This window comes from Pituophis catenifer, unplaced genomic scaffold (genome assembly GCF_029215685.1).
Source record: "Pituophis catenifer annectens isolate HBS135680 unplaced genomic scaffold, rPitCat1.0.hap2 SCAF_1, whole genome shotgun sequence".
Lineage (NCBI taxonomy): Eukaryota > Metazoa > Chordata > Lepidosauria > Squamata > Colubridae > Pituophis > Pituophis catenifer.
The window spans coordinates 15,814,526-16,092,991 of NW_027256881.1; the positions used below are offsets into that span (position 1 = coordinate 15,814,526).

At 41.3% G+C, this 278,466-nt stretch overlaps 1 protein-coding gene and 1 long non-coding RNA gene across 3 annotated transcripts; one reads left to right on the top strand and one right to left on the bottom strand.

Annotated features, from left to right (window-relative positions):
- Positions 1–22,724: 22,724 nt before the first annotated feature.
- ATP2A3 (ATPase sarcoplasmic/endoplasmic reticulum Ca2+ transporting 3) lies at positions 22,725–172,462 on the bottom strand. Its single transcript, XM_070932095.1, has 21 exons — positions 171,757–172,462; positions 90,804–90,821; positions 88,727–88,809; positions 83,776–83,880; positions 79,733–79,871; positions 77,551–77,631; positions 76,520–76,605; positions 74,236–74,700; positions 52,107–52,195; positions 42,536–42,638; positions 41,117–41,248; positions 39,952–40,077; positions 37,597–37,815; positions 35,816–36,151; positions 34,420–34,640; positions 32,326–32,528; positions 31,102–31,187; positions 29,869–30,002; positions 26,614–26,731; positions 25,629–25,746; positions 22,725–22,906 (listed from the first exon to the last, which is right to left on the bottom strand). The coding sequence occupies exons 1-21, from the start codon at positions 171,872–171,874 to the stop codon at positions 22,887–22,889; spliced, it is 3,000 nt and encodes a 999-aa protein (XP_070788196.1). The 5' UTR covers positions 171,875–172,462; the 3' UTR covers positions 22,725–22,886.
- Positions 172,463–192,137: 19,675 nt separating this feature from the next.
- LOC139318456 (uncharacterized) lies at positions 192,138–209,807 on the top strand. 2 transcript variants are annotated; one of them, XR_011600512.1, is made up of 3 exons: positions 192,138–192,258; positions 202,316–202,409; positions 209,732–209,807. It is a non-coding gene; the product is annotated as an uncharacterized lncRNA (long non-coding RNA). The 2 variants fall into 2 exon arrangements; XR_011600511.1 differs by lacking the exon at positions 209,732–209,807 and adding an exon at positions 206,341–206,426.
- Positions 209,808–278,466: the final 68,659 nt, after the last annotated feature.

The window sequence follows — 278,466 nt, forward strand, 5'->3', positions numbered from 1 at the left end:
GGTGGGACAGGGTGTGTTTACTGAGTGGAGGCAGTCGCAAACAACCACCCAAGAACAGCTGAACAGGAAAGATTCATTTTTGCATCCTGCTCTGGACAATTATAGAATAGAGTGATGATTTCAAAGGTTAGAATGTTTTTTTTAATAATTGACAACCTCCGCATGTTTCACAAATTAAACTAGGAAAAGCTTCTGTTATCCCAAGTCTATTAAACCTGAGGGGGTAGCACTTTAGTTTGCAGGATTAAAAGCTCAGAAGGAGTTTGGGTTTTGGGGTTAAAATCAGGGGTGGGCTGCTGGGGGTTTGGGAAGGCTGGACTCCAGAGGGCCTTCGGAGCCTGGGGAGGCCATTTTTGCCCTCCTGGAGGCTCGAAGAAAGCCTCCAGAGCCCAGGGAGAGCAAAAAGCACCACCCCATGGTGCAGGAGGCCGACTAGGCTACGCCCACCATGGCCTCGCCCACCCAGCAACTGGGCAAAGAACCCCTTGCTAAAATTTTTGAAGCCCACTCTTAGTTAAAATGCAATTCAAATCTAGGCTTGCCAGAAAAACATGGTCTAAAATCCACAAAGCTTTAGATAATCATTGGATGGCAAGCAAAGACTACCTTACAAGGTTGCTGTGATGATTAAATGCAAAGAGGAGAGATATCAGGAATGTTACCTCAAGGTCTTTTCAGGAAAGGCCAAATAAAAATGAAAAAAAGTAAACATAAAATATTATAAAATATTTGTTTTATTATGGGAAATCTACTTGGAACAAGATCTGGACTCTGTGTTCATAGGACAAACTGCAGTTTAACAGTAAAATACTGTCTATTTGTTTTATATTTCTTTGCCATATATATGCCATACGCTAAACTGTCTATGTGGAATTTAATTCCATGTAGAATTTAATTTTCTCCATCAGATTTAATTCCCAGCAAGTACAGATAGAATTTAATGACAATCAAGGCAGATAAAATGGACCAGAGGAAGTAGATAACTTCCTGCATTTCTTATTTAAAGCAACCATTTATTCAAAAACATAAGGACTAGAGTCTTGCTTTCAAGGGAATTTGTCCACCTGTCTCAAAATTTCCAAGGTTGAGAAACAATGCCTTAGAGTAGCAGCAGGTCTGGCATTGGTGGAGATTTGAATTTTCATTCATAGTAGTACCAAAAATCCACACAGACACACAAAACAGAAATAAATTGAAAAGGAAGCAATCTGTGACAATGTTAACTGTGGACAAGAAAGTGAACTGTTTTCATTTGTATATTTGGTCAGGGGGCACATTTTCTGGTGGAAGAGGGGAGAGAGAGAGAGAGAGGGAGGAAGGAAGAGATATTTTGTGTGTGTGTGTGTGTGAGAGAGAGAGAGAGAGAGAGAGAGAGAGGGATACCAGGATAATGTGAGAGCAGGATCCAAAACCCCACTTTTTTTGTCCATCTCTTCTCTTCTCTCTGAGTCTTGATGGGTTGTGTAATACAGGGGTGGATTCTACTTATCTTTACTACTGGTTAGCAATGGGGCCGCACGAGCATGCTCAGAAGCTTCTGCGCATGCGCATAAGCGTTCTGATGACGTTGGGGTTGGTGGGCGGAGCCTCTCGCTGGTTTTACTACCAGTTCTATAGAACTGGTGCAAACTGGGGGCAACCCACCACTGGTGTAATACCCTTTTCTTGGGCAAGATATTTAAAGGGAAAGTTGAAGGCAGGCAAGTCCCATCATTCTTAAATGAGTGTCAGGATTTGGCCCCACTGGATGTGTTTTCAGGCCTGAATTCATTTCATTTCATTTCATTTCACTATTTTATTTTATTTTATTTTATTTTATTTTATTTTATTTTATTTTATTTTATTTTATTTTATTTTATTTTATTTTATTTTATTTTATTTTATTTTATTTTATTATTTCACTTCATTTTATTTTATTTATTATTTCATTTTTGTTTTGTTTATTATCTTTGCAAACCTATGCTTGTTCAATATGTTTCTAGAGCAGGGGTGTCAAACTCAAGGCCCGTGGGCCAGATCCGGCCCATGGGGTGCTTAGATCTGGCCCTTGGGGCTGATCTGCGCCCCCCCCCCCCGCCACACACAATCACTTTTGGCCTCCGGAGTGGTCCAGGAGGCCTTCCAGGCCCAAAACGGGGCCTCCGGAGTGCTCCAGGAGGTCGTCCTTGATTCAGAAGGTTATAAAAGGGAGGAAAAGTAAAATATTTTACCTTTCAGGTTTGCAGGATTCTGCTACTAGCCTATGTCAATAATTTATAGTTCTAGTCTTCCTATGGAGTCAGTTTCTTGATCTGGTCTCTCTCTCATAAGGTGATCAAGTAGATCAAGTAAATATTAAAAAAACAAAATCACAGAAAAGTATTCCTCCCTATTTTTATAAGTTTATAAAACCATGTCTGCGGAGGTGCGGTCCTGTGTCACACCCACCATGGCCACGCCCACCCACCCCACCAGGTGCTGGCCTAGGGGATTATTAAAGAGTGGGATTTGAGCATACAGTTGCTTTCTTTCCCTTGACTTGTTTAGGACCCCTCCCTCCTACAGGTATCCTCCTAAGGCGATTCCATGTTTGGGCTTAATAATGCCATTCCTTTGACCTGACAGATAGCAGTCATGTTCTAAAATTGGTGTAGTTTTGGAACTGCCCTCAAGAGCTATCCCATGTGCAGGCCAATGTGGTAGTCTAAGTGAAAATTAGCAAAACATGGATAATTGTGACTAGGCCACTCTTGGATAGATTTCATCATCAATGACAACAAATCTTGTTGAACAACTCCTTAGCAGATGCTGCTGGGGCAGGTATGAATGTTTGAGTTAGCCTAATCCAACTCATATATTTGTTTCGTTTGTTTCCCAATAAGAATAAGTTGGTTAAGGTCATGGATTGAGTTACGTAAGAGCCTGCATTTTTACCAGTTAAATTTAGATGCCCTGTTTTTCTGATTGTCACCACTTTGGCATGGTGGTCTACTCAACCTTCCTTAGAAGGCTGCATTTTGTACAATTCATGTTTTCACTTGGCTAGAGTTTTCTTTAGAAAGCCTGCCTCGATCCCTAGATTATAATGATGCTTATCAGGTTCTCCAGAGTCTATATTTGGTAGGCGATCTGATGGTTATCAGATATTCTTTCAAGTTTAGGGGCCTGGCCAGTGTCACGAGAGACTGATTGATCTCTTGATCTTTCCTTCTGCATCACTTTTCCTTCAGGCCCCCATCAATCAAACCCAATCATTTGGAAATACATTTTCAATATCTATTCTTTCTCATACTATCCTGCGTCTTCTGAATGTATTCCATGGGGTAGGAGGCCTGGGAGGGTGGGAGGGCGGTGATGGAATCTAAGCTTTAAATTGGATTTGTTCAGCTCATTTACGGATTTAGATGGATATGCTTAAATGTAGAACTGTTGCTATGCAAAGAGCTAAATAAGCAACAAAGCTCTGGTACTTTAATTGTCCCTTAATCAATGTGCTCTGCTTGGGCTTAAAGGTATTAATAAAGACATTGTGTTTACTAATCCTATCTTTAGTTTACAGCTTTCCTAGGCAGATGCTTTCAATTAACATAAGGGAATTTGAGGTAAAAGGATCCTTTTCCCTCCCTCTGGGGTTTCAACGCTGTTTTGTTCATCATGACTGCTCATCGTAGTATATTCTTTGACATACAGTGTTTATAAAGAAGACAAATCAATTAGGTGTCTTACTGGTTATATAGCAGTATCAGAAAGCTGGGTAATCAAATATTTGGGGTTTAAGATAATTTTTTTAACGATGTGAGAGCAAAGTCCTGACATGGACTGAGAGAACTTAACAGTTATGAGGAGAAACGCATTTCCTAGGATAAAATGTTTTAACAAACCATCTCCTATAACTCAACCCTTCTTTTGTATAAATTTACATAGAATTAGAATTTGGAGGATTTCCCCCCTTGTTTAATGAATTATTATTAATTATTAGTAATACTTATTACTAATTATTGAATTATTATATAATATTATGTTATTCTCTCTATGATCATGTGTATGCATCCCATTAAGCCCAAAGAAAGTCTGGAATGGTACAAGATCTCCTGCCATGGGTAGGGGGATGGACTAGAAGACCTCCAAAGTCCCTTCCAGCCCTATTATTCAATCTATATTCTATCAATCCTATTATGATAAGTCCATTGGATGAATCCATGGGAGTTCACTGGAGTTGAGTGGTCAATAAATTTAAATAAATAATACTCATATTTTAAAAAAAATGATTGTAGGAGCAGAGCCACGTTAAGTCTATGCTGGCAAAAAAAATGAAGACACCAGGTGAACATTTGTCACAAAAGTTTATGCTGTTTAATAAAACGTGTTAGGAGCCTGAGTGGCAGCATTTAACATCCAGCTGCCTGCAATTACTGCGAGTTCAATTCTCACCAGGCTCAAGGTCGACTCAGCCTTCCATCCTTTCTAAGGTGGGTAAAATGAGGACCCGGTTTGTGGGGGCAATAAGCTGACTTTGTATAAAATATACAAAAGTATGAAGGCTATTGCTTAACGCATTGTAAGCCGCCCTGAGTCTCCGGAGAAGGACGGCATATAAAAATAAAGAAAAAATAAATAAATAAATAAATAAATAAATAAATAAATAAATAAATAAATAGTAGGAAAAGGTGTGATCAGACTTTTGAATTTTTACCAACATATTTGTGATTCGTGTTGCATATATTACTAACTGTTAGATGTCATCTTTTGAGTTTGTTGTTTGAATTTTCAAGTATTTGCTATAAATGCTCAGATTTTGCTGAAGCAATCTCATTGGCCTTCAGTAATTTTCTTCAGTGATTTTTTCAAAGAGCCTTTAATTTAGCCATCGTTGCCAGTTTATTCCTGTGCTGTGGGTATCCTAGCAACTTTCCAATACTGGGCATATAAAAAATCCTGCTACTGTATACCATGTTATTTTTCCAGAGTTTTATCCATAAACTCTAACCAAAAAAACAAAAACAAGAACCCTGGTCTGAACTATACATTGAGTTTCAAGATTTTTTTGAATTGCATTACTAATTGCAATCCAATATTGCTTGATTCTTTTGCAGGTCCATCAAAAGTGGTAAAAGTTTCCTATAGTTTCCACTTCCAGGAATTATTTGGAGATCCTTTCTACATTTTAGCCAATTTATCTGGGGATGAGTACCATCTATACGTGATTTTGTAAACATTCTCTTTGAGGTTATAAAATTTCAGTCCCTGTAGCCACACGTTTTCCCATTGTTCAGTTGGTATGTTATACTGAAATGTTTTTGCAAACTTATCATACAATTTTTAACTAATTCATCTTCTGTTTCCAATTTTAACAAACTTTATGCATTTTAGTGGCATGGTATTTATTGTTCGAACACGTTTCCATTGTCCCTAAACTTTGCTGAAGATGTTACCAAGCTCGGAGAACAAACCCTCACCTTCATCCTATACCTGAGCTACAAATATTTGTGATGATTGCAAAGTTCAAAAATCATACAGTTTCTTATCAGCTCCATGAGTTGCAAATACGCAAACCATTGCATATACAAATCTGCATATCTTAAACATTTTTGTTCCCAGTCATTTCCTTTCTATAATATGGTTGGTGGCAAAAGGCATAAAGGCATTTTTGGGCATAATTTCATTTTATATTAGTTCCAAATTCTCAGAATGACCTGCCTAATAAAATGGTTGCTAAAGTCTTTATTGTACAATAGCTATGCATGCCATCCAAACCTCAAATTATGGCCTTGGTCTTTCTAATCAGCTTTGTCAGCTTCAAGTTTCTTATCAGCTTTAAATCTCTCTGTGAGTTGGGAATATACAAACCATTGCCTATGTAAATCTGCATTTCTTAAACATTTTTGTCCCACGCTCATTTCCTTCCTATAATATGGTTAGTGGCTGAAGACATAAAGGCATTTTTGGGTGTGTTGGAAAAAATACCCTTCTGGGTTCAGTTCCAAGTGGGGAAAAAGACACTGGATTCATGGAAGTTGCTTGGAAAGAAGGTTTATTGATGAACAGAATCACATGGATTGAGTTCCTGAGCAGAAAAAAGGGCCGAGATGCTGAGAGTGCCTTGGTTTTATACCCTCTGTTGGGCTTTGAATTCGAGCTTGTATTCTGATTGGTTGTCAGACTCCCATGGGGCCATGCAGGGGCAACTCTGTAGACTGTCCTGAGTCCCAAGCTTGGCTGAGCCTTGCTGGATGATGTAATCTTCCCAGGTGCCATGTGGTGCGTTCTGTTGCTAGTTGGGTAGAGGGCTAATCCTACCTTTGTTGGGTCTTGGGTGAGGGCTTTTGCCTATGAATAGATCTAGCTATCTCTTTATCTCTTAAGTGTGGACATTTGCTATGGACTATTGAGGATGGTGGGGCTATTAAGAGTGAGTCTGCTTCCTGCCTAAAAACATGTTTCTCCATTTCTCATCCAGGGAAATATAATATTCCGCCTTTTTAATATTTCCTAGAATATTTCATTTTCCTAGGAGAGGGTGGGTGCTAACTTCTTTCAGGTGTAAGCTCAATTTATATTTTTCCAAATTCTCAGAATGGCCTGCCTAATACTGAAGTGGTTTCTCAAGTCTTTATTGCACAATAGGTATACATGCCATCCAAATCTCATATTATGGACTTGATCTTGTATCTCTTAACTTCACCCTTCTTTTAACCCAAGAAGGTAAGAGACTGCAAAGTACAATTTCAAATATGGCAGGCCTAAACCTCCCCTTTCTTTAGCATCACACAAAATTTTATGCTTAACTCTTGGTTTCTTTTCTTGCCAGCTAAATCTAGATATCTCTTTGTGCTTTTGTTTAAACTTTAAAGAGTATGTCCAAAGTCAAAATCGGTATGGTTTGAAATAGAAATAACATTCCTCATAATACATCAATTTTTTTAAACAGATATTCTCCCCATCAAAGACAGCTGTAGATTATCCCATCCTGGAATGTCTTTATTAATTTCATTCTACATTTTGAGATAATTGTTTGGTAAAACATACAGTTCATGTTCATCAGGGTAACCTCTAAATATTTTACTTTTTTCTCAAACTTAAATCCTATTTTATTTATCAGTTGTAACTGGGCATTGAAATACCTCCTGCATAGTTCATAAATTATATGTGAACTTTAAATGTGCATTTATAGATAAAATACTAGCTTTTTTGCATAGTCTCTATTTTTTTAGTTTTTAGACTGAAAATAGGAAAAGGTAAATGCCAGTAAAAATCCTATTACCTCTTTCTGAGTTTGTTGAGTGACATTTTTCCTTGATCCTGTTTTATTTATGTAATTGTAAACCATTTTAGTCAAAGCTACTTCATACTTCATATAAGAGAGCAAGAACTACAGCCAGGGCAATAATATCAATGGCATATATAATAGCAATAGCACTTAGACCTATATACTGCTTCACAGTGCTTTATAGCCCTCTCTAAGCGGTTTACAGAGTCAGCATATTGCCCGCAACAATCTGGGTCCTCATTTTACCCACCTCGGAAGGATGGAAGGCTGAGTCAATCTTGAGCTGGTGAGAATTGAACTGCCAAAATGCTGGCAGCCGGCAGTCAGCAAAAGTAGTCTGCAGTACTGCATTCTAATCACTGAGCCTCTACGGCTTTAATAAAAAAAATGTAACATTAAAATATCTTTATATAATTAATGTAATATTCCTGGCATAGGGGATTATTAAATGTTAGTAATAGACATATATAAAAACAATATTCAAAATTTTAATATATGATTAGAATTGTAAAATTTATAGAACGTTATAATTGTAAAATTTTAAACTGTATGAGTAGGGAGAGATTAGGACAAATGTTTCCTTGCTTAACACCTTTTACTATTTAATATATCAATGATTTAATATTATGGTGACCAGGCTCAATAGCAGTAACTGTGAAAGGGAACTTGGAGTCCTAGTGGACATTCACTTAAATATGAGCCAGCAGTGTACTGCAGCTGCCAAAAAAACCAATGCAGTCTTAGGCTGTATTAACAGAAGACTAGAATCAAGATCATGTCAAGTGTTAGTACTGCTTTATAATACCTTGATAAGCTCACACTTGGAATATTGATTGAATATTGCAGTTTTTGTCGCCAACATTTTTAAAAAAAATGTTGAGACTCTGGAAAGAGTGCAGAGAAAAGCAACAAAGAGTATTAGGTGGCTGGAGGCTAAAATATATGAGAAACAGTTGCAGGAATTGGGTATGTATAGTCTAGTGACAAGAAGAACCAGGGAACACATGATAACAATATTCCAATATTTGAGAGGTTGCCTCAATCTATTTTCCAAAGTACCAGAAGACAGGACAAGAGGCAATGGATGGAAACTGATCAAGGAGAGAAGCAATCTAGAACTTAAGGAGACATTCCCTGACAGTGAGAACAAATAAGCAGTGGAACGGGTTGCCTTCAGAAGTTGTGGCTGCTCCATTAATGGGGGTTTTAAAGAAGAGGTTGGACAGCCATTTATCCAGAATGATATAGAGTCTCTTGCTTGGGAAGGAGGTTGGACACTTCCAGGGTACCTTCCAACTCTGATTCTTATTCTGTTATTCTGATTCCCAGCTAATTAAGGAGCCTATTGTAAATTGAATGGTGAAGCAGATGTTTATCTACATTATGACATTGCTCATGACAGGATGACATTACTAATGACAACAGATGCCAGTGAGAACATGATCAATATCCCTTCAGTAGTTACTAGGCTGGTGGTTTCCAAAACAAGGAAGTCACAGAGAAGGCACTAGCATTACAGTACTAGACTATTTTTTTTAAAATTTGATTTATATGCCGCCCTTCTCCGGAGACTCAGGGCGGCTTACAATGCGTTAAGCATTGTGTATCTAGACACATGGAATTGACTGGAAGTGAGATCATGTCAGAACAGTATGAACCAACAGGGCAAAAGCTTCACAAAAAATGCCAAAACATTGTCAAGGAAAGAGATATTGTTCAATGCAGCCAAATTTCAATTTTGGAAAAGGGAAATAAAAATACTTAAGAATGTGACTCTATCCTAATAAAAATAGCAGAACCAACTATGCAGAGTCTACAGTGCTGGGTTTTAAATATTACCTATTCTGAAAGCAAATACGATGTCTTTGAAACGAATGCTCCAAATATGGGCAATTCTGGTTTGCTTTGGGCACGTCTTTTCAGCCTCACATTTATCTTACATATATTACAACCATAACTTGCTTTTTGTTTCAAACTTATTATTTTTAATATTTCAGAGAAAATAAGTGTAATTTGCCCAAGGGGTGTAGCAGAAACCTTTGTTTATCTTAGGGGGGAAGAAATATGTTTTTCCTACACCTGTCAAAATCTGGATGTTAATGATAAATAAGTTATATCATTGCAGTTAAGGCTTTTATTATTCTGATGATAAAATCCCACAAAGTTAGAACAAATAAAGAAAAATATAATGAGATGCTGAAGAGTAGCTAACTTTCAAGAGTTGGTAATCAAAACGAACTTTTGAAACAATTCACCACCAATGAGAAAACATTACTATTTTTTAAACAAGTACTTCGATCAACTTGTGAAACACTTGAATGATCACAGGCAATGATTTCTGCTTGTCTCATAGTGCCATCCTGGAGAATCTGAAAATTTCATACTCTTCACCATAATTCTACATATTGTCCCATTTTCCTCCAATCCTCTGATCAAAATTGACAACATTAAGATGTATGTGTTTTGGGATGGGCAAGTTAAGAACTGGGGTTGGAAACCTCATGAAGATCAAAGGCCAATATTTGGGAAGGTAGAGCCATCATTTAGATGAGGGCTAATCATAGCTTTAAAAATATATGAACTGACTATTTCAGTGAATGAAGTTGAACATATAAAATGTATATTTGCAATCTTGACACAGGCAGGTTATGATTAATGGGAGTCGAAATAATGTGATATTTCATTTCGTGCAAATTTTAAATTGATATCAAGTTGTATTTCATGTGTCCCATAACTCAGTTAATGTGAGGCTAGCCCATGTGATGTGAAGGCTGGCACATGTGCAGTTGTGGTTTTAGACCCTGCTCATCTTCATGTATGCAAAATGGAGAAAAGGAAGATTCCATCAGAGGGAAAAAAGGTAAAGGAGTCCCTGTGGATTTTATTCCACTAGTTGTTGAGGTAGTCCTTGATTTACAACACTTCATTTAGGGACTATTCAAAGTTTTAACAGCACAGCAGCCCCATGTCATAAAATGGGGCAAAACTCACCTAACAAATTTATCACTTAACAATAGAAATTTTGGGCTCAGTTTTGGTTGTAAGTCAAGGACTACCTGTATAAGGGGCGGTGCTCATCTCCGTTTCAAGGTCATTGAGTCAGCACTGTCCAAAGACATTTACATGGGGATTTGGCCAGCATGACATCACAGAGTGCTGTTACCTTCCTACTGAAGTGGTACTTATTTTTCTACTTGGATTTGTGTGCTTTCAAGCTGCTAGGTTGGCAGGAGCTGGGGCTAGGATGGGAGCTCACCCTGTCACATGGAGCTTGGGTCTCAAACCTTTCCAGATGACAAGCTGAGCATCTTAATCACTGAGCTACCATGCCACTTCAACCATCAGAGGAAGCAGCCCAAGTTTTAAAAAAGAGACTCATTATTACATTAGAGCAACAAGTTGATTTAATTGAGTGACATGAATGACCACTGTACTTGGTAGTACAGTGGTCTAAGGCACCCTGTTATTAAGCTGGTTATTAAGACCAGCTGCCTGCAATTACTGCAGGTTCGAATCTCGCCAAGGCTCAAGGTTGACTCAGCCTTCCATCCTTTCTAAGGTAGGTAAATTGAGGACCCAGTTGTGGGGGCAATAAGCTGACTTTGTATAAATATACAAAAGGATGAAGGCTATTGCTGAGCACATTGTAAGCCGCCCTGAGTCTCCGGAGAAGGGCGGCATATAAATCAAATAAAAAAAATAAAAAAAAATAAAAATGACATAATAGCAACACTAAAATAGGACAAAATATTTGAATGCCTGAACTAGAATTTTTTTTTGCTTTTCTTTTGCTTTCCACACTACTCTGTGACTATGTTAACCATAAATTTAAATGCATTTTTAATCTTAATATTTTATTAATATGCATATAAAAGTTATGTTTAAAAATTTTCATTGACCTGGAACCAATTACCCTATTTTCCATAGAAATATCACTTTTGAGTAGTGCAAATTCGAATATTGTAACCATTTTGTGGTATTCATGAATGGTACTAATTGAGATCTACCTGTATGTTTGTATATGTATCTATATTCTGTTGTCTGTATAAACCCTACAGTGCTCTCTGACCTTCTGTTTCTAGCTAAAAGGAAGGAAGAACAAGATAAGAGAGCTGATGAACACAGATTAAACCATCAACAGGCAAAATTTAGAGCTGATAAGCAGAAACAAAGTAAAGAAAATATTTATCCATCAGGACTGCATGCTGGTGCTGATAAATATGACATTTCTTTGAGAAAGGAACTGAAATATCAAATGAGAAGAAAATACGAAAGACCTGAACAAAGTATTGACATGTATGGTGAGAACAAACCAGAGGTGATATTTAGCCAGTTTAGACCGCCAGTTCGGGGGAACTGGTAGCGGAAATTGCAGGTGGGGCCCACCTGTCCCGGCTCTATGCTGTCCTATTTAGGAACATTTTTGAGGCTGGGCACATGTGCAAAAGGTATGCGTGTGAGCAAAGCACCTGCACGGAAGGTTGGGTGCATGCACGGAAGGCAGGTGCGCATGCAAATCGGTAGTAACAAAATATGAAACCCACCGCTGGAACCAACACAGATATCACGACCCATAGACATTCAGAGATGGAAACTGGAAAGCTGAGATTTATCTACTAAGAGCTCGTTTAAAATCTCCCAAATGTGGAGTTCTTGGTACTTTTTGAACTTGGTTGTTTTCTTGCAAGCATTTCATTACCTAAATAGATAACATGTTCAGTGCTAGAAGGGAGTGGGGTTTGCTTTCTGTTTATATACATTGGCTTGCTCTGTCAGTGTTGGTGGGAGAGTTGCTTTCTTCTTGGTACTTCTTGGTTAAGAGCCAAGGTGGCGCAGTGGTTAGAGTGCGGTACTGCAGGCTACTTCAGCTGACTGCTAGCTGCAGTTCGGCAGTACAAATCTCACCAGGCTCAAGGTTGACTCAGCCTTCCATCCTTCCGAGGTGGATAAAATGGGGACCCAGATTGTTGGGGGCAATAGACTGACTCTGTAAACTGCTTAGAGAGGGCTGTAAAAGCACTGTGAAGCTGTATATAAGCCTAAATGCTATTGCTATTGCTACTTCCTTGATTAAGCTGTTGTTTACTGTTTGATTGTTGGTCTGATATTAATCCTGGTGTTAATCCCTGCTTATCCTGGTGTTGATTGCAGCCAGTTGATTGGGACAGAGAGCAAACCCCAGTCCCTTGAAGCACTGAAGATGTTATCTAATTGGGTAAGGAAATATCTGCAAGAAAACAACCAAGCTCAGAGAGCACCAAGAACTTCATGTACAGAGTATATAGCTGGAGAGTATGTTCTAATAAAATAGTTGAAACTAGCATATCCTATTTGTGCTAGTGTGTCTTCAATACATCCTTGCTCTAATAGTACATATAAGATGATACGTATCTTGTAATTGATAATGGGGATAAAAAAGGAGTCTGCCATTGCTACTGTTCTTTTTGACAAGCTGCAAGTTGGAAGAAGTAATTGGGAAAATAAATGGGGTAAGCACAGAACTGAGAAAAGGAAGATGGCATTAACTAGACTAGCAATTCTAAATTTGGTCCATTTAGCCAAAAATGAATGGCAGCTTCAGGATTTTAGGCAAGAGGTTTTTTTCCAGCCATATCTGGAGAAATCGCAGATTGGATCGGCTTGCATGAAAAGTATGCAGTCTTAAAAACAGAATGTCTATTTGAGGAACAATGAAAACAAATGGTATTTATTATAAAGGCTGGATGGAATGAATGCCTTCAGGTTTGAAGGACTAATCTAACTAACCCCATTTGCACCCGTCTAGAACAGCCTCTTCAATCAGTTCCCTTCCAGTTTTCAGCTGACCAAATTTCCTCCTGCACAGAAAATGGTATTCTCCCCTCTCTTGCTTCAGTTTATCTTAACATAATGCACTTCCCTTTCCCTTCAAAATAGTGACAGACAGGAACTATCACACTATTTATGTCTTTATGGTTATTTTAATGTTTTTGCTGCTCGGAGACGCTGAGAAACAGCATACTGTAGAGATCTGTGGCCACTGGCCATCATCATCATCATCATCATCCATCAATTATGAACTGTATTCTTCCTTGTATCCTTCCTTCCTGCCAACAAAAGTGCGTATAGTCAAGGCTATGGTTTTCCCAGTTGCAATGTATGGCTGTTGGACCATAAGAAAGGCTGAGCGCCAAAGAATTGAGGCCTTTGAACTATGGTGCTGGAGAAGACTCCGGCGAGTCCCTTGGACTGCAAGGCGATCAAACCGGTCAGTCCTAGAGGAGATCAACCCTGACAGCTCTTTAGAAGGCCAGATCCTGATGATGAAACTCAAATACTTTGGCCACCTAATGAGAAGGAAGGACTCACTGGAGAAGAGCCTAATGCTGGGAAAGATTGAGGGCAAAAGAAGAAGAGGATGACAGAGAACAAGGTGGCTGGATGGAGTCACTGAAGCAGTAGGCATGAGCTTAAATGGACTCCAGAGGATTTTAGAGGACAGGAAGGCCTGGAGGAACATTGTCCATGGGGTCGCGATGGATCGGACACGACTTCGCAACTAACAACAATTCTTTCTTGTAAACATTTCTGCCTATCCTGTCAGGATTGTTCATACAGATTTTTTTCACCTTTTCTTGACCACCCAATTTGTCTTCTTTGAATGACGTCTGTGCTTGAGCCAATGGTGTGAACATTGGAATAAGAGGCCGTGATAAATGAACTGAAGGTTTTTGGTCTGCAAGTAGAGGAATGATATATATAATAGCAAAAAATAGCAAATTTTTGGTAAGCAGAAGTCACAGAACACCAGTGCTCACTATAACTTCAATCCTGTTAGCTTTTTGTAAAGCTCTGAAGACCTGGCTGTTCTCCTAGGCATTTGGGTCAGGCAGTTAGATAAGCTCTATTAATATGATTTTTATTTTTGGAGGTTATTGTTTAACCAGAATATTGTGAGTTTATATTGTGATGGTGGTTTTAATCTTGGTTTGCTTCCCAGAGTCACTGTTGTAAGATAGGTCACTTTACAAATGGTTTTTAAAAGATAAATATAATTTTAATAAGGAGACTAGCTCCTTTTTTAAAAATATAAAGCGCTGTTTAAGAGGCTAAGAAAATTGAAAGAAAGGGGGGAAAAGGAAGAGCAATTAAGAGCAGAGAGAGGAAACTGATAAAAGGACAGATCAAAAGAGGCGAAAGAAAGGGAAAGGAGCTAACCAGTTTTATCTAAAAAATAAATTAACACTGGTAGCTCTTGTAACTTACTACCCTGGAATAGAATATTCAGGAGCAGTTTTACTGAGGAAGTGTCTAGAATTAGAATGTATAGAATTACTTCATTTTATGTATATTTGCATTGTATTAATTGTATTACAAAGTTTTACTTATTGAACACTGTAATTGAGGAGTCCTTGGTGCTCTTTGAGCTTGGTTATTTTCTTGCAAATGTTTCATTACCCAAACTATGTAACAGACTGATGACACTACCTAGTTTGGGTAATGAAATGATTGCAAAACAACCAAGGTCAGAGTCCGCCAAGGACCCATCATTCCAACCCTGAGCTACAAATATTCTCCTTTATTGTATTTAATCATTCATCATCAACTAGCCCTCTGTGTAAATAAGAATCAAAATGTAATCCTTCCCAGTTATACTGTTTGGAAAAGACCAGTGTTATTTTTCTACTGATGTTGTAGGGAGGTTTTAAATTGTATTTTACTGTCCCAAAACATTTGACTACTGTACTGTAACTAATTTCCAATTAATTAATTAAATTCCAAGCTCCTTTTCACACATGCTGTTGGCAAGTCAGATATTCCCCATCCTATATGTCTGCACTTTGGATATATTTTTCCTAAATGAAAAGCTTGATGTTTTGTCTCTAGTGAATTTCATCATCATTTTCAGTCCTCTGTATGATGTGTCTTTTACAGTAACGGCTATTCTATCAAGTTTCTTATACAGGAATCAGTAAGCGTTTTCTCTATTTTCAAGTCTTTCATGAATCTGTTGGTATGCTATTTGGTAACTCATTCTACCTTGATGAGGAATCGAGTCCCAACACTTACTACTAATATTATTATAATAATTAATAATAGCTGTTACTGTATAATTTTTGAGTCTGTTGGAGATCTGCTAAATAGATACATTATGTACATTTTGCTCAGGTTTTAACACTTAACCACTGTTACTATTTTAATATTCATACACGAGTTTGGAGAGATTCCTTCACAGTCCTTTTGTGTGTTAATTTTCCTAAATAATTTGTGTCATCAGGTAATGTTTTCACACCCAGATTTCTCTTCCTAAAGAATTACTCTGTAATGTATAACTCTGGCGAGCTTACTCAAGCTCTACTGGTAAGCATTAATGTTTATGCAACCTATATTTCAGGGGTGAAATCCAGCAGGTTCTTAGAGATTCTGGAAAACCGGTAGTGGAAATTTTGAGTAGTTCAGAGAACCAGCAAATACCACCTCTGGCTGACCCCAGAGTAGGTTGGGAATGGAGATTTTGCAATATCCTTCCCCTGGAATGGAGTGGGAATGGAGATTTTGCAGTATCTTTCCCCTGCCATGCCCACCAAGCCACATCACACCCACCAAGCCACGCCCACAGAACCGGTAGTAAAAAAATTTGGATTTCACTACTGCTATATTTGTATATGTATTCAACATTAATTGCATTTTCCCCGTGTTCAATGTCCACCTTGTTAGCATCCTCAAAATGCTGATTAACACTTCAACAAATCCTTGTTGTGGGATTTACTTGAACAGTTTTATTATTATGGTTTGAAAAAATTGATTATCAATGGATTCAGAACCTTAGTCCCATTCCAAACTGTGTTAATTGATTTTAACAGAAGTACCATTGACTTCAGCAGCTGTTTAAGTGGAAACAGTACTAGAAAAGGCTATTTAGGCCATCATATCCAGCCTCTTTCTCAGTGTCAAAATCCAAGTTAAAACATCCCATTTAGTGGGTTGAACAAACTCAATTAAGGCAAGCTACTACCTCTCTGGCAACTGGATTCACTGTGAAGTTGCTCTTATGAAGTTGGGGTTTCCCCCCTTAAAATTCAAATGAACTCTGCCTTTGTTTAGCATGGTACATCTTCCGTTCTGAAAACACAGGACAGGGCTGAACTCTCTCTATGGTCACCTTTTGGCTCTTTGAAGATTGTTATTATATCCTCCATATAAACACCAGTGGTGGGTTTCAAAATTTTTTACTACCAGTTCTGTGGGCGTGACTTGCTTGGTGGGCGTAGCTTGGTGGTCATGTGACTGGATGGGCACGGCCAACTTGACATCACTCACAGCCATGGCCACTCAGTCGCATGACCACTCCACCTAGCCACGCCCACAGAAAAAGGTAGCAAATTTTTTTTGAATTTCTACCTATCTACTTATTTCCTGCCGAGGCCTGGCCTAATCTATCAAAGGCCTCCTTCTGCATGCTGCCCTGCCCTCCCTTCACTAGTTGCTGAACAGCGCGATCGTCAGAGGCTTTTTTTTTAACTTTTAAAATCAATGCTCCAGTAGTTTTCGGCAGCTTGGGAGGCTTTTTCTTTTTCAATGTGACTGTGAAAAGCCTCCCAGCCACCACCTCTTTGCCAGCCGCTTCCCGGCAGTCGTGCGGACGGGGCAAGTGAGCGGCAACCAAGCTACCTGTTTGGGGACATGGCCAGCCAGCGGTCGCTACCAGTTCGGCGACCGAGGCCAAAGTACCATTACCGGTTCACCCGAACTGGTGCAAACTGGTAGAAACCCACCACTGATAAACACCCATCTTCTCTTTCCAGGGCTAAACATATCCAGCTCCTTTAATGTCTCTTTTTAAAACTTAGTTACTGAACCCCCAATAACTCTCGCTGAGTTTTTTTGAACTTCTTTTCTGAATCCTTCTGGAAACATAGCACTTGAGGTGGGAATATTGCACCACAAAATGGACTGGAATTATAAATTTCTGTATCATTTATTAATTGGATAAAGCTTTTATTATAAAGAGGGGAAAAAATTCTTCTAGCAGTTTTTTACACTGTTGATAGTTTAGTAAACCTTTTATTAGAGAGGAGCTGAATTTCTGAAAGCGAACATCATGGGTTTGTGCGAATGGGGGGAAGGGACTGAAAAGTAGGATAGAAAATGTTTTATTAAACTAGATTAATTACTCTGAAAAAATTACTGAAAAGCCAAAGATTTCGCCAACAGAACAAAAGAAACATGACACATTTAGAAAGTGAAGAATATGTTTTCTTTCTGTTTCTTAAAACTTTCTTGTAACCACATGTATCTATAAAGGTGATCTTTTCTCCAAAGCTTCATATTAAAACTTCTTGATTACAAGTATATATTAAATACATTAACAACATTTCATGCAAGATTTTTTTTCTGTACAGCTCAACCAGCTCAGTAGTATATTCAAATCTATACATTCCCAAAGACTTAGCAAAGTTCCCTACCTTGGAAATATTTTCTTTTATACAATGCTGGTGATTAGGAAGAAAGGTGGTGTGTGATTTCTAAAGGATTATTATCTTAAATAATATCTGTGAATTAGCTGAAAATGTGGGTTCTCTTTCTTTTCAATGGATAGCAATTTCAGGATTTTGTCAAACTTTTAGCTAAAATGTTTTTGGGGAAAAAAACTTTGAATTGTGAAAACAGGGGTCATTTAATCTTGCAAAGATCACATGGACAGTGGCATTCCAGAAGAATGAAAGAAAAATCTGTTCAATTTACAACATAATACGTATATACTTTCCCCACCCATAAAACCATAATGTCAAAAATGTCAATATTTGCACATTCCCCAAAGTTTTGATGCAGTCCAGCAATTTAAGAAAATATGTGCAAAAACATGCATATTGGGAAAAAGTGTACAAAAATGTTCTTATGGAATTTTAATTAAAAATATTCATCAGGATGAAATGGGAGGAAATAACATGATACTACAGCAAGAAAAAGAAACCAAATGAAATCAGAAGCGACAAGTTTATCCTTCCCTATTCAGCCTATGTACAAAGAGACATTATTTCCCAGAATATAGGCGTATAGTAATATAACAAATATATCATATTTTGTCCACATTGGATACAGGTTTAAGTATCATAGTTTGGGATTTCATCAGGGACTGTAGATTTTCTTGTTTTTAGAGAAGATGCTGAGAACTTGAGATACAAAGAGAATTGCAGGAAAGATTCTCCAGTTTTGATTTTGAACAGAAATGGGCCCTTTGGGAACAGAAGTCATCCCTGCTCCAGACAAGGTGGTTTAAAACAGCTGGAGAATATAAACAAGATTACCAAAAGAAAGATATCAGGAACAGAAATAGAAGCTTATTCAACAGGTGGCATCGCCTTTTGAAGCAGAGCTTCTGTGTCTTGAACAAAACATGCCTGTGCTTTTAATTTCCTGTTGCATGACCGATGTAAATCTCATGAAATACAATTCTTATTAACAAAGAGGTAGAGGGATTAGGAAACTTCATCTACCAAAATATTTTATTACTAAATGCCCTCACACTTATGCATAATTCACAGTTCTTCTGCCTTTTGCTCCAGGGGCCTCTGAAAAAGAGCAGAGAGTCAAAAAAGAAAAGAAAAGAAAAGTAAGATGGCGGTTAAACAATCATGTTCAATCCTCCCTATATCTGTAGACACACATAAAACAGAGGTAGGCAATCATAACCACCAACTTAATTTTTCTTTTTAATCACTCTGCACCCCAATAGACACACCTGTCTTGGTTAAAATAACTTCCTGGAGCTTTACTGCTGTTAGTAAGAAGACTGATTGGATAAGCAATTTAAGACTTTTCTAGGAAAAGTTTGAAATGTGTCTCCGTGGTTCGAGAGACCATTAAGAAGGGGGAAAAAAAGCAGCACCAGGAGATAGAAACTTCATACACCATGTATACGCCATCTTCTTTTCCCCTTCCGAAGGAATGATGTAAAATTAATTATGAAGGACCTTTATGATAGAACTCCAAATACTTCAAGCCAAACCTTTGCCCACATACGAAACATGGAAGTGCCAGAGAAAGATCCCTGAGTTGGCGCGGCAAATGTCTAGATTCATATGATGCCTTTGCTGGCTTCACGGTTAACTGCCCCCTCCCCAATCAGTAACACAGACAGCACATATAAAGTGGAACAAAACTCATGTAAACTCAATGTCACTCCTTCAGAGAAATAAACAAGCAAGCAAACCAATCACACAAAGACAAATAATGCAGGGAACAGAAGCTCTGCTGCATGCAGATAATTTCTTCCTCTGCTGCTCTGTCATATTTTCCAGGTGTTTTTAGATCCAAAGTGAGAATAGATTGAAGTCGGCTTAAGTGCACAGTGCAAACATACCTTTAAAGCTCAATATATTAAGTAGCCTTAGGAAGCATCTATTTCAATACGCTGAAACATATGACAGCCAATAGCCGTAAGTACTTGGAAGCAGAAAAACAAATAAGGAAAGAAGTTTGGGGCTTACACAAATATGTCCTGTCCCTTTGATGTTGCCAGCATTTTATTCCCAGCACCCATGATACATTCTTAAGCCATCCTTAGATAGAGCGGTGCTAAAGTTGCATTTTTTTCCCTACTTGGGGATATAAAATCCGTCAAGCTTTATCAACTCTCATTTTCCAGGAAAGCAGATGATTGCCAGTGATGGAAAAAAGAGGCAAGACAGTCAGTCAGTATTCTGTTTGTTTTCTGCTGACTCGGATATGGTTGGAAAGCATTTCAACAGCAGTGGGAAAAAGCCTTCAGAATCCTTTAAAGTTACCTGCCTTTAGAATTATGCTCATTTCAAAAAACAATTCTTGTGTGCAAAAAAAGAGGTGAACTCAACATACACTGGATAAAATATTTATGGAGATTCTCAGTCACCCAGGTCATAGTTGTCCAAAGGTGCTTTTTCAAGAGGCAACTGGACTTCCTTTGTTTTTCCTTGAGGATGTTTAGCTTCTCATTCAAGAAGCTGAAGAAGCTTCTTGGATGAGAAGCGAAACATCTTCAAGGAAAAACAAAGAAAGTCCAGTTGCCTCTTGAAAAAGCACCTTTGGGACATGGACGATTAGTGTATGAAGCTGGAGTAGTTCCCCTCAATCATGGAAGCTTAACTTTGGGACAATCATTATCTCTCAGCTCAGCCCAGCCCTTCAAAGGACTATTGTTGACAGAGTAAAATTGAGAAGCTCATCTAAGCTGTTTTGTAATGCTGGAGAAAAGGTGAGAGAGAAATCTAATAATTATCCTTCTCCTCTATAATCATTATCTGCTCTTAGGTACTGTTCTTTAAAATAAAAAAAAAACTGTTGTCAGGTAGGACACCCACACTTCACGTTAATATTATTATGGGACTACCTTTTTTTTCCTAGGGGAAAAAAACCCTTGGCCATATTGCAAAAACAGCCTTCAAGAGGACCTTTCTGAAATCTCTTCTTCTTTCCAAAGGCTGGGATTCATCATTTATGATTCTTATATTTGCTGCTGTTGTGAGAATAACCTTCTAAAAGTGTGGAAGCTTTCCATGGAAATCCATGGTTAGAAATTAAAATTGGGCACCCATACCATCAAAGCTCCCGTTACATCTGTAAGAGTTATGGATTACACAGATCCGAATTCTAGGTACCTGGTCTGAAAAACAGCCAGGTTTGATACAGTAAGTAATGAGAATGTAAACTCTTGCCCCAAATAAAGACATTTGCACCCTTTAAATCTTCAGGGACCATGAACTAAATTGTATAAATGTCCCATGTCTTTTAGGATATGGAGAAACAGAATTGCTCTGGTCTTTTACCATATCATTCATGAATTTTATCTGGACCCTTTTCAGTGCAAGACTCTTGGTTTTCTTCTTGAGAGATCTATTAAGAATAAATGTCTATGGGGATTCTCCAGTCATCCAGGTCATGGTTGTCCCAAAGGTGCTTTTTTCAAGAGGCAACTAGTTTTTCTTTAAAGACGTTTCACTTCTCATCCAGAGCTGAAGAAGTTTCTTGGATGAGGAGCAAAACATCTTAAAAAAAAACTCAGAAAGTCCAGTCACCTCTTGAAAAAAGCACCTTTGGGATATTAAGAATAAACTATACAGAGGAAAGGTTGACGCTTAAATCATAGGGTCCCTTTGTTAGGAAGTAACTATTATGATTATTCTGATCTTATGGCATCCCCAATTATATCTTTGAAGGCCACTCTGGACAGTTCACACAGAAACTAATACTAGCCAAGATGTATCAATAGTTTACCCAAAGGTAGCTTCTCAGTTCAGTGGCAAAATAGTTCAGTTTTTTTGTAGGAGTGCACAGATTCAGCCTCCTATATCTCCAGTTACAAAGATTTCGGACAGCAAGTGAGAAAAACAATAGCTCACAAAATTGTGCTCCCAGTCAGATAGGCTAAATTATGGGTGTCCAACCTTTTGGCTTGCCTGAGCCACGACTGAATGAAGAGGAATTGTCTCGGGCTGCATACAAAACATGTAATATAGTTACTGTATACAAAATATTGCTAAAAATCACATAATAATGTTAAAGGTTTACAATCTTATCGGGCTGTATTACTACCTGTCCAGGGTTGCGTGCGGCCTATGGGCCGCGGATTGGACACACCTGCGCTACATGGATCAATGCGTTGACTTCTAATGAGACATCTTTCTATATATTTATGGTCGACAGTCACACAAACGTGGATAGATATGTCTCCAGACAATACCTTATATACAAAGGGGGGGGGGGGTGTTCTATGAATAAAGAATTGATATAAATGAGAAATGGCAAAACTAAAATCAAAATACCAGCTTTCCACACTAATTCCACACTGAATTCAGCTTTCTGGTTTAGAAGAAGCTGGAGGTCCTCCTCCATACAACAAAACAGTGAAAAAATGGTGGGAGAAAGAGTTTCCCACAAACACAAAACAAGGCAGAAGTAGATGGTTAAGGGTATATTGAACTTTTCTACTCTCTTTCTCATAAGCCTGCAAGCACAAGCGTTGCAGCCATCTTCTAATTCTAGAATTTAGGCATCTACGCAAAGCCAAGCATGGTTTCAGCAGCCAGTCTCCAGTAAGATATGATGAATATACAGTAGCCAATCAGGTGGTCAAACATATTTCTCAAAAAAATCCGAATGGCTACCTCAAGTCATGTGGTATTTTCTGTCTCTTATAAAACCTGACAGGACTGTGTCAAAGAGGGCCTTGTTGGTGAAGGATAGGGGGCTACTTCTGACAAGAACCATAGAATATCTCACAAACAATTGCTTGTTTCAAGAGAAAAATGCAGTTCTTAGGGTGCCGAAAAAAAGAGAATTAAAAAAAAAAGAGGAATTAAATCTTCAGAAGCAGATCTCTAAAGGTTTGCCTCCATTAAAGAGCAAACTTTACCCTCCCTCCCCAGCCATAATTTAACTGTCCAGTATTTGCACAACTATATACAGGAAAAAAAAAAACCAGCTACATAACAAAAGTAAAAATAAAAACAAAACAAAAATATCAGTTTTTCATTTCTTTTGACAATTCACCCGCATTAAGTCCGAGACTTCAAAAACATGCACATTCCTTGATGTCTTTTGGAAATGTTCAAGCATGCAATTTCTTCAGTCCCAGGTAAGAGTTTACGATTCATTTTGCGGAGAAACTGAGTTTCTTTTGTGGTCATTCCTTGGTCTCTTTGCCTGGGGATAGGGACACAGGAAACAACAATTAAAAAAAAATAAATTACATTTGTGCTGACCTTTCTTTAACTGGACACAATTTAATAAAAAAAAGAAAAGGTTTTCTTTGCAGAAAACATTTTTATCATCTGAAATAGATTCAAACATTGCATTCTACCATAACGTTTCATTTTGGATTAATGTATGCTGTGAACCTAGCTACTTTTGTTTACTCGGTCAATTATGGTTGAGCAAATCATGGCTTAATCGACAGATGAAATAGTCACTACCTCAAGATAACTAACTTGATAAGGATGGAAAACATTAAAGGGCCAGAAACTTCTCTGGAGAACCCTCTGCTGCTGGAAAGTGCTCTAAATTCTTTTTTAATTTGATTCTACAAATGGGGTAAAAGTACAGGTAATCCTTGACTTACAACATTTTGTTTAGTGACCGTTCAAAGTTACAACGGCATTGAAAATAGTGACTTATGACCATTTTTCACACTTATTACAATTGCTCACGCTTATCACCGTTGCAGCATCCCCATGGTCACGTGATTTACATTCAGATGCTTGACAACTGACTCATATTTATGATGGGTGCAGCATCCGAAAGTCATGTGATCCCGTCTTGCGACCTTCTGACAAGCAAAGTCAACGGAGAAACAATTTAACAATTGCAATGATTCACTTAATAACTGTGGCAAGAAAAGTTGTCAAATGCGGTAAAGCCCACTTAACAAATTTCTCACTTAACAACATAAATTTTGAGCTCCGTTGTGGTCGTAAAGTGAGGACTACCTGTAATGCATTACCCTGTTTCCCTCAAAATAAGACATCCCCTGATAATAAGCCCAATCGGGCTTTTGAGTACATGGAAATAAGGCCAAGCGCTTATTTCAGGGTTCAAAAAAAATATAAGACAGGGTCTTATTTTCAGGTACTAAAATGCAATGACTAGGATTTTTGATGGCTGGATTGTTCTCTGTCTGGGGATCTTCTGTAAATCTGGGAGATTTACATAATTCTTCCACATGTACCACACACAGACACATTTCATACAGGTAGTCCTTGACTTAAAACAGTTCATTTAGTGACATTCGAAATTACAATGGCACTGAAAAAAGTGAGTTTTATGACCCTTGCAACATCCCCATGGTCATGTGATCAAAATTCAGATGCTTGGCAACTGGTTCATATTTATGATGCTTGCAGTATCCTGGGGTCATATGATCCTCTCTTGCAACCTTCTGTTTATATTTATATACCGCCCTTCTCCAGAAGGACTCCAGGCGGTGAACAGCCAACAGATAAAACACAAGAAATACAAAATTTAAAAACAGTATTAAAATCCAATTAAATTAATTTGGCCCACAATTAAAAGCACCCCTGTATTAAGACCAATAATTAAACAATTTAAAAATTAAAACAATTTAAAAGAGTTAGGCCAGCCCGGCTTGCTGGAATAAAAACGTCTTTAGGGAACGGTGAAAGATACGAAGATCCGGGATCTGCCGTATCTCCGGGGGCAGTTCATTCCAGAGGGTAGGTGCCCCCACAGAGAAGGCTCTCCTCCTGGGGGCTGCCAGTTGGCATTGTTTGACCGACGGCACCCCGAGGAGCCCTGGGAGGGTACTGGTCGGTGGGAGGCTATCGGTGGCAGAAGGCGGTCTCGTAAATACCCGGGTCCTAAGCCATGGAGTGCTCTAAAGGTGGTAACCAGTACCTTGAAGCGCACCGGGAAGACCTTGAAGCGCACCCAGTTAAGCATAACATCGCATGACTGTGACTCATAACCTCCCACAAGCTTTTCCATTGACTTTTGCTGGTTGGAAGTCAGCCGTGAAGTTCGCAAATGGCGATCATATGACGGAAGGATGCTGCGATCGTTGTAATTGTGGGCCAATTGCCTGAGTTGTGATCACACGGGACACTGCAGTGGCCACAACTTTTAAGGACTGGTTCTAAGTCATCTCATTCAGTGCCATTGTAACTTTGAACAATTGTTGAATTAGCGATTATTTAGAAAGGTCTACCACTCTTTAGTTGCTCTGTTGTAAGAATTACTGTTGGCTGGTATTTACTGATCCTTCCCCACGTGGCTTGCAGGGTCCAAGAGAAGGGCCTTCTCTGCCGTGGCTCCTGCTCTCTGGAACATTTTATCTCCTGAGGTGAGATTGGCTCCACCCTCCTGATGTTTCATAAGGGCATTAAGATATGGCTCTCCCAGGTCTTAAGGAGGAGGAGGAGCTTCATACTGGAGGTAGTTGACTAACTAAAACTTAATCCCACCTCCCCACCCCCATGTGCCCGGCTCCTTCCTTGCTCATCTGGTGTTAATGGTTGGTATTTGTTAATGATTTTTATCTGCTGTGTTTCTATGATTGATGATTTTAATGTTTTTAAATGCTTTAATTCTTTTATGTTTTAAGCCATTCACAGTCGTTGGATATGAGGTGAGGGGCAAATAACATTCATTCATTCATTCATTCATTCATTCATTCATTCATTCATTCATTCATTCATAAATAAATAAATTTCATTGCTTGTTCACAACAGCTCTGGAAAACGATGCTGGCAGGCCATAATTTAAAATATTATCTTAATTAAATCAGGAAGGTTTGGGCTTTGGCATTTATTTTATACTGTGTCTTCTACTTTTGCAATTCAAGCTGTGCCTTACACCAACACAATTAACAAGCCACAAAGCTGACGGGCAATCCCGCTGCAAGGGTACTCACCATCTAAATGATTACGGGAGAGATACTTCAAGCCTTCATCCAGCAGGATAACTGGCAAAGAGATTTGCAGCACTGTCTCCCATTGAGACCAGCTAAGTGGGATCACCTGAAAGATCAGCTGCAAGATAAGAAAATGATGTGGATTATGCCCTTTACCTTACATCGAGTCATGGTGGCACAGTGGTTAGAATGCAGTATTGCAGGCTAATTCTGCTGATTGCCAATAGTTTGATGCTCATCGGTTGACTCAGCCTTCTACCCTTCCGAGGCCGGTAAAATGAGGACCCAGATTGTTGGGGGTGATATGCTGACTCTGTAAACCACTTAGAGAGGGCTGTAAAGCACTGTGAAGCAGTATATAAGTCTAAGTGCTATTGCTAAGTGCTACCTTCAAAACTCAGTCTGGGAATGTTGTTGCTTCTATAATGTTCCAAAGAGAAAAACCTGAAGGATACTCAGACTTGCTGAAGTACCAAGAAATTTCAGGATGGGCATCATTTTGGAGTCAGGAACCATATGTAACTTTTTGGGGAAGAGGTATACACCCCCCCAAAAAGTCAGGTGCAGCTACTGTTCATTTGCATTTTTACATTCTTTTGTTGTTTCAGACCAATGTTTCTCAACCTTACCAACTTTAAGACTGATGGACTTTACTCCCAGAATTCCCCAAGGCAGCCATTCTGACTGGGGAATTCTGGGAGTTGACGTCTACAGTCTTAAACTTGCCAAGGTTGAAAAAGACTGCTTTAGATTCTCGTTTCTGTGTGTTTGCTGCTTCAAAAAGGGAGGAAACCCTGCTGCTGAGTTTTGGGAATGTTAGTATCTGAATCCTCCCCCAACTGTGATCTGAAATCCTGGGATTCTGGGATCCTGAAACAAACATTGCCCACCATTGCCACCAAGAATCCAAAGAGAGCAGTGGAGACAGGATGTGGCTGAGTGAGATCTTTCTAAATCCAATTTGGGTGCAAGAGACGCTACTTACGGGCATTGGCTTCACGTACAGAATCAGGAAATGCAGAGCCATAGACATGACAATGGCTCCCAGGAGCCAGATGTTCAGCCAGGGAGGCATCCTGAGTAGCGACTGGTTTTCAGACACACTGTAGAGGAGACAGAAGCTAATCATGCATCCACAATTCCTTAGTTTTCTGAAGGCATCTACATTCTACATTCGGTACCAGTTCGCAGCCTGCTGGGAACCGGGCTGTGCAAGCATGGGACCTAGGTGGCATGTGTGAAACCATCTCCTCCCTTCCCCCTGTCACTGCTGCTGATCCGTGGAGCCAAAAAGTTGGGGACTGCTGCTCCATGTCATTTCAGACCAGAGGTGGGTTTCAGCAGGTTCTGACCAGTCTTGGAGAACCGGTTGTGGAAATTTTGAGTGGTTCAGAGAATCAGTAAATGCTACCTCTGACTGGCTCCGCCTCTATCTAATCTCTGCCTCCCGAGTCCCAGCTGATCGGGAAGAAATGGCGATTTTGCAGTAACCTTCCCCTGGAGTGGGGAGGGAATGGAGATTTTACAGTATCCTTCCCACCAAGCCAAGCCACATCCACCAAGCCATGCCCACAGAACCAGTAGTAAAAAAATTTGAAACCCACCACTGTTTCAGACAGTTCTACGAAATGACAATAACAGTAGTCCTTGACTTACAACTTACAACCATTTGTTTACTGAAAAAAGTGACTTATGACCAGTGGTGGAATTCAATTTTTTTTACTACCAGTTCTGTGGGCGTGGCTTGGTGGGCGTGGCAGAGGAAGGATATTGCAAAATCTCCATTCCCACCCCACTCCTGGGGCCAGCCAGAGGTGGTATTTGCCAGTTCTCCGAACTACTCAAAATTTCTGCTACTGGTTCTCCAGAACCTGTCAGAACCTGCTGAATAGCACCCCTGCTTATGACCAGTCCTCACACTCAGGGGTGAAATGCTCCTGGTTCGGACCGGATCGCCTGATCTGGTAGCGATGGAGGCGGGTGGTTCGGAGAACCGGTAGCAAAAATCCCTGCCCCCTCCCCATGCCCAGCTGAGCCGCACAATCATCAGAGGCTTTTTTTTTACTTTTAAAAGCATTTTTTCTACAATCTCTTCCGACAAAAAAATGCTTTTAAAAGTAAAAAAAAAAGCCTCTGATGATCGCACGGCTCAGCTGGGATCCTCAAAGGCTTTTAAAAGAAAAAAAATCTTTTTTTCTTCTAAAAGCCTCTGACGATCCAAGCTGAGTTGCTTGATCATCAGAGGCATTTAAAAGAAAAAAAGGGTTTTTTTCTTTTAAATGCCTCTGATGATCCAAGCTGAGTTGCCTGATTGTCAGAGGCATTTTAAAAAAAGGTTTTTTTTTTCTTTTAAATGCCTCTGACGATCCAAGCTGAGTTGCCTGATCGGCAGAGACTTTTTTTCTTTTAAATGCCTCTAACAATCAGGCAACTCAGCTGGGATCGTCAGAGCTTTTTGAAAGCATTTTTTTACAACCTCTTTGCCGAAGAGATTGTAGAAAAAATGGTTTTAAAAGTAAAAAAAAAAATTGGCCATGCCCACCCAGTCACATTACCCCTCCCAAGCCACGCCCCCAGAACCGGTAATAACAAATTTTAGATTTCACCACTGCTCACACTTATGTCTACTACAGCATCCCCATGGTCATGTGATCAAAATTCAAGTGTTTGGCAACTGAAACATATTTACAATGGTTGCCGTGTCCAACTCAGGTTATGTGAATAATACCATTTGTAGAGTCCTTCAAGTTTTTAGGGTTCTATAATCTCCAGGGATTTGAAATGGGCAACTAATATTAGAACCATCGTTAAAAACTCATCAACTCAGAAAGTGCACATGGCCCCAGGAGCTGTTGATACAATTCTAATGAGGAATTATTGAATCTGTCATCTGTACTTCAATAACTGTCTGGTGTAACCAAACAGGACAGTTTCAGACTTTAACGGATAGTTATAGGACTGCAGCAAAAACCTTTGCAACCAGCCTGCCTTTAATTGAAGACTTGTATATTGCCCAGGTCAGAAGGAAGGCTGAGAAAATATCTACTGACCCCTCATATCCTGGACATAAACTGTTTCAACTCCTTCCCTTGGGATGCTGCTATAGGGCACAGCATGTCAAAACAACTAGACATAGAGACAGTTTTTCCCCTTGTCCCATCACTTCATTGAACACCTAATTCCCACAGTACTCTTATGCCTAAGTATATTTATCCATGTAGTAAGGCTATATTATTATTATCATTCTCATCTTCTCTATTACTTCCTCTTATTGGTATCATTATTATGATTATTATTATTACTCTGTTGTTTTGTATGTACACTGCGAGCCTCTGCACCAGAGACAAATTACTTGTGTGTATAATCACACTTGGCCAAATAAAGAATTCTAATTCTAATTCTAATTCTAATTCTAATTCTAATTCTAATTCTAATTCTAATTCTAATTCTAATTCTAATTCTAATTCTATCCTTATCCTTATCCCTGTCCTGTCCTGTCCTATTCTATTCACCTTCTCAGCCAGCTTGTTATAAAGAAAAACAATAGAGCAAGCTGGATTTGCTTATTGATCACATGATTCATTTAACAACTGTAGTGATTAACTTAATAACCATGGCAAAACAAATTGGACACCTCTCACTTAAGAACCATCTTGCTCAAGAAAAGAAATTGTGGTCATAAGCTAAGGACTATATGTATGCTATCCATAGTTGATAGCTCTACAACTACACAAAGCACGCCAATGCTGCATAATTATTAAGAAAAGGTCACCATGTCAGTAGCCATCCAACCTGTGTTACAGCCTGAAAAGGGACAACAAATTCCATTGACCCTACAAGACACGTTCAAGTTAACTGGGCAGAAGCATCTCACTCCATCCCTGGCAGTAAAATACCCAAGAGATAAACCAAGAGACAAGCACAAATGAAATAAATGTTTGTTGTCTTTCGAACTCCACTGCACTCCCTAACATGCTGCTGGCATGACTTTCTCCAGGGATTTAGACAGGCAGTGATTTCAAGAATTTATGCCATGGAAGAAAATTATCTAGGCAAGCTTGTTTTGATTAACAACAGACATCCGCATGCTGCAGATGCATCCACAAAACACGTGTCAGTTTCAAGATTTCTTGGAAGAACGGCACTCTAAATCCTGCACTCAATATTATCGATCCCTTTTAAAAAAATGAAAGTAGTCTCTCTGTGTTGCTTTTTTTCTTCAAGACACACCCAACAGTACCTGTTGAGTGCGTTGCACATCTCAATTGTCACCAGCACTGAGAGTGCCATGGTGGTTGGGTAACGGGATTCGAAGATTTCACAATCGATGCCTTCGAAGATGGGGTTGTCTTCCGTGCATCTCATGAAGTTCCTCTGTAGGCAGAAAATACAACCTAAGGTTCAGTGGCTGCGAGGTGTGGCTCGTAGATTAAGGTCTTCCAAAGCTTGCAGTGGTCTAAAGACTTCTAATGTCACTGGGGATAGTCATTACAGGAGGAATTTTACTATCATTTTAATGAAAACTTGGGCTATTTTATATTGTGATCTTGATCATTTTTATTACAAGCCAGTTGAAATCCATAAAGCATAATAAATAAAAATACATAAGCCCCGGCATGCAGCAAATATTATAAGCAATAGGAAAATACTATAATCCTTTCAAAAGGTAAGGAGTTCAGCCATCTACATTGCATTCAGCTCCTATAGGAAAGTCAGGTTGTAAATCTAAAGATTTAACAAAGCTCAAATAACTCTGAAAACATGTGGAACAGAAAGACAAAGTTTAATAGCCTCTCTAAATCTGAATAAAGAAAAATTATGCAATTCTCTTGGGAGTTTTCCACAATTCACCACCGAGAACCCCTGTTCTATGTTAACACAGAAAAAAAAAGTCAGTGTTTGATTTTTAGATGCTACATGTCTTCCTGCAGGGATGTTTTCTTGCTCTGTGTGAGATTTGTCACACTGGCTAAACAATCTAAGGCATCATATTCTGGACATTAGCAAAAGTAAGAATTAGCAGTTTTCCTTTTTTATGCAACTAGTAATTTTTTTCTCCCATGATTTCCATAAAGATTCCCTACATTACAGAAACTCCTGCTGTTTCCACAATCCAGTGGCAATAATAGATATAAAGAAGAATGAATCCCTTGAAATGAAAAGGAATTCCTATGGAAAAACTTAATAAAATATTTTTTTTAAAAAAATTTGAAGTATAATGCTGTAATATCAGCTGTCTAAATAAATTAACAATAGTATCTTCACCTTCTTGAAGCAATAAGATAAAAGACAGTATGTATATGTATGTAAGGATGCGTGGCTCGTCCTTAAGGAGCTACATCTGTTCCCAGCCTCACCCTGATAACATTTATTCTGAAGCCACGTTTTTGGCTCTGGATGTAACATGCATCGCATCTCTGCAAGATATAAAGATGCAAACTGTTTTTTTCCCCAATTTAGATCTCTAACTTACCAGCTGGTGAAAGGTAACTTGAGGTCCTTCAGCATCGTACAAGAACCACCAAGTAGCTGCACCTACAGTTGCAAACCCAACATAAACTGCAAAGGGAAAAATAAAATTAAATAAAGGAATGGAACTAAGTTAAATAGCTTTTTGGTCTTCATTATATATCAGGAGCCATCCCCACCCCTTTTTGTCTAACTACATTCCAACCACCATCACTACCTGGTACATTTCAAATAAAAGCCCAAAATCATTGGACATTATTAATTCGGTCTATACCCTGCTTCAGCTTAAAGAATCTAAGCAGCTTAAACGTTACCTGTTTCATTCCTTAAGCTATATACTACTAAAACTCTTTGTTAGGGAATTAGTATTACCTACTTTGTTGGGTTGGCAATATATAAACCATCAATATAGCTTTAAGACTGCTGTATTGCATCATATTGTTAGCTCTGTAGCCAATCTCCTTAAGAGGAAGCTAGAAACATGGCTTGTTTCTTTTTGCTGTTCTTGCTCTCTGATATCTCTGTATGCTACTGTTTGCAAATCCAGAAGAACTGTTTATTGTGAATGACTACGACGACTGGTAAGAAGACTTTGTTATTGGATTATCCCTGGACTGTCATTTTGCTATCTCCTGCTTTATATGTGTATGACCTGGACTGTTTAGTGGACTGTGCCTTACTATTTCCTGAAAGTAAACACAACTCAGTGTATCTGTGTGTTGACTGTGTTTATTCGTATCTACTCTCAATCGCTTTTGTGTGTACACTCTTGCTATTCAAGGGTTACTCTGCGAATTCCTTAACACTCTTGCTATCATGATCTTTAACTGGGTGAAAGGATGCATTGTACAGCGACAATTTTTGAACCAAGGTACCTCAATTAGGCTAACTTAAAGAATGTGTCCAAATCTGGGACCCATAACTCCTGAGTGAATGAAATTCGGGAAACATGTGGCTCCTTTAACGGTACTGGTAGCTGCCAGGCTCTTGCTGCCATTTTGTAATGTTTATTTTCAATGTTCCATAGCAGTTTCTCAGTCAGTCACGCAATCCCTCATTCCCTCCCCCATCCAGCAACAGCCACTCACTTGCTTTTTGGGAAGGGAAAGGAAGGGAAGGGAAGGGAAAGGAAGGAAGGACGATTTCTGATGCTCCCACTGGAGCATTCTAGGATTTCAAATCCACTCATCTGGAAGGCACCCAAAATAGGCATAAAAAATGTTCTCACCTCCAATTGCAAGGTAGCGGAAGAACAACCATCCACTAATGAGAGGTTCTCTAGGGTTCCGGGGCAATTTATCCATGATGTCAAGGTCAGGAGGATTAAAGCCGAGGGCCGTAGCTGGCAGACCATCAGTCACCAAATTCACCCAAAGCAACTGGACTGGGATCAAAGCTTCAGGAAGGCCCAGGATGGCCGTCAAAAAGATGCTGAAAATGGAATACAAATATATATTTTTGTGGCCTTCAGCAGCAAAAATGATAAGGAGTCTGGAGGCTAAACTTATGGTGAATGGTTGCAGGAACTAGGTATGTGTAGTTTAACTAAGTTAAGGACTGGGGTGATATGACAGCATGGTTCCAGTATTTCAGGGGTTACTATAAAGAAGAGTATAAGTCAACTTATTTTCCAAAGGCAGGACAAGAAGCAATGGATGGAAACTAATCAAGGAGAGAACCGACCTAGAACTAAGGAGAAATTTCCTGACAGTTAGAACAATTAATCAGTGGAACGATTTGCTTTCAGAAGTTGTGAGTGCTCCAACACTGGATGTTTTTAAGAAGAGATTGAACAATCATTTGTCTATAACAGGGGTGTCAAACTCAAAGCCTGCGGGCCAGATCTGGCCCACGGGATGCTTAGATCTCGCCCGCTGGCCTGTCCTGGAAGTAGCAAAGAACTGGCCTGCAGTGCCGCTGCCAGGGAAATCAGAGTTCAGGAGGGCCACGTGTGGCCCTCCTGAGCTCTGTTTTCGCTGGCAGAGGGTTGCAGGAGGTTGTCCCAGCCGAAACTGAAGCTCAGGAGCCCATTTTCGCTGGCAGAGCACTCAGGCCACAGGTGCCCCCGACACGAGTGACATCAAGCTGGCCACACCCTCCCTGGCCATGCCCACCCCAGCCCCATGAGGTCAAACACAATCCTGGTGTGGCCCTCAATGAAATCGAGTTTGACACCCCTGTTCTATAATGGTAAATGATCTTCTACATGAGCAGGGTGTTAGTCTAGAAGATCTCTAAGATCCCTTCCAACCCTGTTATTCCATGTTATTCTGTTATTTTATTAGGGCAGGACTAACTATTTCAGACTAAACCAGAATATTTAAATCATTGGCAAATCTTTATAATGTGACACAGAGCTAGACAGCACCCAACAGAAGCCCTTAAAGAGTTGACAATGGTACACCCTGAAAAACTGCTTTCCGCAACTATATCCTATTGTACCTTTGCACAATGTTTGCATAATATACAGTAGGAACACACTGTACTTTCAAGCCAGCAGATTCAAATTATATAATGCAATCCAACAATAGAAGCATCAGATCAGACACTCAGCCAACATTAACTAGCTCAGATGTAATTTGGGGGGTCACTCAGTCATTTTCTTCGAACAGTATTTTCAGTTGGAGCTGCAAAGGCCCATTTTTACGTTCTAGGTTGCAGATGCTACCTCTACCTTGTACTTAGGTTTTGGGCAAGTTGTGGAGCTCTCCACCTCAACCAGTTTGATTCCTCTGAAATGGGGACTTTGTGATCAATCATGCTGGTCACAACAGCGAAATTGTACACGGGCATGTAGATTTTGAAAGTCATTTTGTGAGAGAAATTCTTCATGATTATAAAGTGCACACCTGGCCTCCCACATCTGGGGACTGTTTTCCTCACTGAACTTTGCACCAGCTCAAATGGAACATTTTTGGTTTTAAAACTGAATGAAAGCAGAGGTTCCCAGATCTGAAACTGAATGCCCCCCCCCTCAAGAACAATTTTGACATAGTTTGCTATTAATTCTGTTGAATTTTCCAGCATATGTGCTGGAGAATTGCCTCTTAAGTTGAAGCTGAATATATGTGAGGGGACATATAGCCTCCCAGGGTTCCAGGACCCCACTCCTGCCATCTCCAACCAAAATGTCCATCACCAATAGAATATATGTACCCAGAGTTGAATGGTGGTGTTTTTGATGACTTCACCAAACTCAGAAAGCACCAAGATCTCCACAGAATGTCCAATGTTTGTGATGGATGAAATCTGCAATCCCATAACTATTTTCTCTACACTTCATTATTTTCGGTTCTGACCAGGGCTGCCCTAATGCTCTTACCAGACGACTTCTCCAACATTAGAAGAAATGAGGTAGCGGATGAACTGCTTCATGTTGTTGTAAATAGCTCTGCCTTCCTCCACAGCAGCCACAATGGTAGAAAAATTATCATCTGACAAAACCATCTCTGCAGCTGACTTGGCCACCGCTGTTCCAGAGCCCATTGCGATACCAATTTCAGCTTTCTTCAAAGCAGGGGCATCGTTTACTCCGTCACCAGTCTACAGAAAATAAAGTTAATTTTGCCCAAAGATTTGCATAATTCAGTTTTGTTTGGGAACTATTTCCAACACTGGCCAACCTGATGCCTCTAGAAAATCAGAAGATATATGAACTCAAAAGCTAGTTTAGACTGTCAAAATAGCAATGGTGGACAATTCTCTACTAGTCTACCTATCTTTTTAATGTGTTATTAAACTAGGTATCTTTTTCCTTACCTAGTCCACTCCAGATGTGGTGGATTAGGAATTTCCCAAATTCCCAGCCAACATGCCGAAGAATTCTGGGAATTGAAGTCCAACTATCTGGATACAGGGGTGAAATGCTACCAGTTCAGGCCGGATCGCCTGAACCAGTAGTAAAAAGTGCTACTGATTTGCTGAACTGGTAGTAAAAAAAAAAATGTAAAAAAAAGTTCCGACAATCAGCTGAGCGACACATGATCGTCAGAACTTTTTTTTTCATTTTTAAAGCAATTTTTTACTACCGGTCCAGGTGAATAGTTAGTAAAAAAATGCTTTAAAAAAGTAAAAAAAAAAAAAAAAAAGGCTCGGACAATTGTGCGGCACAGCTGTGATTGTCCAAGCCTTTTTTTTACTTTTTTAAAGCATTTTTTTACTACCTATTCGCCCGAACCAGCAGTAAAAAAAAAATGCTTTAAAAAAATAAAAAAAAAAGGTTCTGACGATCATGTGCCACAGCTGATTTTCCCCCCCACTGTTCTACTTACCTTCTCAAGCCTCCTTTTGGCGCGTACTGCGCATGTCCATGCAGCGTGCGTTTGGTGCGAATTGTGCATGCATGCGCGCAGCACATGCTTGCCGCACAGCATGTGTACGCAGCCAGCAAACCGGTAGCAAACCGGTTCAGATTTCACCACTGGATAGCACCAGATGTAAAGACTAAACATTGGCAGTTTGATGTTGGATGGACTTCAACTCCCAGAATTCCCCAGCTAGTATGCTGAAATTGAAATTTTCAAGTTGCCATAGTTGAACTGAACTATAGATACATTCTCATCCAAGGAAGGAGAAAGAAACCTGAAGAATACACGCAACCCTATTTACTTAGTTATTTGATTTATATCTTGCTTTTCATCTACCCCTCCATGATATCTTCCAATACCTCTAAGTAAATCTGGAGGATCCAAAGACAAAGAGGGATCATCTGAACTCACCATCGCTGTGATTTCATTGAATGACTGTAAGTATTCAACTATCTTGGACTTATGCGCAGGCTCTACCCGGGCAAAGCATCGAGCTGAACGGCAGGCATTGCTTTGGGCATCTGGTGAGAGATCGTCAAATTCTCTGCCCGTGTAGGCTTTGTCGGTCACCTCCTCGCTCTCTGAGAAGATCCCAATCCTCCGGCAGATAGCCACGGCTGTTCCTTTGTTGTCTCCGGTGATCATGATGACACGGATGCCCGCTTTCTTACACATTTCGATAGATGACACCACTTCCTTCCGAGGAGGGTCCAGCATTCCCACGCAGCCAACAAAGGTCAACTTAGTCTGCAGGCAAAAGGGAGTGAGGGAAGACATCTTTCTAAAGTTTGATTTTCTACTTTCTAAACTTTGGATCTAGGGAAAATGTTGTGTGGAGGTAACTGCTGTTGAACCAACAAAAACCAGACTTAGATGGTGTCACTTCTCCTCAGAGCAAACTAGCCAATGTAGCAACTCTGTTGAGATGTGGATTAGAATCTGACACCTAGAAGAGGAGAACCTTAAAGCCATGTGCCTTCCTGCAATAAGCTCAGAACCCCCTGCACAATTCCTCTTGAAATATATTGCTGTGATCTATTTTTAAGTACAAACTTATTTTACTGTATCAAAGTCTTTAAAAGACTTAACTTTTCAGTATAATTTGTGGCTGGTTTAGATTTATAGGGGTGGATAGTTTCTATAAGGAAAGGATATTTGGTTTTACATTTGGGATGCAGCTTTTCCTTCCTTTTTGTGAGCGTGATTTTAACAGCCTTTGCCTAAAAGGTTACCCAGCCTTCTTCCAAATGTATAAGGAAAGACACACCTTTTGGGAGATTCCTTATCATCCAACATCATGAACTCCCCTTGTGGAATCATAGAGCTTGAAGAGACCATAGAGGTTTTCTAATCCAATGTAAGACCCAACAGAGCATCTCTGGTGGTTGGTCATCCAGTCTCTGTTAAAACCTCAGCAAAGACAAACTACCAGGTCACATCCACTGGCTGATGGCATGTACAGTTTTAACATTTTGGTCTTGCCCTCTGGGCAAAAGGAGAAAAAGTCAACTCCCTTCTCCCACCTCCAGATATTGGAGACTGCTATCAACTCTCATCTCCAAATTAACTTTTCTGTAAATTAATCCTACCTAGAGGTTTTAACTATAAGTCCCAAATGTGCTTTTTCAGAAGGCAACTGGACTTTCTTGTTTTTTCTTTGAAGACGTTTCGCTTCTCATCCAAAAAGCTTCTTCAGCTCTGACAGGATAGTTGGGAATAGAACGATTCATATATGAATGTACTCCAAAATTGTATTTGCTTTTTTAGCAGCTGAGTCACCGTACTGGCTTACACAGGTAGTTTTCGCTCCCAGGACACTGCAGGAAGGCCTACTAGGCCCAAAACCGGCCATGAGGGGCAGTGGGGCGGCCTCCCTGTGGCCTGTTTTTGCTCCCAGGAGGTCTACTAGGCCCAAAACAGGATGCGGGGGGGGGCATGGCACGTCCCCCCCTGCGGCCCATTTTTGCTCCCAGTGGAGTGCAGGAGACCGAGTGCTGCCTGTCACACCCCCTGGCCACGCCCACCCAGCTGGTCATTAGGACAGAGAACCGGTTGTTAAATTATTTGAATCCCACCACTGGTCATAAGCAACTTTTTTCAGTGTTGTTGTAACTTCGAACGGTCACTAAATGAAGGGTTGTAAGTTGAGGACTACCTGTATAGGGCCTATAAAGACCCTCTCGTCCACTTACTTCATAGTTAACAAACTGGCTGGAGTCATCGAGATGCATGTCCTCTTTCCGAGGAGGATGGTCTCGTGTGGCCAAGGCGAGACAGCGTAGAGTGTCGATGCCAGTACCCCAGTCCCGGATCTTGGAGAGGATCTTCTCTTTGGCAGAAGAAGTCAAAGGGACGTGGTTTCTGCCGACTCGAACGTAACTGCAGCGCTCAATGACACTTTCCGGAGCACCCTTGAGAAAGAAAAGAAATGAAATGTCTGAACTGACCCAGACAATCAAACACTTGAGTAGTAAAGAAATGAAGGGCATTCAACATACTTGGAAATTTATTTTATTTTAAATGTATGTCTGTGATCTGATTAGCTTACATTTGAGAATGCGATGTCGGGCACGCTACTCAAAGGCCAAAGGCAATTTGCTAGGCTATGTGAAAAATAAATGTTTTTTTCATGCAAAGAGTAGTTAATTTATTAGGTCGGAATGCCTATTTTCTCTCTCCAAATAAGTTCTGCATCGAAAACTAATCAAAGAGCACCCCCTAGTGGAAACACAAGACTTTAAGGAATCTCTAGGACAGTGATGGCTAACCTTTTTGTCGTCGAGTGCCAAAACCAGGGGTGTGCCCATACCCATAATTCAATGTACCCCGCCCCCTGCGCATGCACGCGCAACCCCCACGCACTCCCCCCAACTTTGGCAAGCGATGGCATGGTGGGCCTGGTAGGCTCGTTTTTCGCCCTCCCCAGGCTCCAGAGGCTTTCTTGGAGCCTGGGGAGGGTGAAAACGAGTCCCCCCCCCCCCAGAGGCCAGAAACGGCCTGCTTGCTGACTTCTGGTGAGCCCGGAAGGCCTGAAAATCAGATGTACATGCCGGAGCTGAGCTAGGGCAACGCTCGCGTGTCCACCGATATGGCTCCGCGTGCCACCTGTGGCACGTGCCATAGATTCGCCATCACAGCTCTAGGACGTTAAGTCAATATTTATTTTGAAACATAGACACTCATTCTTTTTCAAAATGTGTAAAAGATATCAGAGAAAGGGAAGAAAGAGTGGAAAAAAAACCTGAGAGGCACAGATCATTTCCTTACTTAAAGCAAAACCATTTTGCTTCTAAAGAGACAGAGTTCAATCCTCTACAGCAGTGCTTTCCAACCTTTTTTTGGCCATGACCCACCTAAGCATCTCTAAAATCCTGATTTCCCCCCCTTCCCTTGACATATAATTCTTACTATTCAAAAAGTGACTCCTACTCATGCGGAGGAAGCCTAAAAGGCCATTAACTTGGTTTAAACAAGATTCCAATTGCCCCCATTAAAAAAATCAAATTGCCCCCCTGTGGGGCGTGGGCCCCACATTGGGAACCACTGCTCTACAGCAAAGATGGGCAGCTATGGCTCCTTTACGACCTGTGAACTTCAACTCCCAGAATTCCTGTGCTAGCATGACTGGCTGGTTGAGGAATTCTGGGACTTGAAGCCCACAGGTCATAAAGGGGCTGTAGTTGCCCACCCCAATGTGCTCTAGAGCAGTGTTTTTCAAACCTGGCAACTTTAAGATACCTGGTCTTCAATTCCCAGAATTCCTATTCTGGCTGAAGAATTCTGAGAGTTGGTCCATGCATCTTAAAGTTGCCAAGTTGAAAAACGGTGCTCTAGTCCTTAAAGGAATTCCTCCCCTTGACACATCACAGCAAACTCATCAATGCATTAGGGGGCAGTGCTGAGGAATTTGAGGGAATCGAAATTTTAAAAATATTAAGTATTTAAGGAATAAAGAAAACTATCCTAAGAATGGGTGTGGGGAAATGAAGAGACAAATTAGAATATGTAATGAGGACTGAGGACTGAGCAATTACTATGGAGGAGAAGAAGAAGAAATAGAAAACACAAAGATGGAATGGAGCAATGGAGCATCCTGAAAAAAAAAATCCTTGGTAAGCCAGTGTGTGTCCCATTGAAAAGTGAAGCACCACTATAACCACACCGCCATTTGACTTGTCAAGTCCAGTGCATAGAGAAAGCCATAGCAGCGGTGCCTCTAACTCAGGGGTGAAATCCAGCAGGTTCTAACAGGTTCTGGAGAACTGGTAGAGGAAATTTTGAGTAGTTCAGAGAACTGGCAAATACCACCTCTGGCTGGCCCGAGTGGGGTGGGAATGGAAATTTTACAGTATCCTTCCCCCAGGAGGGGAGGGAATGCAGATTTTGCAGTATCTTCCCCTGGAGTGGAATGGGGATGGAGATTTTGCAATATCCTTCCCCTGCCACTCCCACCAAGCCATGCCCACAGAACCGATAGGGAAATATTTTGGATTTCACCCCTGCTCTAACTGTGCCTTCACCATAGCAGGACCTGGTGCCAACTTTACCTTGACGAAGAGCTTGCCGCTCGAGGAATTGTGACTGGAAGCCACAGGTGTGCAATACACAGACATGGACTTGCGGTCGCGGGAAAATTCAAGGGTGCATTCCTTCTTCATCAGCTTTTTGATTACCTGTGTGTGTGTGGGGAATGACAACAGGGAACCATCAGTCTCAACCATAGAAATTGTCCTTGAATATATATTAACATTTCTGTGAAGCAATTTTTAAATGTACAGATACAGATAAGCGTTCTAGAGTCACAGATCACAAATGCAGAGTAGCGTCTGGAATGCAAAATATACCGTCTATGCCATGCATGTTCTTTTCAGAGTGTTATATTTGTTCTCAGCCCTAAAGGATCAGAAGGAAAAACAAATTAAAGGGCCACATTGTTTTTCTCTGTCTGGGCAAAAGGATATCCTACAGAAAATGTTGGTTGTTGCCAAAAACAGTGTTGTATTTGTTTGCTCTTTTTGAATGTGCACAGGAGGGTTTTTTTTTTTTAAAGCTAAATTAAGCCTTTTAAAAATTTAATACCGCTCTTCTGCTTTTTATTTCATGAAAATATCATGATCCGAAGGTTGATACTTTGTCACCAAAGTTTATAGACAGGTTCTGGAAAGCCTCCAGGGCAGATAAACTGCATTTGGTCCATTGGTTGCAAATTCCAGCTCCAGGCCAAAGTATTATGGCATTGAAATAGAGACTTGGTTACATAGCCTAGGAATATTTTGCACCCAGCATAGAGGTCTATCTATTTATTATCTAACAGACAATAAAGAATTTGCAAGTTAAAAACAATTCCGGATATATTTACAAGGTTATTGTATGCATAACTACACGGATGGGTCACCCACAAATGTCAAGAAAGCACCAAATTTAATATTTAGTTATTTGTGGAGTTATTGGATTTACATCCAGCTTTTCCATTATGCAAATCCTCAAGGCCACTTCCAATAATTAACACAGCAACTGGCAATGCCTTGGTGCTCTGGAATTGTCCCATTTTTCTCCCCTGCAGAGAACTGCAGCAATGGTTTATGGCTAGGAATAGGCTTTTATTGGGCAAACCACGGTTAAACATGGTCTGCAAGTCCCCATTTAAAGATCACAAATGCTGTGCTAAAATTTCTTCTCTTTCTACCCTGGAGAAATTAACCTCTTACTCACGGTATTGCAGGCACTGGCTCTTTCTACTTTAGAAAAACCGCCAGTGTCTGTATTGAAAACATTCATCTTCTCCACAAGGCAGGTCAAGGCTGTTTCTGTCGCTTCGCCCACCTTTTCATAAACTTTCTTGGACTAGAAACCGAAAGGGAAGGTGCACAGTTAAACCAAAAGCAAAATACATTTCCTGCAGTGGTAGGCACTGCAACCTAGTTTGTTAAAAACAATTATGTTAGTTTGGTGAGGAAAGGATGTTCAAATCTCAACGTTAAAAACAAAAAAACAGTAAAATAAAGAGTCTGGTGTAATATGTCTGTTTAACATGTAGGTAGGGGAAAAAAAAATCTAATTACTCTGTTTCCCTGAAAATAAGACATCCCCCGATAATAAGCCCAATTGGGCTTTTGAGCATATGCGCTAAAATAAGCCCCCCTGAAAATAAGCCCTCCCCAAAAATAAGCCCTCCCCAAAAATATTTAAATTTATGTGCAGCTGGTCCCCGCCATTTCCTCTGGTTAGGGTTAGGGAGACAGAGCTGGAAATCAGGTAAGACGGCAAGAGGAGCCCCATCTTGCTCCAGGTGCCCCAAAATAATAAGACCTCCTGGAAAATAAGGCCAAGTACTTATTTTGGGGTTCAAAAAAATATAAGACATGGTCGGGGAAACACGGTAATATATCTAAAGGGACATATTACTATGCTGGAAATGGTAAAACCCTTTTTTTTTCTTTTTGCACTTTTTCTTTTATCTTAATTTGTAGGATTTTTATCTTTCTATTTTTAAACTTCAAGAAAATTATTCAAGTAGGATATACTTTTTGCATGCTATTTTTTCCCTAAAAATTAAGATTGACATGTATAACATACTCATTTTTGTACATCAAAAGAAATGAGGGAAATGTTACATTAAATGAAATGAAAAGATGTACTTAGACGATACAATGAATGATTGATCATATATTGTATATTTGTTTGTTCATAAAATAAAAAACTTTTTTCTTAAAAAGAAAAAAAGAAATGACAAATTCGTTTTAAAAGTGAAGCCTCCTTCAGTCTGAATCACAATTTCCTTCAGCTCCAGGCAGACTTCACAGTTCAAACCGGCGAAAGCTCTTCTGGGAACTGTAGGCTGAGCTACTTATGATTTTCTTCCTGATTTGATATATAATATATGAGCACTGGTGGCGCAGTGGTTAGAATGCAGTATTGCAGGATAACTCTGCCCGCAGTCTGGGGTTTGATCCTAATGGGGCTCAAGATTGACTCAGCCTTCCATCCTTCCAAAGTTGGTAAAATGAGGAGCCAGATTGTTGGGGACAATGTGCTGGCATTAAAAACCACTCAAGAGAGTGCTGTAAAGTACTATGGAGTGGTATATAAGATTGTTAATGCTATGGTTAATACTAATAACAAAAAACTCACCTCATTATAATCCAGCGAGGAATCATTGCAGAGGGCACAAATGGTTGCAAGTTCTACTAGGCCATCAAATTCTCCACACTTAACAGGGTTATCATTCTTTAAGCTGCCATTTTAAAAGGAAAATAGGGGAAACAAAGTAAAATTATGTCTGACTGGCAATGAAGAAGCTTATATCCTTTGCAACCCGAATGCAGTAATCAATATAACAGGGCAGTACATTGTTTTTTTTTAATTACAGTATTTAGTAATAGTACTATATCTTACCATAGCTTTCCTAGAAGAAAATTGTTAAAGAGACTTAGGACAAATTCCATAACTGACAGGTAATCTGTTCCGGCAGTCATTCAGTAACATATTTCTACAAAATATAGTTTTAAACTTTTGTCTGTCTCAGCCAGCTTCAGGTCCTTAGCCCTGACTGTGAAACTGAGTTCAAGAGAAAAACATTTTAACAGAATGGTGGGGCTTATGAAGATTCTGGAAGCAGCAGAAGCAATGGAGATCCAGAACAATTATTTCAGCAGAGCTATGAAATCTTCCCAGTGCCATTGGCTGGGTGCTGCTTCTCCAGGCTCAGCATAGATCCTGGAATCTGACTGAAAAGGACTTTTGTTATGCTTATAGGTGGCCTACTGGTTAAGATGCTGGGATTGTCAACCTGAAGGATGACCGTTTGAAACCCAAGCACTGTGTGATAGGGTGAGTTCTTGTTCCTGCCCCAGCTCCTACCAATCTAGCAGTTCGAAAGCATGCAAATGCAAGTAGATAAATAGGTACCACTTTGGTGGGAAATTAACAGTGTTCCATGTGCCTCGGTGTATAGTCATGCTGGCCACATGATCACGGAAGCGTAATTGGACAATGTTGCCTACCTTGGCTAAGAAATGGAGATGTGCACGGTGCCCCTCCTTGAGTCAGACACGACTAAACAGAGGAAACCTTTACCTTTTCTATCTATAGATAAGACAGAGAATGTGTGTAACCTTCTGTTTCAAAAGAAGTATCTCAAAATAACTGGACCACCTAGAGTTAGAAAAAATTCTTTTGAAATTGCTTTATTTCCAAATACACCTACTTTTCTGTGTATCTATTTATTGCCTTTTTTTTGTTAACAGGGGAAAGAAGGAACCATTCCAATTTGCAGGTCTCTCTTCTGAATTCTAAAATGCCACCAACTGGCTAACGCTACAACATTTGATTCTCTAGGACACTGTGAAACCATAAGTGAGGGGGAGGTAAGACATAGGGATCCAAAGGGAATGTGAGGTAGCAAGAGCGAGAAGAATATTTTTGATGATTTGAAGAGCTGCTGCCAAAGTCAGCAGACAGAACTGACCTAGATGGAGTCCAATTCAAGATAAAGGAATTTTATAGAAAAGCAACAATTGCATAATGATGGAGCACAAGCAATGCAAGGAGACGATGCCAGCAGCATCTTCAGATGGGAGAATAGAATAGAATTTTTATTGGCCAAGTGTGATTGGACACACAAGGAATTTGTCTTGGTGCATATGCTCTCAGTGTACATAAAATAAAAGATACATTCATCAAGAATCATAAGGTACAACACTTAATGATAATCATAGGGTACAAATAAAGAGAAAGATCCGATCCGATCTGAAAGCCACTGGCAACAAGTACCATCTTCCTGTCCTCCAAATATGTAAGAACTAAAACTCCCACAATTCTCGGCTAATATGATCATAGCTGATGATAATGTTGGACATTCTGGGATCTGAGGTATAAGTAAAGAACAGCAGGTTAGAGAAGGCTGGTTTACAGACATCCCTTCACCTGAAACTTCAGGTATTTAGTGACAATCGAACCAGATGGATCAGCAATTTGGTATCTCCTTCATAAACCTCACTAGTATCTAATTATTCTGAAACCTTCCTCCTACCAATGCCCTTTACTCAGGTCTTCTCACAGGCACATTTGCTGATTGTCAACAGCTCTCTAAGGTTTTGGGTGGCCTTCTCATGTTTTCCATCTGGAGGTTCTTCTTCAAAGGCCATGCTCCACCTTGGAGATGTGGCTGCTGCATAAAAGAAGAGGAGCTTTGCCCTTATTATAGGCCCATGATGGCGAACCTGTGGCACGCATGCCACAGGTGGCATATGTTGCCATATTGGGGGGCATGCGAGCTCAGTTCCGTCGGGCCTTCTGGGCCCATCAGAAGTAGAGAAACAGGCTGTTTTCTGCCTCCGGAGGGCCTCGGGGTATGGTGGGGAAGGCCTTTCTCACTAGGCTCCAGAGCCTTTCTAGGAGTCTAAGGAGAGAGAAAAAGGCCTTCCCCAGCCCTCTGGATGCTCTCCGGAGGCCGGAAACAGCCTGTTTGCCAACTTCTGGTGGGACCGGAAGGCCTGTTTTTTGCTGTCCACAGGCTCCAGAGCCTCTCTAGGAGTCTGGTTGGCAAATGGGCCGTTTTTGGCCTCCGAAGGGGTGGAGAAGGCCGTTTTCGCCCTTCCCAGACTCCTACAGAGGCTCTGGAGCCTGGGCACAGCAAAAGACAGATCTTCCAGTCCCACCGGAAGTTGGCAAATGGGCCGTTTCCGGCCTCCAGAGAGCCTCCGTGAGGGGGTAGGAAAGGCCGGTTTTGCCCTCCCCAGACTCCTAGAAAGGCTCTGGAGCACGGTGAGAGAGAAAAACAAGCCTACCGGGCCATCGCGTGCCAGGAGCAGAGGGAGTGGGGGTGGGTGGGTCATGCGCGCATGCATAAGGGCGCATAGAATTATGGGTATGGGCACGCGCGACCCCCCCCCCCGCTCCTGGCACGTGATGGTAAAAAGATTATCCATCACTGTTATAGGCTAAGGCCCACCTCTTGAGAACTTCTTATGGGAAGGCCAGCTTCCAATTAGCACATGTGCATGCACACACACAGATTTGTGAAAGGGCCTTTTTAAAGGAATGTCGGAAGAAGGCCGTCTGTCAGTGAGTGGCTCCTATGAGACTGACAAATTGTACCCTTTCCCTCGATGTCTTGGACAAAGTACAGCTGTGATGGAAAAGCAACTTGCTAATTAAAGGCACATAAGAATCTTCACAGGAAAGAAGAGTTTACATTTCCAAAAGAAGAGGCAAATTAACACCTTTCGATGCTGAAATGATCCTAGAGAAGCAGAAGTAAGGGTGGTAAGTGGGGAGGGGGAATCACAGTCCTGGTTTTTTCCTTATTTTTAAGCCCTTTTGATTATCTCAAAAAAAGTATCTCACAAAAATCTAAGAAGATTTGGAGCCGGTAAATACGGAATGAGACAACTCGCTACAGCCAACTCTCCAAGGCCAATTCGCCACAGCCAACTTGCCTCAGGACAACTCCCTGTGAGGCAATTCCACAATTCAATTTAATTATTTAAAATAATTAAAAATTTATTTTAATTTTTGTCATTCACATTTCATTTTGTTCCTTCTTTAGCACCTTTTATTTAATGATTCTATCCCACTATTTCTTGAATATTAATGTATGTAACTCCTGTCCCGTGGTGAGTTGCCATGGTGAGTTGTCCCACAGCAAGTTGGCTATGGTGAATTGGCTGTGGCAAGTTGCCATGACGAGTTGTCATAGACCCAGCCCATACCCAGATAGGAGACCACAAGAAAATCACTGGACTGGAGTTGCATAAAAAAATTGAAAAAACTATGACAGACTTGAACATTGGGCGCTATCTAACAAAATGAAATTCAACAGTGAAAAAAGTAAGGTTCTACATTTAGGGAAGAAAAACAAAATGCACAGGTACCATATATGTGGTACCTTGCTCAATAGTAGTAACTGTGAGAGGGATCTTGGAGTCCTAGTGGACACCGTTTAGATATGAGCTAGCAGTGTGCAGCAGCTGCCAACAAGCCAACACAGTTCTGGGCTGCATAAACAGAGGGATAGAATCAAGATCATGCGAAGTGTTAATACCACTTTATAAAGCCTTGATAAGGCCACACTTGGAATATTGCATTCAGTTTTGGTCGCCACGATGTAAAAAAGATGTTGAGACTCTAGAAAGAGTGCAGAGAAGAGCAACAAAGATAATTAGGGGACTGGAGGCTAAAAGATGAAGAACGGTTGCAGGTACTGGATATGTCTAGTTTGATGAAAAGAAGGACTAGGGGTGACATGATAGCAGTGTTCCAATATCTCAGGGGCTGCCACAAAGAAGAGGGAGTCAAACTATTCTTCAAAGCACCTGAGGGTAGAACAAGAAGCAATGGGTGGAAACTAATCAAGGAGAGACGCAACTTAGAACTAAGGAGAAATTTCCTGACAGAACAATTAATAAGTGGAACAACTTGCCTGCAGAAGTTGTGAATGCTCCAACACTGGAAATTTTTAAGAAGATGTTGGATAACCATTTGTCTGAAGTGGTGTAGGGTTTCCTGCCTGGGCAGGGGGTTGGACTAGAAGACCTCCAATGCAGTGGTGGGGTTCAATTTTTTTTTACTACTGATTCTGTGGGCGTGGCTTGGTGGGCGTGGCTTGGTGGGCGTGGCATGGCTTGGTGGGTATGGCTTGGTGGGCATGGCAGGGGAAGGATACTGTAAAATCTCCATTCCCTCCCCAATCCAGGGTAAGGTTACTGCAAAATCCTCATTTTCTCCTGATCAGCTGGGACTTGAGAGGCAGAGAATAGATGGGGGTGGGGCCAGTCAGAATTTTTACTACCGGTTCTCCAAACTACTCAAAATTTCCGTTACTGGTTCTCCAGAACTGGTCAGAACCTGCTGAAACCCACTTCTGCTCCTAAGTCCCTTCCAACTCCGTTATTCTATTCTATGTGCAAAGAAGGTAATGGGATATTATTATCATACTAAGGCCCGGAAAATGACATGGACCACTCTATGAAATCATCAAGAATGAACCTGGGTGAAAATAAGTTTTTGCTTTGCCTTATTTGCTAGCATTTCAAAAGAAAGTTGGGTAAAGCATATTGCAACTAAATTTTATGTAAGGCTCCAGTAAGCTTATTTAAATCTTTTGTGGATAGCTGCATCAGCAGCAAAATGTCAACATGAGCATCATACAACATGAGCATCATGCAAATGCCATGAGTAAGCATCTGCACCCTGATATCTGACACAAGGATGTCAATTGAAGCATTTGAGTCACTTCATCACATCGATATTTGCTCACTGCAGACATCAAAAGCAGAGTTATAGAAACAATTTTGAACCCTGGGGAGTTTGGGGTGGGGTGGGGTGGGGGATTGTGGGGATTAAAATAACACAGTAACACTTCATACCCAATTAGATTGTTCTGGTAGGAACTCAGAGGACTACCATAGTTTTATTGGAGATTTATCTGAGAATTTTATCTGAGAATTTAATCTGTTCTCATTAAATACTCCCCTATCAGACATTACTTTGGAAAGGTAATGGATATCATCCTGGGATGTACCAGAGTAGAGGATCTTAGGATCCACTGGGATCCAATTGATTCCAATGAACTTCTGGTAAAAAGGATGACATGGAACAGGGGTGTCAAACGGAAGGCCCGGGCCCTGTGGGGTGCTTAGGCCTGGCTGTGGGGCTGCCCTGGAAACAGTGAAGACCGGCCCGCAGTGTCTCTGCCAGTGAAAACGGAGCTCGGGAGGGCCACGGGCAGCCTTCCTAAGCTGTTTTCACTGGCAGAGGGTTGCAGGAGGCCATCACAGCCGAAAACGGAGCTTGGAAGCCCGTTTTCGCTGGCAGAGCACTCAGGCCACCACAGGTGCCCCCAACACAAGTGATGTTGAACTGGCCATGCCCACCCCAGCCATGCCCACCCCGCCCCCAAGGTCAAACACAACCCTGAAGTGGCCCTCAATGAAATTGAGTTTGACATCCCTGACATAGACTATTGTATAAGTATCTTGGGGGTGGCCCACATGAATGTGTTTTCCTGGACATCACTAAAGGTGTGTGAAGGTCATTTCATCCCAACTCTTCCAACTAGCAGGTCAGGAATGAAGGTTATTTTGTGCATTGTACAGCAAACATGGCATGGGAAAATTAGGAATGCTGTACACATTTGCACTATGCTCCAAGCTGTAGCAGTTAATAGTCCATTATCTTCTGCTTTTATGGTCAAGATTAACTTGGGGGAAAATGGGAATACACATCATAAAACATGTGGTAACCCCTGAGTAAACCCAAGAGATATCAATTTCTAAGATATTTCTAAAATATGTCTTCTTTTTTGCCATTTTATGCCCATATAGGTTGATAAAATGCATATTGTATATTTGAAGAAGCAGAATCTGTATTCTACTGGTATGAGGTGTTTCCAGCACACAGAAGCACCTGATGCACTAGTAAAAAGAAATAGCTTTGAAATATGATTTTTTATCCAGGTACAAACTGGAGATCAAAAATGGGACAAATTCAGGGGTGAAATGCTCCCGGTTTGGACCAGATCGCCCGATCCAGTAGCGATGGAGGCGGGTGGTTCGGAGAACCGGTAGCAAAAATCCCTGCCCCCCCCGCCCGCCCAGCTGAGCCACACAATCATCACAGGCTTTTTCTTTTAATTTTTAAAAGCATTTTTTCTACCTCTTCAGCCGAAAAAATGCTTTTAAAAGTAAAAAAAAAGGCCTCTGATGATCGCGTGGCTCAGCTGGGATCGTCAAAGGATCGTCAGCTGATGATCCCAGCTGAGTTGCCTGATTGGCAGAGGGTTTTTTTCTTTTAAAAGCCTCTGACGATCCAAGCTGAGTTGCCTAATCGGCAGAGGCTTTTAAAAGAAAAAAAGAGGTTGTAGAAAAAATGGTTTTAAAAGAAAAAAAAAATTGGCCATGTCCACCCAGTCACATTACCCTCCACACCAAGCCACGCCCATAGAACTGGTAGTAACAAATTTTAGATTTCACCACTGGACAAATTGAACCTAAAACTGAAAGGAAGGAAGGAAGGAAGGAAGGAAGGAAGGAAGGAAGGAAGGAAGGAGGGAAGGACTGAGAAAAATGTACATATTTGCCCATCCTCACAGTCAAGAGAAAGAAAAAGCAGGATAGAAGGAACCTAAATAATTTTCTGTGATGAGGCACAATGTAAGTAGGTCATCTATTGCATACTGAAGTTTTCTAGAGCTGTTTGTTTCTTGTTTCTTAGATTCAAATTTCTCTGAAGCCTGCTCCAAAGAATTATTTCTCAACTATAATGAGCCATTGCTGACCAAGTAAATCCAACTTTCTATTACAATTATTTGTATTATTACATTCCTTTGGGGAAGGAGTTGTGGATTCTCACAGATCCAGAGAATGGAGACAGAAAGAAACATAGTCAGTTCAATTCTTCAATAATACATGAGGGGTGTGTCTAAATTGTCACACTTTCTCTGGTGAAAATTTATTCTGCTTATAGTTTCTCGTGGACTTTAAATAACAGCAAAATAATACTTCAGAACTGTGCAAGATGTTTTTGACCCTGGCAACCACTGCCGAGATTTCACCATGGAACTCAAAACATTGTCTCTCCAAATTATGTCATTGGAGTATTTTGTGTCAAAAATAAAATAGAGATGAAAAATGAATCTTTTAAATTAACATGTTACATCCAAAACTATTTTATACAGAAGCAAAAGTGATGGGTGGAAATTTATGGTAGGTACAATGGAACACATGTTTTAATTCTGCGCCCCTGTGCCATTATTTAGTTGAATTAATTCCTTGGGGATGACCCTACTTTGTTTTGTTTTCTTTTGAACATGATTCACATACTTTGTGGGGTATATTGTGTTACAATTATGTTAAATATGCAATTATTTCTGCTTGGTGCTGAGACTAATTCGTTTTTGGGGTTCAGTAAAGGACTACCTGTTTGCTTAAAGCTTTGGGCTGAGCTGATGATCCTGGGATTGCTAACTCTTCCCATTTTACGGTTTTCACCTTATAATTATATATAGTTTTCCTGGTTTCTTTTATTGCATCCTGTTTTGGGGTTGTCTTTAATAAAAAGTAGGCGAAACATGGCCATAAATAAATAGTGCAGCTGGCTATATCATATTAGTTTGCTATATTAGTAGATTTACTTGTGTGTGCATGCAAGGGTTTTTTGGGGGAGCGGGACTGATAAAATTCTATAAAGATGTTGTCCTGTGATTGACCTGCATATTTCAATTAACACCTGGAAGAGAAGTTGCTTAGACAAGCTAGATCTTCCTATTTAGTCTTATGAGCTGTGAAATAACAAACTTCCAACTCTAATCCCAGTCAAATAATTATCTCTCTCTTTTGTTGTTAGCAAGTGCCCAATGACTGCGAGACCCTTAATGTAATAATGAAGACTCTTCATTAATGTATAACCTTTGCTGATGCCTAAGCTGAATAATTTAGGGATGGAGGGGAAAAAGAGATGTTGCAGGCCTATAAAGCTTGTTCAACTAAACTAAAGCAATCCTCTTGTGAGTCGAATTCTGGAGACCTCCAGAAGGACAGGCAGAGCCTGTAGGTGGAGTCAAGAGAGGAATCAGCCTGGAGTCATTAAGTTCCCACAAATGGTCTAAGTCCAACATCTCTTGAATTCCATTAACTCTTATCTAGTGCAAATGTAGTGTTGACCATTAGCTGACTAGATTCCTGTGTATAGATGTGAGCAATAAATCAGCTTAACTGGACTTAATATGTGGGTCTTGATTCTTCTTGCCTGACAAGACTGTCCCCACCACTTGGGGTTCACCACTGCAGCTAGCAAGAGGCCCTTGGTGCATTTACAGTAAGTAAATGAAAAAGCTTCTTGGATGAGAAGCAAAACGTCTTCAAAGAAAAGAAAAACGAAAAACCAGAAAGTCCAATTGCCTTTTGAAAAAGTACTTTGGAACAACCATGACCTGGATGACTGAGACTCTCCATAGACATTAAGTAATGGGTACAATCACTGCCTTGAGTTATTTGTAAAATAAACAAATAAACAAACAAGCAATAAATAAATAAATAATAAAATTTAAACAAACATGATGCTTTTTGTTTTAGTCCTGGAATCTCTTTTAATATTGTAAGCCACCTAGAGTTACCTGTGGTAAGATGGGTGGCCAATAAATTGGAATGAATGAACGAACAAACAAACAAACAAACAAACAAAACAAACAAACAAACAAAAAATCCTCCTGCTTTGGCATCTATTCTAAATTAGCTGGCAATTTAAAACTTTCAGAAAACAGATAGAAAAACAGCATAGCAAATTGAAAACAATGATATCACCTGACAGACACAATAGGATTGTTTTCCTTTTTAAAATGAGTTTTGTATTAATTTTTAAATATAATTTCAAAGGGAACCAGTTTGGTGTAGGAGTTAAAGACACTAGGCTAGAAGCCAGTGTGAGTTTCAGACATGCCTTAGGTACAAAGCCAGCTGCGTGACTTTGGCCAGTCATTCCCCCTCAGCTCCAGGAAGGAAGAAATGCCAAATCACTTCTGAAAATGTTGCTAAGAAAACTGCCAGGACTTGTCCAGGCAGTTTCCAGGAGTTAATACTGACTCAGAAGCACAATCAATCAATCAATCAGTCAATTTTCAAACATTGGGAAGATTTTACATCTATGCTTCACAAGTTCCAACAACAGGGCATAGTGCCTCCTAGTGGTCAGTAGAACCACTCACATTTGTCCTTCAGGGGTGTAGGTGGACCCAGTGATGGTGAACTCATGCAAGCTGCAGTGACTGTCCTCAACCTTCTCCACAATGAACATCTGCAATAAAGGGAGAAAGAAAGAGAGGAGCAATTAAAAGACTGCATTGTTGGAGGGCTAGTTACAAGTCACAAGTAGTTTTAAAGCATTAGTACATTGCTTTGTTATTTTATACACTGCTTTGTTATTGAAAAAGGAGACAATTTTGACAAAGACCTCTCATTTGAGACTGCAATCAGATACAATCACTACATGAATGATGTTCAAATTTGCAGCCTTCACTCCACCTTCTCTGGCATAATACAAGCAGTCCTCGATTAACAACTGTTCATTTAACAATGGTTCAAAGTTACAACGGTCTTGGAAGAAGTGACCTGTACTCACACTTATGACTGTTATATCACCCCTGCAGTCACAACTAGGGCGCCTGGCAACCCGTTACAGTGTCTTGTAGTCACGTAATCATGATGCCAATTTTCAGCAAGAAATGACCATCGGGGAACCTGGATTCGCATGATTGTGTGATTCATTTAACAACCACAATAAAAATAGTTGTAAAATCAGATCTGACTGGACTTATGACTGCAATGACTTTTATGATGAAAATTTCAGTCTCAACTGTGATTGTAAATTGAGGACCACCTGTAACAAAGATTGTGTTAATTCTTACAATAAAGTAGAATTAGTAATCTGATCGTATTTCCTGTCTGATACACTTGGTAAGGCTGAATGAATCTTGCAAGTTGGAAAGTGCAAATCCCCCTCTAATATTTTTTTCTTCTTTTTGTGACATTGTAATCCCTTAATCTGGGATACAGTTAGGATGATAGGATAGAACTGAGCATTTACTGGCCAGATTCCCTTCCTGATGCCAACATGGAGTTTGCAGCAGATATTCTAATTTTCTTTATATTCTAATTTCCACTCTAATTTATTTTATATTCCAAGAAATTAGGGTGGGTCTCTTCTGAGCCTCTTGTCCTGCCCACTATCCAGCTGCAGACTATGCCATTTTTTAATTTACTGTTCTCTAGGCATATCTTTGGGCCCAGTCTTCCCACATACAATTACAGACTTATATGGTGTATTTCGGAAGTCTTTTTCATTTTGGCACCCCTTAAAATTGGTACCTAGGCGACTGTCTAGATTGCCTATGCTTAGAATTGGCCCCTCTATGCCAGTGGTGAAATCCATTTTTTTTTACTACTGGTTCTGTGGGTGTGGCTTGGTAGGTGCGGCAGGGGAAGGATACTGCAAAATCTCAATTCCCACCCCACTCCTGAGGGAAGGATACTGCAAAATCCCCATTCCCATCCCACTCTGGGGCCAGCCAGAGGTGGTATTTGCTGGTTCTCTGAACTACTCAAAATTTCTGCTATCGGTTCTCCAGAACCTGTCAGAACCTGCTGGATTTCACCCCTGCTCTCTGCCCTTTAAAACACAGTTTGCTGTATTGAGAGATGAGACCCCAGGGCAGGTTATCAGGGGACAATCAGTGGGTGGGTGGAAATAAAGCCTCAGCCTGCTCCCACATTGCACCAAGGGAGCAGAAAGGGATGATGTCATTGCAACTAAATGCAATCTGATTCCTGTTCATGTCAAAATTTATTCTGCTTTTATCAGAGTCTTAAGCGATTCCCAGCACATGGGAATGTTCACTATTGAGTTCCCACATTTGTCAAATTCTTGAGTAACTAGGAAAGAACTGTTGTTTTATTTATTTTTTTTCCGGCCTCCTCTGATTTAGGGCTTTTACTACTGTACCCATGATAACAATTTCTGCTGCTGTTTATAGGTTTACAACATAAAATCATCATCTAAAATGTTTGCAATCTCTCAATACAATATCTTAAAGTTAATGTGCAGTCCACTGGACAGTGTCCAGTGTTGAGATGCAGCGTTTGGGGGAAATGCAAAATCTGGTGATTATATAGATAGTCCTCAATTTACAACCCCAATTGGGATTAGAATTTCCATTGCAGTTGTTGAGTTGTGTCTGATTTTACAACCTTTACTGCCACGGTTGAGCAAGTTGCTGCAGTTATTAAATGAATCACGACGTCATTAAGTGACTTTAAAAACTTTGCTCCAGAAGCTGACTGAGAAGGTCACAATCTGAGATCACATGTCCCCAGGACATTGCAACTATTATAAACACATACTGGTTGCCAAGTGCCAGAAGTAACTATGAGAATGCTGCAATGGTCATAAGTGTGAGGATGAGTAGTAAATCACTTTCTTCCTCAGAAAACAGAAACAGAACTGAGATGTGCAAAAGGAAATGAAACAGCTTTTGATTAAATGTTTAGCTACCAGGTCGTTCTAGGACCTGAAGATCCTTCAACCACAAGTTTGGACTTCTGTTGATCAGGCCCAGAAGAGAATGAATTGACTTAATCAGTTAATCAGCTAAAAGCAAACTTTTAACAACTCTATATTTTTGTATAGTACCTCCTGCCTGTCCTATCCACAGATTTTTGGGATCTCCCATGGAGATTTTGTTTACTGAAAATGGATTGTTGCTGTTGCTGAAACCTGGTTAACTTTCCAAACAATGAGAAAGCAGTGAAGGGAATATGATGAATGGGGGAAAAGTGCCATGGTGCTTAGTTGCTAAAAACAAAAACCCCATCACTACAATTTTTAAAAACATGCAAAAGAAAAAAAAGAAACACAAAGCAATCCATAAGGGCCCAAACTCTTGCTCTAAAATCTCCTACATCCCACCTGATTATAGCTTAATTAATGGTCCCAGCCTATTTCACCTATGGCCTACGACTGGGGTTGCTGGAAATTGTGGTTTAGTTGCCTGATCTCCCTTATTTGTTCTTCTCAATATCCTGGCTTTTAATAGCGGATTCATATGATTGTATACCAGCCACTTGCAAGCGAGGTGGAGGGTCCCTCTCTCAAAATAGTTGCTTCTAACCAAATGAGATTATATTTTAGCTTGCCAAAGTATATCTGTTCATGAATTAAAATAAAATCATATTAAACAGGTAGTCCTTGACTTACAATCTAATTGACTCCGAAGTTATGGTTGTAAATCATGATGGTTACTCAGTGGCTCACCACAGCACTACACCTAATTTTACAACCTTTTGTTGCAGTGGTGAATGAACAATTGTAAAGTGAATGCTGTGGTCATTAAGCAAATCCATTGTTTTCTACGGAGTGCTTTTTTGCTGGAAACTGGGAGTAAAACCAGTTTCTGGCAGTTACATTTGCAAAGAGTCATAAATGTGGGCCAGATGCCAAGTGCCCCAAATGTGGGGAGACACCAGTCAGAATTTGGAATCCAGGTTGTAAGTACTTTTTTCCAGGCCTGTCGCCTGTCATAACTTCAAATGGTCCCTAAGCAGGTCATAAGCCGAGAACTACCTGTATATATTGGATCCCTCTTGGAAGCAATGGGAATTGAATCTACAAGGGGCATGAGATAGAAGACATTTCAAGCTCTGGTTCCTGAATGAATTGATGCTATGACCATGTTCTGGTCTCTTTAGCTTTTCAGCAATAGGGTCCCTTCTGCTTAAACACTCATCTGCTGTCCAGCCAAAGACAGTTGGTTCTCTTAGGTATTTTAAAAGGTTTCTGTTTTGAATGTTGCATGTTCATCCCTGTTGATTTGTTTCTGAACTCACTGTGTCAGTGCGTGTGGCTTTTAACAGAGTTAACACAAATGCTCAAATGCCGTGTTTTTTGGAGCAAATGGCAAGGCTGAGGACTTACATGATCTCAGGCAGGTGAGGCTGGCTGGCTATGGCTGAGCATATCAGTTATAAATAAACAGGAATGTCACAAAAGCATGTCCATAATTTAAAATAAACACAGAGCACTTGGTGAATTTACTTTTTTTTTTTTTTTTTGGTATATTTACTCTGCTCACACAATAGCATTATTTATAGGCATGTGCTTCTTTCTTAATGTATCTTATTCCAACCTACGCTACACAATTTTGGAATAATTGTTTTTTTTCCAACAGATGGGATTTCCCACTTCTGTAAACCTATCTCCTTTCCTGACCCTGTAGCCTTCTCTGTATTTTCCTGGCTGTGGTTATTCCTGCACCAGTCTGGGCGTGTTAAAGTCAACCACAGTTCAGGCTTCGGCCTACCACGTATGGAAAGGAGTTCGGTATCCTATAGCAACCAAGCTTGGCACGCTATTTCTTCTATCAACAAAGCGCAAATGCAAGCGAGGATGACGCTGAGGGCTCACCATGGAGAGAGATCTGATCAGGTTCTCCTGCCTGCAACCCTTTTGCGTGTGGTTTCATTCCCAAACCAGCAGCAGGTAAACAGAGTGGCGGAAATAGCAGATGGCTAATCCCCAAACCGGATAGGAAAGTATTTGATTCCAAGAGTCCTTTTAAAAGAGATTTGGAGCCTAGCCATCCACATGCAGCTCTTGTATACACACAAGGGCCCTTTTACCTGAAAAGGTGTGTGGGTACGTGCTGCACCTGCCCCAAAGCTCTACTGGCCAAGGACCAAACCGCCCACTCACCCAGAGATGATCGTTCTCGCAATTTTAAAACACCCAGAAACTGCATGTTTACCTAAAGTTGCTTTCATTATATCATCAAAGGTTCTCTGAATAAGGGTGGCCTGAACAGGCTTGCTTAACACAGGCAGAAACTCTGTTTTATTTAACCATCTTCATAGAGAGGACTGCCCCCGTGCACCCCACCTGCACCTTAAGAAGAGGTATGTTCAAGGGTGGGCTTCAAAAATTTCAGCAACAGGTTCTCTGCCCGGTTGCTGGGTGGGCGTGGCCATGGTGGGCATGACCTAGTTGGCCTCCTGCACCATGGCGGGGTGGTGGTGGGGCATTTTCAACTTCCCCAGGCTCCGGAAGCTTTCCTCGAGCCTCTGGGAGGGCAAAAACTGACTCCCCTGGGCTCCGGAGGCCCTCCGGAGCTTCCGGGAGGTCCATTTTTCCCCCTCTCCGAGCCTCCATGTGGGCCCTGCACTTACTTCGCATCCAAAACGGGCTGCATGGAGACTCCTGGGAGGGGAGGGGTGGGGCAGGGTGGGCGGGGCCAGCCATGGGTGGGATTTGGAGGTTCTCCGAACTGGCCATAACATTAGCTACGGGTTCTCCTGAACCTGGGTGAACCCGTAGCAGCCCACTCCTGGGTATGTTGCAGACCCCGTCAGTCAAGGAATTTCTCCTGGCAAGGTCCAGGAGAAGACACTTTTCTGCCATGGCACCTGCCCTCTGGAAAATCATGCCCCCCTCCTCCCAGTAAGGTCTGCATCCACAATTTTGGCATTCTTAAAGGGCTTGAAGGGCTCTGTCAACTGATGTATTTTTCTCTGTGCATGAAAGAGTATAATTAGTACGAACAGATAAGGATGCATTAATTTTGTCAGTGGGTAGCTTATTTTACAAGCAATTGATTTTAATTGAGAGTCATTAATTCAATTAGTATACATTCTTTCTACTTTAGGGTTTATTTTTAGTGTAACGTCTTGGAAAAATATATGTGTGTCTCTGTGTATGAGTGTCTCTGTGTGTGAGTGTGTATCCACACACTTGTGTAAGTGTGCCAAATGTACTCATTTATTATGGGGAGAGGAATTTAATTGGCATTGGCAACAGGTTAATGAAGTAGGGAAGTATAAAGTAAGTAAGTAGGAAAGATTCTTGTCCATGTCTATACTTCTTTTTCTGATTTTTATTTCTTTTGGGGTTGAACTGACTTCAATTCAGCATCATCACCTTTTCAGAGAAATACGGTGAACATAGCTGAGGATTCAAATAGAAAGATAAAAACAATTTGCTTAATCGAAAAGGCCCGCCAGGAGGCACCTAGACACAAAAGCTCCCTTATTCCCCCTTTTTTTCCAGGACAGATTAAAAGATAATGAGGGGGAGGATTAAGTCAGTCACACAGTCAGAAACACAAATAATGCCTAGAAATATTGGCTAAGAATGTGGCACCCAACTCAGGGTGAGGGATATGGCAATAAAATACATAGCTTTTCCAATTCTCCTGAGCAAAAACGGAAAGCATGCTGGCTGGGGAATTCTAGGTCCATCAAGTTCAAGTCCATCTTCAAGTTGCCAAGGTTGAAAAACAGTGTCCAAAATCAACAATCAGTTCTAATTCCAACAACAAGAATTTAGACCAGTCTTCCTCCAAACATTGCCATATAACAATAGCAATAACAACACCACTTAAGACTTATTTTCTGCTTTATAGTGCTTTATAGTGCTTTACAGCACTCTCTAAGCAGTTTACAGAGTCAGCATATTGCCCCCCAAAATCTGAGTCCCTTCCTCATTTTACTGACCTCAGAGGCATAGAAGGCTGAGCAGATATATATTGGATTCAACCAGGGATTGTGGGAGCTTCTATCTCACCCAACAGAGGGGAGAAAGCTGATGTAATCAATGGCAATAGATTCCTTTTGATCTCATAAGATTGCTGCATTTGGAAATCGAGAATGATTTCTTTACACTCACATAACATAACTGCTATGAGATGAAATCTTGTCAGTTCATCAAATGGCTATCATGACAGGGCCACCATGGCTGGGCTGCAAGTATCCAGATGACCATTAGATGGCAGGAAAGAGAGTTCCTAAACTGCCTTCTGTTGGTTATTCAGATTTTGGCAGTTCAGAGTTAATATTTATGTATAGGTAGTTCTTGTTTAATGATCGGTTGCTTAGCGACCATTTAAAGTTATGACGGACCTCCCTAGAACTAGTTACAACCCATTTTTGAAGTTCCAATATCTGCAACCCTTTTCCCTTGTAGTCACATGATTACATTTCAGGTCTTTGACAACTGCCTTGCATTTATGATTGTTTGTAGGGTCTGAGGTCATGTGACTGATTTTTGTGTTTAGTTCTTTGTTGTTGTTAGTCGTGAAGTCGTGTCCAGCCCATCGCGACCCCATGGACAACGTTCCTCCAGGCCTTCCTGTCCTCTACCATCCCCCGGAGTCCATTTAATCTCACACCGACAGCTTCAGTGACTCCATCCAGCCACCTCATTCTCTGCCGTCGCCTTCTTCTTTTGCCCTCAATCTTTCCCAGCATTAGGCTCTTCTCCAGTGAGTCCTTCCTTCTCATTAGGTGGCCAAATTAGGTTTAGTTTGAGTTTCCTGCAAAAAATCTCATCCTTGGGGAAAAATGGGTTTGCTTAATGACTGCTGTAAAAACAGAAGAAAAATCTGGTATAGTCATGTGGCCATCCGCTTAACAACTGCCATGATTTACAACTGTAATTCTAGGCTCAAGTCAAGAACTTGTCTGTATAATGAAGAATGTATCTAGTTATAAAACCTCACTTTATCATAAGTCTAGCATTTTCCCCCAAGGATGTGCCCTACTGACCTATTTTTCCCCAGACATGTGTGAACTTTTCCAAAAAAGCCCCGGAATACAGCTGTCGATTATTTTGACATCCTAAAATAGTTTTGGGGACTATTTAGGCCCAGAAGATTCTTGAAAATACAGATGATGCGGGAAGCTGATGTTTTTCTTTGCAGCATGCTAGCTTTTATTGCTCCACAATTTTAGTGCTACGTTTCTAATGACTGCGTGTAAGTAAAGAGCCTTCGTTTTATTTGATGATTTTAGCTTGTTATGAGCTGCCTTGGAAAACCTGCTTTTCAGGGCAGAATGCCAATTTTATAAATATAATATTTAAACATTTAAGGTAAGTTTCCATTTTTTTAAAAAAATGAAAACAACTTTCTTAAACAAATAAAAGTTTAGGTGGAGCAGGAAGCAGGAACTTGGCATTCAGAAGAGACTCAGAAGTATGAGCTGGTCAACAGAAGAACAGGTTGTTATGCAGGAATATGATGGGTGAGGATTTTTAAAGCAAGCATTTACTTTTAGATTGGGACTGGTGGCTATTGATGCCTTTTCAAAATCATAAAATCAAATATCAGGCCCTGTTTAAATTCTAATATATATAAGGAAAAATGGCTTAAATTATCATAGATTCTAACTATAACTTTATTCTAATTTTAAGATCCATTTTAAAGGCCTAGTTCTCAAGCAAGCTCACCATTTAGTATGTACTGTACTATTCAGTGAAACAGGATTATTATTTTTTTGACATCTTAGAAATTCTTTCAACAAGGCAATGTTCACCGATTTCAAAAGGATGTGGACGGACTTCTTAAACATGTCTGACTCCCATAGGTAGATACAGATTTCTTGAAGTTTTTTTTTTTTAGCTTTTATTTCTGCTCATTAATTAGGAAGTGTGCCTGGTAAATTATTCATCTGACTTTTACAGGCATCTCTGTGAAATTCCTAAGGAGGGCTGTGCTGTGAAAAGCGGGTTTGGGAAAGTTTAATTTTTTTTTAAGGGAAAGGAACGAAGTATGTTATAATAGAACAGGGGTGAAGACCTTTTCTGCTGTTGTTTTCGCTCACATTCCTTTAAATATATTTCGTCAGTGGGAGTGGGTGGACTCAGAATCGTTGACAGGTTGTTTGGGGGGGGTACATGCGTGTGTTTACTGCTCTAAAATATTAAATGTCAGATGGGTCAAGGAATCAGGCTGACAGGGAAGAGCAGCACAGCAGATGAGCTGGTATTCTCAACCAATTGAGGTACCAAAGCAGGGGTGAATGCTACCAGTTCGCTCCGGTTCGGGCAAACCGGTAGTGATAAAAAACTACTGATTCAGGTGAACAGGCAATAAAAAAAAACTACTGGTTGGTCCGAACTGGTATTTCCGACAATCAGCTGTGCTGCGTGATTTATATTCGCTAGAAAGCAGGAAATTCTACTTTCTAGTGAATCTAAATAGTGTGGCACAGCTGTTCCCCCCTCACTGTTCTAATCTTCAAATGATTCCTTTTTCCGCACAGAGCGCGTTTGGTGTGCACTGCGCATGCGCAGGCAGCATATGTCTGGCATGCACTGCGCACGCATAGGCAGCGAACCGGTGGGAACTGGCGGCGGATTTTACCACTGTACCAAAGGGCTTTTAACTTAGGGACTCAGGATTTTCATCCCTGTTTGAGGGACTTGGAAGATAGAGCAGAAGATTGATAGATGACCATCTCCAACATCTTGCAACAGACAGAATGTAAACAAAGCATTTTGCATTTGCCAGAGACGGGAGACAAGGAGTTTCCAATAGGTAGTAACTGAAAAAAATGAAGCTCTTCCCTTGACTCTTAAAGTTGGTATGTCTAGGAATGTGGTACCATGTGGTTTCTCTCAACATACCTTTAGATTGTCTCCTTGACAAAACAACACTAAATAAAAATAGTCCTGCCTATAAAATCAGAGAAGCAGGAGGGGGATGAATCACATCGCTGACCACAACTTACACATTCCTGCAGAAATTTAAGCTGGGAAGAAGAAGAATTAAACTGATAGATCAAACTTAGATAAAACGCAGAGCACACCCTGGAAGGCGACCTACAAGTTTGGCCATTAAATAGTCTTTTAATTATCTACATCCAAGGGCGTAGATTCTTATATTAAAAAAAGAAGGTGTAGTTTCACATGAAGAAAAACCCTGTAAGGTCAACCTATATAAGATACTTAGGACTTTGCAGCCAAAAAACATTGAAGACATCTCCCCGTGGATGTCTGGAGAGTCCGGTAAAAAGAAAGATGGAGAAGGTGGAGACGAAGCTGCAACTATTTTCATGTGCACCATCATGGCCATCTCCTTGACATTTTTGATCATACCCCATGGACACTCCTGTATCCCCCAAAATCTTCAATATTGGGGAGATGTGAAGAAAAACACTACGCATAATGCTGTCTTGATCAAGCATTACTCTTGTTGTCTAATGCCCAGGATCAATAAATACAAAAGACATTCAAATAAGTGGCTTATTAAGTCCTTGACTTCATGGGTTGTCCAATCTAATCACTATTAGCTTGCTAATAACTAACCATTATTGTTGGGGGCAATATGTTGACTCTGTAAACTGCTTAGAGAGTTCTGTAAAGCAGCGGTCTACAACCTTTCAGTGGTGGTGATGGGATGGTTTCGTCTGTGTGTGCCACTTTCACAAATGCAGCTTTGTATGCATGTGTGCTCACCCACCACTTCCATGGCCTGGTTCTGAATGGACTATGGCATTGGGCCACGGATTGGGAGATGTAAAGCACTATGAAATAGTATATAAATCTAAATGTTACTGTTATTGCTTGTCAAGATTCAACTGCTTTGCTTCTTTCAAACCGTAATGCTTTTCAATTTGCCAATGAATTGGGGGTGGGGAGGGAAGGGGGAAATAGAATGCTGAGAATGTGTGCATGGACCGTGAGAGCCTGGCAACCATCAAGGTCACCACTGCAGGTGCTTGAGAAAGAGACGGACAGTTCCCATAACAAAAGGGTGTCTCATAATTGGACAATGTGATCACCCAGAGGTGGGGAGAAAGGAAAGCTAATATTTAACTAGGCAAGCCTTTGTGTGGGAAAACCAGAGCTGGTTTTGATTCTTTAGTACCAATATGGTGTATCCAATAAAATTTTATTTTTGGGAATTCAAAGCTCCCGAGAGTGTTTCCTTATTTTGGGTTCACTAGTTAGACAGTTGACATTGCTATTGCTATTCATACAATTAAATACATTTTTATACAGAGATGGGCAGCCTGTAGTGCACGTTTTTTGTTCATTCTGGTCCACAGACCCACCATTCCCCATATTTGGAAAATTGTGCCATCAGTTTACAACAATTACACCTAAAATTAAGGGGGAAACAAAGAGAATTACTTGCTTGAATAATGGAGCCATATCCACACAAAACACATTACTTTGGCCCTCCCCTCTCTTACTGAAAGCATTAACAAGTTGTCCATTTTGGACTATGCTTCTTGTAGCTCTCCCAATGTTTTGGACTTTAATTCCTGTCAACCAGTGGGAAAAGGGGATGGTGGAAGCTGTAATTTGAAATTGCTGGAGGAATCACATTTAAACTATAAGGGAGATGGATTTATATTTTATCTTCTTGGTAATAATTCTCTGCCCCTTTGAGTCAATATTTCTGACAAAGAGAATTCATAAATACAGGGACAAATTCAGGTCAAAATTGATCAATCTATTGATCTACCTCAATCCTATTAATGACTTGAGACAATATTAAGATTGCAATGTTCAGCTTGATAAATCAGAAACTATATAATTAAAGGCAAATCTCAAGAAGCCAAAAGCACATAGGATTTCCTGAAAAATAAAATAGAGCTTTGCTAAAATGTTTTCAGTATGTCTTTGCTTTTACTCAAGTGATTTCGTTGAAATGAAATTATTCAATACTATATCTACAAGTTTCACCACCTGGCCAAAAAAAAAATAAAAAAAAATAAAAAAAAAATCCAGTCATGTACAACAGTTATTGAATGTTGTATAATTTAAATCTTAAAATCATCAAAACCACAAACCACAACAGCAACACACTATTATTCTGATCTTTATTATGCTTCTGGGTTTCTCTTAGAAAAGATGTGAGTTGCAGATACAAATGTGAAGAAGCACTGAAACTCAGGATGCTCTCCCTCCATTCTGGACGAATTACTGAAACTCAGGGGGACTTGCTTCTCATAAAATATATAGAGGTCTTTAAGTATATAGTTTCAAAGCAATAGAGTGAAAATGCAGATGTCAAGATAAATAAATACATTCTAGTTTTACATCCCTTATTTTAGTGACAGATTCATTTCTAGCATCCACGTAAAGTGCTTCCTTACAGGAAGACTGGCTGATGTGTTAACTTTTGAGGCATAGGCTGCTTACGTGTCGTATCTACAGTATTTTTGAACTGCCCAGAGTCAGGCAGCCTACAAATTTAACTAATAATAATATATTTTGCATCATACAGTATGCAGGGCAGGGACCACAAGTTCCAAACTTGCTCTAAATGCACATGCTAGAACAAATTATATCATTGCACTGCCTGCAAATTTGCCTTCTTGGCTAGGCTGAATTTTGAATCACTGACAATAGATAGTTAGACAGTTATGTGTTTGTTCATTTATTTTTAATATCAAGAACCTCATAGATATTTTAAAAGAGTGTACAGACAAAGCAGATATATCAGGGCAGAGTTATTATTGCTTAGCAGGATGGAGAAAACTAAAAACAGAAAAACTGAAGCGTAAAAAACTTAATGGCTGGATCAGCTTCGCTGAGACCCATGACAGTTCCATCTTCTTCTACTTCTATTGTCATTTGGCACCCACTGCAACCACTACCTCTGTTTGTCATTGCGTCTGAGATCTACTACTAATTCCTCTGAGATACCCTTGTTTTTAAAGCCTATTGCGGGCAATAATAGTTCTAGCAATATTTGTTGCCATCATGAGTGCTTCTTTAGAGTCAATTAACATGTCACATTTACTCTGAGAAAGAGGGTAGCATTTCAGGACAAAAGGCTCCTTAGGGTTTCCTGAACCATTTCTGCCTCCAGTCTCTTGAAATATCATTGGGAATGATGACTATGGAAACATTGCTATGACTTGTCTTGTTGTGGCCAAGGAGACCCACAGATTGTGGGGAACACGAGTGATTCTAAGATTTCTAGGCTGTTCTTGTCAACATTGCTTTACAACAGCGATGGGAAATTGGTGGCCTTCATATGTTGCTGAACTGAATGCCTTAGCATGGGCTAGATCGGTGTTTCTTAACCTTCTTTCTTTCAAGATCTCTTTGGAGGACACTTGTCTGTATGGCTTAGATTTGTCTATATTTGCCCTATTAAAGGGGGTATGGTGGCTCAGTGGTTAAGACAATGAGCTTGTAAACTGGAAAGCTGACAGCATGGGTTCGAGACCCGAGTGCTACACGACACAGTGATCTCCCATTACTTGCTCCAGCTCCTGCCATCCTGGCAGTTCGAAAGGATACAAATGCAAATATATAAAATAGATACCACTTCGGTGGGAAGGTAATAATGTTCTGTGTGCCTCAGCATATAGTTGTGTTAGCCACATGATCAAAGAAGTGTCTTCGGAGAATGTTGGTTCCCTCAGCAAAGAAATTTATTTATTTATTTATTTAGTTCAATTTATATGCCGCCTTTCTCCGGAGACTCAGGGTGGAGATGAATACCGCTCCTAGAGTCAGACACGACTGGACAGGGGAAATCTTTACCTTTACCATATTAAAAATTAAAAGAGATATGTTCACTGCCACTTCTCACAATTGTTTGAAGGTGCATTGCTCCCGTTGGAGCCTGAATCTGCAGGGGAAGACGAGTTGAAATCTGAGCCGACAAAGATTGAGGGGGCGGCTTCATTGTCTTTGGAAGAAAATGGGGAAGTCCAGGGACTTTCAGGATTAGGACAGATTGTAGGCAGGGAGAAACAGAGGCAGGATGAACATAAGAGACAGAGCTCAGGCAAGGAGCAAGGACCACCCCCTCCTGATCCAAGACCTCAGAGACTGGAGAGAAGGCGTGAACAGCGCAGACTGAGCAAGCTACTCGGGAGAAGAATGCCCCACCCATCTTCACAAGGCATACCTGGGGAATGAGATTTAAGGAGACGGTGTGGGGAGGGGCATCTGTCGGGAACAAATGCTGAGTTCCTGAAGTGTTGCGTGCCGATGTTTGAACTTTCTAAGAGTCCTTGCATTCCTTCTGGCGTTCTGGACTAATTAAACTGGATCTTTTGCTTCCTGAACTCCTTGATTTATTTATTGCTGTGCAGCCTTGGATTTATTGCTGTGCAGCCTTGGTGCAGATAGTGCTGGGCTGGACTAATTGCAGCCAGAGGCTGCTTGAGGTTTGGCTGAGGGTTTGTTATCACTTTGCTCTGGGACTTGCCAGAAATATGGGAGTGTTTGGGGAAATTTGGAGCAATAAAAGGGTGGTTTGAACTGCCAACTGTTTGTGTTATCTCTGTGCCATGCCCTAGGTCATCACAAAAGGTTTAACACTGTATTACTTTTCAACAGAGGCTGATGAATATTTTTGATTTTATGGACCTCTGAAAAGGTCTCGGAGGGCCCCCAAGGTTCTTAGATCACATTTTGAGAAAAACTGGGATAGACATAGAAAAAAATGAAAGAAATGGGGACAGTAGTTGTCTATCCCTGCCTTACCTTGTCTAGAACAAGACTAAACTAAATGTGTTTTCAAGATTGCCTCAAGTTATACAGTGCTGAGGGCAGGGCAGAAGCTAACACGTTTAGCAATAAATATAATCTCTCATGGAGAAGGGACTGTTCCATGGCACCCAAGCAAATATTTAACCTTATGTCTGCAAATTTATGGACAACAGCTATATTCCTCCCCATTAAATATTTGCCTCTGTTTAATAAGGGAACTCCTGAAGGTTAAACATTAATTTTTTTCTTCCTCCTAGGATTGTGCCTGGAGTAATAAATATTTAGCTAACAGAGCCATTATTTGACTCACTAAAATCCAACCATCAACTATTTTTTATTTTATCCAGTCAGTTATTCTTAGTTTTGGCCTAGACTCTGAACACTGTATTCCCCCCCCCCCAAAAAAAAATGTCAGGGTCTTTAGTTCATTAGCACCCAATTAAAGAAGTACTGGTTTGCCTATTAATCAAAATGCATGTGATTAATTAACTGACTTTACAACATCTGCTCTAAATAAAGAAGTCACACTTTATGAATACAATCAAATAAAATGGTACATTTTCCAAAGATACAATGGAAAACTGAAGAATGTAGAACTGCAGCCTTATACTGTATAAACCTTCATTTTTATGAAATAATTCAGTCACATTTTTGAGAGCCATGTTTTCTATGCTAAGATAACTCCTTAATGCTTTACTTAGACTGGAGACTTGACTACTTAGCATTGAAATTGGCAATTACATCTTACTGGCTCAAAATCAATCTTCTCTGGGGCTACTGTTCTTTTTCTTGCAAATATCTTGCAGTCTGAATGGTCCAGAACTGTAGCCAGCAAATTTCTCCATTTGGGAATGTCTCTGATTGGATAATGTGGTTATCAAGCAAAGCCTGGAAGATAGGAAGCTCCAGAATAAACTTGTAGCTGCCCCAAGGCTATGTCGACTTCATAATAACAGAAGGAAACTACAACCCACACAATACTTACACAAATTACTATGACCCAAATACAGCCAGGTTTTCCTCTTCCCTCTGCAATCATAGATGGTAAAAAGGAACCCCTCTCTGCCTTTGTTGAAATGAAATAATAAAATATGCCTTCCTGATGTACAGATCATATCACTGTATACTCCCAGCTAATTCAACCCTTATTAAATAGGCTGCTGGCTGTTCAGATCAATGGTATTTAAAATGTTTCTTAATATTTAAAGAAATAAATAATACTCATTACAATTTATACAGTACCAAAAACATATTGCTGGTGAAATCCAATCTCCGATGAGGTCAGTATTACTTCTAGGAGGAGGCTTTTCCAGAAAACAGGGACAATGGCAGAAAGGCAGAGCTTTTCCAAAATTGAGCCATTATTCACAGCTTCTTCAGAAGGATCAACTCAGGTTGACTCAGGTTGGAGCAGGCTATCTTGCAAATACCCAGATGCCAAGCAATATAAGGACTTTGTAATCAAAACTAGGAACAATAGTTCCTAATAGCTAATGCAATTCGACTTGTGGTTTATGCAGGGCACACAAAGTAGATTAATAAGACCACGGTGGCAGCAATATCCGGACTTCTGAATTGGTTGCACTTTCTGGATGATCTACAAAGGCAGCCTCATGTTGAGCACACAGAAGTTCAACTGAGGCTAAGAAGATTGGTACGACAATTTCAAACCAGCCCAGAAACTAGATCAAGGAATCCAGTGAGGGGTCCAGATGAACAACAGGTCAGTCAGTACATTGGAATATTACCCAATTTGCCTTTGCCTCTACTGTCTGACTTAATGCGCATGCACTTAACACCCTGCCAAATGATGAGCAGAGCTCCTGATTAAATGAAGAGCAGAGCTCCTAAGAGGTCCCATAAGATCAATGCCACCCTATTGCTTCAAGCTCATGGTTACTGCAGGATTTGAAGACCAGAAGGACAGATCCCCAAGAGGGTAATATCTTGTCTTTACCCACCAGGAATTTTCAGGAATACACACCATGTACAGTAGTGGCCAAAATTGTGGAAACCTTTTGGGGAAAGTGTATTTTCTAAAACGAGCTAATAACACCACTTTATTTTGGAGTAGTCCCATAAAATTATATATTGATGGAAAGATAATTTAATCAAGAATGTAATGCAATAACTTTCATGAAGGATTTGCTATTACAATAGCAGTTATAGTATAAAGAAGAAAAGTGAAACACGTAGAAAAAATGAGATATACAAAAATTATCACCATAGAAAAAAATTATACAAAAATTATCACGTCAGTTAATACTTAGTTGGGTAACCTTTAGTATGAATTACGGCCTTACAACATGTTTCCATGGAATGAACCATGGGAAGTCTTTTAGTTCTGCATCTGTTATAATGTGAAACCAAGATTGAATGATTGCTTCTATTAACTGGGTTTTATTGCTGGGTCGCTTCTGACTAACAAGTTTCTTTAGTCGGCTCCATAGATTTTCAATTGGGTTAAGGTCTGGGCTATTCCCAGGCCATTCCAGCAGTGGGGTATGCTTATCTTGAAACTCCCAAAAAAGAGTGATGTTATTAGCCATCAAACCTCAAAAATACATTTTCCCCCAAAGGATTTCCACAATTTTGGCCACAACTGTATGCCTATTCATTGACAATCAAGTCATGATGGATCTGGTGTTTATCAATAGCAACAAGAGCTGATGTTCACCAGCAATTCAACCACAAGGACCCAGGATTGAGTCAGCAAGCTAGAAACAGAGATAACATTAAACTGTTGATCTCCTCCTCTCATAACACCTCCCTAGCACCCACATGTCTCCCTCAGTCTGTCACAACCAGAGCCATACTATCTTGACCTCTCCTGATAACAGTTAGCTACTTTATAGATAATGTTATAATAATCAACCAACCCACACAGAGAGACTCCCACCAGAATGCACCATATGCAATTACTCAACTAGAATAAAAATTTCACACTCAGAGACTTGTTCTTCTCCAGGAAGAGCAACTATCTACATCAACAAATCAAATAAATACTGTAGCTCTTTCTTCATGAAAACTCAGGATAGTTAGTAGGAGGATTTTATTTATTTCATTCCCCCCAAAGTACCCCTTTGAAATGGTCTGGACTGAAAGATTTTGACTGGCCCAGCATCTTTCAGTGAGCTCCATGGACCAGTGGGGCTTTCAATCTATTAATTTTAAATGAATTCAAAATGCTTAAAGTGTAATGTTCTCAGAATCCTGAACTTATCTATATACTACTGAAACCCTTATTGTCTGTTACCTTCAACTGGTTGAAACAATGCCTCATAGGGCAACAATTTTTGAACCAAAGTACCTCAAATGGGCTAACTTTACCAGATGTGTCCAAAATCTGGGACCCATAATTTCTGTGGGATTGAAAATTGACAAATTTATAGTTGCTTCAATGCTTCTATGCTGCCATGCCACCACTCAGAAGTTCAGAAAAACTTGCCCTAGCCCTCGGGACATTAGGTAGACGACCCGCTCTTTCTAATACTGGAGATCAAGTGGATTGGTCCTGCCCTAGCCCTCCAGAGATTTGGTAGACCTGTCCCACCATTAGTTGCAGAGCAGTCAGCTGTGGTCAGGCCAGCAGGAAGTTGGAAATCGCTTCTGCTCCCACTGTTTTTTTGCCCTTGATTACTCTGTTTAGGTAGGAAATATTTTTGAAACGATGATCCAATGGGTCATGGATTGCTAGTTTGATTGTGAATATATTTTCAGGCTGCCTTTTTCCCAGGCAGGGGTCTGTAGTTAGGAAGGGGGAAGAATTATGTTTGGCAACCATCAGAGTCCTGAAAACGGAACTGTTACAACTACTGTATTACTACTGCAATATACTTAATAGTGATTAATGTACTGGTACTGCATTATGACCACCTTAGAAGGAATGAACACTTGTGGGATTTCCAATTTCAGTGCCAAAGTAACATGGCTGCTTAAACTAAAAATGGAACATTTCTAAAAACTCATACGTGCCCTTATTTTCTTCTCTGTCAGCCACATTTGTCATCTTGATCCTATAATCTAAAATAATCCAATTATGCTTTTATTCTTTTACATGGCTCTGTTTTATTTATTATTCACGGGACTTGCATCCTATAAATGTAGTAAACAAAAAACAAGCAAATAAACAGGGCGTAAATGTGTTTGATTTTGGTTTTTTTAAAAAACATGTAGCATCCGACACTCATTCCTATGATTTTTGGGGAGACAAGGCGCTGATTTGCTACTTGCCAGTCATACTAGACCCAAGAAAATGCCACCCCGGCAGGCCAGGGCTAAAAACAGGTTCCTCGAGAGATGAGCTGTTCCTCCCACCATCTCATTAGTAAGTGATGCTTCCACTGCTGGGTATGACCCCCATCATCTTATCATCCAACGGCTTGCTGCCTCCCCCACGCTGGATGCACACAATTACTGCAGGCCATTCACGAGGCTGCATTGCTAAGGAAACAGTGAACAGCCGCCTCCCCCCTTCCAAGTCCAAGCATTAATTTGCCTCCTGATCCCAGAAAAAAGCTTTATGCAAATACTTCATTTGCCAGTTGGAACAAAAACAAAACTAGAAAGAATGATAACCAAGGTGTGCTTTAAAAGGGAACACTCCAACCTGCTGTTTTGTTTGTGGGCAAACTTTTTGCAACTGCATCGGGCAATTTATGACTTTCTGGAGGATTAGGGCAAAATGGTGCTAGCCTTCTTAGAACATGCACAACTATTGTCTGGTTGGCTGGTTCACCTTTCCTCCTGGATTCACAAAAGCAGGAGCCTCTGAGGGTTTCGCAATTCCTTCTCGAGAATTGTCACTAGTTAAAGTGAACAGTGATGGATAAATGGGCTGGGCTGCACCTTGTTCTACACCATATTATAGTTTGTATCAGCTTTGGAAGCCATATTAGGCCGGAAGCTTCCATGCTGCCACCTTCTCATGTGTGAGAAAGTAGGAGGGGGGATTTAGTAGAGGGGTTGTCTTTAGACATAATAGCCTTCTTCCTGTCGGTCAAGGTCAGGGCGATCCTGCATCTGGAGAAGGAGTGGTCAGAGTGCTGTCTTGAGATGGGACAGATGGTGATCGGAGCATGTGATCGACTGAGGAGTGAGGGGATGGTTTTGGGGGTTTTGATTTACTGAGGGAAAACCCGCATCTCTCAGATTCGGGTTTTCCCAGATGTGCCAGTTTATCTATTCTAGTAAATAGAACTTTGAAAAATGCTTGCTTCAGAGATTTTACTTGGAGTTGGGGGGTTTTCTGGAACACTGACAGTTTGTTCTGTTTGGAGATTTAGAGATTTGCAAACCAGATGAGAATCCATGATTCATAAAACCATGGTTACATAAACCCTAATTTAGAAAGCAGTGCAAAATATATACATTTAGTATCCGGTAATGTGCGAGGTAGTTTTATAGGATAATAGATGGATAACAAGTACATATCAAGAGTGTCTGTGATTGTGCATACAATTTGCCTTTCATTGAAGTTAGCTAGACCCTGAGACCTTTAAGTGAAAAGAATTTTGAGGGCTGTTTGTCAGAATATGTAACATAGATTAACAGAGTTGGAAGGGACCTCGTAGGTCATCCAATCCAATCCCCCCACCCAAGCAGGAGACCCTATACCATCCCCGACAAATGCCAGTCCAATCTCCCCTTGAAATCCTCCAGTGATGAAGCTCCCACAACTTCTGAAGGCAACTTCTGTTCCATTGGTTGATTGTTCTCACTGTCAGAAAATTTCTCCTTATTTCCAGGTTGAATCTCTCCTTGTTCAGTTTCCATCCATTATTCCTTGTCCGGCCTTTGGGTGCCTTGGAAAATAGCTTGACCCCTTCCTCTCTGTGGCAGCCCCTCAAATATTAGAACACTGTTACCATGTCTCCCCTGGTCCTTCTCTTCACTAGACTAGCCATGCCCAGTTCCTGTAACCGTTCTTCATATGTTTTAGTCTCCAGTCCCCTAATCATCCTGCTCTTCTCTGCACTTTTTCTAGAGTCTCAACATCTTTTTTATATGTAATACATAGGCATTTCCTTTTTCACACATTAGCTACCAGGGACACACAGGTGATGTAAGCAGCTCGAAGATCTGCACTTTCATTCTCCTCTTGCCAAACACATGTCAAGGTTCTTTGTTGGCTAGAATTCAGAGTTACACTATGTGCACCCAGCCTAGAAACTTTTAAGGTGGGGAATATGGAACTTAACAGCAAACACCCAATTAACGTGTTCTCCTTTACGCTCTATAAAAACAATGCACTTGATCACAGTTGTACACAGTTCAAGACACAACATTAAATCTTAGACTTAGATATAAATTCAGCATTTCAATTTAAAATTCCTGGCCAGCTTGGAAGGAAAGAGAGAAAAGTATAAACACATACGTTTCATGAATCCAAGTAGATTATCCATTACATGGCAAAGATGATAATTTTAATCAGCAAAAAGCTGCTTCCAGATCCGACTTATGGATCCAAAACTATCTCCTAAATCTTAAAGCTCTTTCTGACTTTTCCTCCTCTTTTCATCTTAGTTGGTTCTTATAAGAATTCTGAAGTTTTAAAATCTGGTGGCTGAGAGGCCTTCTCTTTTTTTTTTCCCCATTCTTTTTCCTTGTGTGTATACAGCCAGGAACAAGGACGATATTGTTTGATATTGAAATATAAGCTGTTCCTGGCGAATTGGGGGATCAATGGTGGAACAAAAGTTTCCAAATAAATCCATTTAATAAGTCCTGCTTTCTCCTGGATGGAAAAGATTTAAATTCCTGCCCTCAGTGGGAGTTTGGACTCAAGACCCAAGTGCCCCTTTCCAATTCTGTAATACTGTTGTGATACCAGAGAGCTAGTTTTGTGTAGTGGTTAAAGCAGTGATGGCTAACCTTTTTGCCATTGTGTGCCAGGAGGGGGAGCGGAGGGGATGCGCGCACGCGTGCCCACACCCATAATTCTATGTGCCCTGCCCCCGTGCATGCATGTGCGACCCCTGCCCCCCCCACTCCTGGCATGTGATGGTCCGGTAGGCCCGTTTTTCTTTCTCACCTGGCTCCAGGGCTTCTCTAGGAGTCTGAGGAGGGCAAAAACGGCTTTCCCCACCCCCACCCCTGGGAGGTCCTCCGGAGGCCGAAAACGGCCCGTTTGACAACTTCCAACCTAGAGAAGCCTTGGAGCCAGGTGAGAAAGAAAAATGGGCCTTCCCCACCCTCCCCCAGGCCCTCCGGAGGCAGGAAAGAGCCTGTTTCCCTACTTCTGGTGGGCCCAGATGTGAAAATCAGCTGGCCAGCACGCACATGCGCGCCGGACCTGAGCTCACATGCCTACTGATATGGCTACGTGTGCCACCTGTGGCACGTGTGCCATAGGTTCGCCATCACGGGGTTAAAGTGTTGGTCTAGAAACCAGGAGATTATAAATTTTAGTCCTGCTTTAGGCATGAAAAAACCAGCTGAATGACTTCGGCCAGTCACTCTCTCTTCAGCCCAACTCACTTCACAGGGTTATTGTGGGGAAAATAGGAGAAGAAGGAGAATTATGTACGTTCACCCCCTTGAGTTATAAAGTTGGAATAAAAATCTAATAAATAAATAAATGCTATGGACATAGGGCTTGTCTTCCTCTACCCCAATAATTCAAACATTGTCGTAGTGCAGAGGTCTTCAAACTTGGCAGCTTTAAGACTTGTGAACTTCAACTCCCAGAATTCTCAGAAGCTATGCTGGCTGGAGAATTCTGGGAGTTGAAGTCCACAAGTCTTAAAGCTGCCAAGTTTGAAGACCTCTGTCATAGTGGTACAGCTCTTCTATTGGGGCTATGCTACCTCTGTTTTTACATCTGTTTTCTAAATGTGGATGTTCAGAAATGTTGCTGTAGAAAACCGAGTTGGCTACTCCAACTCCTTGGTTTTGCTGACAAAGCACGCCAACAAATACAGAGCAAATAAAAGTAACCTCTTCAAATAATCAAGCTCCTTAACCAAACTAGAAGCATTGCAACAAACTGAGAATGCAGAAATTAATTTGGCACTGATGTCTACTATACCACATAACTCAGGACTCACCCTGCAGACGGACATCTGGTTGGTCGTCAGGGTGCCTGTCTTGTCAGAGCAAATGACAGAAGTGCATCCTAGGGTTTCCACAGAGGGGAGGCTCCTGACAATGGCATTCTTTTTGGCCATCCGGCGGGTGCCCAATGCCAGGCAAGTGGTGATAACTGCAGGAAGTCCTTCAGGGATGGCAGCCACTGCCAAAGCCACGGCGATCTTGAAATAGTAAATGGCACCGCGAAACCAGGAGCCACCATGCACGGGGTCGCTGAAGTGGCTGATGTTGATGACCCAGACTGCAATGCAGACAAGGGAGATGACCTTGGAAAGCTGCTGGCTGAACTCATCCAGCTTCTGTTGCAGAGGGGTCTTCTCGGGCTCCGTGGCCACCATCTGATTCCTGATTTTCCCAATCTCTGTGTACACTCCAGTGGCGATGACAACACCAACAGCTTTGCCCGCAGCAATGTTGGTTCCCTTAGGAAGAGAAAAGATATATATTTTTTATTTTTTTATTAGTATTAGAAAATGTATATTGCCGCCTATTCACACATGGGGACTCAAGGAGGCTTACAGGGGTATTAAAACATCATATATATATACAAAAAAGAAAAAGACACACACACACACACACACACACACACACACACACACACACACACACACACATATATATGTGTGTGTGTGTGTGTGTGTGTGTGTGTGTGTGTCTTTTTCTTTTTTGTAGGCTTTTATGTGCATATTCTTTCTAGCCAGGTTTTACCTACGTAAACTAAGTTGTTTTGTAGCTCTGGTTGTGTGAAATCTCATTCACAAGCTTCAGGGCTTTTTTTTTTGTTGACAAACTGCAACTCTGTGTTGCTCTCTGGGAGACTCAGATAGCTATTTCTGCCTTATAAGGCTTCGTCGGTGAGCCACACCCACTTCTCAGATATTCCCCCTGTAAAGGTACAATGTGTCTTTTTCTTTTTCGTAGGCTTTTATGTGCATATTCTTTCTAGCCAGGTTTTACCTACGTAAACTAAGTTGTTTTGTAGCTCTGGTTGTGTGAAATCTCATTCACAAGCTTCAGGGCTTTTTTTTTTGTTGACAAACTGCAACTCTGTGTTGCTCTCTGGGAGACTCAGATAGCAACTTTTCAGAAGTTACAGGTGGCTCTCTGGTCCAGTTTGCTCCCCTGATATAATCTGACAATGTCCAAAAGATATGTAACCAGAAAGATTGGACTACCAGAATGATGATTAGATTAACTTCATAATATGAATATAATATATCTATTAAACAGTTCAGACCTTCTATACAGCTGGCTGCACAAGAAAAAGGTAACAGAAGGAGAAAATAAAGGACAGCAGCACAGAGAAAAGGGGTTACTTACCTCCCAACCAGATTTGTTTGTCTATGGGTTACATATCTAAATTTCATCTCAGTTCTTTTTTGGTTTGTGTCATCACCCATTGCTGCCTTCAATTTTGCCCACTCTCCTGTTGATCACCTCCAGGTCAATGCAATTCTCAGCTTTAAAAAAGGTTGTCTGGCCTTCATATACAGGTAGTCCTCGACTTACAACTATAATGGAGTCAGCCCATTACGGTTTTAAACAGTGACAGTCATAAAGTGGGTTACCCACATGACCGATCTGATTTGGTGACCTTATTGATGGCACTTGTTAAGCAAATCAATATGGCTGCTAAGTAAATCCACGATCATTAAGCAAATGCTGCAGTCATTAACCGAACCCATTGTGATGTTCGGGTTTTCAACAAAAATGTCATAAATTGCAGTCATGTGATCACAGGATGCTGCAAGCAGTCATAAATGCAGACAGTTACCGGTGAACGTAATGCAGTCAGTTGCCTGCATTTGGGTTGGGGGGGGGGGGTAGGGAGTTGGAAATTTGGAACTGGATCATAAATACTTTTTGGGAGGTCTACTGTAACTTCAAGTAAGTCGAAAACTACCTGTACTAACTGAATGTGAAGGGACAGTCTGAATAATTTGCTACACTAGAAGGCAGTTGCAGAGAAGAGGAAGGGAGGTATTATTTCTCCAAAAACAAACATCCAACAAAAATATGTAGAACATCAGATACAAATTATTCTTGGCTGTGCTGCTTTTTTATTGGGTTGCATTCAAAAAACAGTGACTCCTATTTACCTATTTATAGCCTAACATAATATAATCCACTTAGGTTTCTACCATTTGTCAATCATATGCGGTGATTTCCCAGAGACACGTGGGCAGAGAAGCTTCATGCCAGAAGCAAGGCAGGCTTATAAGGTGAGCTGAGGACACTTACAGAAAAAAGCATGTTCTTTTTATCTTGGTTAACAGCCCTTGGGTCTGGAATTGGATCAGTATGTTTAATGATGGAGACAGATTCGCCTGCAGAAAAAAAAGAGAATATTGAAATTCATTTTTCCTTCAAAAGTTAAGAGTGACTTGTCTAACAAGATGTTTCAAGTTTGGAATGAACTTGAATCACAAATCATATATTCAACCAAGTATGCAACCCAATGCTGAGATAAGAGGCAGGGAAAGACTAGGAAACACAAGGACGACAGATTTTTTCCTCATTTCTACTGCTTACTAGGATAAGGTATCTAGTGTTCACCAGATGCTTTGGACCATAAATCCCACCTGCATCAACAAGCATGCCACCTGGAGGCCACAAATAGGCCTATCTAACTTTAGAATCCAAGCTGAGTCGTCATTGAGTCCAGAGCTTTCGGACTCATGCTAGAACCCATCTTCAGGGAACTTTTCTCTCACCAGAATGTGAGACATATTCTGGTGAGAGAGAAGTTCTCTGAGGAGGGGCTCCAGCACGAGTCCAAAATCACTGACCCAGACTGGATCCTACAACATTATCCTGGAACATGTATATTTGCCTTCATTCATATCTTACTTTAACCTGTGGAAAAACATCCCATGCAAATGATGATGACATTCTTAGGATTTTACTGCTTTCATTTTAACCTTCATTTAAGGCAGGAGTGTCAAACTCAAGCAAGTGCTTAGATCTGGCCCGTGGGGCTGCCCTGGAAACAGCAAGCACCATTTTTGCTGGCAGAGGGTTAGAGGAGGCTGTTGTGGCCGAAAACGGAGCTCGGGAGCCCATTTTTGCTGGCAAAGTGCTCGGGCAGCCACAGGCGCCCCTGACACGAGTGACGTCGAGCTGGCCATGCCCACCCTGGCCACGCCCATCCAGCCCCCTGAGGTCAAACACAATCTTGATGCGGCCCTCAATGAAATCAGGTTTGACACCCCTGATTTAGGGCTTTCCAAATTTCACTTCTACCTATGTTCATTGTGGAATAGAATGCCTACCTGTAAGAATGGATTGATCTACCCTCAGTGTTGTGGACTTGATCTCAATGATTCGGATGTCAGCAGGCACTTTGTCGCCAACTAAAAGATGGAAAAATAATGAGACAGTTTGCTATTAAAAAGGATGTGTGCCTGAAATCCAGCTTTGGTCATTTACAAAATAATGAGAGATTTACAAAGCAATGTTTAATAGGTATTTGCAAAGCTTTGAATTTGATTCCAAACAGATGCTTCAGAGAATGTGGAGATCTGACACCTGTTTACAACTCTTCTGTAAGTTATCTTTTGCTCCTTTTCCCAGGAGTTAGCAACCACTGTAATCCCAAGAAATGATGCAGCTGCTTTAAAGAGCTGCAGATAGGTGCTATATCACACTCCCATGCAGTCTGAATTTGAAGCAGTCCTACATTTACTGCAAAATGGGGCATTTATCTTCCATCAGGTTTATTTTCCTTAAAGATAAATACGTGGACAGTGGAAATTTGGATTAGGAACAGACCTGATAAGGGACAAAAGCTTTATTTTTTTAAAAAAATATCATTGCATACCATGTAGAATGGCATTTCTTTTCCAGATCAATACTTCTGCAGTCATTTTTAAATATTTTTGTCAAAAATACCACTACAAACTATTACCGTGTCCATTCAAAATTGTCCAATTTTTCTAAGAGAGAGGAAATACTTTTCATTACTTTGTGATGGGGTAGTATTGCCCATATATTAGTTCTTTTTTCTAAGGTCTTTGACTTCTTTTTTTTTTTACCATTGCTGCAAATGATTGCAACAGCAACTGTGTTAACAGCCTTGCAAGATTCTAGATTCTTCCTTCTTGGCACTGGAAGTAGAAAATGGTGATTTCACAAACTCTGATAGAACTATTCTCAGAAAATTCTAATCTGAGGTGAGAAAGAAAAGATCACAGGGAAAACGGTATTCTGAAAAAGTTAACTCACTTCTAATTCAAATAATGTTTTGCTTTTATTTTATTTTAACTGAGATATCCATACACCTCATCTCCTGTGATGGAATATTGTCCAGATTTCCAGGGAGGGAGAGAATGAATTCCAGAGGGGTAAGAGACAACACTGTTTCTGTGACAGAAAGAGGGTGAAGATGGCTCCTCCCTAATAATCTCCAGAATATATGTTTTATGGGGCATGGTTTTTGTTTGGTAAGATTCTGTCTATAGAAGAGGAATAATAAAGAAAACTGTTTAGAAGAATTACAAAGTGTTCTTGGATTTTGGAGCCTGATATCTCCCTCCAATAAAAATAAAGACCATTGATATCTTATACAGATCTCTAATGAGAATACTGAAATCTCCTGAGATCAGACAAGATAATGTCAAAACCTCCTTCATTCTCACTGAAATCAGCTGTTTATTTGGGTGCCCAGAATATTATATAAAATGAGTCTCTCTTTCTCTCCCCCCTCTCCTCTCATTATTTATTTTCCAGACTTGGGCCTGAAAAAGTTACTAGCTTCGGTTTAAGTGTTATTTATTACTATACATATTCAACCTTTGTCTGGATAATACTATATTTTAGGTATGATACGTAGACCTAAACAATGTATGCATTATAAGAATGACATATTTTTTGCCTCCACCCTTTTTTTCTTTTTTCTTTAGATTCTAAATTCTTTAAAACAAATATCTGCATATCCTTTCTAAAACACACAAACAATACAATATGAATAAATCATCCTCGTCATTAACTTCTCCAACACTGGTAAATATTCCTGATGTATATTTTTATAAGTTTCAGTATTGGGAGTGGCTCTTTTGATTATTCTTTTAGTTTGCCAACTACTTTGAAAGATCCTTTTTCAATAAGAAAGTGATGCCCATATAGGAAACAACCCAAAAGCGAGAACAAAAAAAATAAAACCATGGCATCTTTTAAAAAGATTACAAATTTATTTGTTATAACATGGATGCAAGGTGCCATCTGTGCCATCCAAGATGCTATAAGATGATTTGTTATGTTTGCTGCCACAGACTAGCATGGGTAAACTTCTCAAAAGTTCCCAATAACTAATAAACCTTTATTATAGCATAAGTAAAGTACAGCTGCTGACATTTGAAGGCAAATAAGCAGAAGGTCTATTTCATGTGGATCTTATGATGTAAGAACATAGGTCAACATTAGACCCACAAGGCAAGCCAATGGCTGAGATTGTACCTGCTACCTCCACAATATCGCCTGGGACAATGTCTCGAGCTCGGATCCGCTGGACTCCGTTCCTGTCTGCTCTGATCACCTTCCCCATTTCTGGTTCATATTCTTTTAGGGCCTCAATTGCACTCTCAGCATTCCTCTCCTGCAAAAAACAACAGCAGCTTTTTATAACTGGAACTTTTCCAATTTAGAAGTCAGATTAAAAGATTAATAGAGTTGGAAGGGACTTTATAGGTCATCTAGTCCAACACCCCCGCTCAAGCAGGAGACCCTACACCATTTCTGACAGATGGCAGTCCAATCTTTTCTTGAAAGTTTCAAGTGATGAAACTCCCACAACTTCCGAAGGCAACTTCTGTTCCATTGGTTGATTGTTCTCACTGTCAGAAAGTTCTTCCTCATTTCTAGGTTGAATCTCTCCTTGGTCAGTTTCCATCCATTATTCCTGGTGCTGGCCTTCAGGTGCTTTGGAAAACAGCTTGACCCCCTCCTCTCTGTGGCAGCCCCTCAAGTATTGGAATACTGCTATCATGTCTCCCCTGGTCCTTCTCTTCACTAGACTAGCCACGCCCAGTTCCTGCAACCATTCTTCATATGTTTTAGTCTCCAGTCCCCTAATCTTCCTGCTTGCTCTCCTCTGCACTTTTTCTAGAGTCTCAGCATCTTTTTTATAGTGTGGTGACCAAAAAAGTCCTCTGAACAATCTATATGTCTCAGAAGAGAACGTTTTTCCAGTTGAGATTAAAATAAAAGAACTACCCCATCCAGATACAGATGGTATGTACCACAAGCAGGGCCTTTTCGGTGACTGCCCAGAATGCTGCTGCATATCTTGTTTTGCATACCCTATGGACTAGTATTGTGATGCTATTCTGCAGATAGAAAATATCCACTTGGTTTGTTGGATTGTTGAACCAGGTTCCTTCTGTTCTGGTTGCATTGTTTCATATTGGATTATTTTGGTAATTCTTTTATTTCTTTTAAATGACTATTTTGGAAACATTAGCATATGTGCTTTTGGAACAAATTTGTCATCAATTGCCTTCTTTAAAAAAAGTTGCCCCAGCTATTTTTGTAATCTCATTTACTTTCGAAAATATATTTCCAGCCAATGTCAATTTGGCATGTGTTCAATAAAAATTGCATTCTCTTCTATGTTTGTATGAATTTGTGAGGAGAGACAATGGTATGCAAGGCTAGAGCTGAAAGTGATCTTTATTTTTAAATTAACTCCTCTAAGTTAAACTACTTGGATTAATATCTAGACCAACATTTATTTTTCAGGCTGCAACATCCAAAACAGAACAGGGCATCTCTTAGCTTCAATATTATACACAAACTATGCAAAGGAAATTGGCATAGAGATAAATACAAATCTGTGTGCTTGTCTTTTAAAAATGCAGAATTGTGCAGGAACTGAATGGAAAAGATGAATGATTTATTTGAAGGGCTGTCATAGAGAGGATTGGGTCAAACTATTCTCCGAAGCACCTGAGGGCAGGACAAGAAGTAACAAATGGAAACCTATTAAGGAAAAATCCAACTTAGAACTGAGGAGAAATTTCTTGTCAGTGAGAACAATTAATCAGTGGAACGGCTTCTTGTCTCCAGAAGTTGTGGGTGCTTCATTACTGGAGGTTTTTAAGAAGGGATTGGACAACCATTTGTCCGGAATGATATAAGGCAGTGATGGCGAACCTTTTCGGCACCGAGTGCTCAAACCAGAACATGCGCACGCCGGAGTGCCAGAAACCGAAAGACCAGCTGGCCAGTGTGCATGCACGCGCCGGAAACCATAAGAGCAGCTGATGACAGCACGCGTGCCCACAGAGAGGGCTCTGCGTGCCACCTTTGGCATGCGTGCCATAGATTCGCCATCACGGGTATAGGGTCTCCTGCCTGAGCAAGGGGTTGGACTTAGAAGACCTCCAAGGTCCCTTCCAACTTCGTTATTCTGAATTCCATTCTGTATTCTGTTATAGGTATGAAACTACCATATTTTTCGGACTATAAGACACACCGGAGTATAAGACGCACCTTGGTTTTTGGGGAGGAAAATAAGAAAAAAACTGATTGGGGGTGGATCGGCCTCCTGGAATAACCCCAATCAGCTGTTTCCAGAGGTGAACTTTAGCAACAGGTTCGTTGGTTGTGAGCTCTGTGCCTTGCTTTTTTTTCAGCCTCTGAAATCTCTGTTTCAGAGGCTGGGCGGGGCTACATTCGGACTATAAGACGCACCCAGATTTTCACCCTCTTTTGGGTGCAAAAAGGTGTGTCTTATACTCCAAAAAATACGGTACAAAAGACAGGAGGCAAACAGATTGACCCCCATCAACTGATAAATGAAAGGCTCCAATAAATATTGCGTTTTATAAAAGGAAGTTAACTTTATATTTAATACAACCCTCCCCAATAGGAGGAATAATTAGGAAAAATTATTTGGACTAAAGTTCTATGAAACACTCCACCTTTTTCCTTTTGTCAACATATGGTCCTCACCTCCAGCTGAAACCTGGAGATTTCTCCCCTCAAAGAAACAGGCCCAAGCAATAGACCTTAATCAGTGGAAACTACAGGGACCAGGGAGAAAATGCATTGCACCATTGTGATGCAAATCCCACCCTTTTTCTTCATGAAAGTAATATCCCATAGTGTGGAGATTGTATCATGACAGCATGATGCTACTCCCATCATTCTAATAAAAGCATAAAGCTTCCTGATTAAAATTAATTGCCTGTAAAATAATGAACTTCCTTGATGAAATTAAGTGATTCCCATCTATATGTATGGATCATATACTTGCATAAATAGAAACCACTCACATGTGCATACACACCAGCAAAAATAGAAAGGAGGAGGAGGAGGGGGAATTATGGAGATGGTGTAGGTCAAAGGAGTAGAGGGGAGGGGAGGGGAGGGGAGGAGAGGAGTGTCATTCCCCCCCATCTTCCCTGAGTCTTTGCACCACCCAGTATCGGGTTGACGCTTGGGGCTCAGGACCCCAGACAGCACCCCGTAGTTTGGGGGACCTGCTTTAGATTGAAGTGGGATTCGGGTCAATGTCAGGGTTCCAAGTAACACCTGTAACAAAATCAAACTCCAAGGCTTGAAGTTCCTCAAAGCTAACTTTTATTAGAAATGTCATATTGGCACATCTGGGAAAACCCAAATCTGAGAGCTTCCGGGTTTTCCACACCCAAAAGAAAGTTCAAGACCTTGCCCCTCTCCCACATGTACACCACACATCCAATCAGGTACCATCTGGAACAGAAGATACCTCCTCATTTCTCTCAGCCCAGCTGCAGGGCAAAATGGTCTTGACTTTCTATAAAGAATTTTATTGTGACTACATATCTTCTTCCCTCTATGCAATCACCCCTCCCAATTTCCCACAGTAGGATTTGTGGCAGGCCTGAAGCCTGAAGGCCCAAAGGTAGAAAGATGGCTTCCAGGTCTGACAGGAAGAGGAGGGGAGGGGAGGAGAGGAGAGGAGAGGAGAGGAGAGAAGAAAGAGAAGGGAAGGGAAGGGAAGGGAAGGGAAGGGAAGGGAAGGGAAGAGAAGAGAAGAGAAGAGAAGAGAAGAGAAGAGAAGAGAAGAGAAGAGAAGAGAAGAGAAGAGAAGAGAAGAGAAGAGAAGAGAATCATCTGGATGGAGATTAAGAGGGGAAAAAAAAAGAAAATCAAACAATCTTGTTTAATCATTATAAAAAATCTCTAAGAGGGAAGCTGGCCAATTTTCAAAGGAATCCGTGCTTTCCATCAGATGTCTTTAGTCGTTCCCACCAATTGACTATTAATTTCTTTTGAAAAGCAACTTCTGTGATAAATATCTCCAATTCACAGAAAATGGGAGGTGAGGGAGATTTTTTTTCTCCTCCGTTTGGCAGATACTACTGGAAAAAATATGTGAAAGTGACACAGACTGGATTCAGACTTGCAATTATATCAAAACACACCAGAAGCTGATGTGAATTGGCTACAACTTGCTTCCTCCCTCCCACCTGAAAATGCATCAAAGCGGGTCGGTGACCAGCCCGTTAACATACCTGCCAGACTCCTACCACTGCATTAGCTATGAGGATCATAATGATCACAACAGGCTCCACAAAGGCTGTGGTGGTTTCTTCTCCTTTCTCAAACCAGGCCAGAATCTGCAGAGGGGAGGAGAAGGAGGGAGCAGGGAGGAGACGTGGAGGGGAAATTTAGACAACCATCTCAAAAAAGAAACAAGATGAAAGGCAGCCATGGTTGAGGGCTTCGTTTCACCCAAAGGGAGAACTGACCAAAACAATTTTCAGATGTTTTTTTTTAAAGAGAAATTGTTGTTAGTCATTAGCAAGTTTGTTTGAGAAGACAGAACATCTCCTCCTACGATGCGGAGAGGATGCTTGAAGATATACATCCATACATATGGAGCAGTGCAGTATGAAAACAAACTTATGTTGCCTGTGGAAGAGGTGCAACTTTTAGAGTTCTTACCTGCTGTTCTGCTTAAAAAAAGGTGTGATTTTGCCTGGAGTTATTTTTGAAACAGAGAGAGATGAGCTTATACTTTAAATCTATCATCTTGAATTTTCATATGAATCAGACTGAAGAAGTTCATAGAAGGAAAGTTTCCAATCCCCTTTCCTCCCCCAATCTCAAAGACACCTTCAATCCATAAATGCCACTCTAGATGTTGAAAGAAGGGGAATAACACCAAGAAGGGACCTGCCACTCATCAGGATTCTAACTTAAATTAATTGAAACTGGAACAAGTTTTCACCCTTTTCCTTCCTGAGCAGCTCTACTGCACCTTGTTTTGATTTTTCAGGACAACTTTTTTCATAGTACCAAAACAGAAGCTGGATCTGAAAAGACCACTGGATTTGCTTAATAATTGCAACAAAAAAGATTGTAAAATCTCAACTGTGGTTGTACGTAAAGGACTACTAGTATCAACATTACCACATTCACCATCTTGCCTCTCCCCCCGTGCAGATGCCACTACTTTGTAGAGGTCTAGACTCTAATGACAATCTATTGCAGGCAAGAGAAGAAGTACAGGAATCAGCAATGGCAACAGCAAGTTTTCTTGTTTTCTCTTAAGCTAATGCTTCAACTAGGCCAGGGGTCGGCAACCTTAAACACTCAAAGAGCCACAAAGGTCCTAACCGGAAGCCCCTGTTCAATTCTGGAGCTGACGAAGTCCGGTTCCCCCACCATAGAGTCTCCTCCTAGCGCGGCTTCCTTTTTCCTCTACTTGTCCTAACTGAAAGCCCTCTCAATTGTGGAGCCGACCAGCGACAGGGAGCCGCAGCAGAGGAATGAAAGAGCCACATGCGGCTCCAGAGCCACGGGTTGCTGACCCTTGAATTAGGCCAGTGTTTATCAACTTTGGCAACTTTAAGATGGGTGGACTTCCAATTCCCAGTTGTTTTAATTGTTGTGAGGCTCCTACACATGTGAAATGTGTACTATCCACATTGAAAAAAAATCAAAATAAAATAACATTCTTCCATTCAGTCACCATCCCATGATCTATATCAGGAGATGATTCTTGTTGTGGCTTCCTGCAGTCTCAACTACCGATAGTAGAGTGCATAGTGAGGCATGCTGGGAGATGTAGTGCTCACAAGACCATTGCCTGTCCAGATGTAGTCTACCAGGTGTTGCAACTTCCATGGACTGTTGTTGAGACAGAAAAAGCTTGGAAAATGTAATCTGAATGAGTGTTTTTTTAAAAAGTGATGGATAGCAAAAATAAGCTAACTTCTTCCAGCAAATAATTTTCTCAAGTGGAGGGAAGTCACTGGAATGTCCTGTAGCTACACATCTGACATCAAAAGATATACTTCAAAGCAGTAGTTACTAAATAGAAACTTCCTCAATGTTCTAACATTAATTTGTGGATATTTTTTTTTACCCTTTTGCTTTTGGCCAAACATTCCTGGACAATATTTCTCAGTTACTTAGCTGCAAAGTTTAATTTTCCTTCTGATGGAAAGCCAGCACAAAAGACAAAGAAGCTGGACCTATTGAGTTAATGCTACATTTGAAAACACAACAGACTGAATTAAACAGGCTGTTGAATCCCCACTGATCTGGATCCACATTGTGGTTTTTCACTTTCTATTGGATTAAGCCTTTGATGTTCATAAGAAAATAAAGTTGAGGTGAGAGAACAGAAACCCAACAGGATACACACTTATTCAATTTATTATAATCCTGCAGAACAAGAGGGAGGAAAATAGAAAGAAAAATATTATTTCAGACTCCGTATCCCGTTATTTGAAAAGGCAGTCCATCTCTGGAAAGACATACTTGATTATGGCATGGCTATCCACTTCTTGGTATATCCTTGCTGAATTAGAGATGGTGGGACCACCAAAAGGATACTACTAAATTGTTTTTGTAAGGTAGGATGGCTACAATGATACACAGTGCCACAGGCTGACATAATGATATTATATTGGCAATTTAATCTTTAATCCTTTCTTCTTTAGCTGTCCATAATTAGTAGCTTTATTGATCCACTGCTTCTCTTCAGAGACTTTTAAATCACTCACTCTAATACAAAACTAAGCATGAGGATTGATTAGACCTAATATGGCCTTTATGAAATACAGACAGTCCTCAACTTACGACCACAACTGGGGCCAGAACTTCCATTGCTAAGTAAGATGGCTGTTAAGTGAGTTGTGCCAGATTTTTTTTTTTTTAAATTTGATTTATATGCCGCCCTTCTCCGGAGACTCAGGGCGGCTTACAATGCGTTAAGCAATAGCCTTCATACTTTTGTATATTTATACAAAGTCAGCTTATTGCCCCCACAAACTGGGTCCTCATTTAAGGCTCTTTATGCCCTTTTTCTGCCACGGTTGTTAAGCTGCAGTTGTTAAGTGAATCATGCAGTTGTTAGGCAAATCCAGCTTTCCCCGTTGACTTTGCTTGTTAGAAGCCAACTGGGAGAGTCATAAATGGCAATCACATGATCCCAGGATGCTACAACCGTAATAAATATATGTCAGTTGCCAAACACCTGAATAACAATAGCAATAGCACTTGGACTTATATACCGCTTTACAGTGCTTCTGTATCCTGAATTCTGATCACATGACAGTGGAGATGCTGCAAGGACCTTTTGTAAGTTACTTTTTTCAGTGCCACTGTCACTTCAAACGGTCATTAAACGAATGGTCGTAAATCAAGGATTATCTGTAGATGTAAGTACCGTAGTAGTATTGTTGAAAGAATTCCCCAAACAAAACAAAAACACAAAAAAAAATTTTTTTATCTTTAAAGGAGATGCAAAATTTTCCTCAAACAGGGAGGGGATGGGACAGCCTTCCTTATGCAATATTACTTTAAGGCAGGATTACACATTTTTGATGCACGATTGGAGCTCACTAAGCTTGTGTGGCTTTGTTTTAATTTGATAGCATATTGTCTAGTTTTTTGAGAGAGAGGAAGTAATTAAGGATAATAGGTTTGTTGGCCGTTCCACAGCCTTTAAAAATCTACACAAGTAGCACTCACCCTAAAAAACTAGGGAAAAAAAAGTCTTGAAAGTTGTTTTTGTCCAGGGAGGTACTACAAGGCACAGGTAGCCCCTTTGCCACTGCTCAGAAATAAAATAAAAGTCTTTATTTCTTTTTTCCATTCCTGCTTTTAGCATGTGGATTACATTTAAGGGATTTCTTTTCATAAAATACCTTGCAAATTGCATTACAGATATGCAAATTATTTAGGCTAATAAGAAACAGGCAATTGTAAAATTAAAAATAGGCATGAAATGTCCTTTGGCTCATTCTTCTTAGGGCTCCTTGACAAGCAAATAATGATAACAAAAAAATATCACCTAAGATTTCCAATACAATTAATACATTTTTGAACAAGAAGCTAAATTTCAGCTACAAGTGAAAAGAAAACTGTAAAAAAAATTCTTCCAAATTCAAAGACACCCCTCCCTCCCCTGTAATAAGGTATTTCTGAAAGGGATGAAAGGATAAAGCTGAGAGCCAGGTTGGTCTAGAAGTTAAGGCACCAGGCTAGAAAGTGGGAGACTGTGAGTTCAAGTCCCACCTTAATCATAACAGTCAGCTGGGTTACTTTGAGCCATTCTCTCTCAGCCCAACCCTTCTCACAAAGTTGTTGCTGTGGGGAAAATAGGAGAAGGAAGGTGTGTTGGATACATTTGCCGCCTTGAGTTATTTGTAAAAATAATAAAGGTGGGATACAAATAAATAAATAAATAAATAAAATAAAAGTTTCCACTCAGCCCAGCCCTAGAAATCTGTACAAACGGGGCTGAGCTAGAAGACCATGATCTGACTGGATATCTGGCAATTTTCTGTGCTGCTATGATATTTCACTCCTAAATCAACTAGAAAAACCAAGCTTTTTCTGTGAGATTAGCAACTTGTCTCCTGGTTTGGGCTGAACCAGGTCAGCATTTGTATTTGTACTTATGTTCTATGAGTGACAAACTCAAGGCTCACAGGTCAAATCTGGCCTGTGGGGTGCTTAGATCTGGCCCATGGGGCCGCCCTGGAAACAGAAGGACTGGCCAACAGTGCCTCTGCTAGCAAAAACGGAGTTCGGGAGGGCCGCCTCCGTTTTTGCTGGCAGAGGGTTGCAGGAAGCTGTCGCAGCCAAAAACAGAGCTCGGGAGCCCATTTCCGCTGACAGAGCACTTGGGCCACTACAGGCACCCCGGACATGAGTGACATTGAGCTGGCCATGCCCCCTGGCCACCCCCCTCACCCCCCAAGGTCAAACACAACTCTGATGCAGCCCTCAATGAAATCGAGTTTGACACTCCTGTTCTGTGGGTTGAACATTTAGTAACTAGGAAATCATCTGAAGAGCTTTTTTAAACTTAGTTTTTGACTATAGTTTTTATATCATTTTACCGTTTGATCTGTCAGCTGCCTAGAGGCATGCAAGTGAGATGGGCGATCTAGAAGTTTGATAAATAAAGAAAACAATTTTCAAATATGAGGTAAACATACTTACAAAGGAAACGAAAGCAGCCAAGAGAAGGATGCGTACTAGGAGATCTTCAAACTGCTCCAATATTAGCTCCAGAAGTGATTTTCCTAGAAAGTTAATTGAAATTAGAATAATAAAAAAAATCAGCAGAAAATAAGTAAAAATCAAGAACATGGGGGCATAACCTCAGACTGAGAGGTGGGAAGTTCAAAAGTGTTGTTATAAAGTATTACTTCACAAAGAGAACAGTAGAAACTTGGAACCAACTTCAGCTGCTGGTTCAATCATCAGTAACTGAGTTTAAACATGCTTGGGACAAACACATGCCCATCATCTGACAAAAATAAAAAATAAAACAAAGATTAATAAAATTTTAAATAATAATTAAAAATTAATTAAAAAGACATTATAAAGACAAATACAGTCAAAGGGCAGACTCAATGGAACATTAGGCTTTATTCTGCCATCAGTTTTCTATGTTTCTATCCCAGAAATACCCCTTACATATGTATTTAAAAAGTAGAATGCATAAAAAAACTATAGATAAAACTAATTCTGTCAGAAAGGTGGGGGAAATGCAAACTTAGGTATGCTTCTACCTCCCTCTTACAATAGGAGACTTATGTTTGATCTTCAAAAGCAAGGAATTGTTCTTGGATAGTATTTTTAAAAGTATATAAACCAACCTGAACATCAATAAAAATCCTGGCACAGCAAAAATGTAACACGTCAGGGAGAAAACTAGAATGTAATCACTAATACTAGTCTCATTTTTTTATGCAGAGGAGTAACACCAATGGAGTAATAGAAAGAATGGGACATTTAGACAAATGGTGTCCAGACTACAGTAGGCCCTTTTGTCACAACTTGGGACATTAGTGCAAGAACCACTCATTTTATGGTAAACATGCCACCATATAAAGATATAATTCATGATAAACAGAATATCGATAAAGGAGAATATTTGTAGCTCGGGGATGAAATGATGAGTCCTTGGTGCTCTCTGAGCTTGGTTGTTTTCTTGCAGATGTTTCATTACCCAAACTAGGTAACATCTTCAGTACACTGATGATGTTACAACCAAGCTCAGAAAGCACCAAGGACCCATCATGGTAAACATGATCATCCTCTCAGACTGATTATTTATTTTATTTATTTATTTATTAAATTTTTATACCGCCCCCTCTCCCGAAGGACTCGGGGCGGTGAACAGCCAAAATTAAAAACACACAATACAAATATTAAAATACATTAAAACAGAATTAAATTATCTTAGGCTTCTCCAATTTAAAACCCCGTTACCCATAAAATTCACCAATTAAAATTTTTTAACCCAGCCCGGCTTGCTGATTACATAAAGCATTTCCCATCCAGATCACACTGGTGGGTATCTTAGAATAGAATAACAGAGTTGGAAGGGATCTTGGAGGTCTTCTAGTCCAACCCCCTGCTTAGGCAGGAAATCCTACACCACTTTAGACAAATGGTTATCCAACATCTTCTTAAAAACTTCCAGTGTTGGAGCATTCACAACTTCTGGAGGCAAGTTGTTCCACTGATTAGTTGTTCTCGCTGTCAGGAAATTTCTTCTTAATTCTAAGTTGCTTCTCTCCTTGATTAGTTTCCACCCATTGCTTCTTGTTTTACCCTCAGGTGCTTTGGAGAATACTTTGAGTCCCTCTTCTTTGTGGCAATTCCTGAGATATTGGAACACTGCTATCATGTCTCCACTATTATCACTTTATTCATCCCATGAGGGGCAAAAAAGCAATACACCTATAATGTACCTGCAAAATATTGTAGATTATTTAAAAGACAGCAGTGATCTCAAGATCAGTCCAAAGAAGCTCATGGATGACCTATGATTTGAACTCAACTTTCTCTTCTTTGTCTCCCACATGGTCTATGAGTCCTCCCCTCCTTATTAAAATATTATATGATTGTAAACTGCCTAGAGTCACCTTGGCAAGATGGGGGACATAGAAGTTAAATAAATAAATAAATAAATAAATAAATAAATAAATAAATAAAGAAAGAAAGAAAGAAAGAAAGAAAGAAAGAAAGAGATAATCAAATGATTGCAAACAGGAATCAAGCTTACCTTCTTCAGCTGGAAGTTCTACAGGTTTCCAGTGGGGGATCCACAAAGCGCAGCCAATGGGAAGGAGGGAAAAAGAATAAAAGATGGTTGATTTACAGAGATATGGATTTTATCCAGTCTTTCAGAAGCTCCATGTTTTATTCTCCCAATAATCAATTATTTTAGAAGTGCTAAAATTGAGAAAAAACAACCCATTTCCCCCCCACATCCCCCAGAGTTGCCTTGCAGTGAGATGAGTGGCAAACAAATTTAATAAATAAATAAATCCACTGAACTCACTCTAGTGTCACCAGATACTGGTACTAACAAATGGATCTGACAATCATATGCATTCAAAATGCATACAGGTAGTCCTTGAATTACCATCCCAATTGAGCCCAATGTTGGGCTCAACTATTAAGTGAGACATTTGTTAAGTGGCTGTTGCCCCATTTTACGACCTTTCTTGCCACAATTGTTAAGTGAATCACTGCAGTTGATAAGTTAGTAACCAGGTTGTTAAGTGAATCTGGCTTCCCCATTGACTTTGCCTGTCAGAAGGTCGCAAAAGTTGGCCACCTGAATTTGGGACACAACAACGGTCATAAATATGAACCAGTTGCCAAGCATCTGAATTTTGATCACTTGATCATGGGGCTGCTGCAAAGGTCATAACGGTGAAAAACACTCATGTCACATTTTTTGGTGCCATTGCAACTTTGGACGGTCACTAAACAAACTGTTGTAAGTCGAGGACTACCTGTAATGATATGCCAGCCAATGCCCATAAACCCATGCAGTATCATCATTATGCCACATGAATAAAAGAGAAATTATAGCATGAAATTGGCCTCCACATAGCCTTTTCAGCATAATTTTTCAGCATAGGATAGAAAAACTCAGAGAAGTAATGCAAGATCAGAAGATGTGGCCCATAGAATTGCCAAGAGTCGGACACAACTGAATGGATAATAATCATCATGATCACAGTCTTTTCAAAATGCTATCTTTGATGTCCAAGACCCCTGGATATATGATGGGAAGCTGGTTGGAGGCCAGAAAGAACTTTTCTATTTCCCATCAAGTGAATACAAACAGGTTTGGATCAATAAATCATCCCACATGATTTGTTAATATACCATAATCTCTAAACCCTTCATCTTCTTTTTCTTCTTTTTGGTATCTACTAAAAATGTTACATAATATTATCAAAATTTTATAATTCTAATCTAACCCATCTAATCCACAACAACTGCAGCCAGAGTTGAAATAATTATGACACGGATAACTTTTCACCTGGATTTTCCCCAAGCATATTTTCCCCTCCTTAAAAACCATAAGAGAATTCACAAATAAACTAATGAAAGCCTTCATTCTATAATTTTGTGTTTATTGGCAAAAGCAAAGATAACATCTGGCTGACTTGTAATATAGTAGGATTGTTTTTAAAGCATTGTGTTTACTTATTTCAAATTTCAATGTGCTTCTATCCTTTTGTAGGAATTTTTCATATCATTTTGGACAGGTAAGGGTGAATGTTAAACTTCAGGGATCTACTTACCCCAACCAAGCTGGGTTTTTGTAAGAGTCAGTCCTTTGCTATTGCTTTTAAATGCTTTTAATTGTTTTTATTGTTTTGGAATTGTAAGCTGTCCAGAGTCATTGATTGTGTGAGATGTAAATGCCTTATTCCCTAATGTGTAAATAATGTATATATGGGACATCGGGGGTTAACTTATTCTTTGGTTCCTAATGTATTCATAATTCACCACTCCCATTCTTGGCTCCACCCCTTGTATATATAAGGAGCCACCTTCACCATTTTCCTTGCTTCTATCTGTGAATATTCAGTGAATATAGAATGCCTGTTATAATTAAAGAGAAATATATTTAAACCTCTAACTCTTATTATCATTATTGAGTCTGATCCTGAAAATATTGCAACAAGCTGGTAGCAGAGGATGGTTAATTGACTCAATAAATACTTAAAGATGTCTAAGAAAGATAGGCCCAACACCAGGGCCTACAGCAAAGAAATAGAAACTGAACAAGAAATAATCAACGAATCCACAAACGCGATTTCGAGAGAATCCGAAGAATACACCACTGAAGAAGAAGAACTAATAAATGAAAATAATGACCAGGAGGAAATCGAAATAGAAAATAACGAACTCAGGTCAGAGATATTAAAACTATTAAAAAGCCAGAAGAATGATGAAAGCCTCATCACGAATCTCCAAGAAATGCTGAAAAACAGCGGAGCAGCGAGAGAGAAAAACATTGCTAAAGAGAAACCCAAAGACCAAAAAACTGTGAGTGATATGACTACAGAGAAAGTCGTTATGAAAAAGAAAAGATGTGATCCAGCGCGAAATTTTGAATGGCAGCCATCTTGGTTCCAACAAGCCTCCAAAGTGAGCGAAGCAGAGCCAATCAAAATGCTCAGTTCAAAATTTCTGGCGCGAAAAACGTTATCAGACAACGAAAGCGAAAAGGAAGATTCAAACTCTTCAAAAGAACCAGAATCAGAAAGCGAAGACGACTTAACGAAATCCCAAGTAAAGTCAGCAATGAAGACGCTTTTTGCTGCATTTGGGCCAAAATTAAAAATTTCCAAAGCGACAACGAAGAAGCTAGAGAACAAGCCGATACCTCAAGACCTGCACGCTCCCATCCTGACTTCGAGAGCGATGACGCCCGAGCCCAGAGAGCCATGTCGATTCCGCCCTACACCGCAGACCGGATCAAGTACCAACGCACACAAAAGAAAGAAAAGAGCAGTCGCCGCCATCAAAACTCCTAAAACCGAGCCAGAAACCGACTCGTCTGAAGAGGAGCGGAGCGAGCGAGCTGCAATGGAGAGAACCTTCCACGACGACGCCAAAGAAGAAATGAGCAACGCGCATGTGCGAAACTACGTAGACGGTCCGGAAAGACTTGAACTGGCCAGAGAACCGCGCAGACTCGTTGCGAGCATCCCCATGCCGTTTTGCAATTTCCTGCACTTGCGAGACCACGGACTACCTCAGGTTGTAAGTAATGGACAAAATAATGTGGGAAACTTACCCAGTGACTTCCCAAAACTTAGAGTTGATGGCATTAATTTGCAAGAATGGTATCAACAGCTCCAGGTTGTCTTTATGAAAGAAAATTTACTATTCTTTATCACTAGTCCTCCAAGAAGACCTTGGACTTTAAAAATAGATTGTTTACATCATAGAGCATTTTTCTTAATAATATCTAGCGTGTCTCCTGCAATGTATCATAGCATCAAACCAAACCTAACTGTTTCAGAAATAATTCAATGCATGTTTAATCTGTTTCACAGCGATAGTGTAGCTACCACTACAAGAATGTCTAAGGATTTCTTTTCTTCCAGAGTAAAACCAGGGGTTTCCATAAGTGAGCATTTGATATCTCTAAACAAAATAAGAGCTGAGCTGCATTTGAGGGGGGAAGTGATTTCAGATCAAACAATGAAAAGTGTTATTATCAATTCACTTGATTCATCATGGGATAGTTTTATGTCACACTTAGACACCATCAATCTAGGATATTTATCCATAGAAAGTCTATCTAACAAATTGATAGCAGAAGACAATTCAAGAAAAAATCGTTCCAGCAATCACACAGAACACAAATCTTTTAGGAAGGTAGCTTTCCAGGAAAAATACAATGAAGCTTTTAAATGCCATAATTGTGGGTCCAGGGAACACAATAGAAGAGACTGTCCCAAAATCTCAAAGGAGAGACATAGGTCAGAGTATAGGAGCAAATACAATTATAGACAGTCTTCCACAGATAGACATAAATATAGAAGCCCACCAAATTACAGAGATAGTAGAGGGGGTAGAGAAAATTCAAAAGAGAGAAAATCTGGTTCACTGAATGGACTAAATAAACAAGACAGCACTAAAACACAACAAAATGAGAACAATAATTGGCTTATTGATTCTGGGGCAACCAACCACACCACTAATAACAAAAATATATTGTCTTCATTTACAGAAGATAAATTTGTAATAAAGGTAGCTAATCAAGAAAAGGTTCAAGTATTAGGCAGAGGAAATGTGACCTTGCCTGGCCTAGGAAAAATAGAGGGGGTATTGTTAATTCCAGAAATACCTCATAACATACTAAGTGCCATAAAACTAAGCAGAGATTCTGACATCAATATAGTTTTCTCAAAGGGGAAAGCAACTTTAGAGAAGGACAAAACAAATGTAGGCACTGTGATGATTAAAGGAGGCCTACCCTATCTAATAACAAAAGAAAGATGGTTACATAACATTGATTCAAATATGGAAGATTGTATTGAGGCAGATGATGAAAATGTTAGTAACAGTGACAATGATGAATGTAAAATATCTCATGATCACGCAAATACACACAATGAGAAGAAACCAAGAATAGGTAAACCAATTCATGATGAGTGTGCTCACATCTTGCATAGGAAGTTAGGACATGCAAGTTTTCCTGTAGTACAAAAAATGACTGAACACGCAGAAGGTGTCAAAATAAAAAATTGTGAAAATTATTTGGAATGCTCAGTATGTAAATCCACTAAACTAAAAACTAGTCCCAGACCAAAAAAATCCAACAGATCAACTAACAAAATTTTTGACTTAGTACATATGGACCTAGTTGGTCCATTAACTCCATCAATCACTTATAGAAAACGTTACTTCCTAACAATAGTAGACGATTACAGTCGCTATGGTTTTGTTTACACATTAAAACACAAGGATGAAACCTTTCAGAAATTTAAGGAATTCTACAAACGCATAGAAACACAACATAATATCAGAATAAAACAAATTATGACAGATAGGGGATGTGAATTCATGTCTAAAGAATTCTCCCAATGGTTAAAGGATAGAGGAATGCTACATTTCACGTCTAGTCCATTTTCTGCGTTCCAAAACGGGATTGCAGAGAGAAAGAATTCCACACTACAAACCATGATTAGGTGCACATTAGAGGATGCTGGTTTAGGCAAACAATTTTGGTCAGAGGCCTTACATTATTCAAATTACACTCAAAATAGAACCTGGTCCAGTATTGTGAATAAAACACCATATGAGGTGATGTATAATAGGAAACCCAAATTAGCGCACATGCACATATTTGGAGTCACTGCAGACGTACACATACCTAAGCAGTTGAGAAGAAAGGGAGAAAACGTATCCAGAAGATTAAGATTTATGGGATATGAAACTGGCACCAAAGGGTACAGATTCATTGATAATAATAACAAATTTATAGTCTCCAGAACAGCTGTGTTCCATGAACAGGCCAATTGGTCTAAATTACATCTTAATGAAATATTTCCAAATAAATGCAAAGATACAAAATCTTGTGAGGAAGGGACAATAGAAAATCAAAATATCAACAAAAATAAAAACAAAACCAAAACTTGGACAAATAGTCAGCACAAAATAAAGACAGACACATTAACAAAAAAGGAAGCAAGATATTTGCATGATAACCATAGCAAACCCGAAAGAGCTATTAGAAACAATAGAAATCAAGTACCAAATAAATACAGAGATTACATAATGCATATGGATGGTGAACAAATGACACCTAATACATATGAGGAAGTATTAAAACTCCCTCGTGAAGAAAAGGAAAAATGGGAACTAGCTATGAAAAAAGAGATGGAAAGTTTGCAAGGATTAAATGTGTTTACACCTGCGATTGCACCTAAAGATAAAACGATTATAGGTACCAGGTGGATTTATAAAATTAAGAATCTAGAAGGAGGCAATACTCTATACAAAGCTAGATTGGTTGCACAAGGTTATGCACAAAAATATCCGGAGGACTACACTGACACATACTCCCCCACAGTGAGAACAGAGAGTGTTAAAACAGCTCTAGTAGTGGCATCTGCACTCAATCTTGATGTATTTCAATATGACATACAGACTGCGTATTTACACGCAAAACTAGATAAGGAAATATATGTAAGAGCACCACACAGTCAATACACTAATAAGAATGAAATTTGGCTATTGAACAAGAGTCTATACGGATTAAAGCAATCTGGCAAAAGATGGTACGATTGTTTGGTAAAAGTACTTAAGACCATGGATTTCAACGCTACCACTGCTGATAACTGTTTCTTTGTAAAAAAGAGTGATGATCATATTGAATTTGTATTAATTTATGTAGATGATATTTTATATATAGGAAAACACAAGGAGAGAAGAGAAACCTTTGTAAATAAGCTAAACGAACATTTCTCGTTGAAATCTCTAGGTAAAGTAAACAAATACCTTGGTGTACAAATTAACAAAACTAGAAGGGGATTCAAACTTACTCAGAAAGATAAAATCATTGAACTTCTGAACAAATGCAATTTAAACAATGCCAAACCCTGTGACACTCCTATGCAAACTGATTTCCTTAGAAACACTGATGAATCTTCCCCTGAATTCAAGGATAATACATTTTATAGATCAGTCATAGGTTCACTTCTTTATATATCTAATTGGACCAGGCCAGATATTGCATTACCACTCAACTTATTGTCAAGATATGTTAGCAAACCAACAATGTATCATTGGGAAGCAGTCAAAAGAATTCTAAGATATCTGAAAAGTACATTAGACTTTTGCTTAGTATTAGAACCTAGTAATGATAAAGAACCAAAACTTACATGTTACGCAGATGCGGATTGGGCTGGAGATATATCATGCAGAAAGAGCACTTCTGGTTATATTTTTCTATTAAATGACTGTCCAGTTTACTGGTACACTGGTAAACAAGAACTGGTAGCCACTTCGACCACAGAAGCGGAATATGTTTGTTTGTCCAAAGCTGCAAATAACCTTGTATGGTTTAATGATTTGATTTCAGATGTTTGGAAAAAACCTGCTTTGCCTTTTGTTATGCATGAAGATAATAAAGCAGCCATTGAAATATCCAGATCCGATGCCATTGGACAAAGGTCCAGGCATATAGATATAAAATTTAAGCATGTGAGACAATTGTCTCAAGATGGATTTATCAAAGCAGTGCATTGTGATACCTCTGAACAATTAGCTGACATATTGACGAAGCCTTTACCTTCTAAACAGCACAAATATTTAACATCAAAATTATATGTCTTATATTGTCCTGAATCTGAATGTAATTGGTGTTGTATAGAGAACCGGCATTTAGAGGGGGATTTGTGAGATGTAAATGCCTTATTCCCTAATGTGTAAATAATGTATATATGGGACATCGGGGGTTAACTTATTCTTTGGTTCCTAATGTATTCATAATTCACCACTCCCATTCTTGGCTCCACCCCTTGTATATATAAGGAGCCACCTTCACCATTTTCCTTGCTTCTATCTGTGAATATTCAGTGAATATAGAATGCCTGTTATAATTAAAGAGAAATATATTTAAACCTCTAACTCTTATTATCATTATTGAGTCTGATCCTGAAAATATTGCAACAGATTGAGTTGGATGGTTATAGAAATTGAATGAATGAATGAATGAATGAATGAATGAAATGAATGAACGAATGAACGAACAGACAGAACAATAAGGGCCTACAAAATATCTCTTCTCCCATTTTTTTTTAATCCTCATAGTAGCCTTATGCATTAGTGACCTAACCTAATTTTTTTTTTAAAAAAAATATTATTTGTTAAGTCATAAATTTGAGGTTTTCATAGAATCCAATCACATTGGATTACATGCTTATTATTATTTAGCGTACGATGAGAACGTGACAGAAGAGAAGTAAACATATATACACAGTTCACATGTTACATGCTGTGACAGTTGGATAGACATATCATACCGAGATAAAATTAAACATACGTCATGTTTTAGCACAACGGATGAATCCACACACATCTAAATTTAGCTTGATGGCTGAGGTGCAGTTTGAACCTAGAACCCTCTTCTCTGTCCTGGTATCATACTGTTAACTACAAAACCATGCCAACAACACAAGTCTTAGTGATTTAAATGCATCATAATTATGCATGAGTTTTATTTGAGATAAAACTCTTAAATATGACATTTTGGGGGAAGGGGAGAGAGGAATTGACATTTTAAATACAGTGTTTTGAGCTTTTTTTCCCAAGAAAACCTTTAGATTGCTACAGAAACACAAACGAATAGATAAGAATGCTCAAAAGTATTATGGGATGATACTCATCAGATTCACCCACTCGCATGTTCTTCTTAAGTGACAGTAAATATTTCATGCAGAGCGTTGGAAAAATATAATTCAACAGGAGGGGAGGAATTAAAAACTTCGGGTTCCACAAAGCTGCTCATTTGCACTTTTAAAACATTCACATACACATGGACGACCCCACCACCAGCACACACACTTTGATTAACATTCAGTAAATGAATTCACTATTCATAGCAGGCCCACAAGTGACTCACAACTGCAGAGAAACTACAGAATAAAGCATTTCACTGCGGTTAGGGAGCAATTTGATTTTCTGCAGAGGAAGTGAGAGCATCAAGGTTGATAACCTTGGCAGATACTAACTCTGTAGCTCTCAGTAAGAACACTTGCAGGCAAGCTGAGAACTAGAGTCCTTTATCACAGGGGTCTCCAACCTTGGCAGCTTTAAGCCTGGAGGACTTCAACCCCCAGAATTCCCCAGCCAGCTTTGCAGTCCTCCAGGCTTAAAGTTGCCAAGGTTGGAGACCCCTGCTTTACCCAGTCTCTGCTTTTCATATGCATTGAAATAGACTCCCATCTTCTCTAGCCACATAGATGTGAGGAGCCTATGGAGATTCGTCCAAGTCATAGTTGTCCCAAAGGTGCTTTTCCAAAAGGCAGCTGGACTTTCTTGAAAGCTAATGACCGACCCACAGAATACTAGCGACCCAAATGACTGCAAAGAATATAAATCCTTGCATTCCCCACATTCAGTTAGAACTGAAGAAGCCTCTTGGATGAGAAGCGAAACGTTCTCAAGGAAAAAAAAAACAAGAAAGTCCAGTTGCCTTTTGGAAAAGCAACTTTGGGATAGGTGTGAGGAGATGATGGAGAGGGTGTCCATCTTGCCCCCACAGTGTTAGGACAGGCGGGCTTCAATCTCACTGGGGAGGCCTGGTTTGTGCAAGGGAGAAACAAACAGCTTCTCATGTCTATTGAAATTTTAATTTTCTCTTGCAGGCAAAAAAAACCCCAGCAGAGGTTAGAAGGAATCAAAACTTTCAACCGCAGGGGAAATATCTATCTTACTCATTCAGAGCCAGAAAGCTCAACTCTGCCTGCCTTGACTGGTATTCCCTCTGTATACCGTGTTTCCCCAAAAATAAGCCCTCCCCAAAAATATTTAATCGCATGCACAGCCAGTCCCCGCCATATCCTCTGGTTAAGGTTAGGGAGACAGAGCTGGAAATCAGGTAAGACGGCAAGAGGAGATCCATCTTGCTCCACACGCCCCAAAATAATAAGCCTTCCCCAAAATAAGCCCTCCCCTGAAAATAAGCCCTCCCCAAAAATATTTAACTGCATGCGCAACTGGTCCCCGCCATTTCCTCTGGTTAGGGTAAGGGAGACAGAGCTGGAAATAAAGTAAGACGGTAAAAGGAGCCCCGTCTTACTCCACATGCCCCAAAACAATAGGACCTCCCCGAAAACAGGGCCAAGCGCTTATTTCAGGGTTCAAAAAACTTTTCGGGGAAACACGGTAGATTCTGACAGCTGGAGTTCAAAACTAAATACAGGCAACAATATGCGATAGAAAGTCGAGGTATCGCCCACAAGGGGAAGCAAAAGAGAAAGGAAATCTGTTAGGCTTTGATTAGGAAAGCATCAGCCAAGACGACTTGCAGAACATTTTAAAGGGAAGCATTTTAAAGGGAGAGCACTGTTAGTATAGGGTGGATCTTCTCTTCTCAACTTTAGCAACTTTTAAAATGTTTGGGCTTCAACTCCCAGTAATCACCAGCCAACGAAGTGGATGGACTGAGTTACAGTGACACTAAGTGCACCATTGTAGGAGCTGAAAGACTAGGTGAAGGACAGATTGTCATGGAGAAACTCTATCTATGTGGTTGCTAGGAGTCAAAAATGACTTGGTGGCACATAATCAACTGAACTGTGATGTTATTGTTGGCAGCTGTCCTAAGTGCTGTTAGGGTGAGGTTGAAATGCGAGCAAAATAAATAGAACGTACAAGACTGTGCATAAGTGGTAGGGTTCAGGGTGGGAAATCCCTAACAGAAAAAACACACAGTTTATATCTGTGGGATCACATGTCTTTAACTGTATATGTCATATCAGCAAAGGCCTTTTCCGCCCGTTCTCAAGCAGGAGGAAGAAGGTCTCAGTCACAATTTAAATACTCTTATTAAGAAAATCAATTTCAAACAGTTTCGTTTGCAATGCTGTGGTCTCTTGGAAACTGATGGGCTGGGGGGGGGGGAAATCAATCAATCAGAATAGAGCTGGAAGAGACTTTGGAGGCTTTCTAGTCCAGCCCCCTACTCAAGCAGGAGACCCTATACCAGGGGTGTCAAACTCGGATCATCACAATGTCGTCATGTGACATATTGAGACTTTTCCCCCTTTCGTTAAAACGGGGGTGGGCGTGGCCAGCAAGTGACGCATCCGGCTTGCGGGCTGCGAATTTGACATCCCTGCCCTGTACCATTTCAGTCAGATAGCTGTCCGGTCCCTTCCCAGTGATGAAGCACCCATAACTTCTGAAGGCAAGCTGTTCCACTGCTTAATTGTCCTCACTGTTAGGAAGTTTCTCCTAAATTCCAGATTGCTTCTCTCTTTGACTAGTTTCCATCCATTGTTTGTTGTCCTGCCCTCTGGTGCTTTAGAGAATAATTTTTTTTAAATTATTTAAATTTTTTATTGAAAATTATTAAAAAATACAGAAAAAAATATAATAATATGGATAGAATTGCAGAGAGTAATATTTGACCCCTGCTCTTTGTGGCAGCTTCTCAAATACTGGAATACTGCTATTGTGTCTACCCTAGTCCTTATTTTCTCTAAACTAGCCAAACCCAAATCCTGCAACCGTTCTTCATATGTTTTAGTCTCCAGGCTTTTAATCATCTTAGTTGCTCTTCTTTGCACTTTTTCCAAAGTCTCAACATCCTTTTTGTAATGTGGTGACCAAAACTGGATGGAGTATTCCAGGTGTGGCCTTACTAAAGCTTTATAAAGTGGTACTAATACTTCACGTGATTTTGATTCTATGCCTCTGTTTATACAATGAAGGATTGTATTAGCTTTTTTGGCTGCTGCCGCACACTGCTGACTCATGTGTAAAGTGATCATCCACTAGGACTCCAAGGTTCCTCTCACTATTACTGTTTTTGAGCCAAAAATAAGATTACTTCATAGTTTCTTTGGTTACCAGAAAAGCCATGTTTAGCTAGAATCACGATCACTTGAAGTCTTGGTCACTACAATATAAAACAGATGTCGAGACTTTAGAAAGTGTGCAGAGAAGAACAATAAGTAACTGGAGGTTAAAACATATGAAGAACAGTTGCAGGAATTGGGTATGTCTAGTTTAATGAGAAGAAGGCCTAGGAGTGACATGATGGCAGTGTTCCATTATTTGAAGGGCTGCCACAAAGAGGGGATCAACCTATTTTCCAAAGCACCAGAAGGCAAGACAAGAAGCAATGGATGGAAACTAATCAAGGAGAGAAGCAACTTGTCCTCAATTTACAACTGTTCATTTAGCAACCAATTCACTTAATGACAATATTATTTATTATTATTTTATTTATTTATTTATTATTTATTAATATGATTCACTTATTGTGAACTATGGCAAAAAAAGGTCATAAAGTCAGGTGTGACTCCCTTAACAACTACCTAGTTTAGCAATGAAAATCCTGGACCCAATTGCGGTCGTACCTCAAGGATTACCTGTAGTGACCTGGTTCCTGGGCCTTTGTGGCATATAAGGGGAGGCAAAGCATGCTTTGTTGTGTTGCAGTGCAAATTCTGCCTCTTCTGTACTTGCATTGTGATGTTGCATGGAAATCTGCAAGGGGCTCGTGTGTTAGATCACTTTGTCGGATTATGGATTTAGCTATAAAATAGAGATGCTCATTTTTTTCTGGACTAACCCACTTGGTTTACAAATGGTATACCAACAGGAGGCTCCAAAAATTAGGGAACGAGGCAATCATTTTCCAGTTATATATTTATTACATTTCCTCTTTTGTTATATTGTTAGTTACAATTTAGTTACACACGCACACAAACACACAACAATGATCTGCAGGCTGCATGCAGTTTTGGCAAGCTCTAATTTGTGTTCAACTACCATAAACAAACCACAATGAACTCACTTTGTTAGTCAATGCTTTCCAAATTAAACCAACATTGCTTAATCATTTGGAAATATGCATTTTTTTTCATTAAAAATTGCTTTGCTTATTTAATCATCATTTTAGATCAGCATTCAAGAAATGTTATTTTAACTTTGAATGACTATGGTAGAATCCGCCAGAGCCATGCATAGGTCAAGTCTGTCTGAGACTAATCTGGAAAAAAAAGATCACCAGGGAAACTTGACGTCCAAGTACATCTGCTATTTGACTAGCACTGACATTTCGGCTATTGCCAATTCAAACATCCTTTTGCGAAGGGAAACCTCACACTGGCATCCCTTGCAAACAACATACAGCAGGCAGGTGACAGAGAAGTTGATAAATATGGGCGGGGATGTTTATCCTTCAAAACTGCTCTTAGTAAATCAAACAGCACAATTACCTACAGTACAAATAGTGAATATTAAAAACATTTGTTTATAGAACTAATCTATAAGTACTATATGTATGTTCCTATTTTGCCACAACAAAAAAAAGAACAGGAACTGCAGCCTGACCACAAGACATTCTGTTGAATCAACAGCACCAGTACACAAATATCTCCAGACTAATCTTTGCAATCATAGGGACTAGAACCTTTAACTATCAGTGAAAATTGCTTTCTGAAATGGAAACTATCATGCTCAACTCAGAACTTTCTTAGGTTGTGATCTGATGCAGTATTTCAAAGACAAACTTTTCAGGGAAAACAATAACACTTGTATTCACATCATACAGCTAATCGGGAGGGTCATAAATCTAGTAGCTTTACTTCTGAAACATCTAAATATTGGTTAGTTTATTCTGGCTTATTCTGTTCGGTAAATTCAACCTATTGTTTGAGTTTATAATAGTACTATATGAATCAAGGGGGAAAAATGTGTTAATTCAGTAGTCTGAGTAGAAATTGAATGTCTAATCCTTTTCTTTTTTTAATATGCAGGCTCATAATTGGTTTTGCTCCACAGATTTTGCATTGAAGGGCAAAGATCTCTGGTGCTGAAAATTAGCAGGAGGGGCAAATCCTTTTCCCAGCAGCTGCCAAGAACCCATTAATATTTCCTTGAATCAGGGAAAAAAGAGCTTCATAGGCAACTCAGTGTAGCTTGAATATGTAATGATGTCTTCAAACCTGTATTATCAATCAAATAGAACTTTGGGTTGGTCTCCTCTTCCAATGCTGTATGATTAAAGAGACACAAAGAACAGAAATAAGTACCATAATGTTCTTAATACTCTCTGAGTTCAGTTGTTTGCTTGCAGATATTTCATTAATCAACCAGGTGCATTCCATTTAAAAGAGACAAACAAACAAACAAACAAAAACTTAGGAAAGGAAGAGGAAGACTAGAACACAGTTCCTCCAACATCTAACAATCAGAGAAGCAGGGATCAATACAAGACAATCGATCAGACAGAAAACAATAATCAAGAAACCATCAAGGAAAAACTACTCCCACCAACTCTGGCAGAGTAAGCATATAAACAGGCAGGAAACCCCACACTCTCTTGCACTAAGGTTATCTAGTTGGGTAGTAAAACATCTGCAAACAAACAACTACGTTCAGAGAGTACCAAGAACTCCACAGATCAACCCGGAGCTACAGACATTCTCTTTTATTAGAAATACAGAAAATGGTTTTGAGTACTGAGCTACAGTTGAAATCTACAAATATCTCAGTTCCTTGAGCATACACCAAGCAAGATTTCCTCAGTGTAGACATGTAAGAAACTTGGTTACAACAGAAAAATAAGACAATAAGATTTATATTCCCAGAGAAATTCAGGAAATGGAAGAGGAAGTAAATAAGAATAAGAAAACTATAATAAGGTTGCTTTTTTTCCAACTCCAGCTGCAAGTTAAAAAAAAAAAAGACCAAGAGCACTTTTTGGAGACAAAAACTGAAGACAGATTCAAAACCAACTGAATCTTGCAGCTTAATTCATTTTGGAAGTGTTTCACAACATATCCAAGCAGCCACAAAAGAAAGCTACAGCCCAGGAAAACAGTTGGGATATTAGCACTCATCTCTGCCGATTTACTGAAAGAATGTGGCAAGATCCTGGTTCAGGAGTCAGATAAAGCAGGCTGCAGATGGCTGGTGGGAAAAACTGAAGAAAGAGATGGCATTGTAGCAATGACAGTTGCTGTTACTGGCTGGGGACGAGGGAACTAGGAGTCCAATGCCCCAGGTTGGGGTGGGGGGAAGCAGCCCTAAAACAACGAACACTGTGTGGATTGTACCAGTTGCTCAACTCTTATAATGTTTTATTTATTTACTTACTTACTTACTTACTTACTTACTTACTTACTTACTTACTTATTTATTTATTTATTTATTTATTTATTTATTTATTGGTTCGATTTATATGCCGCCCTTCTCCGGAGACTCAGGGCAACTTACAATGCGGTAAGCAATAGCTTTCATACTTTTGTATATACCTGCTTAGTAGGGCTTTGCCCCCCCCCAAAGCGATGTTCTTTTTTATACAAAGTCAGCTTATTGCCCCCACAATCCAGGTCCTCATTTTACCTACCTCGGAAGGATGGAAGGCTGAGTCAACCTTGAGCCTGGTGAGTTTTGAACTTGCAGTAATTGCAGGCAGCTGGTGCTATTTAACAGCACTTTAGTCTGCTGTACCACCAAGGCTCAGTTTTCCCAATGGTCATGTAACCTGCCTACTTCCTTTAAGTTCACAATATTTCTTTCTGTGTGAAGATCACTGTTTTCATGCAGTGTTTAACACTCAACTCATAAAATTTGTTTTAGAGAAGAATTCTAGTTTTGCACTTTCGACACTAGCCTTCTTAGCAGGTTTGTTTAACTTACATACTGCCCACCCCGCTATCAAGAGTGACTTGATATATGTTGGAAGTGTGGAAGAACTTCCTTTTGTGACTATTGGGCACTCTGCCCCTGGGGGGGGTGGGCGGTGACAGTGTTGTGGGTGTTCTCACAAAATGCCTACCCTGAGGGGTCTGCCCAGTGGAACTATTTTCCAGGTCCTCCCATACAAGCTAGGATGTTTCTACCACTTCTATTTATCTTTGCCTTTTTACTATGGAGCAGACTAAAGAAACTTGTTAGTCAGAAGCGACCTAGCAATAAAACCCAATTAATAGAAGCAATCATTCAATCTTGGTTTCACATTATAACAGCTGCAGAACTAAAAGACTTGGTTCATTCCATGGGAAGACATTGTAAGGTCGTAATTCATGCTAAAGGTTACCCAACTAAGTATTAACTGACGTGATAATGTTTGTATATCTCGTTTTTTTCTATGGTGATAATTTTTGTATATCTCGTTTTTTCTACGTGTTTCACTTTTCTTCTTTATACTGTAAACTGCTATTCTAATAGCAAATCCTTCATAAAAGTTATTGCATTACATTCTTGATTAAATTATCTTTCCATTGATATATAATTTTATGATACTACTCCAAAAAAAAGTGGTGTTATTAGCTAGTTTTAGAAAATACACTTTTCCCAAAAGGTTTCCACAATTTTGGCCACTACTGTAGACTATTTCCCTTTGAATTGTGAGGCAGTGAGTGATGAGCATGGGGAGAGATTCCACCAGGATATCGCAGGCATGGAGAAAAGATACCAAGGGAAATGGAGTCCATCCACGCTTGCCGATTACTGCTGGAATCTCCCCAGGGATGATCCTACTGCAGTTCACAAGAGAAAAGCCAAAAAGCGCAGTTTAGATACTGAATAAAGATGGAACCTTCTCGTTTAATCTGATGTTAGAGCTCATCAGTTTTTCATGCAAAAAGCATGAAAATGTTACATGAAAAACCAATAAATGAATGGAAAGTTATGTTATTGGTATCAGTAAAACTAAATAAATTTATAATGATTGGTGTGGTACCATTCTCATTGCTCTATCACAGAATCTATTGCAGAAAAAAATATGGAGCATAATTGCACATCCCCCTCGTAATTTTGAATTATTTTGCTGCAATTTTGACCTGAAGCTGTATCTTGAAAACTGGAGCCAATAAATACGTAGGACTTAATTTTCCTTTATTAGTGACCCAATGCTGGTAATATTAAGCTACTTTCATTTCTGAGGCTTTCTCTTTGTAGACCAGTGTTATCTTTTCCTGTTTGCCAGAATGCAAGACCTTTGTTGCATGCACCTGTTGAGTGCAGAGTGTGTACTAGCCACATCACTGGCACATACCAATTATCCAAGGGACCAGAGAGTTCAGCTGTAGCCTTCAAAACTGCCATAAAGCAATGTCCAATTTAGTTCACTGAGCAAGTTGCTGCTCCATTAAGAGAGAGATATGGCCCTTTATGAACACTGTACAGGTAAATCTCAACTTTTGACCACAATTCATAAACACAGAATTTATGTTGCTAAGTGAGAAATTTGTTAAGTGACTTTTGTCCCATTTTAGGGCTTTTCTTGCCACATTTGTTAAGTGAATCACTGCAATTGTTAAATTAGTAACACAGTTGTTAAGTGAATCTGGCTTCTCTAGTGACTTTGCTTGTCAGATGGTCGCAAAAGATGGTCACATGATCCCGGGACACTGCAACCGTCATAAGTACATGCCAGTTGCCAAGCATCTGAATTTTGATTGTGTGATCATGGGAATGCTGCAACAGTCGTTAGGTGTGAAAAAATGGTCATATGTTGGTTTTTTTTTCCAGTTTTCAACTTTGAACAGTCATTAAATGAATTGTTGTAAATTGAGGACTACCTGTACATTCTTCCAAGATGAGTAGAAAGCAAATTGCCATCCCAAATGAAGTGAGAAGGAAGGGAAACAGAGGTAGGGCAAAAGGGGATGTTAAAAAGAAAAGAAAAAGAAAAGAAAAGTAAACGTATCAGGAGGGACGTTCTATTTTTCTACCAGGCGGATACCACTCCCTCCCTCTCTCTCTCTCTCCCCCCTCCCTCCCTCCCTCCTTCCCTCTCTGAAATGAAATTTATAATGGAACAGGAAGAACCACAGTTGTCAGATGTAAGCAAGACAAAGAACAGTAACTCCCTGACAATATCGTTTTGGGGACACTGCTTCTCGCCAAGACATTTTTAAAAAATAAACTGTTATTTTAACCAGCTACATTTCAGCCCACACATTGATGAGAGAAACCACATCTTATACATGCTAAAAGTATGTGTGTGTGTGTTGCATGTATCTCTCTGTGTGTGAGAGAAAAGGAGGGAGGGGGGAGGGGATACCTGTCATTTCTCAACCACAGTTGACAGCTTAATGCAAAATTTCATACTGCCAACTTTTCCTTCAGTTCCTCGTTCCCAATTTCCATCAGGATGAGCTTGATGGCACTCTTCCTTTCTCCCCATTTTTTTTTCACAGCCGTGTATTTTTTTTAAAGGGGAAAAGATGAGCTGCTCCAGCAATGTAAAAGAAAGGTGAACAATCCTTGAGGTTTTTACATAAAGACGACAAATGGAATTCAATGCTGGAAAGTCCTGGAGAAGAGATGAAGTGCTGGATGATTAGACTCAAGCAACTCTAGTCCCACCCTCAAAAAGGAGGTACAGAAGAGTCTTGGGAAAGTAGATAGCACTTAGTTTAAACAACTAACTGATGTTAGTTGTTATACGGGTATATTGGGTAAGGGGCTAAACCATTTCAGACACAATCTTTCTGCAGATACTTAGGAAAAAAATGCTATCATGAGGAGCTTTGGTGGTGCAGTGTTTAGAATGCAGGCTGACTTTTCCCACTTCCAGGAGTTCGATCCTGACCAGCTCAAGATTGACTCAGCTTGCCATCCTTCTGAGGTTGGTAAAATGAGGACCCAGATTGTTGGGGGCAATATGCAAATAAGGCTTCTACGCTCACTCTGTAAAACCGAAAGGTCGGCAGTTCGGCAATTTGAATCCCTAGTACAGGTCTCCTGTGTGAGCAGGGGGTTGGACTAGATGACCTCCAAGGTCCCTTCCAACTCTGTTACTGTTACTATAAGCTTAGAGAGGGCTGTAAAGCACCAAGGAGCGGTACATAAGTCTAAGTATTATTGCTATCATTACCAAGAGCCATGAAGGTTTTTCACGCCTTCAAATGAGACTAACCTAATCTCTCATGAATGAAGAAAAATACGTGCATCCCAGGATAATATTTCAAAATCTAATCTGGGTCAGTCACCAAGACCAGAGATTACTCTTCCTCTGAACAGTAAACCTCTGTTCCCAGTGACTGACCCACATTGGATCTAGCCTGATTTTTTTTTTATGATAGAATGATCAGATTGGCCTAAAAAGGGAATGCCTCGCTCTCTGAAAGGCACATAACAAAGTTTCTCATAATATCCTGGTGATAAATGTAGATTAGATGGTACTATAATATATATCAGGGGTGTCAAACTCAATTTCATTGAGGGCCACATCAGGGCTGTGGTTGACCTCAGGGGGCTGGGCAGGCGTGGCCGATTGGGTGTGGCCAGTTTGACGCCACTCCCCAAACTGCTGGCCTGATGTTTCCTCTTTGTATTGGGTAGACCGGGCTGAAGCCACGCTTTTAAAAAGAAGTCTACGTTGCTTATACCTTTTGCCTTTATTCCCATCAAAGCGAGTCTAACTAGATGGCTCAGTGGCTAAGACACTGAGCTTGTCGATCAGAAAGGTTGGCAGTTTGGCGGTTCAAATCCCTAGTACAGGTCTCCTGCATGAGCAGGGGGTTGGACTAGATGACCTCCAAGGTCCCTTCCAATTCTGTCACTGTTAGCTCTTATTTAGGGCTGGCTGGAAGGTAATTCAGAAAAGGAAACCTCAATCTGTAAAAAAATCTGAGTTAGAGATCAAGGAACCAGACTGCAAATTCAGGACCGGTAGAGCTAGATGTTTAAAGTTTTTAATTTACTGTAGTTTAGGAAGTATAATTTGAACTAGGACTTAGTTCTAAGTGTGGGGTGTTGCAGACGATCTCGGTTGAGAGAACAAGTAGTTGAGATCAGTATCTCAAGAAGCAACAGCACTTCCCTCCTTCTGCGATTTTCAACTTCCTTCTAATTCTCGGAGCTTGATCAACACAATAAAGACTTCAATTCTTAATGAATAAGGGACATTCATTCCCTTATCATACATCCACCAAATTGGATTTTTACAGAAGTTTCTAGGAGTTTCTAGGGTTGTGGGTGGAGAATTTAGAAACCACCTTCATGGGATTCAGCAAGGCCCACTGTACCACATCCTATATGTGCAGGTGTACCCCACTGCTCTCGTTTTCAAAGGTTTAAAGAATCCAAACCTGAACTTTTAGAGATTTAAACTAGGCAAACTGTTTAAACCTGTGATGGCGAACCTATGGCACGCATGCCGGAGGTGGCATGCAGAGCCCTCTCTGTGGGCACACGCCGTTGCCAGCTGGTTTTCACGGGCACTGGAGCACCGGAAAACAGCCTGAAAACATCCTGAAAAACATCCTGAAAACAGCCCAAAAAACGTCCTGAAAACGTGCCAAAAAACGTCCTGAAAAACGTCCTGAAAACAGCCAAAAAACGTCCTGAAAACAGCCAAAAAACGTCCTGAAAACAGCCAAAAAAACCCGTCCTGAAAACAGCCAAAAAACGTCCTGAAAACAGTCCGAAAAACAGCCTGAAAAAGACCCGAAAAATGGCCAAAAACCAGGCTTGCACACCAGCCAGCTGGTCTTCAGGTTTCTGGCGCTCTGGCGCATGTACATGCATGTGCGTTCCGGTTTGGGCACTCAGTGCTGAAAAGGTTCGCCATCACTGGTTTAAACCATTCCGGAGGGCATATTTTACAAGTTCCTGCCTCCCGGCGTTGTCGGTGCTCCATCGCTGGAAGTCACCAAGAAAAGATTGGACAAAGATTTGTCCGGGATGCAATAATATCTCCTGTCTTGTGCAGAAGGGTTGGACAGGAAGACCTCCAAGGTTCCTTCTAGCCCTGTGATTGTATGAATCTATGTGTCCAGCATCAACAGCTAGCTCTGCTTTAATTGTGGTAGGGCCTATTGGAGTTGAGGCTGCACTTTCCTTCCTTCAGCAGGGGAGCAGAAGGGGAGTTGAAGCCCCTTTTTTTAACCAAGATTTTTTTTTAGTTGAAAGTCTCAAGAGGAGATACACCCACATATACAGATAAACGGGGGCAGAACCCATACCTTTCCTGAAAGACGAAGCTACTTAAATAGCCCCATCGTTCCAAGCAGACTGTTCTAAAGTTAACCAGGAAGTCTTTTTTTTTCTACTGTTATCTGAAATCTGCTTTCCCTGAAATTTCCACCCACTGATTCTATTGTGAGGGTGAGCTATTATTTTAAATCTTAACAAATGCATCTTAAAACCATCATGTTTTTCACCCAACAAGGATGTGAACAAGAGAGCTGAAGTACGAACTAATTATTATCAGAAACACAGCTCCACAGTTGTTTACACTTCCTTGTAATTTGGGGGCAGGATTTCTGCAGACACCTGTCCATTTAAAAACACCTATGAAGTCTTGCTCTGAGTACTTATTTTTCAAGGAAGGGAGTGATTTTCGTTGTTAAAGTCCCCAGCTTGTAAAACAGCAAAAATATCTGTGTTCTTTCATTGATATTCTTCCAACACCAAGTTGAAAAAATATTTTTTTTAATCTAGATTTTGACAGTAGGTTTGCAATTTGTCTCCAAGCCATTGTTTTGGTTTTGTTCTTTCTTTTTTTTTCCCCATTCTGCTTAACTCTTTATAGGTTTTGCATTCTTAAGTAAATCGTGCTTTTCCATCCACGCATCAGTCAGCCTCACCTAAACATGAATGTAGAGAAACATCAGAAAAATAGTAATGTTACACTACAACCACCTCTCTCAATCTCGTACCATGTTGAGAATCCTAGGATTGTAGCTCTTAGAATTCTCACCCAGTATGGTAAGAAGAGGAAGATGATGACTGATAGTCTTTAGAGATTCTCAGTCATCCAGGTCATGGCTGTCCCAAAGGTGCTTTTTCAGGAGGCAACTGGACTTTCTTGTTATCTCTTTTGAAGACATTTCGCTTCTCATCTAAGAAGCTTCTTCTGCTTCCTCAGTCATCTAATGATAACTATTAGTTTTGGTCTCCCCAAAATCACAATTTTCAAACCAGATTTTGAGGGTTCTTTGAAAAGGTGAGAATAGTTCCCACCTTTTTGGCCTTCAAAAAGGATAACTTGATTATGCCAGTTGGCTTAGGGCCCTGAGGGGGTGTTCACTGCTGGACCTGGTTGATGGAATGGAACAATTTGCTGCAGCCAACTCATCATGGTCAACTTACCACTGGAAAATTTAGCATGGGATATCTCAAGAGAGAAACAAGTAGAATTGCCGCTCACCCCAACTTCGAGAACTTCTAACTTGAGAAGCAAGTTAGACCGAAAGCAAAGACAAGGCCCGCTGCAATTGACTTGTCCTTCTTTTGAGTTATCCATATTGAATTGTCCCAAGGTGAGTTGGCCAGGGCAAGTTGTTCTGGACCCGTTGGTTGATGGGGTAAAAAGACCACATCCCTATGCCATCTGTCTCTTAGTTCTAAGCCACCCGTAAGCCACACAGCGTTATCTTACAGGGCAGAATGGGCAGGATAAAAATTAAATGAATAAAGACATAATAAATTTTGAACATAGGAAGAAAATAAGGGAAAATAAAAATTACATTTTAAAAAAATAATTATGTGGAGTATGGATAGTCCTCGGCTTATGACCATAATTGAGACCAGAATTTCTGTTGTTAAGCAAGGGGATTGCTAAGTAAAGCGTGCCCAATTTTATGACCTTTTTTGCCATGATTGTTAAGCAAATCACTGCAATTGTTAAGTGAAGCATGCGGCCGTTAAGTGAATCTTCTCCCATTGCTTGTTGGAAGCCAGCTTGTGAAATCGCAAATTGCAATTACATAATTGCAAGACACATTGTAGATGCACAGCAGTTGCCAAGAGCCAAATTTTGATCACGTGAATGTGGGGAGGCTGCCACGATTATAAGGAGTACTTTTTCCAGTGCTGTTGTAACTTTGAATGATCATTAAACAAATGCTTGTAAGTCGAGGACTACCTATTCTGTTGAGTAGAGGGGTTAAAATCAAAATGGAACCCAGTGGACATTCCTGTAAGAAGGAATGTCACTGCTTGATACTGAAAAAAATTAATATAGGTGCCAAGTGTCGCTCTTTTGACGGAGTAGGGACGCTGTCTGTTGTAGCTACCATCTGACTTTTGGGGGGTAGGGACACCATGAGAGGTGCTTCTAGAGACATCCAGACAGTGGTGGGTTCCTTCTGGTTCGGCTGAGCTGGTAGCAGTGATGATATGATGTCACCGAACCAGTTCTCTTTGTTCGGGAGCTGCCCCCCCGCGTTATTCTTACCTTTTATTTGGCCCCACCCCCAATCTATTGCTGCCTCCTGAGTCCCAGCTGATCAGCTAGAAGGAAAAAAACTGTTTAAACTCTTGCCGCAGGGCTTCAAAGGGCCGCCCTACAGCTGATCAGTGTTAAAAGGCAGTGTGGTGGTAGCCCGGTGCCTCCAAAAACGAATGAGTAGACCGGTATCTCCAAAAAATGAATGAGTAGACTGGGGCCTCTAAAAACGAATGAGTAGACCGGTGCCTCCAAAAACAAATGGGTAGACCAGGACGCTCCAAAAACAAATGGATAGACCGGTACAGCTCTGCAAGCACTTAAAAGCCTGGTAGACCAGTACCTCTGCTAAATCCTAAAGAACTGTCACATGACCATCAAGCCACGCCCACAAAATAAGCCATGCCCACAGAACCAGTAGTAAAAAATTTTAGAACCCACCCCTGCATCCAGAGTGTACCTGGGCCTGTATATATAAAAGATCTAGGATTGGATACTAACAGCTATGATTGAAACTCTGTGCTCCTGCTGTCATTGAAATACCAGAAATTTTAGACTTGGATGCATTGATTTTTTTTAAAAAAATGTTTGAAACCATCAAATATTTCTCCTTTTTCTTCAGTCACGACAAGCCAACAAATTATACTGTTGCCATGGTTATGGTACAGGCCACCATCAACAACTAATTAACTCATCATGGCCAAGATTTCTGTATGCATTTAACATCAAGAAGACTAAAATGCATCTTTCCATGGGAAATTGCTAAAGCCCAACTCATTAAAAAAAACAAACCTTTACTTTGAATTTTTAATTTTAAAAGTGGGCACTTGGAGTTGGAAGAATTTGGTTGAAGAAAAAGATTTGTTAAAAAATCTGTATCAGTTTCTAAAGTGTTGATTGTTAAAACCCCTTTGTTCCCTTTCTGTATTAATGTAGATTTTGCTTTATATTTTCTGCATGAAGATCTATACTCATTTATACATAACTGAAGAAGAAATGTACATTCCATTCTAATATCGTCATTTTCTAAGCATTTGGGAATGCTTTTAAAGTTAAAACAAGGAGTTGCAAGCTTTGAGTAAGCACCTGTACAAAAGAAATGTACTCCAATTTGGACATTAATTCTCCCATATCAAATGGATATTTGATCCTGGAGTTCATAGTCTAACAATCTGATAACACTACATTGATTCCTCAGAAAAGTTTGCAAACTTCAGTAATTCCAATAAACAAATTTTTATTTTAGACATGTTATACATGGATATTATCAGTGGTGCTATTCAGCCAGTTTTATCCGGTTCGGGCAAACTGGTAGCTGCGGCTGTGGTAGGCTCCGCCCATCCACCTGGACATCATCACCAAGGGTGGTATTCAGCAGGTTCTGACCAGTTCCGGAGAACTGGTAGCGGAAATTTTGAGTAGTTCGGAGAACCAGTAAATACAACCTCTGACAGGCCCCGCCCTCATCTATTCTATGCCTCCCGAGTCCCAGCTGATTGGGAGGAAATGGGGATTTTGTAGTAACCTTCCCCTGGAGTGGGGAGGGAATGGAGAGTTTACAGTATCCTTTCCCTGCCACGCCCACCAAGCCATGTCACGCCCACCAAACCACGCCCATAGAACCAGTAGTAAAAAAATTTAAAACCCACCACTGGTCATCACGTCCCATTTTTGATGTTCTGCGCATGCGCAGAAGGTCCTGCGCATGCATGGTGGTGGCATGTGCGCCCCCATTTGCGAACCGGTAGCGAAGGTAAGTGAATACCACCCCTGGATATTATGATTTCTACCACAAATCAGTCTTCTCAAGCTTTGCATCTTTCCAAATCTTAAAGATTCTGATTTTTAGACATCAGCAGAACTCCAAGGAACAATTCAAGAAAAAAACTCAAGGAAGTAATACAGAAATAAAGGCCCTTCGTTTCTTCTCTGCCTTCTCAGCTGTTCAAACAACCATTTGCTTCTTACCCCAAATTTCTCTTTAAATTTAACAAAATAAATGGTCTAATTGGAATGTACATACAGGTAGCCCTACTAACAGCTCATTCAGTGACCTTTGAAGTTACAACACCACTGAAAAAAGGGACTTACCATTGTTTTTCACACCTAAACTGTTGCAGCATCCCATGGTCGCACGATCCAAATTCAGATGCTTGGCAACTGACTCATATTTATGACTGCTGCAGTGTCCCAGGGTCATATAATCACGTTTTATGAAATTTTGACAAGCAAAGTCAATGGAGAAGCCAGATTCGTGTTACTAACTTAACAACTGCAGTGATTCACACAACAACTGTGACACAAAAAGTCGTAAAATCAGGCAAAATTCACTTAAAAAATGTTTAGCTTAGCAACAGAAATGTTGGGCTCCATGGTGGTTGTACGTTGAAGACATACCTATATTAATACAGAATGCATATTTATTTGTAATGCACCACTTTTAACTGTCTTATGATATCTGCTTTTTCTTGACCTTAATGCTGCCTGCTAGCCTGACCAGCCTAAACCTCATTCGTTAATTAATCCATTTTCTGGATTTGTACGCTATAGTGCATCATAAACTAACCCAATGCACTAGATTTGTACAAATGCCAACACAAAAAAAAAATGTATCCAATGTTAGTGTTAATATTAACCAAGTTTGGCTAAGTTTTGCAAATAGAACTAGGAGATTTTGAGCTAAGCTGATTAAATGTCCTCTGTGCTGTGCAACGGTTTTTATGTGAACAATGTGGGAAAGGCCTTGGGAGACTGGGCAAACAGATGCTGTCAAGAGATAAGAGACAACACAGCCCACAGCTGGTCTTTGGGAGGGACAAATAGATCAGAAGAGACCCTCACTAGTTTGTCAGGGGGCAGAGTAAAAGAGACAGGAGGGCAAATTGTACTTTCAGATGTCCAAGATTGATGTTGGCCTGGAGAGGTAAACCAGATAGAAATCACAACCAGGTGAGTTAATTCTACTTTATTACACGTAATCCTCGACTTACAACAGTTCATTTTGTGACCATGAATAGAAATAGAATAGAATAGAATAGAATAGAATAGAATAGAATAGAATAGAATAGAATAGAATAATAACTTTATGTACACTAATCGGCATACATTAAAATGAAATTTTACATTAAAATGAAGTTACATCACTGAAAAAAGTGACTTATGACCATTTTTCACATTTATGGCCATTGCAGCATCCCCGTGGTCACGTGACCAAGATTTGGATGCTTGGCAACTGGTTCGTATTTCTGAAGGTTGCAGCATCCCCATATCACGCGATCCTCTTTTGCGACCTTCTAACAAACAAAATCAATGGGGAAGCCATATTCGCTTAACAGCTGGGTGATTAATTTAGCAACTGCAATGATTCACTTAACAACTGTGGCAAGAAAAGTCGTAAAACGGGGCAAAGCTCACTTAACAAATGTCTCACTTAGCAACAAAAAATGGGGGCTCAATTACGGTCGTAAGTCGAGTAAGTACTCCCTGCATAATAATGCAACATTGACAGAATCTTGCAAGTCTCAAAGTAGTTTGTTTTCTCTCTCCAAGGCCTTTCCCACATTCCATTACAGCATGTAGAGTAGAGAACAAAAGCTTGTGGCACCAGGATTTACAGCCTTTCTAAATGATGATGGGAGATGCAAGAGTGGAAGAAAAGATCAGAAGAGTTGCCCGGATCTCTGTAAAAGATAGGCAAGTAGGTGGACATGTGTGAAATTCAGAAGAGACAAAAATAATTTCCTTTGGTACAGATGGGTAAGTAAGCAACCAAACCATATAGCAATTTTGTTGTGCTTTCCTCCCAACCTGAAACCAGGAAGAAACCTTGCCAGCATAAATTGCAGTGACCTCCCAGCGTGCCCTTAATAAGCACCTAGAATACATGTGTGACACTATAAAGGGCAACAACCAAAGTTTTTTTCTTCTGGCTGAAATCTGAAAAAAAAAAAGCTACCACCCATTGTCGTACAGAACATCTGTGCTAAGATAGCTCCTGAAAGGTTGGAGCACTCCATCCACCCATTTCTACATTTTTCCAAAGGACACCTACCAACCATTAGAGGGCATCAAAGAGTTTATCTCTTAAGCACCAGATAGTAGAAGTTTGAATTTGTACAGCTAATTCAGTCACCGCATAAATATTCATGAAGTTAGGGGTCAAGAAAGGGGTTTCAGTGTGTGTAAAAAGCATATTCAGCTGTGGGATATTCTCAAGCCCAGTTATATTATTTTTTCCAGTTATTATTTGATTAACAACCAATCAGCCACTAGGTGGCAGTAAAGAGTGTTTCATTTTCATGGCTGCCAACTAGTGGTCAATTGGACTTCTGCATCCAAAATCTAACTATTTGATGTGTTGAAGAGATGGAGTTTGAGAAATCACTCATTGATTCTCATGTGAAATCACAGCATAAATAAAACTCGGGTAAATAAAATAGAGGGAAAATGTACCTATTTGTCAAAGCCATCTTTACCAGGTTACATTCAATAACGAAGTGAACATTTTAAAAGAACGTTCCTCTTTTAAAGGGACGGGAATTTGAAGGATTCCTTTGGAAGGGCTGAACTGAAGCCTACAAAAGCGCAAAACCCAATTCTTGTTAATTACAGTTTTAATTACATCTGTTAAGCTGCAGATGAGCTACAGAGACAGTTTTGTCTAGTGATTAAAGCACCAAGCTAGAAACCAGGAGATTGAGTTCTAGTCCTGTTTTAGGCATGAAAGACAGATGAGTGACTTTGGGCCAGGTGCTCTCTCAGCATAATTTCAGGATTTTCCAATTCTCTACAGCAGGGGTGTCAAACTTGTGTCGTCATGGCGGCATCACGTGATGTATCGTGACTTTTTTTTCTCCTTCGCTAAACCAGGCCTGGGCTTGGCCAGCGCGTGCCGCAAGTTTGACAGCCCTGCTCTAGAGCAGTTCAGACATCTTAAAGTTGCTGAGGTTGGAAACTGTTCCAGATTGACTAGTGGACCAGCCCATTTGAAAAACGATAGGGGTGAAATGTGTGGGGCTGTGGAAACCAGAGTTTTAGTCCTCTTGCAGCCAAAATAGCACTGCAGAATAGATCTTGAGTCCAGGGACTTAGATAGGAGGAGGTGTTGGGCCAGTTGTAACTGTGCAGATGTCTGCCCCATGTTACTTCAAACAGTGCACTACGGACTGTCCCTATGTGAGGTCTTCTTCTGTTCTACTTATATGCCAAAAGACTTTGTACTGGCTTTGGCCTACTTTAGTACAGGTGATCTTAGACTTACAACTATTCGTTTAATGACTGTTCAAAGTTACGACATTGAAAAAAAGGTCTTAGGACCAATTTTCACATGTATGACCATTGAAGCACCCTCAGTCACCTGATTAAACTTTGAATCCTTGGTAAATCCTTACAACCACAATTGAGCCCAAAATTTCTGTTGCTAAGTGGAACATTTGTTAACTGAGTTTTGTCCCATTTTACGACTTTTCTTCGCACAATTGTTAAGTGAATCACTGCAATAGGTAAATTAGTAACACGGTTGTTAAGCAAATCTGCTTTCCCCATTGACTTTGCTTGTCAGAAGGTTGCAAAAGAGGATCACAGGACTACCTGTATTTGGAATCCTTATGGGTCAGGACAGTATAGGTAGTCCTTGATTTACAACAGATCATTTAGTGACCGTTCAAAGTTACAACAGCACTGAAAAACTGACTTAGGACCATTTTTCACCCTTATGACCTTTGTAGCATCCCCAGGGTCATATGATCAAAATTCAGATGTTTGGCAACTGGTTCATACTTATGACCGTTACTATGTCCCAAGGTCATGTGATCCCCTTTTGCAACCTTTTGACGAGCAAAGTCAATGGGGAAGCCAGATTCAGTTAACAACTGGGTTACTAATTTATCAACTGCAGTGATTCACTTAACAACTGTGGCAAGAAAGGTCGTAAAATGGGGCAGTACTCACTTCATAACTTAACATCAGAAATGTTGGGCTCAATTGTGATTGTAAATCAAGGACTACATATATATATACATATATATAATTTGATTTATATGCCGCCCTTCTCCGGAGACTCAGGGTGGCTTACAATGCGTTAAGCAATAGCTTTCATTCTTTTGTATATTTAATACAAAGTCAGCTTATTGCCCCCACAAACTGGGTCCTCATTTCACCTACCTTAGAAAGGATGGAAGGCTGAGTCAACCTTGAGCCTTGGAGAGATTCGAACCAGCAGAAATTGCAGGCAGCTGTGTTAATAACAGGGTACACTAAACCACTGTACTATCAAGGCTCTAAAGAACATCTATATTGAGATGTTCTTTTGATTGAGATGAACTTTGCATTGCATTGTTTTATATAGAACCGTGGTGGCGCAGTGGTTAGAGTGCAGTACTGCAGGCTACTTCTGCTGAACACCGGCTGCCAGCAGTTTGGCAGATCGAATCTCACCAGGCTCAAGGTTGACTCAGCCTTCCATCCTTCCGAGGTCGGTAAAATGAGGACCCAGACTGTTGGGGGTCATATGCTGACTCTGTAAACTGCTTAGAGAGAGCTGGAAAGCACTGTGAAGCAGTATATAAGTGCTATTGCTATTTATTCCATTTCACTGTTTCCCAACCTCGGAAATTTTAAGACGCCTGGACGTAAATTTCCAGAATTCCCTAGCCAGCCAAGCTGACTGCGGGATTCTGGGAGTTGATGTCCACACATTTTAAAGTTCACGAGATTGAAAAACGGTGTTCTACTATAAGGAAAACTCTAATTCCTTTTGGCTGAGATGCTAGCTGGTAAAATACAACTTCTCACATCATTTTCACATCTTTCCTAAGGAAGAAACTATTTCTTCTTTTAGAGTTTCACAGTCACAGCAGTGAAATTTACCATCATCCATATTACTGCAGTTTTTGAGTGTACTTCAACCCTACTTTAACCTAAAGCTATTAATAACTGAAGGTGTGCATGGAAATAAGTAACTGTCTTAGGAAAAGTGGGGGCTTTCTCTCTATCTTGATGGAAGCTAAGCTCTTTGACATAGGATTGCTGGGTGTTAAGATACAAATGTTGAGAACTACTGGCCTAAGAAAATGGCTGTTGACCAGATGTAAATGTTCCCCTTGCACATATGTGCTAGTCGTTCCTGACTCTAGGGGGCGGTGCTCATTTCCGTTTCAAAGCTGAAGAGCCAGTGCTGTCCAAAGACTCTCCGTGGTCATGTGGCCAGCATGACTAAATGGCAAAGGTACACGGAACGCTGTTAACTTCCCACCAAAGGTGGTCCCTATTTTTCTACTTGCGTGTTTTACGTGCTTTCGAACTGCTAGATTGGTAGAAGTTGGGACAAGTAACGAGAGCTCACCCTGTTAGCGGCACTAGGGATTCGAACCGCTGAACTGCCGACCTTTTTTTTTTTTTTTTTAATTTGATTTATATGCCGACCTTCTCCGGAGACTCAGGGCGGCTTACAGTGCGTTAAGCAATAGCCTTCATACTTCTGTATATTTTATACAAAGTCAAGCTTATTGCCCCCACAAACTGGGTCCTCAATTTACCTACTTTAGAAAGGATGGAAGGCTGAGTCAACCTTGAGCCTGGCAAGATTTGAACTTACTTTAATTGCAGACAGCTGGTGTTAAATTACAGTGCCTTGTCTGCAGAGTTATCCAGGCTCTTTTGATCAACAAACTCAGTGTCTTAGCCACTGAGCCATCGCATCCCTCTAGATGTTAGTTGGGAAGAGCCAAAAGGTAAATTTTCCTCCAACAAAAGCAATGGTTGTTTCCCTGTGCTTGGTAGAATGACAGAAGTAACCAGTGAATTTTCTTATATATTTCTAAAATGGGACTGCAAATTAGCTCTGATCGTTTATGCCTTGTCTGCCTCCTTTTCTCAATGTTGAATGGGCTCAGAAGCTAAACACATTCATGCCAAGTCATGTTGGTACTTAGATGGGAAAACCCCAGCAAATCCCACAATTTTAGTGTAGACTGAGATGTTGAAAAACAACAATACTTAAGGTGACAATGGTCATCCATATCCATAGTGCTGCCAAGTAAAATAAAAGGACCTACCTATGTAATTACCAAGAGTCAGGATCACCATGAAAGAAAATATTTTATTTTTAAGAACTTGGCCATGCAGACTTCAACGTAAACTCTTTCTCCTCTTCATAGTCCCCCTGTTGTTTTTCTATCAATTTGCTGCCTGATTTCAAAAGTTGGCCCACAATTTGTGCCTTTTGAATTGATCCCAATGTAAAGAATTTGTGTTTCTTCTACAGCAGATTTTATGAGTAACTATTAGAAATTATGCCACAATAAAAGAAAACAGGAGTGATGTGGGAAGTGCAAGATAAGGTATATGGCTCATAACGCATGCCTACATCTATAAGAAAGTGGAGGTGGTGGTAGTGTCCGTGTATCCGTGTGTGCGTATGCTCAGGCATATTTGTGTGGTTTGATGCTCATCATGAAGAGGTGGGGACACTTGCAACTTAACTTTAAAACTTTTCTTGGAAACCACATACGCTCAAAATGATGCTATAGAGCACTGCACACCAAAACAACTAGACACAAGAACAGTTTTTTCCTGAACGCCATCACTCTGCTAAACAAATAATTCCCTCAACACTGTCAAACTATTCACTAAGTCTGCATTACTATTACTATTAATCTTCTCAACGTTTCTATCACCCATCTCCTCCCACTTATGACTGCATGACTGTAACTTTGTTGCTTGTATCCTTATGATTATATTGTTTCCTAGTATGGTTTGATTGCTTATTTATACCCTACGATTATCATTAAGTGTTGTACTTTACGATGAATGTATGTATCTGAATGTCTGATGAATGTCTAATGAATGTATCTTTTCTTTTATGTACACTGAGAGCATATGCACCAAGGACAAATTACTTGTGTGTCCAATCACACTTGGCCAATAAAGAATTCTATTCTGTTCTGTTCTGTTCTGTTCTGTTCTGTTCTGTTCTGTTCTGTTCTATTCAAAACTTTTAAGCAGACAAAGTGGAAAAGAGCTCCTTCATAAGTTCTTCTCTTCTTTTTTAAAAATTGGTGATGCCAAGGAGAAGACTTCCTATTCTGTCATTTTGCTGTAACCAATATATGACTGTCTTTCAAGGTATTACAGTTGTTCCTCTGGATTTTTAGTTCTTATCCAGCATCAAGCAAGTAATGCGTTTAAGAGAATATAGCAGCACTTCAGTTTTATCTGTCCCCAGGTTTGGAACAAGATCTACGAAGTAACCAAACAAGGCAAGGCTCCCCGCTCCTTATTTCAGACAGGCCACTTGGAGCAAGAACAAAATTTATTCCTTTAATTTTATTAGCCTTCATAAACTCATCAACTTCAGTTCCACGTAACATCCTAATCAAACAACCACATCACATTGTTGCTTGACATGTCAACCCTATCTGCAGTATTTCTTTGGCCAACCTAGAAGAACCTCAACTCTAAAACCCAAGAATACCCTTCAGGCTGTAGTCCCAGTCTGCCTGAGCATTTCGTCCACTGATCCCTCGCAGTGCTCTTCCTCCTTTGGGTCAAGTTAGCCGTGATGTGAAGACAATCACATCTTCACGGAAGCTCTGAGACAATCACATTTGGAAGCTCTGAGCTTCCAAATTTAGTCGCTGGCCTATTAATAGAAAGGTTATTTTTTATTTATTTATTTGTCAAGCATTTATAAGATAATAGATATAAGTATAAACATGATTATGAATACAGAAAATGGATACGAATAAATGGGGACAGTAGGATAGGGACGGTAGGCATGCTAGTGCACTTATGCACGTCCCTTACAGACCTTTTAGGAATGGGGTGAGGTCAACAGTAGCCAGTCTTAGGTTAAAGTTATGGGGGTTTGGGGAAGAAATCACAGAGTCAGGTGGTGCATTCCAGGCATTGATCACTCTGTTACTGAAGTCATATTTTCTGCAATCGAGTTTGGAGCTATTTACCTTAAGTTTGTATCTATCATGTGCTCGTGTATTGTTGTGGTTGAAGCTGAAGTAGTCATTGACAGGTAGGACGTTGTAGCAGATAAGTTTGTGTCAGGTAAGACCGAAGGCAGCGTAGTTCTAAGTTGCCTAAGCCCCAAATTTCAAGCCTGGTGGCATAAGGTATTCTGTTGCGAGCAGAGGAGGACTCCACGTGAAATTATCTCTGGATTCGCTCGATTGTATTAATGTCTGATATGCAATGTGGGTTCCAGACAGATGAGCTGTATTCAAGAATTGGTCTAGCAAAAGTTTTGTATGCTCTAGTTAGTAGTACAATATTACCAGAGAAGAAGCTTATTATTCTTCATTAATAGAATTTCAAATTAATGTACTGACACTAAGATGAAGTAATCAAACTATTCAGACTAAGGGCTAACAGCAGAGATTAAAAAAAATACTGCAGATAGTTGCAAAAATAATATATCTTATTCAAAGCAATAAATTCTCAGCAATAAGCCATAGCAATGAATGAGGTCTAGCTGTACTAGATCTCCTGTGTTTGCTTGCTTTTTTTTCTTCTAACTACCTCTCTGCCCTGTTTTTTCCTGTTGCATTTGCAAGTTGGCATGCCAACCAGGGTGTGAACCTTCTCTGCTTCCCCACAGAAAAGCGATACGCCTAAAAAGGTCGGGATTTCCCTGCATGTAAGTTATAGCCAAGGAACTCCTTAAATAGCCAGACCGCTCTGAAACCAGGCAAAGTTGCAGCAGGAGTGGAAGTGGATGAGACCTATGGAGGAGGAGACAGTATTTCCTCAGCTCCTCACTTGACATGAGAGATAAGAAAACCAAAACCGACAGCATTGTGGCAGCGGGACCAGAACGGAAAAGAGATTGCACAGTCAACAGCGTATGCCTTCCCTTGAACTTTGTCTTGTCCATGCAAATGCAGGATTTGACTGCACTTTTTCAGCTTCAGGCAATTCCCCTCCTTCCAGAATCGTACGAAGTCAAAGATGCAAATTCTGAAATCATGATGATAGCAACTCAGCAACAGACTTATTGAGAAATATTTTAAAAGAGGGAAAAACATTATAGAATACCAGAGTTGGAAGGGACCTTGGAGGTCATCTAATCCAATCCCTACTCGAGCAGGAGAGCCTATACCATTTCAGACAAATGGCTGTCTGGTCTCTTCTTGAAAGCCTCCAGTGATGGGGCACCCAGAGCATCTGAAGGCAAGCCATTCCACTGATTGATCGTTCTCACTGTTAGGAAATTTCTAGTTCTGGTTCTTAGTTCTAGGTTGCTTCTCTCCTTGATTAGTTTCCATCCATTGTTTCTTGTCTTGCCTTCTGGTGCTTTGGAAAATAATTTGACCCCTATCTCTCTGTGGCAGCCCCTCAAATGTTGGAACACTGCTATCATGTCTCCCCTGGTCCTTCTTTTCACACTAGACTAGACATACCCAATTCCTGAGACCATTTTTTATATATTTTAGCCTCCAGCCCCCCCAGTCATCCTAGTGGCTCTTCTCTGCATTCTTTCCAGAGTCTCAACATCTTTTTTATATTGTGGTGATCAAAACTGAATGCCACGTTTTGTCTAGCTCCATGTCACAGCAGCAAAAACACAACAAAAGGAACTCCCAAATCAATCCCTGGGATTAAATAAAATGATTTTGCAATTAAGGAGAAAGGTGGAGACAGAGAATATGAGAATATTACAGCAGGTTTTGGGGAAAAGCAAAGACAAAAATAAATTGAAACTGAAGTTGAACATATTATTATGATCCCCACCCCTGTCTACCACTAAAGGGTGAGATTTTTCTGGGGTTGCAATGTTTGCTCATTCATTCCACCTGCAAGGTCACAGGTTTTGTTGTTGTTTTTTTTTGACATTTTATATTTAATTTATTTACCCCATGTAGCTTAAGGGAGGTGGAGGTACTGCTTTAAAACTGACAGTTTCAAACCCCACTGCTTCTAAAGAAAATCTGGGTCCCTCTGGGGTTGGGTGAAGTGGATTGTATGACTCAATTGAACATTCTGCCTCCACCCTCTGGCCCAAGATAGATAAGTAGATTAAATAAATAGATAACTACTAACAATGTTTCAGAAAATCTACTATGTCTCAAATGAAGGAAAATATTAACTTTAATTTTAAGGACAGAAAGCAGAAAAGCAGCCAGAATTTATATATTTGCCTTCAAGTTATATTCCTTTAACTTTGGCAACCAAACCACCTGCCCCTTATTTTTTTCCCCTCCTTCTTCAACCCTTTTCCAGTTTAAATTAATTAAAGGGGGTTTAGGTCAATTCATGGCGGACATGCTAATCAGTGGTCACCAGCTGGTATGGACAAAGCATTATAAATCTGAATTGCTTCCAATAGGATGTTTGGATCATTTTGGAAGTGTTTCAAGTTTGAAAGGGAGCACTTCAAACTCAAAATAGCTATTTCAAACAAAATGTGTTTTCAAAATGGTAAAGGCAATCCATTTTGATCTTGAGATTGTGGTTTGTTTCAACCACAATACAACAATAGTTACTAGACTTAATTATGGCCTGCCCAAGCACATCTCTGAAACCATCTAGTTTCAAATTCCTATTCTGCTTCTGAATTTTTCATATATAACACAGAAGGTGCTAATCCATGATTTTGTTACTCTATGATTTGGGCAAAATGATTCTAATCCATAAAACTGTTTTTATACAGGTAATTCTCATTTACCAACTGACTTATTTAGTAACCATTTGCAGTTACAGTGGTAATAAGTAATAACTTTGCAAGCAGTTCTCGCATTTATGATCTTTTCAGGTCTGTAAAGCAAAGGAAAGCTGAAGTCAGATTGCAAGTCCAGTTGCAGTTTCACTTAACAACCAACTCATTTGTGGCCATTCACAGTTACAGTGGTGATTAAAAAAAACCTCTGCAAACAATCCTTGCAGTTATGACCTTCACAGGTCTATAAAGCAAAGGGAAACTGAAGCCAGGTTTCACTTAGCAAGCACTTTGCTTAACAACCGAATTGCTGGTCCTAACTGTGGTTACCAAACAAGGATTACCTGTAATCTATATGGTAGGCTTTGCACATTACACTAAGGCCATGATGGCTTGGCTGGTGTAGAGAGGGCATTGCTTAAAAACCAATGATGTGGTTCTAAATAATGTAGGGTTGATCAAGAAGCATTCTGTTCATTGAGATCAAAGCCTCCATTTCCTGTCCATCAGGCACTCTAAAGTCCCAGTTGCTGATTCTCATGCCAACAAGAAAACTACCTGTTTGCTGTACTCATTTAATAAGAGCAAGATAAATGTTAGCAAAAGCTGCAGCTGCAGCTGAAAACCAATAAGCAAAGCTACAACTGGAACATGGCACCAAATGTTTCAACTTACTTACAGGAAACCACAGCACTTCCCCTGCTATTGGGCTGGTGAACTTAAAGGGAGGTCTCCCTTAAGAGGTATTTTCCATCCCTGCCCTTGTTTATACATACACCCTGGCCTTTTGTTTTGAACTCCTTTCACCTTTGTTTGCCACCAGAGTAGAAGTTGAGAAATTATGAGCTGCTTCCTTCTCTGGCCTCTTCCTCTGCCATTTATCTTGAATGTCAGCCTGGTACAATCTTGGTTGGCCCTCTCTGCTGCCAGCCAGCCCTTCGTTTGGCAAAGGGATCCCCAGAAAATGGAACTGGACCCAAAAAGGGAACTTCTTCATCTAACTCAGCTTCAAGGCTGCCTGGAACTCTTTGATAGCAATCCAAAGATTAAAAGTGGAAATTAAAAAAAAAAAACCTCAAAGCTTGAAAAGCTCAGAAATAGAACAAAACTGTTGACATGAGGTTCCTCTTCATATAAACCTCCATCATGGAAAAAAGAGAATAATTAAACACATTTCTCTCTCTCTGTCTCTCTCTTTACTGGAATTCTCCTAACTCTCTCAACTCCAAGTTCTTTGTTGCATCACAACTACATAGAAAAATAACTTACTCCAAATCAAATGCCAAATCACACAGAGGAATTAATCAGCTTACCAAAGAGGAAAACATAAACCAGCTTCTTGCCCCATCATGCTGTGGAAAACATAAAGACAATAGAAGTGGACCAGATGCTAGACTAGAAACACTTTCCCCAGAGAAATAAAACCAATCAGAGATACAGATTAAGGGCTTCAGCCTTTTGGTCCAGTGGGCATGATTTGAATTTTGAGACCAAGACATGATTCCTTTCACAAAATGGCTACCTAAGTGCTATGGTCTGTCACAACTTACCCACCTACCTTTTCCCAACCAAAGAGGAGCATCTTTTCAAGTGAAGCAAGTAGCTATGTTACCCATTAATCTTATTTTTTGATAAATGATAATTATGTATTAGGTAATGATGATGATGACAATAACAATGACTACCAAGACCTGAAAATAGAAGTAGAATGACTGTGGCAATAGTACCAATAGTAATAGGCACCAGGGGTACAATCCCAAAAGATCTGGAGCATCGCTTGAATAGCATCGGCATTGACAAAATCCCCATCAGTCAATTGCAAAAGGCAGCCATACTTGAAATAGCTTACATCCTTTGGCGATACCTTTAACACCATTGAATAAACACATCTGCCTATGCCAGACTCATGGGAAGGACTCAAGAGCTGGATAAAAATTTCAAATCAAACTAAACATTTAGCTTGCTGTGCAGCAACCAACTATGTAATAATCATAATTTAAATGTATATATCACTTGAATCCTGATGACTCTGGGCAGCTTACTATCATTAAAATATTTAAAAACAAAGAACAATAGAAAAAAACAAATCAACACAAGACAAAGTAAACTCAGCAGGAGCAGGGAAGGAAGGTAGGTAGGAAGGAGGGAGGGAGGGAGGGAAGGAGATGGGACATGCTGCACATACTGACTAAAGCATGTTGGAAGATGAGATCGGATCCAAAGGGAAGAACAACGATTATTTATTAAAATATCATGTGGTTAATCAGATGTAGGTAGTAAATTATATCCATTTACAAAGACAAATTGGGTCCAGTTCTAATTGGACATGGGAAGGAATGGAGAGAGCGCCAGTGTGGTGTCAAGTACATGCATTAAATATTCGATATTTTATAGAAGAGTCAGTTTCGCATAATGACTAAGGCAAGAAACTGGGAGACTATGAATTCTAGTCCTGCCTTAGGCATGTAGCCAGTTGGGTGACTTTAGGTCAGTCACTTCTACTCAGCCCTAGGAAGGAGGCAATGGAAAACCACTTCCAAAAATGTAGCCAGGAAAACTGCAGGGACTTGTCATGTAGTTACCAGGAGTCAAGACTGACTCAAAAGCAAAACAACTAAAAATAAGGACCAGGTCACAACATTTGGTACTCCAAGTGTGGCTGGCTTTGCTCCTACCATCCCATACTATCAGTCATGAAAGGTGCTGTGAAACCCAGGAAGTCTAGGAAGATAAGAAGGAGAACAGTTCTGACAATTTGGTGCCTCGTGATGTAAGAACTGGAGGAAAGTGGAGACATGCACTGAAACAGAGATGTATTGTTGTATGAATAAAAATATGGATAAAATTTGGATATCCAGCAATGCTCGTGATGTACACAACGCACGGAGATATTTAGGATTAGCTGATGATTTGAAATTCAATTTAAATTGAATTTGCAATGGAAAATAATCAATGGTTTTTCAAAAGGAAGCTTCACATTTTTGGGGATAGAGTTCATTTTATTACACTTCCCATTGGTAACCAAAGAGAACATGAATCACATTACGTTGCAAAGGAAAACTTTTCTGAACCAGCCACTTTCAAACTAGGATGGTTAGGGAAGAAATTCTTGGCTCTGGCAGCTGCCAAGAATGGGAACTAACAGACAAATGGTGTGGCTTCGGAATCAATGTACTTAGCACTTTAGCCTAACTTATTTTTGGTTCTGTGTGCTTGTGCAGTTTATTTATCAATTGCTATTGTATTATTATTCCTAGGAGTTCAAGGTAACTTTCACTGGGTCCAAAACCTGTTACCCATTCATGCCCCCTTTTTCATCCTTGTCTGTCACTATTTCTGTTCTGTGCCTGGATTATTCTGAGTTTTTGGTGGTGATGGACGTGATGGTTGCAGCAATAGGGACATTCTCTCAAAACATATGTTTTCCCTACAGAATATCTGGAGAAGAAGAAAAGATGCATTTTAGTTCTGCCCAATTGAGGGATGTACAATTTTTATCCACCAAATCCTCTCCAGTGTAGCCTCTCCAAATTTTAATACTGAATTGAAATATTTAATATGAGCAGAGAAGCTTGTTAGTTGCAGTAGAATGAATAACGACTGCATTTAATCGGTTTTATTCAATTGCCATTAAATCATTGTGTCCCGCCTCCAGCCATATTTTGGGAAATGGATGTATGCATGTTTTCTTCAGATATAAAAGAGGCCCAGATTGTAAGAGAAAATATCTATTTCAATAATGTAAAAATACATACCTTGGAGATCAATTTGGGAATGAAATGGAATAATGAGGAAAAATATGCAGAACTGACACTAAAATCTTTCCAAGAGTGTTAGCTCACAGGACAGTGATGAGGATTAAAGTGTTGGGTTAAAAAGGATGACTGGATTGGAGGTGTTATAAATAAATAAAACAAAATGCAGAGGTACAGTATATGTGGTACCTCACTCAATATTAGTAACTGTGAGAGGGATCTTGGAGTCCTAGTTTATATATGAGCCAGCAGTGTGCAGCAGCTGCCAAAAAAGCCAACACAGTTCTGGGCTGCATAAACAGAGGGATAGAATCAAGATCACATGAAGTGTTAATACCACTTTATAATGCCTTGGTAAGGCCACACTTGGAATACTGTATTCAGTTTTGGTCGCCACGATGTAAAAAAGATGTTGAGACTCTAGAAAGAGTGCAGAGAAGAGCAACAAAGATGATTAGGGGACTGGAGGCCAAAACATATGAAGAATGTTTGCAAGAACTGGGTATGCCTAGTTTAATGAAAAGAAGGACCAGGGGTGACATGATAGCAGTGTTCCAATCTCAGGGGCTGCCACAAAGAAGAGGGAGTCAATCTATTCTCCAAAGCACCTGAGGGCAGGACAAGAAGCAACGGGTGGAAACTAATCAAGGAGAGAAGCAACCTATAACTAAGGAGAAATTTCCTGACAGTTAGAACAATTAATCAGTGGAACGACTTGCCTCCAGAAGTTGTGGGTGCTTCAACACTGGAAGTTTTTAAGAGATTGGACAACCATTTGCCTGAAATGGTATAGGGTTTCCTGCTTGAGTGGAGGGTTGGACTAGAAGACCTCCAAGGTCTCTTCCAACTCAGTTATTCTGTTATCATCTACCATACTCATTTTAGACTTTTAGCACCAGGAATGTACAATATCATCTGTTTAAGTTCACTGTCAAATGTTCTCACTTTTAGAGGTTTTCTGACTGCTTGCCTAAATTTGTTTCCTTGCAGTTTCCATTAATTAATTCCAGCTTTGTCCTTGGGACCAATAAGGAACATATCTGCTTCATCTTTTACATGACACCCCTTTTGACAGGAACTAAATCAAGTAAAATTGATTTAGCAGTAAAAGTCTCCAAGATAAACATATTAAGCACAGGTTTTGTACTTGGTCTTCTCCCTTTACAGATCTTTCTCAGCTAGTTTTCAAGTGTCAACAGTTCCGCTGAATTCATGGACACACATTAAAATTGGGCCTGTTATAGATAAACATAGGAAGACAAATTGTTTTTGGATTCTACCACTTTCTACTTTACCGGTAGATAGTAGATACTACTGTAGGCAGATTGTGGACTGAATTTTCCCAAGCAAGGATTCTATAGACATACAAAAACAGATATCAAAAGTGTCTACGGAGATTCTCAGTCATCCCATTCATGGTTCTCTCAGAGGTGCTTTTTCAAAAGGCAACTGGATATTCTTTCTTTATTTTTATTTGAAGATGTTTCACTTCTCATTCAAGAAGCTTCATCAGTTTTGGCAAGATAGTGGGGAGAAATGGAAGGCTTAGAAATAAAGAAATGTGATCCTTCCATTTCCCCACCCACCCACCCACCCACCCATCCTGTCAGAACTAAGCCTTCCATCTCCCTCACTATCCTGTCAGAACTGATGAAGCTTCTTGAATGGCAAGTGAAACGTCTTCAAATAAAAACAAAGAAAGAAAGCCCAGTTGCCCTGTGAAAAAGCACCTTTGAGATATCAAGTAGAAGAAAAATCTTGCCAAAGCTTCTGTCGCTGGTTTTCTATATCTTTTGACATTGGGGTGGGGGGGAAGAACAATCCATCATATTATTCCCCCACATAACCAGAGTCAGTATTTTCCTCTTCTCAAATGATAATGTTAAGTAGGCCTTGACAGGGATTGAATCAGAAAATGCGAGGTGTTGTGGGGGGAAGGGGAGAATTAATCAGCTGTGATTCAAACACATTTCAAAACAAAACAAAATCTATTTCAAGGTTTCCACTTTTTATGAAGATGCTGCAAGATTGAGGCAGCACTCCTTTAAAAAAGAGAAGTATTATTGATGCAAAATGAAAATCCTGCTTTGTTCATCCCGAGTAACAAAATCTCCCTCAAATCTGCTTTACAGAGAAGGAGTGACCTTATGCAACAGATTATCAGTTTCTACTGGAGAAAGCTGTTAAAAGTTTTCAGCTAAGGCATTTTCCCATTTTTGTACTTGGAATTATGTAAGATATTGATCCAGATAAGGTGCTGCCTTTTTATACAAGTAGTCCTCAACTTAAACTGGTCCCTTAAGAACAGTTCGAAGTTAGGAGAGACTCCACAAAAGCCACTTATGACTGAGATTCAAAATTCCAACGGCTGCCCTCCCCATGGTCACATGACCACATTTTGGTTGCTGGGCAACAGTACTGCATTTACAGGGTTTTTTTGCAGCATCCCACCTTCACGTAACTATGTTTTATGCTTTTTGCCACAAATTGGCATTCACTTCTGGTTTCTGACAAAAAACATTCGTTGCGGACAATGGATTTGCTTAACAACCACGGCAGTGGTGAAATTCAAATTCTTTTACTACCGGTTCTGTGGGCGTGGCTTGATGGGCATGGTGTGGCTTGGTGGGCACAGCTTGATGGGCGTGGCAGGGGAAGGATACTGCAAAATCTCCATTCCCACACCATTCTGGGGCCAGCCAGAGGTGGTATTTGCCAGTTCTCTGAACCACTCAATATTTCCGCTACCGGTTCTCCAGAACCTGTCAGAACCTGCTGGATTTCACCCCTGAACCACGGATTTGCTTAACAACCACGGATTTGCTTAATAACCATGGATTTGTTTAACAATTACCAGAAGAAAAAAAATGTTGTAAAATTGGGTTGATCACATGATAACCCACTTAACAACTGGCCTGATTTACAACTGTAATACTGAGCTCAATTTCAGTCATAACTGGAGAACGCTGTATACAGTAGCAGGGCAAGGGCATGGCATCAAAGCCCACCTTCCTTCGCATTGATAATATTACTTGGCTGAGTAATGAAATATTTGCAAGTAAGCAAACAGCGAAACTCAAAGAGCATGAAGGACTTCACAATGGGGATTACAACCAAATTTATTCAGAAACCATGGAATGGAGAAAGTCAGAACAAGCTACTCTTGGTTAACATACACACAGTTCCTTAAAGAGCAGACTTTTTTTCCCCCTCTCAGGTGTGCAGTACAGGTAGTCCTCAATTTACAACAATAACTGAGCCCAAAATTTCTGTTGCTAAGTGAGAAATTTGTTAAGTCAGTTTTGCCCCATTTTACGATTCACTTGCCACATTTGTTAAGTGAATCACTGAGGCTGTTAAATTAGTAACACGGATGTTAAGTGAATCTAGCATTTTTTTTCCCCTGGGAAGATAAGGGAGGATTTTTTTTTAAAGGCAGAAGCCCAGGGAAACCTAACTGGGTAAGCAAGGCACTTGGTGACTGACCAGCAAGCAATTAATTCTTGGTGCTCAGCTGTTGGCCAGAAAGGAAAGATACAGATTGGCTGATGATGTCAGACAGACTTCATACAGACTCTCCAAGTGCTGAACTATGCAAATAGGATTTGCTTGCAGCAGAAGTTCCAAGGCATGATATGGCTAAAATCATTAATGCTTTATTGCAGACAAGGAAGAAGTTATATTCACACAGAAGAATCACCTTCTGCAAGACACAGAAATTAAAATATGCCTACATCTCTCTCTCTCTCTCTCTCTCTCTCTCTCTCTCTCTCTCTCTCTCTCTCTCTCTCTCTGTGTGTGTGTGTGTGTGTGTGTGTCTGTGTGTCTGTGTATGTATGTGCGTGTGCGCATGTGTGTTTGTATATTCCAAGGTTTAAATTCTAGGCTTTTTCTTCCTGCCCTTTCAAATCAATGGAAATTTAGCTACTGTCCTTCCAGATTTGAGATTAGGAGACACTGGATCAATGTTTATGGAATGTGTCTACCTTGTAAGCTTCATTCTTTACATACAGCTTTCCATTAGATGTGCAGAGACCCTCTTGTATTAATGCAACTGTAGATTAAGAAAAAAAAGGAACATGGTGGCTCAGTGGCTAAGACGCTGAGCTTGTTGATCGAAAGGTCAGCAGTTTAGCGGTTCGAATCCCTAGTCCCACATAACAGGGTGAGCTCCTGTTACTTGTCCCAGCTTCTGCCAACCTAGCAGTTTGAAAGCACATAAAAAATGCCAGTAGAAAAATAGGGACCACCTTTGGTGGGAAGGTAACAGTTCCATGTGCCTTTGGCGTTTAGTCATGCCGCCCCCTAGAGTCGGGAACCTAGTCGCACATATGTGTGAGGGGAACCTTTACCTTTTTAGATTAAGAAAGGAGGTTCCAAAGGAAGATTTTGTTGGTATTTCATAAAAATTCATGCCATCCTGTCAAAAGATCCCCCCAACAGATCATTTAACCTATAATTATTATTCTAATATATCCACATCTGCCCCCTTCTATTATTTATTTGTTTAAATCCCGCCTTTATCCAATAAACTCTAAACTCTTTATTACAAGTATTTTTATAAATAATTCAAGGGTGCAAACACACACAATGCTACCTCCTCCTATTTAATTTTAATTTTTTATTTTTAAAGTCTTCCACAGGTGTTTTGTCACACGGCTGGATTAGAGGTTCTACCACAACCAAAGAGGTGGCGAAGAAAGTCCTCATGCAGCTATGGCAACGAAAGAAGGCCACAACAAGATCTTCTAAAGCAGGGGAGGCTCTTTTATGACTTATGGACTTCAACTCCCAGAATTCCTGAGCCAGCCACGTTGGAGACCCCTGTGTTAGTTCACTTGATTTCTTTGCATAGGCATGAGCAATAAATCAGTTTATCTGGAACTTTACTTGTAGCCCTGGTAGCAGTTGAGCCTATGTTGAACTAGGTGCATCTAAGCAGAGATTGGATAGCCATCTCTTATGAAAGCTGTAGTTCAGGGATTGGCAATTAATGGCTTCTCAAATATTGTTGAGAATTCCTGCTGGCTCAGGAATTCCTGCTGGCTCAGGAATTCTGGGAGTTGAAGTCCACAAGTCATAAAAGGGCCATGGTTCCCCACGCCTGTTCTAAAGCAAAGGCACTCTGGCTTGCAGCTTGTCTCAATGCTGGCATAATACCAAGCTAACACCTGCAAAATTTTATCTCCTACACAACTTTTCACAGATGGCAGAAGCCCAGTCCTTCTCCTCTTCATTCCTGTGCCTATTCCTCAGGCAATGTGGCATTTTGCTCCTTTACAAAAAGCAGTTCTTTAAAAAAAAACAAACCCAACAGATTGTTCAGTGGAGGCAATTATCTGATATAGGCAAGTGTCAAGCAGATTCACAGTCTGGCCAGACACCCACATCCTATATTGACATCTTCCCAGTCATAGCCTAGCGGCCACATTTCTGCATCAGCCTTTTCTAAGGAATGAGCATGCTGCATTTATCCTTTAAAATTATAGTTGTAAATCAGGAGATCCAGGTAATTGCCTCTCGTTATCAAGCTTAAAAATTACAGTAGGAGGATAGTTTATAATGAAGTAGACTATTTGTCATGTTGTTCTGAGGTAAAGAACACGTGGCCTTCCAGATGTTGCTGAATTACAATGCCCAGCATCCCTCAACTTTGTCAGGGCTGTCAAAGTTGTGGCCTGTGGGCCAGATGCGTCACGCAGTGGCCACACCCATACCCGGTTTAGCGAAGGGGGGGAAAGTCACAATAAGTCACATGATGCCGCTGTGACAATGCGAGTTTGACATCCCTGCTCATGTTAAACAGAGCTGCTGCAAACTCTATCTGGAGGACCAAAGGTCTCCTGTCTCTGCTGTCTTATTGAATCATAATGCTATGATGTACAACCCTAGTCTAACCAAATGCTCAGGGCAAGACTCAACTGCAATGGCACATTCCATCTGTGACACTCCAGATCATATTGAATTACAACATCCAGCATCCCTGGAAAGTATAGTAAAAGGCAAGGCAGTCTAGTTTAACAATATTTAAAAAGTCATAAATTGCCAATCCTGAACTACAGCTTTCATGACAGATGGCTATCCAATTTCTGCTTAGATACATCTAGCTCAATATAGGCTCAACTGCAATCAGGTGCAAAAGACCAGGCCCCCAAGTAAAGTTCCAATTAAACCGATTTACTGACTTATTGCTCATGCCTATGCACAGAAATTTAGTAAACTAACACAGGGGTCTCCAACCTTGGCAACTTTAAGACTTGGGGACTTCAACTCCCAGAATTCCCCAACCAGCATGAATGGCTGGAGAATTCTGGGCGTTGAAGTCCATAAGTCTTAAAAGTTGCCAAGGTTGGAGTCTCCTGAACTAACAGTTAGCACTATTTTGACACTAGATAAGCGTTAACTGAATTCAAGAGAGGTTGGACTTTTGTGGCAACTAAAGACTCTAGGCTGGTTCCTCTTTTGACTCCGTCCCCAGGCTCTGCCACTCCTACAACTGCCTTGCATTTCACTGGAGACAGCAGACATGGATATGTGAAACCCTTCAATATGAATTGTACTATGCCCCAATTTACCTAACAAACCATAATTAACTGAATTCACATATTAGTTCTCAACTTATAGGTATTTGTTTAGTGACTTTGAAGTTATGATGTTGCTGAAAATAGTGACTTACAGCTGGTCATTGCCCTTTCCACTACTGCAGCATCTCCATGAACAAGTCATCAAAATTTAGGCAGTTGGCAACCGACACATATTTACAATGGTTGCAACATCTTGTGGCCATATGATCTCCATTTACAACCTTCACAAGCAAAGTCAATGGAGAAAGCTTAATGACTATGTGATTCACTTAACAATCGTGATGATTTGCTTAACAACCACAGCCAAAAAGGTCATAAAATCATGCACAACTCACTTAATGACCACCTTGCTTAGCGATGGAAGTTCTGGTTCCAATTATCATCATAAGTTGAGGATTAGCTATACCCTAAACCAGAGGTCTTCAAACTTGGTAGCTTTAAGACTTGTGGACTTCAACTCCCAGAATTATCCAGCCAGCCAGAATTCTCCACCCAGAATAGCATAGCTGGCTGGCTGGAGAATTATGGGAGTTGAAGTTCCCAAAGCCTTAAAGTTGCCAAGTTTGAAGACCTCTGCCTTAAGCGATAAGTGGCCATGTTGAGTTAGGCCATATAGAAGCCATATGTGAAAAGTCCAGTCATACACATTTTCTAAATAAACAAGAATGTCTTACAATGGTCTGATTCATGAGCCACAAGCGAAGGAATTACACAATGTGCGGACTTGACCTTTTCTGCCAGATATATCTTTTGGAGGTTGTGTGACGATGGTGTTTTAACGAGACACAAAAGGGGCCAGATCTGCTCTTTTCTCCCCCTCTCTCTGGTTTCCCATTGAATTCTATTGCATCCCTTTTTTTCATGCCAAATCTACTGCCACATGGATGCTCGTTTGAGATCTGAACAGATGACTCCCAAAGAAGTGAAAACTTAATCTAAGGACCACATCAATTTAGGCTGATGACCATTGCTTTCCCACTGGCACCCAAGATGCCTATTAGCTTTCCTTAGTGTGGCAGTGAATTCTGAAAGTTGCAATGCCAACATGGGGCCCCAGCTGAGAAAAGCTTCCCTATTGCTTTTCCCGTAGAATTATCGTAAATGCAATGCTAGCTTGTAGACTGCAGATTATTAGCATTAAATCTTAGTGCAGTGTGGAACCCCAACCACCAAACTGCCAAGAGGACTTTATCCTTTTGCACATTAGTACAAACCGAAAAGCCACATATCAAAAGTTCCTTCCTCCCACTCCAATATACTCCTTTTTACTTATTTTCATCCCATCTTGCCCTCTTTCGATGGGGTTAAAAATAAACACATAAAAATATGCATATAAAAAACTCTGAATGGCCAGGAAACAGCAGGCTCAGAACTATAAGCCAGCTAGAATCAGCAACAGGAACCAGGGGAGTTAAACTGAAAAGTAAGAGAGCTCAAGAGGGCAACAAAAAGGGATTTCCTGTCTGAAAGTCACTGACAGAACAATTAAAACATCAGAACTCACAACCAGGTAGTCTGGACCAGGACAATACAAGGAACAATTTTACGGAAGCAGGATTTTTTACCATTCATTAAGGTGAAAGAAGATAATCTACTAATAATTTTCCATGTTCTTCCTTCAAAATCCATCTAGCATGGGCTGATATGTTGGGTTACCTCAAAAACATTTGCAAATTGCTATTCTTGTCCTTTAGAAAAAGATAGTTTTGTTTTTTTTTAAATCAATGTGCAGGATGATTTAATAGCTTGTTGGACAACCTGCTAAAAGGTCCATGGAGTTTCTTTCTGGTTTTGGCATAACAATCAAGTGTGGTTTAGTCAATAAAACAGCTAAATAAACTGCAGCTTAGCAGCCTGTACAAATACAGCCATAAGGTAAGGAGAAATCAACTCCACCAGTGTTGCTCAATCTAGTGAGTAATTCACAATCTAGTGAATTCTGGGAGTTGAAGTCCACACATCTTTAAAGACGCCAAGGTTGAAAAACACTGGTCTCCATCTCAGAGAAATTAAAAATCTAGAAACTCCTGGAGTGGAGAAAAGAATATGCTTCACTTCCATTTCTTTTTCAGTAGAGCATCTGAGGCATCTTCTTATACTGCTTGGTACATAACAGAAATATGATAATATTCATATTCATATTCCAAAAGGATGGGTAAGAGTCCATTTGGGATCAAAGAGCCTGCCCCAGATAGCGGTAATCCAGAAAGTGAAGATGTCAGCAGAGATGGAAGTTTTGCTCTTTTATATACCTCACAACTGTCGTCTTCACTTTTCAATCATACCTTTTGGACACCCCTGGCCCAGAGTTGAAATACAGCAGGTTCTGACAGGTTCTGGAGAGCCAGTAGCAGAAATTTTGAGCAGTTCGGAGAACTGGTAGCGGAAATTTTAAATAGTTCAGATACCACCTCTGGCTGGCCCCCGTGTGGGGTGAGAATGGAGATTTTGCAATATCCTTCCACCAGGAGTGGGGTGGGAATGGAGATTTTGCAGTATCCTTCCCCTGCCATGCCCACCAAGCCACGCCCACCAAGCCACACCATGCCCAGCACCAATCCATGCCCACAGAACCGGTAGTAAAAAAAATTTGGATTTCATCACTGCCCTGGCCCCAGAGGTGCCAGAAACAAGACATCAAAAAGAGTCACCACATTACTGCACAAAGGATCCAGTTTAGTGTTAATGTCATGTCTGATGCAAGTAGGTAAATTTGCATGATGATGGCATGATGTACAAGAGCCATGGTGGGACAGTTGCAAGCTAACTCTGCTTTCCTACAGCCTGGAGTTCGATCCTGACCGGCTCAAGGTTGACTCAGCCTTCCATCCTTCCGAGGTCAGTAAAAATGAGGACCCAGATTGTTGGGGGCAATAGGCTGACTCTGTAAACTGCTTAGAGAGAGGGCTATAAAACACTGTGAAGCGGTATATAAATTTAAGTGCTATTGTGGTTGCTACATGTTGCTGACTTTGCTCCCTACCTTGAATGTGTGTGGCTGGCCATGGTCCTGTTGCTATTGCCCACTGCAGCTGTATTCCCTGAGATCTGCACATTTCATGCCATGTTCATGCACACAACTGGCACATGAGAATGAAAATGGGTCAGACTATATGGATGGATCTGACATTTCCCATTTTGGGAAGTGAATCAGGATTAAATTTCCTTCCCTCTTTCATTATTTCAAAACGGGATTCCAGAAAGGTATAAATTTGAGTTTTTCAAACCTGACAACTTTAAAACATGTGGATTTCAACTGCCATAATTTCCCCAATCCTGGGAGATGAAACCCATCAATCTCAAAATTGCCAAGTTTGAAAAAACACTGGTATAAAACCATCTGGCCTTTTTCAGCCAGCTAACAAAATTTCAAGGTAAAATCTGTAAAGAGACACAGCCAGGCTTGATACCAGTTCACCGTGGTAATTACTATAAGAATTTATGCCAATTTTTAAATGTTCTGTCTCCCATTTCTTTTGTCTTCCTTTCAGGCTATGTCTTTACAAGGACTGAGATCAAGAACTCCCTCACCTCTGATGGTTTGGGTTCTTCCTCAAGGTCACCTTAAAGTGCTTTTTTCCTGCTTTTGAGGTGACAGAAAGTACACTGGCATGCTTTGCCTTGCCCTCATTGCTGACCCCTATTCTGTCCCAAGGAGGAGGCCAGGAAATGATGCAGTCTTGGCAAATTTAATAGGGGATAAGTGAAGGAAAGGAATTGTTGGATTCCCTTAGCTTTGTCTGCCCTCCTATCAAGTGTCACCAGCCAGCAGGAAAAATATCCAGCAACTGTTCTCCTGAACACAGGCTGGGGAGGAGGCGAGCTATGACAGATGGCAAGATGGGAGGGTTTAGCTAGTGTCAAATTTTGCTTCATTTTGCACAAATATTTTGTGCCCGCATGAAAAACGCCTGTGGAGCCTGGATTCAAGTCCATTCTAGAACAGTGCTATTCCGAAACAACCCTAAACTTGGATTTAAGATAAGCCTGATAACATGAGATGAAATGAGATGTAAAGGATAAAATATTGCAGGTAGTCCTCAACCTACAACCACAATTGAGCCCAAAATTTATGTTGTTAAGTGAGTTTTGCCCCGTTTTATGACTTTTCTTGCCACGAATAGTCAGTGAATCGCCACAGTTTTTAAGTTTGTAACACAATTGTTAAATGAATCTGGTTTCCTCATTGACTTTGCTTGTCAGAAAATCACGAAAAGGTGATCCTGGGCCTCATAAATATGAGTCCGTTTCCAACTGTCTGAATTTTGATAATGTGACCATGGGGATGCTGCAACTATTAAAAGTGTGAAAAATGGTTATAAGTCACCTTTTTCAGTGATATTACTTTGAATGATCACTAAATGAACTGTTGTAAGTCAAGGATTATCTGTATTTAGACTGAAGGAACAGATTGCCAAGTGAATTTCAACGGTGAACTGCTACAGGCAGGTTTGAAAAAGAAGAGAGGGAAAATGTGAGCCAAAGAGCAAAGCATTAGGAAATTATATGAAGCTTGTTTGTGTGTGTGTATGTGTGCGTGTGTTGTGGTCTGCCAGCAGCCTGCAGAGTTGGCAGCGGAGTCGGAGAGCGATGAGGCTGAGGAAGAACATGGGCCAGTCCTGGAGGCTGGGGAAGGCCCGGATGAGGGCTCGGCGTCCGAGGCAGAGATGGGGCCAGGGCCATCGGGGAGTGAGGTGCGGACTCCAGAGCCTCCAGAGACTGATAGGAGAGAGGCAGAGGAACAGGAGGAGCCTGTTCCTAATGCACGCATGAGGAGAGCTGCCAGAAGGCAAGAGCAGCTCAAGCAAAGAGGACAACTCAGGAATAGGGCCAAGAGATGATTGGCCCCTCCCATAAGGCTTAAAACAGACCAGCAACGGCATTTGGGCTTTGCCAGAAAACAACGTTGGTAGCTTCATTTTCTTCGTCTACGTCTTATATTTATTTTTGTATCTGTGACTTCTAAACGTTTGCCAAGAAAGGCCTTTGGCAGTTTGCCTAATTGGACCAAGGTTTGAGATAAGACTGAGGAATTTGTGTTGGGAGGAATTTGCTTTAATTTAGTTGAACGATGCTGGGAATGAAGTAATTCTCAGCTGTTCGAATAAAGTTTGTTTGTTTTTTCACTGACTGATTTTCCTACTACTTACTTGGGCCTGGGTCAAAACAGCGTGGTCTTCCTCTAAAGGCACTGGTAAGGTTCATATATACATTGCAGATGAGTTAGATTTGAGCATAGTGTGCTGCCCAAACTTAGCCAGTGTGGCTTGAACATCACCATTTATGATTCAGCATCTTGTGGTATAATCAAAAGCCACAGTTAGACAATCCTGGCTTAATACAGGAAATCAGGTGGTTTCAGGAAAGTAAAGAAGATCTGACCTTTCCCTGCAGATTTCCATGCATGCTTCTCGCTTTAGGCCAGTGTTAAGTGTTATTCACTTGTTTTCTCTATTCATGGATTGTGCGAATTAAAAGAGGGTTTGGGTAGGATAAAGAAAGAATTATTGCCTTTTGAAATGGGAACTCAGCAGACTTATGTTTTTACTTGCTCTATAAATATAACAATGGAAATCCTTCATCAAAAATCCTGTGCTGAAAGATTATTTCTGTAATTCAATGGCGGGGGTAGGGGAGGTGGGAGAGGAGGAAGGGGGAGATGGTGGAAATCACAAAAGCCACGGCTCTTTTCCAGTGAATTTCAACGTGAGTGCAAAACAATAGGAAAATGTTAAAGTTTTCATTAGCTGCTGTTGCTTCAATCATTAAGTTACACTAAACTCAGTCTTCCTTTGTTTTCCAAGCTACATTGATTATTCCAAAACAAAGGGAAATGAATGCAGCTTGACAATCTCTTTTCAAGGCATAAGCAACAACTGGCGAATTTCCAGTTTGGCTCTAGCATTTTTTTTTTTCAGTTTTAATCCTACGGAAGAATGAATCTTAACACATGTCAAGTACGTCATGGAAATACTCAAGAAAACTCAAGAAACCACAGCACTTTCAGCTGCTCTGAGCAACATGACAATTCACAACCACTTCAATTCAAACACTTCAGACTTTTGCTGGAGCCTTGGGGAAGTTACACACTTACTCTACTTTAAATACAATGCTTTTATTAGCGATGGTTAAAACATGACACTCAGAACCAGAGTTAGAGGTAGGCACTCAGGACCTCCATATAAGAAACAAATTGTTAGAGTCGTTAAGTCAGTGTTTTTCAACCTTGGCAACTTTAAGATGTGTGGACTTCTACTCCCAGAATTCCCCAGCCAGCACTCGCTGGAGAGTTCTAGGAGTTGAAGTTCACACCTCTTAAAAATTGCCAAGGTTGAAAAACACTGGGTTAAACTGTTGGACTAAGGGTGGGAAGACCTGGATTCTAGACTACCTTTAGCCATGGATGCTCACGAGGTGGGAATGAACTTGGGAGACTGGATGAATGCCTAGGGAACAGTCAGATAAGAGGGAGCATACCCCACAGCTGCATAGTAGGCAGAGCAAGAAGCTCAGAAGGGAGCCTTGCTAAGTTATCAGACTGTAAAGGTGATGGAAGGAGAATTGTACTTTCAGTCTTGCAAGATTCTGTTAATGTAGCTTTACAATAAAGTAGAATTAACTCATATAGCCCTGTTTTTCGTCCTTGGTAAGGCTGACACTGGATGATTTCTCAGCCCAGTCTACCTCACAGTATTCTTGTTATGGAGAAAAAATTAAAATACTGTGTATGTTGCCTTGAACTCCTGAAAGACAGAATAGAAATCTAATCAATAAAATTTGAATTACCTGTTTTTTTCAGAGTTTAGCCATCTCTAATAGAGAGTTCTTGTCAAGCTGTTCTGCTTTTAGAAGATTTTTTTCATGCAAAGGTCTCTGCATTTCTAATTCTGAGAATATGTCATAGGCACACTCACAAAATGGCTCACAAAACACAACCAGATGCAAAGCATCCATTTACAAAAAAGGCAAGTCTGTCAGGTGTATCTTTTAGCCTGCTTTTTCCTATTTCTTTTGGGGGAGGAAGGTACAAATATTTCAGCTTTTATTTTTCAGCTATTATTTTCTCAGAATGCCTGGTGGGATTCTAGGGAATTGTTCTTTGAATCAAGATGTGGAAGGAGATTGGCAAATAGGTTTGCAGAATAGGTTTTCCATTCCCAGGAAGGTATTATGGGCACAGCATTAGGGATTTCTCCTACCAATATATAGGAAGAAACAAAAAGAACATGATGAAACAGGACAGTAAGGGTGGTTTTTAATGGCACCTATTTGCAAACTATGAAAACTTGAAATATGTTTCATCTGATACTAGCATCACTTTGACATTTTTAAAACAAGAAAGAATGGGCAAAAAAGAAAAAAGATCATGCAAATTCACCTTAATTTTTATTTGCAAATTTTTGCAGAGTTGGGTTTGCAAAACCTGCTAAGCAAACATCAAGCAAACTATTGTATAGCTTATTTTTCAAATCTTTATTGTCAGTGCACAACATATGTACAATGAGATTGGTTGAGCTCCCTCAGTGCACCCCCCCCAACAGAATAGAACTCACAGCGAAGACAGAAAATCCCTAACCCAATAAATCATATTAACAAAACACCCAGTCTTATTGCACCAGTGTGAACATGTTACACATTGCGCCGGCCCTGCAAGTCCATCGTACTACGTAGTTATGATGTTATTTCACATTCAGGAGTCTGACAGCCCACGGATAAAAACTGTTCTTCAGCCTGTTTGTGCGGCTGGCTATGCTTCTATATCTCCTTTCTGATGGTAGAAGGGTAAAGTGATGACCAGGGTGAGAGTCGTCCCTGAGAATTTTCCTCACTCTTCTAAGGCAGCGAGCCCTAGTGATCTCATCTAGTGGTATCAGGGGACAGCCCATGATGTTTTGTGATGTGCTCACCACCCTCTGTAGTGTTTTTCTATCCACGGCTGTCAAACCGGCATGCCATACCGTGATGCAATAAGTGAGGACACTTTCTATTGTGGATACATACATACATACATACATACATACATACACCAGGGGTGGGTTCTACTTACCTTTACTACCGGTTTGCAGCGGGGCTGTGCGCGCACTGCATGCACAAAAGTGTTTTGATGACGTTGGGGTCAGTGGATGGAACCTCCCGCCGGTTTTACTACCGGTTCTATAGAACCGGTGTGAACCGGGGACAGCCCACCATTGATATATACACATTGTGTCAGCATCAGTTAGCTACTGTGATACTATAGTTCAGTCCTTGGCCAAAGGCAGGGAAGCACATAGGTACAGGCTGACATTCAGTATCTGGATCAGTGCAATGGTTGAGTGAATCCTACAGAGCCACCATCTGAACTTCAAGGGCTGAAACTTGAATGTTTTCCTGAAAATAAGACCCTGTCTTATATTTTTTTTTGAACCACGAAATAAGCGCTTGGCCTTACATTCAGGGAGGTCTTATTATTTTGGGGCACATGGAGCAAGATGGGGCTCCTCTTGCCGTCTTACCTGATTTCCAGCTCTGCGTTTAAATATTTTATGGAAGGGCTAATTTTTTTGGGGGGAGGCTTATTTTAGCGCATGCACTCAAAAGCCTGATTGGACTTATTATCAGGGGAATGTCTTATTTTTGGGGGAACAGGGTAGGTCCAAGATCAAGAAGAGCCCAGCAACAGCAATATTGTTTCAACACTGGCCAGTTTTTAAGGGAAGACTTCTATAGCTCTGCATTCAGGGAACCTTCACCCAGAACCAATTGCTCATGTGTTCATCAACAACTCAGCTCATCAAAGGGGATGGAATAAACCATTACTCTCAAGTAGCCTTTCCTTGAAATCTAGCCTATCTGGGCTTTCAACCTTCTGGCTTTATAGCCTCCATCATTTCAGAAGAAGGCAACAGTAAACTAATTTCATTATTGCTTCCAAGAAAGTTGCATGGGTGGCAGCGGTGAAATCCACTACCAGTTTGGGAACGGGAGCGCACAGGACCGCACATGCACTATGTGCATGCGCACCTCTTCTGAGCATGCACAGAACCTTCTGCGCATGCGCAGATGGTAAAAAACCAGGCGTAATGACGTCCTGGTGGGTTGGCGGAACCTCCTGCAGCCGGCGCTACCGGTTCGGCAAGCGGGATAGAACCAGGGGATTTCACCACTGATGGGTGGGAGATTCTATGCTTTCTCTTGGAAGAGTTATCCGCTCCAGGTTTCATTAAAAGATCCGGAACCGCAAGGGGAAAAAAGGGAGGAGGGATATTATCCATCAACAGTTGTTATCTGGATAGAACACAGCCATGCTGTTCATCTGATTAGGCTTCTCCACTAAGAAGAGATGTATTTTTATTCAATTTACAGATTTTTTAAAAAATAATAGAAATCAGCACATGCAATTAGATATAAATCTGTCTCTTTTGTTTGGGATGATGCATACTACTCTTAACTATGCTTTTTTTTTTTTTTTGCTTATCTTAGAATAAGACAAATCTATATTAATAAAGTGAAGCAGTTGCAGACCAAGATCAAATTTTGGTTGTTTCAGGAATACAGAAAGTCTCTGGCTCTCTCCCACACACTGGCTCCCTTAATAACTCAGCCTATTATTACTGAGTAGGAAGTCTGGAATTTTATCTGCTTTGCTTTATTGACCTGTCTTGGTGTTATTGAATTATTACCATTTTATACCATTTATATAGTAAGACAGATTTCTATAAAGGGGCCTTTGCTAATAATGAAAACTTAAGTTCTTGTCCCAAGGGACTTACATGCTAGAGCTCAACACAAGGAAGACAATCGTTCCAGTTGTATTTATTTTATTTATTTATAGCCCACTTTTTAAAATATAAATAACTCAAGGTGACAAAAATCTCTAATACTCCTTTTTTCCTCCTATTTTCCCTACAACAATAACCCTGTGAGGTGAGTTGGGCTGAGAGAGAATGACAGGCCTAAAATCAACCAGATGACTTTCAGGCTTATGGTGGGACTAAACCCAGAGTTTCCTCGTTTCTAGCAGGGTGCCTTAAACCACTAGACCAGGGGTGTCAAACTCACGTCATCATGGCGGCGTCACATGACGTATCGGGACTTTTTTACCCTTCGCTAAACCGGGCGTTGGCATAGCCAGCATGTGACGCATCCAGCCCGCGGACCGGGAGTTTGACAGCCCTGCATTAGACCAACCTCTAGTGTCAAATTGAATCTAGACCACTCTAAATGAGACTTGAGGTTAAAGGGAAAGTTGGGTTCTGATGATGTGTTTGAAAGCAGAAGATCAGATAACTTCAAGAGGTGGTTCCAGGCCCAATGGGTTGCAAGATAGAAATGACAGGGCAACTTAAAGGGCAAGTACATGTTGTGACTCCGGCTCCCGAGCCTGTCCTCACGGAGGAAGATGACTCTGAAAGTGATGGGGAGGAACTGACAAGGCCTCCCTCTCCAGGACCCTCCTTTCTGGCAACACCTCAGGTTCCAGCTGAAGGCCAGGAGGAAAGCATGTCAGGGCACCCACTAATAGGGAGTGATGAAGATCAATCTTGGATTGATCCCAGGCAACGTCAGAGGGAGAGGCGTGCGCAGCAAAGGAAGAGGTGGGGAAGGGCCAGAGATTGCTGAGTCACTGAGCCATGCCCCACAGGGGATAAAAGTGGGTGGGGTTGCTCTGCAGGCTCTGTGACAGACAAAAACTGCATATCGTGAGCTTCGGATGGGATATTTTTCAGACTTAAGGCTTGGACTTTGTGAATGACTTTTGACTACTCTTTGAACTCTTGGTTGGCCCAGCAACGGACTACAGATACACTGACTCCTGTTTCTAGAGGTGATAAGAAACTTGGCAGGCATTTGGAAAGTAGCTGCCAGAATTTTTATCTGCTAAAGGGATTCAGGTCGGCTTGTAAAAATAAATTACTGGTAGATACCTTTTGCTCATGTGTCTGCCTATGTGAGGTGGGGGGACAGAACAGTACACTGGTGAAGATTTGGGAAGGAATTCTAGGCAAAAGAGAAAAAGGAAGGCTCTTTGGGTAAGTATGTTTATCAAAGGAATGTAAACTATTCCAAGAACCTTACTTTCAGAAGGACTAATTGCATTTGGGTGAACCCAACTCCTTTAGATTTGTGCCAGAGATCATGTTTATAACCCATGTACAAGATCGATCAAGGATGACCAAACATTAGGAACAAACTGTGGAATTCACACATGATATGCATCTGTTGATTATGTGCTATTTAGGTTATTTTCAACTCCTAGTGATGTTTATTTATATATTTCATATATATATAACTATGCAGATAGATTTTCCCTATGATGATTGTCCTCTTCTCTTTCCTTTCACCTTTTCCAGCATTAGAGCCTTTCCCAGGGAGCTGGGTATTCACATAACATGTCCAAAGTAGGATAATTTGAGCTTGGGTTATTTGTGCCTCCAGTAAGAGTTCTGGATGGATTGCTTTGATGATCCATTTGTTTGCTTTCTTGGCTGTTCTTGATATTTTCAGGACTCTCCCCTGACAGTAAAGTTCAAAGACGTCAGTACTGTTTCTATCCAACTTCTTCAAAGCCCAAGCTTTGCTTCCATATAGTATCACAGTCAATATAAGAACTTGCACAATTCTGATCTTTGTAGATACAGTCACATCACGACATTTGAATATTTGAGTACTGCACTTGTTTTTAAAAGTTGCTCCAAGATACCTTTACATTAAGTGGCTGGACTGAACGTCTAACTCTCATGCTGCCAGTTTTAAACTATTTTGCAGAAAACAATCGTGGACAATTGTTCTAATTGTTATGTTCTCTCTCTCTCTCTCTCTCTCTCTCTCTCTCTCTCATAAACTATTCTAAAAATACGAGTTCCAGGTATATTGGTAAAGAAAGAAGCAGACATTCTGCGAGCTCCAGAACTTAAAATTTTAAAATAATTAGTTAAATAAAGCTTAGTTAAATAAAATTTTAATTATTTTAAAATTTTAAGTTCTGGAGCTCGCAGGATGTCTGCTTCTTTCTTTAATATGTGTGTGTGTGTGTGTGTGTGTGTGTGTGTGTGTAGGTCTTCGGTACTTCAGGTTTTCTCCCACGTAAAATTGGAAGTGTCTTGGCGACGTTTCGACGAAGTCTCATTCGTCATCTTCAGGCTGGTGTTTTCGGCTTCGTGCTTCTAGGAGCAATGTGTGATCGCAGCTGTTTCTTCCTTTTAACTGCCAGTGGGGGTGTGAACTGATTGGGTGGGAGCTTGGCTGTGTTCTGATTGGGTGGAGGTGTGTTCTGATTGGTTGGAGGCTTGGCTGTGCTCTGATTGGATGGGGGGTTGGCTGTGCTCTGATTGGATGGGGGTGTGTTCTGTTTGGGGGGGCTACAAAGACCTACATACAAACACCCGCGAAAACCTCAGAAAACAAATATGTGTGTGTGTGTGTGTGTGTGTGCATAAGAGCGCCAGCATGCCACTATCCCTGTCCTAATGTTCCCTTTAATTGTATTCATTTTATGTATTCAATTCATGCTTATACTTATACATATTATCTAATACATACTCGACAAATAAATAAAAATATCTATAGATATATAGATATATATAGATATAGACAGGGTGTATGCTCTTAATATGTTTTTATAAAATATTTGTTACCGCTAGTCCTCAATTAACAATTTTTCATTCAGTGACTGTACAAAATTACAGCGGAACTAAACAAATGGTAGTTATGTTGTTGGTTTGAGCTTCAAGCTTGGCAATTTGGTTGCAAACTTTTCATCCCCATTCGAGGAGACATCTTCAGGTGCGTTTTGGATTGTGCTTGTCTGGGGAAGCACTGGCTTTTAAAAAACCTTTAAATACCTTTAAAGGCCAGTGCTCTTCCAGACAAGCACAATCCAAAACGCCCCTCGAACGGGGACAAAACATTTGCAACCAAATTGCCAAGCTCAGAGCTCAAACCAACAACATAACTACCAACCTGAACCACTAATATTCAAAGACATTTCAAATGGTACTTATGCCTAGACGCCAAAGCAGGGATGAAATCCAGCAGGTTCTGACAGGTTCTGGAGAACCGGTAGCAGAAATTTTGAGCAGTTCGGAGAACCGGCAAATACCACATCTGGCTGGCCCCAGAGTGGGATGGGAATGGATATTTTGCAATATCCTTCTCCCAGGAGTGGGGAAGGAATGGGGATTTTGCAGTATCCTTCCCCTGGAGTGGGGTGGGAATGGAGATTATGCAGTATCCTTCCCCTGCCACACCCACCAAACCATACTCACCAAGCCACACCACGCCCACCAAGCCACGTCCACAGAACCGGTAGTAAAAAAAATTGGATTTCACCACTGCACCAAAGTTATGATCACTGCAGTGCCCCAGCTGTCATGTGATCAATATTCCAGGGCTTGGTAACCTAATATTAGCACGCAATATGTAAAGGTAGAGATGGAACAATCAAAATGATACAGATAATCCTCAAGTTACGACCATACTTGAGTCTGACATTTTACGGACTTAAGTTCTGATTGTTATAATGTGGGTCACGTGACTGGACCCGATTTTATCACTTTCTTTGCAATGGTCATTAAGCAAATATGGCAGCTGTAAAGCAAATGCCATGGTTGTAAAGAATCCCACGCCTTACTATGGGCTGGTTTTTGCCATAAACTGAAACTAAACACCTGTTAAAGGGCAAAACCATCATCAACTGCAGTCCCATGACCATGGGGGACTGCAAGTGGCCATAAACACAAGCCAATTTCAAGTGCCCCAAATATGGGCATGTGACTGCGGGAGGGGACAGACATTGCAATCTGAAAACCAGGTTGTAAAAACCTTTGGGGGAGTCCATGCAGGGAGAAACAAATACATTGATACATGTGGCACGCGCACACATACACACCCACCCTCACCCACCCACCAGGAATAGTGACATCCTGTGGACTCACTCTCTCTCTTCCCTCTGTGTACCTGTGGATAGAAAGAAAGGCTAACCTCAAATTAATCTTCCTACTGGGTCCAGATGATAGGAAAAGCCTAGGGGAAGTTATCCTTAGATTCTTTGAGATTGGTTGCAGAGGTGGGTTTCAGCAGGTTCTGACCAGTTCTGGAGAACCGGTAGTGGAAATTTTGAGTAGTTCGGAGAACCGGTAGTAAAAATTCTGACTGGCCCCACCCCCATCTATTCTCTGCCTCCCAAGTCCCAGCTGATCGGGAGGAAATGGGGATTTTGCAGTAACTTCCCCTGGAGTGAGGTGGGAATGGAGATTTTACAGTATCCTTCCCCTGCCACGCCCATCAAGCCACGCCCACCAAGCCACACCCACAGAACCGGTAGTAAAAAAATTTGAAACCAACCACTGGTTGGTTGGGGTGTGATCCTAGAATGACCAGGCTACTGAATTTATTTATCTATGAAATAAATCTATATGACTGTTCAACTAACACACAGTGATTCCAGGTGGCTTACCTCATGAAAAATTCACAACATAAAAGTCTGCCACTGCTATGACTCCAAAGTGGCAACAGATACAATCATTCCAGCTACTTGATTGGCTCCATATCCGCCTGGGGTGCATAGGCTGCCTGTCAGAACCCCCTCTTTCCAAAAAAAGTAATAAGGCAGTGGCCAAATCGTATCTGTGAAGGAATGATATTGCATGGGGAGGGAGCCACCATGGAGAAGGTCCTACTTCTTGGTCCCACTAGATTGCATTGCACTTGTATAAGCACTGAGGCGCTTCCAGGTTGAAAGAATTAGCTGGTGACATCATCGTTGCCTGGAGGATGTCCAGCTGGGAGCTCCTTTCATGTCCCCAGCGGGAGCTGGAGCAAAGGACGGGAGCTCAACGGCCCCACAGCAGCACCCAGGTCTCAAACATGGACTTGCTAACCTCCAACCCAGCATCCTAACCATGCGAGCCTCCGTGCTCCTATGATCCTACTAGATGGACTTCCTTAACAGAAATGACCTGTCACATGTCCTGACTTCTTGAAAAGAGGCAGTCCTTCAAATAACCCTTAGCCATGTAGAACTTTAAAAATGATAATCAACAACTTGAACTGCAGTCAAAAGCAAATCGGCAACCAATGTAGCTTTTAGCAAAAGAGATGACACATTAGGAGTAGGAGCCTTGGTAGCGCAGCAGACTAAAGCACTATTATTAACATCAGCTGCCTGCAATTACTGCAAGTTCAAATCTCACCAGGCTCAAGGTTGACTCAGCCTTCCATCCTTTCTAAGGTAGGTAAAATGAGGACCCGGATTGTGGGGGCAATAAGCTTTGTATAAATATACAAAAGTATGAAGGCTATTGCTTAACGCATTGTAAGCTGCCCTGAGTCTCCGGAGAAGGGCGGCATATAAATAAAAACAAAAACACATGCAAAAATCTAGGCCTGTGAAAAACTGTGCAGGCTTTTGGACTATCTGCAGTTTCCAGATACTCTTCAAGGGGAGTCCATGTAGAGTGCATCACAATAGTCCAAACAAGAGATGACCAAGGTGGGGGTAACTGTGAGAAGGTTACGTTAATCCACAAATGGTACACAAGTGGCAGGTGTGCAAAGGCACTCCTAGCCACGGCTGCCACCTGCTCCTCCAATTTGCAGGATGTACCAACACCTTAAATGACCAAAGACAGAGGTCCTGAGAAGGCAGCCACAAACAAATTCAGCATGGCTCTTTTTTTTTTTCTGATTCAGAAACCTTCCAATTACTGAAATAAACAGACTTTTTCTAAAGAAAGAGACTGAAAGGGAGGGGGAAAGGTAGGGAGCAGAGAAGTGAATGTTTATGAATCAGACAGTTTAAGTGTGTACATTGGGAGGCTGGCAGGTGGGCGATGTGCAAAAGAACAGAGAACTGAATTAGATGAGTCAGGAAGTCCTTTCCTTTCCTTTCCTTTCCTTTCCTTTCCTTTCCTTTCCTTTCCTTTCCTTTCCTTTCCTTTCCTTTCCTTTCCTTTCCTTTCCTTTCCTTTCCTTTCCTCTCCTCTCCTCTCCTTTCTCCTCTCCTTTCTCCTTTCCTTTCCTTTCCTTTCCTCTTTCCTCTCCTTTCTCCTCTCCTTTCCTTTCCTTTCCTTTCCTCTTTCCTCTCCTTTCTCCTTTCCTTTCCTCTTTCCTCTCCTCTCCTTTCTCCTCTCCTTTCTCCTTTCCTTTCCTTTCCTTTCCTTTCCTTTCCTTTCCTTTCCTTTCCTTTCCTTTCCTTTCCTTTCCTTTCCTTTCCTTTCCTTTCCTTTCCTCTCCTTTCTCCTTTCCTTTCCTTTCCTTTCCTTTCCTTTCCTTTCCTTTCCTCTCCTCTCCTCTCCTCTCCTCTCCTCTCCTCTCCTCTCCTCTCCCCTTTCCTCTCCTCTCCTCTCCTCTCCTCTCCTCTCCTCTCCTCTCCTCTCCTCTCCTCTCCTGCCCTCCCTTCCCCTCCCCTCTCCCCACTACCTGAGAAGCTTAAATACTTCTAGAAAATACCATACGCTAAATAAATAAATAAATTCTAGAAAATAAGGATTTCACAACAACATAGACCAGCGCAGTCTTTTGTCCTCTAAACATGTTGGACTTTTGTTCCCATGCTCCACATCCCTGCAAGGGCTGATCAGCTTATGGGATGCATACATAAGCTACAGATCACTACCCGAAATACTTTAAAGCTCTTTTAGCTACGGTATTAACCCCATATCAAGCAAAATGATTCCCACAAAAATGCATTAACTTGCCCAGGATATACTGCCATGGATCATACATCATAGCAGGTTAGTATTTCCTTAGATGGGGGGTGAAATAGTATTGTTAAGTAACACCAGCTGCCTGCAATTACTGCAAGTTCGAATCTCACCAGGCTCAAGGTTGACTCAGCCTTCCATACTTTCGAGGTAGGTAAAATGACGACCCGGATTGTGGGGGCAATAAGCTGACTTTGTATAAAAAAGAACACCGCTGGGGGAGGGGGGGGGCGAAAGCCCTACTAAGTAGGTATATACAAAAGTATGAAGGCTATTGCTTAACGCATTGTAAGCCGCCCTGAGTCTCCAGAGAAGGGCGGCATATAAATTGAACCAATAAATAAATAAATAAATAAACGTTGTTGGGGATCATACAATACTCTAATAAACCACAATGGAGGCCACCAGCCCCAATAATTAGTCTCTTGCTTACAAGTCACAATTCTTTAGGGGTAGTCTGGCCCAGAAAAATATTTCAGAGAAATATTACCTGGGAACTTCACAAAAAAACTTGGGAAATCCGGCTTTGTATACCGCAGTGCATCTGCTGCCAGCTTAGTTTAGCTGCCAGATAGAAAACATAAGAAACAGGAGGGCTGGGGAAAGGAAAATTAACATACAGTTTTGCGAGAAGCACATGCTTCCTTCTTAGCAACCGTTTTATCACTTCTTTTAAATAATAAATCTATATCTTGAAAGTTCAACTGCCGAGTCACCAACTCCTTCAAAGCAATGAGATCAGCTTCTAAACTCCTTTCCTCGCTGGCAGTGTGGTGGCAATTATTTTTGGATGACTAGGAGAAACATGATTTAATTTAAATTTAACTGAAGTTAACCAAAGTTAAGTCACAGGAGAGAAAACCTGACATCTTGGAAAAACTTAAAAGAGGAGACGAAGACCCAGATAACTAGAAGGAAGCACTATCTGCTCTCCCAAACTAGTGCAACTTCTGTGGCCAAAAGAAGAAGTTTAGTTTGTCATCCTATTGCCACTTACCTGAGCAATGCAATTTAATATTAATAATTAATAATACGTCCACTCTGGAAATTCAAGACATCTTACATGGGCATCTCCCTTCATTTTATTTCCATAACAACAACTCCATGAGGTTGTTTGGACTAGAATGGAGTAAAGTGAGCTTCCAAGGTTGTGGATGGATTTGAACCAGAGTCTTCCTTGCCGTAGTGCAATTCTTGAACCACTCGGCCACATCTGGCCACATCTCAGTAAAATCTATTACAGGTGTTAGGATATGGTTTGAGCTTCAAGTTGTCCAGGCAATATATGTTCTGTGACTTTAATATGAATATGTATTGTGTGACTTTAAAGTTTTCCTGCTGATTCATTGTAATGCTGAGTCATGCTGTAATTAGATAATCACTGGTTGTAAACGTATTTAAGAAAGGTACTGTAAAGTATTCAGCTGATGATATGCTACCATAGTGTGTGGAGTTGCTATCATTGTGCTATCATCGTTGGATGGAACTGCTACCATCGTGGTTTGTGAACCAGAGTGAGTTTGTTATTCTAACCAACTACTGTTTGTGTGGTAAGAAGATATTTGAATCACTGGATTGATTTAACTGGCAAAGACTTGGATTGATTTAAAGACTATGAGATTGTTTTTTTCACTATAAAGTAAACTTTTGATAAACCAGTTTGCACATCTCTTATTCATTGCTCTCAGCAACGTTTCTCTGTGCTCTACACTCTGCTGGTTGGTAATGCAACAACAATATCCTTAACAACAGGTAGTCCTCGACTTACAACGGTTCATTTAGTGAACATTCAAATTTACAACTGCACTGAAAAAGGTGACTTATGACCATTTTTGACCCGACCATTGCAGCATCCCCATAGACATGTGATCAAAATTCAGACTCTTGGCAACTGACTCATGTTTATGACGATTGTATTATCCCAGGGTCAGGTGATCCACCTTTTGCGACCTTTTGACGAGCAAAGGCAATGGGGATCCCAAATTCACTTAACAACCATATTACTCGATTAACAACTGCAGGGATTCACTTAACAACTGTGGCAAGAAAGGTCGTAAAATGGGTCCAAACTCCCAACAAATGTCTCACTTAGCAACATAAATTTGGGGCTCAATTGTGGTCGTAAGTCGAGGACTACCTGTACAAGGAGCCTCCCTTCTGAGCAGACACCCGCCCGGCAATGAAAAAGGGAACAAAACTCAAGACTAAATCAAAATGCCTCTATCCTCACATCTGCATTTTTTTTTCTTTTGAGGAATTCTCACCTTGCCTACAGCTCACAAATAAAGAGCCTTTTATTTCATTCATTTTCACCTGTCTGCAAATTAAAGGACGGGCCCAAAGACTGTTTCAGCTCCATTTTATATAGAGAGCCTTTGATTCATTCTGGTTTTGGCAGACTGACATTTTTAGGGGAGAGGAGTGGAAAAATTGGAGCCCTCCCCTGTTGGATGGATAGAGAAACACAAAAGTCGCAAACAGACAATCAGGCAGCCTTGCAGCTGAAAGCATCCATTAGCCTTGCCTTCTAGCCTTTGGCTTCTACACACATTGGCTGTCAGGGTTCCAAGCAGGGGTGAAATGCTCCTAGTTCGGACTGGATCGCCCGATCCGGTAGCGATGGAGGCGGGTGGTTCGGAGAACCGATAGCAAAAATCCCTGCCCCCTCCCCCCCCATTGCCCAGCTGAGTCGCGCAATCATCAGAGGCTTTTTTTTAATTTTTAAAAGCATTTTTTCTACAATCTCTTTGGCCAAAAAAATGCTTTTAAAAGTTAAAAAAAAGCCTCTGATGATCGCACGGCTCAGCTGGGATCATCAGAGGCTTTAAAAAAAAAAAAGAAAGCCTCTGCCGATCAGGCAAGTCAGCTGGGATCGTCAGAGGCTTTAAAAGCATTTTTTTTACAACCTCTTCAGCCGAAGAGGTTGTAGAAAAAAATGGTTTTAAAAGTAAAAAAAAAAAAAAGTTGGCCACGCCCACTCAGTCATATTACCCACCCCCCACCAAGCCACGCCCACAGAACCGGTAGTAACAAATTTTACATTTCACCACTGGTTTAAGGTGACCAGATTTTAACATTGGTAAAGAGGGACATTGTGGGCGTGGCTTATTTTGTGGGCGTGGCTAGCTGGTCATGTGACTGGGTGGGCGTGGCTAGCTGGTCATGTGACCGGGTGGCCATGGCTATGTCTATAGGGTAAGGTGAACAGATTTTAACATTGGTAAGAAGGACACCATTGTGGGCGTGGCTTATTGTGTGGGCGTGGCTTGGAGGCCATGTGACTGGGTGGGCGTGGCTACCTGGTCATGTGACCGGGTGGCCATGGCTATGTGTATAGGGACTACTCAGAGGGCTGAAAAGTCATTTCTGACAGGTCCTCACACTTTTGACTGGTCCTCACACTTATGACCATCCTCACATTTATGCCCGTGCAGCATTCTTAACAACGATGTCACTCATTTCACAACTGCTTCTCTTCAACAAGGTGACAAGATAGGGCAAAAATGTAAAATGTGAGGACAGTCGTAAGTTCGAGGACTGGTCAAAAGTGTGAGGACCAGTCAAAAATAACTTTTTCAGCCCTCTGAGTAGTCCATATGCACAAAAGGACTAACCAGAGGGCTGAAAAAAGTCATTTCTGACAGGTCCTCGCACTTTTGACTGGTCCTCACACTTATGACCATCCTCACATTTATGCCCGTGCAGCATTCTTAACAACCATGTCACTCATTTCACAACTGCTTCTCTTCAACATGGTGACAAGATAGGGCAAAAATGTAAAATGTGAGGACAGTCGTAAGTTCGAGGACTGGTCAAAAGTGTGAGGACCAGTCAAAAATAACTTTTTCAGCCCTCTGAGTAGTCCATATGCACAAAAGGACTAACCAGAGGGCTGAAAAAAGTCATTTCTGACAGGTCCTCGCACTTTTGACTGGTCCTCACACTTATGACCATCCTCACATTTATGCCCGTGCAGCATTCTTAACAACCATGTCACTCATTTCACAACTGCTTCTCTTCACCATGGTGACAAGATAGGGCAAAAATGTAAAATGTGAGGACAGTCGTAAGTTCGAGGACTGGTCAAAAGTGTGAGGACCAGTCAAAAATAACTTTTTCAGCCCTCTGAGTAGTCCATATGCATTAAAGGATTACAGCAATAGAGAGGGATGAAGGAATGGAAATTAGAGTAGGAGTGAGGGTAAGAGAGGGAGGAAGAGAGGAGGAGAAGGAGAAAGAAAGAGGAAGTAGGGAGGAGAAAAAGAGGGTGGGGGGAAGAGAAAGTAAGAAGGAAAGAAAAGAGAGAGGTGGTAGGTTTGAGGAGAAAGATTGCTGTACAATAAAAAAGATGAAAGGGAAGAAAGCCAACCCCAAGCAAATATAAAGATATTAAGATAAAGAATGAATTGTTAAATTTTAAAGAATAAAAGAGAACAAATATGAATAAATAGCAATAATTAGAAACACACATACAAACATACAATGTATTTTCTTTGAACAGAATATTTGGCTGGTTCACAAATTTAAACAGCGTTTAGTCATTTCAATTAAATTTACAATTTCTATATTTCCTTTTTGCCATATTTATTCCTCATCTATTTTTTTAAAAAACCAATATTACCCTTCATCCTCATCTCTAATCTTAATCAAATTCAATTTTTCCCTTCTATTCTATATTATACCCCTTCCCATTGTCATCTATTTTTATATCCATCCTCACATTGTTTAATTATGTAATTATGTAATACAGTTGTTTAATACAAATTCAACATTTTAATATAAATCAATTAGTTATAAAACTATCTTTTTTGTATATTAATCAATATGAACATGAATATTCCAATTATTTCCATGCAATCCAATTTCTTACAAATCAATTAATTATATTTACCAATAATAATAAACCAAATAATTTCTCCCATATATTCCTCCGAACCACAACTTAACCATTTCTGCTTTCAACACAATATACAATTAATAGTATCTCAATTATTACAATTCCCTAGTTAAATACAGCTTTTTTTCCTTTGTGTTTTAAAATCTTGAACTCTCCTCCTAAATTTCCCATTGTTTGCAGTTTTTCACCTACCTTTTTTGGGGAGGAAAAATAAAAATAAAAATAAATCTCTCTCTGCCTCATTTTGTCACGCTGCACCAAAGACCCTGGTTTCGGTTTCGTTTTCGTTTCTGAAGCTTAGCTAGGGGGAAAAAAAACTGCTTTACACTGATTGCCTGTAGGGCGGCCCTTTGAAGCCCCGGGCAAGAGTTTAAACAGTTTTTTTTTCTTCTAGCAATCAGCTGGGGCTCAAGAAAAATCGGGACTTTTTTGAAACGCCGCGGGACGCGGGACAAATTGCTCAAAAGCGGGACTGTCCCGCCAAAAGCGGGACGTCTGGTCACCTTACACTGGTTCCAAGTAATACACCCATAGTAATACACTGAAGCTTCAAATGGTCAGCTTCAGGGTTGACACTGGCAGGACGGGCAACCAAGTCAAGTTGGCAGGCACGACAGACAATTATTACGACGGCACTGAAACAAGCAACTTAAAACTAGTCCTCACAGTGATAAAACTGTATGTTAATTTCCCTTTCCACAGCCCTCCTTTATCTTATGTTTTCTAACTGGAACATATAACTGTTACAGCATCTCCATGGTCACATGATCAAAATTTGGGCACTTGGCAACCGGCATGTAGTTATGACAATTGCAGCATCCCCAGGTCATGCGATCACCATTTGCAACCTTCCCAGCTGGCTTCCGACAAGCAAAGTCAATGGGAGAAGCCAGATTCGGTCAACAACAAGAGTCACTTAACCACTGCAGTTTAAACAGCAGTGGTTCACTTAACGTGGCAAAAATAAAAAAAAAATAAAAAATTGGCTGCACCTCACTTAAGAATCGTTGTTTTTTTTTTAAATTAGATTTATATGCCGCCCTTCTCTAGAGACTCAGGGCGGTTTACAATGCGTTAAGCAATAGCCTTCATACTTTTGTATATTTTTTTATACAAAGTCAACTTATTGCCCCCACAAGCTGGGTCCTCAATTTACCTACCTTAGAAAGGATGGAAGGCCTAGTCAACCTTGAGCCTGGGGAGATTCGAACTTGCAGTAATTGCAGACAGCTGAATGTTAATAACAGGCTTTTAGTCTGTGGAGCTATCCAGGCTCCTGCTTTGCTTTAGCAAGGGAAATTCTTGTCCCAAATGTGGTTGTAAATCGAGGACTACCTATAAAAGTAGCTTTAAATTGATCAATCAAACCTACTGAACAAGTCTGTTTTCTCTTCCAAATGTAAAATCAGGTGAAAACTATTCATTACAATCTTGACTTTTGGAGCTATTCGGTGTTATTTCCTCTGCACAAAATTAACAGATTTCCTCCCATGTTCTTTGTCATTTGTGTAAGGGGGGGTGGCAGCAGCTTTGTTTCTCACACAGGCAACGGTTGGGTCCAGGAGCTTGCAGACAATGGAAGAGAATGGCCAGGGCTTCTACAGCTACTGTTCCCATTATTTACAACCGGACCCCGAAGGGAACTGGAGCTATTCCCCCAGCACTATGAAATGCGAAAAATCACCACCAACTGGGCTTTCTGCAAAGATCTAGCCTCTACGAGAGCATTAACCGAACAATGATTTATTTTAGGTTGTTTCCCTTTGCTCTTTGAAAGTTTTCCAAAGATGTAGCTGAATGCAGCCTTCAATTACTCACTATAAATTCATGCCATGCTAAAGAAACCCTTTTTCAATTTGATTTTTACAAGCGTGCCAGTAGTTTATAAAAAAAAGGGCTCCGCTCTAACAACATTCATTCATCATAAACAAGCCATTTTTCATTTGGGCTGCTGGGATTACGCAGTGACTGGATTACACAGCAATATAGGCTATGGTTTATTTAACTATGATTTATTGAAAGGACACGTCCTGTTAGGAGGTAGTGACTTGGCAACCTCGGCTCAGAAAGAAAGCTAAGCAGGGTTAGAGCTGGGTGGTATTTGTATAGGAAGCATCTCATTCAAATCCAGGACTGCAGACTAGATTGACAAATAGAGAAACAATCCAGAAGAAAGCAGAGCCAAAGACTGCTGTACAGGTAATCCTCAACATACAACAATTCACTTAGTGACCATTCAAAGTTACAATGGCACTGAAAAAATGACTTATACGGTACCTTCTTTCATGCTTGGTGGCTATGTCCCGAAGCGAAAAAGTACTGGTCTAAGATACAAGGATGGCACAAGAGATAATAAAATGTCAAATAGAACTAAACCCGGAAACATTTCTCCTGGGAATACTTAAAACAAAATTTGATAGAAAGATAAGATATTTGATTCTACACATATTAACAGCGGCAAGAATTACGTTCGTGCAATACTGGAAGGAACGCAATACACCACCAGAGGGATTGATCATTCAGAAGATATATGAATGTGCTGAAATGGATAAGCTTATTCTAGAACTAAAAGAAAAAGATGATTCAGAATTTTATGCGGTTTGGGAAAAATGGTACACTTGGATAGATAATAGAAATAAAAATTGAAAATATACATAAGGCTGTTGAGGATTAGATATTGAATGTATATAATGTATATATTGTATGGAATGTTGATCCGAAGTATACAAAAATGACACAGTCTGTGGATTATGTACTAGAGTTGTGTAAAGGAAAATTGTAATAAAAATTATTTTTTTAAAAAAGTGACTTATGACCATTTTTCATACTTATGACCATTTTTGCAGCATCTCCATGGTCAAGTGATTTACACGTGATAGGTCAGTTTTTTGCCATAGTCATGTTGTACTAAATTTACCGTATCACACAACCCCAGCCAAAGTAAAACCACTTACTACTTCCTAAGCAGGAATCACACCATTGTTTCTTAATATCTTCCAAGACTCCACAAACTCTGAGTTCCCAAAAGTTATGCAAAAAGCAGAAGGCATCCTGTATGCTCCAGGAAGACCAACAAAGCAGATGCCCCCCTTCCTTCTACCTACAGACCAGAGGAGGTATTCAGCAGGTTCTGACCAGTTCTGGAGAAACGGTAGTGGAAATTTTGAGTAGTTTGGAGAACCGGTAAATACCACCTCTGACTGCCCCCCTCCCCCCATCTATTCTCTGCCTCCCGAGTCCCAGCTGATCGGGAAGAAATGGGGATTTTGCAGTAACTTTCCCCTCGAGTGGGGAGGGAATGGAGATTTTACAGTATCCTTCCCCTGGAGTGGGGAGGGAATGGAGATTTTACAGTATTCTTCCCCTGGAGTGGGGAGGGAATGGAGATTTTACAGTATTCTTCCCCTGGAGTGGGGAGGGAATGGAGATTTTACAGTATTCTTCCCCTGGAATGGGGTGGGAATGGAAATTTTACAGTATCCTTCCCCTGGAGTAGGGTGGGAATGGAGATTTTATGGTATCCTTCCCCTGCCATGCCCAACAAGCCATGCCCAACAAGCCATGCCCAACAAGCCATGCCCAACAAGCCATGCACAACAAGCCACACCATGCCCACCAAGCGGTAGTAAAAAAAAATGAATCCCACCACTGCTACAGACCCTATATAGTCTGTTTCCTTTAAAAGGAACACACAAAGCACACACAAACAAATAAGGCATGCTAAAAAAAGGGATCCACAGATGATCACACACACACCCCAAAAAGGCTTTCAAAGTGCCATTTAGGCTACAGAGTACATCCTACCACTTCCCTTCTTTCATCTTCTAACGTACCCATCTTACTTTGGCTTCATCAAAGCTACTCGCATATGCTAAATATGAATTGGGTGGAAAGGGCCCTTCCCAAAATTTTTTGAAATAAGACAAATATTGACTCAGGTGGAAATTTGTACTTTTCTCCTCAACGTGCAAGTTCTATCCTTGTCTATGTTTGGAGTAGCTTTCCTGAATATCAAATGTTAGATAAAGTAATATTTCCCATCTTCTCTAGCTCATCGAATCATTGGTTATACTGGCTGGGGATGATGGGAGCTGTAATCCACTCTTGGAGAGCACCAGATCAGGAAGGGCTACATTCCCTTTCCAGAGATCTCTAGGAAAATGTGAATTATATTGGTCCTGAAAGCAGGGTGGATTTGATTTAAATCATGATTTAAATCACTAGTAAAAAGGCTTGATTTAAATCAACTCGATTTAAATCATAATTTTTAAAGAGCAACTGTCATCTCTGCTACTCCTTTGACCCACTGTTGACTCACCGATAGTCCCAGTGTTGCAGAATATACAGCCTCATGCTACATAACTAAGCTCCATTTCATGCTGAATAAACTAAATTATTTATGTATCTTAAATAGAAAACTATCTTACGATAGATTTTTACCCCAAAAGTTTTTTATTAAAATAAATTCGATAAAAATCAAAAAAATCTGATTTAAATCAAAAAAATCCGATTTAAATAAAAAAAAATTGATTTTTTTTTATTTTTTTTAAAAAAATCATTGATTTTTATCCACCCTGCCTGAAAGTAAATTGGGAGCAAGACCCTGCTTCTAACCTCTCTGTGTGTTTGTCTGAATCACTTAAAAGTTTAAATTAGAATGCTACTTAATGGCCCTTCTTTAAAAAATTTTTTTTTAAGAAAGCTGGATAAGACTTTGTTTCATTTTAAAACAATACAAATATCTACAGAAGAACAGTAAAAATAGCAGTGGCCACAAAAATAAATGTGTTTATCAAAAACCAGCAAGCCATTAAACACTGAACACCTGCTTAAATAATTACAGTTTTAGAATTAGTCTGAGCATGAAAATATCCCTTCTTTTATCCGTGGCTCCCTATATGCTTCACAAATGGATTTTATTAGAAAGACTCTTGTCATATCCTTTTGCCAAAATGATATTAAGAGCCTTGGTGGCACAGTGGTTAGAGTGCAGTACTGCAGGCTACTGCTGACTGCTGGCTGCCTGCTATTTAGCAGTTCAAATCTGACCAGGCTCAAGGTTAACTCAGCCTTCCATCCTTCCAAGGTGGGTAAAATGAGGACCCAGATTTTGGGGGGCAAATATGCTGACTCGGTATACCGCTTAGGGAGAGCTGTAAAGCACTGTAAAGCGGTATATAAGTCTAAGTGCTATTGCTATTCAGCGGTGGGTTTCACATTATGTTACTACCATTCGTAACCCTGCCTTCCGCGCATGCCCTTTGCTCGTGCGGGCGCCTTCCACGCATGTGCCCAGCCTCAAAAACGTGCCTAAATAGGATGGCACAGAGCTGGGGTGGGTGGGCAGGCCCACATACGATTTCCGCTACCGGTTCAGGTGAACCAGTCCGAACCGGCTGAATACCGCCTCTGTTCCTTTTGCTATATTCAGGGTGGCTTGCAAAGATGAGCAGGGAGATATTTCCTGCCCACCAAGACAAACAAGGAAAAAGGATGGGAGGGAAGAAAATGAAGAGAAAGAAGTAAATCACAACCACCCATTCTCAATGGAGTTACCTGTGAAGGGTACCTCTGACAGAATACAGGTAGTCCTTGCTTTATGACCACAATTTGGATCAGAATTTCAGTTGCTAAAGGAGGTAGTTGTTAAGTGAGTCACACCCAATATTATGAGCGTTTTTGACACAGTTGTTAAGCAAATCCCTGAAGTTTTTAAGTGAATCATGCCGTTGTTAAGCAAATCTGGCTTCCCCCATTGACTTTGCTTATCAGAAGCAAAATCGCAAATTGTGATCCATGACTTTGTTGTTGTCTGTAAATACATGCCACTTGCCAATTGCCCAGATTTTGATCACATGATTGTGCTGATCAGCGATGGTCATAACTTAAGACTTGAGGACCAGTTGTAAGTCACTTTCTTCAGTGCCACTGTATCTTTGAATGGTTGCTAAAAGAATGATTATTAAATCAAAGACTACCGGTGGCCGTTCGAGTGAAAATCAGGAATGGATACGAAGTTGAGCTCTGTTAATTCCAACCACTGGGGTGCCCCAACCTAGAATTGTTTATTAAGTAATCAAAAAGGCATCATTCCCAAAACATGCAGGATTGAAAAATCAAAATTTAAAATACAGGTATTTTAACCTACGACCACAACTGAGCATAAAATTTCTGTTGCTAAGTGGGACAGTTGTTAAGTGAGTTTTGCCTCATTTTACGACTTTTCTTGCCACAGTTGTTAAGGGAATCACTGTGGTTAACTTAATAACGTGATTGTTAAGTGAATCTGACTTCCCCCTTGACTTTGCTTGTCAGAAGGTCACACAGAAGGCGATCATATGACTCCGGGACACTGCAACCGTCATAAATATGAGTCAGTTGCCAAGCGCCTGAATTTTGATCATGTGACCATGGGGGTGTTGCAATGATTGTAAGGGTGAAAAACAGTTGTAAGTCACTTTTTTAAGGGATGTTGTAAATTTGAATGGTCACTAAACCAACTATTGTAAGTTGAGGACTACCCGTATCCCGATAACTCAACATGTTTTAGTCTGATATTAGGAAAACAGCAGCTTTTCTTGGCTTCAGATGGGTCTTGAAGATGTCCAGGGCAAGACAGGGGTGAGTGGGTGGATTTCTCTGCAGGTAAACAAATGCTGAAATAAAGCATCTGAAATAAAATATGTCCCTCAGCCCGATTTGCATCTAGATCAATATGCTCAGAATCTAGGACAGTGTTTCTCAACCTTAGCAACTTCAAGATGTGTGGACTTCAACTCCCACAATTCCTGGCTGGGTAATTCTGGGAATTGAAGTTCATACATCTTTAAATCACCAAGAATGAAAACCACTGGTCTGGGAGGAAGCAAAGAATGCCACTTAAGCCACAATTTGTTTTTTTCTGTGGGTGGGAAACTGGCACACAAAGGAGGAAGCCTGGAAGATCAAACAGGGGGCAAATGAGAATACTCCAATAATATCTGTATCACCACAATATATTACCTTCAAACAGGACAACGTAATAGTATGCACATTTATTTACTTTAAAAGTGTCCTTGAAGTTGATCTGAACTCCCAGCAACTTAAAGGACAGACCCTTGTTCTATTTTGGCAGGAAACAGAAGTGATTGGCCACTGACTTCTGAGGCATTTTGTTGATTTCTCAGCCTAGCATAAATAGATTTCCCCGTGATCTCCCATTCAAGTACTAAGTTAGCCCCACTCCACTTTATTTATTTTACATTTTTTTCTTTATTTTTTTCCCCTAAATAACTCAACGTAGGGAACATACACAATACTCTTTCTTCCTCCTATTTTTCCCATAACAATTGTGTGAGGTAGGTTGGGCTGAGCCCAAAGTTATCAAGCCAGCTTCCATGTTTAAAGTGGGACTAGAACTCACAGTCTCCTGATTTTTAGGCCAGAATGCAAAGCGCTATACCAAATTGACTCACCAAACCATGTCAAGATTGGCCTAACATTCACCTAACATGCCAAGCACCCACAGGAAAAAAACCTAATGAGGAAAAATGATCTCGTTTATCATCATAAACCATATGCAATGGTTAACTTAAAATTATATACATCTACCTATTATGTAAATCCTCCTATTTTCGATTAATTTATCACAACTTGTTAAACAAACCATAGTTTCACACACTGATCAGGGCCGGGAACATTAACAAAATCAAATGCACACATAAAAACATTTAGAACTGAGGTGCAAGTTGGTTTGTTGTTGTTGTTTGCTTTTGTTCAGTTGTGTTCGAATCTCAGAGACTGCCTGGACAAATCCCTGCAATTTTCTTGGAAAAGTTTTTCAGGAATGACTTGCCATTGCCTCCTCCTTAGGGCTAAGAGAGAGTGACAGGCCCAAGGTCATCCAGATGGCTTTGTGCCTAAAGGAGTAGAACTCAGTCTCCCAGTTTCTAGCCTAGTGTCTTAACTACTACACCAAAAGGCATGGGTGCAGTTTAGCATTGAGAAAATAAAACTCAGAAGTTTCTAGTCCTCAAGGATACACCATAATACAACACTTGCTTTGCGTGCAAAAAGAGCAGAACTAATCCGTTGCATCCCTAGTCTGCTAGGAAAGACTGATTGGAAAGATTTTAGAAAACATCTGCCTGTCAGTGAAGACCAGCCATCCTTAATTTTGTATGCAAATGTGCTGAAACATCACTGTTTCCACTGATATCTGGGAATGGTGGGAAGTCAGCTGCAGAATTCTGAGAGACTGAAGTCTAAATGCATGTTAAACATACCTTAAGTTGCCAGGTTGGGAAACTAATACTGTATATAGATCATGTTATGCTAGATAGCAGGCTAAGGCTGTGTCCCACTTTTTTTTAAAGTTACCAAGATCGGTTTTGAACTGTGGAGGTACCACTGCTATAGATCAGGGGGCTTCACACTTTTTCTGGTTATGGAACCTATTGGTTAAAAAGGGGGGAAATCGGAAACCCCTGCTCATGAGGCAAAACGGTGGCAGTAGAAATATGGCTGCATTTGAGTGATTTGTCTCTCTCTCCTTAATCTCTAATGGAACTGTAGAATAGTGGGCGATTGAAGAGACAGAGGCAGTTCTTCGACTTCAACTCTTTATTATAAGAAGCAATAACCCAGCAACTGTCTGTCTGACAGCTTGCCCTTTTATAGGTAGCTGTCAGACCTTTAGCCAATCGGATTGAACTATTTTTCCCTCAGGCGGACTTGAGTGAAACCTATATTCTTGGGCTTCACTCTTTATTGAATATTCAACACCAACCCCATGATACGCTCACACAACATACTTCAAAAAACCCTGCTGAAAACTGCTTGAGGAATATCTAGGAAATAAGGATAGGGTTTCTCTACACATCTATAACTCTTTAAAATACACCAGAAAAAAATAGTTATTTATTTATTTATTAAATTTATAAAAGTACCCAGACATTTAAGGACACAGGGAAAAAAAGTGTTCAGAAGATTCCTGATTTATATTCACTCAAGAATGCACTCAAAAAAACAGCAATTAAAACTACGATGAGCCACTTGACCAATTCTGCGCCTCCATAAAACCTTTGTTAATTGATCCAAAACGAAGATTAACAACATTAAATGAGAACTTCATTAAACAGATACAGTATGATTTTTATGCCAAGTATTGATACACAAATCCATCAGGGAAAGTTTGTATCAAAGAAAAGGCTTCATTGTGGTTTAACTTTTACCTAAAAAACATCAGTTAGAAAATGGGGGGGGGGGGGAGGATTTCTTTTTAATTAAATTCCAGTGTTACTAGAAGTTTTTTTTTCTTTTTTCCTGAAGATCAAGGCAGGGGGAAAATAAATGGCTTCTTTACAGTTATTGGATCTCCAGCATTATGAATACATGCCATTTACATAAGGAAAAATTATACTTTGAATTCAAAAACGTATTTCTAGTTTGGTCTAAGATTCAGACTTGTACAGGAATTTTATAAATTCCAGGGTTCACCCATACATAATTTAAAAATTAGCTAATTTGTAAGGCATCATAATAGCCATCCCACCCACCCCCGAAAAAGACCACTACAGCTGATTTCTAGAAACCAGATTTGCAAGTTTCTGAATTCTCCAAAACTTCGCAGAAAGGGTTTTGAGAAGTGCAGCTATTACCCATCTACGATTCTTTTTTCTCCTATGGACCATCATGGATTTAATGAAGCCTAATTTAGATATGTTATAAATATTCTAATTATATTATGATGGTTGCTGAGGAACCAACTTTCTTTAAGCTGAATGCTTACTGATAGCTGAGGAGGGCAACTGAGGTTTTCTTGACCAGCTAAAATGTAGCTGAAATAAAATATTGCCCTAAAAGGGTTGGCTTGGGAAGAGTCTTGCCAACAGAGAAATAAAATGGCTTAAATGTGGCAATGAAATATGCCAACGAAATCCAGCAGGGGCCAAAGACGCATTGAAGCATTCTTAGATTAAAAGAAGCATGGAACCAATAAGGAAGTTGAGGTTTCTTAGGTAGGAAAAGGGAACTTTTGTTGAAAACTACAAGAAAGTTTTGTAAAAACAGAAAACTGTCAGTGCCACGTCTATTAAAGAATTTCCTTTGAAGATTTTTGAAACTGTTTCCCTAGGACTCTTTGTGGCTCACAGAAGAGAGGATAACCATACAGGATTTCTAGACCTGAAAAAAAGGACAGTTTTTATTTTTATTTGTACTCTGCCTTTATTATTTTTACAAATAACTCAAAGTGGAGGACATATCCAACACACCCTCCTCCTCCTATTTTCCCCACAGCAAATAACTTTATGAGGTGAATTGGGCTGAGGGAGAGTTACTGGCCCAAGGTCACCCAGCTGGCTTTCATAATTAAGACAGGACTTGAACTCAAGGTCTCCAAAATTTAATCCTAACAATCCTTGTATAGAGGATTATATGTGACAAGAATTGTGTGTGTGTGTGGGGGGGCGTTTGTCATTTCAGCTTCCAGAGCATAAACAAGAGGGGTGTGGAGGTTAAAGGCAAGGAAGTGGAGGGAGAGAAATCACTTCCATTTGCCTCCAGGAAAAAAAGGTCTCAACTTATAGCATCCACATTCAGACATTTTAAATCAAATGTCAGCCATACAGTTTTAGCCCACTTTGAAGAATAGGATTGATGATAGGCTTCATTGTGGGAAAGATGGCGATCGACTCTCACAACCTTCTGCACTGACTCTTTATTTTGGCAGAGTGAGGGCACAGCGGCAGAGGAAAAAAAATTGGCAATGCACTTCCATAGTTTGGAGGTGCAAATTCAGAGGGGAAAGTTGCAAAAGGTTGCAAAAGAACCAATGAAAGGCCTTGACATGGAAAGAGTTGGAAAGCCTGTTGTCTGGACTGTTGTTACATCAATGTAAGTAATGTTGGACCAGAATGAGTTGACAATCTGATTTACCTCACTGCAAAGAACCTCACCAAGCTTCCCTCAAATTCATTATAGTACAGAGTACAGAGTAAAGCAACAAAGATGATTAGGGGACTGGAGGCTAAAACATATGAAAAACGGTTGCAGGAACTGGGTATGTCTAGTTTAATGAAAAGAAGGACTAGGGGTGATATGATAGCAGTGTTCTGATACCTCAGAGGTTGCCACAAAGAAGAGGGAGTCAAACTATTCTCCAAAGCACCTGAAAGCAGGACAAGAAGCAATGGATGGAAACTAATCAAGGAGAGAAGCAACCAAGAACTGAGGAAAAAATTTCCTGACAGTTAGAACAATTAAATCAGTGGAACAACTTTCTTCCAGAAGTTGTTGGTTTTTAAGAAGAGATTGTACAACAATCTGTCTGAAATGGTATAGGGTTTTCTACCTGAGCAGAGGGTTGGACTAGAAGACCTCCAAGGTCCCTTCCAACTCTCTATTCTTCATTAACCCATTTTGCATACTCATGTAAAAGTTAGCTTCTTCATATCCACTGAACTTTGATATCCTCCAGATATATCATTCAGCTTTTCAATGAACCTCCCCCTTGACTTTTTAAAGAGAAAAATATGGTCACTCCACCAATCTTGTTCTTTTCATCCAAAAACAAACTCATCTTCACTAATCTCAGGAGAGAAAAGTGGAGAGCTTTTGCAGAACCGAAGCTAGCCACCCAGCTTTTCAGATGTGTTGGAACTACAATACCCATAATTCCCAGACAACCCATGTAGGACTCTGGGCAGTGTAATCCCATAGCATCTTGAAGTGGGTAGGTTGGGAAGGTTGACAGAGATCATAGTCCATGCTGCAGTATCTTGCAAGCAGCTGCTGGATGGGTTTGCACTTAGGTCATGCAAAAAAAGAAGAAAACTTATTTCTCTTAGCAACCTACAATTCCAAAAACAGACAAGAAATGGGCACTTGTAGGAGTGGCAGGATAACTGCAGGCTTAAGGAGCAATTCTGTCTATAGAAGACCAGAGAGTTCAAGTCTATTCATCCCCAGTTAAAAAGGGTTTAGTACCTGCAAAATATCTTTCTGTTGATGAAATACTGCCTCAAACGTTAGGGTCAGGATTATCCTTTTTTTCTGCATAATTCTTAAATATTTAGCATTTGATATGTACTTCTGTTTAAGCACCACACAAGATCTATGTTTCCCCATAACAACCCTGTGGGGAAGGATGGGCTAAGAGAAAGTGCCTGGCCCAAAGTTAGGCAGGTAGTTTCCATGGATCCACTTCTTGACCAACTCCTTAACCACAATGGCATTCAGAGTTTCTTCTGGGTTTTGAGTCAGCAACCTTCTATTTATTTACAAGGCAAGCATTATAACCATCTTGCTATCCCAATTTGCTGCCTACATATTCTTGTTATTCAGATGTCCTGATTCGCTTGTTCGCTAGAGGAGATCTTGTTCCCCTCTTTCTTCTTCTCTTAATTCTGAAAATCTTCTTTATAAATATTGAACAAACAAACAAACAAACAGCTCCCCACCCAAATATCTCATGAGCCCTGATCTTTCAGGGTTCTCAATTCACATATTGCACTAAGCCAGAGGTCTTCAAACTTGACAGCTTTAAGACTTGTGGACTTCAACTCCCAGAATTCTCCAGCTATGCTAGGTGGAGAATTGTTATGCTAGCTGGAGAATTCTGGGAGTTGAAGTCCACAAGTCTTAATGCTGTCAAGTTTGAAGACCTCTGCACTAAGCCTGGCTTTAGTTATGGTTTCCTGGAGTAAACCACCATGAGTTGCCCCAAAGGTACTTTTTTCAAGAGACAACTAGACTTTCTGGGGTTTTTTTTCTTTGAAGACGTTTCGTTTCTCATCCAAGAAGCTTCTTCAGCTCTTCAAGCTTCTTGGATGAGAAGGGAAACATCTTCAAAAAAAAAAAAAAAAAACCCAGAAAGTCCAGTTGCCTCTTGGAAAAAAGCACCAAGTTTGGGACAACCATGACCTGGAGGACTGAGAATCTCCATCGACGTCCCATAGACGGTGGTTTCTAAAGAGCAACGATTGGATTCACACAATACATGAAGCCCATGAAACTGAACGACGGCTTTACCTCAGCGTTCCTCCTATCCATTACCGAGATACTTAAAAATGGAGCTTCCGTGGAAAGAGACAGTGTATCTGTAAACATGAGGCACAGGGGTGAGCGGAAACCACCACCACCACCACTATCGCCTCTGTCTGCTTCCAGAACACACTCGGTCGGCTACCATGGCCACCATCAGCTAAGTCCTGTTTATTAAACGGCCCTTGAGTTGTCTCGAGGGGACACCCCACTCCCTAAATTCACGAGGCCAGACTTTGAAAGGTAACGGGGCTCGGAGATGCGACGCGACTGCGATCAGAAACCGGAGTTAAGGGCAAATTCCCTCCGAATGCCAAAGAGCAGCCGCTTCCTGCCGCGCCCCCCCCCCCACTTCTCGCGTGCCCGTGGGATTTCTGCTGCCGGCCGGCCGGCCACCGTGGGAAAAGTGATGCTGCCTGACCCTGGACTGTTCGACACGGCTCGTTCTTTTTATTTGAGAGCGATTCATTTCCTTTTTCCGCCTAAACCCGTGGAGCTCCATGCACCACGCGTGCCAGCCGACCCAACCGGCAGCGGTTGAGGACCACCACGACCACAATCCGCGCCCTGCTAGTCCCCCCCACATCCCCGGCACTGTCCGAAGCGACCATCCTGCTCCCTCTCTTCCTCCCTGACCCCACCAGCCACCCCTGGCCGTTCCGCGCAAGGCGGCGAGCTTGGGCGCCTAGGCAGGGTTGTTGGAGCCCCCTTACCGTTGGCGCCGTACTTCTCCCGGTGCCGTCGGACCTGCTCGGCGCTGAGTCCGCAACTCTCCCGCACCCCGAAACGCCGCAGGACTTCTTCGGCGGTCAGGCTGTGCGCGCTCTCCATGCTTTCTCCCCGAGCGGCTTGGAGCGCTCCTCGGCGCTCCCTTCCCTTCCCTGCCTTGCTGTCGTCGGACCGAACTCCGAGAGGCGGAAGCCTCGGCGCTCGCTTGACGGAACGACTCGGTCACAGCCGAGCCGGAGGTCCGAGCCGGGCGAAGGCTGCAGAAAAAGCCGGCGGGGGCGAAGCTCCTCGACGGCGCAGCGCCTCCTCCCTTCGCCGCTCGAGCGGAGCGCCTTCGCTCTCTCCGGATCCGCCGACGCTGGCGGTGCGCGAAAAGGCTGCGCTTTTGCGACGGGTGGGGGTGGCGGGGACAGCCGTGCTGTTCTGTGCCGCGGGCGTCCCCTTTCCTTTTTGGGGAGCCGCCAGCGATCTCCCCGCTTTTGCAAATCGGGGAGACTTCAAAGCCGGCGCGCCTGGCCCCAGAGACGGATCATCCCCGGGTTTCTTACTGCGGCCATGCCTTGCCTTGCCTCGCCTTTGCAAAGTTACTTTCTCCTCAGCTGCTGCAGCAGAACTGCCTGACAACGCGCCCCTCCCACCACTTCCTTCGCTCGGCTCGGTCTTCTCGCCTTCCACCGCCAGGCTCGCCAAAGATCTTCTCCGGGCCCGCCTTGATCGACAACCCCGATCGCCTTCGACGGAACGCGTTGCGTATTTATTAATTACCCCCCACCCATCGCCGCGCGGGCTACTCCCTCTCCGGCCTTCCCCATTCACAAGCTACCTGCCTTCTTCTGATTGGCTCCGGGGACGCCCTTGATACCTTCCTGCCCTACTGCCATTGGCCAAAGCGGGAGTTCTTATTTGTTTATGGTCTTTTTTTTCTTTTCGGACCGAACCGGGAAGATGTTTTTCTTTTGAACGTTCACTTTTTTGGTGGTTGTTTATAATGCCCGCCCACCTGAGCCTTTATTTCTGGGGCGGGGAGAAATCTCCATCCGTTGCAGCAATGGAGAGTAACGTTGGTGCGATCTGGAGAATTTCGGGTAACACAACACATTTTGTTCCTTTGGACCGGGACCAAACGGCATTTTTTTTTTCCTGGACAAAGCCAACTCTTTTGCGGACATGTGTTTGTGTATGCATATCTGTATCCAAGTGTCTCTACATTACATATGCTTTCTAGTTGGGGTGCAGGTGATTGTAGGTTGCCTTGTAAAATTGTGTCATTTCAAGAAATTGGTAACTTGCATAGAACAGAAGCACAGTAAAAAGATTCATACAAAAAGAAAGATAACTTGAAGGTAAAATGGAATAAAACCGCAGGGGTAAAACTGAGCTTTGATTCATCATATAGCATTATGGCCAAATTGTGCCAAAACTGAGTGGACCTATGCTTACTAACTGTTAGCATGGAATGCAGCATTTGTCCACATTCATCTGGAATATTAGTCTACACTTCTCTGTCTTACTAAAAATGCATTATGTAAAAGCTTTAATTAACCAAAGCTGTTATGGGCCTATCTGGGGACATTGGTGCCATATCAAAATTCTGATTTGAAATGTAAAGAGTTGTGTGAGTGTGCAACTAAGAGAAAGGGGAAGGATGTAAAATATATAAATGAAGTGACCTGATCTTTTAGAATGGAGTTGAGGAATGTACGGAGAAGCAAAATTTTTCTAATGAATGAATGAAAAGGCTAAAATGTATCCTAGAAAACTGCAGTGCATCTAGTTTGTTATGGCTGGGTGTGAAAATAGTTGCATTTCAATAGCGAATGGTCATGATGAAGGAACTAGAGGTGAGTTTAGGGAAAACCGTGCACCATTGTGAACTAAAGTAATGAGTGGCATTAGGGAACAAAAATCTGTTAAGTAACAAGAAGGGATAGAGAAGAACAAGAAAAAGGTCGGACTATTCAGAGACCATAGAATTAATGAGAATTACAATGACACCTTGATACTCAACTACTTTGAAACTAGTCGAATTTGTACTCAACGCATTTTGATGCGAAAATTTTGTCCTGGCACTCATCGTTTGTTTGGTACTCAATGCAGAAACTAGAACTTGTCAGTGTCAGTGGCCTTGTGACTCATTATGTAATTCCTTATGGGAAAAATGTGTTTGGTACTCAATGTTTTTGGTACTAATTGCACCTCCCAGAACCAATTAACAATGAGTACCAAGGTACCACTGTATTATGATTGATGAGTATCTCCTTAGGAACAGGTTGGTATTGAACACTGTTTTAAGCAGAAGGTTATTCATATGTGATATTCTATAATGTTAATGTTTTCATAGAAATGTATTGGGAATGCTTTGTTAGTATTGACAGTCTCTGTATTATTATTTTTTTTTTCATGAGGGTGATGCTATGCTGTAAATTGAGAACCCAAATGATTTGCCATGAACGTTAGATAGATTATGTGATACAACAAAGATTGTAGATCTGACAATTGCAGCATTAAAGACCAAGATGATTGTGTGTGGCAGAGGAGATGGAGCGAGCAATTGCCATCACATTTGTTGTTAACACTGGTGAAACATTAGAGCAAGCAGATGGATTTGTGTGACTTCCTAGCATGTTTACTAAAGAGAAAGGGGAAATGGGCATAGTAATTTAAAGATATGCAAATGCAGAAAGGTAGATGTGTGTGATCTGTTGCTAGGCTTAAATGTTGTTGAAAGAAGCTAAAATGGCTGGGTATATATACTGAGCTGGTAAATGTCTCAGATAAAATCTTTTTAAAAAAAATTAGTCCAGTGTTTATCAACCTTGATCAGTAGTGGGATTCAAAAATTTTTACTACCAGTTCTGTGGGCGTGGCTTGGTGGGCATGGCATGGTGTGGTTTGGTGGGTGTGGCAGGGGAAGGTTACTGTAAAATCTCCATTCCCACCCCACTCCAGGGGGAGGTTACTGCAAAATCCCCATTTCCTCCCTATCAGCTGGGACTTGGGAGGCAGAGAATAGATGTGGGTGGGGCCAGTCAGAGGTGGTATTTACCGGTTCTTCAGAACTGGTCAGAACCTGCTGAATACCACCTCTGACCTTGATAACATTAAGATGTGTGGATTTCAACTCTTAGAATTCTCCAGCTGGCTGGGGAATTCTGGGAGTTGAAGTCCACACAGCTTAAAATTGCCAAATTGAGACAGACAGGGCTACACAGGTGAGGGTTAGATTTGATACCTCAGGGACTATTCTAATGAACCATAATTGGTAAGAATGGAACTTCCATGCAAATAGGCAGTATGTATGTATGTATGGACTTACCAGTGGTAGGTTGCCTCCAATTCGCTCCGGTTCTATAGAACTGGTAGTAAAACTGGCGGGAAGCTCCTTCCACTGTCCCTGACATGAAAATGCTTCTGTGCATGTGGCCCCATTGCGAACCGGTAGTAAAGGTAAGTAGAACCCACCCCTGGTACTTACGTATGTATGTATATATGTATATCCAACCTTTATTAGTTTACAAATAACTCAAAGAGGCGAACATAACCAACTCACCATCCTCCTTCTAATATCACCCCCACCACAACAACAACCTTGTGAGGTGAGTTCAGCTGAGAGTGACTCGCCTAAAGTCACCCAGATGGCTTTCATGGCCTAAGGTGGGACTTGAACTCACCTTCTCCTGCTTTCTAACCTGGTGCATTAACCACTAGACCAAACTGGCTCTGAATACCTCTGAATTCCACATGCTGATCAGAGCAGGGGTCTCCAACCTTGGAAACTTTAAGACTTGTAGACTTTAATTCCCAGAATTGCTGGCTGAGGAATTCTGGGAGTTGAAGTCCACAAGTCTTAAAGTTGCCAAGGTTGGAGACCCCTGGATCAAAGAGTGAGCCAAGACACACCAATATCTGGTACTGTTGGTAGAATCCCTCCCTGACCTATGAGAATCCACTGTGAGAAAGGATGAGTTGATTTTGGCATTGTGCCAAAGTTCCACAAACAACTTCTTTCTAGTACTGGGTTGAGGTAATAGACTCACTAAAACTAGACATGGAGACATCTGGATTGGCAAGGCTCAGAGGTTTTTGTGGGGTCACTTGTAACTTTGAGGTAGCTGAGATTTAATTCCCATTAAAAGTTTTCTTCTACTCTAAAAACTGAAATAAATAATAAAAGATTATTCAGGGTGATATTCTATCAAGTTCATTCCAGCTCATCCATTTAAAAATGCGCTGAAAAGCTTTTGAGGAGTGACCCTGGACAGTTCATACAATTCACACAAACAAGACATCTAGTTTACTTGTTTGCAGGGTAGTGTATGTCAGGGGTGTCAAACTCAAGGCCCATGGGACAGATCCGGCCCACGGGGTACTTAGATCTGGCCTGCGAGGCCACCCTGGAAACAGCAAAGGAATGGCCCGCGGTGCCTTTGCCAGAGAAAATGGAGCTCGGGAAGGCTGTGCACGCCCCCCCTCCCCGAGCTCCGTTTTTGCTGGCAGAGGGCTAGCAAAACAAACGGAAAATGATTCCCTTTTTGCATTTGAGCATGCAAGAAGGGACAGGAAAGGAGAAAGGGAAAGAGGAAATACAAAGAAAAAGATGGGAAGGAAAAATAAGGAAAGAGGGGAAGGAAGAAGAAAGGAGAATGAAGAGGAGAGGAAAAAGAGGAAGGAAGGAAGGAAGGAAAGGATTATAAGGAGAATGAGGGAGGGTCTGAGGAAGTCCTGCCTTAGCACTTGGCCACCACAAGGGTTCCCGACACAAATGACCTTGAGCTGGCCATGCCCCCCCCCCCGGCCATGCCCCGCCCCCCAGGTCAAACACAACCCTGATGCAGCCCTCAATGAAATCAAATTTAACACCCCTGGTGTATGTGAGTCACAGCATGGCAATTCGCAAACTTTTATGATTTCTCTGTTTAGGTGAGTACAGCTGTCCTATCACCCCAGTTAAAGGCTTGAAGCAGAACTAAACAGCAGCAGAAGAAAATACATAAGGGCAATTTACAGTTCTTTCTAGGAATATCTGTCTATCCTCAATACTGTAGTTGGATATCCTAGGTCAAGTCAATGGGGCTGGACTAGATGTCCTTTATAATCACTCAATATTCTCTGAATCCACAGCCATTGGTCTATAAACTACCTCAGCTGACTTTTTCTGCAGTCTTTTTGTGGTCAAATGCTACAACATGCTAGATATTTAGCATTTCAGGGCCACAGAGATGTCACCAAAAGAGGTGGAGTGAAAATGTTACCTCTTTTCTTATAAAAACAAAGGAGGAGCATTTAATTTAGTGGAAGCTTAGCACTCCTTTATTTTAACTCGTTGTTTTCAAAATCAGCCACAAAAAAGTTGTGCTGCTTAGCATCCAATAGATACACTGGAAAGGGAAAATAATGGGAAAGCAGAGGAAAAAAAGAAAATTTGGGAGCTAATTCTTAAGGTCGAGTAGCTTTCTTCCAACGTAATTGTTCTCATTTGAACAGACTAAAGAGGCTTTCTGGGGGAAAAATGTAATGGCCCCAATTTAATTCGGCAAACAAATATAATAAATAAATAAATTTAACTATTATGGAAATTCTGAATATAGCAAACGCTTTTGAAGATTGCCTTGGATCCAATTTTTGTTTTGGAAAATATTCTCCAGTAGTGGAGATCATCTGTCAGACGGATTTCTGGATGTAATTTTGGCAATAGCTATAGCTCAGCTATCAATCCTTTTAGCTCGCCAATAATATTGATTGGTTGATAATGGTTTGGGAGACAAGACATAAATTAGTGTGTGACATCTAGCTGAAAAATATATATTTCCAGTCATATCTGAGCCCATGATGAAGAAATGAAGGTAATACACTAGAAGGCATAATAAAGACTTCTTGCTGTGATAAAACAAATAAAATTCAGCTCTTTCCCTGATATTGTCAGGGAAGTTTGTATACATTTTTCTTTTTAATGGGAAAATAATCTGATAAAACTGAGTGAGGATTTTTTTTTTCTTATTTGCTTCATCAGTTTAGGCTACACAAAGAAATTAGTGTCCTGTGAATCAAGTCTACATGTAATTTAATATAGTTTTAATTAAATTAATATTAACTCATTTGGGAAAGGTTAATAGAGTCACTCTGTCATGGCCCCATCAAAGCCTGAGTCTGCGGAGGAGGATGAGCTGGTGCTGAGACCGATGGAGGTCGAGGAGGCAGCTGTCCTCATGCTTGGGACAGCTTGCCAGCAGGGAGGAATGGGGGCAGGATGACCGAGAGAGGGGGGAAGAGAGGGCAGTCAGTGGAGATGCGGAACAACGGAGCTCAGGTGACGAGCAAGGACCGCCCCCTCCTGATCCCCAAGCACGGAGAGTGGAGAGGAGGCGGGAACATCGCAGGCCAACCTGATGGCTTGGGAGGAAAGTGCCCTGCCCTTCTTCACAAGGCACACCTGGGGACTGAGACTTAAGGAGACTCTGTTGGGAGGGGCGTTTGTCGGGAGCTGAATTCATGGAGTTTTGTATACAATTGCCAACGTATGGAGTTTGCAGGATTTCTTGCTTCATTCCTTGCTTTGTCGACTCCTTGCTTTATTCCTTGATTCATGAACTCATTGCTTTATTCCTTGCTTCATGGACTCATTGTTTTGGTTCCTTGCTTTGTGGACTTATTACTTTGTTCCTTTACCTCACTGTGTGTGTGTGAGAGAGAGAGCGCTTTGCTCCGGGACTTGCCATAAACGTGGGAGCGTTTGGGGGAAAGTTGGAGCAATAAAGGAGAGTTTGAACTATCAGCTGGCTGTGTTGCCTTTGTGCCTTGTCCCAGGTCATCACACGTTCCCTATGTAGACTGATTCTTTTAATGACCCATTTGAAGGGATGGGATCTCTCTTATACCCATATGTCTGTTAAATCCAAATGTATATCATTTGCGCCAGTCTATCCTGTTTTGAATTAATTATGTAAATTGATACAAATAATATAAATGCCATCATTTGTATAAGTGTGTATTTACACAAATGATGCAAATTAAGGCAAATGCTTATAATTTAACTGAATTGCCCAGTCAATTTTGGATGCAACAGATTTGTCTATTAGACCACAATTGAGCCCACAATTTCTGTTGCTAAATGAGACATTTGTTAAGTGAATTTTGCCTCACTTGACAACATTTCTTGCCACAGTCGTTAAGTGAATCACTGCAGTTGATAACTTAGTAACCTGGTTATTAGGTGAATCAAGTTTCCCCTTTGACTTTTCTGGTTAGAAGATCGCAAAAGGGGATCAAATGACCTTAGGACATAGCAACGGTCATAAATGTGAACCAGTTGCCAAGCATCTGAATTTTGATCACATGACCATGGGGATGCTGCAAAGGTCCTAACTATGAAAAACAATCATAAGTCACATTTTTCAGTGCCGTTGTAACTTTGAAAGGTCACTAAATAAACCATTTGTAAGTCAAGGGCTACCTGTATTTTGAAGTGATGTCTAGATGCAAATTTTGTCTATCACATATGAAGTTCGCCAAAATGGAGTCCATTAAAGCGAAGGTTTTCTTCTTCTTTATCTTTCTCTATCTTTATCTTGTGGTTGTTGTTTTTCTGTGACTTGACTGTCAGAAATATCAGTTTTGGGGCAGGCATTTTTTTTTGGGGGGGGGGGAGGTGAGGGAAGACCCACAACCAGAGGTGGTATTCAGCCAATTCATACTGGTTCAGGCAAACCAGTAGCGGAGATCGCGGGTGGGCCTGCCCACCTGCCTTGGCTCTATGCCAGGGATGGATAACCTTTTTGCCATCGCGTGCCAGGAGCAGGGGGGAGGGGGGATCATGCACATACGTGCCCACACCCATAATTCTATGTGCCCCACCCCCGCACATGCGCACATGACCCTCCTCCCCGCTCCTGGCACACGATGGCCCGGTGGGCCCGGTAAGCCTGTTTCTCTCTCTCCCCAGGCTCCAGACCCTTTCTAGGAGCTTGGAGAGGGCGAAAACAGCCTTCCCCATACACACCCCGGAAGCCCTCTGGAGGCCAGAAATGGCCTGTTTGCCAACTTCCAATGGGACCAGAAGGCCCGTTTTTTGCTCTAGAAAGGCTCTGGAGCCTGGGGAGGGTAAAAACGGCCTCCCCCCTCCCCCCCGAGGCTCTCCGGAGACAGGAAACAGACTGTATCCCTACTTCTGGTGGGCCCACAAGGTCCGAAAATCAGCTGGCCGGTGTGCGCATATGCCCCAGAGCTGAACTGTGTGCCCACCGATATGGCTGTGTGCCATAGGTTCACCATCACGGCTCTATGCTGTACTATTTAGGCACAGTTTTGAGGCCAGGTGAAGTGAGCGTGCATGCGACGAACCGGTAGCAACAAAATGTGAAACCCATCGCTGCCCACAACATATTTATAGAGTGTAAGGAAGATAGGTTAGATCAGTTACCAAAGTAACAAGGAAGAAAACATAGCTTAAGTCCAAAACATGCATAAAGTACTGTAGTGTAAGTGGCTCAGGAAGACACATCCTTAATTCACAGAGGCATAAGAAGGGGAGGAGAACACAGTACACACAGACTCACAAGATTCTGTTATTGGAGCCATTCTCAATAAAGGTGGTCTTAGTTTAGAGGCCAGGATCTCTGAAAAATATATTTTTTTTCTGTGATGGATCCTTTTTCTGAGGTCTCCTTTTACGGAAGCGAGATAGAGGAAGGGCCTTCCTTGTTTCGCAGGAGCAAAGTGCTTTCCACAATAAGTTACAAAGAGGACCAGAAAAAGGCTTTATATTCTTCCAAGCCAAGGCATCCGCAGGGGGAGGGGTCTAAAAAGTCGAGATGGTGACCACGTGATCAAAGCCCCACCCTGTTTTTATGCACATCTCATATTAAAAAGGGGCATGGCTTCAGTTGCTACTATCCTCTTGCTTTGTGGATGGCTGCTCCAAACCTTTTAATGTTGATCTTGCTTTAATCTGGAGTTTGTTCTTCATTTTTTAGTGTTGGAATGTATTTTTCCTTTTCTGTTCTGGCTTCACAACCTATGTGTGGGAAGCCCTCCCCCAGTCCTGGAAGAATGAAATATTTTGGGAAATATTAAAAAGGCAGAATAAAATATTTTCCCTAAAGGAGAAATGAAACAATCTTAAAGGAGGCAGAAACCAGCCCCAGTTTCCCTGCCCCCAAGCAGAAACTGAGGAGGCCAGTTTTTAGAAATGCAGATTTGGTAGTCCATTCAGAAAGACTGGATCCAGACAGGAACTCAGATAAGCAACAAACAAAAGGTTGACAAAATTAGCTCAGACAAACACCTAGGATTTGCATTTCCCCTTTTGCCTATAGAGCCAGCTATGACACCTACATAACAGTAGTGGGTTGCTCCCAGTTCACACAGTTCACTAAAAATTTTTTAGTAGTTCGGAGAACCGGTAATAACATTGGCTGGCCACGCCCCCGAACCGGTCCCTGGCCCGGTCACCGCTCGCTTACCCTGCCCACCTCATCAGAGGCTTTTTTTTTTTAACTTTTAAAAGCATTTTTTCTACAACGTCTTCAGCTGAAAAAATGCTTTTAAAAGTTTAAAAAAAAAGCCTCTGATGATTGCGCGGCTCAACTGGGATCTCAGAGGCTTTTAAAAGCATTTTTTCTATACCTCTTTGGCTGAAGAGGTTGTAGGAAAAAAAATGCCTTTAAAAGCCTCTGGCGATCCCAGCTGACTTGCCTGATCGTCAGAGGCTTCTAAAAGCATTTTTTTTCTCCAACCTCTTAAGGTTGTAGAAAAAATGCTTTTAAAAGTTAAAAAAAAAAAGTTGGCCACGCCCACCCAGTCACATTACCCCCCCACAAGCCATGCCCACAAAATAAGCCACGCCCACAGAACTGGTAATAAAATAATTTAGAACCCACCCCTGCTACATAACCCCTATATGACCCCCATAGGAATCCAGAAGGTATAAAAACCCACCCACTCTAAACTCTATTTTGTGAGCTGCCCAGAATCACATGTAGTTGGTGGTTCTGCTTCATCAATAAAGAGAACCTTTCTTTACAATCAGCCTCCAGCCTCCATTTTATCTCCAGAGCCTTTCTCCTGGCTTGGAACTGAGCCAGATGGATTTTCCTTCCAACCTATGGATAGCTAAAAACTTTTAGGCATAAAGTAGGCATAGGTATAGGGGTATCTTTATTTTTAAATTTGTATTGTGCCTTTTTTTAAAAAAAATTCTTTTAAGGCTTAACGCTGCAAATTCCAATGTTTTTTCATCTGAAAATATCAGGAAACTGTGCTATTGGCTTTCAACACCCTGAAGAAGCATTAGGAGCTGTAAAAGGAAAAGAGAGTTAATATGTCTTTTTTGTTTTCTGCTGAAAATCAGTGGAAAATTGCAGGGCTTTCATTTCACTCTTCACACCAAGCTTCAATGGCATGACAGATGGAAGCAAAATAAAATAAAACAGGTCTGGGGGAAACCACATCTGCCCTGCAAGTCACAGGTTGCAACTTTTGACCTGCGTCCAGACCCCCTAAGGTGTGTCTCTTTTTAAAATCTCCTTATATAGGCAGAGTATATCTTCCTTCTGAGCTTTGCAGAAGGCTTGTCTGTTTTTATTACCTATGATTTTAGAAAGCACGCATAGATTCACAGACATTCTTCCTTAAAGCTTTCAGACACTTGGGGGCTGTTGCTTTACTGCCTTTTTATGGGCTTCCAAAAGACACATGGTTGGTCACCGCTGGAGACATAAACCTGAAGTAACTGAGCTCTTGTTTGATCTGAGAAGTCAGTTCGCGTGTACAATTCCGCTTAATTATTTCAGCTTTTTTTTTTTTTTCCTCAGCGTGCTATTTATTTTTGGAGCAAGGAAGCCATCCCTGTCTAAGCAAGGCAAAAACCATAAACAGTGCAATGTTTTGTAGTTGAGCAGAAGTAATGGCCCCTGTCCAGGAAGAATGATGGCATCTGATTGAGATGGTTCCATAAATATTAGAGCATCTCCACCCCCTTACTTTAATTTCAGCTGGAAGTACAGATGATGTGCGAACGCTTTCCTTCAAAGAACGCAATTTGTTTTCCTGCACTTGTTCTCTGCCCCGCACCTTACGTTTCTATTTTGATATGAAAAGTGGGAGGAAGGTTGGGAGCTTCTGGAAAGCTGAGATGGAGGCAGGGGAGGAGGATGGGGCAGTGAGCAGCATTGTCCCCCTGCGTGTTTTGGGTTTTATTTGTCAGTGATCAGCATCTGTGACAATTCTGAATAGAGATGTTACATAATGCAACGATATTTGTGTTTTTAGCCTTGTTGTCTTGCCGTCTTGGCCCCAGGTTTCCCATAGGCACAGAACAGCTGGGCTGACAGGAACGGAATTATGACACTCATTGTTTATTTTGATTGCTGCGAAGAACTTCAGGTAAAACATTATTTCAGAAATACTTGAAATCCCCCACCCCTGTCTGCAAGGTGGGACTGCTGGTGGCAGCATTGCAAGACTAGAAAAACAACAGCTTAGTTGATCTAATAGATCAGGGGTGGGGGATATAAGTGTCTATACATGTTCCTTTACCTTGCTCTCTGTGATGGTGGGTGGCATAGACAGCTCAAAATTCTAGTCACTTTAAATGGGTCTTTGGGAACAAGAAGATGTAAAGGAAATAGCACTTCGTTTTTGGCCTTATAACAGAATAACAGAATGGGAAGGGACCTTGGAGGTCTTCTAGTGCAACCCACTGTTTAGGCAGGAAACCCTACACCACTTCAGACAAATGGTTATCCAATATCTTCTTAAAAACGTCCAGTGTTGGAGCATTCACAACTTCTGGAGGCAAGTTGCTCCACTGATTAATTGTTCTAACTGTCAGGAAATTTCTCCTTAGTTCTAAATTGCTTCTCTCCTTGATTAGTTTCCACCCATTGCTTCTTGTCCTGCCCTCAGGTTTTTTGGAGAATAGCTTGACTCCCTCTTCTTTGGGAGTGTTGGTTGTTGTCCTTGATATCTAGCCCAGGGGTACAGAAAATATGGAATGTATGAGCCAAGGACTGGTTTGTTCATCTGTTTTTCTAGGTGATAGTAAGATTTGAGTTGCAACTCACAACTGGTTTTCTTCTCCAGGATGTTGCCTTTAAGGATGCACCATGCTATGATTCACTCCACATCTGGATGGTCCAAGAAAGAGAAGTTCCCCAACTCTTGTCTGCTGAGATCTAAGTATAGGCTGTCCCCGGATTAATAATAAATTTGATTCCCTAACTCTGTCTTTAACTTCCATTTGTATTTAAGTTGGAACTCATGGTCTGTAGAGATTCTCAGTCATCCAGGTCATAGTTATCCCAAAAGAGCTTTTTCAGGAGGCAACTGGACTTTCTTGTTTTTTCTTTGAAGACGTTTCTTGGATGAGAAGCAAAACGCCTTCAAAGAAAAAACAAGGAAGTCCAGTTGTCTCCTGAAAAAGCACCTTTGGGATAGGTTTGGAATGCTTACAAACTGACTGCCCATCATTAAAAACCCTTCCTTGAGTTGATGAACCACTAAAGCCACACAGTGCTATCAGGAGCTATTGAAATGTGCTGAAAGCAGGCTATTTATTAAAAACACACATGTTCAGGGATTCTTGAAAGCATTGCACGGCTTCAGTGGTTCATTGCCTTTAAGAAGGAGAACGCCATATGCCACTTTTATTACTAGGCAGCCCATTCATATCTATGTATTATAGATATGTGTTACCCTTAAATTGGATGTTATGAACCTGTAACCGCCTGTACTGTAGATTGTATCAAAATAAATAATCAGTATGCAAAGTCTTTTATGTTGTAGCCGTATCTCTTCAGTTGCTATTCCTAATTGAAGTCAGGAGTGGAGGCCAAGCACCTGATGGAAATTAATCAAATTAGACTATATGGAGTAGAACTGATGTGGGCAGAAAGCATCATGCTCCAATTTGCATGAAATGCAAAAATTCTATTGACCAGATTTGTAAGGTCCTGTCTGGCACTTGGCAGTCTTCCTGACCTATCCTCCTTCATCTTAATCCTGCAGGGGTTAAAAGAAGATGGGAAAATAACTGATGAAGATCCTCCAAAGAGAGAATAGAGGTGCCTACAGTCACGTCCATGATATGATTCGAAATGATGCCCTGTGAGGCAAGGTGATACATGGATCCCTTTGAGTTTGGAAGCATCCAAGGATTAAAACATAATTTACCTTAAGGGTGCATTCACCTGATACAGGTAGTAGTAGACCGATGACCATAACAGAACCTGCCCATCTTGGTTGTAAGTCATGACGTTCAAAAATCAGGTCACCTACATGACCAAACTGATTTTATGACCTTTTTTGTAGTGATCATTGAGTGAATGCTGCAATAGTTAAGCGAACCAATGATTTGCTACGAGCTGATTTTGCCAAACACAGAAATAAATGTCAGTTTTCAGAAAAACTATGGTAAAACACAGTCATGTGACCATAGGGTGTTACAAATGACCACTAATGCGGGCCAATTGCCAAGCATCCAATATGTAGTTCTGTGACAACAGGGCCTAACCATTGAAACTTGGGAAATTTGTCATAAGTATCCTTAGGGAGGTCCATCGTAACTTTGAACAATCGCTAAACAACCAGTTGTAAGTTGAGGACTATCTGTATGCTTAATCAGGTAAAAACATAGCAGTTGCTAACCTAGGTTAACTTTAATCTTGGTTAAGTTTTTTGGTTTAGGATTGTATGAACTCAACCTGATTGGTTGTTTTATGGTTTAATGTGTGAACCCAAGAAAATGAGTTAATTGAGGAGATTGATTAAGAGTGTTTTGTGAATTCAACCTTGAGGTGGCTGTCCCAGTAAGAAAGACAGATTTCACCTGCCTCTTTAAGCACTTGCAGTCCTATTGTACACATGCATAGCAAAACCAGGAAATCAAAGTCTGATGTTACCAAACTTTAATTCAGTATTTTTGGTGACTATATAATAATGTTTGTATCTTCCAGTATTATGTTCCCACCTGTTAATCTGCATATTTTACTGTGTTTCCTCGAAAATAAGACCCTGCCTTATATTTTTTTTTGAACCCTGAAATAAGCGCTTGGCCTTATTTTCAGGGAGGTCTTATTATTTTGGGATGCGTGGAGTAAGACGGGGCTCCTCTTGCCATCTTACCTGATTTCCATCTCTGTCTCCCTAACCAGAGGAAATGGCGGGGACCGGCTGCACATGCAGTTAAATATTTTCAGGGAGGGCTTATTTTCTGGGGAGGGCTTATTTTCAAGGAAACACGGTACCTGCAAAGCATTTTAGATAAATTCCAACATTTCCCCCCCTAGATTTGTAACCATTTGGAAATGGCTTTTTCTACTCTGCAGGTACACACGCTGCATTCATACAAAATAATAAACTTTATTATTTAGTACCCCTCTCTTAATCTTCTTCTCCCTAAGATGAGTAGGACTGATCCCTTTCCATAGCTCCATCTGTCTGATTGAAAGTGACAAGTCAACGCTCATCAATTTCATGGAAGGCAAGTTCCTTCAGGGTTCCTCCTTGCTCAGTGTTTCAAACTAACAGGGTTTGCAGTCTGTGCAATTTAATCGATGTTCATTTTTTTCCCCCGAAGAAGAAAAAATGGCAATGGAGTTGGTTAGATACTAAAAGGCACCGACTTCTCCTGCAAGAGTTACGGGCAATATGTTGACCTTTAAAGAAGGTATACATTTCAAATGGCGAATGTACAAACAAAAGTGATCTTTCACCTGAGATAAATTTGAAGAAAAATCTTTCTATTTTGTGCCTTTAGTTTCATAAGGCTGGACTACGAACTGGAAATTGTCCAGTTCTCAGTGGAAGTACATTTATTTTATACACCAAAGGTCTCCGGTTTAGTCCCCAGGATTGTCAGAAATCCAGATTCTATAAATAGTTTCAGTCTTATACCCATTAAAAAAAAAACCTTTCTGTTAGCAGAAGGACAAGCATATCCTTTAGCCTCCCAAAGTGTGTTTTGAGGAACCAAGTTTTCTCAATGGCGATTTCAAGGGAGAGAAACAGCAATGGAGATGGTGCGTTTCTGTGGACCCTGTTGGGGGAAAGTCCCTGCGAGAGGAGACAGCCTTTCCTATTTCACCTTATCCAGCCAGCAGATGTTATTAAGGGCATGTGGTCCTGCAGATAGCCAAGGCCTGAATAACCCACATTAAAAAAAACATTACATTTAAAATACAAAACATTTAAAAAATTGCTACCAACCTGCCTTCCATTGAGGACCTGTATACTGCACGAGTCAAAAAAGGAGCTGTGAAAATATCTACAGACCCCTCGTTCCTGGACATAAATTGTTTCAATTTCTACCCTCAAAACGACGCTATAGGGCACTGCACACCAGAACAACTAGACACAAGGACAGTTTTTCCCCTCACTCTGCTAAACAACTAATTCCCACAACACTGTCAAACTATGTACTAAGACTATTACTATTCTTCTTCTGATCCTTCCTATTACCTATCCCCTTTCTACTTAGGACTATAACCTTCTTGCTTGTATCTTTATGATTTATATTGTTTAATTTTGATTGCTTATTTAGTATCCTATGACTATCACTAAGTGTTGTATCTTACGATTCTTGATGAATGTATTTTTTATGTACACTGAGAGCTTATGCACCGAAAACAAATTCCTTGTGTCCAATCATACTTAGCCAATAAAGAATTATATTCTTTTCTATTTGGATTGCATCCAAGGCCTACTGGTAACCATTGCAGTTCCCAGAGTCATGGTGTTAAATAGGCAGAATGAGACGCACCCATGACTGTTTGGACTGCTCCTTCTGTCCCGTGTGAACATTATTTGCCTGATCTCTTGAACACTTTTACTGCTTTCAACTCCTCCGTTTCATATCATGGAGAAGTGCAAATTGTAAAAGGAGTTTAATGTAAGTCCAGTGTTCTATGTTCTGCTTTCATCTGATATGATGAAAGTACAGATAGTCCTCGACTTATAACGGTAATTGCTGGTTCTTATAAGTTAGGGCTGTAAGTCATGGTCGTCATTAAGTGGGCCACCACATTGCTGCCCTGGATTATGTGACCATCTTCATAGCAGTGGATAAGTGAATACTGTGGTTGTTGAACAAACCTGTTTTTTTCAATGGGCGTTTTTGGCCAAAAAAAAGGGAACCCAGCAAAAAATTGTGCTCATGTGATCATAGGATGCCGCAATGTGAGCTTGTGGCCAAGCAACCAAAATGCGATCATTGACTACAGTGTGTGCGTATAGCCATTGGAGCTGCGAAACTGGGCTATTAGTAACTTCGGGGAGGTCCATCATAACTTCCAATGGTCGCTAAGTGATTGGTTGTAAAGTGAGGACTACCTATAATACAGCACATGCACCCATAACTGTTCTTGAATATGTGAATGTGCAGTAGAGGTGGTAATCACTCACCTTTGCTACTGGTTAGCAAATGTAAGCTCACGCACGACACCTCTGCGCGTGTGCAGTACCTGATGACGTAAATGGGACATGATGACATCCGGGCGGGTGAGCGGAGACTCCTGCAGCAGCCGCTACCGGTTCACCCGAACCAGATAGAACCAGCTTAATATCACCACTGATGTGCAATACATCCCTATCAGGTACACATTCGTCAGTTCGCTCCCACTTGCAAAGATCTGTGGAAGCTGACCATTTGACGTGACAAGTTATTAAACTGCACAAACGATAATTTTGCACACGCACATGGTCCCCAGCTAGTTTCAAGGGAAATGGAGTTGCATAAAATTCCCTGCGTGCCTCCATTTCATTTCAAGGCCACTGCTGACACTACATTTGATGAACAATTTCTCTTTGGGTTGTTTGTTTTGCCTCTACATTTCCTGATTGTTTGCTGGGCCTTTACGCGGCTCTGTTAGAGCAGGGGAGGAGGGTGGGAGGGGGGAGGTTTTGTTTGGCAAACACCTGCAGTTCCCGAGCAGCCAACCGTTTATCTTACAAGGTGTTCAAGTTCACCCTCTCAGTCAGCAGCCACCAAAGTGATCGGGTTTCATTATACACAACACATTTATCACATGCAGGAAGTATTTTCGTCAACCTCAAAGGTTTATTTTACTTTCATTGATGTCTTTTATTGTGGAAACAGCAGAAAGCTGGCCTGACAACATGCAAATAAAATGCGTAACATGGAAGGGACAATTCTGAGCCCAGATAAGGAAACCCAGGAGAGCTGATAACGCACAGACCCAGCTGGCTTGTTCAGTCAATTCTGACTTCACGTTGACGACTTCGCTTTGGGATGAAGTTTATTCCATGGGTGAAATTCAGCAAGTTCTGACAGGTTCTGGAGAACCAGTAGCGGAAATTTTGAGTAGTTTGAAGAACCAGCAAATACCACTTCTGGCTGGCCCCAGAGTGGGGTGGGAATGGAGATTTTGCAGTATCCTTCCCCTGCCATGCCTACCACGCCATGCCCACCAAGCCACACCACACCCACCAAGCCACGCCCACGGAACTGGTAGTAAAAAAAATTGAATTCCACCACTGGTGTCAGTGTTGGAAGCCATATTAGGACGGAAGCTTCCATGCTGCCACCTTCTTGTGTGGGAAAGTAGGAGGGGGGATTTAGTAGAGGGCTTGTTTGTAGACATAATAGCATTCTTCCTGTCGGTCAAGGTCAGGGCGATCCGGCATCTGGAGAAGGAGTGGTCGGAGTGCTGAGTCGAGATGGGATGGACATTGATTAGAGCTTGTGATCGACTAAGGAGTGAGGGGATGGTTTTGGGGGTTTTGATTTACTGAGATGAAAACCCGGATCTTTCAGATTCGGGTTTTCCCAGATGTGCCAGTTTACCTATTCCAGTAAAGAGAACTTTGGAAAATGCTTCCTTCTATCTCTTTACTCAGAGTGGGGGTTTTCTGGAATGCGGACAACTGGTTTATTCCAATTTCCGAGACAAGGGGAAGCTTTAATGATTCCATTGGCTTTAATGTAGTTTTTTCTAATGTAGCCGGCTCCTTCCAGATACATTCAAACACTGCAGGTCCAAGAATTCTCTGCTAGAAGGCCGGAATTTGCAATCTCCTCAGGTTGGGAAAGGAAGTTTTAGGGTTTAGCTGTTGAAACTTGGGTGCTCCAGAAGATTCCTGAAAATACCATGGATAGCCAAGGAAACAAAGAAATGGATCACAGAAGAAATCAGCCCAGAGTTTTCACGCAAGGGACAAAGGATCAGATTCAAATTTGGACATATTATGGAAAGATCGTGTTGTGGTCTGTCGGCTGCCAGTCCCTCCAGCAACTGAATCAGATGAGGAGGAGGTGTGCGAGTCAGGGTCAGCATCAACGCAACGAGAGGTGGAAGAGGGAATGGAGCTGGCAGAGAGAGAGCGAGAGAGGCAGCCTGGGCTGTCTGTCAGCCCTCAGATGGAGAGTCAACAGTCTCCAGGTCTGGAGGTGGCTGATGAGGAAGAGGAAGAACAGCTGGGTCCAGTGCCTGATGCGCAGAAGGCAGAGGAGAGGAGAGCAGTGGAAATCCGTGGGCTGATCCTTGGGAAGGAAGAGCCACCGCTGCTAGCAAAGCCCCACCCTAGCTCTGGGGATAAAAGGCAGGGGGCAGAGATGAATAGGTATGGCAGACAACTATTCATCTCCCTGCCAGACAGACTTGTTAGCCTGCGGTGAAAAAGAAACTTTTTGCCGGGGCTGCTGACACTCCTAATAAAGGTTCTACACTCAAGAGACCACCACATCAAGGAGGATGAAGTTAATTCTAGGAGTGATAAGTGCACTGTTGGAAGATCTGAAGGAGCAGGTTGAGGACAGTTCATCCTGGAGAAGGTCTGCCTACACGGTCGTTAAGAGCTGACACAAATTTGATAGCACATCGTCAAATGGATTCTGATAGGCTTCAAATCATAGATTGGGCAACAGGAGCAAGGAGAGTTTCTGGAGTTAGCAGGTAGTTCAAAGCAGGCAATATACATACCTATGTTGCTATTGTCATGTTGGAAGAAATGTCCATCTGGGTTCAGTTCCAAGTGGGGAAAAAGACATTGGAAACATGGGGGCTGTTTGGAAAGATGGTTTAATGGTGGACAGAACCACGTGGTTTGAGGTCCTGGGTTATTGAGCACATGGGTGAGAGAGAGAGAGAGATTTATACCCTCTCTTGGGCTTCGAACTTGCTTCCTGTTCCTGTGAAAGAAATGTATTCTGATTGGTTGTCAGACTCCCATGGGGCCATGCAGAGGTAACTTTGTAGGTTGTCTTGAGTCCCAAGCTTGGTTGAAACTTGCTGGGTGATGTAATGAAGGGGCTTTGGGCAATTCCTATTATGGCTTAATGGCTTTGTCCTGGTTTGGATCTTGAGTGAGGGCTAATCCTATCACCCTGGAGCTGAAGGTCTTTTGTCTTGTAGATAAGATGGCCCAATCTTTTGTCTTGTAGATAAGCTGGCATCAAAATATCTGCTGGGGCTTAGTTTCTATGTCCCTTAAGATTTCTTTTTTAGGGAAAATATTCTGCCTTTTTAATATTTCCTAGAATATTTCATTTTTCTAGGAGAAGAGTGGGTGCTAACTTTCTACAGTTATATTTTTTAAATACTTAATTTAAATTTTTTTTTACATGCATTAGAGCAAGTGACAGGGACTGCTTTTTTTTAGACAGCATGAGGGATTTGGCTTGGCTCTTGGAGGCCAGGGAAAGTGCTATCTTCAAGGCAGAGGTTTGTCTGAGGATGATGGCAGAAGATTCATTGGCTCAAAAGCATTCCTCATCTGGGCTCTCTAACATTCCCCTCAACCTCAAAGCAGTTGCCATGTAAAAATATTATATTTAATATATTTATATGGCAGTATATTAAATATAATATATATTCACATTGAGAATTTGAGGGAATGAAATCTGGAGAAGTTGTGGCTGTTTCAGTGTTATTGGCTGCTGTTGGGCTGTTGTTGCTGCAGTCACATGATCTTTATTTTCATTGTTCTGTGATAGTTTCCCAGACAGTCTCACAATCCTTCCCTTCCTCTCCAACCCAGCAGCAGACACTTACATTCCTGCTGGGAAGGGGAAGGAGAAAGGGACAGAAAAGGGGAAGGGGAAAGGGAGTGAGAAGGGGGAAGGAGAAGGGGAAAAGGAGGAAGAAAAGGAAGAGGAAGGAGAAAGAGAGGGGGAAAGGGAAGAGGAAGGAGAAAGGGAGGGGAAGTGGAAGGGGAAGGGAGGAAAGAAGGGGGAAGGGAGGAAGAAAAGGAAGAGGAAGGAGAAAGGGAGGGGGAAGTGGAAGTGGAAGGGAGGAAAGAAGGGAGGAAGAAAGGTAAGGGGAAAGAGAATGGGGGGAAGGGAGGGAGGGAGGGAGGAAGGAAGGAAGGAAAGGAAGGAAGGGAGGAGGGAGGGAGGGAGGGAGGGAAGGAAAGATAGATTTTCAATGCTCCTTGCCAGATTCCTACAAAGAAACTTAATGCGGGGAAACCAACAGGAAGTCAGAAGTTGTTCCTGAGCCATTGTCTTTTTGCCCTTCCTTGATCATTCTGTTCAGGTAAGGAAATAACAATGACTCAGTGGGACATGGATATTTTGTGTGGTTTAAGTTTGTGTGTGTGTGTGTAATTTGTAAACTCACCACCAGCATCCATCAAAAGGAGGATGGCTGGCCAGCTATCATTTGCCTGACCAAACATAATTACATCTCATGCTGTTTCTTTTCCCTGATATTTCTGCTGCAGCTGAGGGAGGTGGGGGCAGGATATTGAGGAGTCGGGGGATACAAATATGAGCAGCAATATGAATAGAAGAAGAAAAAGATGAAGAAAATTATTCCTGTGGCTTAAAGAGTGTGCTAGCTAAAGGAAAGTTATGTTTTTATCTGTTTTATCTGTTCCATACAGCTGATAAGGACAAACACACTTCTAAAATACAGAGATATATATTCCCATGACTCTTAATGGGCTTTTTATGGAGCTGCAGAACTCGTTGGGTGACATGGTTACCAGATCTGGAGGAAGCTGATAACATAAGGTTACTAAGCAGGCCACATTTTCCAAACCAGACAAGAAAAGTGTGTTAGCTGACAGATAACCAATACGAAACTTTAGGAAAGAATCTAAGTGAAAGACTGACCAGTTGGGCCCTTCCATCCAAGCAAACCTCACTTAAGAACTTTTGGGTTCTAATATGGTTCAGTCCAATGACAGAGCTTTGATCATGCTGTTGTAGACAGAAACTTGACTTCTCTTTCTTTCTTTCTTTCTTTCTTTCTTTCTTTCTTTCTTTCTTTCTTTCTTTCTTTCTTCTCCTTTCTTTCTTTCTTTCTTTCTGTTTCTCTTTCTTTTTCTCGCTTTCTTCTCTCTCTCTCTCTCTCTCTCTCTCTTCTCTCTCACACACACACACACACACACACACACACACACACACACACACACACACTGATTCTGTCCTTAATATGAACTCTTTGGAGTCTATTTTGATGCAGCTCTCTATGACTTCCTCATAGCCAGAAATCCTTGGGTTGTGCAACATTTCAGAATGTGAGGCTGCACTTACCCTTTTGAATAGTGCCCAGGTCTGCCCCACATTAAAAGTGGGGCCATTAGAAAAAGAAATCGTGAAAATGTGGCTGGACCAAAGCCAGGGAGATGTAATTTGTGTTAATAAGATTGTCCTTCAGGTTAATCGTTTCTCCTGGTTTGCTGCAAACTGTGAAATTTGTGGGGTGGGGAAAAGAGGTCAGGCTAAAGATCCTAACTCAGTTGCATCTTCCGGAAGAAAACAAAGCACAGGGTCAGCAACTCTATAGTGTCAAATTGTGCAGCTGCCCCATTTGCAAAAACACTTTTCGGGGAAAACCACTCTGTCAGCTCCGTCATAAAAGGCCAAGGAATAAGGACAAGCTGAGAAAAAATTCTGGGAGACGATCAGAGCTTTGAGAAAGCAATGGAAAGCAACTCCCTCAAAAGAAATTATGTCCAGGGAATAACTGCCACTTTGTTCTTTCCATGCCCCATTGTCTTTGTAGTCCTGCCCCATTGCCTCATAAAGACAGCCTAATAGCCTCATTGACCTCATTAGGCACATGATGAGCTGCATCCAATCAAATACAGTACTTGCTTGGGATCCATCTGGTCAAATGCCCTGCTGCTGTACCCACTCAGAAATATGCTCTAATTTGCATAAGACTATAAAGAAGGACTGTGACCCCACCCCCACCCTTCTTTAGGTCCATCGATAACTGCAATGAATAGAATAATAGAATAGAATAATATTCTATTGAATAGAATAGAATGAATAGAATAATAGAATAGAATAATAACTTTACTGTCACTTTGAATGTACACTAATTGGTATACATTAAAATGAAATTTTGTTGCGTACACCTTCACATTTGAAATCCAATTTTTTATACTACTGTTCTGTGGGTGTGGCCTGGTGGGCATGGTGTGGCTTGGTGGGCGTGGCAGGGGAAGGATACTGCAAAATCTCCATTCCCTCCCCACTCCTGGGGGAAGGATATTGCAAAATCTCCATTCCCACCCCAGTCTGGGACCAGCCAGAGGTAGTATTTGCCGGTTCTCTGAACTATTCAAAATTTCTGCTACCGGTACTCAGAACCTGTCAGAACCTGCTGGATTTCACCCCGGGTCACCACCTCCAATACACACTACATAAACACGGCTAAATGAATGAATGAATGAATGAATGAATGAATGAATGAATAAATAAATAAATAAATAAATAAATAAATAAATAAATAAATAAATAAATAAATAAATAAATATTATGTATATACCTATATATATGACACAAAGAAACAACACAATGCTGATATTACCGGAAAGCATTCTGTGTAATGTGTTATGGTCTATGGTTCAAATGTGCCCTTGGGAAAATTCTCCTACAATTGATATTTCAGAATCCTGAGTGATGCAGGAACAGTGGAAGACAGAAATGGAAACCTAGACACAGGAGCTCTCAATTTAAAACCATTCATTTGGCATCCATTTGAAGTTACAATGACAGTGAAAAAAGTGACCTCACATTTAGACATTTTCAGCCTCTCCATGGTCATGTGATCAAAATTTGGGCGCTTGGCAACATGCATGTATTTAAGTAAGGTTGTGGCATCCCAGGATCACATGGGTGCCATTTGTAACCTTCCCAGTTGGTTCCAACCAGCAAAGCCAATGGGAGTAACTGGATTCGCTTAATAACCACACCAAAAGAAGGTTATAAAATCGGGCATGACTCAATGATCATCTTGTTCAATGACAATTCTGGTCCCAGTTCTGGTGGTAAGTCAAGGACTACCTGTGTGCATAAACTCCCAAGAGGCTCTGGGGACCATCCCCAATGCTTTCAGAGGTAATAGACATCTCAGAACCTTCAAGCTTTTATAATGTGGGAAGAAATATCCATCTGGCTCAGTTCCAAGCCAAGGGAAAGACACTGGAAAGATGGAGGCTGATTGGAAAGATGGTTTAATGAGGAAGCAGAACCACATGGGTTCTGGGTAGCTGACCACATGGAGTTGAGAGGGGGGGCTGTTTATACCTTCTCTTGGGCTTTGCCCTTGAACTTCCTGTTCCTGTGCAAGAACATATATTCTATTGATTATTGTAGGAGTCATAGCTGGCTCGTAGGTTGAGCAGCCAGGTTTGGTTGAAGTTTGGACTGAGCAATATCCTTAGGAGATTGTACATTGTAGTGAGCTCTGCTGCTAGTGTGCTAATAGTATCCTATTATGTCCTGGAGGGTCATGTCTTAATCCATCATCTTGGAGCTGAAGGTCTTTTGTTTTATACTGTAGATAGGATGGCCCCGGGGTGAAATGTAAAATTTGTTACTACCAGTTCTGTGGGCATGGCTTGGGGGGGATAATGTGACTGGGTGGGCGTGGCCAACTTTTTTTTTTTTTTACTTTTCAAAGTATTTTTTCTAATGCTTTGAAAAGCCTCTGCTGATCAGGCAACAAAACTGGGATCGTCAGAGAGGCTTTTTAAAAAATGCCTCTCTGACAATCCCAGCTGAGTTGCTTGATCGGCAGAGAGGTATTTTTTAAAAAGCCTCTCTGAGGATCCCAGCTGAGTTGCCTGATCGGAAGAGAGGCTTTTTAAAAAATACCTCTCTGCCGATCAGGCAACTCAGCTGGGATCGTCAGAGACTTTTCAAAGCATTTTTTTTACCACCTCTTCGGCCAAGGGGTTGCAGAAAAAAATGCTTTTAAAAGCCTCTGATGATCCCAGCTGAGCCGCGCGATCATCAGAGGCTTTTTTTTTTTACTTTTAAAAGCATTTTTTCATCGGAAGAGGTGGTAGAAAAAATGCTTTTAAAAGTAAAAAAAAAAGCCTCTGATGATTGTGTGGCTCAGCTGGCATGGGGGGGGGGGCAGGGATTTTTGCTACCGGTTCTCCGAACCACCCACCGCCATCGCTACCGGATCGGGCGATCCAGTCCGAACTGGGAGCATTTCACCCCTGGATGGCCCAGTCTTTCTTAATGGGCAAAAAAAAAAATCTGCTGGGGGCTATTAAGAAAGGGGCTGCTTTCCAAGAGCATGCTTCTCCATTTCTCATCCAGGAAAATATAATATTCTGCCTTTTTAATATTTTTCAAAGTATTTCATTCTTCTAGGAGAGGGGGGGTCTTCCCTCAATAAGAAAGTGAACCTTGCAAGCAGAAGAGTCCCGGTGAGTTTCCGGCTTGATCAGAATTGCCTGCAGACAGCCAGAAAAAGCTGCCTGTGTGCACCCCGTTTAAACGAAGCATTTCAAATGACTTTGCATGCATCTGCTCAACCTCTTAAAAGCAATTGTCTCTCTCCTGTCTCCTTTTACCCTCTCTGTGTACTTCACCAGAGAGAGAAAGAGGAAGGAAGTAAATGTTACCACCAAGCCAGATACAGAATCAAAAATAGAAACATAACTGTACTTTCAGAGGGAGATCCCACACTCAGAAAAGGTCAACATCCTGAAGCCCTATCTAGCCCAAATCTAGCCCAAATCTAGCCGCTCAATTCTTCCTGCCTTCTTTAGTGTTATGGAAAGTGTAAGTCACTCATTGCTACAAAAACAAGGAAATGCTTCTAACTGAGATGGGGTGGGGGTGGGTGGGATATCATTCAGGTTTTTGAGACCCTCTGGAGACTGGGCTATTTTACTGATTTATGTATTAGATTTATCACCCAGGGCAATCTAGAGTCAGCAGTTATGAAACATTAAAAAGCCATCCACTGAAAAGAATCAAAATGACATAGAGAACCATAAAACCTAACAACCATAGTATGGTCACCATCTCGGACATAAACCTCAACATAAGGCTGCCTAGTACACTTCTGCTTTCAAGAGTTGTCAGGAAGCCAAAGTTGTAGGAACCATCATCAGTTCAAACAGAAGAGCAGCACATAACAAGTCTCGGTAGCCTCTTGAGGAAATCAAGGACTATTAGCACAACTGGAAGGTTGATTCCAGCTAGAGAAAGTTCCTAAAAATACATTGGTGCCAAGCTATGTGGGGCTTTGTAAGTAATGGCCAGTACCTGATTTACATTCAGATGTTAATTGAAAGCCAAGGCAAGACAAAATACATCATGGTGGCAAGTCCCAGCCAGTAAATACATCACTGTAATTCTAAATCATTTGAAGCTTCCAGGTGGATTTCAAGAGTAGTCCTTTGTAAACCATATTGTGATATTTCAGCTATATAGTCATGAACTTCATGAAGGCATGAACTGCTGTTGCCATATGCTTGCTTTACAGAATATGTCCAGTTACTTTAGCCTGCTTTGACAGGAGTTGACCAGCTTTTCAAATGCAATATAGTTTCCCCAGATGCTGGGGTCACATCACACATTCTTTCCAATTCTCATGTAATTTCAGTGATCTCACCATTAACATCTTGCAAATTCTCACTCCAAAGCCCAAGGGATATGTAAAAATATCAACATCTCACAAGATTTGGCAATTTGTGAGATTACAGCCATTAAAAAAAAAAAGCCTGTTAAATTTATATATATGGATTTCTGATCTAACCACTCATATGGTAAGCCATCCATAAATTCTGCATAAAGGACACCATATTATTTACTTCTTCACTTGTGAACTTTGGAGGGAGTCCTATCAAGGGCATCTGAAGAAGGGATTAAAAAATTAAGACCTGCCCACTTTTATGTGTGTTCAGGGGGGAGGCTTCAAAAATTTTAGCAAGGGGTTCTCTGCCTGGTTGCTGGGTGGGTGTGGCCATGGTAGGCATGGCCTAGTCAGCCACCTGCACCATGGCCAGGGAGGGCAAAATGGGCCCGTTTCTGGTCTTCCCGAACTTCCGGTAGGCCAGTTTTTCACCCTCCCCAAGCCTCTGCACGCGCCCTGCACTTACCTGCATCCAAAACAGGCCGCGTGGGGACTCCTGGGAGGGTGGGATCAGCCAGACCAAATCAGCCGGGATTTGGGGGTTCTCTGAACTGCACCAAATCTTAGCTAGAGGTTCTCCCGAACCCCTGTGAACCCCCAGCAGCCCATCCCTGTGTGTGTTGCATTGTGTGTTAAAAAAAGATTGTTGCTGACTACCAGTTTTCCTGGTTTTGAAAAAGGGTTAGATCAATTCATGGGAGTCCTCAGGTTCCAACGCCATTACTTTTAATGGCAGTGTGACTACTTCTGAAGGCCATCTGCTGGAGACGAGTAGGCTACTAATTTGTGCAGTTGTTGACCTCTAGGAGAACAGATTTCTGAATTAGATAGGCCAGGGATCCAATCCAGAAGGATACTGATGAATGATGATGGCTTTAAATTTATTGGCCACCCAATTCAATTATGTTCTAATGCTTATGTTCTGTTATCTTTTTATGATTGCAGCAGTGGTTGCCATCTTGACGGGTTGTTGTTTTTTTAACACAATTTCACCACCCTGAGGAGGTCCTTGGATCCTACATTGTATTGTATTTTTTAACTGGCTATGATCTTTGCAAAACTTTCCCTCTCTTTTATGGCCCACAACTCTGATGTCTTTTAAAAAATCTTTCTGTTTGGTTTTCTCTTGTCTTTTAAAGGGGCTATTTTTATCTTGTAATTGTATGTCTATATTGCTGTCAACTGCTTTTAAGATTCTTATAATGAATAATAGGATAAAAGCCTAGGTAAAATTTTCCTTGGATCCAGCATGTCTATGGAAGTGAATTGTGGTTGGTGAAAGAAAGGAAGAAAGGAAGAAAGGAAGGAGGGAAGGAAGGAAGGAAGGAAGGAAGGAAGGGAGAGAGAGAGAGAAAAAAATAAAGAAAGAAGGAAAGAGAGAGAGAGAGAAAGAGAAAGAAAGAAAAAGAAAAAGAGAAAAAGAAAAAGAAAAAGAAAGAAAAAGAGAAAGAGAAAGAAAGAAAGAAAGAAAGAAAGAAAGAAAGAAAGAAAGAAAGAAAGAAAGAAAGAAAGAAGAAAGAAAGAAAGAAAAAGAAAGGAAAAAAAAAGATGTATTTATCCATCTAGAATGGACAGTTCAATTTGCCCAGGTTTGCTAAGAAGCACTGAAAAAAGTGACTTATGAATCCAGGTTCACTTAACAACAGTCTTACTAAGTTAACAACTGCAGTGATTCATTTAACAACTGTGGCAAGAAAAGTCATAAAATGGTGTAAAATTCATTTAACAACTCTGTCTCTTAAGGATAGAAATTTTAGGATCAATTGTGGTCATCAGTTGAGGAATACTTGTAATAAAAATAGAATGGAAAATATTTATTTCTTTTATTTATTTCCCGCCTTTATTATTTTTATAAATAACTCAAAGCAGGAAGCATATCCAATACACCTTCCTCCTCCTATTTTCCCCACAAAAACAACCCTGTGAGGTAGATTGGACTCAGAGAGAGTAACTGGCCCAACTCACCCAGGTAGCTTTCATCGCTAAGGTGGGACTTGAACTCGCAGTCTGCCACTTAGCCCTCATTTACTCTGAAAGGAATATAGAGGGCTGCAAATGAATTGTTGTGGAGGGTAGGTGATGGAGGGCACAAATTATTCTTCCTAGGTTTACAGAGAGGGACAAAAACCTTACAATCCTTTATTCCTTCAAAATAGCTAAACTCCCTCTCTCTTAAATTCAGTCCACAAAATATATGATCCACAAATTATACCTTGATTTTCTTTGTTCCAGATTTTTTTTCTTGGGGGGTGGTGAAGGAGAAATTTGTTTTCAGCAGTGAAGAAAAAAGACAAATCTTATTGGGGATTTTGATTGGCTGGTTGTTATTTTTTTGTAAACTGCCAGAGACTATTGACTTGGATGGTTTTAGAAATTTGATTATACGTATAAATAAAGAAAAACTTCCTGCTGAATGCCTTAGGACTTGTACGACCTTAACAGTTGGTAATGGCATTGCCCTTTTTAACCTATCCATGTCTTTTTTTTAATGACAGGTCTCATTAAATTGAGAGTATGAATTCTATACAAGGTACCTTTCAATGTTTATTATCTGTAAGATGTTCCAGAAGCTTTTCCTGGGTGACAGGTAGAAGAGAAGTCCTTTAAATAATAAATAAAAATCTCAGGGATGTATTGAAATGCCATAGTCTGAGACATTTCTGTTCAATTTTACAATATTCAAACCAGACCACTGTTTCTAAAGTCTGGTGGCATACAAATGCCATAAATAAAATTAAAAATAAGTACTAGAGCTGCTCCTCATCCTGAAACAACAGGCCTGCTCTGAACAATGATGTTGAGTCCACGCAGGCATATGGAGAAACATCTGCATTCACCAAAAATTAATTGCTTATGATTTTCTGAGAAAGGAGCTGAAGAAGGGGAGGGTGACCAACTAGGTTTAATGAGATAGCAGCAAAAAAATAATAATGGCAAAAATCATAAGGCGCACAACAGAGATGGGTTTAACAATTGCATTATGCTTTCTTCTTTCTGAAACCAAGAAAATTGCCTGGTCTCCTAACTTGGGTAAATATTTTTTGCACAATTTCCACTTGGAAAATCTCAGTCCCATGGTCACAGCCAGAAAGGAATTGTTGAAGAGACCCAAGGATAGTGAAGGCCAGGGAGCCAATGAACTTATGCTACTGATATGTGGTGCTAAAATGGCTAATTTTTGCTGGCAGCAGAAGGGAGGGGTAAGAGGGAGAATGTTGTGCCTCCCAGAACCCACCCCACAAGTCCTGAAAATTGACCATAATTAACAGAAAAACAACATTGGAAGGAACCTTGGAGGTCTTCTACTCCAATTTCCTGCTCAAGCAGAAGACCCTATTATCATTCCAGACAAATGGATCTGATGATATCATCAACTGTGCCCCATCTGAGGTCATCATCAAAAAGTTCTCCAGAAGGTTGGAAGGCTGAACTTTAGAGTGTTATTTCCCTTCATGCTTTCCCTTCATGTCTCTGAATCTGCCTCTTGATGAGATCCCACTGGGGCAGCAGTAGGCCATGCACCCTATATCTTCTGCCACCATTATGCACCTCAATTCTGGCCCATCCAGAAGTTGCGCCCCGTTTCTCCTTTTCTACTGTTGCTTTCTTTCTCTGTGGGCGGCCGAAGGTGGGTGGTGTGAAAAAATTGGCTGATGCACATTGTTTGGCAGGGGAAACCTGCCAATTACAAGGGTTTTTAGTCATTGCTGTCAACAGCCCCCTTAAGCAGGGTTTCTGAACGTAATTTATAGTTATGGGGCCTTCCACATCCCCTTAGATCTCTCTCTATATATATATACCTACAATGGCTCAAGAAGACTATTCTGTCATGTCTCTTTCTCCACCACTTTCTCCTTCCTCCTCTTTTCATTTCTAAGGCAGAATTACAGTGGGATTAAGAACAGTAGGCTGATTGCTATATCCCAAAGTCTGACTCAACAGGAAGCGTACCTCGTTAAAATGGTGGGCACATTTGAATCGGAAATTAGCAACCAGCTGGGAGATCGGCAAACAGAGCATTGAAGCACGCAACCTCTTGTTGGGCTGACTCAGTTGAGAGGCTACAAAGAGAACGGGTGACTGCTTGGATGCTGCAGAATTGGGGAAGAAAATGATACTTGGCTTCTAAAAGATCGAAGTTATGTCTGGAGAGATGTTAGACTCACTTTTGAACCAAGTCTGATTTCAGGCCTTTTTCACAATGAAGCAAAATCTTTTGTTTTTAAATGCCCATTCTACTCAAAGCCCAGCCAGCCAGAGGTGGGTTTCAGCAGGTTCTGACCAGTTCTGGAGAACCAGTAGCGGAAATTTTGAGTAGTTTGGAGAACCGTAGTAAAAATTCTGACTGGCCCCGCCCCCATCTATTCTCTGCCTCCCAAATCCCAGCTGATCAAGAGGAAATGGGGATTTTGCACTAACCTTCCCCTGGAGTGGGGTGGGAATGGAGATTTTACAGTATCCTTCCTCTACCACACCCACCAAGCAATGCCACGCCCACCAAGCCACACCCACAGAACCGGTAGTAAAAAACTTTGAAACCCACCACTGCAGCCAGCCAAGCAAAAATAATCCAGAAATAAATGCAATAGCACAAAACAGTTCTGTGCAGCTTTCCACCTACCCATAGTGACAGCACTGTTTAATCTCCTATTAATACAGGTAATTAACTTTCAAAGTGTTACATCTCTCCTGGCAGATTTCGCATGAGTTCTGTTGGTGCATGTTGAAGAATTGCTTAGAAGTCCTCACCTCATATTTTGTCACCCTCTGAATAGCAGTCAGATTTGCAGGTTTGTGAGACCAGTTTTATTACGTATTGAGTGTATATAGTTGTGTTAACCCTGCTAAAGTGAAACCATCCTTTAAATGACCCTCATTGTTAGCTCTAACTATTTTGGAGAGAAACTTTGAACATTTATATTTGGGTGGGTTTTTCAAGCATTATAATTGGTTAAGACCTTGTGGGCCCGGAGTATAAATTACAGGCATTTACCTGCTGTTCCTCAGTTCGTTTTGAGTCAATAAATACTGCTATAGCTTTGCTGGTCTGGTTCTTGCCTTCTGAAGCCCACTACACAATAGTTTAGTCCTTTATTGAGACATGCACTACTGTTTGGCAATGTGACTGGCCACTTGAACAATTTACTTTAACTAACATTGGAGTCCTTGACCGAGTTCAAACACAGTATCCTATTGTGCTGCAGTCTATTGCATTGGGTTTTGATTTAGTGTGTTCTGTGGATGTCTTTGTTTGATACAACTTGAGAACCCAGGACCACAGGTGGATTGAGTATTGAGTGAGCAGCCCCATAGTTCTTTCAAAATCTGCTGCCAAATTGTAATTTCTGGTCTGATAGAAGCTATTCAATGCATGGGAGATAAATTATATTAACTTCCTGTGGAACTAAGTAGCTTATTTGCTCAGGTGGCTCCCTGCGTTTTGCAAAGTTGGCATCTGTTTCATCCCAAAGCCATGAGCCCTGATACTTTGAATTGCAAAGTAATTATTGAAAAGTACCACTGTCCTCCTTTGACATTGCATCACTTCAGGTTTTGTGGGGGGGGGGGGCGGAGGGCGGGAGGATGGCTTGATCCAACTGCTTAACATTGCTCAGAGGATACAGGTACACCAAGCTACAGAAGAGAAGCCTCCCCAGACCAGTCTTGGCTTAGAGCCTCCTCACTAAAAAATCCTGATCAATGCTTCCTCAGTTTAGGCAGTGAGCAAAATTCCCATAGCAATCTTTGAAAGGAATATTTATTTAATGGAATGGAATGGAACGGAACGGAACGGAACGGAACGGAACGGAACGGAACGGAACGGAACGGAATGGAACAGAATAAGATGGAAGGGACTTTGGAGGTCTTTTAGTCCAGCCCCCTGTTCAAGCAGGAGAACCTATACCATTCCAGATAAGTGACTGTCCAGTCTCTTCTTAAAAACCTCCAGTGATGGAGCGCCCATAATTTCTGAAGGCAAACTGTTCTACTGGTTAATTGTCCTCACAGTTAAGAAGTTTCTCCTTAATTCCAGGTTGCTTCTCTCTTTGATTAGTTTTCAACCATTGTTTCTTGTCCTACCTTCTGGTGCTTTGGAGAATAATTTGACCTCCCTCTTCTTTGTGGCAGCCCCTCAAATATTGGAATACTGCTGTCATGTCACCCCTAATTCTTCTTTTCTTTAGACTAGCCAAATCCAAATCCGGCAGCCATTCTTCATACGTTTTGGTCTCCAGGCCTTTAATCATCTTAGTTGTTCTTCTCTGAACTTTTCCAAATATCTCAATATTTTTTTGTAGCGTGGTGAGCAAAATTGGCTGCAGTATTCCAGGTGTGATCTTACTAGGGCTTTATAAAGTGGTACTAATACTGTGCGTGATCTTGATTCTATGCCTCTGTTTATACAACCCAGGATTGTATTAGTGTTTTTTGGCTGCTGCTGCACATTGTTGGCTCATATTCAAGTGATCATCTACTAGGACTCCAAGGTTCCTCTCACAGTTACTGTTTTTGAGCCAGGTCTCAATTTGGTTCTATTTGTACCCTGCTACCTATTTTCTATGAACATTTTTATGGTTATCTTTTAAAAATAATCTCCCTGGCCAATTTTTCTGCAGCTTGTAGTGCGTGGCACCAAGTTGGGCTGCTGTCTACAACCTCTAAAAGAGAGCAAAGGCATGTTTTGTGTTGCCATTGTTTCCAATGGTGTATCTTTTATTTTTTTCATTTCAGACACAATCCTCTGTTCCATGTCTCTTAATCCCAATGCATTAAAACATTAATAGAGCAAATATCTCCAAGAAGATAAATTAGAATAAGTGATATAATTATTTCATAGTTTTAAACATCAAGCCAATTATCCTTTAAAAAATTATCGGTTTATTTATTTATTTATTTATTCAATTTATATGCCGCCCCTCTCCGAAGACCCAGGGCGGATCTTCAGATTAGTTTGCACTAATACTATAATGCAATTCATTAAGGAAGCTTTTACAAAAGAAATATAATAGTGAAATATATATTGCCTATACCCATGATGGCGAACCTATGGCACGCGTGCCACAGATGGCACACGTAGCCATATCTGTGGGCACGCAAGCGCTGCCCTAGCTCAGGTCCAGCGCGCATGCACAAGCCGGCCAGCTGATTTTGGGGCCTTCCGGGCCCACTGGAAGTTGGGAAATGGGTTGTTTCTGGCCTCCAGAGGGCCTCTGGGGGGGATGGGGAAGGGCATTTTTGCCCTCCCCAGGCTCCTAGAAAGCCTCTGGAGCCTGGGGAAATCGAAAAATGGGCCTACTGGGCCCATCATGCCATCATGTGCCAAAAGCAGGGGAGCGAGGGAGGGTCATGCGTGCATGCGCAGGGTGGGGCAGGCCACATTGAATTATGGGTGTGGGCACGCACATGCACGACCTCCTGCTTTCCCCCTGCTTTTGACATGTGACAGCAAAAAGGTTAGCCATCACTGGCCTATACAGTTGTACATACTAAACAATGTAAACTTTCAAAAAACAAATTTAAAACAAACAGATATTGGAAAAATACTGTCTAATTTAATGAAAAGAAGGACTAGGGCTGATACGATAGCAGTGTTCCAATATCTAAGGGGCTGCCACAAAGAAGACGGGGTCAACTTATTCTCCAAGGCAGGATAAGAAGCAATGGGTGGGAACTAATCAAGGAGAGAAGCAACCTAGAACTAAGGAGAAATTTCCTGACAGTTAGAACAATTAATCAGTAGAATGATTTGCCTCCAGAAGTTGTGAATGCTCCAACACTGGAGGTTTTTAAGAAGAGATTGGACAGCCATTTGTCTGAAATGGTATAAGGTCTCCTGTTTGAGCAGGGGGTTGGATTAAAAGATCTCCAATGTCCCTTCCAACTCTATAATTCTGTTCTGTCTGTTGGGTACAGTGTTTAAGTCTCAAACAATTAGAAATGTATTGATTGATCCATGTCTAATCTCAGTCAGGATTGCACAAACACTAAATGTTTGGCAGACTGAGGCAAATTAATCTCCTAATCCTTCCTGTTGGAAGAAATATCCTTCTGGATTCAGTTCCAGGTGGGGAAAAAGACACTGAATTCATGGAAGTTGCTTGGAAAGTGTTAAGTATGGGCCGTAAAGAAGGACTGGACACTCTGTTAGCAACAAATACTTTATTTAAGCTCCATAACTGCAATGGGGAATCCCAGCCACGGCAGCTCCTTTTATAGCCCGGAGCTGTCCGCAGCTTCAGCCATTGATGCTTGCTTAAGTTTCCACTCCCAGGTCTCTTTCGTTGATTGGCTCGTTTGAATCTGCCATTCAATACTCAACAGAAAGGTTTATTGATGAACAGGATCACATGGCTTGAGATCCTGGGCAAAAAAGGGAAGGGATGCTGAGAGTCTCTGGGTTTTATACCCCCTCTGGCTTTGAACTTCCTGGGGCTCAAGAAGAGTATCCTAATTGGTTGCTGTTAGAGGTCATAGCCAGCTTTTTAGGTTGTCTCTGTGTTATGCTTGGTTGAATCTTGCTGGGTGATGATGTAATGAAAGGGCTTTGGGCAATTCCTACTATGGCTCTGCCTGAAGGAGATCTTTGTTATGTTGAATAGATTGGCCCAGGCCTTAATGACCCATTGACAAAGGTGTGGGGGGGCGGGCTGAGATTCTGCCTCCCTTTTAGGGAAAATATCCTGCCCTGTTAATATTTCCTAAAATATCTCATTTTCCTAGGAGAGGGATGGATGCTAACTTCCTACATTCCAAAGGCTAATCATCTCCCTTTAACCTTGAATAACCAACTTTCTAACTAGTTTATGGGTAAAATGTCTGCAATGCAGATTAAATGCAAATAAACATGTTGGAATGGTGGGTAAAATGTTAATGAAGCTTTTAAAAAGGTCAAGAAAACTTAAAGAGAAATGAAGAAGCGAGGAGAAAAATCTAGGAAATGTACAAGGTTGGTATTAAATTTAGTTTTCTTGTGGTTCAGGATGTCATGCAAACTCTGACTGTTTAGCTAATTCATGCTTCAACAAATTACACAAATGCTGAAAATGGGTTAATTCAGTAATTAGGCTGATTATGTTCTGTCAATGTATTTATGCATTTTTTCTAAATGCAAGAAATGCAAGTTTGAACTGACACAAGAAACCGTCATAATTTATTAATAGAATATGCCTCCAGCATTCTATTAATTATCTAAATATGATCAATTTAAATTCTGATCTAAAATATTAACAGTATTTCATATGCCTGGGAATATCATCAGCTCAGTTGTAGTACAAAAGCCAAGTGCTGGAAGCTATGTTCAATTGGAAAGATCTGGAAAGCTTACCTATAGACCATATTTTAGAAAAATTGAGAGAATTCTTCCTTCCTTGTGAATTTCAGTTACTCTGCTTTTCAGGGATGGATCCATTCCTCTGGATCATTTTCCCTCAGAATCACAGACCAACATAATCAGCCTCATTCCATTTTTTGTACTTATCCTTTTTGTCTTTCAGTTTATCAGAGAGATCTTGGTGCAACCATGCTAGTTTCTTCTTGGATTTCTTGTCTTTCTTTTTCAATGGTATTGTTTTAGACTGGTCTTTTATAATAATATTTTTCAGAGTTTCTCATACTTCTTGAGTTGTTTTTCCCTTTAGGATTTTTATCAATTTTTCTTAGGATCTCTCTCAGTTTGTTAAATCAGCTCTTTTAAAGTTAAAGACACTGGTTGGATTATATTCTATTGCTTGTGTTTGCATTATATTGAATTCCAATATGATGTGGTCACTCTCACCTAAGGTTCTGGCAACTTCAACTCCCTCTATCACTTCTTCTCTATTAGTAAGAATTAGGTGCAGTATAGCTTTTCCTCTAGTTCTCTCCTCTACTTTTTGGATGACAAAGTTGTCAGCTAAATTGGTTAAGAATATGTTCGATCTCCCACTTGCTACAAAGTTTGTCTCCCAGTTGATATCTGGGTAGTTAAAGTCTCCTATTATTATTGTGGTATGTTTCCTACATACATTTGTTAATTGATTAGCAAAGAGTTCATCTATTTCTTCTGTTTGGTTGGCTGGCCTAAGCAATGTCATTTTCCCCCTTTTATATTGACCCATATGGATTCTAGGAGTTTTTTATTCTTGGTTTTGTGTATTTCTATAGAGAAGTATTGATCTTTTATATATAATGTAACTCCACCTTCTTTTTTGTTAGATCTGTTTTTTTGAATAGTTTATAATAAATGTTTTTAAAATAAAGTTAATGTTGGTGGTTTTAATAGATACAGTGTATGTAAACATTAATGATATATTAACGTTGTTTTTAGCTGATGATTGGGAGCATCCCAGAGTTTCATATCTGATGGGCAGCTATACAAATGTTTTGAATGAATGAATGAATGAATGTTCTTTGTTATGGTTATTGATCAAGCACAACTACTCTAAAAGTAAGAAGATCATTAACTCACTAACCCTTGTCAAATATAACAGACTGCAAAGCAAAAATGTATTGTCTGGAGGGAAATGGATGGATCTCTGTCAGAGAATGAATAATTTAAGTTTTAAAAAAAAAGCCAAGTGCACGGAGAACTTTGTTATTAAATGGGTTATGAGGTGAAAGTAGTTATCAGAAAGCTGTAAAATTGAGAATAAAAAATGATGGGCTGTAGTTTCAAAGTCTGCAGGACTGTAAGGGCAAAGTCAGGTTGCAGAAGGAATGGCCTCAGTTTCCCCTCCATGATTGCTATGAGAAGCACATTAAAGTAGACTAAGGATGAAGCTGTTGTTTCTATTTATAATTGGATAGAATTTGATGTACATTAATTTCATATAGGGCTGGTCTTAGAGTCATGGACTGACAAGACACAAAACCATCCTTATGTTAAGAAATTTGTTGTATTTGGCTTTCCTTAACTAACCCTTCCTTTTGCAAAAGCAGGAGCTAACCAAGAAGAAATAAATGCTGAGCAGAGTTTATAGAGTATAGCAGGGGTGAAATGCTCCCGGTTCGGACCGGCTCGGGCGAGTAGGTAGCGATGGCAGTGGGCAGTTCAGAGAACCGGTAGCAAAAATCCCTGCCCCTACCCACCATGCCCAGCTGAGCCGCGCGATCATCAGAGCCTTTTTTTCCTTTTAAATGGCTCTGACGAGCCAAGCTCTGACGATCCCAGCTGATTAGCAGGCAACTCAGCTTGGATTGTCAGACCCATTTAAAAGAAAAAAAGTTTCTTTTTTTTCTCCCCCCCACCCCCACCCCAGCCTCCAGCTTGCTTACCTTAGCTGCTGGTCGCAACGCCTGCTGCTTGCTGTAATACCTGCAATCCATTGCATCAGCAAGCAACTGAATCTCCCTGCCTGCAATCAAGCTCATCGGTGAGCAGCTCTATCTGCAACTTTAAGACTTGTGGACTTCAACTCCCAGCAAAGCTGGCTGAGGAATTCTGGGAGTTGAATTCCACAAGTCTTAAGGTTGCCAAGGTTGAAGACCCCTGTTCTATAGGGTAAGTTTTTTTCCCCTTTTGGGAGCTTTAAAAAAAATAGTTAATTGGGGTTTTTTTTAGTTGTTCTTTTTTTAGACCTAGCCATTTAAAGTTTAGGAAGTTTTAAATTTAGCTGCTTTTATATAAAAATAAAAATAAATTAAAATAAAATAATATTTGTGCAGCTTTCTGAGATTTAGTGTGTTTCTGTAGTGTTTCACTCTAACTACACAAACACACAAAATCTCACAAAGCTGTATGTGGAATTTTGTGTGGGTAAAGTATGAAAGTTGTTTTTTTGGGGCTTTTTGTGGCTGTGTGAGGTTCCTGCTTGTTGTGGGGCCATTTTGGGTCTAGCACAGCTGCTTTTACATTGTGGGTGAGCCAGTTGTGTTGTGTTGTGTTTTGTATGTTAAAAAAGGGCAAAGAAGTGACATTGACTTGGCCAAACCCACCCAGTCACCTTACCACCAAGCCCCGCCCACTAATTAAGCCACACCCACAGAACCGGTAGCAAAAATTTTTAGATTTCATCCCTGGAGTAAAGGTAGAGGCCATAGTTGGGATTGGTAACACAGTTGTTAAGTGAAGCGGTTGATAAGTGAAACCACCACGGTACTTACGATCTTACTTCAGCTTTCCTTTGCTTTACAGGGAGGACTGATTGCAAGGTTATTTTTTCACTCTTGTAATAACTCTGAACAGTCACTAAATAAGGACTACCCGTTGGACAAGTGAGTCTCGGTCAATCCATAGCCAAATAAAGTTTTAATTACAAGTTTAAGAACTTAAAGGGGGGAAGGGGAGAATAAACAACAAAATGATTATTTTGATTTTAGAAAGTTAAAAATGGCTTAAGGCTTCAGATGAATTTGAAATAAGATTTTGGAATGAATCATAAAGAATTCTTTATATTCTTTATATTATGGAAGACGAACAAGTTTTACCTGGCAAGATTGAGACCTGCTGAAAGTGGATTAACAAATGACAAGCTATGAGAATGACATGGGAAAAGATGTTACACTAGCTATACAACAGGACCTGGCTGATGTTTTAATCATTAAAAGGGATATTCAAACAATAAATCAAGAAAGTGAGCTGGATAATTTGCTATATGGGATTTATAAAAAAAAATGCTTGTTAAACTTTTGAAGAACCTTTTTTTGAAGTTAGGATGATGGAAGTTTGGTCACGATAGTAACAGTATTATTATTTTTTTGCCTTTTTCTTTTCAGTGTCAGCAGAAGAAGTGACTTTACCAGAAGTCCCCATTCATTCTCAAACTGCTTTTGCGGGACTGAGAAACAGAAACAGCAGGGGCATGAAATTACCTCTGTATTTTGTTCTAAAATTGTGTGAATGGAAATGCCTTTGGTATATTTTGTAAAGTCCAGCAGGGTTCAAAATCTGCAAGATGACAGCACCTTTGGACTTTGATTATGAAGCCACACCTGCCATGTTGCAGATTTGCAAATTACACTCCTGTTTGCAAATAAATATTATCTAAGCTGGTGGGTCTTAAATGTTTTGCTGTCAGCACCTCTTCCATCTTTAAAAATGGTGGAGGATCCACAAAGCTTTGGTTTATGTGGTTTATATCTATTGATAAGTACTGTATTAGAAATTAAATCTGAGAAGTGTTAAAATATTTATTCCTTAGACTTTGCAGATCTCCTGAAAGGATCTCAGGTGTTCCCAGACCACACTTTGAGAATCACTGATATAGGCTTATTATGTTGTTAACGATTAAAATTAAACTTTATTGGCAATGTACGTGTCAGGTTTCGAGGTCGTCTCAAATAAATTGCATTTCAAACAAAGTCTTTGATGAAAAACTCCCATTTATTAAGCACAACATTCTAACTCCGACTCCATCGTAGCCAACACTGACTTCCAGACCCAAAACCCTCCCTTTCCGTTCCCCACTCCTCTGCACTCATTGGCCATCTTCCAAGTCACTCTACCCCTAATCTACTGCTCCAGCTCAAAGGAATTTCCCCCCTCCCATCCCATCTCCTAGGGGATATTATCACCAGGGAAAATAAGTAGGTGAAAAGTCAAACGTCCCTTTCCAGATGCCTCCGCTTCTCCTTCTTATGTCAGCACTAGAGTAAATGCAGCTTGAAGTGCTGACAGTACGATTACTAGTTATAATCCTTTAATAAAGGGTGATGAATGATGATTTTGAATATATGTTTCAGAACTGAGAACTTACAGAGGACAGTTTGAAGCATCTTGCTTTACTAAGTCCCCATCCCCATTTTCAAACTAACTGCTGTAGCATCTATTCCTGCTGCTGTTGGTTCCTTAGCTCTATTTCAGCAAGATGCTTTGACCTCTTTCTTGAGTCGTCTTTTAAGTTACCAGACTCTTCAAGGAACAGAACACATTAGAAAGTCTTCCTGCCAATGGCGGTAACCATCGAGTCTTCTCTAGATGGAGCTAGATTGTCTCATACTAACATCTATAATGTCAACTCAATAGTCACAGGAAATTGTAGAAAAAAGAAAATTAGAAAAAAATGGATAGTATAAAAACTTCATAAAGTTTGTATGCATATACAATAGGGAGCAAAAATACTTTTTTCTCAATTAAGCTGGCTGGAAAATGTAGGATTCTTAAAAGATTCCATACCCAAATAAGTCAAATGCAACATATTCAATTTTTCATGAATTGCTCATATTTGCATGTACAAATGTGTGCATATACAAATTTGCATGTACAAATGTGCCTTCTTTTGGACTCTTCTTGAAAGATTGTATAGTAAATATTTCTTCACTGCCACCCGTGAAGTAGGGGGACATGAAAGGAGACTCCTGGAAGGTTGCATTACAGATAGTCTTCAAACTACACAACCACAATTTAGCCCAAAATTTCTATTGCTAAGTGAGACTGTTGTTAAATGAGTTTTGCCCCATTTCACAACCTTTCCTGCCACAGTTGTTAAGTGAATCACTGCAGTTGTTAAGTTAGTAACTTGGGTGTTAGGTGAATCTGGCTTCCTCATTGACTTTGCTTGTCAGAAGGTGGCAAAAGGACCTTAGGACACAGCAACGGTCATAAATATGAATCAGTTGCCAAGCGGCTGAATTTTGATCATGTGACCATGGGGATGCTGCAATGTTTATAAGTGTGAAAAATGGTCATAAGTCACTTTTTTCAGTGTTGTTGTGTGGGAAAGGAGAAAGGAGTATTGTTTTTACAGAAATTGTAGAACAGGGGTGTCAAACTTGTGACGACATGAAAATCAAGGTGTTGGTCATTACCTTTAAAGCCCTACATGGTTCAGGGCCAGGCTATCTTCAAGATTGCCTTCTACTACATAGCTCCCAGCGATCGGTAAGATCTCACAGAGTCGATCTCCTCCGGGTCCTGTCAGCTAAACAATGTCAGTTCGCGGGCTCGCGGGGGAGGGCCTTCTCTGTGGCTGCCCTGGCTCTCTGGAACCAATTACCTCCTGAGGTCCGGACTGCCTCCATCCTATTGGCCTTCCGCAAAGTGGTGAAGACCTGGCTCTTCCGGCAGGCCTGGGGCCATTGATCTCATTATAATGATCTTGTGAGACCCGGCCACGAATTGGAGTGCATGTGTTTTAACGTTTTTAAAGTTTTTAATGTTTTAATGTTTTTCTTTTTAACATTTTTTATGGGATTGTTCGCATTGTTTTATTCTTTGTTGTAAGCCGCCCAGAGTCCCTTGGGAGTTGGACGGCATAGAAATGCAGCAAAATAAATAAAATAAATAAATAAATGTGACATATCACAACTTTTTTCCCTTCGCTAAACTGGGGATGGGCGTGGCCAGCACACGACACATCCGTCCGCGAGTTTGACACCCCTGTTGTAGAAGGACTACAAAAAGGACTACCCTAGAAACTAATAGTTAATAGAGATAAATTGTAAATAAGGGGCAGTGGAAAATGTATTCATTTTAGGCGCCTTGCATAGATTGTGACGACCTGAGTGCTCCGCCAATGAGGAAAAGGTGGGAGGCAAACTTGCGACGATGATAGGGAATATAAAGAAAGTATATTGATGGCTTAAGTGTCCACTGTACTTGTGTGTATGTGCAGTGAACCCTCTTTGCAAAGTAGCAAATAAAATTACCATTGTTTTCTTATTTAAGTTTGGATTTGCAATCATTTTAAACTAGACAATGAACCCCACATGTTGTAACTTTGAAACATCTCTAAACAAACCGTGATAAGTTGAGGAGTACCAGTGGTGGGTTTCTACTGGTTTGCTCCAGGGGTGAAATCTAATTTTTTTTACTACCAGTTCTGTGGGCGTGGCTTAATTAGTGGGCGGGGCTTGGTGGTAAGGTGACTGGGTAGGCGTGGCCAAGTCAATGTCACTTCTTTACCCTTTTTTAACCTACAAATCACAACACAACACAACTGGCTCACCCACAATGTAAAAGCAGCTGTGCTAGACCCAAAATGGGTCTAAACCCCCCCCCCAATTAATTATTTTTTTTTAAGCTCCCAAAGAGGAAAAAAACTTACCCAATAGAACAGGGGTCTCCAACCTTGGCAACTTTAAGACTTGTGGACTTCAACACCCAGAATTCCTCAGCCAGCTTTGCTGGGAGTTGAAGTCCACAAGTCTTAAAGTTGCAGATAGAGCTGCTCACTGATGAGCTTGATTGCAGGCAGGGAGATTCAGTTGCTTGCTGATGCAATAGATTGCAGGTATTACAGTGTTGCGACCAGCAGCTAAGCTGGAGGCTGGGGGGGAGGGGCGGGGGCGGGAGGGGGGAGAAAAAAGAAACTTTTTTTCTTTTACATGGCTCTGGCAATCCAAGCTGAGTTGTCTGATTAGCAACTCGTCAGAGCCATTTAAAAGGAAAAAAAGTCTCTGATGATCTCACGGCTCAGCTGGGCATGGGGGTCGGGGACAGGGATTTTTGCTACCGGTTCTCCGAACTGTCCGCTGCCATCGCTACCTACTCACCCGAGCCAGTCTGAATCGGGAGCATTTCACTCCTGGTTTGCCTCCATTCAGACGAATCAGTAGTGGCAGCGGCGGGAGGCTCCGCCCACCCACCTGGACGTCAACACAGACGTGCCATGCACTCCCGATTCTGAACCTGTAGCGAAGCTAAGTGGAACTTACTACTGAGGAGCACCTTTAATTTTGGCAATTGGGCATCCCATGGACCACGGTGTTGTCACTGGCAAATCCTTTCAATCCAGATGCACCCTTTGGTCAGCTTTGTAGGTGCTTCTGACACAAATACAGACCCGTGAAGTATATGTTCTCGTTTTGGGATTGATGGATGTGGCTATCCTTGGAAAAATTAGCACATGGCTTAAAGAAAAGGGAGACACAGTGAAGTGGCTGTACTGATAGCACCTACAGGAGACTGACAATCATAGCTGTGAGTTAATTCTGAGGAAATACATAGGAAAGAAATGGGGGTCCCCTACAAATCCCTGGCGATTTCAGACATTCTCCCTCTCCCTCCCTCTCTCTCTCCCTCCCTCCCTTCTATCGTCTCCCTCTCCCCCTCTCTCTCCCTTTCTCCCCCTCCCTCTCCCTCTCTCCTTCTGTGTGAAATTGGATAAACTGACATTTTTACTGCTGCTATCACTATTCAAGGTGCAAGAAACAAATGCCAGCACTGTACTAGATCAGATGTGCTGTAGCAAAGTGGGACAAGTTATAGCAGTGTTTCCCAACCTTGGCCATTAGAAGGTGTGTGAAGTTCAACTTCTAGAATTCCTCAACCAGCATGGCTGGCTGAGAAATTCTGGAACTTGAACTCCACACTGTTGTGACCTAGGCTTACTGAGTCATTACAAGACACAATTAGTCCCAGATAAACCTATTTTATTGTAACAGCTGAGAATTACGTTCATTCCCAGCTGAGTCCCAATTAGTTGCAAAACAAGTCCTTTGGAAGAAGTCCTTCGGGATAATCACCAACCTTTATCTTCTTTGATAGACCCTGCCAAAGGCCTTACTTGGCAAAGCCTCACAAAGTTCAGAAACAAACAAGAGATGCCAAGTGGAAACAGAGTTAGCAACATTGCTTTCCTGCAAAAAGGCCCAAGTGCCTTTGTTTCTCTTTTAAGCCTTATGGGAGGGGCCAATCATCTCCTGGCCTTACTCCCAAGTTGTCCCTTTTGCTTTAGCTGCTCTTGCCTTCTGGCAGCTCTGCGCATGTGTGCACTAGGAGCAGGCTCCTCCTGTTCCTCTGCCTCTCTGCTGTCCGACTCTGGGGGCTCCGGAGTCCACGCATCACTCCCAGATGGCCCTGGCCCCATCTCTGCCTCTGATGTAGAGCCCTCATCCAGGCTTTCCCTTAGGCTCCAGGACTGGCCCATGTTCCTCCCCAGCCTCCTCACTGTCCGACTCTGCTGCCAGCTCCGCAGGCTGCTGGCGGACCACAACACACACATCTTCAAGTGGCCAAGGTTGGGGAACACTGAGCTATAGTAAGCTTCGCAGTGACATCACCCTGTCAGCTCCTTCTTTACACGCCAGTGTCATATGATGCAGCATTAGCAGGGCTTCCATAGTGGCATCACTGCGCAAGCTCAAACACTGCAAAAGCACATTTTGTTCCTTTCTTACTGGCCAAAAACAGACCTGGCAGTTGAGCAGGCTTGTTTTCTATTGGCAATTGCAAATTATTGGCTGAAAACAGACTGGCTACAGCCCGCTACTGGTAGCTGTTTTTTGCCAGCAAAGAATAATTAAATCACCCTTTTTATAGCTTTTGACACCTTAAGCTTCTTTTTCTGGGAATCATGTTAGGTCAATTGACTTCTATACTGCAGACATTCCTATTAGATGCCGGGCGAAATGGAGTGATTGCATCCAAGGGAGGAGTGGATTACTGTCAAATCCCACAAGGATACATTGGATTTATATTGTGCTGATTTCTGCAACCATTTTTCCCAATGCCATACTCTACAAGTAGTCCTTGACTTACAACAGATCATTTAGTGACCATTCAAAGTTACAACGGCACTGGAAAAAGTGACTTATGGCCACTTTTCACACTTATGACTGTTGCAGTATCCCCATGGTCACATAATCCAAATTTAGATGCTTGGCAACTGACTCGTATTTATGACCGTTGCTGTGTCCCAGGGTCATGTGATCCCCTTTTGTGACCTTCTGATCGGCAAAGTCAATGGGGAAGCCAGATTCACTTAACAACCACGTTACTAACTTAACAATTGCAGTGATTCACTTAACAATTGTGGCAAGAAAGATTGTATAATGGAGCAAAACTCACTTAACAACTGGCTTAGCAGCAGAAATGTTGGGCTCAACTATAGCTGTAAGTCGAGGACTACCTATAATTCTTATTAATCTTAACTAAAGATCAGTGGTGGGTTTCTGCTGGTTCGCCCTGGTTTGTGTGAACCGGTAGCGGCAGTGGGATGCTCCGCCCACTCGCTTGGATGTCATCACAGACAGTCTGCACATGCGCAGAAGTTGTGAACCAGTAGAAGTTGTGAACCGAAGGTAAGTGGAACCCACCACTGCTAAAGATGAAGGAATACTGCAGCCCAAGACATGAATCCACGTGTGCAGTCTAACTGATTCATAATTCCCATAAACCTCCAAGAGGAGTTTATTGATGGAAGGATCAGTTGGCTGGGGAATTCTGGAAGTTGATGTCCACATATCTTAAAGTTGCCAAAGTTGAGAAACACCAAAGTAGTTTTTTTTTTTTTTAAAGGAACTTTTCAAATAAAGATGATACATTTGGCTGACCATTATTGGAAACAGGATACTGATGTTGTTTTGCTTCACCATCCATATCAGGAACACCCAGCCCAGTTGATGCTGCGGCTTGCACTCATGTTGCATCGAAGGAAGAGAAAGCCCTGTCCTTTGCTTCACCTTCATGCCAACCCACACAGCTTCCAGGGTGAATTAAGGGTTTCCGATGCAATGGCACCAGTCACAGGCTGCGGTTGGATTGCGGGAAAGCCTCTGGCTGCACAGAGCCATGAAGCACCATCGGTGCTGAAAGGATGATGGATAGTTTAGAGGAAAAGTAGATTTTTTTCCCCCCTTAGAAAAAGAGTTGACTCAGCTCAGCCTTGGCAAAAGAGTGAAGGTGGGTATTTCTTTTCTCAGTGTTCCTTCCCACCACTCAACACAGAAAAAAAAAAAGAAAAACCTGCCTGGTGGACAGCAAAAACAGGTGGGGAATTGTGCATGCGTTTTGTAGGAATAGCGCATGGACTTACCAAAATTAATTGACTGTCATCAGTTAAAGGAGATTTCCCTGAAAAGAATCCTGAGCCCATAAATTTTTTTTTTCTTTTAGTTTTGGGAAAACATGGGAAGCAATCTAATATCCAGACAATGAAATAATCAACAATGGAGAGACATGGACTACCATACAAGCCTTTCCTTTCAGGATAGGAAAGATGTTAAACCATCTCAGTGCGGGTTCCCTAACTAAACTGCACCGAGCTTTTCTACTGCCCACAAAGGACCGTACAGAACCCAATTTCATGGCCTTAAAATAGAAGAGAATAAATCTGAACTGAATGTTAGGAGAGATCCCTTGGCCAAAGTAGGCACCCTTTTCTAACACCAAACCTACTTGAGTTTCTGCAAACATGTGAAGGGTACCAGTGGTGGGATGCTGCTGGTTTAACAATCAGTTTAGTAAGTGCGCACTTTGTGCATGCATGCGTATATTTTGCACGCCCAAGTGCTCAAGGTGCTTGTGCACAGTGCTGAAAATGGAGCATTTAGAGGTTTAGCTGCTTACCTTCCAAGTTAGCAATGGTAAGTAGAACAGCGAGGGGGGGGAATCAGCTGTGCTGCGCGATTGAGATGAGCTACAAAGCAGGGAATAAAGGACAGGATAGAGTAGGGGTGGGTGGGGCCAACTGATCATCGCAGCTACCAGTTCGCGCGAACTGGTCTGAACCGGCTGAATACCATCTCTGATGGGTACTTTGATCAAAGGGCTAACATTTTTTCCCCTCTGTTTCTCTAAAATCAGTTGTTTCTCAAACTTTGAACCTGGAAGATCTATGGACTTCAACTCCTAGAATTCCCTAGCCGGTCAGCTAGCTGAGGAATTCTGGGAGTTGAAGTCCATGCATCTTCAAGTTGCCAAAGTTGAGAAAAAACTGCTTTAAACGTTTCTTCCCAAAGAGATATTGTCCTGGATCTCAAATTGCCTGGCTGCAGCATTCTCTGATGCCTTCTCCACAGGAACCAGACTGACCATACATGCTGCTTCTATGCCTTCTCACCTTCTATTCCTATTCAATGTCACAAATCAGCATCTGCATTTTTCTGCAGGGGCAGCGATGATGACGAAGCCATGAGGTGGCTCTTTCCAAGAACACCATGGCAAGTTGAAGGAACTTACTTATTTATTTAAAACGTTTATATAGCCGCCCATATTTCTCATTTGCTGGATAAGTGCTGCTCAAATGGCTGATGCTCAACTTGTTCCATGCTGCATCTGCTACAACCTAGAATTAAGGAGAAATTTCCTGACAGTGAGAACAATTAATCAGTGGAACAGCTTGCCTACAGAAGTTGTGGGTGCTCCATGAATGGAGATTTTTAAGAAGAGATTGGGCAGTCATTTCTCCAGAATGGTTCAGAGTCTCTTGCCTGGGCAGGACGTTGGACTAGAAGATCTTCAGGGCAGGGGTGCTATTCAGCAGGTTCTGACAGGTTCTGGAGAACTGGTAGCGGAAATTTTGAGTAGTTCAGAGAACCAGCAAATATTATCTCTGGCTGGCCCCAGAGTGGGGTGGGAATGGAGATTTTGCAATATCCTTCCCCTCGAGTGGGGTGGGAATGGAGATTTTGCAGTATCCTTCCCCTCGAGTGGGGTGGGAATGGAGATTTTGCAGTATCCTTCCCCTGCCATGCCCACCAAGCCACGCCCACAGAACCGGTAGTAAAAAAAATTGGATTTCACCACTGCTTCAACCTGAGGAAGAATTTGGAGAAGCCTACCTCTCCTCCCGCTTCTGTGCTAGGGGTCCTGTTTAAAGATGGTGCCCTGACACCATTTGAATGAAAATTTTGAGGAAGACTATGGGCTATTCTTGTGACATAAAACAGGTAGGTGTGAATCTTGATTTCTGATTTCCTTTTGCTGCTGATTCTTTTTGCTCATTTAGAAATTGTTGATTTCTGCCAGGTGTGCCTTTTCTAGCAAGGGATTGCCATGGCTCACACCTTCCCTGCCTGCTTTAGGGGCTGAAGCACTGGCAATGATAGAGACACTCAAAAGTAAACAGTTAAAAAGGAATGGGGAGGGGAAAAACAATTTTAACAGGGTGAGTGGGAGGCTCAGATGGCCTCAGTACTGAATTTACACACTTGTCGGAAGAGTGTGTCATCCTTTCTCTCATCCTTTAAAACTGATGCAAATATAGAAAACAATGTTGCTAGGTTTCCCGGTCTCCTTTACTAAGAGAAGCCATTTTGGTTGTGCTGCACGACCCTGGCCTTTGCTGCACAGAAGATGGTGGGTGAGTGTTGGAGGAAGCAGCAGCCAGTTGGAGGTCAAGTGGGTGATTCAGTCTGAGACACAGGTGGGGTGGAGAAGAGCACCATTTGGGACTTGATACTTCTCTGAAGAGCAAAAAGTACAAAGCTTCACCAGAGTTGGGAAGGTACATTTGAAATAGGTCATGATTGACCAGGTATGGATCAGACCAGGTATTGGAAAATTTGCAGGATTGCTCAAAAAGTTCATCTGTGTTGCTACTAGGCCAATGTTTCTGAACCTCATCAACTTTAAGATGTGTGGATGTCAACTCCCAGAACTGCTGTAAGTCAAGGTCTATGTCAGGCCTAGAAGGCATCTTTTTTGTTGGATCTTCAGGCCTGCCACATTTACTGCTGTGGGAAACTGGGAGGGGGGGTTATATGGAGCAAGGGTGAAATATATAGTCATAATAACATTCCTTTCTCAGAGAGTCAAGGACATTCTGCCCTGTACCTGGGAGGCTGGAACTGGGAGGCATCTCCAGTTGGGACGGTGTTTTGATTGGACCATGTGATGGACTTGTGGGTGCTGGGCAGGGACTTGAACTTTTTTTTGGATGGGAAAAACCTGGAAACTTTCAGATTCGGGTTTTCTCAGATATGCCAATATGACATCTCTAATAAAATGGAACTTTGAGGAACTTCAAGCCTCGGAGTCTTCTTTCATTGGGGGTGTTACTTGGAACCCTGACAGTCTACCTGTAAAGCAAGAAAAGAAAACTGTAGTTCTTCCTCACTATTACTCCAGGGCATCTGGTATTCTAACATGGAGATATTGTATCTGCAGATGCATCAATCCTACACACCTGAGTTCTCAGATACAGATTTTCCACAGCACCTGAGGTATCTGAAGTGGGTCACCTTCTGCGGTGCTCTACATTCTTCAGTGGTCCTCACCAATGTTCTCAACTCTACATTCCACTGGGGACCTTCCCAACATTCTTCAGGTTTTGAGGAGTTACTAAAGAACTGGTTTCTTGCAACCTGGTGTCCTCCAGATGGGTTAGAAATAGAATTTCTATTGCCATGGAAGTTGGCATATGGTTGGGATTCAGGGTGCTGTAATCTTGGTAGTCCTCGAAAGGCTGTTTGAAAGATTCCACACAGTTAATTAAACCGTGTAGAGCACAGGAAGTTCCTTCAAAATGAGTCAGCAAATACTAGGATGCAGACAAGAAGGCAGAAAATGGATTACATTTGAATGAACTCCAGACACCACTTGGCCAAAAAAAAAAAAAAAAAAAAAATCCGCAAGGAGTGTTTTTCTCTTTAATTTTTCCATTTTCTCATTTCTAGTAGGTTTTTTTTCTTCTATTTTTCTTTGGTGAGAAGGATGAGGTGGGGAGTTAAGGGTGGCATAGGGACTGTATGTATTTCAAAAACTTCTGAAAATGCTTAAGGTAAAGGTAAAGATAAAGGTTCCCCTCACACATATGTGCTAGTCGTTCCCGACTCTAGGGGGCGGTGCTCATCTCGGTTTCAAAGCTGAAGAGCCAGTGCTGTCCGAAGATGTCTCCGTGGTCATGTGGCCGGCATGACTAAATGCCAAAGGCACACAGAACACTGTTACCTTCCCACCAAAGGTGGTCCCTATTTTTCTACTTGTATTTTTTACGTGCTTTTGAACTGCTATGTTGGCAGAAGCTGGGACAAGTAACAGGAACTCACCCCATTACGTGGTACTAGGGATTCGAACTGCTGAACTGCTGACCTTTTGATCGACAAGCTCAGCGTCTTAGCCACTGAGCCACCGCATGAATGCATTCTTTGTTGTTAACAGCCTTTTCTGACTTTTAGGTTTTGGGAGACTACATCTCCCAGAAAGCCAAGGCAATGCCCTTGGTGACTGGGAATTCTGGGAGCTGAAGTCTCAAAAGCACCAGGTTACATGATGTAGTTTCACAGCATGGGTTGCACATTAGGCATTTAGAAACAAAAGAGAAAAGTACCATATGAAACATGTCCACATGGCTGGATATCCAGCTACTCAGCATGGGACACCCACCTCCAACTGTTCACATCCCTGAGTGCTGTAATTAGGTTGCTTGTTCCTCTACTATGATCAACTCTTCAGTTCCTGACTGAGGCTGATTTATGTCTTGCACATTTTTCTTTGTGATAAATTTGTCCCGTAGTGTTTATGTTGCTAGGATTTGCTGTGGGAGAGCAAGAAGAATTGTTAGCGGCAAGGAGATCTGAAGGAACAATTTGAGGAAGGAAAATAAAAATGAGAGGCTAGCATAAGAGGTCAGTTTAGGTTTCGGACTTCAAAGAGGAGATCTTTGGATTCGGTGGGAAGTCAAATCTTCCAATGGTTCACAAGAAAAACAACATCTCGTGTTCATTTCACAGATCAGAGCCCAAGTCTTCTGAACTGAGATTGCCAGATGTTGTAGGATTAGAACTCCTCACTGATAGACTCAGGAGTGGACTCCTGGGGGTTCACAGGGGTTCGGGAAAACCTCTAGCTAAGATTCTGTGCAGTTCAGAGAACCCCCAAATCCCACTCCTGGCTGGCCCTGCCCACCCCACCCCGCCCCTCCCAGGAGTCCCCATGCAGCCTGTTTTGGATGCAGGTAAGTGCAGGGCATGTGCGAAGGTTCACGGTGGGTGAAAAATGGGCTATGGAAGTTTGGGAAGGCCGGAAACTGGTCCATTTCTGGCCTCCAGAGGGCCTCTGGAGCCTGAGGAGGCTGTTTTTGCTCTCCCTGAGGCTCGAGAAAAGCCCCCGGAGCCCGGGGACGGCAAAAATGCCCTCCTGCCGTGGTGCAGGAGGCTGACTAGGCCACGCCCAGCATGGCCACACCCACCCAGCAACCGGGCAGAGAACCCCTTGCTGAAATTTTTGAAGCTCACCCCTGGATAGACTGCAACTCTCAGTTTGCCACCCAATCTGTGAGTCTTTGGTCACTGGTTTAGGAAGCTTGGAGTGTTAGGATCAGATAGCAGCTGATTTATGTTATATTCATTATCCAATCCCCCAGTTATCACTTAGTCAAATCGGAGAATTGAAAAAGAAAGCTGTCCTAAAATAGCAATAGCAACAGCAATTAGACTTATATACTGCTTCAAGGTGTTTTACAGCTCTCTCTAAACGATTTACAGAGTTAGCATATTGCCCCCAATAATCTGGGTTCTCATTTTACCGACCTCAGAAGGATGGAAGGCTGAGTCAACCTTTAGCCTGTCCAGATCGAACTGCTGGCAGCTAGCAGAGTTAGCCTGCAATACTGCATTCTAACCACCATAACACCATAGCTCTTAAAAAATGGTCCATAGTTTGGTAGTAAAGAGCATTCCCCACCCTCACAATATTAGCTTCCTGGGATCCTAACATCTTCATCTCCATGTATCCCATCCAATGAAACAAGGCAGGTAGTTATCAGAGAAAAAGCGTTTTCTATATGTCCTCATATATAGAACATGCTCTCCAAAAAAATGTTCAACTGCTTTTCTATGATGAGCTCAACCCTAGATGCAGCCCATTTTATTTTCTTGTGCATTTCAATAACCATTTTGGTATTTTAGAACTTGTTGCTACTTTATTGTTATTTTATACAACATTTATTGCAGTTGTTATTGTTGTTTCTGATTTTCATGTTTCTGTGGTAATTTGCACAGACTATTAAGACTGTTTTTGTGCTTTTGATTGCAGGTAGCCCGCGATACACAACCATTCATATAATGACTATTTGAAGTTACAAAAGCATTGAAAAAAAAATTACCTTTCTTCACACTTACAACTTAACAACAACCACAGGATTCCCATGGTCACATGATTAAAATTTGAGCACTTGGCAGCTGGCATGTATTTATCACAACTGCAGCATCCTGGACTCGTGTCATCACCATTTGTGACCTTCCAAGCCAGCTTCCTATAAGCAAAGTCAGGGGAGGAAACTGGATTTGCATAACAGCTGCATGATTTATTTATTTATTTATTTATTTATTTATTTATTTATTTATTTATTTATTTATTTATTTATCAAATTTCTATACCGCCCTACTCCCGAAGGACTCAGGGTGGTGAACAGCCAAGATAAAATACAGATAATACAAATATTAAAAATCCCTTAAAATTATTAAATATTTTGGCCGAAACACAGATTAAAACACCCAATTTATAAAATCACGAATTAAAAATTTAAAAGAGGAGAGTTAGGCCAGGCCAGCCTGCTGAAATAGAAAAGTTTTGAGAGCACGGCGAAACGTGCGCAGGTCCGGGATCCTCCCTGATTAAATAAAGAATGATTGCTGGAACTGGGTATGTCTAGTTTGATGAAAAGAAGGACCAGAGGTGACATGATAGCAGTGTTCCAATATCTCAGGGGCTGCCACAAAGAAGAGGGAGTCAAGCTATTCTCCAAAGCACCTGAGGGCAGGACAAGAAGCAATGGGTGGGAACTAATCAAGGAGAGAAGCAACCTAGAACTAAGGAGAAATTTTCTGACAGATAAAACAATTAATAAGTGGAACAACTTGCCTCCAGAAGTTGTGAATGACCCAACACTGGAAACTTTTAAGAAGATGTTGGATAATCATTTGTCTGAAGTGGTGTAGGGTTTCCTGCCTGGGCAGAGGGTTGGACTAGAAGACCTCCAACGTCCCTTCCAACTATTCTATTCTATTCTATTCTATTCTATTCTATTCTATTCTATTCTATTCTATTCTATTCTATTCTATTCTATTCTATTCTATTCTATTCTACTCTACTCTACTCTACTCTACTCTACTCTACTCTATTCTATTCTATTCTATTCTATTCTATTCTATTCTATTCTATTCTATTCTATTCCATTCCATTCCATTCCATTTTATTTTATTTTATTTTATTTTATTTTATTTTATTTTATTTTATTTTATTTTATTTTATTATTTTATTTTATTTTATTTTATTTTATTTTATTTTATTATTTTTTTCCCATTCCATTCCATTAATAAAATTAACTATAAACTACTAACCAAAAGTAGCTAACTAGCTAACATGACTTGAGAGGGAAGATGAAGAAGAGTCAACTTGGACTCAACTCTGCTCTTTGTGTTTCTGCATTCCTTGCAGAAGAAGAATGCCTTTGATTGCTATCAGTCACATGAAACATTTTGGGTGGTCCAAAACCCCCAGTTGGCATTCTTGTCCCGTACTCCATATTAATTGATTTTAACAGTGCTTAAGTCATCCAACCAAAAATGCCGAGAACTGATCGCTAACAACAGGACGTAACAAATAGAAATGAAGAGCCTAACTCAATCCACCTTTGCCACCCAAAACTCTTTTTCAAGGGAGAAAGGTGATAAGAATATGCTGCCTTGCATTCTTTGGGGTGGGATAAAAATATATTTATCAAGTAATAATGAAGCCTATTTAAGAAAATTGCTGTGTCTTTGAATTTGTAAAGACCATCTCTTTCTTGCCTTTGGCACTGGCATGCACTCTCTAATGGTTAGCATATAACACCCTACATTTGTTCAGCAATATAGGTGACAAATTCAGTTGAATCCAAGCCCAGTTATGGGTGTTAATTTTTATACAGCCTTTAAAGTGCCACAGCCCATCAAGCTCTTCTATTTCCTGAATTTGTATCTGATCTTCTCCTTGACCTGAAATGCCTCAGATCTCTTGAACAGTCCACCTGTTAAAATTAAGGAATGCTCCATGGCTTAGGGCCGGGGTACTTACGAGACCGCCTTCTGCCACCAATAGCCTCCCACCGGCCAGTACGCTCACACAGAGTGGGCCTCCTCAGGGTGCCGTCCGCCAGACAATGCCGGCTGGCGACCCCCAGGGGGAGAGCCTTCTCTGTGGTGGCGCCCACCCTCTGGAACAACCTCCCCCCAGAGTTACGTACAATAACAGACCTCCGGATTTTTCGTCGGGCCCTGAAAACCCATTTATTTCAACTAGCTGGGCTGGCTTGAGTCAAATTTTAAACTGATTTTAAATTGGAATTGTTTTAATGACGGCCAAAATATTTAATTATTTTAATCAGTTTTTAGATTTTGTATGTTTTGTATGTATGTCTTGTTTTTACTTGGCTGTTCACCGCCCTGAGTCCTATATTGGAGAAGGGCGGTATAGAAATTTAAACAAACAAACAAACAAACAAACAAACAAACAAACAAACAAACAAATAAATAAATAAATAATGGTTCACAACTCTGGGCCTCCTTCAGGATGATTCTGGGTTTGAAAAATTAAATTGAGTTATAGTTCCAAACAGATCTGAGGTTTGGTTGAACCCTGGTCCTGATAGGAATCAGGCCACCATTGATTTGCTGATTAAGTACATGCTTTGCTGCTTTTGCAAGCTACCATGATGCTATTTATGATAGTCACTTTGTATCCCACCTTACAAAAGGCAGATTTGTTTGAAAAGTTGTCAGAAGGAAGGTTCTCAGATATTGATGGGATACAGCTCCGTCAGATCTGGCTGTTATAGGCAACAACCAGAACTTCTGCACTGTAAAATATCTGGGGAACATTAGATCAGAGTGTCAACCCTGAAACTGACCTGACCAAAGCCATTTTGAAGCTTCAGTGTTGCCACATTGGAGCTGAGGGATAGGGTGGGGGGAATAGAGATAGCTGGGATTTTGTAGCCAAAACAAAATACTTTCTCCTGGGAACCAAGGACATTCTCACACCTGGTCAGAGAGAGGAGGAGTGATGTTACCTGGCAACCAGACAGCACCTTGATTGGACCATGTGACTAATTGTTTGGGGAAAGGAAAAAAACTTTTACTTTTAAAAGTAAACTTTTTACTTTTACTTACTTTTAAAAGAAAACTGCGGGAACCTTCAGAGTCGGTTTTCACCAGAACTGTGTCAATATAATATATCCAATAAAACTATTCTTTGAAAAATCTACCTGCCTCGAAATTTTGTTTGCTATGGGTGTATTACTTGGAACCCTGACACAGAGGTCTTCAAACTTGACAACTTTTAAGACTTGTGGACTTCAACTCCATGGCTGGCTATAGAGCCACTTGATGGGCTTCATCCCATTCTGGGTCCCCTAGGTCTTCAAAGCCCTGTGAAAGACTGTCCAAGTGGAGGCCAACCTAATCTTTGCGGGGATGATGTTCCAAAACAAGGGGGGTGGCACCACAGAAAAGGCCCTTCTTTTGACCTTTTTGCAGCTCTCTTTCATATATAAGAGCTTTGTACTCTTTGAATGAGAATTATTCCTTGAAATACATACTTTTAAATTTTGTGATGCAATTTTCCCATGTACAGGTATGCACCAAAATGCATATTTTGGGCAAGGCAACGCTTGCATCAATTTTATTTACAAGCTAGCTGAGCATTGTGGGAGCTGTAGTCACTTGGAGGTTTTCACCTTAATTGGTGAAAGCTGCCTTGGCTGAGGAAATCTGAAGCTTTACATTCCTGCAAATACCACTTTTGCTTTTTTCTGAGTGCTCATTTAGGCTCTAGCTGTTGTCAAGGCAGCATCCAGTTCAATTTAGGTCTCTCCCAGACCCTGACGAATCTCTGCCATCTGGATTAAACCCCCTTTCAACACTTCCCAAGCATTTGATCATTATACTGAAATCTCCAAAATAACGATGCACAATAATTCCTTTGCCTTTTGTTTATAATATCTGGTTTCTCATAATGATTATAATGAGATGCAATTTTGTTCTCCCCTTGAATATGTTTTTGGATTATACTGAGATCTGTAATGAATCTGGAGGAGAAGGTTTACAGAGAGAGCACAAAACTAAGAAAACATATACAGATAGTCCTCAATTTATGACAGCAACTGAGCCCAAAATTTCTATTGCTAAGCAAGACAGTTGATAAGTGAGTTTTGGCCTATATTGTGACCTTTTTTGCCAGAGTTGTTAAGTGAATTACTGCAGTTGTTAAGTTAGTAATACGGTTGTTAAGTGAATCTGGCTTCCCCATTGACTTTGCTTGTTAGAAGGCCGTAGAAGTTGATCATATGCTCCCAGGACGCTGTAACCATCATAAATATATGCCAGTTGCCAAGTGTCTGAATTTTGATCATGTGACCAGGGGGATACTGCAACGATCGTAAGTGTGAAAAACTGTGATAAGTCACTTTTCAATGCCATTGTAACTTTGAACAGTCACTAAACCAATGAGTCAAGGAATAACGGTATTGTAAATAGTTCCCATGTTCTACCAAGAACAGGTTGGATGGAGTGCCAAATGCATGGACCTACCCCATAGAGTTTTCCTATAACAAGCTGGATCACTGTTATCTATTCACAAGTACTTTGAACAAACCTGAGCAGGCAGAGAGCAGATAGACTCTATGAAAACCCACCATCTCAGGCTGAAATGTAGACAGGAGCTGGCAGTGCTAAGCAAGGAAGACAGAGATTGCAATTCCAATACTTCTTAGAAGGGCTGGGTGGTGTGATAGCTCAGCATTTAAAACACTAGGCTTGTCAGCTGGAAAACCAACAGCCGAGGTTCGAGACCCAAGTGTCATGCGACGGGGTGAGCTTCCATCCCCATCCTAGCTCCTGCCCACCTAGCAGTTCAAAAGCATGCAAATGCGAGTAGATATATAGGTACCATTTTGATGGGAAGGTAACAGCACTCCGTGACATCATGCTGGCCACATGATTGAAGAAATGTCTTCAGACAACACTAGCTCAACGGCCCTCGAAACTGAGATGAGCATCGACCCCTACAGCCAGCAACGACCAGTGTAGTGAAATCCCCAGGAACCAGGGGTGAAATCCAGCAGGTTCTGACAGGTTCTGGAGAACTGGTAGCGGAAATTTTGAGTAGTTCAAAGAACCGGCAAATACCACCTCTGGCTGGCCTCAGAGTGGGGTGGGAATGAAGATTTTGCAATATCCTTCTCCCAGGAGTGGGGAGGGAATGGGGATTTTGCAGTATCCTTCCCCTGCCACGCCCACCCACCCACGCTCACCCAGCCACACCAAGCCTACCAAGCCACGCTCACAGAACCGGTAGTAAGAAAATTTGGTTTTCACCACTGCCAGGGACTCCTCCACTTAGAAGGGATAGCAGATCAGGGAGGGTTAGTCCACATGTTGTTATAGTCAGCTTTTATTGTTTATCTTCCATGGAAAATACAGTGTAGCAGCTTCATCTTCACTGGTGTTATTTTCCAATTTTTCATTCATTTTTTCCAACATGGCAAAATAAGTGAGACCCTGAGATGATGGACTCTGAGATGGGTCATCAAATAATGCATGGATGAACTTGAGTTTCCACTTGGGGCTCTTGCCAGACAATTGGAATTTCTCTTTCTTGTCCTGTCTAGAATTTCATTCCCTTTTTTACTGTTCAAGAAAGAACACTAACTCAGTGCCAGGACTTTTTTTAGGAGGATGCAGATTTAATCTCCAGGATCTCCAGGTACAGCTGGGAAAATCTCCTGGATGAGCTACTTTGGAAGCAGTACTGAGCTAGGTGTACTTGTGATCAGTGGTGGGATTCAAAATTTTTTACTACCGGTTCTGTGGGCGTGGCTTGGTGGGAGTGGCAGGGGAAGGATATTGTAAAATCTCCATTCCCTCCCCACTCCAGCGGAAGGTTACGGCAAAATCCCCATTTCCTCCCCACTCCAGGGGAAGGTTACTGCAAAATTCCCATTCCCACCCTACTCCAGGGGAAGGATACTGTAAAATCTCTATTCCCATCCCACTCCAGGGGAAGGTTACTGCAAAATCCCCATTTCCTCCCGATCAGCTGGAACTCAGGAGGCAGAGAATAGATGAGGGAGGGGCCAGTCAGAGGTGATATTTGCTGGTTCTCCAAACTACTCAAAATTTCCGCTACCAGTTTTCCAGAACTGGTCAGAACCTGCTGAAACCCATCTCTGCTTGTAATCAGTCTCTGTAGGTTGCCCTTGAGTCTTCCATTGCGGTGTTTCTCAACCGTAGCAACTGGAAGGCCGGCTGGGGAATTCTGGGAGTTGAAGTCCACAAATTGCTAAGTTTGAGAAGCACTGCTGTATTCTATATAACTATTTCCTTTGCTCTGGAATTTGCCTTCGTCCTCTTAACCATCACATAGGCACAGGCTTCCTTGGGGAAAAAAAGTCTGTTGCTAGCTTCTGGATTGGATTCAGTTGGCACCACTCAGGGTAATTGTCCTTTGTGGGTCATTCTTTCATTTAATTGCCAGAGGCCATTATAACTACTTTTGCCTGTGTTGGATCCAGTATGTCTGGATATCTCCTGCAACTAACTTCAGTTCCATTCCAAACCTCCTAAATGGATAAATTCCTTCAAAGGCCAAGGAAATGCTAGAACATCTCGGTCCAAGCATTCACTTTATCAAGTTGGTCTTTAAAGTAAAGACATTCACAAGCCAGTTAATTCCTGAAACATATGCCAGAATTCTCTAGTTGGCTGTGAGAGAGAGAGGCTGCCAAGAAAGAATTAAATTAGTCAGTTAATTAAAGGCTCCTGAAAGCCCAAAGGACTAGCTCAGAAAGAGGTTGCCCAATGCATGACTCTGGCATTTCTTTTCTCCATTAGCCTTCTCTGAAGCATATTCTGCTCTGCAAGGTCAAAACAAGTTTGTAATAGCTGTGGGATCATCAGGTTGGTGTGGATCTCCTAATGCAGGGATGTCAAACTCAAGGGCTGGGGGCAGGGATGGGTTCTACTTACCTTTACTACCAGTTTGCAACGGGATTGCTCGCGCACGTGCCTTGCCTCTCCGCACGCACAGATCACTGATGATGACATCCGGGGCAGTGAGCAGGGCCTCCCACCAGTTTTACTAGCAGTTCTTGTGAACCGGTCTGAACCGGGGGCAACCCACCACTGGCTGGGGGCTGGCTCTGGCCTGCAGGGCCACCCTAGAAACAGCGAAAAACCGGCCCATGGTGCCTCTGCAGTGAAAACAGGCTTCTGAGCTCCATTTTTGGCTGCGACGGCCTCCTGCAACCCTCTGCTAGTGGAAACAGAGCTCGGGAGGGCCGCGTGCGCTTGGGCCACCATAGGTACCCCCCGACACGAGTGACGTCGAGCTGGCCATGCCCACCCAGGCCCCCCAGAGGTCAAACACAACCCTGACGCGGCCCTCAATGAAATCGAGTTTGACACTCCTGTCCTAGTGAGTCACCAATATGCAAAGGGTTCTGCCTCAGTCATCTTCTGGAAAGCTGTTCAAACGTGGCTAATTCTAACAAACCCTTTCTGGTTAATTATCTGCACTTTGCCTGCCATCTGTTCGGCTGTACGCTATCCTTCATTTTAATCAGCATCATGGTTTATGGTTTAATGGTTTTATTGTTTTGTGGCTTAGGTTTGCAGGCCACCAGGAGCTCTGCAATATGGCTGCATCCAAGGAACAGAAAATTAAATAAAGCAATAATAATGCGTTAAGTATGCCATGGATGCTTATAGCTGACAGTCTGCTTCATGTGATTACCTATTCAGTGAATACCACTACAATGAGGAAGGGGGAGGGACAGGGGTGAAATGCTCCCGGTTCGGACCGGATCGGGCGATCTGGTAGCGATCATGGCGGGTGGCTGGGCAATCCGGTAGTGATAGCGGAGCAAAGCTCTGCCCACCTGCCTAGGTGTCGTTACTTCCTGGTTTTAACCAGGAAGTAATGTGTTTTTTACCTTCTGCACATGCAGAACAGTAATTATTATTATTAGAGGGTAGATTAAACTCTGAGTTTATACCATGTTTCCCCAAAAATAAGACCAGGTCTTATATTACCATATTTTTCGGAGCATAAGACGCACCTTTTTCCCCCCTAAAAGGGGGTGAAATTTAAGGTGCATTTTATACACTGAATGTAGCCTTGCCCACCCACTGGTCCCCACCCTTTGGCCTCTGCCTCGCAGCAGTTAACTCCTTGCAAGCAAACAGCAAGAAAAAATAGCTCCTTTCAGCTTCAGCACAGCCTAATTAGCACAAGTTGATTGGATCGGCCTCCTGACTCTCAGCTGTTTTGCACAGGGCTCTGCTGCTTGCTGCAAAGAGGTAAATTGCTGGAGCAGATTTTTTTTTCCTCGTGCTAATCAAGTAATGCTGAAAAGGAAAATGAAAGTAAAGCAGGCTGTTTGCTGTTTGCTGCAATGAGGCAAAATTGCTCAGAGGCAGAGGGAGATTTTCTTCTTTTCCTCACCAAAAAAGGTAGGTGCATCTTATACTCTGAAAAATACGGTAATTTTTGCTCCAAAAGACGCATTAGGGCTTATTTTTATTTAAGACTTATTTGGTGGTGGTGGTGGGGAATATGGTACTAAATGCACCCATCTGGCTGACAATCTTAACAGGGGCTTATTTAGGGGATAGGGCTTATATTATGAGCATCCTGAAAAATCATGGTAGGACTTATTTTCCGGTTGGTCTTATTTTCAGGGAAAGAGGGTAGGAGCCCCCTTTTGCAGGCACGTCAGCAAGGTGACTTTGAGCCAGTCACTCTCTCTCAGCACAACCTGCCTCACAGGGTTGTTGTGGTGGGAATAATAGGAAGAGAAAGTTGTGTTGGATATGTTTGTCACCTTGAATTACTTGTAATAATAAAGGCAGGAAATAAAATAAAATAATGAAACGAAACGAAATAAAAAATGTAAATAAAATAATACAATGACCACAATTGAGCCCAAAATTTCTGTTGCTAGGAGAAACAATTGTTAAGTTAGTTTTGCCCCATTTTATAACCTTCCTTAGCACCTTATTCACTTAACAATTGTTAAGTGAATCACTGCAGTTGATAAGTTAGTGACACAGTTGTTAAGTGAATCTGACTTCCACATTGACTTTTGCTGGTCAGAAGCAGAGGTGAAATGCTCCTGGTTCGGACCGAATCGCCCGATCCAGTAGCGATGGAGGTGGGTGGTTCGGAGAACTGGTAACAAAAATCCCTGCCCCCCACACACATGCCCAGCTGAGCCGCACGATCATCAGAGGCTTTTTTTTTACTTTTAAAAGCATTTTTTCTACAACTTCTTTGGCTGAAAAAATGCTTTTAAAAGTAAAAAAAAAGGCTCTGATGATCGTGCGGCTCAGCTGGGATCGTCAAAGGCTTTTAAAAGAAAATAACTCTTTTTTTCTTTTAAATGCCTCTGACGATCCAAGCTGAGTTGCCTGATAGGCGGAGGCTTTTTAAAAAACTCAGCTGGGATCGTCAGAGGCATTTAAAAGAAAAAAAGGGCTTTTTTCTTTTAAAAAAGCCTCTGTCGATCAAGCAACTCAGCTGGGATGTTTTAAAAGTTAAAAAAAAAATTGGCCAGGCCCACCCAGTCATAATACCCTCCCCAAGCCACGCCCACAGAACCGGTAGTAACAAATTTTAGATTTCACCACTGGTCAGAAGGTCTCAAAAAGTGATATCATTATTTATTATTTATTTATTATTTATTTATTTTATTCAATTTATATACCGCCCTTCTCCTAGTGGACTCAGGGCGGTGCACAGCCAGAACTAAAATACATAACAATACAAAATTTAAAATTAATTAAAAGAATTATATACTTTGGCCCAAAATAAAACAATGTGAATTAAAACCCATTAACAAATTAAAACTAAACAATTAAAACAATTAAAAACTAAAAAAGGGGGCGGGGTTCACGCCAGCCCTGCTTGCTGGAAAAGAAGAGTTTTCAGGGCACGGCGAAAGACCCGGAGATCCGATATCCTTCTTATCTCCGGGGGCAAATCGTTCCAGAGGGCGGGAGCTGCCACAGAGAAGGCCCTCCCCCTGGGGGTCACCAGCTGACATTGCCTGGCCAACGGCACCCTGAGGAGTCCCCCTCTGTGGGAGCGTACTGGTCGGTGGGAGGCTATCGGCGGCAGAAGGCGGTCCCGCAAATACCCAGGTCCTATGCCATGGAGTGCTTTAAAGGTGGTAACCAACACCTTGAAGCGCACCCGGAAGACCACTGGAAGCCAATGCAGCTCACGCAGGAGAGGTGTCACATGGGAGCGACCCCTCGCTCCCATAATCCCCCGCGCGGCCGCATTCTGCACCAGTTGGAGCCTCCGGGTACTCCTCAAGGGGAGCCCCATGTAGAGAGCATTGCAGTAGTCCAGGCGGGAAGTGACGAGTGCCTGAGTGACTGTGCGTAAGGAATCCCGATCCAGAAAGGGACGCAACTGGCGAATCAGGCGGACCTGATAAAAAGCCCCCCTGGCCACGGCCGTCATATGTTCTTCTAAAGACAGCCGTGCATCCAGGAGGATGCCCAAGTTGCGAGCCCTATCCGTGGGGGCCAATAACTCGCCCCCAATAGCCAGCGATGGCACCAGCTGGCTATATCGGGACGCTGGAAGCCACCGCGGCTCATTCATCATCAAAATGCGGATACTATTGATATATAAAGTTCATTATAAACACAAACATGAACCCTTGCTGAAAAAGAAATAATAAAAAATTATCACAGAACTAGGAATGCTAGTTATGTTACTCAGCACTGAGTGAACAAAAAGCATTCTGCACATGTTTGGGATACTCATTGGGATTCCTTGATTAGCCCTTCAGTTATTCCTTGCCTGGTTTATAAGCCACCAGCTATAAAACTGAGTGCACTTCAAAGGACTTGAGAAACGCTTTTGCAGGAACTAAACTCTTTATCACATTCATTCCTTGATAGGAAGGAAAGTGGGAGATGGACGTAGCAATATTGCCCCCAGAGCTTTGTCATCCTTCCTGTTAAAACACGCGCCTGCTTATGTTTATTCTGAGCAAAAGTATTTTGGTTCTATATTTTCCAAAACATTAATTTAACCAATCAAAGCTAACTATTTGTTCTTTTGTTTTTTGTTTTTTTAAATGGAATAAATAACAAAAGAACAATTAAAACGTTGACTTTAGAAAGTTACAAAGGAACTAAAAGTCCAGAAAAATTTGAAGTAAAACTTTGGAATTAATAATAATGAATTCTTTGCAATGGAATTTTTTTTTTGCTTGATTTTTTTTTTTTTAAAAATGATAAGACTTTAACAGTTGAACACTAGAGGGAACTAAAGATTATAATTAAATTAGAAGAACATTCAAACTCAACTCACAATTATAGAATGAAGCAAAATATTTTAACATTAGACATATTGTTGCCTTTGATGAGATGGGCGGCATATATGTTAAATAAATAAATATTGATGGATATTTTGAACAATGGACCTAGAAGTTAATTTTCAGAGTGTCTGACTCTTAGACAGACCATGTTTCAAAGATGTTATGGAAGAGGAACAAGTGTTACCTATCAAGTGAAATTGATTTGAAAGTGGATTTACAAGAATGACATGGAAAAAGATGTTACACTGGACATACAAAATAAACTATTTGATGTCTTAATAATTAAAAGGGTTGTACAAATAATAAACCAAAAGAGTGACCTGGGCAATTTTCCTATACTGGATTTACAAAAGAAGCTTGTTAACATTTTGAAGAATTTTTTGAGAAAGAACAAAGAAAATCAGAAAAAAAAAATCAAGTTCAGGGGCATTATTTGAAGGGATTAAAGATCAAGATTGTTCGAAGTAAAAGGAAGGAATATAGAGTTGGTTAATTTGATCAAAATTAAAATAAGTATGCTATTATATCTGGTAACCCTTGATAGAATTTTGCTGACATAAGGACGGAAATGACAAATTTTTAAGGATTTGTTGTTCATAGCTAAAATATGGGATATGGGAAGAACAGACATTCTGATCTATTTTAAGAGAAGACAAAATACATTATTAAAATTATTTAAACAGGTAGTCCTTGACTTATGACCACAATTGAGCCCAAAATTTCTGTTGCTAAGAGAGACAATTGTTAAGTTATTTTTGTCCCCTTTTATGACCTTTCTTACCACGGTTGTTAAATTAATCTGATTTCCCCATTAACTTGTCAGAAGGTTACAAAAGGTGATCGTATGATTCCTGGGGTATTGCAACCATCATAAATATGAGCTTGTTGCCAAGTGTCCAAATTTTCATCATGCAACGGGATGCTGCAATGATCATAAGTGTGAAAAACGGTCATAAGTCACTTTTTTCAGTGCTATTGTAACTTTGAATGGTCACTAAACGAATGGCAGTAAGTTAAGGACCACTTGTGCTTATTGCGATCAAGTGAGAAGTCGCTTTTTCTTTCATTTTTCTTTATTATTTTTTTCTATTTTTCTTTTCTTTTTAATTTGCATTAGTTTTTATTGTTGCAATTGCAATCCTTAGCAAAATTACTATAAAGAAGTGTTAATAAAACAACCACATTAGAGTATAAAATATTTGTGGAAAGAAGGAACTGCTACACGATAGCTGCCCTGTTATTCCCAGAAACACACTGCTACTCATATGCCACACAGCTATTTCTGTTCTCAACAGCTGCAGTGGGAGGTGTTAGTCAAATTGATCTTTATTAGCCAAGAAATCAGCAAAGAGTTCAGAGAGGCTACCACTCCAGAGCTGAAAACAATGGCCACCCTGCCAATGTCTTCAGAAAATCCCCAACCACCAGATATAATGGTTGGCACTAGGTGTGCATGGTACACTTGTAATTTGCTCCCTAAATGCTGTTCATCATTTGGATTCTGACTATCCCTGGCCAACAATCATACTGGGTAAGATTTTTTTAAAAAAGAGAGAGAATAGATTGGACATTTGTGGATGGCATCCGGCACAGGAGAAGACAGACAATTGGTAGTTTCACAGCCTGTTATTTATTTATACATGTTATTTATTTATACATTTCCTCACCCTGTGTTTTCATTCTCAGAGAGAACCCAAAGCAGAATAGCTGATGGGTACCAAGTGGCTTTGGTGATGTCCCTCAGGGCCACCAGTAGCCACATGTTGCAGCTGTCACTACAATTTTCACAGCAGTTTCACATCAATGGCATTCTGACATGAACAGAAGGAAGAAAAAATCTGTCTGGAAGTAGCCACTGTATGCTTGTTTGCAAAGTAGTCCTAAAAAACATTCTTAGATAGCATTCTTAAATTCTTTATTTTCCACGAGTAAACTGGCTGGATATGAAGTCAGTTTGAAAATTTAAGAAGGAATGAGGAATAAAATAAGAATATATGACATTCCTTGAGGGTTTAATGCATTTATGAAGATGGGTAAGGAGTGCTTGTGTTAAAATTTGAAGTATATTACAGTAGCTGGAGATGTGAATGCATAATGATATTGTCATTGGCTGACAATCCAGATGGTTTGCAGTGAATGTTAGATAGACTGTATAATGCAATAATTCATCATTTCATTATTGAGTCAAAGACCAAATAGTCATGTTTGACAGGGAAAACAGAGTTCACGACTACACATTATATATAGGTGGTAAATATGTAGGGTCACATAGTACAATATTTATACAAATCTGTTTTCTTAAATGACCAGGAAGAAATCTGTAAAGACGATTAAGTAATAGAGAGAGAGTGAATGGAGATTAAAAATGGGGGGAAGGGAAGGGAAGGGAGGGAGGGAAGGAAGGAAGGAAGGAAGGGAGGGAGGGAGGGAGGGAGGGAGGAAGGAAGGAAGGAAGGAAGGAAGGAAGGAAGGGAGGAAGGGAGGAAGGAAGGAGAAGAAAGAGAGAGAAAGTGTCAGGATTCCAAGTAACACACCCAACAAAAGAAGACTCCGAGGCCTGAGTTTCCTCAAAGTTCCATTTTATTAGAGATGTCATATTGACACATCTGGGAAAACCCAAATCTGAAAGTTTCCAGGTTTTCCTCACCCAAAGGAAAGTCCAAGTCCCTGCCCAGGACCAACATGTCCATCACATGGTGCAAGCAAAGCACCATCCCAACTGGAGATGCCTCCCAGTTCCAGCCCTCCAGGTGCAGGGCAAGATGTCCTTGACTCTCCGAGAAAGGAATGTTATTATGATGATATATCACCCATGCGCCATATAATCCCCGCTCCCAGTTTCCCACAGTAGTAAATGGGGCAGGCCTGAAGATCCAATGCAAAAGATGGCTTCCAGGCCTGAGAGAAAGAAAAAGGAAGGAAGGAAGGAAGGAAGGAAGGAAGGAAGGAAGGAAGGAAGGGAAAGGAAAGGAAAGGAAAGGAAAGGAAAGGAAAGGAAAGGAAAGGAAAGGAAAGGAAAGGAAAGGAAAGAAGGAAAGGAAAAAGGTCAAAAAGAAGGAAAAGATGGAGACAGTTATGATTGGATGGGCCAGATGCAATCCTGAAAAAGACAATATGGAGAAGTTTAAAGGACAACAGGTAATATATGAAGTGGTGGGTGGGCACAATGGAAGGAAAGATAGAATGCAAGGACAGAAAGGCTGGGGAGGGGGTTATACTGAATGATGGTAGCTACTGAATCATGTTGGCATCAGTTAGATGAAAAGAGAAAGAAATAATAAGATGAAGACACGAAGAGATAAGAAAAAGAGAAAGGAATACAGCTAAATCTAACTGATGCCAACATGATTCAGTAGCCAACATAATTTGGCATAACTCTGTTTACTCTGAAGGGAAGTATGTATGTAGCATTAAAGACATCATTAAAGAGGAGGAAAATGTGCATCCTGAGAAGGCATAGTTTGGGGCCCCCCCAAAAAAAAGGGGGGGGCAGAAAGGAACAGAATCAGGTGTTGTCCACTTCTTGAATATTACACATCACACTCATGAGATGGGCAGCTGTACAAATTTGATAGATAAAAGATTACATGTGTTTTTCTTATGATCATAAAGCACAAGATAGCAATGATAATGATGTCCTAAATCTTACATACAGTACTTCAGAAGCAGAGGAGGAGGGCTTGCCTAAAAGCATCCCTTTGGAGAAAGCTTTGCATTGCAATTTTGCAAACTTTCTCAAGGCATCAGAGAAAAAGGGGAAAAGCGAACGAGGCAATCCAAGTTCAGAGTCTGGCTGGCAGGAGACCACAGCTGGGGAGGGAAAAAAAAAAACATCAAAGAAGCAGGCCAACACTACAGCCCTGGAAGCTGCCACCTCAGAGCATCTTTTCTGCTTCCCTTTGGAGAAACGAGACAGACTTCAAACCCTGCCATTTTCTTTAATGAAATTGTTACCTTGGCAACCATCTTGTCACATTAGGGCAACGCAGTGATTCCAGAGGAAGTCTGAATGTTTCCTAAGAGCTGGGCTAAGGGAGGAAGCAGCCAAATCAACAGGTGGGAGAAGAAACAAACATACCAAAAGTTTAGCAAATCAGCCAGATGCTTAGTGGCATGGCTGGCAAGTTCCTCCGTCAAATCTTCCTAATCATTTCCATGAGAGGCCAAAAAAACAAAAATAAATCCAAGGGGCAATTGGATCTTTTGATTCCCCCACTACTGCTTGGACTTTTCAAGAGGTGGCAGGAGAAATTAACTGCTCCCCCATACACTTGTATTCTTTGATTTCAATTGCACCTCTCAAATGCCTCTATTCTGATGATGCAACCGATAAAGGAGAGCGAGGCAGCAGGGGTGAAATGTAAAATTTGTTACTACCGGTTCTGTAGGTGTGGCTTGGGGGGGTAATGTGACTGGGTGGGTGTGGCCAACTTTTTTAAAAAAAACTTTTCAAAGCATTTTTTCTAATGCTTTGAAAAGCCTCTGCCGATCAGGCAACTCAGCTGGGATCGTCAGAGACTTTTCAAAGCATTTTTTAAAACCACCTCTTCGGCCAAGGGGTTGCAGAAAAAAATGCTTTGAAAAGCCTCTGATGATCCCAGCTGAGCTGCGCGATCATCAGAGGCTTTTTTTTTTTACTTTTAAAAGCATTTTTTCATCGGAAGAGGTTGTAGAAAAGATGCTTTTAAAAGTAAAAAAAAAAAAAGCCTCTGATGATCATGTGGCTCAGCTGGGCATGGGGGGGGCAGGGATTTTTGCTACCAGATCTCCGAACCACCCGCTGCCATCGCTACCGGATCGGGCGATCTGGTCTGAACCAGGAGCATTTCATCCCTGGGAGGCAGGAATCCCAGGTGAGTGACCACCTCCCCCTCAGTGTTGCTGCTCCCTTGTCCCATTCCCAAAACTGCTTTTGGCTGAGCTCACACAATATACTGTTGGAAGAAATATCCTTTCGGGTTCAGTTCCAAGTGGGGAGAAAGACACTGGAAACATGGCGGCTGATTGGAAAGATGGTTTAATGATGAACAGGATTGCTTGGTTGAGCCTTGCTGGGTGATGATGTAATGAAAGGGCTTTGGGCAATTCCTACTATGACTCTGCCTGAAGGAGGTAGATCTTTGTTATGTACAATAGACCGGCCCAGGCCTTAATGGCCCATTGACAAAGGTGAGGGGACTGAGTTTCTGCCTACCTTTTAGGGGAAATATTCTGCCCTTTTAATATTTCCCAAAATATCTCATTTTCCTAGGAGAGGGGTGGATGCTAACTTCCTACAACACCAAATAGAGTTGATGTATTGATTTCTTTGATTTGTATCGTAGCCAATCTCACCTAAAATATATCTTCCTCCCCCTGCCCTTACCACTTCCTATAGAGGGGCGACCCAGAGCATTCTGCCCTATGGCCTTCCTGCTTCAGACAGGAAGGCAGTGCAGAGTGTGGTGAGGATGGCAGAAAAGATCATTGGCAGTTCACTCCTTTCTATCCAGGACTGAGCACGTAAGCGTTGACTGAGCTGAGTCTGCAGGATTGTCTGGGATGCCACACATCGTCTTCACGACCTGTTTTCCTTGTTACCTTCTGGGAGGAGGCTTCGTGGTATCTGAAGCAGAACATCCAGATTCAGTCACAGTTTTCTTCCATACAGTATCAATCTTGTGAATTCTCAAGCTTCCTCTTTCCGCTATGTATTCAAGATGGACAGTGATTTATATATATATAAAGTGTTTTTGTATCGAAGCACCTGGTCTACCCCAATATGGGAGGGAGCATACTGCTTCCCTTTCGCCTTTCAGTTCCAAACTAGGAACTGAAAGGTGAAATCCTCCTCTCCTCTCCTCTCCTCTCCTCTCCTCTCCTCTCCTCTCAACTTATCTTATATAAATCTGGGCAAATTTAATGAGCAGGGAGAATAATCTTGGGAGGCAGGAGGAGGCAGAGGAACCACAATCTTGATAATGATAAAAGTTAAAATAACTTGAGAGCAGTTAAGATAACCTGATAAAAGTTATCTCATACCACAGAAGGGAAAAGGGTGTGGGAAGAGTCTCTGTAGTTCTCTTGAAGGTAAAGACAAGAAGGAAGAGAAGTGCTTTCAGACTTCCACGATTCTGTTATTGTAACCTTACAATACTGTACAGTTAGTTAGTACTCATGATTCTGGTTTCACGTCTGGACTACCTCAAGAGGCTCCTGATGGCCCTCAACCTTTAGCTTAGCATGTGCTTTGTAAATGTTGGTATAGTAGGTTAAGGAAACCCAGCCAATTGTGGATTTCAGAACTGAAGTCAAACCATGAGTTAGAGTAATGTGCAGAGCCACCCATAAAAAGTTTAAAAGATGGCAGGCTATCTGATAGCAGAACTCCCATATCTAAGGTCACCAAATATCTGCATAGGCAATGGACCTGTAGGAGATGACCAGGTTGAGCCTGAGGCAGTGGTGAAATCCAAATTTTTTACTACCGGTTCTGTGGGCATGGCTTGGTGGGCGTGACTTGGTGGGCATGGCAGGGGAGGGATACTGCAAAATCCCTATTCCCTCCCCACTCCTGGGGGAAGGATATTGCAAAATCTCCATTCCCACCCCACTCTGGGGCCAGCCAAATGTGGTATTTGCCGGTTCTCCATACTACTCAAAATTTCCACTGCCGGTTCTCCAGAACCTGTCAGAACCTGCTGGATATCACCCCTAGTCTGAGGGAGGGGTCAAAATGGATTAAGATCTAAGTCCAGCCCACCTTCAGTTTTGTTGACTCTTATCTGCCGCCAATTTACTTTGACGGTTAGTAGTTCAGATTCTAGTAGATAGCCTACAATAAACTTATATTCATTTGAACTCCCTGGCCTCCTTATTTCCTGCGCTTGACACAACTACTTGAAAAAGAAGAGAAATGGAGGGGGGGAGGAGAACACTGTATTTGTATTTACAGTCATTGGTATAATGGCTGTGTGAGAATGATCTTGAGAGATAGGGGGAGGGAAGATGCTGCTTAGGGAATGGTTAGATAAAAAAGGACATAACCTGCCGCAGCTGCATAATGGGTAGATAAAGAGGCTCAGACGGGACATCCCCACCCCCACCCTAAGTTCTCAGGCTGGAAAGGAGCCAGTGGGGAAATTGTACTTTCAGATTTGCAAGATTCTGTACATGTAGCCTTACAATAAAGTAATATTAGCTCATCTGGTCATGTTGCCTGCCTGACAATTGGAGAGGATGACATTGCAAGTGAATAAACCAGCACCCAATGAGGAATACATCTTGAGACAAGTGGTTTGAGCTGGTTAGGAGGCTAAAGATCTTCAGTATGTAAATGATTAAAAAGTCTTGTCAATTTCAAGTGAAGAGCCTTGGTGGCGCAGCAGACTAAAGTGCTGTTAAGTAGCACCAGCTGCCTGCAATTACTGCAAGTTCAAATCTCACCAGGCTCAAGGTTGACTCAGCCTTCCATCCTTTCAAGGTAGGTAAAATGAGGACCCGGATTGTGGGGGCAATAAGCTGACTTTGTATAAAAAAGAACACCGCTTGGGGGGGGGCCAAAAGCCCTACTAAGCAGGTATATACAAAAGTATGAAGGCTATTGCTTAACGCATTGTAAGCCGCCCTGAGTCTCCGGAGAAGGGCGGCATATAAATCGAACCAATAAATCGAACCAATAAGTTAGTTAACTTTCAGTTAGCACTTGTTAAGGAAGTGGGGAGAAAGGCTGCTGCTCAGTTGGATATAGTATTCAAAAAGCCAGAGAATATTCACTGCAGATGGGGACTGCAGCCAAGAAACTAAAAGACGCTTGCTCCTGGGGAGGAAAGCTATGGCAAATCTAGACAGCATACTAAAAAGCAGAGGCATCACCCTGCCAACAAAAATGCGTATAGTCAAGGCTATGGTTTTCCCAGTTGCAATGTATGGCTGTGAAAGTTGACCATAAGGAAGGCTTAGCGCCAAAGAATTGAGGCCTTTGAACTATGGTGCTGGAGAAGACTCCTGCGAGTCCCTTGGACTGCAAGGCAATCAAACCGGTCAGTCCTAGAGGAGATCACCCCTGACTGCTCTTTAGAAGACCAGATCCTGAAGATGAAACTCAAATACTTTGGCCACCTAATGAAAAGGAAGGACTCACTGGAGAAGAGCCCAATGCTGGGAAAGTCTGAGGGCAAAAGAAGAAGGGGACGGCAGAGAACGAGGTGGCTGGATGGAGTCACTGAAGCAGTCGGCGTGAGCTTAAATGGACTCCAGAGGATGGTAGAGGACAGGAAGGCCTGGAGGAACGTTGTCCATGGGGTCACAATGGGTCCGACATGACTTCGCAACTAACAACAACAATGCCTGCTGGACAGAGGATATGAGAACGAAAAGGAGGACCTACCCATATCATGCCTATTTTTGTTTTCAGGCTGGCAAGGCAAGAAAGGGGTTTGAAGTATTTGACTCCTCCGAGGCTGACAGGCTTGCTCTATTAGCACTAAGGCTCCATCTTTCTGGGAACAACTCTGCTCAGTGGTAGCACCCTTGCATTCAATCCTGGAAAAATCCTAGAAAATTGAATAGGCAAAAGAAGGCGAGGGAGAGAGGGACCATTTGGAAACACAGGGGGCAGCCATGATCAATGTGGTTTTTGTTTCCCTGAAAGTCTCCCTGTGGGCTCTTGAGGGGCCATTATGAAAGAAGGTGGGCTATTTTCCCCCGGAATCATTGTTTACAGGAGAGTTTGGAACCCTTGGCGGGAAGAGATTTTCGTTCTTTTCCAAAAGCATGTTAGCCCTGATAAGGTCTCTTCATCTCAGCTCTTTATTTGAACCAGGGCCTTCACAATAGAAGGGAAGGCTGCCAACTTTCCTTTGTGAAGGTCAGCTGGGTAGAGAATGCAGGCTGGGCATGCTCCTTTGGCCTAATGCAGTTCTTCTCAGCCTTGGCAGCTTTAATCTTTAAAATCATGTGAAGTATTAGTACCACTTTATAAAACCTTAATAAGGCCACACCTGGAACACTGCATCCAGTTTTGGTCACCACGTTACAAAAAAGATGTTGAGACTTTGGAAAAAGTGCAGAGAAGAGCAACTAAGATGATTAAAGGCTGGAGACTAAAACATATGAAGACATATGAAGAACAGTTGCAGGACTTGGATTTGGCTAGTCTAGAGAAAAAAAGGATTAGGAGGGAGATGATAGCAGTATTCCAATATTTGAGGGGCTGCCACAAAGAGGATGGGGTCAGATTATTTTCCAAAGAGCCCCAGAGGGCAGGACAAGAAACAATGGATAGACACTAATCAAGGAGAGAAGCAACCTGAAATTAAAGAGAAACTTCCTAACAGCAAAGACAGTTAACCAATGGACCAGCTTGCCGTCAGAGGTTGTGGGGGCTACATCTTATGAGCCACGGTGGTGCAGTGGTTAGAGTGCAGTACCTCAGGCTACTTCTGCTGACTGCTGTCTGCCTGCAGTTCGGCAGTTCAAATCTCACCGGCTCAAGGTTGGCTCACCCTTCCATCCTTCTGAGGTGGGTAAAATGAGGACCCAAAATTGTTCGGGGCAATATGCTGACTCTGTAAACCGCTTAGAGAAGGATTTAAAGCACTGTAAAGCGGTATATAAGTCTAAGTGCTATTGCTATTGTTATCTCTGGAGGTTTTTAAGAAGAGATTGGACAGTCACTTGTCTGAAATGATAGAGTCTCCTGCTTGAGCAGGGGGTTGGACTAGAAGACCTCCAAGGTCCCTTCCAGCTCTAATCTGATTGATTGATTAATCTGTGTGGACTTCAACTCTCAGGATTCCCTAGGTAACATGAATTCGGGGAACTGAAGTCCACACAGTTTAAAGTTGCCAAGGTTGAGAAACACTGACCTAAGGCCATTAACCCTCAGTAAGAATGAAAATGTAGTACTATCTGAATTGTTAACAAGTCATTTTCATGGGCCAGGTTTTGTACATGAAAAAGAGGAAAGGAGTCCCATCTCTATATGTAGAAGCAAAAGTTTTAGCAGGCCTCAGGTTTGATCCATGTTTTCCTTCATAGGTGCTCAGGCCTGTTCCGCATGTGGTTTAGTTTTGAATAAATCAGTGATCACTGATCACAATGGAATTGAATCCATAGCCCCCATCGAGCCCTATCTAGTGTTCGAAGAGGAGGAGAAAAGTCTCATCTTCATTATCTCTGCAGGAGGAAAACTTCCGTGTGACCGTTGAATTCTTGCAGCTGCAGAAACCGATGCATTTTGAAGGGTTTGCCAAAATATTTCTCCCTTTTAGGCATCTGTCCTGAATATATATATATATAGATGTCTAGGGCGGGGTCTGATATTTGAAGGATCATGAGGGGCTTTGCCAATGAGCTCAGGGGGCAGGTAATCCTCTGTTTTGAACACTTGGATAAGGGAAATATCTTATGCCCATCTCCCCAAGGACAAGCCGAGTTTTCTGGTTCCTAGAGACAGCTAAGGAACAAATCGTTCATGGACTGAAGTTGAGGGCTGCCTTAATACTGTACAGTATTGTGTACTGTTCCTTTGCTAAATTTAAGAAAAAACGGAGAATAAATCTGTGAGTAGCCTGACTGAAAATGAAGCCAGCTTGAAAGTTTAGAAGGAGTAAGGAATAAGACAAGAATGCATGATGCCCCTTGATTGTTTAATGCATTTAGGAAGACGTGTGAGGAGTGCTCTTGCTAACATTTGAGGTATACTAAATGGAGATGTGAATGGACCTGCACTTCTGTATACAATGATGTGGCCATTTGCTGACAGTCCAAATGATTTGCAGTGAATATTAGATAGATTGTATAATACAATAATTCATCATTTGGTTAATGTATCAGAGACCAAATACTATATATAGTATTATGTTCTGAGTTTCTTTAGTGAATTTAAGCAAAAACAGAATAAATCCCATGACAGAATAGAATAGAATAGAATAGAATAGAATAGAATAGAATAGAATAGAATAGAATAGAATAGAATAGAATAGAATAGAATTCTTTATTGGCCAAATGTGATTCGACACACAAGGAATTTGTCTTGGTGCATACGCTCTCGGTGTACATAAAAGAAAAGATACATTTGTCAAGAATCATAAGGTACAACACTTAATGATAGTCATAGGTAAACAGTCAATATAAATCTTAAGAATACCAGCAACAAGGTTACAGTCATACAGTCATAAGTTGGAGGAGATGGGTGATAGGAACGATGAGAAGATTAATAGTAATGCAGACTTAGTAACTAATTTGACAGTGTTGATGGAATTCTTTGTTTAGCAGAGTGATGGCGTTTGGGAAAAAACTGTTCTTGTTGCTGGTATCCTTGCGATTTATATTGACCGTTTCCTAATATGATTTGATTGCTTATTTGTTCCCTATGACTATCATTGAATGTTGTACCTTATGATTCTTAATGAATGTATCTTTTCTTTTGATGTACACTGAGAGCATATGCACTAAGACAAATTCCTTGTGTGTCCAATCACACTTGGCCAATAAAGAATTCTATTCTATTCTATTCTTATTTGGGATTTCCCATATGTCTTATACAATAGTTTGGTAGATCAGCATTTCCCCCCCCCCCCCTTGAATTAAAATAATCTCATTAACTCCTGCACCTGTTCCATAACAGTGAAGCATTGGCAAGCTCTTTGTACCTTACAGGTGGACAATTCTCCAAGACTCTTAACGTTCCCCACCCCCCGGGTACTTCTAAGTCTCACTCCTTAGTCCTGACTTATCAGGAGTATCTCAACAGGGCCTCCATTTCTGCTTGAGGAAGCTATTATGGAGTTTTTAAAAGAACCAACTTTTCTTATGAAGTCACTAGTCATTAGTCAATAGATCACTGTCCCTCAGTGTTAGTAACTAAGATGAGTGGGCTCCAACTAACAGAATTCCTCAGATTGCAAAGAACAGGGCCTTTCATGAAATTAGCCTATCATAGAGCCAGCAGTGGGTTTTACATTATGTTACTACCGGTTCACCCTGCACGCACACCTGCCTTCCGCACATGCGTCTGGCCTTCCACACATGCACTTTGCTCACGCATGCCCAGCCTCAAAAACATGCCTAAATAGGATGGCATAGAGCCAGCTCTGCATAGAGCCCTCTCAGAATAAGAATAGAATAGAATAGAATAGAATAGAATAGAATAGAATAGAATAGAATAGAATAGAATAACAGAGTTGGAAGGGACCTTGGAGGTCTTCTAGTCCAACCCACTGCCCAGGCAGGAAACCCTACACCACTTCAGACAAATGGTTATCCAACATCTTCTTAAAAATTTCCAGTGTTGGAGCATTCATAACTTCTGCAGGCAAGTTGTTCCACTTATTGTTCTGTTAGGAAATTTCTCCTTAGTTCTAAGTTGCTTCTCTCCTTGATTAGTTTCCACCCATTGCTTCTTGTCCTGCCCTCAGGTGCTTTGGAGAATAGTTTGACTCCCTCTTCTTTGTGGCAACCCCTGAGATATTGGAACACTGCTATCATGTCTTCTCTTCATTAAACTAGATCTATCCAGTTCCTGTAACCGTTCTTCATATGTTTTAATCTCCAGTCCCCTAATCACCTTTGTTGCTCTTCTCTGCACTCTTTCTAGAGTCTCAACATCTTGTTTACATCGTGGCGACGAAAACTGAATGCAATATTCCAAGTGTGGCCTTACCAGGGCATTATATAGATGAGAAGTCATATATCTTATATTTTCACCTGTTAATCCAGGGGGCTTTATGATTGCTGAGCTTAGCACTTTCTAGGAGGACCAGATTAAGGGGGGGGAGTAGTTTTTAATCTGTACAATATTAGGAAGGCAGAAAAGGATTTGTGTGTGTGTGTGTGTGTGTGTGTGTATGTATGTATGTACAGATCCATATGCATATGTGTGAAAACAGAAACCCATTCGTTTTGAAAACATTTCCTCTCCCTGTTCATGATCCTGTTCTATTCACATAGTAGGGTTGGAGTGGGGTTGGGAGATTATTAATTAATTAATTAATTAATTAATTAATTACATTTTTATACCGCCCTTCTCCCGAAGGACTCAGGGCGGTGTACAGCCAAGATAAAAAACCAACAATAGAAAAGTTAAAAACAATTTAAAATTATTAAATAGTTTGGCCAATAATCTAAAATAAAATAACCCATTAAAATAATATTTTAGGCCAGCCCTGCTTATTTATTTATTTATTTATTTATTTATTTATTTATTTATTTATTTATTTATTTATTAAATTTCTATACCGCCCTACTCCCGAAGGACTCAGGGCGGTGAACAGCCAAGATAAAATACAGATAATACAAATATTAAAAAAAATCCCTTAAAATTATTAAATATTTCGGCCGAAACACAGATTAAAACACCCAATTTGTAAAATCACGAATTAAAAAATTTAAAAATTTAAAAGATGGGAGTTAGGCCAGGCCAGCTTGCTGAAATAGAAAAGTTTTGCTTGATGGAATAATAGTGTTTTAAGGGCGCGGCGAAAGGTACGAAGGTCGGGAATCTGACGAATCTCCGGGGGCAGCTCGTTCCAGAGGGCAGGTGCCCCCACAGAGAAGGCTCTCCCCCTGGGGGTTGCCAGTCGACACTATTTAACGGACGGCACCCTGAGGAGACCCTCTCTGTGGGAGCGTACTGGTCGATGGGAGGCTATCGGAGGCAGAAGGCGGTCTCGTAAATTTAGCCCAACTCTCCCTCCCCCCAGCTGGAATCCTATCATTGCCAGTGGTGGGTATCACTCACCTTTGCTACCGGTTCGCAAAGGTAAGTGAACCGGTAACAACCCACCACTGATCATTGCATCCCTGATAAATTCCAGCCTCTATTTAAGCACCTCCAGCAAAGAATAGGCCTTCAGTTCCTGGGGCAGTTCCACTGCTAAACTATTCTTAATGTCAGGAACTGTTTTCTGGTATTTGTTTTTTGTGTAACCTACTTCCATGGCATTTGAACCCTTTGTTTCTTGTCTTGCCTTGGAAAACAGTTCTGCCCCACCTTCTACAAGACAACCCTTTCGATACTTGAAGAGAGCTAACAGGATTTCTCCCTGCAGGCTAAACATACCCAACATTGTGTTAAGGATATTGTTGAGTTACACCCAAAGTTGTGGTTTATAAAGCAGAGTACCGTTAGAGTTTTACACACGGAAACGTTTTTAGAGTAATTGTGAATAACATACAGACAAACTGGGTTTTATAGTATTTTACTTTTAGGGAAAAGCAAAATCATAGTCCTTTAACAATCCAAGTGTTAGCCATATAAAGTGCAATATAAAATCAATCCAGGGATATAAAATCTTCTTACCAGTTTGTAGAAAAATATAAGGAACAATCAGGAACAATATAAAAACAGTTCAATAAATATCAGAAAGCAGTAAATAAATAATTATGATCAAACAATTGACCATATAGAGAGATCAAAAAGAGTTACAGCGTAGCAGCAGGTAAAAATGATGTAATGTCCAAACTAACCATAATTTAGCTCTCCTTAAATACATTGGCTACAGAGCTCAGCCAATCAGGATGTAGAATGACTCAGCACAGTTCTTAAAGCTACATAATACATTCACATAATACAAACATACAATGTTGGCTTATATATTTCCTGGCCAACCAATTAGGCAATAACCATTTCCTAACACATTGTCAAATATTAGCCGCCTGGCTGGGGAATTCTGGGAATTGAAGTCCACATGTCTTAAAATGGCCTCGGTTGAGAAACATTGCTTATCTGTTTTACCTCCCAGAGCATTTACCATCTTAGTGGCTCTCCTCTGGACACATTTCGGATCCCAGTGTCCCTTCCTTAGTGTCCAGAACAGCCTACATGCAGAAGAGAGAGGAATTTAGTCTTCATAATACATTGAGAAGTTGCCTTCTGGAATGTAAAATCTTAAGCATATCCCTTCCCCAAGTAGAAGAGGCTTTGTATACTGCCCGGGGGTGGGTGAGAACATGGCTCCTGATTGGAAAAAGGTATATCCAGAGCAGGGACACCTGTTTGTTTATGTGAGAGAGTCCAATTTGCAAGATGTGGGCACATCAAGATACGAGTCTCATTTTTTTTATATAAGTGGAACTGCTGCATGAATCAAAAGAGCCTGGTGGCGCAGCAGACTAATAGCCTGTTATTAACATTCAGCTGCCTGCAATTACTGCAAGTTCGAATCTCCCCAGGCTCAAGGTTGACTCAGCCTTCCATCCTTTCAAAGGTAGGTAAATTGAGGACCCAGTTTGTGGGGGCAATAAGCTTACTTTGTCTAAATATACAAAAGTATGAAGGCTATTGCTTATTGCTTAACGCATTGTAAGCCCTGAGTCTCCGGAGAAGGGCGGCATATAAATCAAATTAAAAAAAAAAAAGGATAGGGGAGGTTTTTTGTCCCAACCAGCAGATTTTGACCCCCTCTTCAGTCATCTTTGGATACAGCAATGGAGTGTAAGTTTCAATATTGACATTAAACCTGGTTTTGTGTGTGTGCGTGTGTGTTAGACAAAAATGTCTTGGCACGCTGCTTGGAAATTGTTGCCCTTATCTAAAAAAACAATTTGACACCTACAGGATATTGTAGGATATTCCACTTTGGTACATTTGCTTGCCCCCCCCACCCGTAAGAAAACAATTCAAGGATCACCTAAACAAACCATAAATCAATCTGAGCAAGACATTTCCACAGGAACTGGGCAGAACCGTCCAGCGGTCTGCATATTATTCCGCAGGACTTGTTCAACAATGCAACATTATTTTAAAGTCAGCTGCCCAGAACAAGTGTAAGCTTGCCTTGTATAGCATTGTTTTCTCAGATACTTTTCTTTTTTTGAACAGGAAGACCACAGTCCTTGATAGCACTCTTTGGAAAAGTCAGCCTTGCCAATATAACCACAAGGCAGTATTGCCAGCAGTGGGGTGAATTGAGTCCAATTTTCTCTCATCCGGTGCCACTCAGATGTGCTGAATTCCAAGACCCATAACTCACTGAGCCTTGAGTGGATGTTCTTGACAGGATCGCTTGTCTCACCCAGATTCCAGTGCCTGCTCCTTTTTCTGTGTGTTTAGCTATTGTCATTATTGCCTCATTTTGCTATTCACCACCAGTGTATTGCTCTATCTTTCCTCCCTAGTTAAACAGTTCAGCTAACAGATCAACATCCTTGTTTGTTTCTGCAGAAGGGCTGTACCAACCCAATATAGCCTACAACACTTGGATAAAGCTATTCAACTGTGGGAAGAAATATCCATCTGGCTCAGTTCCAATCTGGGAGAAAGGCACTGGTAATAAAATGGAGGCTGGAGGCTGATTGGAAAGAGGGTCCATTTATTGATGAAGTAGAACCACCAGGCACATGTGATTCTGGGCAACTGGCAAAATGGAGTTGAGAGTGAGGGGTTTTTATATCTTCTTTGAGTTTTGTATTTGAGCTTCCTGTTCCTGTGCAAGAACATGTATTCTATTGGCTGTTGTCAGATTCCTATGGGGTCATGTAGGGCAGTGGTGGGTTTCAAAATTTTTTACTACCGGTTCTGTGGGTGTGGCTTGGTGGGCATGGCATGGCTTGGTGGGCGTGGCTTGGTGGGCATGGCAGGGGAAGGATACTGTACAATCTCCATTCCCATCCCACTGCAGGGGAAGGATACTGTAAAAACTCCATTCTCTCCCCAATCCAGGGGAAGGTTACTGCAAAATCCCTATTTCCTTCCAATCAGCTGGGACTTGGGAGGCAGAGAATAGATGGGGGCGGGGCTAGTCAGAATTTTTACTACCAGTTCTCCGAACTACTCAAAATTTCCGCTACCAGTTCTCCAGAACTGGTCAGAACCTGCTGAAACCCACGTCTGATGTAGGGGTTATGTAAGGGTCATAGCTGGCTCTATAGGCAAAAGAGGAAATGTTTGTCAGAGCTGCCAGGTTTGGTTGAAGTTTGGATTGCTCTGAGATGATGCAATGAAGAGGCTTGCATTCTGAAAGGGTGCTGGGCAATTCCTATTGTGTCTTAATGGCTTTGTCCTGTGTTGGATCTTGAGTGAGAGCTAATCCTACCATTCTGCCTTTGTTCAGACTTTGCTGCAGGGAGTTTCAAAATATCCTGTCTTGAATGGATTACCAAATCTGCATTTCTAAAAGCTGGCCTTCTCAGTTTCTGCTTGGGGGCAGGGAGTCTGCGGCTGATTTCTGAATAGGCTGGCCCGATCTTTCTTAATGGGCACAAACTATCTGCTGGGGCTATCAAGAAAGACTGACTCTGCTTTAAAAAAACATGTCTCTTAATTTCTCATTTAGGGAAATACAATATTCTGCCTTTTTTTTTTTTTTTTTTACTATTCCTCAAAAATATTTCATTCTTCTAGGTGGGTGGGTGCTGACTTCATGTTAGAAGCCGTATATCAGAGGTGGGTTTCAGCAGGTTCTGATCAGTTCTGAAGAACCGGTAGCAGAAAATTTAAGTAGTTTGGAGAACCGGTAGTAAAAATTCTGACTGGCCTTGCCCCCATCTATTCTCTCCCTCCCAAGTCCCAGCTGATTGGGAGGAAATGGGTTTGAAAAAAATGGTGTTCAGTGCATTTGCGTTTAGTGTAGTTTTCCAGATGTTCTGGTCTTCAGAATTCCCAGTTCCAGTCACTATTACTGGGGGAGAAACTGGTAAAGGCTGGTCTGGTGAACAAAGTTGGCATTGTACCAAAGCAAATCAGGCAAGAGAATATTGGCTTTTGTCTACTTGCATATACTTATTCCAGTTTTAATTAGAGAGAGCAGCATAGCAGAGATTATTACAAAAACCCCATATTAAACCATCCTGAACATCCTATGCACAATTATGCCATATTTATTTGGGGTTATTTATTTATATACGATTTGTAGAAAATTTTGGATTTGTAGAAAATCCAAGAAGAGAATTTAAGTGGGGGGGAAATACACGGCAAGTGATCTGATTTTTTTTTTCTTTCAAAATTCACAGAATTTTGATTCAAACCTAAATTAATGATAGAAACCTGCACCATCCCCAAGTCCTTCTCTTTGTATCCTTTTCTGTAAGATACCATTTTTATTTTCCTCTGGAGCGCAACTTAGTAGACACACTTAACTTTCTATCATAGAGACTGACCGAAAGAAAGGCAGTTTTTCAAGACAACCCTGCCAGCATTAAAGGCTTAGAGCTACCCAGGAAGCACAAAAGCTCCCCCTAGTGCCAAATTGTATGTATTGCAGTATTCTATCCCAACATACTGTACAGTATTTTATCTATATTATTATGGTTGGTCGTATAGTCTGCTTTCTTCCCCAGTTCTTTCTCTTCTATTCTGCTATCTCCAAGTATTTCAATGTTCATTATCCAGACTGTTTTCTTACCAATAATTGTTAAATTTGGAATGTTTTCTGGAAGGTACTTGTCTGTTTGAATTTTATTGTTATTATATACACAACAATATGATATAATTATTATAGTATCTATGCAGTTGCTAGGAGTCAAAAATGACTTGATGGCAGATAATATTTTAACCCAACGAAAGGAAGGGAAGGAGCATACCAGGGGTGGGTTCTAAATTTTTTTACTACCAGTTCTGTGGGCGTGGCTTATTTTGTGGGCATGGCTTGATGGTCATGTGACAATACTTTAGGATTTAGCAGAGGTACTGGTCTACCAGGCTTTTAACTGCTTGCAGAGCTGTACCAGTCTACTCATTTGTTTTTGGAGGCACTGGTCTACTCATTTGTTTTTGGAGGCACCGGTCTACTAATTTGTTTTTGGAGGCAATGGTCTACTCATTTATTTTTGCAGTCACCAGTCTACCCATTTATTTTTGCAGGCACTGGTCTACTCATTTGTTTTTGGAGGCACCTGTCTACCACCACACTGCCTTTTAACACTGATCAGCTGTAGGGCGGCCCTTTGAAGCCCCGCGGCAAGAGTTTAAACAGTTTTTTTCCTTCTAGCCATCAGCTGGGACTCAGGAGGCAGCAATAGATTGGGGGTGGGGCTAAATAAAAGGTAAGAATAACGGGGGGCGGGGGGGCAGAACCGGTTCGGTGATGTCATATCGTCACTGCTACCAGCTTGGCAGAACCGGGCGGAACCGGGAGGAACCCACCACTGGAGCATACACTTAAGAGTGTTCACTGAAATAAATAACTTTATGCGGAATTGGATAACCTCAAAGGGCAGTCATGAATATTGAGCAAGTATACTCACCACTAAATACACTAAAAGTAACTGCAGTGAGTGACAAATTACTGATTTTTTATCCGTATTTCTCAATCTTAGCAAATGTAAGATGGGTGGAGTTCAACTCCCAGAATTCCCCACCCTGTTTTGTCTTCCATCTAATCCAGGGCTGTCAAACCCCTGGGCCGTGGGCTGGATACATCAGGCGCTGGCCACGCCCACTCCCGGTTTAGCGAAGGGGGAGAAAATCTCCTGATACGAAATGTGATGCCACCATGACGACGTGAGTTTGACACCCCTGATCTAATCTATTGGAGTTGGGCAGCTGATACATTCAGGTAAATAAATATTAATTTTTTTTGTACCTGTATTTATTTAAATTGTATGCTAACCTTCAACACCCAGTTTTCTCAGGTGGAAGCCTATAGCTAAATAGTGCAATTTGTGTGCACAAGAAGAGAGCCTTTACTATTAATCATTAAAAATAAAGATTAAAAAAGATTAACACTTAATATTTGAAAGGTAGCATCCAAACCAAAATGCGGAAAAAGAAGGCAGAGCAACGAACATAACTTTTCCTCAACCTAGGGCCGTGATGGCGGACCTATGGCATGTGTGCCATAGGTGGCACGCAGAGCCCTCTCTGCAGGCACGCCAGCCGTCGCCCCAGCCTAGCTCCACCACACATGCGCGAAGGCCCCCCGCTGGCCAGCTGGTCTTCAGGTCTCTGCCACGCATGCACAGGGGCGGAGTGTATGCGGGAGGGTGCGCAAGCATGCGCCGGGGGCAGGTTCCATGTGTAGATCATGCACGGGGGCGGGGGGCATGCGTAGGGGGGCCTCGCATTGCATTTTGGGGGTTCGCGTGTGAATGCTCCACCCGCACCCACTTTGGGCCTCAAAAGCCTCCTGCACCAACCTGGAAGCCAAAATGGGGCAGGGATTGCGCATGTGTGAGGCACATGCACAGGGATGCACATGCATGCACGGGGTGGGGCACATATGCTCAGGGGCGCTCACATTGCATTTTGGGGATTCGGGCACACGTGTGTGCATTCATGTGCGTGCACGCTTTGGGCACCAAAAAGGTTAACCATCACTGACCTAGGGATTGCCCCAGATGCGTTTGGACCATGGTAAAAGTAACCCGGCCAGTAATGCCAATGCTACCTGAGAGGATGGGAACTGACATTCTCACAGCTGGATGGCTGCAACCTTCAAGAGCCTGATTGAGAAGTATTGGACTTGCTCTGGTTGACGTCTAGTCAATTGACAAGAGTTTAACACTCCTATAAGTAGTCTTCAATTTACAACCGCAATTGAGCCCAAAATTTCTGTTGCTAAGCGAAACGGTTGTTAAGTGAATCTGTCTTCCCCATTGATTTTGTCAGATGGTTGCAAAAGGTGAACACAGGACCCCAGGACATTGCAACCATCATAAATATGAGTCAATGCCAAGCATCTGAATTTTGATCATGGGACCATGGAGATGCTACAATGGGTCTACGTAAGTGTGAAAAACGGCCATAAGTCATTTTTTTTAGTACCATTGTAACTTTGAACAGTCACTAAATGAACTCTTGTCACTTGAGAACTACCTGCAATGGTTTAAGATTAATGTTAGCAACTAGTAAGTAACAACTGAGTTGCCTCCCACCTTTATTCCCCGGAGTTGTGAGTTAAGGTGGCCAGTCATATAAAACTTTTAAATAAATAACATATAATAAATTTATATTGATTGAAGTGAGTAAAGCATAGCAAAGCTAGAATTCTGTGGACTGGTGAAAGTATTTTGATCACTCATATTCCTGGGCTAAGAACAGCATATGATACATACCAGGGGTGAAATGCTCCCGGTTCGGACGATTCGGTAGCAATTGTGGCAGGTGGTTCAGAGAACCGGTAACGATGGCGGCATGAGGCTCCGCCAAACCCGCCCAGATGTTGTTACTTCCTGCTTTTAAAAGGTTAAAAAAGGCTCTGATGATCGCACGTCACAGTTGTGATCATCAGAGCCTTTTTTTTTACTTTTAAAAGCATTTTTTTTACAACCTATTAAATAAAAAAAAAAGTTGGCCACGCCCACCCAGTCACATTAAACCTCCCCCCCCCACCAAGCCATGCCCACAGAACCAGTAGTAACAAATTTTACATTTCACCACTGATACATACTGTTATTTGTTCTATTCTGGGTGTAGATTTCCAAGCTAGAAGTGCGTAACTTTTCTGTGGTTTGGGAGTTTGAACTTTAAACACATCTGGTCTCCAGTGTGATAGTGATGTTTGGAAGTAAGTGGGTAGGGGGCAAAATATTTATCCTATTTTCTGGTGAGGGAAAAGCAGTAACTAAAGTTCCTGAAATTCAGGATAACCACCTGCCCCTCAGTTCCTCCCTTTCCAAAACTTGCTTGAGAACTGATGTGAAATGGATGCCTGAAATTTCTGCAAATTCCCATAAACAGCCCCCATTCTCCAAATTGAAAAAGTTGGTTTTGCCAACTCGAAGGATGTGTTGAGTGCTGGGAGGGTCACACAGATTGAAGGGTTCTTAACAAAAACACGTAGATACAGTAAACCTAAACTGCAGGATCTTTCTCCAATAATGTAGAATAGAATAACAGAGTTGGAAGGGACCTTGGAGGTCTTCTAGTCCAACCCCCTGCTTAGGCAGGAAACCCTACACCACTTCAGACAAGTGGTTATCCAACATCTTCTTAAAAACTTCCAGTGTTGGAATATTTACAACTTCTGCAGGCAAGTTGTTCCACTTATTAATTGTTCTATCAGGAAATTTCTCCTTAGTTCTAAGTTACTTCTCTCCTTGATTAGTTTCCACCTGTTGCTTCTTGTCCTCCCTTCAGGTGCTTTGGAGAATAGCTTGACTCCCTCTTCTTTATGGCAGCCCCTGAGATATTGGAACACCGCGTTGGCAGAGATGGCAAAATGGACAGTTTTAATTAAAGAGAAGGATCTGTCTAGTTACGTTTCTACTTAGAAACTGCTTCTGGATACAGGCAGTCCTCCACTTATAACCATTCGTTTAGTGACTGTTCAAAGTTACAATGGCACTGAAAAAATGATTACAACTGTGTTTCACACTTATGACCGTTGCAGCTTCCCCATTGGTCACATGATCAAAATGCAGACGCTTGGCAAATGACTCATATTTATGACAGTTGCAGGATCCCGGGATCATGTGATTCACCATTTGTGACGTTCTGACGAGCCAAGTCAAAGGGGAAGGCAGATTCACATTACAGCCGTGTTACCAACTTAACAATTGCAGTGATTCACTTAACAACCGTGGCAAGAAAGGTCGTAAAATGGGGCAAAACTCACTTAGGAACTGTCTCACTTAGCAGCAGCAATTTGGAGCTCAATTGTGGTCGTAAGTCAAGGACTACTTTTACTGTGCTTAAGACTGAAAAAAAATTGAAACTTTAATTATACATTTTGATAACTAGAATGACTTTGTTGTTACAAAACCAGCTTGAAATGTTTAGAAATGTAAAGCAACAGGTTTTTTTGTATTCTACTTCACTGAAAAAAGTCAGAAGTTACTAATTTCCCCTTTTTCTTCCTCTCTGTGCTTCCCTTCTTCTTCTTCTTCTTTTTTTTATTTGATTTATATGCCGCCCTTCTCCGGAGACTCAGGGCGGCTTACAATGCATTAAGCAATAGCCTTCATACTTTTTGTATATTTATACAAAGTCAGCTTATTGCCCCCACAAACTGGGTCCTCAATTTACCTACTTTAGAAAGGATGGAAGGCTGAGTCAACCTTGAGCCTGGTGAGATTTGAACTTGCAGTAATTGCAAGCAGCAGATGTTAATAACAGTTAATAACAGTGCATTAGTCCACTGTGCTACCAAGGCTCCTTACTTACAAGGATCTTACTTTTAATTGCAGACAGCTGGTGTTAAATTACAGTGCTCTGTCTGTTGAGCTATCCAGGCTCTCTCCAGGCTCTTCTTTCTTCTATAATTTTCCTGATTTTTATTTCTATTTGTATTTTATAATAAATGTTAATAAAAATTGGAATCCAGTGCATCCAGAGGCCACCAGGGAACTAAGGCAGGCTGAACTACAGAAATAGGATGACTCAGGAGGGGAATGTTCCGAAAACAAAGTTTTGTCTGAAACGCAGAAGGACCTTAAGGAAGCCCATTTAAGTTCCTAGGAGATTTTTTGTTTCTTCAGTTCAATCACATCTGATTCTCCAAGACTGCCTGGACTTGGCAAGGTTTTTCCAGAGTGTTTTTGTCCGCTTGATCAGGGAGTTGAACTAGAAGACCTCCCAGGCAGTGGTGGGTTTCAAAATTTTTTACTACCGGTTCTGTGGGTGTGTGTCAGGTGTGCCTCCTTTCAGTACTCAAGAAAGAAAAACCCCAACTCCATTTTCACAGAGAAAGGTACTTTTACTGAGTATGAACTGAATGCAACCAAAGAAAAGCAAGGTCTGAGGCAATTGGCGTGAAAATCACATATAGAAAGCATCCTTAAAACCCTCCCCCCAATTGTCCAGTCAGGATTATCCAATCCACCCCCCCCCCAGGGGTCATGTGGGGTGCAGCGTCCGTTGGTGCCATCCTCCTGGTATGCCACGACGGTTGACCTTGGGTGGTTATCAGCGTTCTTCCCAGCTGCATAGAAAACGCTGAAGAAAACTTTCTCCACCAGCTCACTTCCCCCCTCCCAGACATTCAAACAGCTCCCCCCTCCCCCTGTTACAATGGCAGCCGAGCAATGAAGCAATCAAGCAATAAAACAAGCAAAGGCTGACAGTGTAGCTTGGTCGGCGTGGCAGGGGAAGGATACTCAAAGAACCTTGGTAGTACAGTGGTCTAAAGCACCCTGTTATTAACACAGCTGCCTGCAATTACTGCAGGTTCGAATCTTACCAGGCTCAAGGTTGACTCAGCCTTCCATCCTTTCTAAGGTAGGTAAATTGAGGACCTAGTTTGTGGGGGCAATAAGCTGACTTTGTATAAATATACAAAAGTATGAAGGCTATTGCTTAACATATTGTAAGCCGCCTTGAGTCTCCGGAGAAGGGCGGCATATAAATCAAATTTAAAAAAAAAAAATACTGCAAAATCCCCATTCCCTCCCCACTCCAGGAGAAGGAAACTGTAAAATCTCCATTCCCACCCTACTCCAGGGGAAGGTTACTGCAAAATCCCCATTTCCTCCCGATCAGCTGGGATTTGGGAGGCAGAGAATAGATGGGGGCAGGGCCAGTCAGAATTTTTACTACCGGTTCTCCGAACTACTCAAAATTTCCGCTATCAGTTCTCCAGAACTGGTCAGAACCTGCTGAAACTCACCTCTGCTCCCAGGTCCCTTTTTAGCTCTGTTATTTTGTTATACAAGCTTAAAAGCCACACTCGAAAAGCTGTTTAATGCCTCCTAGAATTTCATTTTTTAAAAATGTGTGCCAGTGTGTTCACAGAAAACAGTGACAATAAAGGTTATCTTATCTTAAAGGCCTCCCGTTTAACCTTCTATTTGCTGTTCCCTCTCCTGCAAATCTCAGCTGTATTTAGGGATCAGCAGCAAATAAACCTAGGGAGGGTTTACACTGTCTTGCTATCTCTCCCACATCTATCCGTAAGATCAAGTGTGCCTGTCCGTGTTCCTTTGGCAAAGATGCAGAGGTTCAGGAGTGAGCCTTTGCCAAATGTTATTTTGCACTCTGAATCCCAAGGGTCCTGAGCCCTGTGAAGCAGAAACAAATGAGCCCCTTTGCCAACTCATTTTGTTAAAAGCATGGCAAGAAGCAGTGGGAGTTTCACACGTGAGTGAGTCACTGTTCCCCCGTGCCAAGAAGAAACATTTTTTTCCAGCAAGAAACAAAATGGGTCATTGGAGGTGAAATCGCAGCCAGAAGAGATCTCAGATTTGGCATCTAGACCAAAGTCCTTGCTTTGGTTACCTATGGGTAAAGGTAAAAGTTTCCCTTGCACATATGTGCTAGTCGTTCCCAATTCTAGGGGGAGGTGCTCATCTCTGTTTCAAAGCCGAAGAGCCAGCGCTATCCGAAGACGTCTCCATGATAATATGACCAGCATGACTAAATGCCAAAGGCGCATGGAACGCTGTTACCTTCCCACCAAAGGTGGTCCCTATTTTTCTACTTGCATTTTTTACCTGCTTTCGAACTGCTAGGTTGGCAGAAGCTGGGACAAGTAACGGGAGCTCACCCTCTTACGCGGCACTAGGGATTTGAACCGCTGAACTGCCGACCTTTCGATCAACAAGCTCAGCGTCTTAGCCACTGAGCCACCACGTTCCTTGGTTATCTATACACATTAGCAAAAGATACCAGAAGCATCACTGGAATTTTATAAAAGAGCATGAAAATACAAATATGACCATTGCAGAGCATTTTTTTAAGAAGAGGGGAGAAGAAAACATAAATATACTGGTGTGATATCTTAATGGTAAATAAAGATTCTCAAAGAGTAAGTTAGTTCCCTTGAAAGGCATGCACCATTTTCTATCTTTTTTTTTTTTTTTTTTTGCTTTTCAAGTTTACTTATATACAAACACAACATAGTGCAAATAGAGTTTGGTGTGGTGGTTAAGGCACCAGGCTAGAAAACAGAAGACCGTGAGTTCTACTCCTGCCTTAGACATAAAGCCACCTAGATGACCTTGAGCCAGTCGCTTTCTCTCAGGCCTAAGAAGGATGCAATGGTAAACCACTTCTGAAAAAAACTGGCCAGGCAGTCTCAGAGAATCGGACATGATTGTGTAGGACAGGGCAGTCAAACTCCCAGTCCGCAGGCCGGATGTGTCACGTGCTAGCCACGCCCACGGCTGGTTTAGCGAGGAGAAAAATGTTCCTATATGTCACGTGACGCTGCCGTGATGATGGGGGTTTGACACCCCTGGTATAAGAAGTCAACACACACACACACACATGCAACCCCCCCACCCCCAAAAACAAAAAGGCTTTCCAAGGATCAAATCATTCACTTCTCTCCACTACCAGGAAAACACTCCAGGCAGTCCCTCCAACAGTTACGTTTTATGAATGAAATACTTTTGTATCTATTGAGAAACTATTCACAAACAAAATGCCTTCAGCCACAGCTTCCCCAGGCTGGAGCTGATGGCATTAAGAATTTATATTCCCCCATCCAAATTCTAATGTAGGACATAAAAAGGATTAACCCATCACCATTGGAATAGTAAAAGACACAAGGCTCACTACATTGCACAACTCCCTGGAGCATCTCAATCACAAAACCCCAGAACCCTATAAAAATCCATCCACTCATCCAGCCGAGGGGTCAGCCACCCCAGAAACATGCTGCTGTCACTAAAATTTCTGGAAATTAAATAAACAGAGACCTTCTTTCCTTGTAGCCATCCTCCATTTTATTTCCAGCATCTTTCTCCCGGCTTGGAACTGGACCGGATTTTTCTTCCAACAATTGAATGAAGGAAAAAATATATCCTTGGAATATAGTGGGCTTCCTTAAGGCCCTTCTACATCATTACTGTTTTCATTCCCCTATCTCTTAAAAGCAGTCCAAAGACAATTTTCATATTCCTTTTTGCCACCTTCAGATACTAAGAGCAAAAAGTTTAACCACTGGGCCAGCGGTGAAATCCACTTACCATCACTACCAGTTCGGGAACAGGGTAGCGCATGCACAGATGGTAAAAAAATGGGATGTAATGACATCCCGGCGGGTGGGCGGAGCCTCCCACTGCCTGCGCTACTGGTTCAGCGAGCTGGATAGAACCTGAGGGGGGGGCAGGACTTCACTGCTGCACTGGGCTGCCTTAAGCAGCAGCACATGCAAAAATGATAAAACTGTCCTTCCATTCGTAGTAAAGCAGAAAGTAAAAGCTGCTATTGAGCTGAGGGAAAATTCCTGGTACGGGGAAAACAAAAACCAACAACAAGTTCAGTATATGTGTAGCTTTCTAGAGAAATGGCTAAGTTTAGTTGTGAATTCAAATGCATCACCAATATGTGATTACAGACAGGCCTTGAGTCAATCCAGAATTTTCAGTTTGAGGCACAAAAGTCTCAAAATACCTTATTTCAGAAGATCCAGCTCCAGTGGTGGGTTGCTCCCGGTTCTGTCCGGTTCTTGAGAACCGGTAGTAAAAGCGGCGGGAGGCTCCGCCCACCCACCCGGATGTCATAATTGATGATCTGTGCATGCACAGAAGCGCATGCGTGTGGACTCCCATTGTGAACTGGTAGTAAAGGTAAGTAGAACCCACCCCTGCCCAGCTCCCTTGAGAGCCCATAATCCTGGGAGAAGTTTTAGGAAATAGAAGAAAAGGATGACCAGCAGCGAGGCAGATGGACTTGATTGCTGCAGCTTCACTGCGGGGACTTGAGAGGCCAAGGTGAAGACATGGCATCCACGGAACAAGCTCTCTGTTCAACTGAGGTTCAACACTGACTTGATGGCAATCAATAAATCACAAGAGTATTGTGTCAAAGTGCCCCTCAGAAGCTCTCTTATATAAGCTCAGATTGGATCTCCATCTTGCACTCTATCTAAGGAAGCTTCACTGGGTGGGGTTCACTTCTCCTCTGTGGAATCTTTTTGGGCTGGGCAAGTGAATGGGATGATTGCTGAGGACAAAACATTTCCTTCTGCCTCCCTCTGGCTCTGTTCTTTTCACACAGTCGGAGGGATTTTCCTAGTAAGCATCACGGGTGCAGGGCAATGCAGGGCAAAGAGCCTTGGTGGCGCAGCAGACTAAAGTGCTGTTAAGTAGCACCAGCTGCCTGCAATTACTGCAAGTTCAAATCTCATCAGGCTCAAGGTTGACTCAGCCTTCCATCCTTTCGAGGTAGGTAAAATGAGGATCTGATTTGTGGGGGCAATAAGGTGACTTTGTATACAAAAAGAACACCGCTTAGGGGGGGCCCGAAAGCCCTACTAAGCAGGTATATATAAAAGTATGAAGGCTATTGCTTAACGCATTGTAAGCCGCCCTGAGTCTCCGGAGGAGGGCAGCATATAAATCAAACCAATAAATAAATAAATAATAATGGAAAGTGGGGCAAAATGGCAGTGGGATGGAGGAGGGACATTATCATCCTCAGTAAATGTAGTCAAGATAGGGGCTGATTCAACTGTAGACATCATTGGTTTTTATTCTCTTTTGGAGAATTGTATTTTGGGTTTTTTAACCATGTCATATGTCATATTTAACATTCATTACCGTGATGTGGAAGTGTTTGAGGTTTCTGTTGGGAGGATCTGCCTAAAAGCATGTTCTGCTCTGGAATCAGAATAATAAGAGTTGGAAGGGACCTTGGAGGTCTTCTAGTCCAACCCCCTGCTTAGGCAGGAAACCCTATACCCGTGATGGTGAACCTATGGCACATGTGCCTGAGGTGGCACACAGAGCCATCTTTCCGGGCACATGAGCTGTCACCCAATTCACCTGCAGCTGCGCATGCGCGCACGCCCCAGCTGGTGTTCGGGCATCCGGTGTACATATGCGCAATTCAGGGGACCCAGCTGGTCTTTGGAGCTCTCCTGCGCATGCGCGCACATTTGTGCATGTGTGTGAGAGTACTTACGTGCAGCATGCAAGCGTAGACAGCGTTCACACATGTGCATCGCATGTGTGAAAACCGCATGCATGTGCAGATGGTGCGACTGTGTGTGAAGTGCATAGGGGTGTGCACGAAAGCTGTGCGCATGCGCAGATGGTGCGGTTGCATGTGCCACGCACCGGGGAGGAGCTGGACATTAGCATGGATAGCACACATCCATGTAGTGCAGAAAGCATGTACCTGTTCAGCACTCGGTGAGTAAAAGGTTCGCCACCACTGCCTTATACCATTTCAGACCAATGGTTGTCCAGCCTCTTCTTAAGAACTTCCAGTGTTGGAGCATTCACAAGTTCTGGAGGCAAGTTGTTCCCTTGATTAATTCTTCTGTCAGGAAATTTCTTCTTAGTTCTAGGTTGCTTCTCTCCTTGATTAGTTTCCACCCAGTGCTTCTTGTCCTGCCTTCAGGTGCTTTGGAGAATAGCTTGACCCAGGGGTGAAATCTAAAATTTGTTACTACCGGTTCTGTGGGCGTGGCTTGGTGGGTGGGTGTAATGTGACTTGGTGGGCGTGGCCAATTTTTTTTAAATTTTTAAAACCATTTTTTCTACAACCTCTTCGGTGAAGTTGCCTGATCGGCAGAGACTTTTTTTCTTTTAAATGCCTCTGATGATCAGGCAACTCAGTTGGATCGTCAGAGGCATTTAAAAGAAAAAAAGGGTTTTTTTTCTTTTAAAAGCCTTTGATGATCCCAGCTGAGCCGTGTGCTCATCAGAGGCTTTTTTTTTTTAACTTTTAAAAGCATTTTTTCAGCCAAAGTGGTTGTAGAAAAAATGCTTTTAAAAGTAAAAAAAAAGCCTCTGAAGATTGTGCAGCTCAGTTGGGCATGTGGGGGGGGCAGGGATTTTTGCTACCGGTTCTCCAAACCACCCGCCTCCATCGCTACCGGATCAGGCGATCTGGTCTGAACCGGGAGCATTTCACCCCTGGCTTGACTCCTTCTTCTTTGTGATATCTCAATATCTCAGCCCCTAAGATATTGGAACACTGCTATCATGTCACCCCTGGTCCTTCTTTTCATTAAACTAGACATAGCCAATTCCAGCAATCATTCTTTATATGTTTTAGCCTCCAGTCCCCTAATCATCTTTGTTGCTCTTCTCTGCACTCTTTCTAGAGCCTCAACATCTTTTTTACATTGTGGCGACGAAAACTGGATGCAGTATTCCAAGTGGTATATATTCCAACTTTATAAAGTGGTATTAACACTTCAAGTGATCTTGATTCTATCCCTATGTTAATGCAGCCTAGAACTGTGTTGGCTTTTTTGGCAGCTGCAGCACATGGCTGGCTTATAAAAAAGCCAACACAGTTCTAAAGAGAAGAATGATTTCGAATCAACTTCATCCTTTCCCAGGATGAAGGTATGTTAGTCGTTTCATTAAAATGATCTGGATTATCTTTGCACTTTCCAGCACTGAATTTTTCCTGCACAGAAAGACTTCTGAGTCGGTTGACTTCCCAATTCCCAGACCTTTGCAAGCTGGAAATTGTCCTCCAACATTTCTAGAAGGGTCCTAAGTTAAGAAAGTTGGGTCTCATGACTTTAATGAAATGGCCTCAGCCAGAAGAATTCCAGCAACTATACAGGTATATATAGCAAAAATGTTAACAGCTACATCAAGATAGCATTTTTTAAAAAACATGATAGAAACCTGTTTCCTGGAGAGAGAATGTGTGTGTACATGCACAAATGCTATAGTTACTTTGCTGAGTTTATACTAAGTAAACTATCCAACCCTGAGCTGGCACAACTTCCTTATTGAGTCTATCTGAATCTGTTTCTCTGCCATTTTCCCTTTTTAAGTACTTCCTCCTGCAGCCTGGCAACCACCCAAGAAAAATAATGAATAACATTTAGGTCAAACCAATATTTCAAGGCACTGGAGTCCTCTTGTTTGCAAAAAGGCTGAAGACAAACTCCCTTTTGTCATTGGGTTGCTTTTTGCTTTTGACCCAAAAATACCTTCAGAAATGATGGGGGTACGCTGCGTATCTCTGTTTAATTCGCTTCTGCATCTCAGCATCGAAAGCAAAGGATGCCAAGATCTGTTTGAAATGCGTTTATTTAGGATTAGAACAGGTCCATTTCTTGCTTTGTTCCAAGCTAGCTGATTTGCTGAGGCAAAGGGTCTTAAGGCAAATCGGGTAGGGAATGCTTGTTTAAAAATGGTTTTGGAAAAGAAAATGGCATCAACGAACAGGAAAGGAAGAGACAGAAGGGAGTCACAGGAGAACAGCTGCTTGCATTCCATGTTAGGAGGCCCTCACCCAAACAGCTGACATGTAGGTGGAGAAAGAGTTGCCTGCAGGCCTTATGTCATAGTTCCTGAAGTTCCCGGAACAGACCTATCCATTCTTGGCAGCAGGACATGGTGTTCCTCATATCCTTTGTGTGTCTTGGAGTCAAGCCAAGGGACTTGTGAGCAGCAACTGGGCCAATCAATGATAAGCACCCTAGCTCTTGGCTGCCCCAGACACTGGATGGAAAGCAGGTGGGTAGACAAGAGCTCAGCATTAGGAGACTCCTAATTTGCAACCAGAGGACTCTGGTTCAAATCCCCAACATTTCAAGGAAGGAATGCTAAAGGTCAAGTCTTAAACCCTCAAGGGCTTCTTTCCCAGTAAAGACAGTACAGAGCTGGATGGACAAGCTGTCTGAATGATTTATGAGGCTTGCTTTCTAGAGCGGAAGGACCTGTGTTGGCAGAAGATGCAACCTTTATAGTCACCGGAAAATTCTTGGCAGGAGATGCAATTCTCATATTAGATATCCTTTGTTATCTTTTTAGAGCTGAGTTCTGCAAAACAAAAGGCCTGTAAGTTTAAGGCACAAGGCAACTGTGCATAGTGCCAATTGGCTAATGCTGTGTGACCTCACTAAGACACTTTCTTCAATCTACAGAGCATTTTAAATTTCTTGTTTAGGACAAATCCTCCAGAGATGCACTAATAGATTCCAATCAACCTTCTGGTTTTCAGCTATTTTCAAACAACAGACTAGAATACACCATTATTTTTGGTCTCATCCTTCCAGGATACTCTGGATCTTCCAAGCTACTTTGTCTTCTTGGGACAAAGCTGGACACAACATTCACATGAAGCCCAGAGCCATGTTGGCTGGGGAATTCTGGGAGTTGAAGTCCACACAGCTTAAGTCTGCTGAGGTTGAGAAATACTGCTGAAAGGCAAAATTAGGCTGCAGTGGCTACTGTAGTTTGCTTTGCAATATTCCAACTGCCCAAAAGGAAAAAAAAAAAATAAAGATGCCAAGTTGCCTTCTACTGCTAGAGTCTGCATTTAGCTACTTCAATAAACTCAGAAAAGCCAAGCAAGATCAGGCATAAAGTACTTTTTGACTATTTTTTGACAAAGTGACAAAACTAGTGGACCAGAGGAATGCTGTCGATATAATTTACTTGGACTTCAGTAAGGCATTTGACAAAGTAGACCATACTTGATAAAATAGAAAAATGTGGGTTAGACAGCATCACCACCAGATGGATTCGTAACTGGCTGACCAACTGCACTCAACGTGTAATCCTCAATGGAATTGCATCTACATGGAGGGAGGTATGCAGTGGGGTACCCCAGGGCTTTTTAAAGGCCCAATACTCTTCAACATCTTCATCAATGATTTGGATGAAGGGATAGATGGGGATCTCATCAAATTTGCAGATGACACCAAGCTAACAGGAATAGCCAACACTCTGGAAGATAGGCTTAAGATATAGAAGGATCTTGACAGACTTGAACATTGGGCGCTATCTAACAAAATGAAATTGAATGGTGAAAAAAGTAAGGTTCTAGATTAAGGTAAGAAAAACAAAATGCACAGGTACAGTATATGTGGTACCTTGCTCAATAGTAGTTACTGTGAGAGGAATCTTGGAGTCCTAGTGGACAATCACTTAAATATGAGCCAGCAGTGTGCAGCAGTTGCCAAAAAAAGCCAACACAGTTCTAGGCTGCATAAACAGAGGGATAGAATCAAGATCACGTGAAGTGTTAATACTACTTTATAATGCCTTGGTAAGGCCACACTTGGAATAGTGCATCCAATTTTGGTCACCACGATGTAAAAAAAGATGTTGAGACTCTAGAAAGAGTGCAGAGAAGAGCAACAAAGATGATTAGGGGACTCAAGGATAATGTCAACTTGCAAAGGATTTCTAATCTGCTCTCAAGTTGCCATGGGCAGCAAGGGGGGGAGCATATTCCACACATACCTTCTTCCAAGGTGGGATCTCAGATTACCAAAACCGGCTTGTGAGGCATGTTTTCTATGGCCCATGGGAGTGCCTCGTTGAAGAATGTGATTTATGACATAGACTGAGAGGAAGTGGGGGGAAACAGGGTCAAAGTTGAGCCATAAATTAGGTGTGGCAGAGTTGACCTCACTCGAGTAGATGCCGACATGTTGCTCCTAATAAATAACTGGTTTTCTTTTGAAACTTGGCTCGAGACTCATGAGTTAATTAGGGCATCTGTTGGAACCTTGACAAATAAAACATATAAAGAACAGTTGCTGGAACTGGATTCCATATTTTCTGTACCCCTGGGCTAGATATCAAAGATAACAGCCAACACTCCCAAAGATATGCTTAAGATACAGAATGATCTTGACAGACTCTGTCGAGAACGGATGCAGGAACTGGGTATGTCTAGTTTTATGAAAAGAAGGACTAGGGTGACATGATAGCAGTGTTCCGATATCTCAGGGGCTGCCACAAACAAGAGGGAGCAAAGCTATTCTCCAAAGCACCTGAGGGTAGGATAAGAAGCAATGGATGGAAACTAATCAAGGAGAGAAACAACTTAGAACTCAGGAGAAATTTCCTGACAGTTAGAACAATTAATCAGTGGAACAAATTACCTCCAGAAGTTGTAAATGCTCCAACACTGGAAGTTTTTAAGAAGATATTAGATAACCATTTGTCTGAAGTGATGTAGGGTTTCCTGCCTTAGCAGGGGGTTGGACTAGAAGACCTCCAAGGTCCCTTCCCACTCTGTTATTCTATTTCTATTTCTACTATCAAGGTCTGTAACTAGGCTGGGAAGTCAAAACCCATTCTGGAAGAAGGCAATGACAAATGCCTTCCACATTATTCTAGGAAAATGGAATATGATACATCCATGCAGTTACCATCTTAAAAAGAAACAGACATTAGGCTCCAACCAGTGCTGAGATTTCAGATAGCACCGTGAATGTCTTGGTGGTAGGTTAAAAAAATGTTGTTTCCACTTCCCATTCTTTTAATGCAATTTAATTAAGAGGAGAAAATAATTGGCCATCTGTGAGGTCCTTGGTGCTCTCTGAGCTTGGTTGTTTTCTTGCAAATGTTTCATTACCAAACTAGGTAACATCATCAGTGCTAGTAGGGAGTGGGATTTGCTCTCATTTTATATACTACAGTAGTAGCATGCCCTGTCAGTGTTGGTGGGGGTAGACCTGGTGGAACCTCGATTGGGCTGTTTATTGTAGTTTGTTTGTCTGAATTGGTATTTTGTTGATCGGGATATTGTTTGCTTCTTGATTGTTGGTCTAGCACAGAGATGGCAAAACTTTTTGCCATCACGTGCCAGGAGGGAGGCGGGGGAGGTTCGCACATGTGTGTGTGCCCACACCCATAATTCTATGCGCCCTGCCCCACGCATGCGTGACCTGCCCTCCCCCCCTGGCTCCTGGCATGTAATGGCCCGGTAGGCCTGTTTTTTTTTCCTCATCTGGCTCCAGATCCTCTCTATGCATCGGGGAGGATGAAAACAGCCTTCCCCATTCCCTCGGGGGCCCTTCGGAGGCCCGAAATGGCTCGTTTCCCAACTTCCGGTTGGACAGGAAGTGATATTTTTTGCTGTCCCCAGCCTCCAGAGCCTCTCTAGGAGTCTGTAGTCTCTCTAGGATCTGGAGCCAAGTGAGAAAGAAAAATGGGCTTCCCCCCCTCCCACCAGGCCCTCCGGAGGCAGGAAACAGCCTGTTTCCCTACTTCTGGTGGGCCCAGAAGGCTCAAAAATCAGCTGGCCAGTGCACGCATGAGCGCCAGAGCTAAGCTGGCATGAAGGTGACATGGCTCTGCATGCCACCTGTGGCACGCGTGCCATAGGTTCGCCATCACGGGTCTAGTGTTAATCTTGATGTTCATTTCCGCTCAACTGGGTGTCAATTGCTGGTTTTGGTCTCTTTGTTTCCTTTTGGGCTCTTTTATTGTCTCTTTTGAGTGGTATATGTAGATGTTATTTATCTCTCTGTGTCTATTGATGGTTGATTTGCTTGAGTGGCAGGCTTCCACTGGCCATCTGTTTTTAACTTCCATACCTTTCCTATAATATGCCTGAGGATGATACAAAAGATCAATTGAAAACTTGGTCTGCCCAACTTGTGGAAATCCAGGTGTGTGTTTTTTCAGATTTCTGAGAAACAAACTAAATCCATGAGCATCAGTAGGTTGCTGTCAGATTTCTGAGAGCTTGTTGCCATGCTAACACCAAAGTGCCATTTAGCAAACGAGTTTGGTGTCTTAGTTACAAGACAACCCGCAGTCAATCTCAACCACTGTGACTGGAAAAAGCTAAGTTCCTAGCATTGGGAATGGAGGTGATGGTGGTGGGGATAAAGCTGGAAATTAATGCCAATGTTAACAATCAATAACGATGCAATTTGAAGCTACATTTGGTGCAGAAACCAGATGCGTAAAGATCAAAAGGAGGCTCTATACAGTTATCAGGGTGTGATGAGTCTGTGGTTAAAGACACTGAGCTTGTCAGAAGGAAAACATGACAGCCGAGGTTCGAGTCCCGAGCACTGCACAAGAGGGTGAGCTCCTGTTCTTGCTTCAGTTTCTGCCCACCTAGCAGTTCGAAAGTATGCAAATGCAAGTAGACAAATAGGCATCACTTTGGTGGGAAGGTAAAATGTTCGGTGCTCCTCGGCATATAGTCATGCAGTCCACATGATGTCAAAAATGTCTTCGGACAACACTGGCTCCCTTGGCTAAGAAACTGAGATGAGCACTGCTCAGGTCAGAAACGCTGGACAGGGGAACCTTTACCTTTATATTCTTTTATATAGGTGTCACTGCAGGCTAGGAAGATTTCATGGAGGGCATCCTAGAGGATGATGGCTTGTTTATAGGGCATGCCCAGACAGATAATAGGTTCTGAAGAAATGAGGAAATGAAATATAATGTAAAAAGCCCTTGGTTCATTTTTTGTCATCTTTACTGTATAAGACAGGGGTGTCAACCTCAATTTTATTGAGGGCCATATCAGGGTTGTGTTTGACCTCGGGAGGGCCAGGGTGAGTATGGCCAGGGGGGCCAGCTCAATGTCACATGTGCTGGCACCTGTGGTGGCCTGAATGCTCTGCCAGCGAAAATGGGGTTCCGAGCTCCGTTTTCATCTGCGATGGCCTCCTGCAACCCTCTGCCAGTGAAAACGGAGCTCGGGAGGGCCGTGCACGGCCCTCCTGAGCTCCGTTTTCACTGGCAGAGAGTTGCAGGAGGCTGTCACAGCTGAAAACAGGGCTCGAGGCAAGGGGTGAGTTCTACTTACCTTTACTACCAGTTCGCAACGGGGCTGCGTGCACGTGCTCACTTCACTCTCTCACACTTCTGCGCATGCACAGAAGCTTCCTGATGATGTCGGGGTCAGTGGCTCCCTCTGGTTTTACTGCCGGTTCTATAGAACCGGTCTGAACCAGGGGCAACCCACCACTGCTCGAGATCCTGTTTTCCCTGGCAGAGGCACCCCGGACCAGTCCTTCACTATTTCCAGAGCGGCCCCACAGACCAGATGTAAGCATCCTGCTGTCCAGATCTGGCCTGTGGGCCTTGAGTTTGACACCCCTGGTATAAGAAGATGTGGATCCCTGCTTCTTTTCTTTGAGTTAGGGAAGATACTACTAGATCAGTGGGGAAATTTTTTTTACTACTGGTTCTGTGGGCGTGGCTTGGTGGGCATGTGTAGCTTGATGGGAATGGCTTGGTGGGCATGGCAGGGGAAGGATACTGCAAAATCTCCATTCCCACCCCACTCTGGGGCCAGCCAGTGGTGGTATTTGCCAGTTCTCTGAACTACTCAAAATTTCCACTCCCGGTTCTCCAGAACCTGTCAGAACCTGCTGGATTTCACCCCTGTACTAGAAGTAAACACAAATAATCTTAACCTGGCTTCAGGGTATTTCTTAAAAGCTGGAGCCAATAATTGGATTTGGCTCAACCCACCCACTCAGCCTCGCTGCTTGCTGTTAACCTTGGGTCAGTTGGTTACTCTTTCCGAGAATGCGCTGAAGGAAAACCATCTAAGCCACTTTGGGCTCCTTGCAGGAAAGCTAATTTGATGAATCATACATTTATTTACTGCTAAATATTTACTTTTGCTTAGCCAGTTTTCTTCTCACCCCTCTCAAATTGAATTAAATGAAAGAAGGCCTCAAGGAGCAAGGTCTTTTAGTCCATTTAAGGTAGGAATAGCGAGGGCAGCCTTTGGCTTAATGCCACACAGTCCTCAATCTCATTTTGAAAGCGCTTTTTAAGCCATCAATTTAGACTTCTGGGAAGAAACGTGGGAAGAACGATCTGTCCCTTCCTTGGCAGCCTGCCGGATGAAGAGGAAAAGAAACAATTCTATTTCCTTGAAAGGGAAACCAATCTGAATTGAAGAGAATCCCTGTCAACCAAAGAAGGATGCAGACAGGAAAATCACACGAAACCTTGTGCAATACCCAGCCCCTGACCCCTGTGCCCCCCTACCACAAATTCAAACTAGGACTGCAACAACTCCAGACAATCAACTCTGGTGTCAGATCTGCCATCTTCGGCTTCACTGTCATTCTGCCATCAGTTAGAAAGAGAGGTGGGTGGAGAAAGGAGAGGAAATAGGCAATTGGCATGTAAGGGGTTAAGGGATCAATAGGGATCAAAAATGAAAAGAGAAAGATATTCCAACTAAAGAGGAAATATTACTGAAAATCTTTAACTGTGCAGAAATGGACAGACTCACTTTGGAACTCAAGGATAAAAGTGAAACTAAGTACTACAAAATCTGGGAACAATTTTATGATTGGATAGATAACAAGAGGGTAGCCAAGACAAATGTATAGTGTTAGAACAAAAATATAGATATTATAGATAAATGTATGTTTAATAAATAAATAAATATACAGAAATAAGGGAAAAAGTATTAATATCGTATCATATTATGCTTAAATAGTGAACAATGCTTAAAAACGATATGTTTATATGAGTACTAATATTATTGTTAAGTGATGGAAGATGTATGGAACCAGTGATGTCATATCTATGTCCAATGTTTTTTAATTTTGTATTATTAATAAAAAACTTTTTATAAAAAAAAGAGGGAGGCTTGACAGAAACCAGAGGTGTGAAGAGCCAGCCTGTTCCAGTCTTTCAAGGACACGGACCCTGGGAAAGGAACGTGAATTGTACCAAACATCCAAGCGGTTCCCAAAACACCAATACTGCACGCCATTGGTTGAAGATGAGCTAGTCGGGATTGCTCGAATACCACTTTGGAAAATACTAAATTGAAAATGAATACAACAATAGAGAGAGAATGGAGAGGGATAGAGGAGAGGAGAGAGAGGGAAAGAAGAAAGGGAAAAGGAGAGGAAAAAAGAGAGGAGAAACAAGAGTAGGAGAGAAGGTTAGAAGGGGGGAAGAAGGGAGGTGTGGAGGAAAGGAAGGGGAAGGAGAGAAGGAGAAGGAGACGAGGAAAGAAGAAAGTAGAAGAGTAGATGGAAGAAGGGAAGGAAAGGAAAGAGAGAAGAGGGAGAAGAAGGATTGTTGTAAAACAAGAGAGATGAAATGGTAGAAGACCAACCCCAAATATACTTAAATTGTTTAGGATGAAGATTGTATTAGTATGAAAGTTAAAAGAAAACATGTATGTTAGATAAGAAACTGTACATTTAAGATACGTTTATGAGGGGAAAAAAATAAAAAACTTTTTCAAAAAAAGAAAAAAGATGAGCCAGTCATGGGGAAGGCCAGGAAGTTTGTAGTCTTTTGCGTGGGAACTTTAGTTCTAGCCTGCTTTGTTTACAACCACTAATCCTTAGTAAAAGAGCCTATCCCTTCAAAAGGGATTGAGAGTTTAGAGCTGCCTCCTGAACTAACTGTGGTTAAGGTGAGGTACACAAAGGCTATGTTACCAGTGCCAAACATGGACACTTACAACAAAACATAAACGAAAGTTAGTCACTGCAGAAATCAGATGTTTGAGGAAAGTTGCTGGACTGACCAGAAGAGAAAGAATTGGCATAGAACCGATCTAAAATTGTATACAAAAACAGCAAATAAAATGGTTTGTTCACCTGGAAAGGATGTCATGGGACTCTATACCATGCAAGCCATGTTCAAAAAGAAGAGATCAAAGGTCATGAGGCAAACCCCAAAGATGGAAAAATAACACCAAAGACACAACAACATCAATTAACAATGGTTGAGGCTGCCAGAAGAGCAAGAGCCAGAACTTTGTATCAGTGGTGAAATTCATTTTTTTACTACTGGTTCTGTGGGCGTGGCTTGGTGGGCTTGGTGGTGTGGCTTGGTAGGCGTGGTTTGGTGGGCATGGCAGGGGAAGGATACTACAAAATCCCCACTCCCTCCCCACTCCTGGGGGAAGGATATTGCAAAATCTCCATTCCCACCCCACTCTAGGGCCAGCCAGAGGTGGTATTTGCCGGTTCTCCGAACTACTCAAAATTTCCGCTACTGATTCTCCAGAACCTGCTGGATTTCATCCCTGCTTTGTATTTTCCTCAATACCCAAAGTGGTAAAAGAGGAAATAAAGACTCAAAGGTCTGAAAACTGGCCAAAATTGAATTCCATGCAACAGGTTTTTTGGACTTTTCTCAAAGCCTGCGATACACACTGATGTCTCCAGGCTGCATGTAGACCTTGAAAGCATTGGATGCAACTCCCCTCTTTCCAAAGGTTGTTGAGAAATTAGATGATTAAACGAGGAGTAATCAATTTAACTATAAATTGCTGCTTCAATTTCATTTGGGGCCGTTTTGTTGATCTTTGAAGGCAACTCTTTAACTCCCTAAATGTTGTGAGCTCCTGCTAAGAGCCCATTATCCTCCCTAGCAAATTGTGTCACTTCAATTATAATTGAACAGTCTAATACTTATTACTTTTTTCCCCTCCACCTTTCTAGATTTCATCTATTATTAGGCTGTAAATCCCTGGGAGAGACATTATGTCATGAGTGTCAAATGTATTAAATGAGCCAGTGAATGAGAAATAGGCTGGGAAGCAGGCTGATTGATTATGGGCATTCAAGTTGGTGCTGTGTCTTAACAGTCGCACAGACTTTCTCCAGGATGACCTGTTTCCTGTCTGCTCCTTTGGGTCTTCCAATGATGTACCCATCATCACTGTAACCGAGGCCATTCACATTGTTGCTGATTCTCCTCTTCCTTCCTTCTCGCTCGCTTCGCTTGCCATCGTCTGCACATGAGCCGAGGCTTAAAATGGCGCAAAAAAAGCGACGTCATGAAGTCCGTGCAGGTGGGTGGAGCCTCCCACAGCCACCACTGCCAGTTCGCCCGAGCCGGATAGAACCGGCTGAATTTCATCCCTGCCATTGCCTGAATTGCTTCTGATCTTTTTTGGGTACAGAAACTCCATGATGTTTGAATATGAAGGCTTTTCCAAAGCCTTCAACTCAGGGGTGAAATGCTCCCAGTTCGGACCGAATCGCCCGATCCGGTAGCGATGGAGGTGGGTGGTTCGGAGAACCGGTAGCAAAAATCCCTACACCCCCCCATGCCCAGCTGAGCCGCACAATCATCAGAGGCTTTTTTTTTTACTTTTAAAAGCATTTTTTCTACAACCTCTTCGGCAGAAAAAATGCTTTTAAAAGTAAAAAAAAAAGCCTTTGATGATCACGTGGCTCAGCTGGGATCGTCAAAGGCTTTTAAAAGAAAAAAACCCTTTTTTTCTTTTAAATGCCTCTGATGATCCAAGTTGAGTTGCCTGATCATCAGAGGCATTTAAAAGAAAAAAAAGTCTCTGCTGATTAGGCAACTCAGCTGGGATCGTCAGAGCTTTTGAAAGCATTTTTTTACAACCTCTTCGCCGAAGAGGTTGTAGAAAAAATGGTTTTAAAAGTAAAAAAAAAAAAAAAAAAGGCCACGCCTACCCAGTCACATTACACCCCCCCCACCAAGCCATGCCCACAGAACCGGTAGAAACAAATTTTAGATTTCACCACTGCTTCAACTGCTGCCCTACCAAATGCTTGGGAGATATTTCTTGATTGCTGTTGATGTTTAATCCTAAAGAGCACAGACTACCTATTGCTTAAATAATTTTATTGTCATTTCTAAGGCTTTAATAAAGGAGAATATTTGTAGCTCAGGGTTGAAATGAGGGGTCCTTGGTGCTCTCTGAGCTTGTTTTCCTGCAGACGTGTCATTATCCAAACTAGGTGACATCATCATTGCTAGTTGGATATTACCTAGTTTGGATAATGAAATGTCTGCGACAAAACAAGCAAGCTCAGAGAGCACCAAGGACCCCTCATTTTTAAGGCTTTGCTTAGTATTAATTTGATTGTCTTCATACTTACCCTTAGCTCTATTTTTTCACTGTGCCCATTGACTTTCATTATTAGGACTTGCAGATCATTTGCTTTTTCAGTTAACCCAAGTAATGTCATCAGCATAGTACAGCATAGTACAACATATTACTGATGCTCCATTGCTGGAGGTTTTCATGAAAATATTGTCCAATTATTTGTCAGGGATGGTTTAAGGCAGAGGTCTTCAAACTTGGCAGCTTTAAGACTTGTGGACTTCAATGCTCAGAATTCTCCAGCCAGCTATGCTGGCTGGAGAATTCTGGGCATTGAAGTCCACAAGTCTTAAAGCTGCCAAGTTTGGGGACCCCTGGTTTAAGGAATCTTACCTTGGGTAAGGGGTTGGACTAAAGATCTCCAACGTCCCTTCCTGCCCTATGATTCTGAATCTGGAGATGTTTTGGAAAACTCTCCTTGTTTTTCTGTGCTTGTTTTCATCTTTGATAGCTTTACAATTTAATTATAATACTGCTTCTTGTCTCCTCTAACAGTTCTCTAAAAAATCCCTTGTTAGGTTCCTTCCTGTGATCTTTATCTTTCTTGGCTTTTCCTCTTTGCACTTTCCACTGTTTGTTCCGATATCCAACTTTTCTTTTTTCCTGATCTTTGGCAGACACTTTTTTCCTATCTGGTTCCCTATCAATGGGGATCAGGATTTCAAAGTGATTCACAGTTTCTTTGAAAATGATGGACATAACAACGCTCAAGATCTTATTGTGGAAACTCAGAGGCTTTGTTTTTTGGCTTCAGCTTGATTTGGAACTTGGATATCAGCGGTTCATGATCCATTCCACAGTCAGCCCAATTAACTGAGCACTTCCACATCCTTGTTATCAGGAATATAGTCAGTCTAATTCTGTGTGCTTCATCTGGGGATGTCCATGTTGTTTGAAAAATGTCCATCGGTAATGAAGAAATTATTGGATTGCCTGAAACGGACATTATCTTGCTTCATTCCCATTACTTATGGTCTATAATATTGTCCCACTTCAGCATTCCAGTTTCCAACTATCACTGCACGTCCTGCTTGCATTTAAGATTACAAATTTCAGACTAAACTTGACTATGAAATTTGTCAGCCTCCTGTTCTGCATTTGTTGGAGCATAAACCTGGATGATAATCCTACTGAAGCAGGGTTTCTCAGCATTGTGAACTTTTATGATGTCTTCAAATCCCAGAATTCTCTACCCACCCATGCTGGTCAGAGAATTCCGGGAATTGAAGTCCACTCATCTTAAAAGTTCACAAGGTTGAGAAATGCTGTATTAAAGGACTGATTGTGAAATCTAATTGATGTTATCTGCTGACTGCATTGCATCAAAGTATTGTTTTTGCTGTAGGAAAACAACACAATTTCTTGTTTCTATGTCCTGAGTAAACAGTATGATCTACTGACTAAAAGTTTCCAATTCTAGTCCATTTCAATTTTTCTGACACCCAAGATGTTACTGCGTAGTTGGTTCCTTTAATCTTTCAATGTGTTGAGATTTCCCATATTCATCTTTCTTATTTTTCATGTTCCCATGTAAGTCTGCAGGTTTTTTTTGTTAGCTAGACATCCAAAAGGCTTTAATCTAGCTGTGTCATACACCACTAGTAGAAAGATTCTCAGTTCTTCCTCAGTAGTAATACTGTCATGTGAACTGAGAAGTCCATTATCTGGCATTATATTGTCAGCCGCTTTATATTGTCTCTCCATCTGCCTTTCTTGGTAAAGTGCAAGAAGGGTTTATCATTGCTTTCTCCCATGCAGTATGCTGTTGTTATTAAAGTGATCACCTGCCTTCAGCATCTTCCTATAATACTACTGTCATCAGATATATGTGCCTACTTGCTTTAACTGGTCAGTTGGGATCAGTTTCATGCTTTCGGTGATCCTCCTGGAATTATACACTGTATTCTTGGAATACCTTCACAGTGTTCTTTGTTTATATCTCCCAGGAAGTCCCTTCCTCCAACCATGAGGATATGGCATAGCAGGACATCAGGTCCTGGAATCAAAATAATTCATAAGCCTTGTCTGATGACCAAAGCCGCAGAAGTGACCATCAGCCTGTTTCATACTACACAAAGAATATAAATGAAAAGTGGAAAAGTGCACTGGTTGATCATCTTTAGCAGTGTTTCTCAACCTTGGCAGCCCTTCAGGTGTGTGGACTTCAACTCCCAGAATACCCCAGCCAGCCAATCTAGAGTAGCTGGAAATTCTGGATGGGAATTCTAGTCCTAACACACTGGAGGGCACTGAAATGGCGGAGCACAATTTACAAGACAAGGACAGAATCAGTCAATCCTGCAGGAGAATGAGAGAATAAAGCAGTTCTCTATAGACCCATGATGGCGAACCTATGGCACATGTGCCAAAGGTGGCACCCAGCACTCTCTCTGTGAGCAGCTCCGCCACGCATGCGCCTCCTGCTGGCCATCGGGTCTCTGCCGTGCAGGCTGGGGGGGGGCACATGCGCATGGGGGCGCGTGCGGGGGCCACGCTTTGGACACTTGGTCCAGAAAAGGTTAGCCATCACTGCTATAGACTAACCTT

Excerpts from the sequence above, each read along its gene's own strand:
- ATP2A3 (XM_070932095.1), bottom strand. The coding sequence starts at position 171,874 with ATGGAGAGCGCGCACAGCCTGACCGCCGAAGAAGTCCTGCGGCGTTTC. Across the intron at positions 26,732-29,868 it reads ATGTGCAACGCACTCAACAG|TGTGTCTGAAAACCAGTCGC; the intron begins GTACTGTTGGGT and ends TCTCCTCTACAG. Across the intron at positions 25,747-26,613 it reads TGTACGTGAAGCCAATGCCC|CTGATCTTTCAGGTGATCCC; the intron begins GTAAGTAGCGTC and ends CTTATCTTGCAG.